The 274,528-nt window shown below is 39.8% G+C and overlaps 4 protein-coding genes and 3 pseudogenes across 7 annotated transcripts; 2 read left to right on the forward strand and 5 right to left on the reverse strand.

Annotated features, from left to right (window-relative positions):
- Positions 1-655: 655 nt before the first annotated feature.
- On the reverse strand, positions 656-98,114 carry BTBD8 (BTB domain containing 8). 4 transcript variants are annotated; one of them, XM_005542746.4, is made up of 18 exons: positions 97,959-98,114; positions 89,835-90,032; positions 76,276-76,472; positions 71,568-71,685; positions 49,626-49,715; positions 46,817-46,897; positions 45,034-45,130; positions 38,679-38,767; positions 38,160-38,262; positions 18,442-18,624; positions 17,692-17,829; positions 16,697-16,826; positions 14,207-14,268; positions 7,829-8,543; positions 7,474-7,561; positions 6,925-7,064; positions 2,804-5,134; positions 656-1,519 (listed from the first exon to the last, which is right to left on the reverse strand). In XM_005542746.4, exons 1-18 carry the CDS (start codon positions 98,105-98,107, stop codon positions 1,050-1,052), a joined length of 5,379 nt encoding a protein of 1,792 aa, XP_005542803.3. In that variant the 5' UTR covers positions 98,108-98,114; the 3' UTR covers positions 656-1,049. The 4 variants fall into 4 exon arrangements, with proteins under 4 accessions (XP_005542803.3, XP_015288300.3, XP_073857790.1 ...); XM_015432814.3 differs by having other exon boundaries at positions 17,683-17,829; XM_074001689.1 differs by lacking the exon at positions 45,034-45,130.
- Positions 52,896-54,239, reverse strand: LOC102126598 (cAMP-dependent protein kinase type I-alpha regulatory subunit pseudogene; annotated as a pseudogene).
- On the forward strand, positions 59,052-64,307 carry LOC123567924 (glyceraldehyde-3-phosphate dehydrogenase pseudogene; annotated as a pseudogene).
- Positions 98,115-98,486: 372 nt separating the features above from the next.
- Positions 98,487-103,715, forward strand: SETSIP (SET like protein). The gene is made up of 2 exons (XM_005542744.5): positions 98,487-98,617; positions 102,015-103,715. The coding sequence occupies exon 2, from the start codon at positions 102,091-102,093 to the stop codon at positions 102,949-102,951; it is 861 nt and encodes a 286-aa protein (XP_005542801.3). The 5' UTR covers positions 98,487-98,617; positions 102,015-102,090; the 3' UTR covers positions 102,952-103,715.
- A 5,973-nt stretch (positions 103,716-109,688) lies between these two features.
- On the reverse strand, positions 109,689-111,045 carry LOC102132978 (lysophosphatidylcholine acyltransferase 2B-like; annotated as a pseudogene).
- Positions 111,046-113,725: 2,680 nt separating this feature from the next.
- On the reverse strand, positions 113,726-149,236 carry EPHX4 (epoxide hydrolase 4). Its single transcript, XM_005542747.5, has 7 exons — positions 148,820-149,236; positions 146,492-146,577; positions 135,710-135,867; positions 133,010-133,138; positions 130,233-130,336; positions 127,970-128,118; positions 113,726-114,403 (listed from the first exon to the last, which is right to left on the reverse strand). The coding sequence occupies exons 1-7, from the start codon at positions 149,048-149,050 to the stop codon at positions 114,172-114,174; spliced, it is 1,089 nt and encodes a 362-aa protein (XP_005542804.3). The 5' UTR covers positions 149,051-149,236; the 3' UTR covers positions 113,726-114,171.
- Positions 149,237-162,420: 13,184 nt separating this feature from the next.
- Positions 162,421-213,941, reverse strand: BRDT (bromodomain testis associated). Its single transcript, XM_065518740.2, has 18 exons — positions 213,716-213,941; positions 211,923-212,060; positions 209,393-209,507; positions 203,245-203,417; positions 201,974-202,324; positions 201,094-201,222; positions 199,969-200,157; positions 198,935-199,107; positions 198,572-198,861; positions 198,373-198,486; positions 197,678-197,815; positions 188,588-188,649; positions 187,846-187,896; positions 185,609-185,780; positions 177,824-177,924; positions 171,259-171,464; positions 170,287-170,467; positions 162,421-162,643 (listed from the first exon to the last, which is right to left on the reverse strand). Exons 1-18 carry the CDS (start codon positions 213,905-213,907, stop codon positions 162,575-162,577), a joined length of 2,844 nt encoding a protein of 947 aa, XP_065374812.1. The 5' UTR covers positions 213,908-213,941; the 3' UTR covers positions 162,421-162,574.
- Positions 213,942-274,528: the final 60,587 nt, after the last annotated feature.

Raw genomic sequence — 274,528 nt, forward strand, 5'->3', positions numbered from 1 at the left:
ACTTCTGACATATTTCAGAGAATTATGAGTCACAAAGCTTTGAGAGAGGCTTATTTATGAAATCCCATAATCCTACAGGCAATATCAAAATTCCAATATCAGGAATACCCAAGTACTCGCTAACAGGAAGCATTTTGTAGCAAAGGTTTTTATCTTTGACTTACTACCAGAATTACAGACTGAAAGACAATCTGACTGAGGAAATAAGGAACTGGCGTATACTGACACACCAAGAAAGCAAACATGAGTGTGTGTGTGCACATACATACACATACACACAATTTAAACTCCATAACTCAGTTGCCTCATATACTCGTTTTCAAGTTTATATTTAGTGCTGGCTTATTGCAGGTGCAGTTCCAACATATCCCTAACATGGAATAGAAAATGGAGAATGAGCGACTACCTGTAAAGGAAGTTTATGCTTTTGAACAAGGGCAGATTCTCTTCTCTGGATATATCCCCAAAAGAGAGAGACAGGAAATTCCATTTCTCTTGTTTTAGCAATGATGTGGTTGAAATTTGAGATGTACTTGCTTCAGAATTTCCTGGGCCTGAATTGTTGGGAAAGCTAAGATTTTTCCCAACACTCAGCTATCAGCCTCAATCACCTAAATGTGAGTTTGAATGTTATTCACAGAAAACTCTACATGAATGGACACAAGCACAGTAAGTTTTTTATTGTTAAATTACTATGTTACCATATGCAGAGCAAAAAGTAAAGGGACTGATCTACTTGTGCATTCACATTTTAAATTCTTGAATAATGAACAAGTGAACAAATGATCAGTTAGGAAAGGAAAACTGAAGCAAGGGTTTCCTTACAAGTCTTCTAATTTTTCTAATAATTATAGAAAACATGCTCAAAAACTTTAGAAAAACATTTTTCTGTATGTGATATATTAATAAATAAACTATGTTTACCTCATTAAATTGGAAAGACTCAATATTAAGGAAAGTTTATATCTGGCTAATGCAATTATCATTTGGATATAATATAGGCATCAAAAAATAAAGGAGTGGCATAAATTTTTCCAAAATGTTAACACTTAATGCTGAGTTTCCAGTTCCAGAATTGTCCACTCCCCTTGAGGCGAACAATCTTCAGAGGAAAAACTAGCCATGGTGATGCTCGCTGAGGAATCATCAAGTGGAGATGTTAGTTCACTCCATCTGTTCAAAGTGTCAATATGTGCTATACCCTGAGGTTTTGAGCTATCTCGCGCTAAAAGTAGTGTCTGATTGATTAGATACTGTGCTAAATTTAAGTCTTCAGGAACGGAATTTGTAACATCTAAGTTTGAATCCTGTTCAGAGAGCAGTTGCTTTAGTAGTGTCCAATCTTGTTTTGCAAAATGTTGGTCATCTTCAAAATCCATATCTGTAACATGTGTTTCTGATTCCACTTTCTGCTCAAATGCTTCTATTACATCCATCTCATATATTGGAGACAGGGTTTTTGAAGGCCGATGGTCATACATGCAGGTTAGTGCCAGTGTGTCACAATCATCTATGTCTCCTGAAATAATTCATAATACTACACAATGTAAAAATTGCACGTTGGTACCCTTCAGAGTTTTGTAGAATATTAACACAATATAACAGTGATAGTCCAAAAAAAAAAAAAAAAAAAAAAAAACACCACCACAATGGGAAAAATAACATCTATACAAAATTGACAAGATTTTTGAGGCATTTTTCTGTGTTAAAAATTCAAGGGTAACGTTTAGAAGCAAAATCAACATAGGCAACTAACAATAATTCTCCATAGTTTAATTTGAAAACTTGTGATACAGAAAACAAATTATTTAAACATAGAATGTGCACATATATCTAATTCACTACAATAGAAAAAGAGGAAAAAAAAGGCATAGTGTTTTGATGATGACTTAGGGTAAGTCCGTTGCAAAAGCGGGGGGGGATAAATACATTTCACCTAAAGGCTTATTTGTATATTGCACATGCAAAGGAAGATGCAAGCAAAGACAAACAAACAAAAAAGTACAACTTCAAAGACCTCCTTATTCTTCCGATTTTGCTGAACAGGAAACTACTGATCAGTATTTTTCTTAGTTATAATACACAATAGCTACTCAGTTAGCCACTATTGCATACTTTAAATGTGGGTCATTAGTCTGAATTACTATAATAAGGAAGACAAAAAACACAAAACAATTAGACAGAAAATCATCTAAACAATATGAAATAAGCCTGGGCTTTTTTCATATATTATCATTGCTTCTAAATATAATCTCTTTTAGGAAATTTATCTTTTTATTTGAAAATTTTAGAATAGAGAGATCCTGAAAATTTTAATCTCTGTAAAATGTATATAAATTGTAAATCAATCTAGTTGTCAAAATAGTTCAGTGCTTTTAGTTACATATTACTAGAGTTATTGCACAGGCCTTTAATATACTATCAAGTCTATAAATCATATCCAATGTATAATAAAATTTCTAATAGTCAAGAATTCTTGTGTTAAATTATACATAAATAACTAAATAGCAGCAAACTAAGGTTTTCTATTTATTCTTTCATGTAAAATCTCTTAGTAGGTTAGCTCTATATAACAATCAAAATGTTTACTATATATTACTTCTTCATTAGGATTTTAAGTGAACAATAAAGAATGAGTAACTAGCTAATTTTCATATTAAGAAATTTTTCATTTAAAATTTTAATCTGTTGCTTAAGTAATTATTCTATTTGACTAAAATATAACATTCAGGGCTTCATACAACTTTAAAATTTTATAAACTTATTTTCTTATGCATTTAGCATTTCTATTTCTGTACATTACCTGCAGATAAAGCAATATTAGCTTTTTCAGTAGCTGTAGAATGGCTCTCTTTCACTGGACCTTCCTGAGGCAGAACTTGACTCCGAAAGGAGTCTAGAGATTTTGTAGAGCTGTTCTTTGGTATGTCAGAATTGGGTTCTCTTTGATGAAGCTCCAAGTGACATGGTCTTTCTTGAGATTTTACATCACTATCCAAGAATTTGCTGCGTTGCTGAATGTCATTATCTACACTGCTTCCATTGTTTACTTTTTTATCTTCTGGAAGAAGCTGTCTGCCTCTACTGGATAGGACATCTATTGTGTTCTTTTTTCCTGTGGCTGAAACACTCTGTTTATTTTTTCTTGAAGAGTCAATGCTACTAAGATCCAAGAGAGTGCTTTCATTTCTACATACACTATTGCCTTTATTTTGTTTACATTCTAAAATATTATTTTCACTTTCTCGTGAGAATCTGGAATAGCAAGTCCTTCCATGATGTTCATGAGAAATGCCATCAAAAACATCAGAAGGTGAAAAAGAATCTACAGAAGGCTGAAAGGGAGTATGGACTTCTCCTTCATCTGATCCCAGCTCTTCACATTCATCAACTGAAAGTAAAACTGACCTTTTAAACTTTTTATTTGCAGAAAATTCACGACTTTCATTTTCAGTTGCATCTTCAAAAGCTAAATTAATTATTCCCTGAAACTGCTGAGGAACTGGGTTAGATACAGAGAAATTTTCTGCAACATTTTCAGCTTCAGATCTTTCATCCTCTGTTTCATCTGCTGAAGAAGATACTTGATCTATTTCCTGAGCAAACTGGACACTGCCTCGTGGAATATTTTCTTTTTCCCTAGGGTGAACTATTGTAGATCGAGACCAAATTTCTGGCCTTTTCCTAGGGATTTCATCATCACTTGTTGAATTAACTTGGAAAAGATCATTACTACTTTGCTTTTTCATTTTTACTTCAATTCTTAAATTACTATCATAAATTTTTAATTCTTCAGGAGTACTGGTATCACTGCTACTTCTTCCAAGAAAATCATGGCACAGCATAGTGCCACATTTAGAGATACCTCTGTCATTTGACCCATCATCATCCTGAGACCCTCCGGCATCATAGTCTTCAGATCTGGGCTTTATGTCATCGGAGGATGTGGTAGCACTGCCAGTATCAGATTCAGGACTCTCTCTCTGATGCAGAACACCAGTACTCAAATTCCAGTGACCCACAAATGGAGTTTCTGGAGTTTCACGGCTCTCTGGAGATTCTGATGTTTCCATATTTTTAGGAGAATTTTTTTCTGACAGCTGTCCTGAAAAACACTTGGAGGAAACATCTGAGTCTGCTGTAGCATGTTTGTCTTCATCCATAGCAGAGGCATCAGACAACTTACTAGAAATTGTCAGTCCTTCCAAAGGAACTTTCAATTTTTTGTCTTCTTGAGCAGAATTTAAGGTACCATATGCCCTTTCAGGAATACACAGTGAAACATCTTCCACACATTTAATACTTGATTGTTTGTTTGTATCTTTTCTCCCTACTTGGTTCTCCCTATCTGATATCAAATGGATTTGCCCTGCACTTGTTGAGTCTAAATCACAAACTGGATTAGAGTTCAAGGAATTTTCATTTGGATTTGGAACCATGTATTTTAGGGCTGTGGTGCTATACAATTTTGAATTTACATTATCACTCCCATCAGAATGACAACATATGTTAGCTGCATTGCAATGATCTGTTTCTTTGTGATTGGGAAATTTTGTTTCACTTTTATCTAAACAAATCTGTTTGGATTCCAGTTTGTGTTTTAATGATTTATCCAGCTTTGAAATATTTTGGCATTCTAACACCAACTTCTCTTTTTCTTGATCATGTAATGGCTTTTGTGGGTCAAGCCTGCAGGATGACTGGAGTGCTTCTGCATCACTGATTTCAAATGCAAGATTAATGAGAGGTTTGTGAGGCTTCTGTTCAGAAACACTGTCCTTGTTGTTATTTTCACGCACATCATGAAACATACTTTTTTGGACAATAGATGTTTCACTTTTTAAAGGTCTTTGGGAGGAAGGATGAGTTTTTGACATAACCTGTCCAGGAAGCATTTTCTGTTTTGAATCTTTATTATTCAAAGTTTCACCTTTCTTTGACTGATTTAGATTTTTAGGCATTGCCACTATTTTTGCATTAACCTTAGGCAAAGCTGTGTGTACTTGCTTGACGATTTTTCTCTTAGGTGCTTGTTTCTCTGTAGGCATATTATGGTCCAACTTTGCCACATTTTCATCAGACTGCCTTGAAGAGACTGAAGATTTTACTGAGTTTGGTGACTCTCCTTGGGATCCTAAGAAAAGTAAGAGGGTATATTCAGAAATGTATTATCACCTCCAATTTGTGAGTAAAACTTAATATTTGTTTTAAAATTACTTCAGAAAAAATAAAATCAAGACCACAATGGAAGGGTAACATATCTATGATCAAATGGACAAGCACAGATTAGGAATCAGTTACATGATAAAATAAAAAAAAAATTTCAATTAGAAATATAGAGGGACTACTCCAGGGTCCCAGTAAAAATTACTAAAATAGGATCTCTCTTCCTCAAGTAAAGAGACTTGATTTTTATGCCAAAACTGGATTTGCAAAAATGTATGAGGGTAAAAAAATCGGATTTTCTTTTATCAAAGGAGCAAGAAAGGTCTTCCCTTTGAAGTTTTCAGAGAAAAAAAAACAGTGTGTTCTACATAGCTGAAAAGGAGAATCAAGCTAAATATAAAATAAATAGAACTGTTAAAATTGTTGCAGTTGTTTTCTTCAAACATGAATAAAACCAATTTACTTGTCATAACCAGATTATTATTACTGTAGCTCATTAGGGTTAACAACTTAGATCTCCAGTGGAAACTAGAACTGCTGACTGGAAAGAAGGGGATTAATTTGGGGAATCCATTTGTTTACACTGGTGAAAGTCTTAGAGATGATATTTTGGACATTCAAATCTGTCAAACAGAATTATCAAATATTTTTAAATGTTTAATATTTAGCTATTACTAGGATATGAAAATATTTTCTCTGCCTTATTTTTAATTGATTTTCAGTAATAACTCATAATCCAAATCAAAACTGTTTTTAGGATTTTACAAACTGCTTTTACATATGTGAATGCTTGATACATAAAAGCAATTTTGAAAATCAGTTATTATGTTAGCAAATTATGCAATCTGATCAGTACTCTTTTCCTTTTCAGAACATTGAAAACCAATGGACTCACACAGATTCTGGAAGGGAAATTCTTCCTCCTTATGTATCATAGTTGTTTAGACTGCATTATTATTATCTTTTTTTTTGAGATAATAGTGTCGCTCTGTCACCCAGCCTGGAATGCAGAGGCATGATCTCGGCTCCCTGCAACCTCCGCCTCCTAGGTTCAAGCAATTCTCCTGTCTCAGCCTCCCAAGTAGCTGGGACAACAGGCACACACCATCACACCTGGCTAATTTTTGTGTTTTTAGTAGAGATGGGGTTTCACTATATTGGTCAGGCTGGTCTTGAACTCCTGACCTCAGGTGATCCACCTGCCTTGGCCTCCCAGAGTACTTGGATTACAGGCGTGAGCCACTGCACCCAGCCTACACTATTACTTTTTAAAGAGTTCTTCAGTGCCAGTTTTACAAATGAAATTCCTATAATTAACAATGGAACTTTCAAGAAACATGGGCATAATATTTAAAAGGACCAGAAATGCAGCTAAACTAGTAACTCCCTTAATTATTTCTCTCACAAGAGACAATAAAACCAAATAGAGGCCAGGTGTGTTGACTCATGCCTGTAATCCCAACACTTTGGGAGGCAGACGAAGGAGGATTGCAGTGTGATCATGCCACTGTACTCCAGCCTGGGTGACAGAGCAAGACCCTGTCTCAACAATAACAACAACAAAACAACAAAACCAAACCTACATCCCAAAACACCTGTCTGAAAAGTATACAATCTCATCTCTTTGGTGTGAAACAAACACAAAATGAGTAAAACCATATTTTGCTTATTTGCTCCTGAAGTTCCAAATCAGAGTTTGGCTTATCCAGTTTACACAAGGAAATAATTTCAAGATATCCAGTACTATTTCAGCTTTACCTTGAGTTTTAGTAAGATTAGATGGGGTACTCTTTGTCCTCTGCTGAGCTGCGCCATATCCATTGCTAGTTCCTCTTTTCTTCAAAATTGCCTGTGGTACTGGCTCACTATATCCTTTGCCACTGACCTTCTTTAGTACACTAAGAAAAATTATTTGCATTCAGTATTACACTGAGATTCCAAAACATGAACTTTTTAAAAGACCGATACCTGAAACAGTTTTTTTTTCAAGAAATAAAAAATACATCTCTCCTGAAAATAGAAAAATCATATGCTCATAAGTCTTTAAGTTTGTAAAACTGTAGATCAAGTATAATAAAGCAATGCATAATCATATACCATAGTATACATTAAGATATTCTTTTAAATATTGTGCCTCATTTTGCATATACTAATTTCTTTTAATAAACTGTGTTAAATTATGTAAATACACTAAATTTTTTTAACAAAAAATAAAAGATATTTTAAAAATATTTAGCTAGAAGTTAGTATATAATTAACTTTGAGAGAAAGCTAACAGATAGGTTAAAATACTGAATGAAGACCTACCTGTTATTTATATTAGTGTCTTGTTCATGAATACTTTTTTTATTGGAAGTTCCATTGGTAACTTTTGAAACAGGTCGAGATTTTATGGCTAAAAATTAAGAAAAAGTGAGTCATAAGATAGAATACATTAAATATGTAACAAATATGTATAAGTTTACTGGTTAGACACTATAAACAAAATGAAATATTAAAGTGGGAAGGACTACATTTTTTCTCAGTTTGCATAAGTACATATAAATAAGTATTCTGTTGGCATTTGAAACTAAATAAAAGCCCAAATACAGGTTTAGGTTTTTGTTTTTTTAAGGAACTTTAACTGTCAGGAGATATTAAAAATTACAGTGCTAAAACCCACCTACAGTGGAATTTTTGACACTATCTACACTGTTTTTCACCATCTGTGCTGGAGAATCACAAAAGGATAGTTTATGTCCAGAAGGCTTTTCTTCTCCTATTGATCCATTTTCTTTTGGTTCATCCAGACATTCAGTGGAAATTGAGAATTCCATACTTGAATCTGTGGATCTGCTGGAGGGTCCTGCGATGCTGAGGCATGGAGAATCCTTCCCTGTCGCTTTCTTCAAAGGCTTTGCTTTGGCTTGCACATTTAAGTTTCCTGTGAGTACCTTGGGTCTGGCACCTGTAATTTGCCCTTCCTGATTTCTCACTCCTTTCCCATTTAGTAAATTCTTCTGTCCAGTTGCTGCTGCTGCTGTTGCTGATCTTTCTACAACTTGTCTAGGTGACATGTTTTCCAACCGTGCATTATCACCATTTCCTGTTTTGGATTTTATTATAGTTTTGGGCTTTCCAGAAACATTTTTTCCCCCAGTTTTTAGTTGTTTTGTAATTTTAGATGCTATTTTTGTACCATCTTTTTCCTTTACATCATCTTGCTTCAGAGTTTTATTTATACTATTTCTATTGGTACTTGATGAATGTCCAGATGCTCCTAATCCATCGGATTTCATCTTTTTATTAGTAGAGAGATAACTCCAACACTCTTTCTTGTTATTTTCCCTCCAAGATTTGATTTTTATATCACCAGAGTCAGAAACTTGTTTCCTTTGCTATAAAGAAGAAAAAAAATACTTTGTAATTTGACTGAAATCTTTAACATATAATATTATGTGTTTCCAAAAACCAGTCTTTCAAAGAAGAAAAAAATAGAAAAGTTCAATTTTTGATTTAAGGTCAAAGCTTGAACTGTCTTTGATCATTTGGATCAAAACTTTGTCTCAGACTACCTTAATCAAATCTGAAATACAGCATAAGTGTTTATTTTAAAGGCATGCTATTCTATTAAATTAAATAAATAAATAACAGGAATGCTTTTTTAATGTATGAAGTTTTGGTATAAATTAATGTCTATAAAGATTCAGGATGCCTTGAGGAATGATAATATCCAAGATTTTTTAGAAGACTTACTCCCATGTTTTATACTACATCTTTTGTATACATCATCCCACTTAAACCTCACAACAGTCCCATGAAATAGCTCCTGTGGCTGTTTCTATTTCTTAGACAATAAATTGAGGATTAAAGTAGGTATGTGATTTACCCCAGGTCTCAGATTGGTGAGGGACAGAACCAGGACTTGAACTCATGATTTAACCTCACACCGAAGTCATCTATACGGCATAATTTGAGGGAACATTATAAAGATTTTCAATAAAAATTCTCTCTTCAACCTTATCCCAAGTGCCAGAAATTTTATCATTAAAGACTTAATCCTCTGTGGGAAGAATACTTTACTTCTTGGAGTCCTTATTTAAAAAAAAAAAAAATTTTTTTTAAAGCTCCTAGGAAGCACAGCACATCAATACACTACATCTGCAAAGCTTGGTTTTTGGACAAATAAGATACTAGTACAGCACTGGCTGGCTATAGGAAGTGAAGGAAAAGGGATCCTAAAAATAGTTGAAACAGCCTAAAAAGGGACAAATAAAATGGCACTGAAGATAAACGTACCTACTTCATCATTTTCCTTAGACCCAACCTTGATATGAAAGGGAACAAAGAAAATTTTTAAGTTGGTAGAAATTCTAGAAAAATATTTTAAGATCATATTGTCATTCTTTTTTTTTTTTTTTTTTTTTTTGAGACAGAGTCTTGCTCTGTCACCCAGGCTGGAGTGCAGTGGCCCAATCTCAGCTCACTGCAACCTCCACCTCCCAGGTTCAAGCAATTCTCCTGCCTCAGCCTCCCGAGTAGCTGGGACTACGCCGCCACACTCGGCTAATTTTTTTTGTATTTCAGTAGAGATAGGGTTTCACCGTGTTGCCCAGGCTGATCTTGAACACCTGAGCTCAGGCAATCCGCCTGCCTCGGCCTCCCAAAGTGCTAGGATTACAGGTATGAGCCACTGTGCCCAGCCAATATTGTCATTCTTTTTTTTTGAGATGGAGTCTTGCTCTGTCACCAGGCTGGAGTACAGTGGTGTGATCTTGGCTCACTGAAACCTCCGCTTCCCAGGTTCAAGCAATTCTCCTGCCTCAGCCTCCCGAGTAGCTGAGACTACAGGCATGCGCCACCACGCCCAGTTAATTTTTGTATTTTTAGTATAGACGGGGTTTCACCATGTTGGCCAGGATGGTCTTGATCTCTTGATCTCGTGATCTGCCCACCTGGGCCTCCCAAAGTGCTGGGATTACAGGCATGAGCCACCGTGCCCATCCTATTGTCATTCTTTATGTAAGTATGCAAATGGTTTTTTTTTCCCTTTGGAAGCTGTATGAGATTGTAGAGGTCTGAGGCAGAGCCTGTGCTCTCTTCATCTTTCATATCCCTCAGCACCGTATCACATATTGGATACTCAAACAAACAAACAAACAAAACGTAATGTTGTTAACACTGGGCATATATTGTATATTTTGATATGCAGTTTAAGGTCTATTTTTAAATACGAAAAGCTTCCAATTACATTAAAAGTTGTCAAAGATAAAATAACATATGTGAATGTGTGTGCACACACAAAAATATATAATAAATAACCTCGTTAAATTTAGAAAAAAGGAAAGCATGGTGATAAAGCAACCACTAGATTCTTGTCCTAGTTTTGCCTCTAACCAACCTGGGACATTTCAGAAATTATTAACAGCTTTGGGTCTCAGCTTATGCCTGTCCACAGGGCAGAGACTGGTCCTATTCACAGCAGTCTTCCAGGATTCCATTAAAAAGTTCAAATAGACTTAGTCCTCATTTTTTGTTTTCTTGCTCAAATCTTAGCTCAAAACATAACATTTCTCTATTTTTAATACCTAAAGCCAGGCTGACTTCTGCTTTTAGAACTCCTTCCCACCCTTAACACTAACTCTACTTAATTTATTCTATCCTTGAATTTATGCATCTTGAAGTATTATGCTATGGGTGAAATCTATATAGTATACGGTATAGCTGTATGCCTTGAAAAATTTCACAATAGGCCAGGTGTGGATTGCTTGAGCCCAGGAGTCTGAGACCAGCCTAGGCAACATGGCAAAACTCTGCCTCTACAAAAAAAAAAAAAACACAAACATTAGCCAGGCATGGTAATTTGGGCCTATGCCAGCTATTAAGGAAGCTGAGGTGGAAGGATCCCTTGAGCCCAGAAAGTCAAGGCTGCAGTGAGCCGTGATTATGCCATGCCACTCCAGCCTGGGTGACAGAGTGAGACCCTGTCTCAAAAAATGGGAAAAATTAAACATAATCAAAAGAAGACAGAAGAGTATAATGAATCCTCACATACCTAATAGCCAACTCTAAAAATTATTAATTATTAATTCCCATTTTGTTTCATACACATCTACTCCTATTTTATTTTGAAGCAAATCCCAGATATCATATATTTTATTCTTAAGTACTTTGGTACTAAGCATTCTTCTTAAATTGCTCTATGATGGAAAAATGAAGCAGGCAACAACCACCACCACAACAAAACAAACAAAAAACCTCTTCCCTGTCTTATCTGATAAACTTTCTCCCACCTCCTAGATAGCTCATCCCTGTTTGGAAAACACATTTATTTGCTCCACATTTATTGAGCACTTACTACATACCAGGTAATTGCACATAAATTATTTCACGTAATTTTCACAATAATCCTGTGAGGTTTTATTACTCCATTTTATAAATAAGCAAACTGAGACTCACAGATGACACATAATAAATGTAAAGCCAAAATTTGAACTCTTTATTTTATATCCAGCATCCATTTCAGCATATCACTGTCTTTCTGGGGGAAACTTACTTCCTTCCCATTGGGAAGGAAACTGTTTCCTTCCAACTGTTCTTAACAGAAAAAAGACTTAGACAACCACAAAGTCAGGAGGATGAGGAAAAATAATGAAACCTTGCTCTATTTTGCAATAAGGCAAGGAAGGAGGAAAAGCCTGGTTGGTAGCAGGGGAAAGGAAGGCAAGTAGGTTAATTCCTCGGGGCCTTTAAAAAACACGGGGATAACAGGGAACACAGAAAAAAATGTCCTAGTGCACCATTTCCTAGAGTATGTTCTGTGGAATCATATAATATGTTTTAAAAGGGTTGAGGGGGCTGGGTGCAGTGGCTTACACCTGTAATCCCAGCACTTTAGGAGGCTGAAGCTGGTGGATCACAAGGTTAGGAGATCAAAACCATCCTGGCTAATACGGTGAAACCCCATCTCTACTAAAAATACAAAAAATTAGCCAGGCGTCGTGGGGGGTGCCTGTAGTCCCAGCTACTCGGGAGGCTGAGGCAGGAGAATGGCACGAACCCGGGAGGTGGAGCTTGCAGTGAGCCGAGATCACGCCCCTGCACTTCAGCCTGGGTGACAGAGCGAGACTCTGTCTCAAAAAAAAAAAAAAAAAAGGGATGAGGGAACCCTAGTCTTATTCCATAGCTATAACATTGGGGGAAATTTTGGATGCAATAATTCAAAAGTAGTTCTTTAGTGTTTCTCAGCACTTTCAAGGTGTAATATGCGTCATCGGTCTATAAGAGGAGCTATGGGGCTGGGCGTGGTGGCTCACGCCTGTAATCCCAGAACTTTGGGAGGCCGAGACGGGCAGATCACCTGAGGTCGGGTGTTCGAGACCAGCCTGACCAACATGGAGAAACCCCGTCTCTACTAAAAATACAAAATTAGCCTGGTGTGGTGGCACATGCCTGTAATCCCAGCTACTCGGAAGGCTGAGGGAGGAGAGCTGCTTGAACCCAGGAGGCTGAGGCTGCAGTGAGCCAAGAACGTGCCATTGCACTCCAGCCTGGGCAACGAGAGCAAAACTCTGTCTCAAAAAAAAAAGAGGAACTATGGTGTGTGTAGCAACTCTCCAACTTATAGTTGATGCTAGATGGAGCTCATATCTTGTGAAATGCACTTTGGAAACAATCCTAAGAGGTTAACTGGCAAAAATCCAGTTTCCTGGTTTCTCACTCAAGACATTTGGAGCTTGACTTCTTCCTCAAGCCATGAGAACTCTCGGTTGTGGCTTGGAGCTGCATTAGTTCCTATTAACTGGCTGATGAGGAAGAAAAAAGGATTTCCTATTCCACTCTGCTAGGGCAATATGTTCATTGCATTCCAAACTGGAACTCTCAAGTATGTCTATCATTGTACCACACAGAGAAGGTTAGAATAATTTTGTACTTTGAATATATTATTGTTTAAGTGAACATCTGTAAGTTAGTTTGGAACCCTAACCATCATTAATAACATTTTTGGGAAGAAAAATTTATTTCAGGTTATAAGGAAAACAACAAATAACTTTGTGGATGGTAAAACAAACAAACAAAAAACACATAAAACATGACATCTACCATCTTAACCATTTAACATACTTAAGTACTCTTTAATACACTTCAGTAACAGTGTAGTAATGTTAGCTGCATGCACTTTGTTGCACAACAGATAACTTTTCAACTTGCAAAATGGAAACTCTGTACTCATTGAACAACTCCCCCTTTCTCCCTCCCCCTAGTTTTCAGCAACCACAATACTACCTTCTAAGAGTTCAACTACTTTAGATACCTCATATAAGTATAACAAGTAACTTTTAAAGTAAAACACAGTTGTACTCTTAGTACTAATTGCTTTTTTCAAAAACACCAAAAATATATTATGTGAATTAAAAACTTTATTTTCGAGACGGAGTTTTGCTCTTGTCACCCAGGCTGGAGTGCAATGGCACAATATCGACTCACTGCAACCTCTGCCTCCCAGGTTCAAGCGATTCTCCTTCCTCGGCCTCCTGAGTAGCTGAGATTACAGGTGTGCGCCGCCATGCCCAGCTAAGTTTTGTATATTTAGTAGAGATGGGGTTTCACCATGTTGGCCAGGCTGGTCTCGAACTCCTGACCTCAGGTGATCTACCCGCCTCGGCCTCCCAAAGTGTTGGAATTACAGGCGTGAGCAACCACGCCTGGCCTAAAATCTTCTTTTTTAAGAAGTAGGCTAATTAGAAAAATAGACATTGAATTAGGTCTATAGTTCTAAACAACTGCCAATAGACTGAAATAGCTCTGTTAGCTGCCAAAAAGGTTTTCAAGGAAATGAAAAAGGTAGATACTTCCAATGCCAGTTGGCTATAAAAAATTCACTTTAAAACATTTATTAAATGTTCACTTGATTTAGAAAAAGAAAAATTTTCCATTAAGAAATAGCTTCAATTAATGAACAGATTTTTAAAACTTTTTCTGAAATATAAAATAAACTTTAAATAATTTTAAATAATTTGTTATCTTTTTCATTTGTACCTATAAAATTTAGAAAGTTTACCTGTGAGCTACTGAATATAGGCTTTTTGCCAAGTCTTCGATCATCACCTTTGTCAAATGCAGCTGTAGAAAGAAACAGCAATTTATTTTTATAGGGAACATTATTATACCTTAGAAGTAAAGGAAAAATAGTATGTCAGCAGAAAAAAAGTCATATTTTAATGGAAATAACTTAATAAACCTGAAACCAATCTAGTATACAAAACAACTCCCTATTATATTTTAGATTTTTTTTAAAAGAACCTCATTTTCTATCTGACTCTCTGGCCCCTAGGTTTTATGTTATTAAAATTAATAAATAAGAACTGTACAATCTCACAGAGAAGATTCATACATTTACAAAAACACGAGAATTTTCTCAAACCGTGACATTTTAGATAATTGGTTTCATTTAGTTTTCCAAATTACAAAAAATTACAGATTATGGCAAATGTAACATTCTACAAGCTATTAAATATGAGAAAATGTTTATACTAAATGTAAAAATACTCTGAAGTTAAAAATATTTTCTGGTTTTGCAGATATATATAATGAGGAAAGAGGAAAGAGAAAAGAAAAAATAAGGTTCTATTGAAAATAAAACAAGAAACAATCTTCAAAATATCATTCTTTTTATAATTAAATAAAAATTCATTTTATAAGTTAGGTTTATATGGGAATTTATTGCAGAACTCATGTCTATGCTATTCAAATAAGAATTTGAAAGATGTCAGGAAAATATGTAGGCTGAAATAATGATATGAGAGCTACAAATATAGTTTAGCAAATGTATTTCTTTCTTTTGACGGTTACTGGGCTTTAAGATTATTTTGAAGAAATATATGTAATCTCCAAAAATTATTTGATTTTTATTAAATCAGCTAATAAAAACTACATTAAATTATCTGTAACTACCATGCATCTTCCATGATCTCTATTCTATAGGATATGTGCTATAAGACAAAGCAGGATCCTGAAAATGGCACTATAGGACTGATTTGCAGTAAGCAAATGACTCTGCACAATAATACACAGGAAGAAATTAAAATAAAAAATTTCACCCCAAAGTCAGTAACTCAACTATGACATACGAAATGTAGTAACAGACAACCCAGAACCATTCCTTTATCTGGGTTTCCCGAGGAAGTAATTATGCATAAGTCAGGACTCATAATTCAACTTATTTAAGATTAAAACATTATTATTATACTGACTCAACGTAATAGAATGAAAAGTCCTTTTTGACAATTCAAAAAGGATTGTTGGATTAGCTGGATAGTTGGATTACCAATAACATTTTATTTAAATATGGGTATTTACATGTATTTTTAATTAGCACTCTGAAGAATTAAAGAACACTGAAGCTCAACTTAACTATGAAATCCTCTAAAATAGAGAAAAACAAAGTTTCCTACTAATCAGGAGAGCGCTGAAAGACACTTACTGAAGGAATGCTGATCTTACCTTGTTACTTCACATTACATACATTTTGTAAAAATAAAACATTTAAAAATCAGCAGAGAAAGAGTCACAAGGAAAAAAATGTCCAATTTCTAAGACCTTCTTCTCATAATTTTTGTTTAAAATAATGGAATTTTTTTGAAAAGTGCTCTTCATATCACATCTAGCTACACTATCATGTAATGCTTATAATGTAAAAGCAGATCCTATGCTGATAATACCACTAAAGAATTTAACATATTTATGCATTCTCAAAATATATTTTAACAGATATGGCTTCCATGTTTTACAGTACTAAAATGTTTGCTTCATAAAATTTAGTCTCTTAAAACGTTGTAAAAACTATACACACTGGATATGTCAATATTTTTTCTAAGGCACCTGCTTTAACCCAAAAATACTCATGAAGCCATTTTTAGTTCCACACCCTCGAATTTTTATTTTGATATATATTTTTAAACACATGTTCTGAAAAATATACATCTTTTGTTTAATGCTAATGTTTCAGATGATACCTATTAAATGTCACGGACCACTGTGCAGCTCCTGAGGGACAGTCCACAATAGCACACTGCACATCACTGAACCAATCAGTTGTGAAATAAAGCCATCTATTCCAAGCAAAACCACAAGAAAGCGTGTCTTATGAAAAAGATGGAAAAGCTTTATGACAAAACATATTTAAAAAGGAGGAAAAAGTATGTTTGATACTCTGTTCTATGTGGGCTACATTTTCTTACACTTTTAATCTCTTCACAAGAATGCTTGCAAGCAAATTTGCCTAGAACATTGTTGCTAATGTATAGTAAGATTAAAAATTGATATATATATATACATATATGTAAAGGAAATTAGTTTCATTTTCTAAGAACAGCTAAAAAGCATGATTTATTAAAACTGCCTAAACGTATGAGCACCAGTTTCAGTTAGCATCCTATTATCCAACAGAAGCACACAAATGTTAACCTTTCCACTTATCAGAATGCCCTCAAAATATCTGCTGTCACAACAATCATTACATAAGAATTGAAATATCTCAAGGCTAACGTACCTGCTTGGATTTTCTGTTGATCATCTGTGCTCATCAGCTTCCAGCTTTCTGTGTGACGAACAGCATAGAAAGACTGAACCAGGAAGATCCACAGCTTATCACGCAGAGCCTGGATCTTGCACGTAAAACCCTGTGTTCAAGCAACAAATCAGCAGCTGGTGAGAGCCACATTGTCATAGCAACCAGTCATTATTCCTTTCAGAATCTACTTACTCCTAAGCTAGATCAATGATGTCATCATTTAGATTTTTAAGATCGTTGGGTACATGTTATTTATGAAGGCTTACTCATTAATAACAAAATTTTATAAATGAACACAAAGCTAAAAAATCTCATCTTTTCAACCAACGTTATTTTAAAACACCAATGCCCTTGATATGAACACCTTCTGCAGCCTTTTCATATCAACTATGACATTACAAGGTCAAATGCTCTATGGAATAGTAATAAATATCATATATTTTAAAAACCATTTTTGTTGAACAAATACAGAATGCCAATAATTTGTAATTACCTAATTAATGGCCACTGATTAATTGTACTTAAAAATAAATATTTTAATTTTGCTTCACCGCCTAATTTTAAAATATGATTTTTTGAAAAGAAAAATTAAGATTATAAAAATAAAAGACACTGATGATTAAAAACTCTAAAATATACATTTTATATCTAAAAAATTTACTGTAGGACCAGGGAGAAATACTAGAGTTATGCTGTGCCAAATAATATTGCTAAGTGTCACACTACATTTAAAATTACCCAGCCAAAGTGCCAATTTCTAAACTTTTATAAAAAGTCCATTTGGAGACAAATGGAATTTTTAAAATTTAGTATTATAAAAAATTCCAAACATATACAAAAGTAGAGATCTTAATCCATCCCTAGGTATCCACTGCCTGGCTTCAATGACCCATGCAACATTTAAAATGCACATTCATTTAAAAATCTTAGTTCAAATATTGCATTATTTTAATACATTTCATTACATTCAGTACCATTTCCTTTGTACTGTCAGAGTTCAGCAATGTGTCCAGAGCCATAAGAAGAGAGCAACTATTTTCAGTGGTGATATTTTCTTCAATTGCTTTGAAAATTGTGTCCAACAGATCGGCTGTGCTACTCATTGCTTGTGACTATAAAACACATAAATTAATATTTAAGAGGAATACATACAAAATGCACAAGAAATGTGAAAGTCTGGCGTTAACAGATCATTATAACTAGCTGTATGAAGTCAACCAGAAATATTTGTCTTTTCCCTTTCTTTTGTTAAAAAATCCACATATATGCATATACACACAGTTTTTAAAAGCCAACATAGCCCTAAATACAGAATCTAGAAATAAACAATAGGAGTTATTTATTCCGTGAATAATTTTAGAGAAAGTAGCTTTCCAATAAGACAGAGAATTCTGCATGGACCATAATTGTATTACTGGCCAAAACAGTATCTTTATGACTTTGGTTTCTAAAACGTGGCTTGCTGAGGGAGGGCTAGAGTTGGCCAGAATTACACTGTGCCTTGCCAGGGCACTCAAACCTGTCCCTCTTGCCTTTCTCATCTTGTGAGCCAAAAATCCTGTCCATCACTGCCTTAAATCCTATGTAAACATGCCATCTGCCATGGAGTTTATTTAAATCACATTAATTTAATCAAAAGCAACCTGCATTTAAAAGCTCTTATATAATTGAAATCAGAACACAAAGATGGAACTAAATATAGGATATAATTTTAGACATAGTACCTGTAAGAGAAGAGCAAAATTTTCACTCTGAATAATCTTGGAGAAGTTTTCTACAATAAATGCAATACATTTTTCTTGAAGCTGAGACGCCATGGTCAGTGCCACTTCTGTCCACTTCACTCTGGGTAAACTGATGATTAGCCTGTCACTTTCCATCAGAAGAAAAGCAGCATTCTTATCATTCTTAGATTTAAAAAAAAAATTGAAAAAGTTAGATGGTATTACTGCTCATAAAGTAACTCTCTAAGCCAATAAAATACTTTTGTTGTTGTGGGATGTTTCCTGCAAAAACAAAATTCCAGGTAGCTAATGTCTTTGTCATTAGTTTTACATATAATGTTAATTTACTCATTCATTCAGAATTATTCAAAAGGGTAAAGTTTGAGCTAGGAAGAAACCAGCTTTAAAAGGTAGCTAAAACAGGTGGGGCACGGTGGCTCATTCCTATAATCCCAGAACTTTGGGAGGCTGAGGAGGGTGGATCACTTGAGGTCAGGAGTTCAAGATCAGCCTGGCCAACATGGTGAAACCCCACTTCTACTAAAAATACAAAAATTAGCCAGGCATGGTGGTGCACAGCTGTAATCCCAGCTACTCAGGAGGCTGAGGCAGGAGAGTTGCTTGAACCCGGGAGGCAGAGGTTGCAGTGAGCCGAGATCAGACCACTGCACTCTGGCCTGGGTGACAGAGCAAGACTCCGCCTCAAAAAAAAGAAAGAAAGAAAGAAAGAAAAAAAAAAGTAGCTAAATAAACCTGACAGCAAAGTGATAATAACTAGAAAGAAAAATTTGAGTTCCCTAAGATTATCACTACTAAGGTAATTTCTGTGCTTACAGATACCATTCATAACTGCATGGCTCCACCAGCATAGCATTCACTCTTTTCTGACTACAAAATACATGTTCTTTATGCAAATTTGGAAAGGTTAAAAATTACTTATAATTCCTAGGGATTTTCCTCCTCTTCTCTAATTAGGTAAGACTCTGCTGTTTATATTTTATTCATTTCATGATTCATTATTATACCATGGAAAAAAACATTCACAAATATTGATCTCTATGGAAAGTGGAATGACAATGCACAAATACCATGTACTCCAAGGAAAAGGAAAAAAAGGCAACTTATAGATTACTGTATCTTATTCATGTTTTATTTCCAGTTCTTAAAGCAATACTTAGTAAATAACTATTTATTAATTAGTTACTTGATAGACTGGTAATTGAAAAACATGGCCACAAATTCCATCCACCAAGAGGTGGAATCTATTTCCTCAGTCTTGAATCTAGACTACTAGCCTTTTCACTTGCCTTAACCAACAGGGTTGATGTGCAAGTTCTAGAGCCTAGGCCTCAAGAAGGCTTGCAGCTTCAGTCTTTACCTTCTGAGAATGCCAAAAGAAGCCTGGTAAGGAAGAACATTTGGTGCAGGAGGACCAGACCCCCAGCTCAGTCCCCAGCTGAATGCAGCTGCCATAGACAAGACCAGCAGAAGAATCACCTAGTGAACTCACAGAATTGTGAGAAGTCTTTTCAAGCCGCTTAGTTCGGGCGTGGTTTGTTACACAGCAATAGATTATCATTGATAAATCTGGAAATGACTGAAATACCTAACACAGACAGCATGATGTGGACTTTACACAGCTTCTGGTTTTTGTTTTTGTTTTTTTTTAGGTCCAGAAGCACTACGTCTTCCCTGATACCATACATCTACATCAGATTCCTTTTATACACACTACGAGAAAATCTGTCGTTTTTTGTTAGAGCACTTAGTTCATTTGTAATTAATCAAACATGAACATTACTGTATGATTAATGTCTGTCTCCCTCACTAGGCTGTATGTTCAATGAGTGTAAAACTACCTCTGTTTTAGCTCACCAATGTATCCTCAGGGCCTAGTATAAAACTGGGTTATAGTAGACACTAAAATTTATTTGCTGATCTTTTAACGTGATTGGAGACAGAGTCTATCAATCAATCTCTAAGATAACAAGTTTAATCTTTCAACTTCAAAACTAAAAATTTTAACCGTTTACTAATAATTCTTTTTTTTCTTTGACACAAGTCTTGCTCTGTCACCCAGGTTGGAATGTAGTGGCTTGAACATGGCTCACTGCAGCCTCAAACTCCTGAGATCAAGTGATCCTCCTGCCTCAGCCTTTCAAGTAGCTGAAACCATAGGTGCATGTTTATTTTTTTAAAAAGTATTGGCCAGGCGCGGTGGCTCACACCTGTAATTCCAGCACTTTGGGAGGCCGAGGCAGGCAGATCACGAGGTCAGGAGATTATGACCATCCTGGCTAACACTGGCATCCTTACTAAAAATACAAAAAAAATTAGCTGGGTGTGGTGGCAGGCACCTGTAGTCCCAGCTACTTGGGAGGCTGAGGGAGAAGAATGGCGTGAACCTGGGAGGCAGAGCTTGCAGTGAACCGATATTGCACCACTACACTCCAGCCTGGGCGACAGAGCGAGACCCCGCAGCTGGAATGCAGTGGTGCGATCTCGGCTCACTGCAACGAGGTCTTGCTGTGTCACCCAGGCTGGAGTGCAGTGGTGCGATCGCAGCTCACTGCAACCTCCACCTCCCCAGTTCAAGCAATTTTTGTGCCTCAGTCATGTGAATAGCTTGGATTACAGGTGCATGCCACCATGCCCAGCTAATTTTTTGTATTTTTAGTAGAGACGGGGTTTCACCACGTTGGTCAGGTTGGTCTGAAACTCCTGGCTTCAAGTGATCCACCCGCCTCAGCCTCCCAAAATGCTGGGATTACAGGTGTGAGCTACCATGCCCAGCTCTAAAAAAATTTTTGTAGGGCTGGAGTCTTGCCATGCTGTCCAGGCTGGTCTTGAACTCTTGGCTTCAAGTGATCCTCCCACCTCAGCCTCCCAAAGTGCTGGGATTATAAGTGTGAGCCACTGCACCCAGCCAATAATCCTTAAAAAATGTATTATATTCTTCCACTGCTTTGAGTAAAAGAAAAAAAAGTCATACTTTGCTATAATTCGTCTCATTTTTAGAACCATTGTCGTTTCCTCTTCCAGTGACTTCCTGAGTAACTGTGCAATTACTAAGTTTTAGACAATAAGCTCAATCAGTTCTACTGCAGGCACTGCTCTGGTAAGGAAGTCAAATGTAAGGTATTTAAATAAATTTGGCAGGTATCTACAAAGTGCTTACTATATACATAATGTGATGTGCTCTGACAGTAGCATTTTTAAAAAAACCACAGATATAGAGTAAAACCGTCATAATTTAGCTTGGAAAACTACTATATGGACATAGTTAAATAACATAGGTGATACATGATCTTATTCCATACTCATCTGAATATATGATAAACATTAAATGCTAGAGTACCTCGAGATTCAAAGAAAAAAAAAGTAATACTTTTAGACCAAACACTTAAATTTTAATTCAACAGTTAATACAATCACATAGTTTTAAAATTTCAAATATAGGGCAACCCACTCGGGTCCCCTTCCACGCTGTGGAAGCTTTGTCCTTTCACTCTTCACAATAAACCTTGCTACTGCTCAAAAAAAAAAAAAAAAAAAATTCAAAATGTATAAAGGACATTCTACGAAAAGTCTTCCTCTCCTCCCTGTCCCCAAACCATCCATTTTACGACCAATATTATTTTTTCCCTTATCTTTCCAGTTATTTTATGCATATACAAATAAAACATATATGTAATTTTCTGCTTATTTATCCAAATGAAGGCATTAATATGCACAGTACTCTGTATCTTCCCTTTTACACTTAGCACACATCTTGAATATTCTTCTTACCAGCATACATATTTTTTCTGTTTTAATAGCCATGTAATTGTCCATAATATAGACATATCACAAGTCATTTAACCAGTCCTGTGCTTCAAGACATTTACATTGTTTTCAGTTTTGCTATTATGTCGTAATGACTTACCTTGTATACAACATTATTTCACATATATGTGAAAATATCTACAAGATACATTTCTAGAAGTAGAATTGCTGGGTCAATACTACTTCTCTTAACCTGGATTCTGCCTAAAAATTGAGCCTGAGAAACAGGCTTATATGCAGACAGTTTATTTGTGAAGTGATCCTGGGGGATCTGAGGTGCTGGAAGAGTGCAACAGGGAAGAAAGGAAGGAAAGCCAATTCATGGGTGTATTTTCTATCTCTCTACTACTCAAAGTGGCGTCAGCTAGCCAGAGCCTGTTAGAAATACATAATCTCTGTATCCTCCCTTGACTTACTGAATTAGAATGTGCATTTAAACAAGACCCCCAAGTGTTTTGTAGATACATTAAAGTTTGAAAAGCACTAATATAGAATTCACTATTGTAGGCAACTGGGACTCAATCTTGTTGGGGACCCTCTGAAGAGCTATGAAGGACACACTTTGAATTATCCATCCAACAGACAGAACAAGGAAACATTAACCACTGGCTCTCTTCTCCCACTGGTCAAGGCTTTCCCTCAGGGATGTTAACTCTCTTTCACCTCCAGGTTTACACAGGTTCAGAATTGCTGAGCTGCAGGTATCTCATGTAGAGTAGCAGTGAAGCCTCAGGACAGAAAGTGAGAAAGATGTGTATGTGATGTGGCTGAGGGAAAGTGCTGTCAGAATCACATCCACGGGCAGCTAGATGCTGCAGCAATAGTTTGAGTACAAACATGGGCCAAGAGGCTATAAGGTGGGACACCCGGGGTATCCAAAACACTGCCAATATACTATCAATGGAGCACTGTTTTTCAAGTGGTAGACTCCTCCATTGCAACCTAGAGAAATGTATTTAGTGGTTCACAATCAGCACTAGAAAACAAAAGAAAGAAGGGGGTGGGTGGGTGAGAAAGGAAGGAGAAACATAGAAAACACCAGTACATCATATGAAATAAGGCTAAGAGATCTTTTGTGAAACTTGTGTTTCTGTCCTATATGTGTTAGTGTATTGGGTTGCAATGAAAACAACAACAAAACAAACAAAAAACATCTTTTTATTCTGGGTCACAAATAAAAAGCTTAGGAAACACAGAAAAAGGTGTGCTAATTTACGACCTTCCCAGGAATAAATCAGGATATTTATCCCATATATTCTTACTAACACAGTGAAAATTTCTTTTCGTTATTCCAAAAGACAGAAAATGGTCTGACATGGTAGTTCTCATGTCTTCTCTAATGAAGTTCAGGATCTGCTCATCAAATTAAGAGGTATCTGTATTTCCTTAGTGAACTATCTAATTCTATCCTATGTTTCGCTTTGATTTTAAAAATCAATTTGTAGAAACTCTCTATATACTAGGAAAATTAGTGTTATAAATATCATATGAAATGTTATCTGTCTTTTGACTTGGTGACAAAGAAAGATAAAAATTTAAAGTTCCTCACACTAAAATATACTTAAAAATTCTCCATGTTATACGCTAATGTAGTAGCACTTTCAAATCTCCCTTGATGACAAAGAAATACTTGATGGATCAGCGCACCTTCCATGGCACATGTGGCTGAACTGAATTAGAACTAAAGAAGGCTTAAGAAGACTGTTTGAGAAGTGACATCAGCAAGATGGCAGAATAGGAAGCCCTAAACCCTCCTTCCCCCATGAACACACTGATTCAACAATTAACAAATTGTCTTTGTGAGAAATTGAGAAGCTAGTTGAAAGGCTCCTGCACTGAGGATGAGCATGAAACCAGACACTTTGAAGCTGATAGGGAAATTTGAGACACACTCTCACCAGAATCCTACCCCTGGCACAGAGCTGTACAACTGGGAAGAAAACCACAAGCTCCCAGCTTCTCCCTGGGGACGGAAAGAGTTAGACCATGTATCAAACATCCAACTTTTCCAGGGGTTGCCTGCATGACTGATTTCTGTCTTGCAGTCTTGGAGTGCTGATGGGACCCAGCAAACTCTAGCTACCTGGGAAAGAACACAAATGGTGATTTGGGCTGGTAGTCACCTGGGGACTAGTGAGAACAGAGATGGTGATTCTGACCGAGAGTCAGCACAGTCTCTCACTCTTGCTCAGCACACAGTGAGTAGACGACAGCTTCTAGTTCCCAACATCTCCCTAGGGAGACAAAGAATTGAAATGTGTATCCAAAGCCCCAACTTTTATGAGGACTGTCCACGGAACAGGTTTCTGTCCTGCTCTTTTGGAGTGCTAATGGGACGTGGCATGTTTTAGACATCCGAGGGCCAATGAGAACAAAGAAGGCAGATGATGTTGCATGCGACTAGTTGCCAGAGCCCCTTCACTTGTCTCAGTAAAGAGTGAACAGCTGGAAAAGCCCCAAATCCCGCCTTCTACTTGGGGCAGGAAGGAGTGTAGAGGAATATCCAATGACCTAACTTTTCTGAGGGCTACCCAAGAAACTTGACTCAGAGCACTAATATGACCCAGTATACTCTAGATGCTTGGAAGCCACTACAAAGAAAGTGAGTTTGACTAGCAAGAAGGTTTGAGAGGCCCTGAACCTCTGGCTGGGCTGATTATTAAGGGTCTTCTTCCTGTCCATGAGAACTGGAAGAGGTAGCTGTTAATCTAATGTGCAGATACAAACAGAGTTAAGGAAAATGAACAAAGAAATATGTTCCAAAGAACAAAATAAATCTCCAGAAACTGGCCTAAATGAAATTGAGATATATGATTTAGCTCACAGATAATTCAATATCATCATCATAAAGATGTTCACACCAAGGTCAGGAAAATAATGCATGACAAAGTAATAATTTCAGTAAAGAGATATACAATATTTTTAAAGTGCCAAACAGAAATCATGGAGCTGAAGAATACAATTACTGAATTGAAAAATTCTTTAAAGGTGTTCGACAGCAGACTAGATCAAAGAGAAGAAAGAATAAGCAAATTCAAAGACAGGTCATTGAAATTATTATTCAGTCAGAAGAGCAAAAAGAATGAAAAATAGTAAAGAAAGTTTAAGGCACTGTGGCAAAATACACACATTACTAAAGTTCCAAAGGAGAAAGGAGAAAAACGGTCAGAAAACTTATTGAAAGAAATAATGGCTGAAAACTTCCTAAATCTGGAGAAGGAAACAGACACCCAGATCCAGGAAGCCCAAAGTACTCCCAAATAAGATGAATCCAAAGAAATCCACAGTGAGACATATAATCAAACTGCCAAAGTAAAAGCAAATTTTGAAAGCAGCAAGAAAAAAGCAACTTATGCACAGGGAATGTTTATAAGACTAAAGGCAGATTTTCCAGCAGAAAGCTTACAGGCAATAAGGGAGTGCAATGATATATTCAAAATGCTTTTTAAAAACAAACTCTTCCGACCAAGAATACTAAACCTGGCAAAACTGTCCTTCAAAAATGAGGGCAAGAAAAAGACAAAAGCTGAGAAAATTAATCACCAGTTGATCTGACTTATAAGGAGTGCTAATAGGAATTCAAGTTGAAACAAAAGTACATTAAAAAGTAACATGAGAGCATAAGAAAGTATAAAACTCATTGGTGAAGAAAAATATATAAGGCCAGGCATGGTGGCTCATGCCTGTAATCCAGGCACTTTGGGAGGCCAAGGTGGGCAGATCACTTGAGCTCAGGAGTTCGAGACCAGCCTGAGCAATACGGCAAAACCCTGTCTCTACAAAAAAATACAAAAAATTAGCTGGTTGTGGTGGCATGCACCTGCAGTCCCAGCTACTTGGGAGGCTGTGGGGTGAGAGGATTGGTTAAGCCTAGGAAGCTGAGACTGCAGTGAGCCACTGCACTCCAGCCTAGGTGACAGAGCAAGACCTTATCTCCAGGAAAAAAAGAAAAGAAAAATACATATAAACAAACAAAGAGTAATGAGTACTGTATCACTTATGGTAGTGAATAAATCACTTAAAAAAAAAAAAAGATATTGGCTGGGCACAGTGTCTCATGCCTGTAATTCCAACACTTTCAGAGGCTGATCTAGGCAGATCGCTTGACCCCAGGAGTTTGAGGCAAGCCTGGGCAACATGGCAAAACCATTTCTACAAAAATCAGCCAGGTGTGATGGCACGTGTCTGTAGTTTCAGCTACTCGGGAGGCTGAGGCAGGAGCTCAAGGCTGCAGTGAGCTGTGATCATGCCACTGCACTACAGCTTGGGTGACAGGGTGAGACCCTGTCTTAAATTTTTTTTTCATTTTTTAAGCATGGTGTTAGGTTCACAGCAAAACTGAGAGGAAAGTACAGAGATTTCCCATAAGCCCCCTGATCTCACACAACGCACAGCCTCTCCCATTATTGACATTCAACACCAGAGTGGTATATTTGTTTCAACTGAATTAATCACTTTTAATTTTTGCATATAAGTTAAAAGATAAATGTATTAAAAATAACTATAACTAAAAAGTATATTAACAAATATGTACTATAGGTAGATATAAATGGTGAAATCAGTAACAGAGTATATGTGTGGGGGGAGAAGTAAAAGTGGAGAATTTCTGTGTATGTGATTGAGCTTAAAATAGACTGTTATATCTATGAGATATTTATGTAGGCCCCATGGTAATTATAAATAAAATACATATAGAAGTTATACCAAAAAAGAGAAAAAAATTTTTTAGTATATCAATATTAAGAAAATAAAGCACAAAGGAAGACAGCAGGAGATAAAAAGAGGGACCAAAGAACTATAGGACAACAGAAAATAATAAAATGGCAATAGTAAATCCTTTCCTCTCAATAATTACTTAAAATATAAATAAACTATCCAATCAAAAGACAGAGTGGCTAAGTGGATTCAAAAACAAGATCCAATGATATACAGTTTACAAGAGACTCACTTGAGATTTAACAACACATTTAGGCTGGAAGTGAAGGAATAAAAAAAGATATTCCATACAAATGGTAATAAAAAGAGTAAGAGTGGCTATACCTTATCAACAAAATAGACTTTAAGTCAAAACTTGTCACAAGAGACAGACATTATGTAATGATAAAATAATATGCTAAAAGAAATGATAAAAGGAAGATAGGAAGATATAAAAATTATAAATATATATGCATCCTGCATCACAGTACCTAAATATATAAAGCAAGTATTAATAGATCTGAAGAGAGAGAGAGATGGCAATACAAAGATAGTAGGAACTTTCAATACACAACTTTTCAATAGTGAATACAACATGTTGGGCACAGTGGCTCATGCCTGTAATCCCAGAAACTCAGAAGGCTGAGATGGGAGGATCACTTTGGAAGAAAGTAGCCAGGATTTTAAGACCAACCTGGGCAATACAGCAAGACCCTATCCCTACCAAGAAAAAAAGCTATGGTGGCACATGCCTGTAGTTCCAGCTACTTGGGAGGCTGAGGCAGAAGGATCACTTAAGCCAAGGAGTTTGAGGCTGTAGTGAGCTATGATCATGCCACTGAACTCCAGTTTGGGAGACAAAGTGAGACTCCATCTCTGAACTAACTAACTAAAAAGAATAATGAATACATCAGACAGAAAAATCAATAAAGAAATATTGGACTTCAAAAACACTATCGACCAAATGGACCTAACATAGCTATACGGAACATTCCAACCAACGGGGGCAGAAAATACAGTCTTCTTAAACATAAACAAAATGTTCTCAAGAATATATCACAATCAGCCACAAAATAAGTCTTAACAAAATTAAGACAACTGAAATCATACCAAGCATCTTTTCTGAACACAATGGAATGAAAGTAGAAATCAACAGCAGAAGAAAAACTGAAAAATACACAAATTGTAGAAATTAACACGCTTTTGAACAACCAATGGACCAAAGAAGAAATCAAAGGATAAATTAGAAGGTATCTTGAAACAAACAAAAACAGCAACACAAAACACCAAAACTTATGGGATGCAACAAAAGCAGAACTAAGAGGAAAGTTTACAGCAATAAATGCCTACATTAAAAACAAAAAGATCTGAAAAAAAAAAAAAGAAAACTTTACGTTATACCTCAAGGAACTAAAAAAAGAAGAAACTAAGCCTGAAGTTAGCAAACCAAGGGAAAAAATAAAGATTAGAGCAGAAATAAATAGAGGATAGAAAAACGATTTTTAAAAAATTAACAAAACTAAGAGTTGCTTTTTTGAAAAGATAAACAAAATTGACAATCCTTTAACTTTAACCATGCTAAGAAAAAAAGCAGAGAAGATGCAAATAAATATTATACAATCAAAAATGAAAGAGGAGGCATTACAATAGATGCCACACAAATTAAAATGATCATAAGGGACTGTTATAAACAATTATAAGCCAATAAAGAAGGTAACCTAGAAGAAATGGATAAATTCCTAGACACATACAACCTATTAAGGTTGAATCATGAAGAAATAGAAAATCTGAACAGACTCATAATGAGTAGGAGATTGAGCTGTAATAAAAAGTCTCCCATCAAAGAAAAGTCCAGGAACTGATGGCTTCATTGCTGAATTCTACTGATGGCTTCATTACTGAATTCTGCTAGTTAAAGGAAAGACCTAATACCAATCCTTCTCACACCCTTCCAAAAAACTGAAGAGGAGGGAATATTTCCCTCATTTTACAAGGCCAGCATTACTCTGACACCAAAGCCACATAAGAATACTACAAGAAAAGAAAAATTATATGCCAATATCCCTGATGAACATAGATGTTAAAATCCTCAACAAAGCACTGGCAAACTGAATTCAACAGTACTTAAAAAGATAATTCACCATGAACTAGTGGTATTTATTCCTATGATACAAGGATGATTCAACATATGTAAATCAATTAATGCAACCCACATCATTAACAGAATGGATAAAAGTCAAACGACTTTGGTAAATGACTGAGGTAACTGACTGAGGTAAATGCAGAAACAGTATTTGACAAGATTCAATTTGCTTTTCATGATTGAAAACTCTCAACAAGTTAGGAATAGAAGTAAATTATCTCCACATAATAGAGGCCACAAGCCCATCACTAGCATCATACCCAAGGTTTACCCAGAAAACTTTTCCTTTAAGTTAATATCTGGAGCAAGGCAAGGATGCTCATTCTCTCCACTTCTATTCTCTCCACAACATAGTACTGGAAGTCCTAACCAGAACAATCAGGTACGAAGAAGAAATAATATGGCATCCAAACTGTAAAGGAAGAAGTAAAATTGTCCCTGCTTGCAGATAACATAATCTTATGTATAGAAAACTCTAAACACTCCACCAAAAAACTGTTAAAATAAATTCAGTAAAGATGAAAGATAAAAAAATGAATATACAATAATCAGTTGCATTTCAACTAACAATTGTAATGATTGAAAAGGAAATTAGAAAAAAATCCCATTTGCAATAGCACCAAAGAGTAAAATACTTAAGAATAAACTTATCTAAGAAGGTGAAAGACTTGTATGCTAAAAACTACAAAACATTGATGAAAGAAATTAAAGAAGGCACAGCTGGGCACAGTGGCTTGTGCCTGTAATTCCAGCTACCTGGGAGGCTGAGGCAGGAGGATCACTTGAGACCAGGAGTTCAAAGTTGCAGTGAGCTATGACCATGCCACTGCATTCCAGCCTGGGCAACAGGGCAAGACCCTGTCTCATAAATAAACAGATAGATAGAAATGTTAAAAAGAAATTAAAGAAGACAAACAGAAAGACATCTAGTACTCATGGATTGGAAGACTTAATGTTGCTAAAAAGTCCATACTACACAAAGTGATCTATGAATACAATGCAATCTCTATTAAAATTTTGATTGCTTTTTTTATAGAAATAGAAAACACAAATCTAAAATTCATATGGAACCACGAAAAACCCCGAATAGCCCAATTAATCTTAAGAAAGAAGGAAAAAGTTGGAGTGACTTTGAGTTTCTGATTTCAAAATATATAACAAAGCTGTAGTAACTAAAACAGTGTGATTACTGGCCTAAAGACAGACATAGAGATCAATGGAACAGAACAGAGAGCCCAGAAATACATCCGCATACATACAACTACTCTTTAGTAAAGGTGCCAAGAATACACAATGGGTCAAGAAAGTCTCCTCAACAAATGGTGCTGGGAAAACTGGATATCCATAAGCAAAAGAATACAATTTGATCCTTATCGTACAACATACACAAAAATCAACTCAAAATGGATTTAAGACTTCTAACTTACGACCTGAAACTCTAAAACTCCTAGAAGAAAACACAGGGGAAAGCTTCATGACATTGGTCTTGGTAATGATTTCACAGATATGATACCAAAAGGACAAGCAACGAAAGCAAACATAAACTAGTGAAACTATATCAAATTAAAAAGTCTCCATACAGCAAAGGAAACAAGACATCGAAAAAATCTACAGAATGGGGAAAAATACTGCACACCATACATGTCATAAGGGGCTAATTCCAAAATATATAAGAACTCCTACAATTTAATAGCAAAAATCTGGTAACACAATTAAAAATTGGCTGAAGATTTGAATACACATTTCTCCAAAGATGACATACAAATGGCCAACAGGTATATGAAAAGATGTTCTGTGTCATTAATCATCAGGAAAAGGCAAATTAAAACCACAAGGGGATGTCACCGCACATCTGTTTAGATGGCTATTATCAAAAAAATAAAAAATAACACATCTTGGTGAGGATGTGGAGAATAGGGAGCACTTGTACACCACTGGCAGGAATGCAAAATGGTGCAGCTGCTATGTAGAACAGTATGGAGGTTCCTCAAAAAATTAAAAATAGAACTACTATATGATCCAAAAATCCTACTTCTAGGTATTTGTGTTGGCCTGTTTGCATCGCTACGAAAGGAATACTGCAGGCTGAGCAATTTATAAAGAAAAGAGGTTTATTAGCTCATGGTCCTGCAGGCTGTATAAGCATGACATCCACATCTGTTCAGCTTCTGATGACGGCCTCAGGAAGCTTACAATCATGTTGGAAGGTAATGCGGGAGCAGGCACATCACATGGTGAGAGAGGGAGTAAGAGACAGAGTGGGGAGATACCAGGCTCCTTTTTAAACAACCAGGTCTCACCTGAACTACTAGAGTGAGAACTCACTCATCACCATGGGGATGGCACCAAACCATTCATAAGGGATCTGCCCCCATGACTCAAATCCCTCCCAAGCCCCACCTCCAACACTGGAGATTACATTTCAACATGAGACTTGGAGAGGACAAACATTCAAAACACATCAGCATTCATTCAAAAGAACTGAAATCAGGATTCCAAAGAAATATTAGCACTACCATGTTCACTGCAGCACTATTTACAATAGTCGACATGTGAAAGCAACCTAAATGTCCACTAGTGGATGAATGGATAAAGAAAATGTGGTGTATACATATAGCAGAATATTATTCATTCTTTAAAAAGAAGGAAATTCTGTAATATGTGACCACATGGATGAATGTTGAGGACATTATCCTAAGTGAAATAGGACGGTCACAGAAAAGGCAAATACTGTATGATTCCATTACAAGTCAAACTCATAGAATCAGAGAACGGAATGGTGGTTGCCAGGAGCTGGGGAATGGGAAAATAGGGAGTTGCTATCACTGGGCATTAAGTTTCAGTTACGAAAGATGAGAGATCTGATGTTCAACTGTGTGTCTATAATTGACAATACTGTACTGTACGCTTAAAAATTTGTTAACAGCATAGATACCATGTTAAGTATTCTTTCCAAAATAAAATAAGGATGAATAAGAAAATATATAGAAAGTAATATTAACGAACTAGAATTGCCAGATATAATTCATATATAAATTACTTCCCACAGGTAAAAGCCACATTAATAAGAATTGGTCAGAAGTAATGCTTTGTGAGATCTGCAAACACACAAGAAATTTTTTTAAATGCAATTCATTTTTTAAGTTAGTTTCAAATGTGTAAAAACATAACAATTTGGAACTATGTTTAAAAATAACACTATTAATATTGCATGTACATATTATAAGATTTTCTAAAAGGTCAATCTGGGGTTATTACTAAAAAAAAAAAAAAGACTGCTTGCTCTTTCAGATTACAGGGATTACAGGCATGTACCACCACGCCCAGTTAATTTTTTGTATTTTTAGTAGAGATGGGGTTTCACCATGTTGGCCAGGTTGGTCTCAAACTCCTGACCTCAGGTGATCCACCTGCCTTGTCCTCCTAAAGTGCTGGGATTACAGGCAGGAGCCACTGCGCCCAGCCTTACATTTACTTTTTGTAGTGGTATCTCAACAGCTGATATCCTACACGTGTTTTCTCAGTTAGATTTCGACGTATCTTCTATGTAACCCAGTCTGATGTTATCCTTCAGGGTTCACGGGACCACTAGGAGGTATTTAGATATACATAAGAGGTCCGTGAATAATGTCATTTTGTTTACTGTTGTTTCATTATAATGTTGATAAGGGAAAAAAGGATTCCTGGTCAGGCCATTGTCTGTGGGTAACAAACTTCAAATTTTGAGAAAATTAAAATATTCTTTCTGGGTAACATACTTCGAATTTTGAGAAAATTAAAATACTCTATTTTCCATCAATAAAGTTAAACATATTTTACTTATATAATAGAATATGACAAATATGTTAAATTAGTATTTCTTAAAACCTGATTATCCACAAAGAGAGACAAATTTTGAGAATAATCACTATGATGCCAGAGGCTATTGATCAAACTGGATGTTTGGCTGTTCTGATGTTTATCTTTTCATCTGTCTTGAAAGAAAAAGTCAAGTATTCACCACAAAGTTTACAAGGACCTAATTAGAGCCATAAAATTAAAATAAAAGAGTATAGCATTGGGAGAGGCATAGTTTGATGGGCTTATTCTTCAATTAAAATCATATATCTACCACTTGTTTAAAAAAAAAAATCAAACTCGTTAAAAAGATACTCAGCTAAAATCCCTCCCAATCTATCTTTAGCCTGTCCCCAGACTCATCTTCTCTCATTCTAGTTACAGCAGAATACTGACACTACCTAGACTCCACATCCCTGGTCACATTTTTAGTCTTTCAGGAATGCCCTAACCTACTTATTTTAAAATTGTCCTCTAACCAGGTTCATTTCAAATTAATTCTCTCATTATTTCAGTCAGATTTAACCTGTGTGATCCTATGTATACACCTGAATTCTAAGTTATACAATTCACTTGCTTACCTATTTGACAATATATACTGAGTGCTAACATGTGCTAGGCACTGTTCTAAGGCTGAGGCTACAATGGTAAAGATTTGACATGTAACTTAATGCTTGTACTCATCATGGTCTACCTTGTATTTTTCTTAGTTGTTTAAATGCCTATTTTTCCACAAATTTGTGAGTTTCTTGAAGTCAAGTCCCACACATTTAAAAAAAAAAAAAAAAAGCTTTGCTCACATGGAGCACTTATCGTATTATATTTAGAATGGTAGCTATTGGTTTTAAGACTAGGTTTTGTCTTTTATTGTCTTGGGAACTTGAACAAGGCACTTAACTCTTTGATTCTCTATTCTCATATGTGAAGTAGAGACAACAGTACCTGTCTTATGCTAAATTTCACAAAAAAAAGTATTTTGTGGAGCTCTATAAGTCTAAAAAAATCCACTAAATATTGGTACTGAGCAGATAAAGAAAATGTGGTACATATGTACTACATGTAATACTACTGAGTCATAAAAAGGAATGAAATAATGTCTTTTGCAGCAAGACATTGGATGGAGCTGGAGGCCATTATTCTAAATAATTCACGAATGGAAAACCAAATACTGTATTTATTCCATTCACTTATAAGTGGGAGCTAAGTCATGAGAATGCAAAAACATACACAGTGAGAAAATGAACTTTGGGGATTCAGGGAGGGGAGAAGGTTGGAAAAGGTGTGAGGCATAGAAGATTATATATTGGGTACAGTGTACATTGTTTAGGTGACAAGTACACTAAAATCTCAGACTTCACCTCTAAAGAACTCACCTATGTAACCAAAAACTGCATGTACCCCAAAAACTATTGAAAAAAAAATCATTTAAAAAAATACCAGTACTACTACTACATTAGTAAATGAACCTGCCTCTTCTATTGAACTAAACTATGGCTGGGCCAATAATTTGTTAACTATTCACTGACCAACAAACTAATGTAAAACAGTAAGCAACAATACAACACAGTCCTTCATTAGCTAAAACACAGAATTACATTTACTTTTTTTTTTTTTTTTTTTGAGACACAGTTTCGCTCTTGTTGCCTAGGCTGGAGTGCAATGGCATGATCCCAGCTTACTGCAACCTCTGCCTCCTGAGTTCAAGTGATTCTCCTGCCTCAGCCTTCCGAGTAGGTGGGATTGCAGGCATGTACCACCACGTCCAGTTAATTTTTTGTATTTTTAGTAGAGATGGGGTTTCACCATGTTGGCCAGGTTGGTCTCAAACTCCTGACCTCAGGTGATCCACCTGCCTTGTCCTCCTAAAGTGCTGGGATTACAGGCAGGAGCCACTGCGCCCAGCCTTACATTTACTTTTTGTAGTGGTATCTCAACAGCTGATATCCTACACATGTTTTCTCAGTTAGATTTCGACGTATCTTCTATGTAACCCAGTCTGATGTTATCCTTCAGGGTTCACTGGACCACTAGGAGGTATTTAGATATACATAAGAGGTCCGTGAATAATGCCATTTTGTTTACTGTTGTTTCATTATAATATTGATAAGGGAAAAAAGGATTCCTGGCCAGGCCATTGTCTGTGTAGAGTTTTCATGTTTTAACCATGCCTGCATGGGTTTTCTCTGGACACTCCAGTTTCCTCTCACATCCCAAAGATGTGTACATTAGCTGAACTGGCGTCCCTACAATGTCCCAGTATAAGTGAGTGTTCTGTGCTGTGAGTACACCCTGCGCTGGAATGGCATCCTGTCCAGGTTTGGTTCCAACCTTGGGCCTTTAGCTGCAAGGACAGGTTCCAGCCACCCACAACTGAAACCAGAAAAAGCATGTTGGAAAATGAATGAATACAAATTATTGTAAAGTAAAAATTCATAAAGCATATGGTGATCATACAAATATAAGACAATAAGCGATGCAGTATAAAAACACTCAATGAGCCTGCCATATTTGTGACTGCTTTGGAACTGCATATAGTAGGAGGTGTTCTTTACAATTTTTGCTTTGCAAACATTTATTCCTTGATTTAACCCACCATTGCTACTACTGCCACTCACGGATTCACCAAAAACTGGGTAAATAATTACCTTGTTTTTATTAATATTTCTGAAATGTATGTATAGCTCACATTTACTTCAATGTTCAATATAAGAAGTGTCTTAGGTCTTTACTAGAAGGCTGATGATCTTTTTGTGACCAGAAATATGCCATAGGAACTTAACTCTTGTTCATATCCATTAGTCTATATACAGTAAAATTAGTTTTGCTATACATTGTTTTGCTTAAAGTTAAATTAGATTCCAAGATTCTAAGATTCCAAGGACCCATCAATGACATCAAGTGCAGACTTATTGAATAAAGAAATTTGTTACAGGGAGTTGACCTTACAAAATTGTAGGAGCCGCTTAAACAGCCTTTGTATCTGATGGTGTAGTTTGAATTCCACAGGGCAGGCAGTTGAGAATAGGAAAGATGTAATGTTGGGGAGAGTGAGAACAAACTGACACCCAAGAGCATCAGCTGGTTGACAAGGATGGACTCACATCAGTCTTACTGCCTCCAACCTGGATGCAATGGGTATCCTGCAGGAGATGCTGGTGCCTTTCATTATGGAGCTAGACATATACTGGCACGGGGTAAGAGAAGCTGAAGGAGGATATAGGGCAAGGAAGAACAGTTACAGACCTGACTGCAGTGAGCCAGTAAATAACTTTCCTAGCGTAAATGAACACTGCAGTAGTGTTCCAACCTTCCTAGTATAAAAGCCAAAAACAGCTGCTGTTTCACTCTCATCCTCCAAATTTCACACAAAATTGTCTCTTTTGGCCACTCTAACTAGAAACATACAAGAAGGAAATTCTGTGAAGTGTAGTTGACCCTAGTGAAACTAACATATTACACAGTCAACATCTTGTCAACCTGGCATCTCTTAAAACCATACACATCTCTTAAAACCATACTTAGTTCTCAAATGGAGAAAATAACAGTCATGCTTCCACCTAACATGATACAACTATCCCTCCACAGAACAAACATCCTAACCCCTTCCTTCTAAAAGACAGGATATGAGTTCCTTTTTTTTGTTTTCAGGGGATGTTCATTCTCCTTCAATCTGATTCACAGTTTTCTTTGATATTTTGTAACTTAAATATGTAGATACAAAGTTAACTATTATTAACATGTCTTATATTAGATGATGCGGAATGAGACAGTAGGAGAAACAAAAATATTTGATTAATATATAGACAAACATGTATTAAGAAGGAATATGAACGTTTGTATCAGTACTGCAGTGTTCACTTCTGTAATTCCTCACATAGCTGTAGCTGTTATTTTTACATATCTTTTTCTACTAACCACTCCATATTCCCTTTGCCCTCAGCAAGTACTTCACTATTCATAGTTTCTTATCTGGAAGGGTGGCCCAAACTTTATTCTCAAAAAATCGGGGCCATCATCAGCACTGCCTAACTTGGGTTCTTATAGCTTTCTATTGATTTTACTCATAGAACCTATGAGTACTGCATTCCAGACGTACTCTACATTACCCACACTGTGTAGTAGCAACTCAATTTCCTCTTGATAGGCTCAATCTATCAATAATTCCCCTTCTTTGCCTGTGGGTTTACAGTGGCCATAGGAGGGCAGTCTCAACTTCCAGTTCAACAGAATCATTACTTGTGTCCCCACATGGAAGCATTCTTCTTTTGGGGATTAAGACTTATAAATCAGCAGAGCCTAAAGTTGGGAGGATAGGAAGCAAAAATTTTGCTACTGAATCACTAGGAGTAATTGTGTGTGGTGCCACACCTATTTCCAAACTGTGGTTTTTAGGCCCGTGAATCCTCGCTAGAGGAGAAATAGCAGCATAAATCAAAATCTGATTTAGAGCATGTATTGCATCCTGGAGGATACTGCCCCAGCCCCACAGGGCATTGCCACCTAGCTGGCACTGTAACTGAGTTTTCAAAGGCCTTTCCTACCTACTATCAACCCAGCTGCTTCAGGATGACTGGGATCTTTCTAAGACCAGTGAATTCCACGAGCAAGGCCCAACCAATTTCCATACTTCATTAGCTGGTAAGTGAGTTCCTTATTCAGAAGTGATGCTGTGTGGAATATCATGGTAATGGATAAGGCATTCTGTAAGTTCATGGATAGTGGTTTCAGCAGAAACATTATGAGCAAGGGAGGCAAATCGCTATCCAGAGCAATGTTTTTTCCAGTGAGAACAAAGCACTGCCTTTTACAGGATGGAACTGATCCAATGTAATCAACCTGCCACCAGGTAGATGGCTGATTCCCTTGAAGAATGGTACCACTGAGAGTTTCACTGTTGTACCCAGATCCACCTGGGTGAGTGGGTCGATATTACTGAACCAATGCATAAGCCTTTCTCTGTGGCACCATATCTGCTTTGTTCATGAATCAATATACACATCCTGGTGGTTCTGCTTCTCAGTTTGAACCCTGACAGATGAGCTGGGTATGGAGAGTGGTTTCAAAGGAACTGAATCTTAGGATTAGGTTATCTGAATTGGTTCACGCTTCTTGCTTTTATAATATTTTACATTTATATTTCAATCACTGAAAGTACTATACAAAACTGAATAAACTTTTTAATGGCACACACACAAAAGAGTATTCAGGTTATACTTACTAAGGACTGAATCAACATATTAAGACAACTTTTCTGAATCTCAGGAGGTATATTTGCAAAGCTTCTCTCAGACCAAAACCTTGCAAAATGCTTTACAATCCACCTGTTAAAATCAAAGAATACCAAGTTAAAGAAATTAAAATGTTTTTCATTATAATAGTCAATATTTTGGTTTCAATTACATAACTGTACATATATATATGACCTGATTAATACTATTGATTTTATGAACTCTAAAATGGACTTTATATTCTCTTTCCTATAAACAAGTATTTTAAACCCATGTGCAGAGATTTTAACATAATTAACCGTGGCTCAGCTAAGATAAAATGATCCTAAGTATCTTCAGTAATATCTACATTATTACTCTATTTAGTGGTGAAACTAGTACAGCACTAAGCTACTTACTTACATTGTGTCCAAGAAAACAGGCCAACTCTAAAGTTCCCCATAAAATTAGAAGAATAGAAAAACAAAATCCCTAAATTAATAGTATTAGCACTACTTAACATAACTTACTTCATGCAGTCAGCAAAAAGACTTTCCACTCCAACTGAATGAGCAATAATCAGGCATTCTAGTACAGATGTCAATGTTCTGGGAACAGGCTAAAATTGATGGAAAACACAACATTTATTCTTTTTCAATTTACAGAGGCTAAAAATATTTGGTTCATAAAGATAATCCAATTTATATACCTAAACTGCAGAACACATACAACTCAAAATCTGATAAATTCAAAATTTATTTTCTATATTTAACCCTTTATCTGAAATTAACTTCTGCTGGTACTGAGGCTACAAATAAGCTCTAGTCAGAGTCTATTTTTTTCCTTAAAAACACCTTTCTATACAAAAACTTAAACATGAATGTTTATAGCAGCTTTCTTCATAACTGCCCAAACTTGGAAGTAACCATGTTGTCCTTTACTAGATGAATGGATAAATAAACTGTAGTACATTTGTGCAATGAAATATTCAGCTCTAAAAAGAAATGCTCTATCAAGCCATGAAAAGACATGGGGGAATCTTAAATGCATATTACTAAGTGGAAGAAGCCAATCTGAAAATACTATATGATTGCAACTATATTACACCCTGGAAAAAACAAAACTACAGAGACAGTAAAAAGGTCAGTGGTTGCTGGGGGTTAATGGGGAGGGAAGGATGAGCACTCAGAGCATAGAGGATTTCCGGGCACTGAAAACACTCCTTATGATACTATAATGGTAGATACATGCCATTATACACGTGTATAAACCCATAAAATGTACAACACCAATAGCGAACTCTATTGCAAACCATGAATTTTGGACAATAATGTGTAATTGTATGCTCATCAGTTGTAACAAATGTACCGATCCAGTGGGCGATGTTGACAATGGGGGAAGCTATGCATGTGTAGAAGGAAGTGGGTATGTAGGATATCTGTGTACCTTCCTCTCAATTTTGCTGTGAACCTAAAAATGCTCTAAGTTTTTTTTGTTAAAAAGTCTGTAATTCCTTTAAAACTAAGTGTCACTAACAACTTTCAATTTTATGGCATATCATTTGAACTCTTTTGGCTGCCAGAATGCACACAATTTTTATTCTAATTTATTTTAGGTTAAATATCTTTTTTAAAGCAAAAGTGGTATAATAATTTCTAGCACATCACATTGCAATACAACAACATGGTCTAATCTGCTTCCTAACATATAAATACAAATTAAAGTAATTGTGCAATGAGAGGCCCTATATTGATCTCAGATAAAAAGAATTTAGTTAGATCATAATTACATATATATATACATATATATATATATACATATTTTTTTTTTTTTTTTTTGAGACTGAGTCTGGCTCTGTCGCCCAGGCTGGAGTGCAGTGGCCGGATCTCAGCTCACTGCAAGCTCCGCCTCCCGGGTTTACGCCATTCTCCTGCCTCAGCCTCCGGAGTAGCTGGGACCACAGGCGCCCGCCACCTCACCCGGCTAGTTTTTTGTATTTTTTAGTAGAGACGGGGTTTCACCGTGTTAGCCAGGATGGTCTCGATCTCCTGACCTTGTGATCCGCCTGTCTCAGCCTCCCAAAGTGCTGGGATTACAGGCTTGAGCCACCGCGCCCGGCTTATATACATATTTTTTTGAGACAGAGTCTCACTCTGTCGCCCAGGCTGGAGTGCGGTGGCGTGATCTCGGCTCACTGCAACCTCCCTCAGGTTCAAGAGATTCTCCTGCCTCAGTCTCCTGAGTACCTGGGATTACAGGCATGTGCCACTACACCTGGCTAATTTTGTATTTTTAGTAGAGACGGGTTTCTTCATGTTGATCAGGCTGGTCTCGACCTCCCGATCTCAGGTGATCCACCCATTTCAGCCTCCCAAAGTGCTGGGATTACAGGTGGGAGCCACCGCGCCTGGCCACATAATGTATTTTTTAAAAGTGCATATACAGAAATAATAAATGAGAACAAATAAAAGGTAGATACAAGTAGGGAAAACAACTCACTTCTCCTGTTGTTACATATCTTTGCTGTGTATTGCCCATGCAATGTATTTTCATGTTTTGGACGTTTCTAAGCACATTTATTTCTCAATTAGGTTGAAGAGTTTAATTTCTTTTTATACACTTAATAAAGAACATCAAACAGCTAATTTGTATATCTAGTCTCTAAATGTGTACTTCTGAAGATCTGCTCTCTGAGAGAAGAGCAAAATCTTCTTTGGAAATGTCTCCAGCATAGTCCTTCTGGTAAGGTCAGTGATTTCCAATTCTTTATTTATGAATTACTATTAATTTGATTTTCTAACACCCCTCTGCTAAAAGTGTTATATTAGTATTAAAAAAATTGAACGTAGGCCAGGTGCAGTGGCTCATACCTGTAATCCCAACACTATGGAATATTGAGGCAAAGTGGATTACATGAGGTCAGGAGTTCGAGGCCAGCCTGGCCAACATGACAAAACCCCAAATCTACCAAAACTACAAAAATTAGCCAGGTGTGGTGGTGCATGCCTGTAATCCCAGCTACTTAGGAGGCTGAGCAGGAAAATCACTTGAACCTGGGAGGCAGGTGGAGGTTGCAGTGAGCTGAGATCCCACCACTTGACTCCAGCCTGGGTGACTGAATGAGTGAGACTCATCTCAAAAAAAAACAATAAAAAAAAGAAATTGAATGCAAATCTTTCGCTTTGCATATTAACAATTTAAACAATTAAGATCCTTTTGAGATAACTGGAGATACTTTAAGTTATATAAAATATCTGTGTGTGTGTGTGTGTGTGTGTATATTTTGTTTTTGTTTTTGTTTTGAGATAGGGTTTGGCTCTGTCACCCAGGCTGGAATGCAGTGGTGTGACCATGGCTCACTGCAGCCTCGAACTCCTGGGCTCAAGTGATCCTCCCACCTCAGCCTCCTGAGTAGCTGGGACCACAGGCACATCCTACCATGCCTGGCTAATTTTTAAAAAAAATTTTGTAGAGACAGGATCTCCTTCTGTTGCCCATGCTAGTCATAAACTCTTGGGCTCAAGCAATCCTCCTACCTTGGCCTCCCAAAGTGCTGGGATTATAGACATGAGCCTCCACACCTGGCCTAAAGTATATTTTTAATTGGTGACCAAAAAAAAAAAGTAAAGCCTACCAAAATCCTATAAATGAAGTAAAAAATGTTTAATTGTGTAAAAGACAGGATTGTGAAGCTAATGAAATTATTGAAGCTAGCTTGCTAGGAGTTCCGGGACCAGTTGTCCATCACATTATACCCATATTTGTATTACTGTGTAACATTATTTTAAGTTTATGATATTTAAGTCACAGCCAAAAATATGCATAACTAAGAACTAAGGCTGGGCACAGTGGCTCACTCCTGTAATCTCAGCACTTTGGGAGGCCAAGGCGGGTGCATCACCTGAGGTCAGGAGTTCAAGACCCACATGGTGAAACCCCGTCTCTACTAAAAATACAAAAATTAGCCAGGCGTAGTGGCATGCATCTGTAGTCCCAGCTACTGGGGAGGCTGAGGCAGGAGAATCGCTTGAACCTGGGAGGCGGAGGTTACAGTGAGCTGAGATCGCACCACTGTACTCCAGCCTGGGTGACAGAGTGAGACTCCATCACAAAGAAAAAAAAAAGACTAAAAGTTCAAAATTATATCTATTCAAAAGCATATTTATAAAAATATACATTAAGAAATATAAAGCAAAAATTTTAAAGATTATGTCAACAAAACCAGAAATTGTTCTCTCAAATATCTGTTACCACAGCAAAATAGACAACATTAAAGTACGTGGCTGGGCGCGGTGGCTCACACCTGTAATCCCACCACTTTGGGAGGCCGAGGCAGGTGGATCACCTGAGGTCAGGAGTTCAAGACCAGCCTGACCAACATGATGAAACCCCGTCTCTACTAAAAATACAAAAAATTAGCTGGGCGGGGTGGCACGCGCCTGTAATCCCAGCTACTTGGGAGGCTGAGGCAAGAGAATCGCTTGAACCTGGGAGGAGGAGGTTGCAGTGAGCCGATATCATGTCATTGCACTCCAGCCTAAGCAACAAGAGCAAAACTATGTCTCAATAAATAAATAAATAAACAAATAAATAAATAAAAGCAAAAAAAGTTTTCAACAAAACAGCATACTGATAATTTAAAATAAACTTCATTTTCTGTTTTATTAATAATATAAACAAATATGTCTTTTGTGTTTTTAAAATAAAGTGAATTATTGAAAGTAAAATACAAGAAGCTGCATATAACCCAATACACTCATCCACATATTAAAAAATAAAAATAGAGGCAATGATCCAAAGACTACTCATAAAAGATTATTTTTACAACTTTTAAAGCTCTTAAATAAGCTTTAACTGGCTTACTGAAGAATCTCAGCTCAAAAATACTAACATGAGACTTCTTATTTTCCCAACTAACGCTTTCAACCATGCTATGTCAAATCTCCCCTTTTTCCCATCCCTTAATGAAACTATAGGCAGATTCCAATACTTTCTGGATACTATTGTTATTGAAATGCAGCACAGTACTATTTTAACATCTATCTCTTCATCGTATCTGATATAAATATTTCCCTCCCCATTGCTGACTAGATTTATGGTTGAAATGTGAAATAGGGAGTAGTGCATGGTCTGATCTCCTGCTCCTCCATTTTCTGGGTCAAATTCGTACAGAAGACTATAGATGGCTCTGGTCACCTTACGTAATTAAGCAGAGACCAAGATGGTAGTAGGGAGATATCCTTGGCTTTGTTCTAATTCAGATACTGGAGGCCTTTATTGATATAATGGCTCTTTTAGTGGCAGATCAAGCTTCAACCTGGGCTCTCTGTGGATAAGAACTCTTTAAGTGGCTCATGATGCACAATACCTCCCCAAGCGGGACACGGTGTCATCTAGCCCTGTTATCAGTCTTCTCTAACTTTCATGAAACCATTAAGGTCCTCCTCCTTCCCTGTGGACCATGTGTAACTGGGGTGCAGAGTGGAATCCTCATACTTTTTCTCTGTATGACAGTAACTGAAGTTCCTTACACCAAGGCTAGTTTTGGTTTCTCCAGCAAGTCTTCTCTCTTTAGAAATCTCCTCACTCAACTACATTCTCATTGGCTTCTCAGACATATTCCAAGCTCTCCTAAGAAATTTATTACCACTTTCTCTTTGTCTTTGATAGAAGCTCCAGGGTGGGATGGTTTTACAGATATAGTTAATGTTCATCTAGGGGATGAGAAGACAACAACTCCTTATTGCAGATATTCTCTAGCTTTAATCTTTGTGATTTACTTGGATCCCCCTAACTTTCACTTGACTGGAAATATGAGGGGGACATATGAAGAAGGAAGAATCTTTCACCAGAATTCCTCACTTTCTACAAAGCTGAGGACACCACCAGCTGCCCTCCTTCTTCCAAGGCCCTTACTTACAGAGGCTGAAGTGAATGGTTCGTTAAAGAAAGCTGAGGGGTTAACTATTTCTCAGTAAACCTTGTGGGGTTGGTAGTAGTGGTGGTACTAGACCCAGTTGTTCATGGCTTTTGTTTAGCACATGGGCTGCTTCCGCACCTACAACTTGTAGGGAGGCAGAAAAAGACCTACCCGAAACAAAAATCTAAATTTAAACATTATTAAAACCACCTAATTAGAATTCACACAATGTATATTATTGCTTCAAACACCAGCAAAAGAGAAATATGATGTAAAAAGTTAGATTTGTTTTAGTTGATTATAAAATACTTGTTCTTTGTAGAAAATTTTAAAAACATAGACAAGCATAAACAAGAAAATAAAAATAACCTAAAATCGCAGAATGTATTAAAACAATGGATAATCTAAGAATAATGTATGAATGGCTTCGAAATGCATAGTATGAGCTCTTTCTTTAGACATTTAACTTACCTTTGCAGTAACTAAAATTAAAATTAGTTAGTACCCATAGGTCACCTGAAGAGACTGGCATAAAAGAACTACATTCCACCCCAAGTCCCTGCTATAAAGAGAAGTGGTAGAAGGAAGGAGTATACTTTCAGGAGTAAGAACAAATAAAGCACTGTGTAGCCCTTTGATAAATGGGAAAGTAACCTAGTAACCTTAGTTCTTAACTTCCTTTCTCCTAGTTCCGAACTCTGGGCACCTTTGAATTATACAGGATACTCCTACCTCCTCTCAATACCTGCCCTCCCATCAATTTTGTTTTACTTAAAATTATTTGAATTAGTTTCTGATTTTTGCAAGCATACCATATGTATTATTTCTCAACTGGAGTTCTCATTAGTTAAATTTACTTAATATTTAAAATATTTAAAGCACTATTACTATCAGAGTTAAAAATCTGGTAGGTAATAATGGATGACAACGCACTGGATAAAAGATTTCTGAGGCTCAATAATTACCTTCTGAAAGAAATTACAGTAATCTCTTCTTAAAATATAGATTGCTACTTCTTTTAATCCTTCTAGTCCATACATATCAGCCATATTGAGTATCTGACTAAAATAAAAATAGATGCACTGTTAATTCTCCAATTTAAAACTCAAGGCACAATACATACTAATTTATTGATAATATATAGTCTGTTTAGAAAAAAATAATCTGAAATATTTTGATTCTAATTTTCTGCCTTACATAATATATACCCTTTATGGATTATAAACACAGCATAGGCCAAACGTTGAAAGCACTGACACGTGATTTGATTAGTAAAGAACAAGAAATAAATTTGGAGATGTCTCAAATTCCCTTCATATACTAAGTGATATACAGAACAAAATCCAAGAAACTGCTATAAAGGCTGTAAAAGTTACAAAACTCTCTGTATCAAATTTGTATAATAAAAGTTTCTTGGCAGGCGGAGGGGCAATTCACTAATGTCTTATCCTATTGAAAATGTCTACAAATAACCCTAAGATTGGAGACAGCATCCAGTGACCAGAGTTTCTTTTGCTTCTTTCATTTGGCAAGTATTTCTGAACACCTACACATACTTTAGGTACTTAAGAAGCCTACAAGCTTTGAAAGAATGACAAAATTTTGTATAGGTTGTCAGGGGATAAAAACTTAGTAGTAAATCCTGGGACTCACAGTATGTTCTCCTGAAAAACATATTTATTCAGTTTAAAATTAAAGGAACCAAATAATTTTTAAAATTAAAAAGTAGCTTTCATTTGTCTGATGTGAGAATACCAAGAAAATGGAAGACATCCAGAAAATTAAAAGAGCAAGGTGAACTTTCACTCCCAAGTAGGATTTCAGAGGCTTAGATGGTATTTCACTATAGCGCATTTAAAAATCACAGTTGTTGGTCTTTAGGATGCCCTATATTCTTTTTTTTTTTTTTCCAAGAACGGGGTCTCGCTATAGTCCCAGGCAGGTCTTGATCTCCTGGGCTCAGGCTATCCTCCCGCCTCTGCCTCCCTAAGTGCTGGGATTACAGGTGTGAGCCACTGCGCCTGGCAAATGCCATATATATATATATATATATATATATTTTTTTTTTTTTTTTTTTTTTTTTGAGATGGAGTCTCGTTCTGGCACCAGACTGGAATGCAGTGGTGCAATCTTTGCTCACGGCAACCTCCACCTCCCGGGTTCAAGTGATTCTCCTGCCTCAACCTCCCAAGTAGCTGGGACTACAGGTGCATACCACCATGCCCAGCTAATTTTTTTTTTTTTTTGTATTTTTAGTAGAGACAAGGTTTCACCATGTTAGCCAGGATGGTCTCGATCTCTTGACCTCAAGATCCGCCCGTCTCAACCTCCCAAAGTGCTGGGATTACAGGTGAGAGCCACTGTGCCCGGCCCCTATATTCTTAAGTGTGTTTTTTCCTTTCTTTTGCTGTTTAGAAAAGATATACTAAAATTCAAAAAGTAGTAAAATAATTTTCAAAGTTTGATAAAAGTTTAATCAATTTATTGATCTATAAACCATAATTTATAGCTTCTTCTAAATTTAAGTCTAATAAAGACTGTTTTCAATCTTATTACTGTGAGTTGATAAGTCACCTTTTCTTCTAAATAAGGTGACCTGCTTATTTTTAGATGTTCTCAAGACATACTGAAGATATAGTAAAATAGATTATAAAAAGCAGTTTCTACTTCATTAACACTTTGCAACACAGCTCAACAAAGTAGAACCTAACTCTTTTATATTTTAAATTATTAAAAAGGAATACATACCCAACATTAGTTTTGTCTGGAATGTCCAGAGTTCCTCCATATATAAAATGCATCATAACATTCAGTTCTACATGGCTTATACTGAAAAATAAAAGAAAACTCAAATCCAGAAATAATTAAGGTTTAATCAATATCAATGATTCAATTTTCCCATAAACTTCCAGCCAAGATAATGTTCTAATCTTCCTTTTACCTGAAGAATACACTCTTCAAATAACATCCATGCAGGTATACCATTAATTTAAACAGAACGACAACAATAGATTTTTATATAAGTTATACAGTGTTATTAGTATGTTAGCAAATCATTATTTATTGAGCATCTTCTACCTTGAACTATATAAAACAGATAAAAGTTGAAGGGGCATCCCTTACCAAATGGCCTTCCCCTAAGATCCCAATCCTATGCCATGTGTTTCTCCTAACATGCCTACTAGGAACATTAGGGTTCTGTGGGACAAAGATTTACACAGTGGAGAAGAAGAGCAGTCTGAGCTAGCTCAAGAACACATACCAATGGGAAAACTTTTAAATTTCTTCACTGACTGTGGTGGAATGAACTCTGAATTATGAATTGACAAATGTGATTTAAGCTGGGTGCAGTGGCTCACACTTATAATCCCAGTACTTTGGGAGGCCAAGGTGGGAGGATCACTTGAGATCAAGAGTTTGAGACCGGCCTGGGCAACACGATGAGACCTCATCTCTACTAAAAATTATAAAAACTAGCAAGGTGTAGGAGTACACATCTATAATCCCAGCTACTTAGGAGGCTGAGGCAGGAGGATCACTTGAGGCCCTATATTGATCTCAGATAAAAAGAATTTAATTTGATCATCATTACATAACGTGTTTTTTTTTGTTTTGTGTTTTTTTTTTGAGACGGAGTCTCACTCTGTCACCCAGGCTGGAGTGCAGTGGCACGATCTCGGCTCACTGCAACCTCTGCCTCCCCAGTTCAAGAGATTCTCCTGCCTCAGCCTCCTGAGTAGCTGGGATTACAGGCATGTGCCATCATGCCCAGCTAGTTTTTGTATTTTCACTAGAGACGTGGTTTCAACCATGTTGGTCAGGCTCATCTTGAACTCCCGGCCTCATGATCCCCCCACCCTGGCCTCCCGAAGTGCTGGGATTACAGGTGGGAGCCACCGCGCCTGGCCTACATAATGTATTTTTTAAAAGCGCATATACAGAAATAATAAATGAAAACAAATAAAAGGTAGATACAAGTAGTGAAAACAACTCACTTCTCCTGTTGTTACACATCTTTGCTATGTATTGCCCATGCCATGTATTTTCATGTTTTGGACGTTTCTAAGCACATTTATTTCTCAGTTAGGTTGAAGAGTTTAATTTCTCTTTATACACTTAATAAAGACCATCAAACAGCCAAATTGTATATCTAGTATCTAAATGTGTATTTCTGAAGATCTCTTCTCTCAGAGAAGAGCAAAACCTTCTTTGGAAAGGTCTCCAGCATAGTCCTTCTGGTAAGGTCAGTGATTTCCAAGTCTTTATTTATGAACTGCTATTAATTTGATTTTCTAATACCCCTTTCCTAAAAGTGTTATATTAGTATTTAAAAACTTGAATGTAGGCCAGGTGCAGTGGCCCATGCCTGTAATTCCAACACTTTGGGATGCCAAGGCAAGGTGAATTACTTGAGGTCAGGAGTTCAAGGCCAGCCTGGCCAACATGGCAAAACCCCATTTCTGCTAAAACTACAAAAATTAGCCAGGCGTGGTAGTGCATGCCTGTAATCCCAGCTACTCAGGAGGCTGAGGCAGGAAAATCACTTGAACCTGGGATACCAATGGAGGTTGCAGTTAGCTGAGATCTCGCCACTTGACTTCAGCCTGGGTGACCGAATGAGACTCCATCTCAAAAAACAAACAAAAAAGAAATTGAATGGAAATATTTGCTTTGCATATTAATAGTTTAAACAATTAAGATCCCTTTGAGATAACTGGAGATACTTTAAGTTATATAAAATATATACGTGTATGTATATATGTGTGTGTATATATGTGTGTATGTGTACATATATATATTTTGTTTGTTTGTTTGTTTTTTTGAGACAGAGTTTGGCTCTGTTACCCAGGCTGGAATGCAGTGGTGTGACCATGGCTCACTGCAGCCTCGAACGCCTGAGCCACGACTGTGTCACAGCACTCTAGCCTGGGCGACATAGCTAGATCCCACCTCAAAAAAATAAAAAGAAAAAAAAAAATTTAGAAAACTACCTGTTATGAACTGAAATGTCTGTGTTCCCTCCAAATTCATATGGTAAAGCCCTAACCCCCAGTGTGGTCATATTTAGAGAAGGGGCCTCTAAGAAAGTAATTAAGATTAAATGAGGTCACATGGGTCCTTGATCTGATAGGATTTGTTTCCTCATAAGAAGTACCATAAGACTCTCTCTCCAAGTGCATGCACCAAGGAAGGGCCACATGAGTGTACAGCAAGAAGGCGGCAGAGTGCAACCCAGAGGCAGAGCCCTCATCAGACACCAAAACTGCTGGCACGTTTATCATGAACTTTCAGTTTCCAGAACCTTGAGAAAATAAATACCTGTTGTTTAAATCACCCAGTTTGGATATTCTGTCATAGAAGCATAAGCAGATTAACACAATACCTCTATTAATAAATGCTCTCTATTACTTCCTGTTTCAGAAAATGTACGTTGTTGAATTCTACCTGAGAAATATTTCACTGAACATCCAGGGAAATCAGATTCATAAAAAGTGCTTTGTATGAAATACAATTTGCAATCATTTGCAGTCAAATGGCCCTGTAAAAATATGCTTACCCTTGAAGAGTAACGTACTCTTGGGAGCTTTCAGCCCAACAGCCACTCAGCATTGCAGCAAAATAACTAGATCTGGCACTCAAAATGGCCCTAAAGGGAAGAGGGGGGAGAAACACAGATAAACATTTACATATTACTCAAAATGTAATTTTTTATGAAAATTTTCATCTTTATGTATTAAAACACAATAATCTATTTGTTTTGTTTGTATTCACGGGCAGGATTACTACATAATAAAACTTATAAGTTTATATTTATACCTAAGGGTTTTGTTTTTTGTTTTAAGAGACAGGTCTTCCTCTGTCACCCTGGCTGGAGTGCAGTGGCGTGATCATAGCTTACTACCACCCTGAACTCCTAGGCTCAAGTATGATCCTCCTACCTCAGCCTCCCAAGAAGCTAACACTATAGGCATACAGTATCACACTCAACTTGATTTTTAAATTTTTGGTAGAGACAGGGTCTCACTATGTTGTCCAGGCTGGTCTCAAACTCTAGAACTCGAGCAATCCCCCTATTCCTGAAGTGCTGGGATTTATAACTAAGCATTTTGATTGTTTAAAACATTAATTCCAATGCCCTTGCTATCTTTTTTTTCTTTGAAGGCTCTTTAATTTTTTAAGCTTATAAAAACATAATTTTTATATTTAATTAGTTAAATATAAAAAGGTAGCTAAAGACAAAGTACTGATCAGCAAACCTCATTTAATATGGATTATTTTGGAAATTTAAAAATTTTTAACGAGGTGGCCTCCTATCTCATACTAAAGTATAAATCAAATCTCTTTCCCAGATTTATATTTCATACTTAGAAACAATCTGAAACTTTTTCAAATCAATGAAAACAACAACAACAACAACAAAAAACCTACCATGACCAATTTAAATGACCTGGGAAAGGGTAGGAGAGGTGATCAATAATCAGAGCCAGTTGCACACAGATGGAAAAATGCTTGTTGTCACTCCCAAATATATCCCTACATTACATTATATGTAAATCACAATGGAAATAAGTGCCTACATTACAGAACTATGAAATTCTATTTAGAAAATAATAGGCCAGGCACAGTGGCTCACGCCTGTAATCCCAGCACTTTGGGAGGCTGAGGTGGGTGGATCACCCAAGGTCGGGAGTTCGAGACCAGCCTGGCCAAAATGATGGGAAACCCCATCTCTACTTAAAAAAAATAATAATAATAATGGCCAGGCGCAGTGGCTCACGCCTGTAATCCCAGCACTTTGGGAGGCCGAGGCAGGCAGATCACGAGGTCAGGAGATCGAGACCATCCCGGTTAACATGGTGAAACCCCGTCTCTACAAAAAATACAAAAAATTAGCCAGGCATGGTGGCGGGTGCCTGTAGTCCCAGTTACTCGGGAGACTGAGGCAGGAGAATGGCGTGAACCTGGGAGGCGGAGCTTGCAGTGAGCCAAGATCGCACCACTGCACTCCAGCCTGGGCGACAGAGCCAGACTGCGTCTCAAAAAAACAAACAACAACAACAAAAAATTAGCCAGGTGTGGTGGCGCGTGCCTGTAATCCTAGCTACTCGGGAGGCCGAGGTAGGAGAATTGCTTGAACCCAGGGGGTGGAGGTTGCAGTGAGCCGAGATCACGCCACTGCACTCCAGCCTGGGCAACAAAAGCAAAACTCTGTCTCAAAAAATAATAATAAAAACAAAAAATAAAAATAAACTGTTGGGTATCATTGGAATAATGTAACTCGTAAGGCTAGAAAATACTGAAATACAGTTCAGATTCATAACATAAGTTCACTTTTTAAAAAGTCTGCTAGAGAAATAAATGCTAGATAGGAAAGTAGGACTTGTAGCAGAATGGCCTTTTATACCAATTTGAAAAACACAAACATACCATACCCTACCCCCATCCCACCAGAAATTCTAGTTGAAATAAAAAGGAAGGAACAAATGCTAAAGTAAAAAGCTTCAGTCGGGCACGGTGGCTCACACCTGTAATCCCAACACTTTGGGAGGCCATGGCAGGTGGATCACTTGAAGTCAGCAGTTCATGATTAGCCTGGCCAACATGGTAAAAGCCCATCTCTATTAAAAATACAAAAATTAGCTGGGCGTGGTGGCTGTGCCTGTAGCCTCAGCTACTCGGGAGAATCACTTGAACCTGGGAGGCCGAGGTTGCAGTGAGCAGAGATCACGCCACTGCACTCCAGCCTGGGTGACAGAGCAAGACTCTGTCTCAAAAAAAAAAAAAAAGAAAGAAAGAAAAAAAATTCCAAAATCTCATATCCCACTGAATTTAGTGGGGAAAAATTCCAGACACTGAACTTTGTCAGCTTGATACCTCTCCCTTTAGCAATATCACCTCCATTTCTGTTATGACTTTTGTTCCAACTGAATCTAGTTGCAGCAAATTCAATCTCCTGGAAACAGCTTGATAAGCATAGGAGATTATACTAGAGTCAACTGAAGGATGTACATTAACCAAAAGCTCTAAATTAACAACCAGGAGTGTAGATCTCAAATTCTGATCCTCAATTCAGCATCTGATCAATACTTGGCACTAGCTGGATGAAGGTCTAATCAGAATTTGTGAGCAGAGGCAGACGTAGTTAAATCATAACCCAATATTTGCAGTCTATGATTTGGTTCCAAACTTAAAAGACAGGTATAGATAGATACATCTAAAAATATTTCAGAATTGGAGGGAAAACATTAATAACAAGATATAAACAAAACCAGGCAAATTAGCTTGCAAACAAAAATTCTGGTTAAAAAAAGAAACTAAACTGATCATACCCACTGATAATTTAAGAGTGGAAAAATGGGCATTTTTCCACCCTTAAACTAGTTTAATTACAGGCAGATGTATTTCTACTATATTAAGATTTTTCTGTATCCATTTTTCCTAATCCTTAAAGTTTAATGATAAATCATTTATTCTATAAAGAAATATAGCATATATGTCCACAGTCTAAATATGCTTAAAACTGGAAAGTTATGTCAGTTAAAAAAAAAAAAATCTTACACTGTTCCATCATTACTCTATGGTAATTCAACTGATGCTGCAATCTGCCCTCACCCAAAAGCATGGCACTCACTGCTCAGAGGTTGAATACTAACATTGCCCAAAGTGAAGCAGTAACAGCAAAGACTCCACAAAACTCTATTTAATTGTGTACGAGCATTTAATTACTACTCCAAATTAAAAACGGTACAGTAAGAGCAACTTGTAATATACAAACAGACAAGAAGCTGTGATGCTAGTGTCCATCTGGCACTGTAAATAGCGAAAATAAAGTGGTCTGCATGAGTGAAGTATGATTGGGGAGAGGAAAAAAGGGAGGCCCAGGAGGCAGATTTCAGACAGTGACACAAAACTGTTGTACTACTAGATGTTTCGTTTGAGGAGGTCTGAGCATGAGCCAAGAGCACATTCAAATCTAGGCTGGTCCAGCTTAATGTACTTCAAGGGGCCATGTACAACCACTGTGGCAGCAGGAGGATGATTCATCAGTAATGCAAGTTCACCAAAATAATCAGAAGGCTCCGATCTTCCCACTTCAACAAACTCTTCATTTTCTGACCAACATTGCAGCATAGCAGCTGGCCCCTCTAGAATAATAAGGAACTCACCTCTCATCCCCTGGTTCTCCCTGCACCACAATCTTCTGCCAGTCTTCAAACTTGACTGGTTCCCATGTATCGGCTACCATAAGATGCTCCCTCTTATCCAGAGACTCTAAAATAGACACTTTACTAAAGAATTCCTCATACATCTTCCACTTTCTCAGTGTGCTTCCCATACAGATTCTTCCATAGCTGTCTCGGTTGATACGCTACCATTTCACATTTGCCTTTGCTTTGACAGTGGCTACTCTAGGTGTTCCATAAATCAAAACAAATTCTCCAAAGCTCCCTCCTTCCTCAATACTGGTTGCTCATTCATCATTGACACAGACATCCCTCTCTCCTTGATCAATCACACAGAAGTTATCCCCTTCATCACCTTGCAGAATCACTGTCTCTCCAGTGATAAAGGAGACTGGAAACATGGCATCAAAAATATCACTTCTCTCATTATCATCAAGATGTGAAATCAGCACATTCTTTTCAATGGCTTTAGCTAAAGACATTGCCTTATAATGGCTTTTGGTATAATCTTATAATCTTTCGGTATAATCTTTCTAACATATAATGTGGCATCTTCCTCCATGAAGAATTCAGTGCTGACGGTACCTTGTCACCTCTGATCTTTAACCACTGGGTTGGATGGATGAGGAGAGATTTCATTCTCCTTAATTCTGTACAAGTGCCTGCTTCCTGCATATTGTGAATTTGTTTTGTCTCCTCCTTCTCCAACCTCTCAAAGTGTTCCTTGAGGAATGCCACTGGTCCCCAGGGTTGAGCAGTGCACAACTGCATAATAGAATCTTTGAGCAGTACCTGAATGTTGTGCTTCTGGAGGCAGAGCTCACATTCTCAAAGGCTATGCTCCTCCTCTCTGGCAGCAGTGTCACCAGACGCCATGGTTCTCTGTCCCTCTCTGGGTGTCTCAGGTCCCCTCTATTCTTTCTTCTCCTTTTCACTCCCTCTCCACGTGGCTTTCAATGAGCTTCCCTCTTCTCTCCTCTGCTCCTCTGTCCACCCTACTCTCCCTCCAACCTCCCTCAATGCCTCTCAAAGTTTCTTTAATTAACAACAATGGAAACTATGTCCATGACTAAGAGGAATAAATCATTTACAAATAGAGAAACAAAGACCAAAGATGTTACTTTAAATTTTAAGGAAATATCAATAAGAGATTATAATTACTGTTTGTCAATTAAACATTTTTAAAATAAAAAATAGATTCTACAATATCTTAGGAAAGAAAGAAAATAAAAATAAAAAATAGGGACAACTCTAAATTTAAAATATTTTTAAATTATAAAACAAAGAGCTTACAATCCTAAAGGTCCTGAGTTCTAGTTCAAAACTCACCATAATTATGTTTAAGAAAGGATATATCTTAGTTTTGAAAAAATGACAAGATACTTTCTTTTGAATTACCATTCTATCTTCTCAAATAAAATGCTAATGAATTCGTTCTTTAAAAAGAAATTTAAAAAAATAGAGAGAGAGACAGAGTCTTACTATGTTGCTTTAGTTGGTCTCAAACACCTGGGCTCCAGTGACCCTCCTGTCCCGGGCTCCAGTGACCCTCCTGTCCCAGCCTCTCAGAGTGCTGAGATTACAGGTGTTAAATCACTGCACTCACCCTCATTCTTTCTTTTTCTTTTACTAGAGACAGGGTCTCTCGCTCTTTCACCCAGGCTGGAGTGCAGTAGCACAATCATAGCCACTGCAGCCTCAAACTCTTGGCTAGCCTCATCTTTAATCCAAAAGATATTCTACTCTGTGCTCCACACTATTCTAAGTGCTGGGAGTACAGCATTAAATGAGATACAGAAAACGATATTATATGCCAGTGAAAGGTGGAGGACAGGAAGAGAAAGACACTTCTGGAATGGCTTCCCAGGTTATCTCAGATCAACCCTCCTGCTGAAAGCAGCTTAGGAAAGATGGACAAAATATATATATTTAAGAAAAGAAGCAAAAAAAGGAAAGCATGCTTTGAAGGCATCAGAATACTGCCACAGTGATTAGAAAAGTTACACAAGTTTTGAGAGAGAAGACAAAAGAAGCGACCCAAGTATTTGAGGTAACTTTTTCCACTGAGGCAATTGCCAAATCTGAAAGCAAAAGCAACAGCTGGAAGGCTGATAAGCTGAGTATAGCTTCTGGCAATCTTCACACAAATTGGAACTTGGGGCCCATCAAAGAGGAGAGGTTTTAGTAGATAACCCAGGATTTCAGTTGGATCCCGAAGGGCCACATTCTAAACAGAAGAGTGAACAGGAAATAGACAAGCCCGTATTAGCCTTGAAAGCCAGTTTTGAATTATCTCGGTCCCTGACTGAAACAAAGTGATCAGCATCTAGTCTGCGAGCCAGACAAAAGCAAAAGGAAATCCTGTCTGCATTAAAATATCACCTTGAGTGTCAAATTATTTCTACAAATTTTCAACAGAATGTTTAGTAGTCACCCAAAGATGATTTAGTGTAATAATGAATAACTAGAACATAAAAGAAAAAATTTCCATTTACACTAGTATCAAAAAGGTCAAATACATAGCAACAAATGTAACAAAAACGTGTTAAGATCTCTACACTAAAAACCATAAAACACTGCTGTGATAAATTTTAAAAGACCTAATGGAGAGTTAAAATACGCTCATGGGTCTGAAACTTGAAACTGTTAATATGTCCATTCTTCCTAAATTAGTTTCTAGATTTAACACAATCCCAATCAAGCATTTTTAGTAGCAATAGATAAGCTGATTCTAAAATGTATATGAAAATGCAAAGGACCCCTAATTGCCAAAGCAAACATCAACAGAAGAATAAATGTGGAAGACATGATTTCAGGCAACATGCTGTCACTTACTATAAAGTAGCAATAATCAAAATAACATGGTATTGACGTAAGGGTGGACATATAAATCACTGGAACAGAATTGAGAGTCCAAAAATAGATCCACATATATATGGCCAATTGCTTTTCATGAAGGTATTAAGATAATTCAATGGGGGAAAAGACAGTCTTATCATCAAAAGGTACTGGAACAACTGGATGTTTGTAGAAAAAAAATTAAACTTGACACTTGCCTCACACCATATACAAAAACTTAAATCTAGAATACATAGAGAACTATAATAACACAACCCAACTAAAATATGGGCAAGAACAACAAAAAATATCAGGTAAAAATCACTTGCTAGAAATAGTTTTACTTCAAAGCTAAAGTTTATGGCTAGTTATAAAAAATGACATCCCTGGCCGGGTGTGGTGGCTCACGCTTGTAATCCCAATATTTTGGGAGGCCAAGGCAGGTAGATCACTCGAGGTCGGGAGTTCAAGACCAGCCTGGCCAACATGGCAAAACCCAGTGTCTACTACAAATACAAAAATTAGCTGGACATGGTGGCACACGCCTGTAAACCCAGCTACTCAGGAGGCTGAGGCACAAGAATCTCTTGAACCTGAGGGGCACAGGTTTGTAGTGAGCCGAGATAGTGCCACTGCACTCCAGCCTGGGCTACAGAGTGAGACTCTGTCTAAAAAGAAAAAAAAAAGAAAAAAAAAAAGGCCAGGCATGGTGGCTCATGCCTGTAATCCCAGCACTTTGGGAGGCCAAGGCAGGAAGATCATGAGGTCAAGAGATCAAGACCATCATGGCCAACATGGTGAAATCCCATCTCTACTAAAAATACAAAAATTAGCTGGGCATGGTGGCACAAGCCTGTAGTCCCAGCTACTCAGGAGGGTGAGGCAGGAGAATTGATTGAACCTGGGAGGCGGAGGCTGCAGTGAGCCAAGATTGCATCACTGCACTCCAGCCTGGCAACAGAGCAAGACTCCGTCTCAAAATAAATAAATAAATAAAAATAAATAATAATAATAGCTAAATACTGGAAACAACCAATATTCCATCAACAGGAGAATAAATAAACATATTGTGCTATAGCTATACAATCCAATATTATGCAGCAATAAAAATAGAATGAATCACTGACACATGTAATATGCAAGGATGAAGCTCAAAAACATTACACTGAACAAAAGAGGCCAGACACAACAGTATATCTGAGTCCATTTACATGAAATTCTAGGAAAGGAAGAATATCCTACAGTATAGAGAACATAATAATAAGAAAACAAACAACCTGATTTAAAAGTAGGCAAACCAAGAGTAGTACTGTGCGTGTGTAGTCCCAACTACTTGGGAGGCTGAGGCGGGAGGATCCCTCAAGCCCAGGAACTCAAGACCAGCCTGGGTAACATAGCAAGACTCTGTCTCAAAAAAATAAAAAATAAAAAATAAAAAATAAATGGGCAAAAGATATAAACAGAAAACTAACCAAAGAGGCATACAGATGGCAAATAAGCACGTGAAAATCATTTTTTGCTTGTGGCTGGGGTAGGGATAGGTACTGAAGGTAAATGGGCACAAGGGAACTTTTTTTACAAAATACAAAATTCACTGTATTTTGCTTACAGTGGAAGTAAAACAGGTTTATACATTAGTCAAAACTCATTGAACTGGACTTTAAGTCGTGTGCATTTGTTTGTGTATGCATTCTAACTCAATATACTTCACTATAAAAAAGAATGAAAACAAAATTTACTTAAGAAAGAAAATAACAGGCCAAGATAACTTCCCTGGTGAATTCTAATAAATATTTAAGGAAGATATAAAAAAATCAATATTACTCAAACTAAAGCATAAAAAAGAGGAAATACTTCACAGTTCATTTTATAAAGTCAACATAACTTTGAGGCCTAAACCTGACAAGGACATTACAAAAAAGGAAAATTACAGGCCAATCTGTCTCATGAACATAGATGCAAAATTCCTAAACAAAATATTAGTAAACTGAATTCAGCATGAAATAGAATAAAACATCACTACCAAACTGAAATTATTTCAGGAATGTAAGATTATTTTTTCATTCCAAAGTTAAGCAATATAATTTAGTACATTAAAAAAGAATGGAGAAAAATCATGTGATCAACAAAATCGATGCAGGAGAGCATTTGACAAAATTCAACACCAATTTAGGATTTTAAAAATTTAGGCAATTTTGGCCAGGTGCAGTGGCTCATACCTGTAATCCCAGCACTCTAGGGGAGGCTGAGGCAAGCAGATCACATGAGGCCAGGAGTTCGAGACCAGCCTGGCCAACGTGGCAAAACCCTGTCTCTACTAAAAATACAAACATTAGCCATGCCTGGTGGTGCATGTCTGTAATCCCAGCTACTTGGGAGGCTGAGGCGTAAGAATCACTTGAACCTGGGAGGTACAGATAGGAGTGAGCTGAGATCGTGCCATGCACTCCAGTCTAGACAACAGAGTGAGACTCTTATCTCAAAAAAAAAAAAAAAAAAGAAAAAAAATTTTAGACAATTTCAATCAAAATCTCAGAAAGCTATTTTGTAAATACTGACAAAGTGATTCCAAAATTTAGTCATGTGCTACATAACAATGTTTGGGTCAAAAAGACCACACACATATGAAGATGGTCCCATAAGATTACAATGAAGCTGAAAAATTCCTGCCACCTAGGGATATCATAGCTGACAGAAGGTCAAGTGCAAAGCATTACTCACATGTTTGTGGAGGTGCTGGTATAAATAAACCTACTGTGCTGCCAGCTGTGTAAAAGTCTAGCATATACAATTATGTACAGTACATACTTGATAATAAACAACTATGTTACTGGCTTATTATTTTATTGTACTACATTTTATATTGTTACTTTAGAGTACTCCTACTTACATATAAAAAAAAAAAGTTAACTGTGAAATAACCTCAGGCAGGTCTTTCAGGAGGTATTCCAGAAGAAGGCATGTCAGGAGATAACAGCTCCATGTGCGTTACTGCCCCTGAAGACCTTCCAGTGGGACATGATGTGGAGGCAGAAGGGATTGATACTGATGATCCTGACTCTGTGTAGGCCTAGGCTAATGTGTTTGCTTCTGTCTCAATTTTTAACAAAAGTTTAGAAACTTAAAAATATTTTTTAAACAGAAAAAAGCTAATAGGCCAGGTGCAGTGGCTCACGCCTGTAATCCTAGCACTTTGGGAGGCTGAAGCGAGTGGATCACTTGAGATCAGGAGTTCGAGTTAGAGATGGTGAAACCCCATCTCCACTAAAATACAAAAAAATTAGCCAGGCGTCATGGTGCATGCCTGCAATCCCAGCTACTCGGGAGGCTGAGGCAGGCGAATTGCTTGAACCCAGGAGGTGGAGGTTGCAGCGAGCCAAGATAGTGCCATTGCACTCCAGCCTGGGCAATAGAGCGAGACTCCATCTCAAAAAGAAAAGAAAATAGCTTATAGAATAAGGATACAAAGTAAAAAAGCCAGATGTGGTGGCTCACACCTGCAATCCTAGCACTTTGGGAAGTTGAGGCAGGAGGACTATTTGAGCCCAGGCATGTGAAATCAGCCTGGCCAACGCAGGAAGAACTTGTCTCTACAAAAAATACAAAAATTAGATGGGTGTGGTGGCATGCCCCTGTGGTCCCAGTTACTTAAGAGGCTGAGGTGGGAGGATCACTGGAGCTAGAGAGGTCAAGGCTGCAGTTGACCCATGATCACGCCACTGTACTCCAGCCTGGATGACAGAGCAAGACCCTGTCTCAAAGAAAAAAAAGAAAAAAGAAAAAAGAAAAAAATTTGCACAGCTATACATGTTTGTGATTAAGCTAAGTGTGATTACAAAAGAATAAAAAGTTTCAAAAAATTATAAAGTTTATAAAATGAAAAGTTACAATAAGTCAAGTTTAATTATTGAAGATAGTTTTTTAAAATAAATTTCATGTGTATCCTTAGTATTTATAAAGTCTATAGTAGTGTACAGTAATGAACTGAGCCTTCACATTCACCCACCACTCACTCAATGACTCGCCCAAAGCAACTTCCAGTCCTGCAAGTTCTATTCACGGTAAATGATACCCTATGTAGATAGGTGTATCATTTGTCTTTTATACCAGATATATCTTTTAGTGCCAGAAAGTAAGAAAATGCTCAACACACACACACACAGACACACACACACTGAGGGAATAAAAGGGACATAAGAGCTACCTGAAAGAGCTCCCACAGCTAAAGTTGTAACAAATTGAGCAAAAAAAAAAAAAGACAAGCCAAATTAAAAAATAAGTCAAATTATAAGCCAAAGTACAAAATAAGTATCTATGAGTCTACACTGATATATGTAAGTGATTGAATAAATTAATATGTGGAGGAGAAGAGATAAGTTTCTTGTGCAAAAGAATTCCAAATAATTTATGTGGATAATACCCCCGCTTCAAGAGGTAGAACATTACTTCCTATCACTTAAATATGGGACACACACAGTGACTTCCTTCCAGAGAGCACAGTCTGGAAATGGGAGGTGACGAGAGGAGTAACTTACAGTGGAGAAACCAGATGAAAACAAGGTCATCATCAAGGTTAACATAAACAGTGATGTCATGTTGATCACATGTACCTTTAATATGATGTAATGAAAATGGCCCTTTATCTTTGTGGTCTTCCTGTCCCAAACCCATAATCCATGTAATTGTGAGAAAAACGTAAGATAAACTCCATTTAAGGGACATTTCTATAAAATACCTGACCAGTACTCCTCAAACTGGAATGTCATCAAAAAAAAAAAAAAAAAAAAAAGAAAGTCTGAAAAACTGTTACAGCCAAGAGGAGCCTAAGGAGACATGACAGCTAAGTGTAATGTGAGACTGGGGATTGATTCCTCAAATAGAAAAGGACACTAGGTAATAACCAAGGAAATCTGAATATACTACATACTTTAGTTAATAACAATGTATTGATATTGACTCAATTGTAACAAATGTACTATAAGATGTTAATAACGAGGAACTAGGTGTGGGGGTATATGAGAATACCATACTCTCTTAACTTGTCTGTAAATCTGGAACTGTTCTAAAAAATAAGGCCAACTAAGAAAAAATTAGGATTCTGCTTCTACCCATAAGTATAGGACTTCCCTACCTTCCATTTAATAATTAGAAAATTGAACAAAATATGACCATGAAAAAAGGCAGTACAGGACTCTGATCCCCAAGAGAAGAAAAACAAATGAAGTAAGCTCTACAATCACAATGCTTTCTTCCTAGAAGCAGTTTCTAGTCAAGGCACAGGAAGGACAAATGAGCAGAGCCTTGTGGCTGAGTTGAGGAGACAGATATAGGAGCCCCAAGAAGCTGAGTCAGCTGAAATTTGTGGGGTGCAGTAATATAGAAGAGGGAGTCATGAAGAACTCCAGAAATCAGAGTAGATACTCCCTCCCTTGAGCTTTTGTCTGAATATAATTTGAGCGTGCATAAGGTAAAACTACACAAAGCCAGGCAAAGAATAAAAGCCAGGGAGCTATATGGCTGACAGATATTCAAGTTCCTTCCGGCCAGAATTGAATACTTGGGGCACTAAGGAAAGATCCCAGAAGCCTCAGTAGAAAGGCTTTACAACATTTAGAGCAAAGGCTATTCTAGACGCACCCTAACAAAATTCAAAAAGAAGCTTTATAAACGTGAAGTTGATCCACAATAACTTAAATGCCTGCTAAAAAAAACTTCAATAATCTTTTTCAAGAAAAACAATAAAATTCAAACATTCAAAAACATAATATTTATAATGTCTGGCATTTGATCAAAAACATACTAGGTAATGTGAAGAAGCAGTAAATTGTGAACATTAAAAGGGGGAAAAAATCAGTCAATATTATCAGACCCAGAAATGACACAGAAGATGGAGTTAGCAGACAAAGCATTTTAGGGCTGAGTGTGGTGGCTCACACCTGTAATCCCAGCAATTTGGGAGGCTGGGGCAAAAGGATTCCCTGAGGCCAGGAGTTCAAGACCAGCCTGAGCAATAATGCGAGAACCCACATCTACAAAAAAATTTTTAAATTAGCTGAGTATGATGGCAAGTGCCTGTAGTCTCAACTACTCAGGAAGCTGAGGCCAGGGAATCACTTGAGCCCAGGAGTTCAACGTTACAGAAGCTATGACCATATCACTGCACTCAGCCTGGGCAACAGAGAGGGATCCAAAAAAAAAAAAGTACAATGGTAGACTTATTGTACTCAAACATATTAATAACTACATTATTATAAATAGTCAAATACTATTAATGTCTACTCCAATTAAAAGGAGATTATGAGACTGGATAACAAAAGCAAGATACAACTATTTGCTATCTACAAGAAATTAATTTAAAATCCATTTTAAATATAAAGACAAAGTTTAGAAGTAAAAGGATATAAAAAGAATACAATATAAACACTAATCATAAGAAAGCTCGAGTGGTGATATTAACCAAAGTAAACTTCATAACAAGTGACATTACCTGGGGTAAAAAGCAGTATTTCAAAATAAAAAGGATTCAATTCATTATGAAGAAATAACAATCCCAGATGTGTATGTACCAAATAATAGAGCTTCAAAATACATGAAGCAAAAACTGACAGAACTAAGAAGAGAAACAAATTTATAATGATACTTAGAGACTTCTAATTAACAGGATAGATAGACAAAAGTTCAGCTAAGGAAACATAAAACTTGAGCAACACTATCAACCAATTTTCATTTATACAACACTCCACCACAGGACAACAGAACACATACTCTTTTTAACTACATGTGGAACATTCACTAACACAGACCATATTCTGGGCCATCGAACAAGTCTCAATAAATTTAAACAAAACTAAAATAATATAAAATATGTTCTATGACCACAATGGAATTAAACTAGAAATCAATAATGGAGAATTATCTGGAAAATTCCCAAAGAGTTGGAAATTAAACATACTTCTAGACAACCCATGGGTAAAGAAGAAATCAAAAGAAAAATTAGAAAATACATTTATTTGAGTGAAAATACAATATATCAAAATTTGCAGGCTGCAGGAAATGTTTAGCTTTTAAATGCTTATTGTAGAAAAGGAAAAAGGTTTCATATTAATGATCTCGAATTCCACCTTAAGAAAGTATAAACAGCAGCATAAATTAAACCTAAAGTAAGCAAAAGGAAGAGAAAAAGTGACAGAACCTTGCCCTCTCCTTCTTCCGTTCTTGGGCAGCACCAGCCATGTCCCTGAGACATCAGGGTGCCTGGTAATCAGGGCTGCTTTTAACTCTAGCAAAGTAGATACTGTTACCATCAACGACCCCTTCATTGACTTCAACTACATGGTCTACATGTTCTAGTATGATTCCACCCATGGCAAGTTCCATGGCATCATCAAGGCTGAAAACAGGAAGCTTGTCATCAATGGAAACCCCATCACCATCTTCCAGGAGTGAGATCCCACCAAAATCAAACAGGATGATGCTGGTGCTGATTATGTTATGGAGTCCACTGGCATCTTCACTATCATGGAGAAGGCTGGGGCTCACTTAGAGGGTGGAGCCAAAAGGGTTATCGTCTTTGTCCCTTCTGCCGATGCCCCCATGTTTGTGATGGGCATGAACCATGAGAAGTATAAAAACCTCAAGATCATCAGCAATGTCTCCTGTACCACCAACTGCTTAGCTCCCTGGTCAAGGTCATCCATAACAACTCTGGCATCATGGGAGGAATCAGGATCACAGTCCATGCCATCACTGACATCCAGAAGACTGTGGATGGCCCCTCTGGGAAACTGTGGTGTGATGGCTATGGGGCTCTCCAGAACATCATCCCTGCACCAGTAGAGATCTACTGGTGCTGCCAAGGCTGTGGGCAAGGCCATCCCCAAGTCGAACAGGAAGCTCACTGGCGTGGCCTTCCATGTCCCCACCACCACCATGTTAGTTATGAACCTGGCCTGCTTTCTTGAGAAACCAGCTAAATATGATGACGTCAAGGTGGTAAAGCAACATCAGAGGGGGCCCTCAAGGGCATCTGGGGCTACAATGAGCACCAGATTGTCTCCTCCAACTTTAACAGTGACACCCACTCTTCCACCTTCAGTGCTGGGGCTGGCATTGTCCTCAATGACCACTTTATCAAGCTCATTTCCAGGCATGACAATGAATTTGGCTACAGCAACAGGGTGGTGCACCTCATGGTCCACATGGCCTCCAAAGAGTAAGAGCCTCCGGACCACCAGCCCCAGTAAGAGCATGAGACGAAGAGAGAAGCGTTCAGTTGCTGGGGAGTCCCTACCACACTCAGTCCCCCACCACACTGAGAATCTCCCCTCCTCACAGTTTGTACACCAGACCCCCTGAAGAAGGAGGGATCTCAGGGACCCTGACAATCAAATGAATACTTAATGCACTAAGTCGGCTATATAGTTTTTATTTTTCAATAAAAGAGGACAAAGATAGTGACCTCAGAGTATGGTTGAGCCTTTTGGAACAGATTAAAAAAAAAAAATTCTGGCCGGGCGCGGTGGCTCAAGCCTGTAATCCCAGCACTTTGGGAGGCCGAGATGGGCGGATCACGAGGTCAGGAGATCGAGACCATCCTGGCTAACACAGTGAAACCCCGTCTCTACTAAAAAATACAAAAAACTAGCCAGGCGAGGTGGCGGGCGCCTGTAGTCCCAGCTACTCGGGAGGCTGAGGCAGGAGAATGGCGTAAACCTGGGAGGCAGAGCTTGCAGTGAGCTGAGATTCGGCCACTGCACTCCAGCCCGGGCAACAGAGCAAGACTCCCTCTCAAAAAAAAAAAAAAAAAAAAAAAAATTATATGTGCTGCCGATAAAAAATTTTTAGTCTGTAATTCTTTCCTTAAAAATGGAAAGCCAGATTTTAAAAACTTTTTTAAATTATAAAAACAATATGTTTGTAATAAACTTCAATATAGAATTGGATAAAGTGAAAATTTTAAGTTCTCACCCTGTTTCCTTGTTTACTTCAATTCCATGATCTAGAAAAAACCACTTTTAGCAGTTTATTGGATATCTGTCAGGCCTTTTTTCCATGGCAATCTTTTCTATCACACTGTTGAATATTGATATATAACCCATTTAATCCTCAGTACTTCATTCATTTCTTTATGAATCCCAATCTCAGCACCATAATACCTAGCAAACAATAAACGTTTTTTTAACAATTATTTCTTACTTCATCTGACTATGCCTAGTGGTAAAGAAATATAAATATATATATAGCATGTGATGATTTATATGTGTGGTAGTCATGAGAATATACCCCTCTAATCTTTTTTTGTTTTGTTTTGAGACAGAGTCTCACTCTGTCATCCAGGCTGGAGTGCAGTGGCACAATCTCAAGTCACTGCAACCTCTGTCTCCTAGATTCAAGCGATTCTCCTGCCTTAGCCTCCCGAGCAACTGGGACTACAGGCATGTCACCATGCCTGGTTAATTTTTTGTATTTTTGGTAGAGACGGGGTTTCACCAAGTTAGCCAGGATGGTCTCCATCTCGGACCTCGTGATCCACCCACCTCGTGATCCGCCTCCCAAAGTGCTGTGATTACAGGTGTGAGTCACCATGCGCCGGGCCTACCCCTCTAATCTTTGACTGCGTAATGACCGACAGCTTCAGCTACAGCACTCTGAAATTTATTCCACCTGGGTCACAAGGCCATCTTCTCAGAAGCTATTTCCCGACAATGACTGAGCCCAGCAAGGATGATAAGGCAGGGCTAGCCCTAGAAAACAGGTGCTTCTCTGATGGGTGCCTTTGGCATGGGAACTTTAATGGCCTTGCCCAACTTTTCTTAGGACTCCACTGCAGTCTAAGATGCTTCTATCTAACTTCCTTCTCTTTCTCCTTCACTTAGAGTCAAATCAGCATTGCAGTCTAGCAGCTCTGTTTTCTCTGGCTTTCTATGTTCTCTCACATGCATTTAGCCTAATACATTTATTGAAAGTCTAATCCCATCTTTGTGTCTACTCCTCAGAAGACTTGAACACAGCATGTCAGCCATTTCCATTTTAGTAAAATTAGGAGCATCTGAGGCTTAAACAATTACCCTGACCTTAAAACAGAAACTTAGAAAACATTCCTACTTAATTAGGACAGATGCCTCAGGTTAAAAAATAATGCTGTAGATGGTATGGTGTATTAAAAATCTTTGCCAAATTTTTTATTTTCCATCATGCCAAAAACTATTTTCTCCTTTTGATTAAGTTTAATTTCAACTGTTAACGCTGCTTCTGGCTCTATCAAGATGCCCTAATTTCCACCTTGCTGCTGCTTTAGTACACTGCTATTCAATACTTCCCAATGTTAGCTGAACTACATTCACTACTCCAGGCAGAATAATGGCCTGGATTATGCAGAGAAGCTCTAGAGAAGGAAATTTTAGTAGGACTAATTTTTAAAGTATTCTTACTCCAAGAATGTATTTATTTATTTATTTATTTGCTTTAATTCCACATAACTGAGTAAGAGTTAAATCCAGAGTCACGAATCTAAATTTTTGGAGTAATCACTATTGTCCATGTCACTTCTTAGCAAATACTTCAGAGAACATAACTTTGTGAAAGCAAAGTTAACCATCTCTTGAGAATTTTGTGACATCCATTGACTACAGCTTTCATAGGACTGGACTTTTCTGAAGTTAAGTGCCGTGGATACCCTATTATCCAACACAATTTGGAGTAATAGTCGTTTAGTTAATTGAAAAAATGAGGAATTAAAAAAGCTATTTCTGTATACTATAATTTTATTCTATCTAACTTAAGAAGAAATATGCATTTAATTCACACATCTTTTATCATAAGACCCATCTTTTTTTTTTTTTTTAACATGGGTTCACTGATATAAGCGTCATTCTCACAAAAACAATACACATATACACTATGATATCTAGTTTGATTTTAATTTTTTTTGAGACAGGGTCTTGTTCTGTTCCCAAAGCTGGAATGCAATGGCACTCACTGGCTCATTGCAACCTCAAACCCCTAGGCTCAAATGATCTTCCCACCTCAGCCACCCAATTAGCAGAGACTACATGGTGCACACCACCATGCCCAGCTAAATTTTTTTGTAGAGATGGGGTTTTGCTTTGTTGCTTAGGCTGGTCTCAAACTCCCTGGTTCAAGTGCTCCTCTCATCTCAGCCTCCTAGAGTGCTGGGATAACAGGTGTGAGCCACTGCACCTGGCCACAACAGCAATTTTTAAACTGCCTTTCCCTTATTTAATCCTTATTTAATCCTCCCAAAGCACTCACCCGAGTTTTCACTGGAACAATAACTTTTCTCTTTCATATTTTATGTATCACTGACTTATATTCATTGTCATCAAAAAAATAAATTCAAATGGCATAAGCAGGTTTGGGAACAAACCCAAGTGACTCTTGAAAGGCATTTTAGACTTGCAGGTCCCTGTGGCATTACTTGTCTCTGCTTTTTTGTTGCCTCATACAAAAACAGGCCACTTAACCACATTTAGGCCACAGTTTGCCCCCTGATATAAGGCAAGCTAGAACAGGCAACATATGTGCCAGTCTTACAGATATCTATTACATACTTATAGCAACTAACATTTACTTTTGAAAGCTTACAATGTGCCAGGTACTATGCTAAGTGCTTCATGTGCATTATATGATTCAATCTTCACAGCTATCCCATGCTATAATTTCTACTACTATTTCTTTTACAGATAAAGATATTGAAACTTGGAGAGATTAAGTAACTTCCCAACAATTAATAAGTGGTGGAATTTTCAAAATAAGTGGTGGAATCATAATCTAAATACAAAAAGACCAACTTCTTAATTACTAAATCATACCACTTCTGAAAAAACTTTTAGCTTTTTCAAGGACATACAGAACAATGATCTTAGGACACAGTGCCAATTTACTAAACATTCAGAGAGATATTAAAGGAAGATTTGACATCTTACCAAATGAATGAATGTCTAATGGTATATTATCAGGCACTGATAAGAAAGGTATTCTGGAAGATATACCAGATTTTGAGTGTCACAAAGCTAAAGTTAGAAATGACGGGGCCAGGCACAGTGGCTCACACATATAATACTAGCACTTTGGGAGGCTGAGGCGGGTGGATCACTTGAGGTCAGGAGTTTGAGACCAGCCTGGCCAACATGGTGAAATCCTGTCTCTACTAAAAAATACAAAAATTAGCCAAGGTTGGTGGAGTGTGCCTGTAATCCCAGCTACTTGGGAGGGTGAGACATAAGAATCGCTTGAACCCAGGGGGCGGAGGTTGCAGTGAGCCGAGATTAGGCCACTGCACTCCAGCCTGGGCAAAAGAGCAAAACTTTGTCTTAGGGAAAAAAAAAAAGAATGACTGCTCTTTTTCAATGAGGCAGCATAAGAGAATTTTAATTACGGAACACAGAAGTGCAACAAATTATCTTAAAAATGTAACATTAAACTTATTTCATAAAACATTAAAATAATAAATTACACTACAAAATGGGAAGTCAGCAGCCAGGTGCGGTGGCTCACGCCTGTAATGCCAGCACTTTGGGGGCCGAGGCAGGCAGATCACAAGGTCAGGAAATCAAGACCATCCTGGCAAACACAGTGAAACCCCGTCTCTACCAAAAAATACAAAAAATTAGCCGGGCGTGGTGGCGGGCTCCTGTAGTCCCAGGTACTTGGGAGGCTGAGGCAGGAGAATGGTGTAAACCCAGGAGGTGGAGCTTGCAGTGACCAGAGATCACGCCACTGCACTCCAGCCTGGGCAACAGAGCGAGACTCTATCTTTAAAAAAAAAAAAAAAAAGGGAAGTCAGCAATGCAGTGACTCAGGCAGATACTTAGAAGTAGACTGAAGGTGACAGGAATAAATACAAGCAGAGAGAAATGTACAATATCCAGATGGTATTCATATGGTAATTGAGAGCATCTGGGGCAGGAAGATAATGTTACAGAGGTCCACAACAAGGGGTAATGTGCAGTAGTATCCCAGGATACAATATTCAGAAAAGTAGTAACATAACTAACTAATGGAATCCATGAAGGCTAATCAGGTAGTAAGCCCATTGAGTGCTCAGTAACAACTGTAATTTAATTCTCACAATCACATTATGAGATGGAGACTGTTATAACCCCCATCTCTGATAAGGATGCTGAAACGCAGAATGAATGGTTAAATGACTTACCCAAATTCACACAGCTAATAATGGTGGACATGAAATTAAAACCCATGCAGATTGTCCCTAGAGTCTACACACTCTTAACCACTCTGTTACAAATGATTTCTTTGGCTTAGTTGTGCCACCACAAGCAAGTGACTGGCATCAGACTGTCTTTCAGCATACAAAGTGTTCCAGGAATTGGGCTGAGGATCATGGTAAAGAATGGACAGAGCAGCTGGAGAGACTACCTTGGAAGAACTGTTACCGAGGAAGTAACTTGACCATGAGAGAAAGATTAGCTTAATAGAAGACCATAACAATTTGGGCACATTAAACTAGCAAACTAAGGTTTTAAAAATGTTGATACCTAAACTGAATAAAATTCCAGTCATAAATCCTGGTCCTTTGTAAGTACTTGTATTGATCTTTTAATATATAAGTATGTATAATTAAAAAATTAAAGCAGCCATATTACAAAAGGATTTTTAGCCACACCACTAGAAGAATGCTGACAATGATCATCTAGAACAAGTAACTGAGAAAGTTCCAATGTTGGGCTTTAGATGAATATGTATTCTCTGAACTACTGACACAATATCCCTTAAACTGCATAATAAAATTAGTATGTACTATAAACAGAAAGATGTTTGAGTCTGGACTAGGAAGGTAACCTTATAATTTAGAATTTGCTATTCTAACTTACATACGGGCAAGAAAAAAGTAGGAAAACTTATTGTCTTTCTAGTTAATGTGAATTTTTTTTTTTATTGCTAGGTGAACAAAATAAACCAGAAATTGAGCAAGAGCTGTCCTGGAATACAAACCTACTATTCTAGGTCCAGCTCCTAAAACACAGTCCTGTTAGTTCATTGTCAGGCAGTACACAGGGAGAGGCCAAATATAGGCACTGTTTGAGGACATATTGCAAATGGTCACAGGGTCCTGCCTTCCCTGTATGACGGCAATAGCTTTAGGGCTCTGTAACTTTGGTAGGATGCCCACACGGTCTCATGAAAAACCTGGACACAAAATAAAATTAATTTTTAAAATAAAATTGTGTTGGTCAGAAAAAAAAATGAAAACAAGATGGAGAGACACACAACCACACCCACACCATGATTTAGGAAATATACCCAGGAGATGGAAAATATAATGATCAATCTAGATTATATTCTGAATTTTGCAATATTTAATGCAGATTTCACAAGAATTAGAAAAATGCGTATATGTATATTTACAAAGTACATATTCCCATAGAGAAAAGTTAAATTTTGAATAGTAAATAGTCTAGTTCAGACTAGCAATCCTTGGGTTGTATTGCTGTCAACTGGCAAAACCAGTGTGATTTCTAAGAGTACAAATATTACCACTATTTGGCTTGCTGGATTACAGTAACCTAAACCCACTGCTAATTTCATTAAGGGCTGTGCACCCCTGAACCTAGAAGATTACCACTTGCCACTGCAAATACTCTGGTTCTTCCTCTTCAGAAGCACCAGAATAACTTCTTATCAACATTCTATTTGAAACACAAAGAGAAGGAGGAAGAACTGTCTGGGTTCCTAAGTTTTCTGGTTCAGATTCTAGTCTATAGTGAGACCCAGCTGTACTTCTTTCCCTTGAGTTCCAAAAGATAATATGTATTTCTTATTAAATTTTTTTCTGCTTTTAAGCAGATTTTAGTTACTTGCAATCAAAGAGCCTGACTAAAACAGGCAACCGGCTTTAATTTGAAATCTAAATGCCTGGAATGTTTAAGCAACCCAATTCTGAAGCAGAACAATGGTTTTTAAAAAGTACATTGAAATATTAAACCTCCTAATCAATGCTATTCATGAGCATCATCTATTTTGAAACACGGAATCTGAGCCAAAATGCATTCAGAGAAAATACATGTCATTCATGTAGAAATAATACTTCTCAATACTATAATGCCTATAAAATTAAAAACTGCATTTAACTACATTTTCTGTGACAGTGGCTTTCAAATCTATTTTAGGCAGCAGAACATTTTCTTCTAATAAAATCTTAGGTTCATGCCCAAACATAGATGAGATCTGCTCTGGCAGAAACATATACATGCACATGTCTGGGTGGGCCCACGTGTGCATGTGTGAAAACCGGCAGAAAACCTTGCCTGATGGTCAACCTCTTCCCCTGTTCGACTCCCCCCTGAGGAATCACAGTGGAACCCCTTTGGCCTTCATGGAACCCCTGTGGCCTGTGTGAAAATCAAAGCTTGAAAACCACCGTGCTGGAAAGAGACAGCTGCCCTTCCACACTCTACAGTCACAACCAAGACAGCAAATTAGTCGTGTCTATTTACCTGTGAGCTTTAAAACGTTTTCCATCAACAAAAATATCAATATCTGGGCAACAAGGTTTCACATAAAGCTTCAATAAATCTTCTCCTAATTCAGATGCAGGCTCCAAGTCATAATTATCTTTAAAAAAGAAAAACAAGACTAAAAAATAGTTTAATATTACAAACATCCAAAAATTGTTTTCTATTATTATCAAGAGGTTTCCCACATAATTATCTCAATTAGTTGGAATATGTAAGTAGTAAATTAAAAATAAAACAAAAAGGTTAAATCATCTAGACTTTCTCCTTTGAAATATATTTCTACTTACATGTAAATATAGATAGAGTCATGCATTGCTTAATAACAGTCATGCATCCCTTAATGACAGTTCTGAGAAATATGTTGTTAGCTGATTTCATTCCTGTGTGAACATCACAGAGTGTATTTACACAAACCTAGACGATATAGCCTATTACACACATAGGCCATATGGTATAGCCCACTGCTCCTAGGCTATAAACCTGCACCGCATGTTACTGCAATGAATAGTGTTGGCAACTGTAACACAATGGTAAGTAGTTGTGTATGTAAGCATAGAAAAGGTACAGTAAAAATCCGGTATCATAATCTTATAAAACCTTTGTCATATATGTGGTCCATTGTTGACCAAAATGTCATTATGCAGCACATGACTGTATACTTTTAAATATACATATTTAAATATAGGTAGTATTATCACAGAATTATACACCAAAAATGAAGCCTCTTCATGAACATCTTTTTCTAATTTTTAATTAGAATTAATTACTTCTTAATTAGAATTTAGAAAAATTTCTAATCTCTATGTTTCTTCTTGTGGGTCTCTAGGTTACTATGACCTGTGTTATCAGGCTAACAACAATATTGGATTATCTTTAAAAATTTTTATTTTATTTTTTAGAGACAGAGTCTTGCTCTGTCACTCAGGCTGGAGTGCAGTGGCATGAACATAGCTTACTATAGCTTCAAAATCCTGGGCTCAAGCAATTCAATCCTCCCACCCTAGCCTCACAAGTAGCTGGGACTACAGGTATACGCCACCATACTCAGCTAATTTTATGTTTTATAGATACAGAGTCTCCTTATGTTGCCCAGGCTGGTCACAAACTTGGGTACCTTTTGAAATCAGATCATTCTACAGTAAACTACGGTCCTTAATCACCATCATTCCCTGAACAGACTATGACCAATTTGAAATATTATTGAACTCTCTATCTTGCCTAAATTTTTATTTGATTAATTTTGATCAGTTTGGTTTGTAGGAGCCCCTATAAAGGAGCACACTTTTTTTTTTTTTTTTTTTTTTTTTTTGAGACGGAGTCTCGCTCTGTCACCCAGGCTGGAGTGCAGTGGCGCGATCTTAGCTCACTGAAAGCTTTGCCTCCTGGGTTCACGCCATTCTCCTGCCTCAGCCTCCCAAGTAGCTGGGACTACAGGCACGTGCCACCACGCCAGGCTAATTTTTTTTTGTATTTTTAGTAGAGATGCGGTTTCACCGTGTTAGCCAGGATGGTCTCAATCTCCTGACCTCGTGATCCACCCGCCTCAGCCTCCCAAAGTGCTGGGATTAAAGGCGTGAGCCACCGCGCCTGGCAGTACACTTTTGTCTTTTGGTATTAGCCTCCTGATAGTCATAATAGTAGCATCCCTGGCATACCATATCCTCTCAGGAGTCTTAAATATTTGTATGCTGCCATCCATCGTGCATTAAATGGTCTTAATCATTTAACTGACCTGACATGGAGACCAGTAGGTTCTACTCTGAGACCAAACGAGTCCATTATGATGGTATCAAGAGACTGGCATCAATGCCCAAGGTTTTGGTCGATCTCACAATCAAGAGACTAATCCAAAGGCAGAAATTGTTAACTTAAATTTGAACTAAGGCTGCTTCCATACTTTGAGTTCCTACTTAAGGAACTGCAACCTTAGTATGTAAACAAACTAAAACCTAACCTAACTTAGGAGTGTTTATTTTTGGTAATAGATAGCTAGATCCCAGCCAATTATAAGAAGCCGAGCTTTGCCCAATCACAAGCAGCCAACTGATCTGACCATGTCCAAATAAGGCAAACACTTAGCTATAACCAATCAAGTCATTTCTGTACTTTACTTCCATGTTCTGTTTATACATACTCACTGGCCAGTTGTAGAGCAGAGTTCTCTGAACCTCTTCTGGTTCTGAGTGCTGCATGATTCATGAATTGTTCTTTGTTCAAATAAACTCAGGTTTATTTTATCTAACGTTTTTCTTTTAACAACTGTTTATCGTAACTTTGCTTGTCAACAAACTTTGGCCAGTAGATCTGGTGAAGATCAGTCACTGGTGACAGAGTCCCACAAGTTGAATTTGGGACAGGTTACATTTGAGATATTTAAGATATATTTTGGCTGGGCACAGTGGCTCATGCCTATAATCCCAGCACTTTAGGAGGCTGAGGTGGGTGGATTGCCTGAGCTCAGGAGTTCAAGACCAGCCTGGGCAGCGCAGGGAAACCTCATCTCTACTAAAATTACAAAATATTAGCCAGACGTGGTGGTCACCCCTGTGGGCCCAGTTACTCGAGAGGCTGAGGTGGGAGGATCACTTGGGCCTGGGAGGTAGAGGTTGCAGTGAGCTGAGATCATGACGCTGTACTCTTGCTTGGGTGACAGAGTGAGACCCCATCTCATTAAAAACAATAAAGATTTAAAAAATAAAAAAATAAGGTTGACTTTAACAGATATGTTTAGTCAGTGACTGGATATGAAGCTCAAAAAAATTACAGAATACCATTTATTTAAGGGGCAGAAAGATGATAGATCAGTAAAAAAGACTGAGAATTGGCCAAGAAAGAAAATCAGGAAAGCATGGTGTCACAGAAAACAGAAGTTTCAAGGAGGGCAGCATTAACAGTATGAAAGGTTGCAAAAAGGTTTATAAGATGTAGACAAAAAAAATGTCTGCTAAGCTGGCAACTAGGAGGTTACTGGTGAACGTGGGGATTTTCCATGGAGTGATGGAGAAAAGAGTCAAAAGGCAGAGGCTCTTTTCACTTAAACTCGTAACTTATTTAGTCACTTTAAAGGGTTGCCATAGAGCCACAGCAGAGCTCTAGACTAGAGTAAGAAAACTGGATTTCAAATATCAGCTCTGTCAATTGCTGTGTGTGACCTCAGGAAAGTCTCTTATGCTCTCTGAGTCTTAGAGTCCTATCTGGGTCTTATTGATAAAATCAGTCTGTAACACTTCCTAGGGTTTTATCAGACGAAATTAAATAAAGCATATGAATGATTTACCTCAAGGCCTAGAATGTCTATTCATTCACTCATAAATAGATATGTTGACTGTAATATAACAGGAATCTAACCAGGATAAATCAGATGAGTAATTGTTGCTTTACACACCAGTAATAAGATCCTTTAGCCCAACAAATGTTTTCAAATACAATCAATTCTGCTCTAACACTTGTTTTGAAAAAATGAGTTTGATCCAATACAATTCATGTATTAGGGAACATTTTGAGCATAACATAAATTTTGCATTTGCTTAGGTGCAAAATTCAGATGAGAAACACTAAGTTAATGCAGAAAGCTGCACTCGGTTGAACTGAGCCATGCACACACACACGCACACCTAAATACCAGATACCTCAGTTTACTGCATGTGTTATAAGACACACCCATCTACATTTGGTTTTATAAATTCCCATCTGACTTCAGATAACCAACTATTGGGAGACACTTTTCTATGAATATTTTTATGTTTCATCATGGTCTGATCTGTCTGAGCAGAGCACCAGTAAACTTGGTTAAAGGATGATTAAACAGCAAACATGCCTTGGAAACTAGAGATATGTATTACTTCAGAAACATTGAGAAACCTTCCTCCTCTGAAGTCATTTCCTTATATTACAGGGTAAGGAAACTACCTTCTCCTCCCCTCCCAAAGATTTACCTTCCAAAGAAAGGTCTTTCTGTCTCTAGAGAAGAGAATGGGAAGATCTGCCAGCAACCTGTGAAAGCTTAAAGTTTCCTAATTTTGGTGTTCCTCTTCTGTGGTGCAATCCCACTGCATGGGCTGGGTAACATCAGGCCCTCACCGCAGTGCCTCACAGAGTTTAGGAGCTGAGAACTGGCACTAAGATGCTCTGCAAGTGATAAATGGTCTGTTCTCTGATCCAGGGACCTCAGGTTTTCTGTCAGAACCTCTCTCTATGCATGCATCCCTCCTTAATATTCTCTTTCCATCAATCTGCAATAACTCACAAGCTGCAACCCTTCTGAAATCCACTTTGACAAGCAAACTTCTGGCCTTTTTCATGGTAAAATGCCATATGTATTATAGTATTTATGTATTTCTTAACCATTTAATATTCATAAAACTAGGCTACCATTTTTATTAGGGTATTAAACAGAACTGACTCTGCTAAAGCTTCTTTATTGCATAGAGTATAATAAGGACAATAACACAGAGGCATAGTGGCTAAAAGGAGAATTGTGAGTTACGTATGGATTTATTCATAATAAGCCTATCTCCAATTACTTGGGAAAAACTGGGAGTTAACGATACTAGTGTTTTCAATTCTCCATGCTTATTAAAAAAAAAAAAATCAGTAAAGTATATCTTTGAAGTATGCTTTTCTCTAACTGTAACAGAATATAATTATTTTCACAGCTATAAATAAAACTCCCTAAAAAATACCTTACCATTGGAAATGAAATCATCATCTCTGTCACTGATATCCTCTGGAATTTCATGCTTCTGAAGAGAAAAATCAGATGAGTTTTTACACTGTGGAAAACTGATGTCAAGTTGCTTTTGTGATATCCCAGTCTCCACTATCTTTTTCCTAAGAATTTCCTCTTCATAGTTTTTTATGTTTCTGTTTGATGAATATATAATCCTAAAAGACAAAATATAAAATATTAATTAAATAACATTGGTGATTCTTAAAAAGAAAGAATGCTAGTTTCCTTAGTGTGCCACTTTCATATATAATATTAAACCTTCTTAATTTGGACTAACTGAAGAAAGGTCAATCTAAAACAGCAGAAGCCGGCTGGGCACGGTGGCTCATGCCTGTAATCCCAGCACTTTGGGAGGCCAAGGTGGGCAGACCACTTGAGGTCAGGAGTTCGAGACCAGCCTGGCTAACATGGCAAAACCCCGTTTCTACTAAAAAAATACAAAAATTAGCTGAGCATGGTGGCAGGTGCCTGTAAGCTACTTGGGAGGCTAAGACATGAGAATCGCTTGAACCCAGGAGGCAGAGGTTGCAGAGAGCTGAGATTGTGCCACTGCACTCCAGCCTGAGTGACAGAGCAAGACTCCATCTCAAAAAAAATAATAATAATAAATAAATAAAATAAAATAGCAGAAGCCGGGTGTGATGGCTCATGCCTGTAATCCTAACATTTTGAGAGGCCAAGGCAGGAGGACTGCTTGAGCTCAGGAGTTCAAGAGTAGCCTGGGCAATATAGTGAGACCTCATCTTTACAAAAAATTTAAAAACTTAGAAGGGTGTGGTGGCGTGCACCTCTAGTCCCCGCTACTTGGGTGGCTGAGGTGGAAGGATTATTTAAGCTCTGCAGGTCAAGCTGCAGTGAGCTGTGATCATGCCACTGCACTCCATTTGGGGCAACAGAGTAAAACTCTGTCTCAAAAATAAGTAAATAAAAATAAAAAATAAACAGCAGAAACTTTGAAAAGTAGTCTATAAAAATGTTAAATGTTAAAAAGTAATAGATAATGCCAAAAAATTGAACTCGTGGCTGCCATTGGCTGCCCACATTGACTGCCACCTCATCCCTGGAACCTATGATGCCTCTGTTTCCTCTTGGGGGAGGTTCCCCGGGTCCTGTTGGGGCAGTGAGCACTGTGTCTGTGGGAGCTGTCATGGATATTTCAGGAGCTGTCTTCTTCCGTGCGAATTCTGTCATGCTTCAGTAAAATTATTCCAGAGATTTGCTTGGAAGGCATTGCTTTTACCGAGATGGCATAAATGGCTAAGGTTCAACAACTATCAATGGTCAAGTATCCATGCACGTGGCCTGAGTTGATCCCTGTGCCCTTCAGAGCTTGGGATATGAGACTGAAAATGACAACGCAGAATATTCCTGACAGAGAACTATCCTGTGATGTAGAAACAACTCAGGATTAGAAAACTAAACATCGTATGTTCTCACTCATAAATGGTAGCTAAGCTATGAGGATGCAAAAGCATAAGAATGATACAATGGACATTGGGGATTGGTGGGGGAAAGGGTGGAAGGAGGGTGAGGGATAAAAGACTACAAATTGGGTACAGTGTATACTGCTCGGGTGATGGGCCCACCCAAATCTCAGAAATTACCACTAAAGAACTTACTAATGTAACCAAACACCACCTGTTCCCCCACAAACCTATGGAAATAAATAAAAACAAAAAAATAATGCCAGCCAGGCACGGTGGCTCACGCCTGTAATCCCAGTACTTTGGGAGGCCGAGGTGAGCGAATCACGAGGTAAGGAGTTTGAGACCAGTCTGACCAACATGGTGAAACCCCGTCTCTACTAAAAATACAAAAAATTAGCCGGGCGTGGGTTGCCTGTAATCCCAGCTACTTGGGAGGCTGAGTCAGGAGAATCACTTGAACCCAGGAGGCAGAGCTTGCAGTGAGCCGAGATCATGCCACTGTACTCCAGCCCAGGTGACAGTGTGAGACTCCGTCTCAAAAATAATAATAATAATGCCAAAGAAAGTAGATAATCTAGATGAAATGGACAATTCCAAGAAAGACACAAACTACCAAACCTGACTCAAGAAGAAACGGTATCTGAGTAGACCTATTAACAAATAAAGGGATTGAATTAGTAATCAAAATCTTCCCGCAAAGAAAAAAAACAGAACCAGATAGCTTGACTGGTAGATTCTACCAAATGTTTAATAATTAACACCAATCCTTCACACATTTTTCCAAAAACACAGGAGAGGAAGGAACACTTCCCAACTCATTCTATGAGGCCAGTATTACTAATACAAAGGCGGACAAAGGCACCACAAGGAAAGAAAAACATAGTTCAACATTCCTTATTAGTGTAAATAAAAAAAACCCTCAACAAAATAATTTTAAACTGAATCCAGCAGCACATAAAAAGGATTATATACCATGACAAAAAGATTTATCTCAGGAATTCAGAAAATTAATGTTATACACCATACCAGCAAAATAAAGGACAAAAACCACATGATCCCTTCAACCAAAGCAGAAAAATCATTTGACAAAGTCCAACACGCTGTCATGATAAAACATTCAACAAACTAGGAATAAAAGAGACTGTCCTCAACTTGATAAAGGACATCCATGAAAAACCCACAGTTGACATCATACTTTAATGGTAACTGAAAGCTTTCTTCCTAAGCTCAGCAAGGATGTCTGTTCTTAACACTTCTCTCAACATTTTATAGGAGGTTTTAGCCAGGCAATTAGGCAAGAAAAATAAATAAAAGGTATCTACATGGTAAAGAAATAAGTAAAGCTATCTTTATTTATAGATGACAAATTTGTATATACAAAATCTTTGGAAATTCACAAAAAAAACACTAAAGTTTAGCAAGGTTGCAGGATACAGGATCAACATGTAAAAATCAATTATGTTTTTATATACTAGCAATGAACAATCAAAAATGAAATTAGAAAATAATTCCATTTACAACAATATTCTAAAAAATAAAATAGCAGGAATATATTTAACAAAAGAAGTATAAGACATTCATTGAAAGCTACAAAACAATGTCGAAAGCAACTAAATAAATGGAAACACATTTCGTGTTCATGGATTAGACGACTTAATATCGTTAAGACAGTAGTACTTTCTGAATTGACCTACAGATTAAATGCAATCCCTATTAAAATTCTAGCTGACTTTTTTCTGGGTTTTTTTTTTATTTTTTTGCAGAAATTGACAAGCCAATCCTCAAATTCAAATGGAAATACAAGGGGCCCAGAATAGCCAAAACAATCTTGCAAAGAACAAAGTTGGGGGATTCACACTTCTCAATTTTCTAAGCTTCCTACAAAGCTACAGTAATCAAGACTGTGTGGTACTAGCATAAGAATGGTGGACAAGTAGATCAGTAGAATAGAACTGAGTCTAGAACACACATTTATGGGCAACTAATTTTTGACAAAGAGTGTCCAGACAATAATACAATGGGAAAACAACAATCTCCCCCATAAATGGTGCTGAGACAACAGAACATCCAAATGCAAAAGAATGAAGTTAGACCCTAACCTCATACCACGTACAAAAATTAACTCAGAATAGATCAAAGACCTAAATGGAAAAGCTAAAAGTACAAAACTGTTATAAGTAAATATAGGCATAAATCTTCATGACCTTGGTGTCTTAGATATATCAAAAGCATAGTGACAAAAGAAAAGATAAAGTGGAAATGACACAAATTAAAGATGTTTGATTTCCAGAATACCCTAAAAGAGAACCCACAGAATGAGAGAAAACTTCTGCAAATCATGTCTGATAAGAGTCTAGTATTCCAGTATATACACAGAACTCTTAAAGCACAATAAAGAGAACCCAATTTTAAAATGGGCAAAGGATGTGATTAGTTTTCTAAAGAATATATAAAAATAACTGATAAGTATACAAAAATTGCTCAAGATCATTAGCTATCATGGGAATGCAAATGATTAGCTATCATGGGAATGCAAATGAAAACAATAAGATGCCAGTTTACATCCACTAGGATAGGTACAGTCTTTTTTAAAAAAAGAGGTAACATGTTGAGAATATGGAGAAATTGGAAATTTTGTACATGCTGGTGGTAATGTAAAATGGTACTGTCGTTATGGAAAAGAGTCTGTCAGTTCCTGAAAAGGTTACTATATGACCCAGTAATTACACTCCTAGGTATATAAGAGACTTGAAAATGTATGTTCACACAAAAAATTTATACATAAATGTTCATAGCGGATTTATTCATAACAGCCAAAAAGTTGAAATAACCCAAAAGCCTATCATCTGATAACTGGGTAAACAAAATATAGTATATCCATATGTAGGGGAAAATAGGTAACATAGCAGGCCTGACTGCTATAACTTGAAAGATTTAGTTATAAGCTTGGCCCTTGGCTGATATCTGGAAACATGGATTTGGGCAGTATTCTTAGCATTCTCTAAATGTAAAGGTGGCTCACTCTGTCTAAACCGTTTATGCAAGCAATAGTTTATGCTGAACACAGACTTTCCTCCTGGGAGTCTGGAATTGGGGTACACATTGGGCGGAAGTGCCTACGTTACCAATTCCCAATAAAAAACCCTGGGCATTGAGCTTCTAATGAGTGTCTCTTGTTGGCAACATTTCAGACGCATTGTCACAAATCATTGCTGGGGAAATTAGGCATGTCCTCTGTGATCCCACTGGGAGAAGACCCTTAGAAACTTATGCCTTGATTTTCATGAACTTTGCCCCACGCGGCTTTTCCCTTTGCTTCCTTTCTCTGTAGTAAATCATAGCCTTTAGCATGACTATACACTGAGTACTGAGTCCTCTCAGCAAATCATCAAACCTAAGGATGATCCTATGACCCCTGATTTATCATATAAAAAATGTTCAGCCATAAAGGGAATAAAGTATTGATACATGCCACAACATAGATGAACTGTGAAAATATCATGTTGAGTTTAGAAAGCCAGACGTAAAAGGCCATATATTGTATAATTCCATCTATATGAAATGACCAGAAGAGGCAAATCCTTAAAGACAGAAAGTAGGTTGTTCGCCAGGGGCTGGGTGAAGGAGGAAATAGGGGTGGCTGCTAATGGCTATGGGGCTTCTTTCTGGGATGATGAAGATATTCTGGAAATAGTGATGCTGGTGGCACAACATTGTGAATATATTAAAACCACTGACTCATACACTTTAGAATGGTCAGTTTTATAGTATGTGTATATTATATCCATTAAAAAAAAAGAGTAGATGGGAGGAAAGGAATTGGTGAGGGTGTGATAGATGATTCTTGAGGTGCTTTGATGTGAAAAGGAGCAGAGCATTAGGGTATTAGCTGGTGGAGTATTAGCTGAAAGCGAAAGCAGGTTAGAAAAGAGTCATTTTTTAGGTAGGGGAGAAAATACCATGCTTAGGTGAAGAGATCTAAGACAGAAGAAATTTTCTGTGGAAAGATGAAAACTGCTGCAACAATGTCCCTGACTAGGTGAAAAGGAATAGGATGAGATCTGGTGGACAAATAGAGGATTTGATTTTAGAAGCACTGACAGTTCATCAGTAATAACAGGGAGGAAAATAAAGCATATAGGTACAAATGCAAACATGTGCATACATATGGAAGAAGTTTGTAAAAGTTCTCACTGCTTTGACTTTCTCAGTGAAATAGAAAGCAGGTAATCAAAAGTGAGAATGAAGAGGAACGGCTGAAGGTTCAGAAAAGAGGAAGTATAAAATGATACTCCAAGAAAGTGGGAACTCCAATAGGACTAGGGAAATATAGGTGATTGGCCACACACTATGGCTCATACCTGTAATCTCAGCACTTTGGGAGGATAAGGTGGGAGGGCTGCTTAAGCCCAGGAATTCTAGACTAGCCTGGGCAACACAGCAAGACCCCATCTCTACAAAAAATAGAAAAATTAGCCGGGTGTGGTGGCATGCACCTGTAGTCCCAGCTACTCAGGAGGATCACTTGAGTGCAGGCATTCAAGGTTACAGTGAGCTATGATTGCACCACCACACTCCAGCCTAAGCAACAGAATGAAATGCCATCTCTAAAAAAAAAAAGAGGAAATACAGGTGATTGCATGTAGTATGACTAACAGCACTAAGTGCCTACTGGTGGTTAGCATGACTGTGTTTTTCCAGCCACATTCAGCTGTGTGAATGTAGAAGTGGGGAGGTCAGAGTTGAATGTAAAATTTGGAGTTTTGACATACAAATCAAATTCAAAGGGAACAACAGAGTTGAAATTGTATGCAAAGGGAGTAATACAATGATAGTGGAAGGCATTTAAGCTGAGTAAGGAGGGAAATGAGGACGTAAGAGGATAAAAGAAAATTTAAATGTAGGCTGAGCTTGATGTTTCATGCCTGTAATTCCAGCACTTTGGGAGGCTGAGGCGGGTGGATCACTTGAGGTCAGGAGTTTGAGACCAGCCTGGCCAACATGGTAAAACCCTGTCTCTACTGAAAACACAAAATTAGTTTGGCATGGTGATGGACGCCTGTAATCCCAGCTATTTGTGAGACTGAGGCACAAGAATTGCTTAAGTCTTGGAGGCAGAGGTTGCAGTGAGCCAAGATCACGCCACTGCCCACCAGCCTGGGTGACAGAACAGAACAAGCCTTTATCTCAGAAAAAAAAAAAAAAAAAAAGTAGTATGATTAACTATACCAGGACCTGCAATTAATGAATTTAAGTCCTAAAGGGAATAAGCTAGAAAGACAGGAGGTAGAAGTTAGAGAGTAAGACTCTTAGAATCAAGATGATGGGGGGCTGCAGTTATTGATAACAGCACTATTTAGGATTTGACATGGCAGTGAGTACTTGAGGTAGAATGGATAACAAGATTACTGGAAGACAGGAATTGCAGGCACTGAGAGGCCATGTTACTGGAAACATCATCTATATAGCAATTGCAATTACTAAAACATATGCTTAGGAAAATTGACAATAGTAGCTAAAATCTTTATGGAAGGAGGACTGAACTGGCGGTCTGTAGATGACTGTCCTATGGTATAGACTAGTAAAATGAGATTCAATGATAGGGGAGTAAGAAGGAAGGAAACAACGACATTCATGAGTGTTTAAAATGTACCAGAATTTTGGTGTTATTCAGGTATAGTGAGGCCAACAGATCAGGAGACAATTGCCATTGAAAAGATAATTTGTTAGTTATAATTTACAAGAGGAGGGGGCACACCATGCAGGGCCACACAGGGAAGCAACAGGGTTGGTCAGAAGGAGCAAGGGGAAAGCATGGACAAAAGCCTTTATTGGGGTTTTCAAGAGAAGGAATAAGCAAGGCAAGGTAAGCAACTGAACAGGATCAGGACTGGATTGTTTGAATAACGCTGGCTGGCTCTGGCCTACAGGAGTGATCCCTACTTGTCTGGTACTTGGCTATAGGGAGATTAGGGGGAAAGAATATTATCTCCTGGAATATAAGAAGCAGATAGAGAATGTGGATATACGAGTGGATATATAGGTGGGTCCCTGTACTTAGGATTGGCTGGTTCACAGGCAAGTCATTTACTATATCTAGGAATTAGCGAACCCTGGAAGGGGCAGTCTTTTCCCCCAACCCCATCAGCAAGACCCCAGATACCGGAAAGAAAATACAACAAGGAAGACACCTATTCCAACCACTGTCAATCCTTGTAGTATAAGGAATGTGGGAGAGACAATGGCCACCGCCAGAGAAAGCTTGCAGAGGAAATGATTTCCTTTGTTCTGTGCTGTTTTATATACTTACCTGATTGAGACTTTATCCTGGCATCTTGTCCAGCTCTTGATGTTAAACTAAACATTCAAAGGTCCTCCCTCTTTTCTTTACCTTTCACATGCATACACACTCTCACAACAATAACCAGGTTAGTCTTCTTGGGAAATCAAAGATTTTTATGATCCTGAATTGAACTTTAATCATGAGGTCATAAAGCAAGCACAACTTTCCACTGACAATCATTTGAGCTATATCTGAAGTCACTGCATATAAAACAACTTTTCAAAGGCTGTATTTCACACTCTAACTCAAGTGCACAAAGTGCACACCAAAAGGCTACAATAAGTGGTACCATAAAAGACTATTTCAAGATCTTTATCCATGACTTAAAAAGAAAGGATGTGAACTGAAGAGACTTACAAGGACTGAATTTCACAAAGCAAAAATTCAAGAAATTATTTTATCAGAATTTTCACTAGAAGAAATTTTCATGTCAACATTTTCCATTGTACTCCCTTCCTTTTGCCTTCTTTTCATACAGACAAATGTCAAAGCAATCTGCTTTGAAAGCAAAAAAAGGGTACATCACAAGTGCTTTCTATGTGCAAGACACTACATGAGGCACCAATGGAGATGTGCACATCAATGAGACGATCTAATCTCAAGGGGCTTACATAATCACAGACACACACGACTAACCTAATACAAAACAGAATATGATTAAGTGCTTAAAATAGAGCACTGTGAAGTGCTATGAAGCACACAGCCAGCTACTCCAACTACGTTCTTTGAAATGAGAAAACTGAGGCTAAAAAACAGTAAAACAAGATAATGCACAGCCAGAAGGTAGATCTGTCTTACTGCCAAGTCCAGTGCTTCCTCTACTCTCCCATACTGGGTCTAATTCAATCTTTTCCAATCACTTTCAATGATAACAAATAAAGGATATCATTGATGTAATGTCTCCCTTTCTCTAATGTATAAAAATCTGATCTATGCCAAGGATCTTCTTTTAAACATATACTCAACAGCTGAAGAAGTGTATAATTTCATAGCACCTGCTATTATGAATAATGCAATAATCATGAGCTCAAAAAGCAAGCACAACTTTCCACTGAATCATTTGAGCCATATCTGCAGTCACTACCTATAAAACAATCTTATTCAGTGCTTACCATATGCCCAGGTCACTGTGCTAAGTGCTTTATAACCATCACATTTAACCATCACAACACCACTATAAGTATTATTAATGTGCCCATTTTTCAGATGAGGAAACTAATGGTAAGTGATTAGTCTAAGTTCACACAGAAGTGGTAGAACTGGCTTCACCACAAAGCTTGTTCTTATAACAATTCTCTATTACCTACTAGGAGAAAAAAGTGTACACTTTAAAATTGATATTTTGGCTGGGTGCGGTGGCTCACACCTGTAACCCCAGCACTATGGGAGGCCAAGGTGGGCAGATCATCTGAGGTTGGGAGTTCGAGACCAACCTGACCAACATGGAGAAACCCCGTCTCTACTAAAAATACAAAATTAGCCAGGCATGGTGGCACATGCCTGTAATCCCAGCTACTTAAGAGGCTGAGGCTGGAGAATCGCTTGACCCGGGAGGTGAAGGCTGCAGTGAGCCGAGATCATGCCATTGCACCCTAGCCTGGGCAACAAGAGCGGAACTCCTGTCTCCAAAAAACAAAACAAAACAAAAATTGGTATTTCAAACTCAATGATGAGCATATAACCTGTACTGAAAAACGATAATGATTTTCTACATTGTACTTAAAGTATCTGCTTAAATTATAGTATATTATTTTAAGGAACACAGGTAGCCGAAGTTAGGCAATTTTCCATTTATGCTTTCCATAGGAGCTTCACACATGAAACAGAAACAATAAAGAAAAAAGTCATTAAAGCAACTGCTAAAGCATAAAATGAATAAGCCAATCACATAAATACACTTAAAATATAATTATCCAAAGATAATTTTCTATACTAATGTAAATGTCATTTTGATTATAGGCAAAAACCACGTCAGCAAATAACTAAAAGACTGGCATCTAAAAAATTTCTGGGATATAAGGACAGATATCCCAGAAGTTTTTTAGACATATAAAAGATACATAAGGACATAAAAACACAAAAATCCAACTGACTTCTCATAAAAGTCAAAACAGGTAAGTGGCACTGGCATTAAGGACAGACATACAAACTGGTGGAATAGAACTGAGAAACCAGAAATAAACCCTCACATTTATGGGTGAATTAACTTAGGCTGCCATAATGAAATACCATAGACTGAGTAGCTTAAACAACAGAAATGTATTTCTCAGTTTTTGGAGGCTAGAAGACCAAGATGAAGTGCCAGTATCTTGGGTTCTAGTAAGGGCTCCCTGGCTTCCAGACACCATTGCCTCACTGTGTCCTTGGATGGCAGGGATAGAGTAAGTATGCACACAAGCTCTCTGGAGCCTCTTCTTTTTTACTTTTTTTTTTTTTTTTTTTTTTTGGAGACGGTCTCACTCTGAGGCCCAGGCTCGTGCAGTGGCCTGATCTCAGCTCACTACTCTGTCTCTGGGCTCAAGTGATCCTCCCACCTCAGCCTCCTGAGTAGCCAAGACTATTAGCTGCACACCATCACATCCAGCTAATATTTTGTATTTTTGGTAAAGATTGAGTTTTGCTATGTTGCCCAGGCTGGTCTCAAACCCCTGGACTCAAGTGATCCACCCACCTCTGCCCCCGCAAAGTGCTGGGACTACAGGCATGAGTCACCGTACCCACCCTAAGTCTTCTTATACAGGCACTAATCCTCATGAAGACCCCACCTTCATGAACTCATCTCAACCTATCTCCCAAAGGGCCGATCTCCATCTGCTATCACACTGAGGGCTAAGGCTTCAACATATAAATTTTGGGTGGAGACAACTGCAGTCCACAGCAATGGACAACTGATTTTCAGTAAGTGTCTAGACAATCCGAGGAAAAGAAGGGAGAGGAGGAGGAAAAATTGGCGCTGTGACAACTGCATATCTGCATACAAAAGAATGAAGCTAGACCCCTTCCTTACATGATACATGGCAATTAACTCAAAATGGATCAAAGACCTACATGTAAGAGCTAAAAATATAAAAACATTAAATTCTTAGAAGAAAATATAGGAGTAACCTGGGCATCGTGGCACATGCCTGTAATCTCTGCTACTTGAGAGACTCACTTGGGCCCAGGAGTTAAGAGTCCAGCCTATGAAACACAGCAAAACCCTGTCTCAAAAAAATATATACATACACACACATACACATACACACACACACACACACACACGAGTATATTAGTTCGTTCTCACACTGCTATCAAGAACTACCTGAGACAGCGTAATTTATAATGAAAAGAGGTTTAATTGACTCCCAGTTCCCCAGGCTGTACAGGAAGGCATGGAAGCATAGCTGGGGAGGCCTCATGAAACTTATAATCAAGGCAGAAGGCGAAGAAGAAGGAAGCACGTCTTACATGGCCAAAGAAGGAGGAAGAGCTCTAGAGAACAAGGAGGAGGTGCTACACACTTGTAAATAACCAGATCTCCTTAGAACTCACTATCACAAGAACGTCAAGGGGGAAATCCATCCCCATGATCCAATCACCTCCCACTAGGCCCCTCCTCCAACACTGGAGATCACAATTTGACATGAGATTTGGGTGGAGACACAAATCCAAACCATATTAATGAGTAAATCCTCAACACCATGGATGAGGTAATGGTTTCTTAGCCATCACACCAAAAGCACAGCGACAAAAGAAAAATTACATAAGCTAGACTACATAATTTTTTTTTTTTTTTTGAGATGGAATCTTGCTCCGTCACCGAGGCTGGAGTGCAATGGTACAATCTCAGCTCACTGCAACCTCCACCTTCTGGGTTCGGGTGATTCTCCTGCCTCAGCTTCCCAAGTAGCTGGGATTACAGGCATGCACCACCATGCCCAGCTAACTTTTTCGTATTTTTAATGGAGACGGGGTTGCCGTCTGTTGGCCAGGCTGGTCTTGAACTCCTGACCTCAGGTGATCTGCCCACCTCAGCCTCCTAAAGTGCTGGGATTACAGGCATGAGCCACTGCACCTGGCCTGACTACTTAAGAATTTAAAACTTTTGTGTCATAAATGATACCATCGTGAAAGTGAAAAGACAACCCAGAGAATAGGAGAAAATATGTATAAATCATATTTGTGATAAGAGTCTAACATTACAGAATATATAAAGAACATTTAGAAGTCAATAATATAAAGAGAGCCCAATTTCAAAATGGGCAAAGGATGTAGATAGTTCTCCAAAGACATAAAAATGGCAAATAAGCACATGATAATATGCTCAACATCGTAAGTCATCAGGGAAATACAAATGAAAACTATAATGAGATACCAGTTCACATCCACAAGCAGGGTAATAATAAAAAAATACAGAAGATAATAACAAGTATGCTGAGGATGTGGAGAAACTGAAGCCCTCTTACATTGCTAGTGGGAACGTAAAATGTTATAGCCAGTTTGGAAAACGGTTTAGAAGTTCCTCAAAAGGTTAAACATAGTTACTATATATATGACCCAGCAATTCCACTCCTAGGTATATACTCAAGAAAAATAATAACATAGGTTCACAAAAAAATTTGTATATAAGTGTTACAGCAGCATTATACATCATAGCCAAAAAGTACTAATAGAAACAATTTAAATGGCAACGAATGGATTAACAAAATGTGGAATAGCCATACAATGAAATATTATGCAACAACAAAAAGAAATGAAGTACAGAATGAAGATTAATTTAAACTGGTTTCTCCCATTTTTTAGCTGATGACAATTCTGAGTTAAAACATGAATCCCCAAGATGTTCTGTTCTAAAAAAACAATTTGACCAAATACAAGTTACTATGGTCTGAATGTTTGTGTCCCCCATCTCCAAAATTCATATGATGAAACTTAATCCCCAATGTGGTGGTATGAAGAGGTGGGACATTTGAGAGATGATTAGGTCATGAGGGCTCCATCCTCACGAATGAGATTAGTGCTCTTATAAAAAAGACCCAAGAAAGTTTGTTAATCCCTTTTGCCATGTGAGGACACAGAGAAGATGCTGTCTTCAAGTAACTAACCCCCACCAGGCACTGAATCTGCTGGCACCTTGATCTTGGACTTCCCAGGCTCCCGAACTGTGATCAATACGTTTCTGTTGTTCACCAATTACCCAGTCTAAGGTATTTTGTTATAGCAGCCCAAATGGACTAAGACATAAGCCATGAGAATAAAAACAGTTATGATGTTATATTTTTATAAATATACATAAAGTTTCACATACCAACAATACAGAAATCAGTACGTAGCAATGGTTCTCAACAGGGGGCAATCAGAACCTCCAGAGGACATCTGGCAATGTCTGGAGATATTTCGGTCTCAACTAAACATCCTAAAATGCACAGCATTGTCCCCACAACAAATAATTATACAACCTGAAATGCCAATAGTGCCACTACTGAGAAATCCTGGAATAGACTAATTCATTTAAATTACTACAGAGCACACCGTTTCCCCTTTCTCAGGATCAGTCTTAGCTTAATGCTTAGCCTCTATCACTACTAAGCTTCTAATATTAACACTTAGCCTCCATTAACACTAATTACTAAGATAATTTGCAATTTAAGTGAATGGATTTTTCTTATCAGGTTACAAAATACATATGAAAATATATTAAATAAAAACACACATGTTAAAAATAAGCAATTACATATTAGACTTACATGAATAAAGAAAGCACTTACTGTAAAAACGTTCTAAATTCTAAAGCTTCAACATTCTCCACAGCAACAGGCTCCTGATTTGTTAAACTATTTGATGTCTGTCCAAGAGTATGAAAATAGAAGTCAGGAACTCTTGCTAAAAGGACTGCTTTGTGTGCTTTGAACAAAGTACAACCCACAGAGAAGGTAACATCTGTATGGAATTCTTCCCTTAGAAGCCTATAAGGAATAAAAAGGAATCATAGTTTAATTAGTGATGCTAAGAAACATATACATATTTTTATAAAGTAGGTTTAAAAATAACACACAAGCTAAAAAATACAGAGGCAACATAAAGTTAATATAAAAATGAGTTTGTACTCAGTTCATTCCAAAGAACATTGTTTAATATTGGCTTAGAGCCTAATTTTCTAAAATTCATAGTGAAAACAAAGATAATTTCACTAAAAGAGTAAGACTACTGTTTCAAAATATTTTTTCTTATGAATTCCTTCTGATAATAAAAAAATCATTTTCTGCTACTTATGTTGATTTGTCTTTAGATGTACTTTAGATTTATTTTTAAAATGCAAAGTTGACATGATCTTTAATTATTTAAAAGAATCCATTTTTTAAAATCTTACTTAAATTGAAGCCAAAAAAAAAGTTAATAGTCAATGACAGCAACAAACCACACATGTCAGTAGAAAATTCAGGTTAGAAACTGGTACTTAGTTCTGGCTAATGTTAATTACCAAGTCGGAAATCCAGGTGTGGCTGTCAAAAATGTGACATTTAGTCTCTTTTCCAGTCTCCCACTCCCACAAATAGAATTATGCTCTAATCTATCATTAAATGATGGATTCATGAGGTAAACCCTTTCAAATCCCTTTGCTAATGTACAGACATAGTTACTGTAAAGCCCACTGATTACACGTATCCATGAGTGATAGAAGAGAAATCAACATAATAGAAAATGTCATAATATAATCTTTTGTCTCTCTGCAGTAACTATATATTTTACTCTCTAAATATTAAATAATACTTCATATCACTATAGCAATATCATCAGCAAGGTACGTATTCTCAGAGGACTTCTGTATTACAGGATATATAAAACTGGCAATCACAACAGTACACTACAGGAGGTACAAGTAACGGATAAAGATATCCATTACAGTGAAAGCTTAGAAAGTTGCCAATGACACTCATACTCCCCCAGCACCAAGTTAATGGCTCCTTCCTCTAATCCCATCAGACTCAGCGCATACCTCTATTATAGTATTTCTGTGACTCCCCAAGGGCAAAAACTGTATCTTCAGTATACAGCAAGAGTTCAATATCTGCTTATTGAATGATCCTATTTTACCCTAGACAAAACAAATGCTTCAGAGCACAAAAGCTTTCAAACCTTGAAAATAATGGCCAAACAGGTGCATCTTAGTTTGGTCAATATTTTCAATAAATTATTTTCATAAGTAATTTTTAAAGTTACACAAAAATGTGTTGGGCTCTCAAACTTTAATTGAAACAGAAACTGTATAAACACTCAATTTGTTCCTTCCTCCCACCCTCCTTCCCCCATCCCACCCCTCAAGTGAATAAGGAAGCACTGCAACTGGTAGCCATACAACCATTGGCAGGAAATCCACCTTGCTGCTAATGGATGCTCATGAGTACTTGCTAAATGGGGGGGAAAAAAAGTGTGTATAAAATTGTTAATGTGAAAATACAGTGCTTTTTATTTGATAGAACCACTTTTATCAGTTTCAAGTATATTTTATATCTGTTACAAATCTGAAAATCTGATTCAGACTGGCTTAAACATTAGGGAGTTTACTGGCTCATAGAATAGTAAAGTCCAGAGGAAGGACAGATTGGAGCAAAGTCTCAATGATGCCAAGGCCCAGCTTCTTTCCATCTCATATCTTTGCCAACTACTGTATTCACCTATCGTAGTCCATTTGTGCTGCTGTAACAGAATACCACAGGATAGGTAATTTATAATGAACAAACATTTATTGGTTCACAGTTCTGGAGGCGGGGAAGTCCAACATTAAGGTGCTACCATCTGCAAGGGTAAGTCATCACACGGTAGAAGGATAAAGGACAAAAGGGAAAAGAAGGAGCCAAATTCATCCTTTTATAACACTACCAATCTCACCCACAAGGGTGGAGCCCTCTTGGCTTAATCATTTCTTAAGGGTCCTACCTCTTGATACTGCTACAATGGCAATTAAATTTTTTTTTTTTTTTTTTTGAGACAGAGTCTTGCCCTGTTGCCCAGGCTGGAGTGCAGTGGTACCATCTCGGCTCATTGCAACCACCACCACCCGAGCTCAAGGGATCCTCTCACCTCAGCCTCCCAAGTAGCTGGGACCACAGGGAAGCATCATCACACCTGGATAATTTTTGTATCTTTTGGAGAGACAGGATTTTGCCATGTTTCCCTGGCTGGTCTTAAACTCCTGAGTGTTGGGGAAAAGCTGAGTGTCAGGAAAAAAGCTGAGGCAGGGCCTGCATATCTGACATAATGTAAAAGAATCTTGGAACATGTCTGGGGTCCAGCGTCTAAAACCCCTCGTTGCCTTTGGAACACCAAGCTCTGTGCCGAAGGGTGGAAGGCTGCCCTGCTGCACCACAATCTAAGCCCAGGGCATTAAACCCCTCATGGCTTGGATGGAATCCAGGGCTCAGAGCATAAAACCCCTCATGGTCTCTGGCTCCTTGCTTCTAGCACTCCCAGGCTCATAGATCAATTGTATCCTAAACTAGACGAACATGTTTCCCATTATCTCAAGTAGCAGAACATGTTCCATATGCTTCAAAGAAAATGCTAAACCGTCACAACTGTAGATCATGCACTTGATACACTGCTTTCTTTCAACCCCCACATCCTTAGCATCTGCTTGTTTGATCGCCAATAAATAGTGCAGGCTTCCAGAGTTCAGGGCCCTCACGGCCCCCATACTAGTGTTGCCACCTGGTCCCACTTTATGTCTTATCTCATTCTTTTGACTCCACCGAACTTCATAGCCCCCAAGGCCTGGTGTTGGGTCTGATCACCCCAACACTGAGCTCAAGCAATCCGTCCCCCTGAGCCTCCCAAAGTGCTGGGATTGCAGGAATAAGCCACCTGCCTAGCCTGTAAATTATTATTATTTTTTAGATGGAGTCTCATTCTCACCCAGGCTGGAGTGCAGTGGCGTGATCTTGGCTCACTGCAACCTCTACCTCCTGGGTTCAAGCGATTCTCCTGCCTCAGCCTCCTGAGTAGCTGGGAGTACAGATGCGTGCCACCATGCCAGGCTAATTTTTGTATTTTTACTAGGGATAGGGTTTCACTATGTTGGCCAGGCTGGTCTCGAACTCCTGACCTCAAGTGATCTGCTTGCCCTGGCCTCCCAAAGTGCTGGGATTACAGGCATAAGCCACCATGCCCAGCCAGGCCATAAATTTCAACATGAGTTTTGAGAGGACAAACATTCAAACTGTAGCGTAACTTACCTAAAGCAAGTTAGATTGCTGATAAAACCCAGTTATCACTAAACATTTACCGAGCAAATACTATGTACTAAGCACTGGAAACACAAAGATGACTAAAACATAATACCTATCCTCAGGGAGTTTACAGTATAGTAGGGAAGCCAGGTCTGAAAATTAAAGTGTGTGATATATTCAATAGCATAAGTAAATTTTGTTCAGGGACAAACAAAAGAGGAGACCTCATAGAGGCATGAAAACCAAATGGGATTTTAAATACTGAGTAAGAGCTGGTAAGGGAAGTAAGGCAAGGTAAGTGCCTGGCTCCATGTTCCTTACAAAGATACGTGTGAGTGTGGAACTATACATCAGTCAGCATAAAGTATTGAGAGGGTGTGAAATGGCAGATGAAGCTGCAGAGATAAAGATGAATAAGAGGCAAAGAGCTTAACTGTATCTTACAGTGAAAGGGGAGTCACAAAATTGTGTGTGCTGAACCTCTATTAACCTCAACAGGGAAGGCAACAGGCTCAAGAGGCTGAAGAGACCCAGAGCCAGCAAATGAGACATAGGCTTTTATCAGGGGTTTACATACAGGGGAGAGAGTCCAGTGATGGCAGGCCAGACAAGGTATCCACCTTACCTACAGTCCAGTGGTGACGGACTGGGAAGGAAAACTGCAAACCCTTGCAAGCAGCATAGAAGTTTATACAGCATTTTCACTTAACCCCCTTCCCTTAATGTCCTCCACATTATGTATGTCCTCTACATTCCCTTAATGTCCTGGCAATCTTCATAGACCCCTCCCCACCCCCCCCAAAACTCACAGCTTCAATCCCCTTTACAGCCTGTGTTCCACAGTATGGGCCCAGGAGCTCAGATGTTCCTCACAGACAAAGAACTAATCTCCGGGATGGCGACTCCCAGATTCCCTAGCTCGCAACACACGCAGGTACATCCACCATACAGGGTCATTTTAAGGTTATGCCTACATTATTGCTATCAGGCGTGTTTGCCCTGTAACTGGTTTGAAACAATGGCAAATTTATTTTTCAAAATATATAAATTTGTGTAGAAGAGGAGTCAGATGAAAATGAGAATGAAGATGAGAAAACTACCACACAGATGAATGAAGCCAGGAGAGGATCAATGGTGATAAAGAGGGGATGACATTAAAATATATTTAGGTAATAAAATTGGCAGGAGTTGGTAAAATTGGCATGGAAGGGAATAACTTGGATCTCTCTCATATTTGGATAACTGGGTGCTAGTGATACTACCAATCTGCTAGTCCAACTTCCCTCCTCTACTCCAGACACACTTCCAGTTGTTTCCTGGATATAGGTAGCTGGACATTCATTATACACCTCCCTTTCAGGCAAGATCGGGCTTGTTCAGGGTGGTATGGTAGTAGCCTAAATGCTTCCCTTTCAAATATCCTAAGATTTGGGGCCATTTTCAATGCTTCCTTTACCCTGTTCCCCAGCATGTCATCAGTCACCAAGCCTATCAATTGTTCCATTTCCACTGCCATTATGTATCCCTGGACTGCTATAAAATCTCCCAGCAGCTGGTCCCATTTCCAATTTCCCTTTCCTTAAATTCCAGATCCAAATGTGTTAATTCCCTATTTTAAAAACACTGATGTTTCTCCACTGCTTCTAGAATACATCACAAACATTTCACTGGAGAAAGAAAGCCCCTATGATCTAGTCTTAGTCTACCCACTCACCCTTACCTACTGTAACTTTGATTGCCTGCCATACAGTCTCCTTCCAAATAAAGCTACCAAATTCAATTATTACTTATATGTGGCCCTGGTTTGTACCACATGCCCCTACATCCTAATCACATCTGAATGGACAATGGACTGAACCAAGGTTAGCCACTGGCCAATGCAGTAGTCAAGCAGGAGAACCTGAGCAAAGATGTTCTATAACAAACACAAACCAACTGATGGCACTGAAGAGCATTCTTAAGCAAATCTATGGTAGAAAAAGAAATAGGTAAGGAGAGAAGAGGAGATGAAGGTGCAAAGTTAACTGGAAGATCAGTTTACTGTAGAGGAGGCAGACTGCTTGGGTTCATATTCTGGTTATGTGACCCTGGGCAAGTCACTTGAAAGTCTCTGGAGCCAGATTGTCAAGGTTCTTATTCTGACTCCATCACTTTTTTTTTTTTTTTGAGACAGAGTCTTGCTCTGATGCCCAGACTGGAAGGCAGTGGCTCAATCTCAGCTCGCTGCAATCTCCACCTACCAGGTTCAAACAATTCTCCTGCCCCAGCCTCACAAGTAGCTGGGACTACAGGTGCCACCATCATCTCTTTTAACATTCAGTTTCCTTATGTGTTAAATAAGAATAACAAGGCTTACCTCACAGGATTCATGAGAGAAGTAAGTAAAACATTTCATGTAAGCCCAGTGTATAGCAAATAGTAGGATGGCAATAGATATTAGTTTTGTTTTTTTACAACTGCCCTGAGTAACAGTCCATTTGTCGATGTGGTCTTATTGTATGACTGTTATATCCCAAACAACTTTCCGGTTGTACATTGGAACCAGCTTTTTGAGGGCTAAAACTGTCTCCCACTTTTCCTCACTTCTCTACATATCTTATCACGTCAGGTAACCTAGGAGTGTCTCTGTTCCTTACTCTTTGGCAGAGTCTAACACGACTTGCTTTCTCAAAATCAATCAAGCTCTTTCAAATTTCTGTGCTTCCGTAAAAGTTATTCCCCTTGTGTAGATATCCTCTACCTCTCCCTTCCCAATCTTTGCCTAATCAATTCTTAACCAATCCCTAAGAGCTCGCTCAAATGTCACCCTATAAAGTCTTCTCAACTCACCCCACCACAACTATCACTTTTGTTTAGCCATTACCTCTCACTAGAGTGTAAGAACAAACAACATTAACCTTTATTACTTAAGACCTAGTACTGGGCTAGGTACGTGGTCAGTGCTAGATACTTCGTATTTGTAAAAGAAAAAAGTAGAATGCTGCACAACTTTTAGTTATTAGAATAAATAAATGACATTGCTATGCTTGGAGAAAATTTAGTATAACGTTTAAGGTAGTTGGGTGAGACTTTTTGTTTTGTTTTTAAAAAAATCTTGCTATATATATTTTTCTTTGTTTATAATAAGAATTTGGGAGTTCTGAGTCCTACCCTCAGTTGTAACTAAGATGAGGATAAATCGTTCACTAGCAATACTTCAACCTCATTTTCTTCATATAAATTAGATGTGTTACCCTAGAAACGTTAACAACTTCAGTATTATTTTTTCCATCTTTTTTATCAGTCCCTCCCTGGTAGAGACAAAGTAGCTTCCCCAGTAGATAGTCCTAAATTCAAGGGAAATGATTTTTACTTTGATAAATTCTGTTTATAGCTACCGGAGCCTTAAGTACGGGTGAGTTTTTGACAGAAAGCACTTTAAAATGTAGAATCCTGGCTGGGCGCGGTGGCTCACGCCTGTAATCCCAGCATTTTGGGAGGCCGAGGCAGGCGGATCACTTGTGGTCAGGAGTTCGTGACTAGCCTGGCCAACATGATGAAACCCAGTCTCTACTAAAAATACAAAAATTAGCTGGGCGTAGTGGCGGGTGACTGTAATCCAAGCTACTGGGGAGGCTGAAGCAGGAGGACTGCTTGAACCCGGGAGGTGGAGGTTGCAGTGAGCCAAGATCCCGCCACTGCACTGGGTCCAGCCTGGGCGACAGAGCAAGACTGTCTCCAAAAAAAAAAAAAAAAAAAAAAAAAAAGTAGAATGCTGCACAACTTTTAGTTATTAGTAATTATGTTTACTTCAGTGGTTCTCATAGTCACCCTAGCCAGCAGCATTAGCATCACCTGGGGCCTTGTTAGAAATCGAAAATTTCGGTCCCAACTCAGACCAACTCAATCAGAACTATGGTCTGGGACCCAGTAAACCTGTGTTTTAACAAGTTCCTCCAGGTGATTCTGATGCACTGAAATATAAGAATCAATGTCTTGCTGGAAATTAGGTCATATTTCTAAGCTTCATTTTCTTTGCAAGCTGAAATTATTTTAACGGGATTCCCAATAACCCGAGATGGATATCCATGAGGCTTACAAAGGTTAAATGTCAGGACGACCCTCCATTTGCTTTGGTCCTGACAGGAGCTGGGAGTTGCTGGGAGCTACAGAGAGCTCTAGGTGGAGAGAGGAAGCCAGGTCGCAGTCAGGAAGCATTTCTGGTAAACTGTTTAAATAGACCTCAGAAGAGACCTCCAAGACTACAGTATTGCTGTTTCATTTCAAATAATCATTTTCCTAATTTTATTCTTTTTCCTAAAATTGTATAAACTTATTTTAAAAATTGTGTTCAGGACCTGGATCCACCCCGACCTTAGTGATATGAAACAACTAAGCGTGCCTATGTTAAGATATTTCTGGCAAACTGATGCCGCACATAATTAAGCTTTTTTGTTTTCCTTTTGAATCTGGTACATGGTGTCGAGGTGCTCCGCATTGGTTATTCCAGGGCGAACGAAGCCACTTTCGGAATAGTGGGGAGACTGACGAACGACCCGCAGTCTCCTGAGGCGAGGAGAACCAAGTGCTGAGGCAGGGGGAGGCAGAGCCGAAAGAAGCCACAGCTTCGGGGCGGAGGTGGGCGATTTAGGAACTGAAGCAGCCAGAGTTCCCGCCTCCTCCTACCTGAGCAAATCCTGGCTGAGCTGCTCCGACACCGTCGCCTTCAGCCGGCGCCGCTCACACGGCCCCTTCCTTTGCAACCCCTTACTGCAAACTCCAGCGGACCCCAGAAGTACCACGGGGGCCGAGCTGCCTTCCCCACAGCGAGCCATGTCTCACAGAGGTACGGCGCCCTGGAGGCCCAGTACTTGGCCTCACTTGCCCCGCCCAGGAGGAAGAAGGGGGCGTTTCCAACCGAACGCTCGGCTCCTACCCAAATCCGCCCCCTAGGGTAAAAGGTTGACGCCTCTTGTCGGTTTGTAGACGGTCTCACAGAGCAGCCGGACCGCGGTGGGGAGCCTCAGAGGCCCACAACCAAGCCGGCTCGTGACCCGGGAAGAGCGTGCGCAGGCGTACTCGCTCTGTTTACTTCTGCCTGCGGGCACCCCGCCTCCCATGGCTCCGGCGCGGACCATCCTGCGGGGCAAACCAGTCCTCAGGCTCCTTATCCCCTCCCCTCTACTTTCCCTTCCGGTTGGTGTTCATTCATTCAGTGTTTTACTGAGGCAGTTCAAATCAGCACAGGCAGCCTTTGTATGCGTCTTCCTGACAGGTCTACACTTTTTCCAGCGAAAGACTGGGCGAGTCACACATCCTCACTTACCTGGCTTCTTAACCCTGAGGTATAAATGTTTGGGGCAAGAAAAATTGGCGATGGGAGGGGTAGGGGAAGACCTTCATAAACTGCCAGTCAGAACAATTCTGAGTCCAATATAAGAGGTACTTACAGCATCTAGAAGGCCCCATCCCCTTCGTATCCGCGGAGTCGCTCATAAGCTTTTGGACTTGATCGGAGAAAGCTCAGTTAATAGGACGGGGCTTTGCATATAATGCCCTAACGTTTATGACCAAGAAGGGAGAAATAGGTAAGGGGCAAAGTCTTTGAGCAGTGAAGTGGTGGATGGATGAAATATAGAATTCTTTTTTGTTCCAAAGAAAGTAGCAAACGTGATTATCATTTAAGGTTTTGGTATTTATTTTTTATTTGATTACTGCCTCCAAAAGAAGAAAACTCAGTAGTTCTGCTTTGGGCCGGGCAAGTCCCATCTACTTGGGAAGAAGAGGCGGAATGATGACTTGAGCCCGGGAGGTCGAGGCTGCAGTGGGCTATGATTGCACCACTGCACTCCAGCCTGAGCAGCACAGCAAGACCCTGTCTCCAAAAAAAACAAAAAAAAATTCTGTTTCATTCACAAACTCTACGCACAAGGTGAAGATAAGGAATTGCTTGGAAAATATATTGACCAGCTTGTGGTGGCTCACACCTGTAATCCCAGCACTTTGGGAGGCCAAGGCGGGAGGATCATTTGAGCCCAGGAATTCAAGACCAGCCTGGGCAACATAAGGAGACCCTATCTCTACCAAAAAAAAAAAAAAAAGGAGGTGGGGAGAGGAATATATGGTCTTTGTATTTGTACCATAAGATTGGCCAAGAAGTAACCATTTCTTCAGATAATGCCCTCTCTCAAATATTTGGACATCTTAATTCTGAAAAATATAACTGGATAATTGATTTTTTAAATTCCCAAATGCTTGGATCGATAATTGATTCTTAATTATTCCTGTAGAAAAGAGGGGTGTCAAAGATAACATAATAGTAGATTATATTTGAATCCTTATTATGTGATAAACGCTACTCTATTTGCTCTGTGTGTTTTAACTCAGTTAATCCTTATAACAACCATTTAGCTAGGTACTGTCTTCAGACCTAATTTACAGATGAGGAAGCTGAGGCATACAAAGGATAGGTAACTTGGCCAAGGTCACACAATGTCATATATCACACTATAATATATGGTGTGTTACACCATAATAATGGTATATTATAACCCAGACAGTATTTATCTTTTATTTTTTGACTGGCAAATTTAGTCAATTTACATACACTCTTAGTAGGAATGTAAATTGGTGCAGCCATTATGGAAAACAGTATGGAGGTTCCTCAAAAAATTAAAAATAGAACTATGACGTGATCCAACAAACCCTCTTCAGGTATATACCAAGGAAATGAAATTAGCACCTCATAGAGATATGGGCACTTTCATATTTGTTGCAGCATTATTCACAATAGCTAAGATATAGAAACAACCTAATTGTCCCTAGGATAGATTAATGGATAATGTTGTATATATACAATGGAATAATATTCATTCTTAAAAGAGAAGATCCTGCCATTTGTGACAACATGGATGAACCTGGAGGACGTAAAGTTGAGTAAAATTCGCCAGGCACAGAAAGACAAATACTGCCTCACGCCTGTAATCCCAGCAGCTTAGGAGGCCAAGGTGGGCAGATCACGAGGTCAGGAGATCGAGACCATCCTGACTAACATGGTGAAACCCTGTCTCTCCTAAAAATACAAAAAAAGTTAGCCAGGTGTGGTGGCGGGTACCTGTAGTCCCAGCTACTCAGGAAGCTGAGGCAGGAGAATGGTGTGAACCCGGGAGGTGGAGCTTGCAGTGAGCCGAGATCGCCACTGCACTCCAGCCTGGGTGACAGAGCCAGACTCCATCTCAAAAAAAAAGACAAATACTGCATACATACTCTCATATATAGGATCTTTTTAAAAGTACGTAAACAGTAGAAAGGTGGTTGGGGAAATTGCATTTATGTAGGATGAGTAAGTATAGAGATCTAATGTACAGCATGAGAACTATAGGTAATAATATTTGTTGTATACTAGAAATTTGCTAAGTGATTAGATTTTAGGTGCTCATACCACAAAAAAGTAACTGTGTGGTGAGAGGGAAAAAAAGTATGTGTGATGATATGTGCTTGACTATATCGTTTTACTCTGTATGTCAAAACATCATGTTGTATACCTTAAATATCTACAGGTTAAAAAAAAAAATGAAAAAAACACCCAGGCAGTCTAGCACCAGACTCCCTTCAAAGCCCTGCTGGATTTCTACCAGGCCTCTTTATCATCTGATAAAGTAACAACTAGGCTACTCTCTGGTTGCAAATGGGTGACAGAATGATTTCTGATTCATGTTTTATCTGAAAACAACTTAAGTTAGGCCGGGTGTGGTGGTTCATGCCTGTAATCCCAACACATTGGAAGGCCGAGTCGGGCAGATCACTTGAGGTCAGGAATTTGAGACCAGCCTGGCCAACATGGCGAAACCCCAGTTCTACTAAAAATACCAAAATTAGCCAGGTGTGATGGTGCGTGCCTGTGGTCCCAGCTACTTGGGAGACTGGGGCAGGAGAATCACTTAACTGTATCATTTCACTGCAGAGGTTGCAGTGAGCCGAGATGGAGACTCCATCTCAATAAATTTAAAAAAAAAAAAAAAAAAAGCGAAAAGCTTTTCAGAGAGAGAGAGATCTTGTCATGTTGTCCAGGCTGACCTTGAACTCCTGGGCTCAAGTGATCTTCCTGCCTCAACCTCCTGAGTAGTTGAAACTATAGGCATGTGCCACCATGCCCAGCTGAGTAGTGTTTTTGTTGTTGTTGTTGTCGTTGTTGTTGTTTTTAAGAACTATATATAAAAATTCGCTGACCATGGTGGTGCCCACCTGTAATCCCAGCACTTTGGAAGGCCCTGCCTGGGGTCTGGAGTTCAAGGCCTGCCTGGCCAACATGGTGAAACCCTGTCTCGACTGAAAATATAAAATTAGCTGGGCGTGGTGGTACAGGCCTGTAATCCCAGGTACTCGGGAGGCTGAGGCAGGAGAATTGCTTGAACCTGGGAAGTGGAGGTTGCAGTGAGCCGATTATCAAGCCACTCCACTCCAGCCTGGGTGACAAGAGCGAAACTCCATCTCAAAAAAAAAAAAACAAAACTATATATAAAAATGTAATGGATAGGACAGCTAAATATAAAAAGTGAAATTATATACTACTTGAAATAAAGTGGGTAAATTCCTTTTTACCTTGGAAAAAAGAATGAATGTGTATATGTATATGTGTGTATTCCACATATTCCATGTACTCAGATCACCCCTTCTTAAACATAAGGTAACATGCATACTATATATTTACCATTCTGCATCTTGTTTTTCCTCATTTAACAGTATATACTAGAGTGTTCTGCCTGCTTCCAGATGAGCAAGGAGACTCGTGGTCTGGTTCTTGGACTTCCCTAACAGCATGGCCCCTAAACGCCAGTCTCCACTCCCACTTGAAAAGAAGAAACCAAGACCGCCTCCTGCTCTGGGACCAGAGGACACATCGGCCTCTGCAGGCTTGCTGAAGAAGGGAGAAAAAGAACAGCAAGAAGCAATTGAACACATTGATGAAGTACAAAATGAAATAGACAGACTTAATGAACAAGACAGTGAGGAGATTTTGAAAGTAGAACAGAAATATAACAAACTCTGCCAACCATTTTTTCAGAAGAGGTCAGAATTGATCGCCAAAATACCAGATTTTTGGGTAACAACATTTGTCAACCATCCACAAATGTCTGCACTGCTTGGGGAGGAGGATGAAGAGGCACTGCATTATTTGACCAAAGTTGAAGTGACAGAATTTGAAGATATTAAATCAGGTTACAGAATAGATTTTTATTTTGATGAAAATCCTTATTTTGAAAATAAAGTTTTCTCCAAAGAATTTCATCTGAATGAGAGTGGTGATCCATCTTCAAAGTCCACTGAAATCAAATGGAAATCTGGAAAGGATTTGACGAAACGTTCAAGTCAAACGCAGAATAAAGCCAGCAGGAAGAGGCAGCATGAGGAACCAGAGATCTTCTTTACCTGGTTTACTGACCATTCTGATGCACGTGCTGATAAGTTAGGAGAGGTCATTAAAGATGATATTTGGCCAAACCCATTGCAGTACTACTTGGTTCCTAATATGGATGATGAAGAAGGAGAAGGAGAAGATGATGATGATGAAGAGGAGGAAGGATTAGAAGATATTGATGAAGAAGGGGATGAGGATGAAGGTGAAGAAGATGAAGATGATGATGAAGGGGAGGAAGGAGAGGAGGAGGAAGGAGGATGAAGGAGAAGATGACGAATAGAACACTGATGGATTCCAACCTTCCTTTTTTAAAATTTTCTCCAGTCCCTGGGAGCAAGTTGCAGTCTTTTTTTTTTTTTTTTTTTTTTTTTCTTTTTTTGCCTCTTGTGCTCAGTTGCCCTGTTCTTGAGGTCTCTTTTCTCTACTCCATGGTTCTCAACTTATTTGGGGGAAATACCTTGAGCATAATACAATGGGAAAAGAGTGTCTTCCCCTTTCTGTTCGAAGTTCATTTTTATCCCTTCCTGTCTGAACAAAAACTGTACAGAATCAACACAACCTAGCTCTGTGGGAAAGAAGAAAAACCTGCTCCCTTCGCTCTGCTGGAAGCTGGAGGGTGCTAGGCCCCTGTGTCGTAGTGCATAGAATTCTAGCTTTTTTCCTCCTTTCTCTGTATATTGGGCTCAGAGAGTACACTGTGTCTCTATGTAGGTCAAAGGGACAATATGGGCAGTTAGATTTACCCACATGTATCTGTCTACTTTCTCTTGTTTAAAAAAAGAAAAAAAAACTTTAAAAAAATGGGGTTGTAGAAGGTCAGCAAAGGGTGGGTTTGAGATGTTTGGGTGGGTTAAGTGGGCATTTTGACAACATGGCTTCTCCTTTGGCATGTTTAATTGTGATATTTGACAGACATCCTTGCAGTTTAAGATAACACTTTTAAAATAAATTCTCTCCTAATGATGACTTGAGTGCTGCCACTCAGTGGGAGACTCAGCAGAACCTGTAGGATCTTATTTGGAATTGACATTCTCTATTGTAATTTTATTCCTGATTATTTTTAAATTTTCTTTTTGTTTCACTGGAAAGGAAAGATGATGCTCGGTTTTAAACGTTAAAAGTGTACAAGTTGCTTTGTTACAATAAAACTAAATGTATACACACACACACAAAAAAAACCAGTATATCCTAGCGGTTACGCCATGCTAATGCAGATCTTTGTCATTTCTTTTTATGGTGGCAATTCCACTACATTTCACTCAACTGCCGTTTTAATTTCTTCTTTGAATGATTATTCATATCCTTTGCCCATTTTGCTTTTGGTCTTTTCTCTATTTTTAGATGTTGGAGATATTAGTGTTGTCCGTGATATAATTTGCAAATACATTTTTCCATTTGTCATTTGTCTTCTGACTTGGCTTGGCTTTTAGTGGGGTTTTTTTTTTTTTCCTGATGTTTTTGTTTTAATGTAGTCAAATTTTTTCTTTCTTTTTGTTCATTGTTTCTGGACTTTGAGTTATAGGTGGAAAGATTATCCTAACTTCCAGATTGTTAAGGAATTCATACGCTTTTCCCCTAATAATGTGTGATTTCACTTTTTATACTTAGCTATTTAATTCATTTGGAATTTATCTTGTTACATAGTATGAAGGAAAGATCCAATTGTATATTTTATTTTTTTCCAAGTGGCTATCTAGTTATCCCAATACCGTTTACTAAAAGTCAACTTTTCCCCTTCTCATTTTAGATGCCACTTTTATCATATGCTAAATTGTTTTCTCCCTTAGTTCTATTTCTGGACTTTCTATTCTATCACATTGTTCAGGCCATCTATTCTTGTGCCAGTATCACAGTTTTAATTATAGAGGCTTTATATACATTGCTTTAAAAAAATTTTTTTCTGGCTGGGTGCAGTGGCTCATGCCTGTAATCTCAGCTCTTTGAGAGGCTGAGGTGGGTGGATCACTTGAGTCCAGGAGTTCGAGACCAGCCTGAGCAACACGGCAAAACCGCATCTTTATCAAAAATAAAAAAGATTAGCCCTGGGTTGCGGTGCACACCTGTGGTCCTGGCTACTTAGGAGGGTGAGGCAGGAGGATCACTTGAGCCCGGGAGGTGGAAGTTGCAGTGAGCTGAGATCACACTTCTGCAAACCAGCCTGGGTGACACAGCAAGATCCTGTCTCAAAAAATACAAAATAAAAAATGAATTGCTGAATGTTCCATGCCCAAGGGTGAGGGTGCAGTAATTTTTTTGCCTTAGCATTGGTCAACTGTTAATCTGTTCAATGTCCTCTCAGTGCTAACAGCAACACATAGAACTGATAAAGCTGAGGATTCTGCACAAACCTCACTTATACTGTTTCTGGACTCTTCCCTGCATGTGTGTAATGGTTAAAAGTGCAGACTTTAGAATCATGATATTGAATCCAATTTAACTTGTTTATTGTTGTATGACCTAGCCTACTGGTCTAATAGTCTAAGTCTATTGAGCTTGAGTCTATTGTGCTGATCCGTGAAGCTCTCCAAGCCTCAGTTTCCCTGTAATGTGGATAAGGGTATCTCATGTGGTGGTTAGAAAGACTAAATGAGATAATCCATGTAAAATTCTGCTATGATGTGTATTATTAGCTTATGACTTATCATCACAAAATAGTTTTGAAGGTTACTCTTTAGAGTTTTAGCTTTCCCCCTACACTGTCTTCCATTTAAATAGGCAATGTCATTTTGCTGTTAGTGTTTGTTTCCTCCTAGCAGTTAAATTTTACTAGCTCCAGTGGATGTGGTGGGTTTACAAAGGTGATAGTGATGATGAGCACTGAAGGTCTTCATGGACAGGGAAGTTGTGATTTTGATTTCTTCCTGCCATCATATTTAAGAATAGGCAGCCATTTGGAAAAGCCATTTGAAAAAGAAAAGCGATTACAGAATCAGAATAGCACCATATTACAACCCTCAATGATCTAAGTGATGAGCAGCAATAGCTGCAAAAATCACAAAAAGAAAACCAGGCAATATATGCTTTCTGATGAAAAACACACTACATGTATGATCTTGCCAAATGAATCAAACCTGAATTTGATCAAGCCTCTGGATTCCAATCAGCAGAAAACACAAAGGGCAGAAGCATATGCTGATTTGTACCATAAATATGCAGTTGGCAGAATGCGGACTATGGGAAATTCCACAGATTGAACAGCCCAGGTTCTGCAATAGAAGAAGTATAAGCAAAATAAAGGGAAGGAGGGGAAATCTGTAGATTTTAAAAGATCTAAAAAATATCTTTCATGGGCTACAATGTGGGGGGGGGGGACATACAATGTCTAAAATTGGCATGAATAAACTATAGGGTCTAGGAATAGCATCTATTATTAGAGTTTTCTGTTTCTCTGTATGTATATATATACACCCAATTGGTTCTGTGTCTCTGGAGAACTCTGTGTGTGTGTGTGTGTGTGTGTATACACATATATATACATACAAATATGTGTGTGTGTGTGTGTGTGTGTGTATGGGGTAGGGGGCAGGACTTAAGGAACTGGCTCACACAATTGTAAAGGCTTGGCAACCCCCAAATCTGCAGGGAGGCCTGCAGGCTGGAGACCCAGGGAAGAATTGCACATGAAGTCTACAGGCAGTTTGCTGGCAGAATTCTACCCTCTTCAGGGTAGGTCAGTCTTCTTCTATTAAGGCCTTAACTGACTGGATGAGGCCCACCTACATTATGAAGGGCAGTCAGCTTTACTCACAGTCTACTGATTTAAATGTTAATCTCATGTAAACAATCTCTTCACAGAAACATCTTGAGTAATCTGTGACCAAATATCCGGGTACCATGGACTAGCCAAGTTGACACACAAAATGAAGCATCACGGTATCAAAATATGCAGATTTAGATGATTAAAAAGTAAAGAAATACAGGAAGTGAAGCTATCCAAGTCAGGAAAGGAGCTTAATTTTGAGAGGAAGAGGGAGTTTGTAATTATGACAGGGGTATGGAAGAGCTTACAAGGTGGCTGGACAAGTTTCATTTCTCAATGTGAGTGTTGGTTGCAAGAGTATTAACCTTTTTTTTTTTTTTTTTGAGACGGAGTCTCCCTCTGTCGCCCAGGCTGGAATGCAGTGGCAGAATCTTGGCTCACTGTAACCTCTGCCTCCCAGGTTTAAGTGATTCTCCTGCCTCAGCCTCCCAGGTAGCTGGGACTACAGGTGCTCGCCATCATGCTCGGCTAATTTTTGTTTAGTAGAGACGGGGTTTCACCATATTGGCCAGGCTGGTCTTGAACTCCTGACCTTGTGATCCGCCCACCTCGGCCTCCCAAAGTGCTGGGATTACAGGCTTAAGCCACCGGGCCCGGCCAAAAGTATTAATCTTAAAACAGATTATATTTAGAATATGAAATATAGATATTTATAACACAAAATAATTATTATTAGCTATAAATTTCCCTGATACGGTTTTCTGTATCTGTATTTATTTTTAAATAAAAAAATTTAAGTGTTAAGTGTTAAAGAGGATTTAAACAAAGCTATGTTAAACCTTTTTTTTTTTTTTTTTTTTTTTTTTCCCGAGAGAGTCTTGCTTTGTTGCCCAGGCTAGAGTGCAGTGGCGTGATCTCAGCTTGTTGCAACCTGTGCCTCCTTAGCTCAAACAATCCTCCCACCTCAGCCTCCTGAGTAGCTGGGACTATGGGCATACACCACCATGCCCAGCTAAACATTTGAGGTTAAAATGTAGAGAGTATAATAAAGACCCTGCTTTTTTGTATAGCTCACTATCTAATGAGAAACAACCTTAAAAGAGTTCTACAAATGTTTAGGTAGCACTACCACTGTTTGAATAAAGATATTGCTTGGTAACTACTTTTAAGTGAAAGCTGTTATTTAAATGAACAATTTTCAGTACATTTAAACAAATCATTGTATTGAATTCTATATATATATATATATATATATATATGCATTTATTATCATGGGAATATTGCACTGGATGGGGATTATGAAAAATCACTGATCCAAATCCTTTTTTTTTTTTTTCAGGGCAGAACTGCATGGAAATTATCTCAAAATAATATTTGATTTTTTTTCTTTTCTTTTCCTTCCTCATCTCCTTACCTTTCTCCCATTCTTCTCTTCTTTCTTTCTACTTTCTGAAAGTATAAGGAAACTGACAGAGTTAAAGCTTTAGGCGCCCCACTTCCACAAGCCCCTTCTAGGGTTCTAGTAGCATCCCTAAAAGTGTGTTTACTTGGTTATGTTTTTGTAAAGTTGGCAAACTTTGGTCAAATGTTGCCTCATATCTGGTGCTACTGAGTAGCTACAAGCATTTTTAAGATTCAGTCACAGTGAAACTAAGTAGGGGCTTCAGTGAGTAGGACTGGTGGGGTATGTTTATCAGTTCACATTCACTTCCATGTCTCGATAGGTTGTTGCTCCCTGTCCTGGTATAGGAATGGTTTCCAGGAATACTTTGCTGATTCATCCTGCATGGTGACATGAAGGGGTAGGGCCCAAAGATCACATCACTATGTGACGATGTCACATATTGACAGGTATTGGAAATAAATGTGTAAATAAGTAGAGACTTCCATTCTCATTGATGCCTTATTGGAACAAAAGGAATATTCTCAGTAATGCACAACATGTTAATTATAAACACAATTTTTTTATGTTTTGATTAAAGTCATACAGAGTGAAATTTGTCAAAATTCCTATATTTATGACCTATGTTTATGATATTTTTTCAGCTTTCCAGAAATTGTAATCTGTTGTGATTTCTCATTCTAAATAATCACTTTTATATTTTAAAAAGGCAAGCAGGGGACAGGCATACCATATATAAGTGTTGCAATATGTTCCCAATACTATATCTTCCTAATATTTATTTTATCTTGAAAAATAAGAAAATTAGGCCAGGCACGGTGGTTCGTGCCTGTAATCCCAGCACTTTGGGAGGCCGAGGAGGGCGGATCACCTGAGGTCGGGAGTTTGAGACCAACCTGACCAACATTGAGAAACCCCGTCTCTACTAAAAATACAAAATTAGCCTGGTGTGGTGGCTCATGCCTGTAATCCCAGGCATATCGGGAGGCTGAGGCAGGAGAATCGCTTGAACCCAGGAGGCAGAGGTTTCAGTGAGCCAAGATTGCACTCCAGCCTGGGCAACAAGAACAAAACTCTGCTTCAAAAAATAATAATAATAAATAAGAAAAATAAGAAAATTGAGGCTACTTTTTGAATGACTAAAGAGGTATTTATATAGCTCTTTCCTTTTTTTGGAGGAAATGCAAATGGTAATTTAATGTTTTTATTTACTGTCAGTGTAGCTCTTTTTTTTTTTTTTGAGATGGGATCTCTGTCGCTCAAGCTGATACAGTGGCATAATATCCGCTCACTGCAACATCTGGCTCAAGTGATCCTCCTATCTCAGCCTCCTGAGTAGCTGGGACTACAGGCGCATGCCACCACACTAGGCTAATTTTGTATTTTTTTTAGAGATGGGGTTTTGCCATGTTGCCCGGACTGGTCTCGAACTCCTGGTCTCAAGCGATTCTTCCACCTCAGCCTCCCAAAGTGCTGGGATTATAGGCGTGAGCCACTGTGCTTGCCCCAGTATAGCTCTTAATGTGATATTTCTTCTGCAACAGTGAGGGAGAGGTGATAGGCTTTAATGTTCCTCTGGCCTTATTTTAGCATTAAAGACAATAAAGGCACTAACTAGAACCCTGCTGGGTGAACAAGATTTATGACTAGATCACTTATTCTTCTACATTTAGGTCACATTAAAATAAACACTATCTTAAGAAAGAAGAAAAATAGATACTATAAAATCTAACTGAAATATTCCTCAAGCATATTTTAAATATCATAATTGCCTATGCCACTTAGAGTGAAAACTATTGAGTTTTTCCTCAGAGTAATTTTTACTTCAATCATCATTTCTACCAGAAGATACTTTCACTATTTTCAGGACTAACCTGTAACATTTGAATACAGTGATTAAAAATGTACTTTTTAGGGTAATGAATATATATAGGCTGCCTGTAGGTCTAGGTGTGAATTAAATAACTTGGAATATGCTTGATGCTTCAGGGCAAATTTCTTAAATTTCTCATATGAAATGTACACTGATTTCTGTCCAGCTATTTCCTGAAAGAGCCTGGAAACATCAAGATCTGGCACTCCAAAAGCTACCTGAAGTATAGCAGTGAACTCCTGTTATGTTATTAAGCCATTCGCATCAAGATCAAAAAGCTTAAAGGACATTTGCAGACTCTTTACAATGTTGGCAGGATTGCATAGGACAGTCAGACTTATTACATACTCTCTGAAGTCTATGCTGCCAGCATTATTCCTGCCAAAGAGGGCAAAAAGTTGTCTCAAGGGCTCTGAAATTGGGAGTTTTAAATAACTTGAAAATTCTTCAATTCCTATCTTCCCTCTTTTTGAGGCAACTGCAATTGCAGCATATTCATCCAAATGCTGATGAATGTTATCTCTATCTAACTTCAACTTCTGGCTAATTTTTGTAAATTCCACCAAACCAGCTTCTATGGGTAGTTGAAGGTTACCTGCGGAGATCATCAGTCTGCAGTCTTCATAAGTGTGCTCTGTCCCAGGCACCCCAGAGCATTTGCCATGTTGATGCGTATTGTATTGGCAAAAAGGATGGGGTCTTTTTTTATTTCATCATTTCGGATATAAACAGGCATAAACACAACTTCTACCCTGGTGAAGGGTTGACTGAGGATCAATATACATTCCTGGAAGCCTGTAAATCCCTGCCAGGTCCAGACTGCCGTGTCCAGGGTGTTTGGGTACCTGAGCAGCACTGGCTACACAGGAACACCTGGACAGAAGTCCCCTAGTTTAAAAGTGACTAGATGGGAGCGATTGATGCACACACCTTCTGGGAAAATCAGAATCTGTGGCCACTTCTTTCCAAATGTCACTCACTTCAGGATTTCATCCTTAGTATTCTTCCTGGAATTGGGGTCTTCTCGGATCACAAGCACCAGCTGTGTTGACAGTAGGAATTTCCCAGTCAATGGGATCTGCACATTTTGACTTGCAGAGAGCATTGAGGGTAACCCTGCCATCACACAGGGGATTGAGTCAAAGAAAGTGGAGTGTGGTGCTGTAATGAAGATAGGGGCCTTGTCTTGGGTTGCCTTTTTCCCTTTCACTTTAGCTAGGAACCCTGCTAAAAAGAAAGTCAACTGAACCATGAGCTTGAGTACTGGTTTCACCAGTTTTTTTTTCCCAACTCTTGGCAGGGTTGTAGGATTTGAGCAGGATAGCCAAAGGTGGAAAGCATGGCCACTGGCCAGAGGAAGAGTAAGACCATGCAGGACATTCATACCCACGAGGATGATGCAGGTCCAGCACCATGCACCGAAGCATGTCGACTGAGGGTACAAGGATTTGATTATCTCCTGCATGATCCCAGACTCCTTCGCCTCCAACTCAGAGTCTGTGGACTGCAGAGTCATGAAACCAACTTAGTAGACTCAGGCTGTATGTAGCCTGGATTTGGGGGCAGCCTTTGGCATACACCCCTTCCCCACATCCAATTGCTTTTTCTGTTTGCACATAATTAGAACTCTTAGAGGCAATTGTAGGTTAATAGAAAATGCTGCATTACCTTTAAAATCAGAAAAATCAAAGCTGGTAAATGATGTAACAGGAGAATTCATATCAACAGCACAATCTTTTTTTCTTTTTTTGCAAATATCTTGCTTTTGACATATGCTTAATAAATTATTTTCACATAGCAATTTCTGATGTTAATTTAGGCATAGATTATGTACTATTAGGGATATATTAATTCGAATAGATGAATATTATTAAAAATTACAACTTTTAATTTAGGTGCCATTACCTGTTTTTATTTACTGTGAGCTGCTTTGGCAGCTAGTAAGTCAAATTCACTTACTTGCCCTACAAATAGATTTCTAGAGATAGTAATAACTGTTTATCATAAGAGGTTTAACTGATGTCACCCTTGAAGCTTTATATCTGTTACAAGTACTTTTCCATATCCATTGAAAATTAGAGTACATTCATTGTAATAGGCCAGAATTGTCCATGGAACGTTTGATTGATAAAATTCTTAATATTAGTCCACATGAACTTGTCAGCTTCCTAAATTGACAGAAGTAGCAACAACAACAAATCTTAAAATCACTTTTGTCAGTAACAGGTTTTTATTAAAATAAGTCAGGATTACTTTACTGTCTCAGCACGTCCCATTCTTTCCCTTGTTGCTGCCCTTCCGGAGGGATCAAGAGGGAAGCACCAAGTTGGTATGAACCAGGCTTTTTTCTATACCTTGTGGCATTTGCAACTCTGACAATGTTCTATAGAATATTCCGATGTTTACTAATTGCTAACTTGAATTCCTTTTCCCTCCCGAAATTAAAAGTCAAATTGTAGGTTCCTGAGAGATGTTTCCGTCTATTGAAACACACCAGATTACTGCTAAAACAGGAAGAGTGGCATAGATACCAAAGTCTGCTAAACGGTATCTGACGTAAGTGGGATCATGGGCTTTACCACCAGATGGCTCTAGGTCACATCTTAGCTCCAGCACTTACACTATGGGCATTGGCAAAGTTACACGTTAAATCACATTTTTACTATTTATAAATTGGTGATACCTACCTTGCATGTTGTTATGAAGCTGTTATATAGAAAATTGAACTTTTGTTGTAAACACAAGTTGCTATGATAAAATAATGAGAATTCTTAGGGACTTTCTCCTGTGTTCTGTCATAATCAGAACTATGCTTAATGTAGGAAGCAATCCTTTCACCAATTTAGAGCTTATCTGTTACGTGATGGGATTTGGCAGTGTTACTGGTTCTCTCCCATGTTAAAGGAGAACAACCCAAGAGAATGAGTAGTAGTCCCTTGAGTTGGTATTGTTCTCTATTCTGTAACTCTTTTCCAACTCTTACTTATAATGTTCATTTCTACTTTTGAACCCTTGTTTAATTTAACTGCATTCTATGTATGCCTCTCTTTTTTTTTTTTGGACAGACTTTTGCTCTTGCCCAGGCTGGAATGCAGTGGCACGATCTTAGCTCACTGCGACCTCCGCCTCCTAAGTTCAAGCAATTCTCCTGCCTCAGCCTCCCGAGCAGCTGGGATTACAGGCATTTGCCACCATCCTGTCTCATTTTTGTATTTTTGGTAGAGACGAGGTTTCACCATGTTGGCCAGGCTGGTCTCAAACTCCTGACCTCAGGTGATCCACCCACCTCAGCCTCCCAAAGTGCTGGAATTACAAGCGTGAGCCACTGCACCTGGCCCTTAAGGCTACTTATGGGAAAGTTCTATGTTACCACCTTATCTTTCTTTTATATTTCCCCCCCACCCCCAGTCCCTAGCAGTGTGCCACATATATTATTTATTCATTAAGCAAATATTTGAGTGCCTACAATATGCCAGGCCCTTAGTCTAGAGTTGGGTATCAGTTAACAAAACAACAAAAAAAACCCTGCCCTGTGGAGCTTAGATTCTAGTGCACACAAGGCATGTAGTATTCAATTCTTCTTGCATTGAATGGAGTAAAAGCATCCTTTCCTTCCTTTTCCCTCTCCCTTTCCCTTTCTGTTTCAACAGGGTCTCACCCCATTGCCCAGGTGGAGTGCAATGGCCCAATCATGGTTCACTGCAACCTCAAGCTCCCGGACACAAGCTATCTTCTTACCTCAGCCTCGTGAGTAGCCGGGACTTCAGGTGTGCACCTCTACGCCTGCCTACTTTTATTTTTTATTTATTTTTGGTAGAGTCAAGGTTTCACCATGTTGACCAGGCTGGTCTCAAACTCCTGGCCTCAAGTGATTCTCCTGCCTTGGTTTCCCAGAGTGCTGAGATTACAGGCATGAGCCACCACGCCCAGTCAAGATGTCAGCTTTAAAAAATGGTTTAATGTTCCCAGTATAAATAGTATATGGCCCATTTTAAAAATGCATATTCATTTAGTTATATTTGCCTTCAAACTAATAGATATACTATAAATCCAAAAGAGATTTGATAATATAACTTTTTAATGGTTAAAAGTAGTAAAAAGAACTTTTGAACAATAGAATGAAAATTTATATCATTGCAGGTTTGCCTTACAATATAGCACAGCTAATCTTTAATATACATTTGTAAAAGGCACCATATGTTAACAGAGTGAAAAAAAGCAAGAAACCAAAACGGAGCCACTTACTCCAAACTTCCTTTTTGTACAAGTGTATATATTTTAAGGCAGATGCTTGTCTGTGCAAAATACACCAGAAGAAAATCAACATTGTATTACATGTTCACACGATCTCAGATTTTTTTCAATACCATTTTGTCAGGATATTTATTTATGATAAAGCACATTAAAACAGTTTTTTTCCTAATAAAACATAAAGAAGTTGATGAACAATTTTTAAAAATTACTTAGAGATTTCATTACAGACCCTTCATAGAAGATAAAGAAAAGTCAATCTTTTTTTCTTGTTTCTTCTTTTAGAAATGTCCATATCAATTTGTTCACTATGTCAGGTTGGTCTTGCTGAAGCCAATGACTGGCTTCTGACAAAATCGTTAGCCTGAAATAGTTTTTAACATAAATCTTTGTGACTTCAGCCATCTCAACCTCCATGAATGCGTCATTCTCTCCCCACAGTAGTAGTGTTGGAGTGGTCACCATGTGATGTTTGAGAGGCAGGCAGCTATAAAACAAAATACATGGGCTTGAGATTCACTGTCAAAGTTAAAATGACATTTTCCTACACTGCCCCATTAGGCCATTCATTCTCGAAGGGGGCAATCTTGCTTCTAGAAGGGTGAAAATTGTGTTCTTGGGAGGGTGAAAAAAAAGCTTACCCTTTGCATATATAAAGCAAGGATATACATACAGTACATAAGCAGATATTAAAATTTCACAGGGTGGGGGTGATTAGGGAAAAAAATGTCTAAAAAGGTTCGTTAGGAAAGTGATAATGAAAAAGTGATTGAGAAACAATGCATTAAGTAATCAACATTTACTATAAAATATTTAAAAGGCTATTTAAGAAAAGGTCCAATAAAATTTAAATTGGATGAGGCTAGTAAAATGTATGATAAAAGCTATAAGTTAAATAGGAAATTCATCACTATGAGGAGTAATTTGTTTTAAAAGGATACCAGAATTTCTGAATGGTGTAATGAAAGAGAGATTTAAACTATTTATATGTTACTGTTTAGCTTTATTTTTAAATTGTTCTTAGATAATCTGATGCATTTTATGTAAAAATTGGAACTGAAAACTCAAAAAATATATTCGGACTGAGCTTTAATATTACATGATACTATATTTTGCAAGAAGATTATTTTTTAAAACTAAGTTTTTGTTGTGTATATGTATGTTTTTAAAATTAATTTGAGATGGCTCTTGCTATGTTGACCAGGCTGGTCTCAAACTCCTGGCTTCAAGTGCTCCTCCCATCTTGGCCTCCCAAAGTGCTGGGATTACAGGCATGAGCCAGCACACCTGGCCTATATTTTCTTAAGTACAGAAAAGTATAAAGAACAAAAATAAAATCATTTATAATTCCATTATCAAAAGGGTAATATTTTGGCATTTCCTATGCATATTCTTGAAACCATACTATAAATATAATGCAATATAGACAATTTATACACAGTACACGTATGCAAATTTCACATTAAATGATATCAAGAATTTTCTAATTCCATAACATTTTTCAAAAATAATTGTAAAAGATACTAGTTTATGGCATAAATGACTTGACTATTCCCCTATAATTGAATATTTAGGTTTTGTGGTATTTCTCCTTGTTTTAAATTATGCTATAATAAGCATTTTATAGCCAGATTTTTCTTGGCATTTCTGATAATCCCTTTGGACTACAGCCTAGAAGTAAAATTCCTGAGCTAAAGGGAACAAATATTTTTGAAGCTTTTGACATCTTCTGTTACTGTTTTTCAGAAAAGTTGACAGTATTAATTATACTCCTATTGATTAAGAATGAAAATGAACATCTAACTGTTTATCACTGAGTCACATTTTTACTAGTAAATAAAAAAGCCTGATTTGTGGCAATTCAGAGTTGACAGCAGGATATTACACATGCCCACCATGGACTTAACTTCTGACACCACACAAGTGGCCAACATTTGGTTGTAATGCTCCTAAAAATTAAGTTCTTTGTAAATGGGTAAATTGATAGAAAAATGTATTCTATACTTACTAACTCATGGGTTAGAATTCAAACTTTAGAGCCAGGCACGGTGGCTCACACACCCCAGCACTTAGGGAGGCCAAGGTGGGCAGATCACCTGAGGTCAGGAGTTCAAGACCAGCCTGGCCAACATGGCGAAACCCCGTCTCTATTAAAAATACAAAAATTAGCCGGGTGTGGTGGCTTACACCTGTAATCCCAGCTACTCGGGAGGCTGAGGCAGGAGAATTGCTTGAACCCAGGAGGCAGAGGTTGCTGTGAGCTGAGATCGCACTATTGCACTCCAGTCTGGGGAACAGAGCAAACTCCATCTTAAAAAAAAAAAAAAAACAACGCAAACTTTAAAGCCACTTACATTCTACAGCACAATAATATTCAAAACCAAACCATTTTCTAAGAGTTATCTGCATGGTTTAGCAATATCGGTGCACAGAACAATTGAATTAGTAAAGTAAGCAAAGTTTTTTTTTTTGTTTTGTTTTGTTTTGTTTTGAGACGGAGTCTGGCTCTGTCGCCCAGGCTGGAGTGCAGTGGCCAGATCTCAGCTCACTGCAAGCTCCGCCTCCCGGGTTTACGCCATTCTCCTGCCTCAGCCTCCCGTGTAAGCGGAGTTTTAAAGGACTATTAGTCAAAGAGCAAAGAGAAATATAAACTCTCCACCAAATCGAAATAGAGATAAAAGAGAGGAGTTTCCAGAAAACAGAAGAAAAGCATATTCTCTGGTCCTGAGGTTTCAAATTACTAAATTTCACATTAAATATGTTACATGTGAAATAAAGTAATCAGTAATTAAGATGATATTTTGGTTTTTATCTGCTGACTCATGATTTCTCAACTGGTTCAAACACTGTGCAGCAAAAAGAGGTGCTATTTGTCAGATTCCCCCTACCCAACAGTAGTACATGCATTTATACAAATATATAAAGCTGTTTTGGATGCATTTAATATATAAATGGTATCATATTCCATGTATCCTTCTACAACTTGTTTTTGTGCCTTAATATATTTTTAAGATTTATTCATTGATGATGATGAGGTAGGAGGTGGGACTCGACTCTGGACCAGATTGAAGACTGGGTGAAACTGGTAAGAGGCACCAAAAGTACTTCTCTATATGACATGCCCACCAGTGCCGTGACACTTTACCATTGCTGTGGCAACACCCAGAAGTTACCACCCCTTTTCTAGAAATTTAGAAGTTAGAAAATTAGAAATTACATGTCCCTTAACTTGCATGTAATTAAAAGTGGGTATAAAGATGAATGCAGAACTGCCCCTGAGCTGCTACTGTGGGCACACTACCTATAGGTTAGATTTTCTCTGTAAGGAGCAGTACCTCTGCTGTTGCTGTACACTGCTGTTTCAATAAAAGTTGCTGTCTAACACCACCAGCTTGCCCTTGAATCTTCCTGGGCAAAGCCAAGAACCCTTCCAGGCAAAGCTCCAATTTTGGGGTTTGCCTGCCCTGCATCAATGATACATGAAGTTCTACTTCACTCATTTTCATTCCTATATAGAATTCCATCATATGATTATACTGCAATTGATCCATTCTTCTGTTAAAAGACATTTTAAAATGTCCATTTTGATAATTCAAATAATAACCAAATTCATTCTTGTACACATCCACTTATGCGCATGTACAACAGTTTCCTTACAGTACATCCCCAGAAATAGAACTGCTTTTCAGAGTATATACATCCTCAACCTTACTTGATATTGTCAAATTGTTTTTTAAACTGATTGTATGTTCCACAAGCAGCATGTAAAAATTCTCTTTGCTCTACTTCACTGCCAACATGTTCTCAATTGGTTAATTTTTTTCCAATCAAATAAGTGTGAAACATTTTCACTTACCTGATGTACCAGATACTGCTCCACAAAACTTCTTCCCTTCCACTATAGTGTTTTAAAAAATCCAATTTTTAGCAGGACAGTTGGTCATCCAGGATTCCTAAACTTCCTATTGTTAGGTGAGGATGTAATGTGTGCCCAGCATGCCCTCTCTGACCCTTCTCACTTCCCACTGACAAATGCAGATGTGGAGGTAAGCCACCATGGACCACACAGACAAGGGCAACACCCTATGTATAACAGAACAACAAAACAGAAAGCACCAAGGCTTCTGACCAAAGAAAAACATAACTGTGATGATTTCACAGAGCAAAACTGCACCAGCCTAGACTTTTACTTGTGAGAGAAAGAAATTCCATCTTGTTTTTGCCAGTTATTTCATCTCTCTCTTACAAGCAGTAACACCTATGTTGTATATCTGGCTACCATTAGGGTTCAGCATCTTTCATATGTTTATTGGCTGTTAGATTCCTTTTCTGTGAATTGCTTTCTCATATCCTTTATCCATTTTTTGATTGAGCTACTTTTTTTCGTATTGATTTGGAGGTATTCCTTATTATACTCTAGATATTAATTCAAAATTAATTGTGTATTGCAAATAACTTCTACCCACCTAAGGTTGCTCATCATTTTATATCTTTTGACATATAGATATTTTTAAATATTAATGTAGTCAAATGTATCAGTCTTCACAATTTGAGAGCTAGTTGTGCTTTATTTAAGAAATCCTTCCCACATGAGGTCATGAAAGTTTTATTTTCTAGACATTTTAAAGTTTTATTATTGCAGATGGGTTTTTATTTCCCTAAAGTTTATTTTTATTTTATTTTATTCTACTATTTTAGATTCAGGGGGTACACGTGTGGTTTGTTACATGGGTATATTGTATGATGCTTTGGGTTTCCATTGATCCTGTCATCCAAATAATGAACATAGTTCCCAACAGGAAGTTTTCCAACCCTTGCTGCCCTCCCTCCCTCCACCATTTTGGAGTCCCATTGTCTATTGTGCCCATCTTTATGTCCATGAATACCCAATGCCTGAAGCTTATTTTTTGTTTGGTAAAATAAAATACAGGGACCTAATTTAGTTTTATTCTATATGCATATCCAATTAGTCCAACAAAATTTATTGAATCTTCACCACTGGTTTAAAATGCTATCTCTGTCATATCAAGTTCCCCCATATGTGGTTCTGTTTTGGGGCTTTCCTGTCTGTTTCGTCAATTTGTTCATCCCAGAGTGAACACCATATTTTATTTATTTTATAGCTTTATTGTAAGTCTTGATATCTAATAGAGCTATTCACCCACCTATTTTTCTTCTTCTTCTTCTTCTTCTTCTTCTTCTTCTTCTTCTTCTTTTGAGACAGTGTCTCACTTGGTCACCTAGGCTAGAGTGCAGTGGCATCATCTCGGCTCACTGCAACCTCAAGTGATTCTCATGCCTCAGCCATCCAAGTAGTTGGGATTACAGGTATACACCACCAAGTCCAGCTAATTTTTTGTATTTTTAGTAGAGATGGGGTTTTGCCATGTTGGCCAGGCTGGTCTTGAACTCCTGGCCTCATGTGATCCACCCACCTTGGCCTCCCAAAGTGCTGGGATTACAGGCGTGAGCCACCGCCTCTGGTTAACTATTCTTTTCTTTAAAATGATCTTGGTCATTCTTGGTCCTATGCTCTCCCATATAAATATTGAAATTAGCTTGTCAAGTTTCATTTAAAAATTTTCTTATGGTTTTCACTGAAGTTGCATTAAGTTCATAGAATAATTTGGGGAGAGTCCAGTAACTATTTTTTATTTTTAATTATTAATTTAAAAACTTTTTTTTTTTTTTTTTTTTTTTTTTTGAGACAGGGTCTTGCTCTCTCACCCAGGCTAGAGTGCACTAGCAGCATCATAGCTCACTGCAGCCTTGAATTCCTGGGCTCAAGTGATCCTTCCACCTGAACCTCCTGAGTAGCCAGGACTGCAGAGGCATGCCACAACACCTGGCTAATTTAAAAAAAAAAAGGCCGGGCGCGGTGGCTCAAGCCTGTAATCCCAGCACTTTGGGAGGCCGAGACGGGCGGATCACGAGGTCAGGAGATCGAGACCATCCTGGCTAACACAATGAAACCCCGTCTCCACTAAAAATACAAAAAAAAAAAAAAAAAAAATTAGCCGGGCGTGGTGGCGGCGCCTGTAGTCCCAGCTACTCGGGAGGCTGAGGCAGGAGAATGGCGGGAACCCGGGAGGCGGAGCTTGCAGTGAGCCGAGATCGCGCCACTGCACTCCAGCCTGGGCGACAGAGCGAGACTCCGCCTCAAAAAAAAAAAAAAAAAAATTTTTTTTGTAGATACATGGTCTCACTGTGTTGCAGGCTGGTCTCTAACTCCTGGCTTCAAGCAATCCTCCCACTTCAGCCTCCCAAAGTGCTGGGATTACAGGCACGAGTCACTGTACCTGGCCCCAAGAACTTTATGATACTGTAGTTTCCCACTCATGAACATGATAAACCAGAGCTGGTTTTCAGTAGTTTATACCAGCAAGTCTGTATCAATTGTGAAATTATTACAATACTTCTCGGCAGGGCAGGGTGGCTCATACCTGTTATCCCAACATTTTGAGATGGCGTCGTTTGAGGCCAGGAGTTCGAGGCTGGAGTGAACTGTGATCATACCACTGCACTCCAGTCTGGGCAACAACAAAGTGAGACCCTGTCTCAAAAAAAACAAAAAACAAAAAACTTCTCTACTGGTTGGTAAATAGTCACTGTTCTAAGCCCACATTATTTAATGTCTTAGAATAAATTTTGATAATGCATAAAGGTCATCTTTTGTTAGAGTCATTCCTATATGCCTCAGAATTTTTTGTTGCATTTGCAGGTGCATCTGTTTAAGAAATATGTGTTTTATAATGGTTGTTGGTTTGTGAGACTATAATTTTGTATCTTGAACTTTTATGTATCAACTCTGCTGAGCTGTTTTAATTTTGATAATTTTCCTGTAGATTCTCCTGGTTTTTCTAGATATATAAACACATTGTCTATGAATTATTATTTCTTCCTTCCCTGATTCTCCTGGTTTTTCTAGATATATAAACACATTATCTATGAATTATTATTTCTTCCTTCCCTGATTCTCACTTTTTTTCCCTTATCTTACATGCTGGCTAAGACGTAATACAGTGGTGAAGAGAAACAGTTATAGTAGTCAGGTTTATTTATGTATTAATTTTTTTTGAGACAGGGTCTCACTCTGTCGCTGAGGCTGGAGTGCAATGACGGATCTGGGCTCACTGCAACCTCCGCCTCCTGGGTTCAAGCGATTCTCGTGCCTCAACCTCCAGAATAGCTGGGATTACAGGCACCCACCACCACACCCAGGTAATTTTTTGTATTTTTAGTAGAGACTGGGTTTCGCTATGTTGGCCAGGCTGGTCTTGAACTCCTGGCCTCATGCGATCCACCCATCTTGGCCTACCAAAGTGCTGGGGTTCCAGACGTGAGCCACTGCACCTGGCCCCTCAAGTTTATCTTTATTCATTGTTTTTGAAAGAAATGCTTTTAGTGTTTCATCACAAAATGATGTTTACTATAGGTTTTTGGTAGACAAAGTTCCCTTCTTCATTGTTGTGGTAGTGGAACCGTAATATGATTAACAGAAAGGCACCAGCTGACACAGAGAATATCAAGTTTAATGACAAAGGAAAAAGAAACTTACAAAGATGGTTTCATAAAGCAGGAGATAATATATTACTCTCTCAGATACCAGTGAAACTTTCCAGGCCCTCCAAAGTTTCCCATGGAAATACAACTGTGAAGAGCACTACAAATGTATTACTTACTTTCTAATACAAAGCAAGTATTTTACCATTTTAATAGAGGTTTTGTATATCCTTGGCCCCAACTCCTGAAGAATCTTCTATGCCTGCCAGCTCTCCAGGTGCAAACAATCAGTGGAAAACACCCTCAATGTTTTATTATTATTATTATTTTCTGGAACAATTGAGTAAAGCAAAGGTCTGTTTCCCAGAAATATCCCTTCAGCAGATGCAGGCTTATCCCACCTATCTGAGGTCCACTCCTTTCTCCTCTATTTCTAGATTACTAAGAATTGTTGCATGAATGTGCATTAAATTTTATTAAACGCTTTTTCTTAATTGATTTAGCTGGTCATAGTTTCCCTTTTAATCTATTAATGTCATAATTAAATTAATGGATTTTTTTTTTTTTAAGACGGAGTTTCGCTCTTGTTCTCCAGGCTGGAGTGCATTGGCATGATCTTGGCTCACTGCAACCTCCGCCTCCCAGCTTCAAGTGATTCTTCTGCCTCAGCCTCTGGAGCAGCTGGGATTACAAGCATGCACCACCACGCCCAGCCAATTTTGTATTTTTAGTAGAGATAGGGTTTCTCCATGTTGGTCAGACTGGTATTGAACTCTCGACGTCAGGTGATCCGCCTGACTCAGCCTTCCAAAATGCTGGGATTACAGGCATGAGCCACTGCGCCCAGCCTAATTAATGAATTTTTAATGCTAACTCGTCCTTGGTTTAATTTTTTAATGCATACTGAATTCAGTTTGATATTTTATTTTGAATGTGTGGATCTATGTTTATAACCTAAATTGACCTATAATTTGCCTGTCTTATTCAATCCTTGTTTTGGTATGAAAGTTATATTAGCCTCATAAGATGAGCTGAAATATATCTTCCTTTTATAATATCTGAAAGAGTATTTAACAGTGGGATTTTCTGTGATAAAACTTACCTGTAGGCTGGGTGCGGTGGCTCACACCCGTAATCCCAACACTTTGGGAGGCTGAGGTGGGTGGATCACCTGAGGCCAGGAGTTCGAGATCAGCCTGGCCAACATGGTGAAACCCCGTCTCTATTAAAAATATAAAAATTAGCCGGACACAGTTGCACAAGACTGTAATCTAAGTTACTGCGGAGGCTGAGGCAGGAGAATCACTTGAACCTGGGAGGCGGAAGTTACAGTGAGCCGAGATTGTGCCACTTTACTCCAGCCTGGATGACAGAGCAAGACTCCGTCTCAAAAAAAAACTAACTTACCTGTAAAACCATCTAGGCTTCTATGTATAGCTGTGTATTTGTATGTCTATGTGTGTTACTATAGATATGCTTTAAATTCATATTGGTTAGCTATAAGTCTTTTCATGTTTTTGAATTCTTCATGAGTAGTTTTGGATAAGTTATGTTTTTCTTAAAAATTGCCCATTTTGTCAAAGTTCTAAAATTTGTTAACTTAAACATTTATACCTTAATATCTGTAATATTTGTATTGATAGTTATGTTTATTTACTGCTTTCTGGTTCCTAACTTTGTTTATTTGTGCCTTCTGTTTTTTCTTAACCATTCTTGCCAATAGCTTATCTATCTTAGTAGTCTTCAAATAATCGGCTTTTGGTTTTGCCACTTCTCTCTATTGTGTCTTTGTTTTCTATTGTATTAATTTTTGCTTTATATATGTAATTTAAATTGTTTGTCTTCTAATTTATTTTTGTTTACATGTTCTTTTTCTAACTTCTTAAGTTGAACTCTTACGTCACTGATTTTCAATATTTCCTAATATAATCTTTAAAGCTATATATTTCTTCCTAAGTATTGTTTTAACTATTCCTCATGTTTTGAAATATCATTTTTTCTAAGTTTTTACTAATTTCATAGATTTTTTACCCATAGTTATTCAGAAGTCAAATTTCTGAATATATGAAGTTTTCTAAAAGTTTGTTGCTATTGTTATTGATTTCTACTGTAATGTGTTCAGAGAAAATAATCTATGTAATATTTTTTGGTATTGGTTAAGATTTTGCTTTGTAGTCCAGTATGTAATCAATCTTCATAAATATTCTTTACATTATTGAATAGGCTGGGTACAGTGGCTCACACCTGTAATCCCAGCACTTTGGGAGGCTGAGGCAGGAGGATCACTTAAGACCAGGATTTGGAGACCAGCCTAGGCAACATAGTGACACCTCACCACTATTTAAAAAAGAAAAGAAAAGAATGTGTATTTTTCTGATTGTTAGGTGCAGAGTTGTACAGATCAAAGATATTAATAGAGTTGTTGAAATCTTCTATATCCTTGTTAATTTGTTTCTGCTTGATTGATCAACTTCAGAGAGAAGTGGGTTTAAATCTCCTATAGTAATTATGGATTTGTCCATTTTTTCTTGTAAGTCTGTTACATTTTGCTTTATTATCTGATGCTTTATTATACGTTTAGAATTATCTTTTTGCAGTATAGGTCCTATAGCTAGTCTTATTCCCAGTTCATCCTGGTTCCTCAGGTCCAAATTTTGGCAAGTCTTTGGAGGAGGATATAGTCCCAAGGAGGCTTAGGTTAATAAATGAGGGCTATTTTCATGCCTGACTATAATGTACTATACCTTATATTTGTAGTCTTACTGTGCATTACATAGCCCTGTTGTTAATGATATACTCAGCTTTGCTTATCTATATAAAGAATTACTTGGGGAGGGGGGTCAGTGAGCTTCTAGAGGTCTAATGAACCTTTCCCTCAACGAGATTTAACGTATAACCAGCTAGTTTAAAAATCCATCTTTTGCCTTGATAAAACTGTTTTGAAGTTTATAGGCCTGCTCGCTCTCATTCTCTCTCTCTCTCTCTCTCTCTCTCTCTCTCTCTGCTAATTAACAGGATTCCAGTGACTACTCTTGGGAATGCAAGTCCTCCTAATAAACAACTATTAGTAAAAGAATCTCGGAAAGATGAGAATATTTTCCCTCTTTCCTTATAGATACTTACAACGTACTGTTCTACAACTCAAAGCAAGCACTATAAAAAGATAAACTGAGAACATGTTTGAAAATTGTCGTTCTTGTCTCCTACCCAAAATTAAGATTTTAAATCTTTTTTCCTTAATATAAAAAAAGACTTGTTTGAAAATGTGCCATTCTCTCTATTTTCTCTTTACAAATGTTATTTGTAAAAACAAATAAAAACCAAACAAGAAAACATGAACTTCAGACACTGTTACTTCAGATATTGTTGCTATATCCTATAAAATATAACCTGTAGCCTCTGCAATCTATCTGCCCTTTTTTTTTTTTTTTTTTTTTTTTTTGAGACGGAGTCTCGCTCTGTGGCCCAGGCTGGAGTGCAGTGGCCGGATCTCAGCTCACTGCAAGCTCCGCCTCCTGGGTTCACGCCATTCTCCTGCCTCAGCCTCCCGAGTAGCTGGGACCACAGGCGCCCGCCACCTCGCCTGGCTAGTTTTTTTTTTTTTTTTTTTTTTTTTGTAGTTTTAGTAGAGACGGGGTTTCACTTTGCCTTGCATGATAAACTGTTACCTACAAAGACCATTTAAATTAACATCTCTGTTTTGCTAAAGATATATATATATTTAAATATATTTGTAAATTTGTTCTTGTTATTCAAAAAAGATTTGGATTTACCTCTTCTTCCCTCATTCATATAATCTCATGACTCCCTTTGGATTCCACAGAGTTTGAAAGATTTTGTTTTATTTAAACCAATACCTGCTGTAACTTTCCATCTCTTACTTTCAACCATTTTGTGTCCTTATGCTTTAATTGTAACTGTGCAAACACCATATAGATGGATTCTTTTAAAAATCCAATCTGATATTCTCTGTTTTGTAACTGGCAATATTAATATATAAATGCTGGTTGTGCATACTGACATGTTGAAATTGTTTGTCATTTCAGTTTGTGATATTTACCCTGCTTTGCTTCTTTTTCTCCCTTTCTGCCTTTTTGATAGTTTTAAATTTTTTTATTGACAGGTTTTAATTGATTATTTCCTTATTCCCCTCTACTGGTTTGAAAACAATACTATTCTATTTCTATTATTTTATCATAAAAAATTATTAGCATATATATACATAGGCAATTTCTAATTCTATCCTCCATATAAATTATAACTTGCTTTTTACATTTTTACTTCATTATCTCTCTAAGCTACATTCTGGGTAATTTGGGGGGATTTATCTTTCAATTCATAATTCTCTTTGGCTTGTCTGATCTGCAATTTAACTCATCTATAGACTTTTAGATTTCAATGACCATATTTTTCATTTTCTAGAAGTTGTTTTTCAGCTCTTTCCAGCTTGTCTTGATATTACCTTGTTCTTTTCTCATATTTTTTATTCTTTCTTATGTGTAATTATTTAAACATACTTAATAGTCTTTTTAGTTCTATTATTTGAAAGTTGTAGGAGTTTGGCTGCAATTGTATTCTGACTACCATTCATGGTAGGTTAATTTTTTTTTTTTTTTTTTTTGAGATGGAGTCTCTCTCTGTCACCTAGGTTGGAGTGCAGTGGCGTGATCTCAGTTCACTGCAACCTCCGCCTCCTAGGTTCAAGCGATTCTACCTCAGCTTCCGAGTAGCTAGGATTACAGGCATGAGCCATCACACCCGGCTAATTTTTGTATTTTTAATAGAGACAGGGTTCTGCCATGTTGGCCAAGCTGGTCTCGAACTCCGCCCACCTCAGCCTCCCGAAGTGCTGGGATTATAGGCGTGGCCCAGGTTGATATTTTTAAATTTGGATTATGAACTCACCTTTAGGGGACTTCATCTGTGGGAATATTGTGAGGCCTGAATTGAGATGTATCCTAGAGAAGTTTTGTCTTTGTTTCTGCCAGGCTTCCTAGGGAATGTTAACAGCCTAAGGCATGTTAACACATAATTTCTGCCCTGCGAATTCCAGAATCATGGAGGTAGCACAAATTCAAATCCATAAACCTCAAATTCAAGGCCAGCTGTGGCTCCTAATTCTTAAGAGAAATGAAATCTCATTTTTTTCCCTAAGTACAGACCCAAACTGACAAATATTCATGTCTTACCTTTCACGCTATACTTTCTCCCCAGACAATATGTTCTAAAACCAAAGCTTGTCTCTACGTCAGTGACTCCCAGATCTTATATATCTTCATCCTAGATTCTCTCCTCTGAGTTCCAGACCCTACTATCCAACTGTGTATTTGAATATCTAAAGTATCACCTAAAAGTCAACTAGCCTAAGATCAATAAAATTCATGACTTTCCCATAAAAACTAGTCCCGTTCTAGTGTTTCCTGTCTCAGTAAATGGCATGCTTATCCATACTGTTGTACATGCCAGAAATCCAGGATCCATATTTGACATCTCTCTTCTCATTCTCCCTCCAACCCATTGCCAACCCCTGTCAGTTTTACCGCTTAAGTATCTTTTAAATCTGCCCACTCTCTCCATCTCCACTGTTTTCAGACTAGTTGTTCAAGTTACCATCATCTCTAGCCTGGACTGCTGCAGTTTTCCCACATGTACTCTGAAAATTCTCCAGTACATTCTCTGCGCTATGGCCACACTGAACTTATTCAAATACACATGTGGGTTGTTTTTCTTTTCTGCTTGAGATTCTCATTCACTGGCTTCACATTCGTGGTCTTTACATCCTTCATATGGTCTACTTGGCTGTGCCTGGCCAGCTGCTACCCACCTCTTGGACCCAGCCTCATAATGCTCTTCTCACCCTTACTTTCTGTGCTCCAACCAAGAAGCCATAATTCTGTTGCTTGAAGCTACAACCCTCTTGCATCTTCCCACAGGGCTTTGGTACCTGCTGTTTCCTTTTTCTGGAATGCCAGTCCCCCTGTCCCCAATCTTGTCTAGTCAATACTTAAGTCATCCTTCACTTCTTTGGTCTAACATCATTTCCTCAGTTCTCATCTCTTTCTTTCAAAGCCTTTCTGTTCATTTATAACTATTCACTCATTACTGTGGTTATTTGCTTAATGTCTGTTTTCTCTATTAGGCTACAAGTTTTGTGAGATCAGAGACCTTATCTGGTTTTGCTCATTACTATGTTCTGAGTACTAACACAGCCCAGAACATAGTGATTAATAAATATTTCTTGAATAAATAAATCATTATTTAAAAATAACTAAAAATATACATCTATTCCAAATAATGTAAAAGGAGAGAATAAGTGGATAGAGTTATGGATAAAACAAGTGACAGCTGCATGGAGGATTTGTGATATTATTCTGTCTACTTTTCCTTATGTTTGAAATTGTCCATAAAAAGATTATGCAACTTACTAAAAAATTAAAATACCTTATTTGAGTCTTTGGATAAGTGGTTAACTTAACCTTAAAAATAAAATATTGTCCCTTTAGGGTCAGACTGAAATATTTTTATTTAACTAAAAAGAAATTATACTAACCTGAAGATATTTCGGTAATGGTTAATTGGGCCACTTAATGCTCCAGGCTGAGAAAAGACATAAATATAAGCTTCAAGATCCTCTGTTGTTAATTGACATCCTTTTCTTCCAATGCCAGTGCTATGACTGGTAAACAGATGTTTCAAAACCTAATTTAAGTGAGAAAAGAATAATTAAAACTTTTTAGTTATCTATTAATAAGCTAAGTCTTTGGCTTTGGAAAGGGGATGGTGGTCATTGTGCAGTGACAACTCCTAATTTCTGCTCTAGCCAAATTTGAGATCTCATTGTTTATACATACATATTCTATGCATTTCTGCTTTCCTGGCTTTATTTTTTCTATATTCTTCCCTTCTAATCTCCCCTGCACACTTCATTTTTATAAAAAGCATCCTGTCTTCTTGGTGCCTATTCATATTCTACAAGACCCAGTTCAAGAGTTCCTTGGATAAATGACTAATTCCCCATCTGGGCAGGAAAGAAAACATAAGCCCAGGACATTGAGGAGGCAAGCTATCACTGACTACAGGGATTATATCAAAAAGCCACAAGAGCCAACCTGAAGGAATGCCTCATTTGATGCCTATTGTGGGATAATTTGGGCATCCAAAAGAATAATGACTATAAATGATTGGTATATATCAAATATATATTCATTACTCTAAAAATTGTTTGTGAAAAGAAAAAGAATGAGAATATATCCTGCCATTCTTGTGTGAACTATATTTCAGAATAAATAGATGTGGAAAAATTCTTTATAGCAGAATTTCAATTAAAACAGAAAGAATTATCGAATTAGAAAATCACCATTTTTCATACCCTAATGAAATAATGGGCCTCGGCTATGATCACTAATGTATGCTAAAATTAATTTGGTGGAAGGATGTGAAGAAATTTTGGATAGGCTGACAACTCATGAGCCCACTGATCACTGTTAGCATTAGTAAAACTGGACCAAGTAGGTGTCATGCGCTTCCTTGATGGGATGTGTTAAGAAATACATAGCACCACCTATTAAGTATCCTTTTCAAATTAAAATTTAATCAAGCCTCTAGATCACCAGTACCTATGAAGTAGGAAAAACAAGGGTTAGAGGAACAAGTTAAATACCACCATGATGAAGCAATCAGCTAAATCCAAAATATGGAGCTTTCCTCAGGCAAATTTCTTCAATAAATAAGTGAGATTAAAAAAAAATAAGAAAAAAAAGAAAGAAGGCACTATTATACATTTTAAAAGCTGTAACAACTAAATACAAGGTATAGGCTTTGGTTCCTGATTCAAACAAAGGAAATACATCAAGACATTTATGACAGTTAATGAAATTTGAATGGGTATTAAATGATATTAAGGAGTTGTCATTTATTCTGTTAGGTTTGATAGTGGCATTGGATTTTTCTGTTTTTTTTTTTTTTTAAGTTCTTATCCCATCACAGTTATACACGGAATTATTTACAGGTAAAATTATATTGTGCCTTTTAAAAATCCTCACCAATATCTAATACCACGTGAGACATATAAGAAGCATTTAGGCTGGGAGTGATGGCTCACGCCTGTAATCCCAGCACTTTGGGAAGCTGAGGTGGGAGGATCGCTTGAGGCCAGGAGTTTCAGACCAGCCTGGGCAACATGGTAAAACCCAGTCTCTACAAAAAATACAAAAATTAGCCGGGCATGGTGGTGCATGCCTGCAGTCCCAGCTACTTGGGAGGCTAAGGTGGGAGGATTGCTTGAGCCTGGGAGGTTTGAGGCTGCAGTGAGCTGTAATTGCACTACTGCACTCCAGCCTGGGTGACAAAGCAAGTTCCTGTCTCAAAAACAAAGCAAAACAAAAAAATAAAAATAACAAAGAATAATTTAATAAATTTCCAAGATATTTGCATATGACTACTGGTGTCAGTGTACGTGCGACACTAATATCTGCATGTTTACTTTGTTTGGGGCTTTTTTTTTAATCCCAAAGTCTTCTACTTTGCTGCTATTAAACCTGACATTTGTATTCCCTCATCTCCCCATGAGATGTTCTCTAAAAAGGGGTATGCCCGTAGGGGCACAGTCTCACAAAAAAATTGAAGAACAGCCAGGTATTTAAATACATAAACAGAGACTATGAAAATAAGCAAGACTATATGTAAGTTCTTAAAACCATTTGTTAAGTTATAATAATTTGCTTTCATTTTTCATTATTCTTCTTAAAGGTGGACTTTAAAACATTTTTCATTAATAAGAATAATACATTATTTGTTTGATTTGTTTGGCTTACCTTGAAATCATTTATTGAGAACATAAATTCTGGGAACCATGGTATTTGGAAGAAGTAGTAATAACTGGATTTCAACAGCTGAGCAGGGTGTCGTAAAATATATTCTGAAATTAAAATGCCATGTTAGACCTTATCCAAGGGGTATAAATTACTTACTGTTAGAAGAACTTCTTTTTAGGATAATTTCACTTTAAGATGATCCCATAAAAGAATCCATAAGGCTTCTTTGGAACAATTTCTATGCTCTTATATCTTATTATGAGTATTTCAGTATTTCCAAAATGTATATCACTTTATTTATTTTTTATTTTTTATTTTTTTGAGACAGAGTCTCACTCTGTCACCCAGGTTGGAGTGCAATGGCACAATCTCGGCTCACTACAACCTCTGCCTCCTGGGTTCAAGCAATTCCCCTGCCTCAGCTTCCCGAGTAGCTAGGATTACAGGTGCCCACCACCGCACCTACCTAATTTTTTGTCTTTTTGGTAGAGGCAGAGTTTCGCCATGTTGGCCAGGCCAGTTTCGAACTCCTGACCTCAGGTGATCTGCCCACCTTGGCCTCCCAAACTGCTGGGATTACAGGCATGAGCCACTGCGCCTGGCCTTATACACTTTAAATAAAAAGAAAGTTTCACTGTATGAAATCTTGACTCAAAAGGGAACAGGAAGCCCAAACGACACTGCTTTTCCTCCAAGGTCATTATCAGTGACCTACCACTTTTCCTAGGAATACACTTCTTCACCACCACACACTGGTGGTAAACTAACTAATTAATTAAATTTAATTAAGTGCTAGTTTCACTTAACAGTGTCCTTGATGAAACAGCAAAAAATATTAATTAAACTTGACCTTTGAGTACATCTTTTTAATTATTCTATGTAATTAAATAGAAAGTACACATAAAGCAGTTCTGTTGTCTCAAGACAACACAAATACAATGATTGTTCCAAGGAAAAGCACTTCTACAATTGTTTGAGTTGACGGGTTGAATTAGCTGTTTTTTCTTTTCTTTTCTTTTTTTTTTTTTTTTGAGACAGGGTCTCACTTTGCCTCCCAGGCTGGAGTGCAGTGGCACAGTCTCAGCTCACTGCAGCCTCAACCTCCTGAGCTTAAGTGATCTTCTTGTCTCAGCCCCCCAGGTAGCGGGGACTACAGGTGCACACACCACACCCAGCTAATTTTTAGCTGCATTTTTAAATGTAACATTGTTTTACTTGAGAGAATGACTAACAACCTATCATCAGTCAGACATGGGTATTTGGCAGATAATCTCTTGAAAATTAACAAAGTGAGCCTGTCACGTCAAGGAAAAGAATCATCAGTAGTAGTTGCCATTGATAAAAATCAGACTTTCAAATGAACCTTAGAACTCTGGAAAACTTATATCTGCTACTGTGAGCTTCACAGCTTTGCAATACTTTAAAAGCTTTTCTGATGAGATTAGGGTGATGCCAAAGAATGTGATTTTTTGATACTGTTTGATGAAATGTGTCAACTTATGGAAGATCTGCATAAATCAGCGAACCAACATCTTCTAATGCATGATGATAAAAAACCAGGCACGGATAAAAGATCCAATAAAAGTACTAGGGAGACCTGTGGGTTTTAATAGCTCACACTATTAAAAAAACATTTACATGCCATCACATTCCACATTGTTACCTTTAAGAAACTATCGGCCAGGTGCAGTGGCTCACGCCTGTAATCCCAGCACTTTAGGAGGCTGAGGCGGGCAGATCACAAGGTCAAGCATTTGAGACCAGCCTGGCCAACATGGCGAAACCCTGTCTCTACTAAAAATACAAAAATTAGCCAAGCGTGATGACGGGTGTCTGTAGTCCCAGCTACTCGGGAGGCTGAGGCAGGAGAATCTCTTGAACCCAGGAGGCAGAGGTTGCAGTGAGCTGAGATGGCGCCACTGCACTCCAGCCTGGGCAACAGAGCGAGACTCCATCTCAAAAAACAAAACCAAAAACGAAAACAAAACCATTAATTTTTAAGTTTGGTATAGTATTAAGAAAGAAAATCCACAGTTATCTGAAAAAGCTATTAAAATACTCCTCCCTTTTCCAATTACAGATCTGTGTGAGGCCAAATTTCTTCATATACTTCAATTCAAACAACATATTGCAACATATTGAAGAGATTTGCAAAAATGTAAAACAATGACACTCATTTCACTAAAATTTTGTTTTGGAAGATGTAGTTAGCTTTCATTTAAAATATGTTATTTATGTTAACATGTAATGGTTTATTTCTTTTGAGGAATTAACATATAAATATTTTTAAATTTCTATTTTAATTTCCAATACAGTGAATATTTATAAACCATATAAGTAAAAGCTCAATGGGGTCTTTAATAATTTTAAGAGCATAAGGAAGCCCAAGACCAAAAATGTGAGAACTGCTTTAAAGAATACTGCTATTCCTGACAGCCAAAGCAGTCAAGCAAGAGGAGATTTTATTTCTAGGCTGTCAGGATTCATTACTGTCAAAGCAATGTCACTGTATGTTTCCCTTTATCCCTCCCCAAGTTAACAGTAAAATCTTTTTTTGAAGGAATAAAATTATGTAAGCAAGTATAAAGCTAAATTTTCTTAGATTCCCCTAGAAGATTGAAAACCAAGGTATCTGACACTATCATGTGCTATCATGGTTTAGTCACTTAGTTTTAAAATATTATAGTAACCAAATTTTGCTGTTTCTAATCCAAAATGTCAGTGGCAGGAGTGAATTGTCACATTAGCAGAACTGTTTTGATAAAACTTGAACTCACCTGTAAATACATTTGGATGAGGGAAGTTAATAACAATAAGCTTCATCACCATTTCAGGATAACAGATGGCAATTAGCCAAGCAATCATGCCTCCCCAGTCATGACCAATAAGAACACATTTGCTATACCCTGTAATCAAGAAATAAATGTTGACATCATTAAAAAGAAACAGGTGAGTGCACCGTTACCTCACACAAAATAGTTATACTTCTGAAGCACCTCTTTTCATTATCTTATCCTAATTATGGACTTTGTGCAGATATTGAGTTCAGTGATTCCAAAACTTGTCTGTACATCACCTACATAGCTCCACTCTAAACCTATAGATTGAGAATCTATGCCAGGAATCCATATTTTTTTAAAAAAATCTGAAATAGGCCGGTGTGATGGCTCATACCTATAATCCCAACACTTGAGAGGCAAAAGCAGGAGGATTTCTAGAGGCCAGGAGTTCGAGACCAGCCTGGGAAACATAGCAAGACCACCCCCCACCAAACCAGCCATCTCTACAAAAAAATAAAGAAATTAGCCAGGTGTGGTGGTGTCCACCTGTAGTACCAGCAACTGTAGAGCCTGGGGTGGGAGGATCCCTTGAGCCCAGGACTTCAAGGCTGCAGTGAGCCATGATCATGCCACTGCACTCCAGCCTGGGTGACAGAGCGAGACTGAGACTCTGTTTCTAAAACAGAAAAAAAAAAAAAAAAAAGCGGCGGGGAAGCGGGGGTATAAAACAAACAAAACAACATCTGAAATAGCTAATGTTGCTCAGCTCCGGTCCCATGGACCTGAGTTTGGAAACCATGGTAAAGATTGCACATAATGAAGTCAAAAGCAAGATTATTTTCTTTTTTTGAATGTTCAGAAATTTCTAGTTATAGTAAAATTATAAATGTCTCATCTATGTCCAACTCATAAATCTTTATTTCCAGGAAGCATCTATTTCTTCTGTAACTTCATAAATCCTATGTACAGCTCAACACAGAAAGTTTGTCACTAATTTGGAACTGTGAAGTCAAATTGAAGTAATGGAAAGTCTTAATTATAGCACCAATTTTGCACCAGTTTCATTTCATGTAATCACTCAGTAATTTAAAGTAGGTTAAAATGTTGATGAATAGAGATTCCTACAGGATTTCCATTGTATGGATGGATAAAATTCATTTGTAATTTATTCCTGGAGTACTTAAAATTGCTTAATTCTTTCAAGGAAGTACTTCTCACCATCACTCCTCACCACTATACTAATACACACACATAGGCATAGACACACACACATAAATCTTGTTTATATTAATTATTTGCCTAAAAATTTCATGATGACAAATTTAGGCCAGGTCTGACTGAATTATCACAAAATCTGAAACATAATTGTTCAAAATCAGTGTTGGAGTCTCTTTTACTGTAATCAGACTAAATGACAACATTGTATGTGACACCCCCAGACCCCAACCATTTTTTCTCCCCTAAAAATATTGGCCTGATCTATGCTTTCATTAGATTACTGTAGAAAGTGCCTTTCATTTCATGGTGTTTCTCACTATACTGCTTCCCTTAACATACTGATGGTAGCAGCTTGGTTTCAGTCAAAAGGGATATACTATTAATAGATTGGATTATTGTTAAAAAATACTTACTTTCCCCTTCTCCCTACTGTCATAGTAGTCTATCTGCTGCCCTTTGATTTTAAACTTGGCCATGTGATTTGCTTTGGTCTCATGGTGGCTGTATAACTTGACTTTGGGCTCCACCATATGACTTGCTTTGACTAATGGGCTGCCCGTAGAAACTTGAGCTTGTGCAGCTGAGCTCACCCACTACCATTGCCAGGAGAAAAGCTTCCCTCAGGCAGCCACTCCCTTTTAGCTTGGGCTCCAGCCCAACTCACAGAGAGAAGCCAGTCCCAGCTGGACCTGCAGCCTGAGGTAAAGACCAGAGGAGTCCAGCCTATGGTTAACCTGCAGATCCATGAGCACAGGAAAAAATGGTTATGACCCTATGTCACTGATCTGGGGTGGTTTGTTTCACAATATTATGTGGTTCTAACTGATGGATAACAACAGAAATAATGCAAGTGCATCTGTATTTTATAACATTTTAAAATGAGTATTTAGGTGTGTGTTCTAAAGAAATAAATTTTCTAAGTACAAAAATAAAATTTTCAATAATTATTTCTGAAAATAATAAACAGCATACATTAGGTCTATTTTTTTTTTTTTTTTTTTTTGAGACAGAGTCTCGCTCTTGTTGCCCAGGATGGAGTGCAATGGCACAATCTTGGCTCACTGCAACCTCCACCTCCTGGGTTCATGCCTGGATAATTTTTGTATTTTTAGTAGAGACAAGGTTTCACCATGTTGGCCAGGCTGGTCTCAAACTCCTGACCTCAGGTGATCTGCCTGCCTCAGCCTCTCAAAGTGCTGGGATTACAGGCGCGAGCCACAGCACCCGGGCCGTTAGGTCTATGTTTAAAAACAAATCTGAAAAGTCATTCTTGGCTGGTAGATGGAATAGTTGCTCTAGATGCATCATTTTAAATTTCCTGTATAGATATTTTGGGCTGACTACCTGAAACCATGGTGACAGGATCCAGATAATTTGGGGAGATGGAATATGCATCCTCCCAAGAAAAGATGTCATCGATTCACAATTTGTTGAATGTTTGTCCCTTAAAAAGAGTTGTTTTGTTTCAAACTAACCTACCTAAAGAATCTAAAATATCCTTTATGTCTGTAATTAGACAGTCCAGTTTATAATTCTGTCGATGAATGGGAGCATCTGTTTCTCCATAACCTCTCAAATCCAGTGCTACAACTCGATATTCACTTTTAAATTCTCTCAGTTGGTAACGCCAAGAATACCTGCAGGAAAAAAGGAAGCGTTTAAAATACCATATTTACTAGAACAAAGAGTAACATTACAGATTTTCTTTTTCTTTTCTTTTTTATTTTTTTTGAGACGAGTTTTGCTCTGTCACCCAGGCTGGAGTGCAGTGGTGCAATTACAGCTCACTGCCGCCTCAACCTTCCTGGCTCAAGTGATCCTCCTGCCTCAGTTTCCTAAAAAGCTGAGACTACAGGTGCACATCATCACACCCAGCTAATTAAAAAATTTTTTTGTAGACACGGGGTCTCCCTATGTTGCCAGGGCTGGTCTCAAACTTCTGGGCTCAAGAGTGATCCTCATGCCTTAGCCTCCCAAAGTGCTGAGATTACAGGTGTGAGCCACTGCACCTGGCCACATTTCAGATTTTCTCAGTGGAAAACTGTAAGAAATTCCTTATTTTTAGAACAGATATATAGCTGCAAGTAAGCAAGAAAGAGACCTACTTGAGAAGGAAACACTGACATTCTATTAGAATTATTTTATCTTTTTACCAATTCCAGTGGAGGGTAACAAAGTGCCACTATTTACAGAAACTACACAGTATCAGATACTAAAATCATTGTACTTACATAAGTCTTAATAAGTCCATTTTTTAAAAATTGAAACAAGGTCTCGCTATGTTCCCAAGCTGGGCTCAAACTCCTGGTTCAAGTGATCCTCCTGCTTTGGCCTCCCAAAGTGCTGGGATTACAGGTGTGAGCTAACATGTCTGGCCAATAAGTCAATTTTTCATTTGCTTGTTTGTTTTGAGACAAGAGTTTCAGTCTTATTGCCCAGGCTGGAGTGCAATGGCGTGATCTTGGCTCACTGCAACCTCTGCCTCCCAGGTTCAAGCGATTCTCCTGCTTCAGCCTCCCAAGTAGCTGGGATTACAGACCTGTGCCACCATGCCTGCCTAATTTTTGTATTTTTTTTTCTTCTTAGTAGAGACAGGGTTTCTCCATGTTGGTCAGGCTGGTCTCGAACTCCTGACCTCAGGTGATTCACTCATCTCGGCCTCCCAAAGTGCTGGGATTACAGGCGTGAGCCACTGTGCCTAGCCAAATAAGTCAATTTTTAAAGCTTTTCTTAAATGGTGTGTATAGCCACCATGGAATCTGTACTATGAACAGTTAGTTATTTTACAGCCCGAATTTCTAGATAATAAATTGATTATATTTATCTGAAAAGTAGATTTTACTCACCTTACTCCACTGTCAAATAGGGTCAATGTTTTAGTAATAACCACAGCTCATTTATGGGTGAAAAAGTCTGAAGGCTTTTTTAAAAAAGATTATCACCGAAATAATCTAATAATAAAACAATCATTTAAGATAAACCTCTGCTTGCTAAAGCAAAATTCTGTGGAGAAGATCCTGAACCATGAGTATAAGCAAGAGTGATACTAAAAACATTTAACAACCAAAATGGCACCAGCACTGACCAATTAGAACAGCCACAGTGCTGCAGCCAAGTTCTGGAGGCCACTGCTGAGCCAGGCATTCTCCCTTTGCTTGATCATGGAACTGCAGAATTAATCGAAATAGAGAGATCCATGAGATTTTCTTTTTCAAATAAGCAAAACCATTTTAGATAACCAACAGAAAAAAAAGACATGGATTTTAAAAAGTGACTCACTATGTTACGGGACTCAAAATATGCATTTAAAAAAACGCATCTGCGTGCACATTTGTTCATGGAAATACAGTGTAAAATTATCTGACACAAGCCAAGTGGGAGATTATGGTCTGAAAATACTTTTGGAGTGCAGAAGGCAAGCTAACAACTGAATGTTAAGATTATAAACCAGTGTAAAGATTGTAATATAAGATTATAAGCCAACAGTGAAAGGGGGGCAATGATATGAAGTGACACACAACAGTAAGATCAATGTAACAAACAGGCCAGGCACAGTGGCTCACACCAGTAATCCCAGCACTTTGGGAGGCCGAGGTAGGCAGATCACTTAAGCTCAGGAGCCTAGGCACCATGGCGAAACCCTGTCTCTACACAAAATTAAAAAATTAGGCCAGGTGCGGTGGCTCACGCCTGTCCCAGCACTTTGGGAGGCCGAGGCAGGCAGATCACCTGAGGTCATGAGTTCGAGACCAGCCTGACCAATATGGAGAAACCTTGTCTACTAAAACTACAAAACAGGCGGTGCATGCCTGTAATCCCAGCTACTTGGGAGGCTGAGGCAGGAGAATCGCTTGAACCCAGGAGGCGGAGGTTGAGGTGAGCTGAGATCGTCCCATTGCACTCCAGTCTGGGCAACAAGAGCAAACCCCATCTCAAAAAAAAAAAAAAGAAAAAAAATTTTTGCTAAGTATGGTGTCATGTGCCTGTGGTCCCAGATACTCAGGAGCCTGAGGTGGGACGATGGCTTAAGCCCAGGTGGCAGAGTTTGCAGTGAGCTGTGATCGCGCCACTGCACTGTAGCCTGGGTGACAGAGCCAGAACCTGCCCCGCCCCCCACACAAAAAAAAATCATTGTAACAAATGAACCACCTTACATCATCAGGAAGAGTGTCAGACACATATTTGGAATTATTAATGAATATGGCATTTTTTGATCTATCACTAGGATATTTATATTTTATGAAAATCTGCCAAAGCATTGCCAACTAAGATGGATTTGAAAATGTTAACAAAAAACAAAAACAAAAAAAGAATAACAAAAAAGAAAAAGGAAATAAACATGTCTTCTGGCGGGGTGCAGTGGCTCATGCCTTTGAGCCTAGCACTTTGGGAGGCCAAAGCGGGCGGATCACTTGAGGTTAGGAATTCAAGACCAGCCTGGCCAACGTGGTGAAACCACATCTCTACTAAAAATACAAAAATTAGCCAGGCGTGGTGGTGGACGTAATCCCAGCTACTTGGGGGAGCTGAGGCAGGAGAATTGCTTGAATCCGGGAGGTGGAGGTTGCAGTGAGCCGAGATCACATCACCGCACTCCTGCCTGGGTGACAAGAGTGAAACTCCATCTCAAATAAATAAATATATAAATAAAATAAAATAAACGTGTCTTTTTTGGCTAGGCTGTAATGTTGTTAATCTTGTCTGTGGATTGTAACAAATAAAGTAGCTTGTTTCCTTAAAGATACTCATCTGTCAACACATATGATTGTATTTTTTCTGATTTGCCTTACTTAAAATTTTGAATTGATTTTTTATGTCTTCGTAATTGAAGCCTAATTCTTCCCTCTTTATAATCCATCATACCCAATCAATAAAGTTCTGTTCATTTAACCTCATAAATATTTATTTAAACATTCCCGTCTACCATTCTGTCATTACCTTAATTCAGGCCTCCTTTTAGGCAGCAGCCTGTTGCTTGGTCTAAGTGTGTCCCTTTCATTCCCCTCTGCTCTATCTTCTACAAAACCAGTGATGTAGCAAAGACACAAACTCATGTCATTTCCTTGCTGAAAATCTTGACTCCCTATTACTCATAACATAAAGCTCCAGCTCATTTTTCTAGCAGAAAAATAACTGAAAGATTTGACTATTGCCCAATCTTCCAGCCAGATTACTTTACACTCTGTCATTTGCTTTATAACAAAAAGAGCTAACATCTATACCATTCTTACTACATGTCAGGCCCAACTCTAAGTGCTTCTTGTATGGTAATATTGATCTTCACAACAATACTATGAAGTAGGTATTATTATTATCTTCACTTAACAGATGAAGAAGTGGAGGGAAAACAAGGTTAACTGAAGTACCAAAGGTCACAGAGTCAGTAAACAGCAGAGCCAGGATTCTAGCCCAGGGAGTCTGGCCCCAGAGTCCATGTTGTACTGCCTCTGCAGCACTAGGTTGAAATAGGTGAACAAGTAGAGATATTGGTTTTTGCTTTTATTACTTTGTTCATGTGGTTTCCCTTGTCTGAAATACCATCACTCCCCACCATTCCCCTATTACTCCATAATCCCTGACTCTCACCCCTCAGTTAACTTCTTATCACATTGGGCATCTCCTCTTCTAGGAGACTTCCCAGCTCTCTCCATTACAGCTGGGGTGCGTGGACCCCTTCCACACTTGTATGTGCACTCTTCAGGGCTGAGGCACACATCACTTTTGATACCTGGCTCTTCCACGAGATCGTTTCCTGGGTTGTCTATGAAAATATCTAACCCCTGTAGGAGATTAATAAAGATTTGTCGAATAAGTGAAACAACAAACAAATAAAAACACTGAGTAATGATAGTGCTAGAAGTACCAGTTGTGCAGTAGGACTTTTGTCCCAGTTCAAACCTTGAGACAATGACAGTTATCGGTCCCAAATTCCTACTGGGGAATTTGTATTCAATTTCTGTTGAACTGCACGTGGTTTCAGTACCTTAAGGGTCCATGTCTTCATTTAGGATTTAATTAGAGATTTCAAGGTAGAAATTTGACTTAATGTATATAATCCTGCAACATTTTACATTTAGAATTGGATTAGAGATTATGCAAACATGATGCCTCCATGTCATGTTAGAAATAATTTAAATTGCCTTAAAAATAAATCCAGCTACTGCTTTTAACAATGAGTTGAAAGCCAAACAATATCCTAAACAATTCTAAGAAATAGGGCAACTGCATGTTTTTAATAAATTACTAAGGAATAATTTTTAACTGTCATCTTCCTGAAGTTCATAAATTAAACACATTTGATTTACATGTTAGCCCTAAACTGGAAAAGAAGTCACCCCAGTATTAGATTGATGGACATATCATTTACATGAATAAAGCAAAAACAATCTCCTTGACACAGGAATGAAAAACAAAGGCCGGGCGCGGTGGCTCAAGCCTGTAATCCCAGCACTTTGGGAGGCCGAGGCGGGTGGATCACAAGGTCAGGAGATCGAGACCACAGTGAAACCCCGTCTCTACTAAAAATACAAAAAATTAGCCGGGCGCGGTGGCGGGCGCCTGTAGTCCCAGCTACTCAGGAGGCTGAGGCAGGAGAATGGCGTGAACCCAGGAGGCGGAGCTTGCAGTGAGCCGAGATCGCGCCACTGCACTCCAGCCTGGGCAACAGCGTGAGACTCCGTCTCAAAAAAAAAAAAAAAAAAAAAAAAAAAAAAAAGAAAAACATTACAAAAGCAGTAACCCTGAAAACATTATAAATAAGCAAAACTATTTTCATCCACATTGCCTTTTTTCTGGTAGTTTTAGGTAATAGCAGAGGACACTCAGGAAAAATAACCAATCTCTTTCCCAGTGATAGCTCTTTACCTAAGGAGGGCTCCTGGTTTTACCAGGCTAGCCACTTTCAGATGTAGACTCTCATCCTCCTCTTTACCACAGAGAAATGCCATAGTTGTCAGCTTCTGTGCTCAGCTGTATGATGAAGGCCCCTCACTCGCCTCAGCACTTGAATGATGACGCATGCATTCCATACAGCTGGAGACGAAGACGACTCAAAGAAATTGCCCGCCTCAGCTCAAAATATTTTTAAAGGAGATGCAAATTGAAGTGGAGAGAGAGAGTGGGAGAAAGATCATCCTTTGACAAACAGCCTTATTTGGGGTTAATTCAGTCAAAGGTCCTGTAGATGTGTATCTTGCTTAATATTTCCTTTAGACTTTAAGAAGACCCAGGATTTTATTGTTGCTGTGTAACAGCTGATTGTGTACATTAAATATCACCATTTCTCAACAGCTATTCTCAGGCAACGATGATAAATGCAGATAATATGTTACCTTTGTATGGTGCTTTTCTGTTTAAAAAGTACTTTCACACACATTATCAATTCATGGTTTTTTTTTTGTTTTTCACTGTATTAAATATTTATTACCTACTTAACCTACAATCAAGCATACACTTCCATGTGTATTTAGGCAAAACTTAATTGCTAGAGGAATAACATTTAAATTTGTAATGTAAATTGAAATTGCTTTGAAATGCCACACATGAAGTTTTTTTGGCCTTTAAAATGAAAAAAATAAATAAGAGTTTTGTCTTAAAACTTAAACCCTAGAGTTTTGTCCTAAATTCTCAGACCTTTTTTTTCCTATTGTTTGTTTCCACTAGCACCTCAATGGAATTGACTAGACCTCATAATGGGTAACAGTGGCAATTTGATTGATTGAAAGGAAAGACAGAGTGAGCATCAACAGGGGTCTTGGTTTAGCGTATGACTCCAGAGATACCTGATTACCAACAATCTCCACGTAATATTTTCAGATGCTCCCTAAACAACCAGGTAGCCTTCAGATTAATGATCAGCAAAGTTCAATGAATTCAATATGATCTATTTTGAGTAGCTGAGTATCTGCGTTTGTAGTTGTTGCTGTTTTAAATTCTAGCAATGTTCTTACTGAAGTAACAAATGACAGATTTAGTGAATGGAAGGGACTCATGCCTATCTATGATCTTCACATATTTCTTAATCTATGGTTTTGCAGAATGAAAATATCTCTAGGAGCTTCCCCAAAACTAAACCATTCCTCACAATGACCAGATCCCTTTTGGATACATCCAAGATTTGACTTTGTGGGAACAAATGGGAATGATGTCCAGGGACCAGTGCTGGACCCCTCCTAAGCTGTTTCATCCCCTTAAGATTCTAGAACAAGAATCACCAGCCATTTCTATTTTGCAAAAGGGCTCTCATGAGGAGTAAATAGTGAGACATGACTGTGAAAAACATGCACAAAATCTCTTAGAATATGACAGAGAGCATCTACTGCCCTGTATGAAAGTGGTTGTAGGTTCATTTTTATCTTTGTGTATATTGTTCCGCATGTAAAGAGGTGAAGTTCCAGAGGAATAAGGATGGACAAGTACTGGGGTTGGTGTGAGGTAGAGAAAGAAAATAGCTTTCAAATGTTTTCTTTCTAAAAAGTTAAGTATCATCTCCCTGATGTATGAATTTTCTTTAGGATGATGATTTAAAATGTTAAATTAAGGTATTTTTATATTGTTGGCTGATTTTTTAACACCCTCTTGAATGTTTGTATAAGGTGTGACGTTTGAAAGGTAAAAATCCATGCATGTTATCAGATCAGATTACTGTAATTCCTATAGAATGAGAACAAGCTGCAGAGGTCAGCCCTGACTTTCAAAAACAAGGGGCACCTGACTTTCTGGCACTGCCAACTTCAGAAGGGTAGCTATGGGGCTTAAATGAGATGGTATATATACGACACTTATAGAAGTACCTGGCTCGGGAGGGGAATGACACACACTGGAGCCTGTCGGGGGTGGGGAGAGAGAAAGCATCAGGATAAATAGCTAACGCATGCTCTACTTAATACCTAGGTGACGGGTTGATAGATGCAGCAAACCACCATGACACATGTTTACCACGTAACGAACCTGCATATCCTGCACATGTATTCCAGAACTTAAACAAGAGAATACCTGGCTCATAGTGAATGCTCAGAAAATGTTAACTATCATCACCAGAGTTAGGAAATTATTATCTGACACATGGATCTCCACACTGAATGAATGGGAATGAAGGAAGAAAATGAACATTTACTGAATATTCAATGGGGCCAGATTTTTCACGTCTTGACTCTCTTCATCCTCACCCAACTCTGCAACATTATTGTAGATGATTGTTTAGGGTTCTGCAGCAAATTAGTGGCTGAGCCAGAATGTACTGCCCATGCTATGTTAAGCAGATTTGATCAATGTTTCAGAGGAACATTTTATTGTGAACTAATTATGCCATGCACTCCATGAGGTGAGACCACATGCATAGGCTCGAATTGCACTGGGCAGCTAATCTACCACCTCATTAAGCTGTCTCCAAATGAATGAAAGAACAGATCAAAGCATAACAGGAAAATGACTTATGTTTATTTATGCACATCAATCCAGAAGGGGAAAAAGATCTTCATGCAGGGAAAGGAAGACTTCTCACTCTGGAAAAATTACTAGGTATAGGCGTCTTTGCTATCCTCCACTCTTTTCTTCAACGCCTAATACCTCCTAGTATACTAACATCCTCAATACATTTATTCATAAAGTCCCTTTCACTCACAAAGTATTAACTAAAGTGGGTCGGGTGCAGTGGCTCATACTTGTAATCCCAGCATTTTGAGAGGCTGAAGTGGGCAGATCACTTGAGGTCAGGAGTTTGAGACCAGCCTGGCCTGTTTTACATGGTAAAACCTTGTCTCTACTGAAACTTCAAAAATTAGCTGGGTGTGGTGCACACTTGTAATCCCAGCTACTTGGAGGCTGAGGCAGGAGAATCACTTGAACCCAGGAGGTGGAGGTTGCAATGAGCTGAGATTGCACCACTGCACTCTAGCCTGGGTGACAGAGCAAGATTGTCTAAAAAAAAAAAAAGTTTCTTAAGGTAGTAATCCTTTCAGCACTAGATGCATTTTAAATCAGGATTTTGAGTGACATAAAATCTTTAAGACTCTAAAGGAGGTAAGAAATCTGTAATGGTGGAATTCTAGGTGTTATAAGATAGTAAGGGAGGATTTGCAGACAGGATATTGTCCTAGACCTTTCAAAATATACCAGATTATTCTACCTTTGAGTCAACTAAGGGAACTGGGCTTTTAAAAACATCAATTTCTTGACCTATTTACTTTATGAACTATTTCTCATAGCCCTGTGCTATCAAAAACTGGTTTTCTTTTACTGCCATATGTACCACCTTTTTTTTTTTTTTTTTTTTGAGATGGAGTCTCGCTCTGTCGCCCAGGCTGGAGTGCAGTAGTGTGATCTCGGCTCACTGCAAGCTCCGCCTACCGGGTTCACGCCATTCTCCTGCCTCAGCCTCCCGAGTAGCTGGAGCCTGCCACCAGGTCCAGCTAATTTTTTTTTTTTTTTGTATTTTTAGTAGAGACGGAGTTTCACCGTGTTAGCCAGGATGGTTTCGATCTCCTGACTTCGTGATCCACCCGCCTCGGCCTCCTGATATGTACTACCTCTTTTAAAGATGTTCATTAAAAAAAAAAAAAAAAAAAAAAAAAAAAAAAAAAAAAAAGGCCAGGCGCCGTGGCTCACGCCTGTAATCCCAGCACTTTAGGAGGCCAAGACGGGCGGATCACTAGGTCAGCAGATCGAGACCACCCTGGCTAACACGGTGAAACCCCGTCTCTACTAAAAATACAAAAAACTAGCCAGGCGTGGTGGCGGGCGCCTGTAGTCCCAGCTACTCGGGAGGCTGAGGCAGGAGAATGGCCTGAACCCGGGAGGCGGAGCTTGCAGTGAGCTGAGATCCGGCCACTGCACTCCAGCCTGGGCCACAGAGCGAGACTCCGTCTCAAAAAAAAAAAAAAAAATTTTACCCAGTGGGGTCAATAGAGAATAGAACATTTCTCCTTAGGTAACTGCTATGGTCTGAATATGTTCTCCCAAAATTCATATGATGAAGTTTATTTGCCTCCAGAGGACACATCAACAAGGCACCATCTTGGACACACACCGACGTGGATGTCACTAGACTCTGAATCTGCTAGTGCCTTGATCTTGGACTTCCCAGTCTCCAGAATGGTGGGAAATAAATTTCTGTTCTTTATAAATTACCCAGTGTCAGGTATTTTGTTATAGCAACAAAAATGAATAAAGATAGTAACTAATAATTACATATTTTGGGCTCTAGATTTTCTTCCTAATGTGAAATATTTAGGTAAATTATCCTGCATTCCTGTAAGCCTATTGCTCTGTGCACAGGAAATAGTTCATTTTCAGTTTCCATGAGTGCTCTACTCTCTGCCTTCTCCTCACCCCAGCTTCACCAAAATCTTCCTGATAACAATCACTCCACATCTTTGGTTTGTTCAAAATCTCCTTTCCCTACCCAGTGTTGTATTTTGTCTATAGTAGATACTCTCCACAAACTGTTTTGTTACTATTTCAGAAATTTGAAACATTAAAAGATATGTCTTTTAATCCTCAAAAAATATATAAATTTAAAATGGTAGCAGGTAGGTCTTTTAAGGAGGAAAACCATTGCTGTGATTCAGGAACATTTAGGAATATTAACTCTGGGCACACGATCAAAAAGTAGGGTCTGTTAAAAGTCATTACAAGAGGCTTGGTGTGGTGGTTTACACCTGTGATCCCAGCACTTTGGGAGGCCACGGTGGGAGGATTGCTTGATCCCAGGCTTTCAAGATCAGCCTGGGCAACATAGCAAGATCCCATCTCCAAAAAAAAAAAAAAAAGCTAGGTGTGGTGGTAGATGCCTGTAGTCCCAGCTACTTGGTAGGCTGAGGTGGGAAGACTGCTTAAGCTCAGGAGGTCAAAAGCTGCAGTGAGCTGTGATCATGCCACTGTGCCCCAGCCTGGGTGACAGAGTAAGACCCTGTCTCAAAAATTACGATCGTAACAGTATTAAGAGGTGGGGCCTTTAAGAGGTGGTTAGGTCACGAGGGCTCTGCCCTCATGGATGGAAATAATGCCACTATGAAAGGGTAATTTCAATCCCCTTTTGCCTCTTTGCTCTTCCTCCTCTGCCATGTGATATTGCAGCAAGAAGGCCCTTGTCAGATGTTGGCACCTTGATCCTGAACTTCCCAATCTCTAGAACTCTGAGAAAATACATTTATGTTCATCATAAGTTACCCAGACTGTGATATTCTGTTACAGCAGCACAAAATGAACTGAGAAAATAAGCCAAGTTTTAATATAACAATAAATGTTAGTTGGTAAGTTTACCAGAATTCTGGAAATCCATGAAGCAGCAGCATAAGTGGTTTGCCTCTTTCTCCAGCAGCAACATAGTGAAATCTTAACCCTGAATCCTGAAAGTAGAGGGCATGGAATTTTAGTGATGTTTGTGTTGATTGACAAATAAATATATTTAGCATTTCCACTTCATTAAAAAATAATAACTTGCCTTATTTTTTTACATTTGTGTATTTACAATATCTTCATGACACTCAGTTGCCTTATTTTTAACATCAAGAAATAAATTTACTTTCATTAATTTTCAAAAAGAAAAGCAAACCCCATGCCCTATTAATAGGGTAAATTGACAGATTCACTTTGTCAAACAAACACTCCCTTGACAGTGTCTTCTCTTCTTGTTCTAGTACAAGGTCAATTTATATATTATGAGCTTCTGAAGCAATGTCACAATTTGTAACTTTCATCTTACCGTTTGTAACTTGCATGTTACTGATGTGTCACATTTCATCTCCGTCAAATGCTGCAGGACATGTAAATAATTCTAATCTGAATTTATATTTCTGCCATGTTTACATCCTAGTCATCTACTTTTCTCAGCTTGCCCGTCAAGAGCTGTGCAATCAGTTATATAATTCACACCTCCTTCTCTTATTTTTAGGTCTCTCCTTCCCACATTATTATTTTGAGTGTTGCATGTTCTGTTCCCCTTGCTGTCTGCTCATGTCATGTCAGTGTGCGTTTCTAATAACAGAATGCCCTGAGTGCTCAAGACTTCACTCTGCATGTGGGAGACAAGAAAACCCAAGGAAAATTTTAAAAACATGGGAATGAGACAGGAATTCAAGCAAATACTAAGCAAGCTGAATGGAGGAAAGTAGACGGAACAGCAGGAAAATAAAAAACTCTGAAAGCAAGCAAGCTAGGAAACAAAAAGAACCAAAAGCTGAACACAGACATTGGGTTTTTATATCCGGCAACTCAAGCAACTGAGTTTTCAGATGTGAAAGAATTATTTTGCAAATTCAGAAGATGAGGCCCAAAGATGGTAACATGGGTCATAAAATGGTTGACAGCAGGGCTGTGATCAGAATCTCCATCTTGTCCTAACTCCCAGGACAATGTTCTTTCCACTCCTTCCTTCTCTGTCTCTGGGGAAGCTCTTTAGGCGGCCAGGGCGAGGGGAAAGGTGTTTTATGGAATTCCAAATGGTTCTTATACTACTTGTACTCCTCAAGTTGGACAGAGATAACAAAATCTGACTTTACCCTCAGTTGCACGATGGCTTCCTAGAGGTTCAATAACTTCTTTTATTGGTGGTGAGTCTTGGAGGATTAAATGTTGTGGGCACTGGATTGGATTTAATTAACATATACTTTATTGCACTGACTATGCATCAGGCATTGTTTTAAGTTTTTCGTGTTTGTTTTTATAAATATTAACCTATTTAATTCTCATGTCGACCCCAGGCAAGAAAGAAGTTCTCTTGCCTTTCTGAACTTCAGCTGCGGGTTAATTTAACTCCTAACAGGAAATAAGGACTTGATGACATAAATATCCCCTCTTATGAGGCTGGGTTTGAAAGGCCTGTGAGTCAGACTGCAGGGTGTATCACGGGAACTATTTCCCTTCACCACCTGGAGCACCAGGAAACAGAATATCTGTGGGCTGTGAGGAAGCTTGAACAATTACAGTCTGCAGGAAAGGCTGGATTTACTTTTTATTCCATTCCTTTCTTTGGTCCCTGACTTCATAAGTCTGCATTCCTCCCCACAAGCACACACAATTTACTTATTGTTTCATGCAACCTAAGTCATCTGTGATCATAATAAACTCATGACTCCCAAAGGCTGACTGTTTACTCTTATTATCTCTAAAATTGGGCAAGAACAGGCTCCTGAGACATTAGGATGCCACGAGGAACAATTCTCTACAGCCGATCTGAGCTCTAAAGGGCAAAAGGGTGACAGGAGACAGCTTTCCCTTGCAGTCGGAAAAAGAGCAGGTTTATTCTGGGTTGTTGTGGCGCGGGGCGTCGGGGGTTGGGGGGGGGCCGTAATATAATAGGACCCTGATTAAAGAAGTTCCACATTCAGAAACCAATCAAGGTGCCTGCAAAGACCGAGTGCTGTTTATCAGCATCCTTCTCTTTCTCTCTCTCTTTCACACACACACACACACACACACACACACACACACACACACACACGCGACACGCAGGGACCCGACCCCTCCTCCCCTCCTGCCCGGACACTAGGGGACGCTGAGCTGGCGTCTTGGAAGGAGCAGCCCGGCGCCCCCCGCCCTCGCGGCGGTCACGCTCCCTCCCACTCCCGCCAGGCCCGCGCCGCCCTTCACCTTGATCCGCACGTAGCAGTGGGTGCCCAAGGAGGGGTCGCTCAGGCACGCGGGAGGGTGCTCCCGGGGGGACCGCCGGAAGGTCTGCGCCGGCCCCTTGCCGAGGCTCCACAAAAGTTTGAGCAGGTGGATGGAGGCGCAGAGCCCGCAGTAGCAGTAGACCAGGGACCAGAAGAGCAGGGACCGGAGCGTGAGCATCAGGCGGGGCAGGCAATCCCGCAGCCTCGCCATCGGGAGGCAGCGGCGGGGCCCGCTGCCCTTCCTCGGGAGCCGGTGAGCGAGCGCCGCGGCGCGCCAGGCCAGCCCGCCGTCGCCGCTTGGTGCGCGCCTCCCCCGGCCCGGGGCGGCCGGCGTTCCGTGTCACCGCGGCTGCTCCGCACACGCGCTGCGCCCAGCCCGGAGCGCGCAGGGGAAAGCCGGGCCTGCGGGGTGCGGCGGGCCAGGCCGGGGTGCAGAGCTCGGCCGTCTTCCGCGGAGAGCGAGATCCGGTTTCAAAATTGCAAAACTGTGGGGGGGGACGAAGGCGATACTCTCCAAACCATCCCGGGCACCAAGGAAGGAAGCGCCACTCGTTCTCTTTGTTGTTCTCAATGTATCAAGCAAAACTAGTTTTAAGCCCACATATTCGTGTGTCATAGTTCAGGGACACAGGTCAGCGACAAACTTCTATGCTATTACACCCAAATAGATTCTTCATAGTGCAAAATCACTCTGCACTGTGAAAGATAGCAGCCTTCCTTTTCTCCTCAAAATCTTTCATGGAATCATAATTTCTGTAGAAATCCGCCTATTCCTTGCCTGGTTCAGCCACAGCAAACTTACAGAGAGCTGCAACCCCGGGGATACAATGAATGCTCCAAAACGTGACGCGGCAGAAGCCTGGCCAGAAGGCCACACACCTGAGAGTTCGTGGAAGGGCTGGAAGGCGTGAGAGTGACAGTCCCCGGAAGATATCTCAGCCTCAGCACCGACGTGACCCCTCTTGTCCTGACCTCCTCTATCGTCCAGCTCACTGTTAGAATTTCATTCAGCCTTTTCCCGATCACTGGGTCAGGTGTTAAGTGTTCATTTTCTGTGAGCTGTCAAACTGGTTTACAAAGTGGCCGTACAATTTTGAATTTACTTCAGCATGTGTGAGTTATACAATTGACCTTTGAACAATGTGGGGGGTTAGGGTTGCTGACCCCTTTCACATCTGAAAATCCATGTATAACTTTTGAGTTCCCCCAAACTTAAGTACTAATAGCCTACTACTGACCAAAACAATTAACACATATGTTTATGTATTATATACCATATCTTTATAATAAAGAAAAATGTTAAAATCATAAAATACATTTACTATTCATTAAGTGGAAGTGGATTATCTTAAGAGTGTTCATCCTTGTCATCATCAGGGTAGGCAGGCTGAGGAGGAGAAAGAAGAGGCGAGGTTGATCTTCCTGTCTTGGGGTGATGGGGAGGGAAGAGGTGGAAGAAAATCCATGTGTAAGTGAACCTACACAGTTCAAACCCATGTTGTTTGAAGATTAACTGTATTTTGCTCTTTTTCTAGGGTCTTGAGTTAGGAACTTATTGAGACCTTTGCTATTTCTCATGCAATCATTTAGCACCTATAAATTTCTCTCAGTACTCTGTTGTTGTTGTTGTTGTTTGTTTGTTTGTTTTGAGACGGAGTCTCACTGTTGCCTAGACTGGAGTGCAGTGGCGCGATCTCCATCTCGGCTCACTGCAAGCTCCGCCTCCCTGGTTCAGGCCATTCTCCTGCCTCAGCCTCCCAAGCAGCTGTGACTACAGGCGCCCGCCACCACGCCCTGCTAAGTTTTTTGTATTTTTGGTAGAGACGGGGTTTCACCGTGTTAGCGAGGTTAGCTCGTGATCTGCCCTCCTCGGCCTCCCAAAGTGCTGAGACTACAGGTGTAAGCCACTGTGCCTGGCCTCTCTCAGTACCCTTTAACCACATTACATATATGTTGATATGTTGTATTTTGCCATTCGTTACGTATTTTTTAAAATGTCCTGTTTTAGGTTGGGTGCTGTGGCTTACGCCTATAATCCCAGCACTTTGGGAGGCTGAGGCAGGAGGATCGCTTGAACTCAGCAATTCAAGACCAGCGCGGGCAACATGGCAAAACCCTGTCTCTACAAAAAAATAGAGAAATTAGTCAGGTGTGGTGGTACACGCCTGTAGTCCCAGCTACTTGGGAGGCTGAGGTGGGAGGATCACCTTAGCCCTGGAAGGTTGAGGCTGCAGTGAGCCAAAATCATGCCACTGCACTCTAGCCTGGGTTACAGAGTGAGATTATGTTTCAAAAAACAAAAAACGAGGCCGGGGGTGGTGGCTCACACCTGTAATCCCAGCACTTTGGGAGGCTGAGGTGGGCAGATCACCTGAGGTCAGGAGTTTGGGACCAGCCTGGCCAATATGGTGAAACCCCATTTCTACTAAAAATACAAAAAAAATTAGCCAGGCATGGTAGTGCATGCCTGTAGTCCAAGCTACTTGGGAGGCTGAGGCATGAGAATTGCTTCAACCCGGGAGGCAGAGATTGCAGTGAGCTGAGATCACACCACTGCAGTTCAGCCTGGGTGACAAAGGGAGACTCTGCCTCAGTCTTAACTCATAACACATTAAATTTTTAAGAGATAGAGGTCTTGCTATGTTGATCAGGCTGGTCTTGAACTCCTGGCCTCAAGCAGTCCTCCCACTTTACCCTCCCAAAGTGCTGAGACTATAAGCATGAGGTACTGTGCCTGGCAGTCTATTATTGACTTGTATCTGATTCTATTATGGCCCAAGAACATACTCCACATGACCTCTATTCTTTTAAGTTTGTTTTATAATCTGGGATATGGTCTATCTTGGTGAATGTTACATGGTTGTTTAAAAAAAAAAAAAAAGTGTGGATGGAGTGTTCTACCTTTGTCCGCTAGATTATGTTGGCTGCTTGTGTCTTACCTTTTTTTTTTTCTTTTTCTTTTTTTTTTTCAAGAGACAGGGTCTCACTTTGTTACCCAGGATGGAGTGCAGTGGCTATTCACAGGTGCAGTCATTAAGCACACTGCAGCCTCAGACTCCTGGGCTTAAATGACCATCCTTCCTCAGCCTCCTACATAGCTGGGATTACAGGTGCATTCCACCACACCCAGCTTATGTCAACTTTTAAATAAGAGAATTCCTGTTAAATTCATTCACATCAAATAAGTTCCTCAATTTATAGATCGCAATACCAAAATCTTATGAAGATTAAAAAACAATATAGAAATTTATTGAATGAAAATAGTTTCAATAATTATATTAGAAATTGAATCTACCAGTATATAAAATGAATAATACAACTATGGAGGTTTTATTTCAGGAAAGAATGGTCCAACATCAAGAAATCTATAAACATACTATATCAACATTTGTAGAAGAAAAACCACATATCAACAAATGCCAATAAAGGCATGTGGCAAAATTCAGCAACTATTCCTTAAAAGCTAACTTAATCCAGGTAGCAAGAAACTGCTTAAACATTACCATTACCAGAAAACAGTAACCTATAGTGAAATCCTCTATTTTAGAGTTGGGAGTAAGAAAGAATGATTGCTATTAACTCTATTATTTAACATTATTTTTGGAAATTCAAGCTAAGGAAATAACCCAAAAAGAACCAAATAAATTTTTAAAATTACATAAAAATTGGAAAAGAGGCAAAAATATAGCTATTTGCAGATTATATTTCTTTAAACCTTAAAAAATTAATAGAATAAAATTTGGTAAGGTGTCTAGATACAAGGTAAGTATACAAAAGTCAATAGTTTTTCCGTATCCCAGCATTAACCAATTAGAAATTGAAACTACATTCATGAGATTGCAGGAGAGCTCAACATTGTATCATTCCCCCATATTATTGCATATAATTAATTTTTGATAATATTCCACTGTGAGATTATGACAGTTTATTCATTCTTGTATTAACAGCATTTGGGTTGGTCCTGTCTTTCTTTCCCTCTCCCTTCTTCCCTATTACGATCCTTGCAAATGTTTTGTATATTCTTGTACATGTCTCCTCAGTCTGTTTTGTAATAGCTTCTCTAGGTTATATACTTTGAGCGAATTGCAGTTATGACTACAGAATTATTTGTATTAGTCTACTCTCTCATTGCTATAAAGAAAACCTGAGACTGTGTAACTTATAAAGAAAAGAGATTTAATTGGCTCATGGTCCTGCAGGTTGTATAGAAAGCATAGCAGCTCCTGCTTTTGGGGAGTCCCCAGAGAGCTTCCCATCATGGCAGAAGGCAAAGTGGGGGGGTAAGGTGGCAGAAGCAGGAGCAAGAGACAGAAGAGGGAGGTGCCACACATTTTTAAACAACAAAGATCTTGTGAGAACTCTCACTATACAGTACTAAGAGGGGATGATGCTTCATGAATAGTTATTCCTGAAGACTCCAACACCATGATCAAATCACCTTCTACCAAGTTCCACCTCCAGCATTGGGAATTACATTTCAACATGAGATTTAGGTGGGGACACGTATCCAAACCATAGCACTATTCAATTTTACAAAATAATGTTAAATTGTTTTCAAAAAAAATTTTTTTTTAACCTTTCTCTGTCTTCTAGGCTAGAGTGCAATGGCATGATCATGGCTCAACTGCCATCTTGAACTCCTGGCCTCAAGTGATCCTCCTGCCTTGGCCTCCCAAAGTATTGGGACTACAGGCATGAGCCACTGCACTCAGCCAATGTTGTTCTGTTTACACTCCTGACCACTAGTATAAGTTCTGAAGTAAAATGACTATGTGTGGCAGAAATTACCAATACCCACAAGTTGCTCCAAATGTCTCAGGCTTAGTCAGGTGTGGCCAAGTGATTGGGTTCTGGCCAGAGGGATATGAGTGCAAGAGGTTTAAGTTTCTCCCAAGTTTGGGCATTAAAAACACTCTAGGCTGGCGTGGTAGCTCATGCCTGTAATCCCAGCACTTTGGAAGGCTGAGGCGGGCAGATAAATCACTTGAGCCCAGGAATTCGAGATCAGCCTGGGCAGCATGAGCCACTGTGCCTGGCAAAAAAGTTTTTTTTTTTTTTTTTTTTTTTTTTTTTTTTGAGACAGAGTCTCTCTGCCGCCCAGGCTGGAGTGCAGTGGCGTGATCTTGGCTCACTGCAAGCTCCGCCTCCCGGGTTCACGCCATTCTCCTGCCTCAGCCTCCTGAGTAGCTGGGACTACAGGCGCCCGCCACCTCGCCTGGCTAGTTTTTTTGTATTTTTTAGTAGAGACGGGGTTTCACCGTGTCAGCCAGGATGGTCTCGATCTCCTGACCTTGTGATCCGCCCGTCTCGGCCTCCCAAAGTGCTGGGATTACAGGCTTGAGCCACCGCGCCCGGCCGCAAAAAAGTTTTTAAACCATACAAATTTAGAATCCTATCAGCACACACTTTGCTGTGACATAGTTCAGACACAAATAGGGTACAAAAAATATGCTAACATATATAAACTTTGTTAATGAAAAAAAACAGAAACAGGTATGATTGAGATACATTTTAGTCACTGATAACTAGTTGTGCCCTGAGGGACACTATCAAGAGAAACTGCTGCAGAGAAAAGCTATATATAGATATACAACAAGAAAATAAGCTGCAAGATTAATACATGCATGTTTAATACTGGAAAAAAAATCACAGCCCTCCAAAGTTTCTCCATATTTCAAGTCGACAGTTATTTTTCTCTCAAAACTTTGAGGATTTAATTATACTGTTTCTGGTATTCATTGTTACTGATAACTCATTTATATTTGGTAAAATAAAAATAAGCCACTTTTCCCTTGCTGCTTGTAAAATTTTGCTTATGGTGTTGTGTAGGCCACCAAAAAATGTCTTAGGTATGAACTTCTTTTTAATTATCTTATTTGGAATGTTATACTTACAGGATAAAATGATTTTTTTAATTTTAAGAAAATCACAATTATTGTCTCCTCAAATAATGACCCTCCTTATTCTTGTAGTTGATTCCAAGGACTCTAATTTAGATATATGTTAGGTCTTTCCATTCTATCCTGTAGATCAGGGGTTGGCAAACTTTCTGACATATTTTCAATAAGAGGTCAGATACTAAATATTTTGTTTTTGAGGGTTTATTTTTTTATTTTGCTTCTCCTTGTCTCTCTGTGATGTATCCTGGTATCTTTATTTGGATATATCTTCTAACCCATTAATTTTCTCTTCACCTATGTCTAATTGTTTTAACCTATCCATTGAGATTTTTAAAAACTGAGTCTATGTCATTTTCTTACCTAGAAGTTTCATTTTTTTTTTTAAATCTGCCTATTCTCCTCCTCCCAAAAGTCTACTTTTTTTTTTTTTTTTTTTTTTAAACGGAGTCTTGCTCTGTCACCCAGGCTGGTGTGCAGTGGCATGATTTTGGCTCACCATAACCTTCATCTCCTGGGTTCAAGTGATTATCCTGCCTCAGCCTCCCAAGTAGCTGGGATTACAGGTGGGTGCCACCATGTCCAGCTAATTTTTGTATTTTTAGTAAAGAAGAGGTTTCACCCTGTTGGCCAGTCTGGTCTCAAACTCCTGATCTCAAGTGATCTACCTGCCTTGGCCTCCCAAAGTGCTGGGGTTACAGGAGTGAGACACCATGCCCGGCCAAAAGTCTTAAAGATTTTAAAAACAGCTATTCTACTGAAGTCCTAGGGAGAATAGGGTGCAAGTTAGTGGGTCTATATTTGTTGTTCATTATTTCTGCTTCTACTTATTATAGCTTGCTTTTTAATGTAATTCACCTTTGATCATGAGCTAATTTCTTCATCTTGATCCTGCTTCTGCCAATAGCCAGTCCGGGACCTTTAGCTTCCTGAAGACCTTTATTCAACTTTCCCACCTCACCATTAGCCCATGGTACAATTAGCATGTTAACATGGCTCCAAGCATCTGACCTAAAGCAAATCCCACCATCCCAGCTGCTGACTGCTCTGCTCCTAGCTAATTTGGGGGTGAAAAACCTGGGAACTCCCTCACCTCTTCTGGGACGGGTAGTGCCTCAGAAAAATATATCCATGCGGGATATATTTGTAAAACTGGAAATAAAGTTGATAGGTTTCTAAGTTTAATTCTAACTAATCTCAATCAAAATTCTAATTTTAGTTCACTCAACTTTTACAAATTAGAGCAATTATAAATTTCTCATAGAGTGACAGTGCAGCAATTCAGAAGTTCAGTAGTAAATGGTCATAGTTAAGCAATTCAGAGGTAGCGTAACTGACAATTCATTTGGGGAAAAAAGAAATCTGGCTCTCTACCTCATACCACAAGTAAAAATATCTTTAATACATCTGGACTTTCCATGTAAAAATTAATTTTACCTGGATTTTAAGTGCAAAAGATATATAAGAATATTTTATTTATTTAGCATCTTGATGTGAGAATATATTCCTAAGCAAGGCATAATATACCAGACACAACAAAGAAAAAGTTTGACTATACAAAATTTAAAATTTTAATAATAAAAAAAAAGACAAGCTTTGAGGGATAAACAACAGATTAAAAACCAGAGTACAAATTTATAAGAAAAAGATATCCCAAAAGAATGAGTAGGCAAGTCACATGGCAAACAAATATAAGATGATCAACTCTACCTGTAGTGTGGGAAATGCAAATTAAAAAAACCTGTTTCCTCAGATCAACAAAAAAATACAGGCATAATGGCTCATACCTGTAATCCCAACACTCTGGGAGGCCAAGGCAGGGGGATCACTTGAGGCCAGGAGTTTGAAACCAGCCTGGTCAACATAGTGAGACTCCATCTCTACAAAAAACAAACAAACAAAAAAAACAACTAGCTGGGTGTAGTGGCACTCACCTATAGTCCCAGCTACTCAGGAGCCTGAGGCAGGAGGATCACTTGAGCCCAGGAGTTTGAGGTGGTAAGTGAGCTACGATCGTGTGACTGCACTGAAACCTGAGCCACAGAGCAAGACCCTGTTTCAAAAAAGACAAAAACATAAAAACAAACAAAAAAAAGACAATAATATCCAATGCTGGTGAAGATCATGGGAAAGTGGTATTTTCAAACTTATAAGGATGTGAATTGCTCTAACACTTACTGGATTCAAAATCTATTAATATTAAAACTACTCCCTTTGACTATACCTTCTGACCCAGCGATCCCATTGTAAGAGCTCTACCCTTTGGAAATAGAAGTATAATTATATAAATTATGTGATTGCTCATAGTGGGAAAAGGCTGTAATCAACTGAATGAACAGGGACTTATTTAAATTATAATATAGCTATACTAATGAATGCTGTACGGCCTTTAAAAATGAATTAGTGTATATCCTTCTGATGACTTAATGCTCAAGATGCATTAAATCAGTTGCCAAGTAACATACATAGATGATCATAATTTTATAAAAACAAGTCCCTCAAACCTTCTATATGTTCATATTTGAATGGGCATAAATAAGACAGTATAATACATAAGATTTCACCTCTCCTTTGGGAGACTGAGGCTGGTGGATCATGAGGTCAAGAGATCAAAACCATCCTGGCCAACATGGTGAAACCCTGTCTCTACTAAAAATACAAAAACTAGCTGGGCATAGTGGCATGCACATATAGTCCCAGCTTTTTGGGAGGCGGGAGGCAGAAGAATTGCTTGAACCTGGGAGGTGGAAGCTGCAGTGAGCCGAGATTACACCACTGCATTCCAGCCTGGCGACAGAGCAAGACTCTGTCTCAAAAAAAAGAAAAAAAGATTTCACCTCTCAGTATATGAAGTGGACAGAGACTTTAATACCTCTAAATTTTATCTTTATATCATATTTAAAAGCTTTATAATTTAAAAATTATAATATTCATAATTGGATATAGAATTCATGTATAAATGACTTATAACAATTTTTGGACTGGCAAACTGGTTTTGGCTGTTGGCTTCTACACAATTGCGTACAAATTAATAAATTAATGAATGATATATATAGAACTTCTACATGAAGTATTAATATTCAGAATATACAAAGAATTATAAAGAACTAAGAATTCCCATATAGAGTAACTATACTAAAAACCACCAAATTTCATAAAGGGTTTAAAAAATTTAAAAAGGTCAGGCACAGTGGCTCCCATCTGTAATCCCAGCACTCTAGGAGGCTGAGATGAGAGGATCACTAGGTCAGGAGATTGAGATCATCCTGGCTAACATGGTGAAACCCCATCTCTACTAAAAACACAAAAAGAAATTAGCCGGGTGTGGTGGTGGGCGCCTATAGTCCCAGCTACTTGGGAGGCTGAAGCAGGAGAATGGCATGAACCTGGGAGGCAGAGCTTGGAATGAGCCAAGATTGTGCCACTGCACTCCAGCCTGGGTGACAGAGCGAGACTCCACCTCAAAAAAAAAAAAAAAAAAAAAAAAAAAAAAAAAAAAAAAAAAAAAAAATTACATTACTATAAAGAAAAAAAGAAAGGGCCAAGGATGTGAGGAGCCAACTTAGAGAAGAAAACCCAGGTTTTCTTCTAATTGAATTACACTTACAGAAAAACCAGTGTGTAAGCTGATAATTATTTATAGGAGGAAACACTGATGGTAGAAACCAAAATTGGTAGAATGCCCTTAGGAAGGTAAAAAATAACAGATTCCCCTTAAATGAGAGCACAGACAATTCATCGTTTGTAACAAAGGAGATAGCAGAGCATCTGAATAGTGATGCTTGTAGATGTGGTTTTGGAAGTCTGTGGAAGGTCTGCTCAGATTGCTTCTGTTCTCAGTCCAAGAGAAGCAAGAAATAGGTAGCATAGACTGATGGTGGGTAGTGTTGATTAGTGGTCTGAGTAGAATGGAGATATAAAACAGTTGACTCCCTAGGGAGAGTGAATGGACCATGGAAACAGTAAGACTTCTGGGCAGCATTAAAGTTAATTTGAATTTATGCTCACAAATTTAAAGTGAGACTGGTTATCATGGTCACGTATCTTTCTCTAACCACACTCAGCTTCCTGAGTGCAAAAGTAGGCGTTCATATTTCATAAGGATTTGAGCTTTGCCAAGTGAATACAACAAAGGAGCAATGGAGTTGACAGAGTATGCAAAGGAGTGATTATTAATAACATACTACAGGCTGGGTGCAGTAGCTCACGCCTGTAATCCCAGCACTTGGGGAGGCTAAGGAGGGCGAATCACTTGAGGTCAGAAGTTCGAGACAAACGTGGCCAACATGGTGAAACCCCGTTTCTACTAAAAATACAAAAAAATTAGCTGGGCGTGGTGGCATGTGCCCGTAATCCCAGCTACTACTCAGGAGGCTGAGGCAAGAGGATTGCTTGAGCCCAGGAGGCAGAGATTGCAGTGAGCTGAGATCGTGCCATTGCACGTGCGAGAGTGAGATGCTGTCTCAAATAAATAAAAAGATAAATGATGTACTAAAAACTCAGGATAAGCACAGAAGTGAGGGCATGAAAGGAGAGGTGCTACGAAAACACTAGGATTAATGGATTGTAGGTCTTCATGAGGTCTAAGGATTGTTGGCATCAAGGGTCTATAAGGAGTATGCTAGAAAAGATAGGAGAAAGTAGTGAGAGAATAGGATGCTTGAAACTGAGACTAAGGGTTTTTGTTATCGGTAATGACAAAGGAGTGAGTGGCTGAGGCTGATCTTGCTACTCAAGGTCATTAGCAGAGAGGTCAAAGGACTGAGAAGTATCATTTGGAGAGTGACGGTGAGGTAGAGACTAAAATCTCTGAGAACAAGAGTGAACCAGGAATGGTAAATGACAATGGGTGGCATAGTCTAATGATCATGAAAAATTTTAAGACGGAAGTTTTTAGGGAGGAGGGAGGTAAGAAAGAGAATGGTCTACAAGCAGCACTACAAAGACAAGAAAAGCCACAAGAAAACAAGCACCAAATAGGGGGGAGCTGCAGGAGACAGCCAGATTCCTGTGAGAGCAGGGGGATCTCAAACTTCAGCGTGTACGAGAATGACCTAGAGGGTTAGTTCAACTATGGATTGCTGGACCCCACACCCAGAGTTTGTGATTTAATAAGTCTTAAGTCTTTAGAATTTGCATTTCTAAAAAGTTCCCAGGTATTGTTGTGTGGTCCAGGGACTACACATTCAGAACAACTCAGAACAAAAACAAGAAAGAAAAAAGCAAAAGGATTGACTATGTAGAGAACATCATTGATGACTTATCACGGATTCTAGAAAACACAATAAAAAGGTTCTAGGAGTTGGAGCAGGTGTGAGATGGGGCCAGAAAGGGAGTCTTCACAAAATCAGGCTTTAGCTGAAGACAGTTAAGAGAAGCCAAACATTGGGAGGCCAAGACGGGCGGATCACGAGGTCAGGAGATCAAGACCATCCTGGCTAACACGGTGAAACCCCGTCTCTACCAAAAAAAGACAAAAAACTAGCTGGGCGAGGTGGCGGGCGCCTGTAGTCCCAGCTACTCGGGAGGCTGAGGCAGGAGAATGGCGGGAACCCGGAAGGCGGAGCTTGCAGTGAGCTGAGATCCGGCCACCACACTCCAGCCTGGGCAACAGAGCGAGACTCCGTCTCAAAAAAAAAAAAAAAAAAAAAAAAAGAGAAGCCAAACAATCTTTTACTAAAAATAATGTGTAATATAGGAAGGATTGGTTATAAGCCAATACTTTTATTTGCTAAACTGACTTTAACCCACTAAAAGTTTGTTGAGTATCTGCAATGTGCCAGGCCCCTTATAGCCTAAGAAGAGGTTAAGTGCCAAGTCGGTTAAACAGAATAACCAAACATAGCTCACTATAATCTTTTCTATTATGTAAATAAAATTATATATATATAATCATAGGACAATCTGTACTATTTAGCATAAACTGATTTCTTAATTAAAATAGGTATAGTTGGATAAGAATACACTATCACTTTATTTATTTAGACAGGGTCTCACTCTCATTGCCCAGGCTGGAGTGCAGTGGCATGATTTTGGCTCACTGCAGTCTTGACCTCCTTGGGTTCAAGAGATCCACCCCTGCCCCCTCTGCCCTCCTGACCAACCCCCCTCCGCCCACCAACTGCCAGTAGCTGGGACTACAGGTGCGTGCCACCACGCCCAGCTAATTTTTGTATTATTTTTGTAGAGACAGAGTCTCAACATGTTGCCCAGGCTGGTCTTGAATTCCTAAGCTCAAGCAATCTGTCTGTCTCAGCCTCCCAAAGTGCTGGGATTACAGGCGTGAGCCACCCTAACTGTCACTTTAATTCTGGCTGTGTCATGAAGGTCACATCACCATTTAGTTACTACTTAATCATGTTTTTAAAATGCCTGATTAAAATTTAAAGATAGTTTGAAAATTTATCATATTAATTGTAAAAATAAGTGAAGTCAAGACAACTTTTTCTCTCTCTATAATAAACATACACTTCAAATTTTTACTTTAGATGGTAGCAGAACACTGCCTGAATCATGTTACACTTCAAGAGTTCAAAATTTTAAAATACATTAAGCTGATACACATGGTTTACACATAATTGCAACTTGAAAATAACAAGAGAAATATTTTACAGAATATTTAAATAAGTCTTATTGTAGTTAAAATATTTTAAACATTCATTGCTATCACATATGCATATTAAGAAATGTCTCATTTATATAGAAACTTACATACATAGTATTCACTATTAAATATTACAAATAAATATTTTAGTTATTTTGACTCAAATTCAACATCTTTGAAACCATCGGCAATATTTCTTGTTTTTTTTTTTTTTCTTTTTTTGAGACAGGGTCTTACTCTGTTGGTCAAGCTGGATTGAAGTGGCACAAACACAGTTCACTGTAGCCTTGACCTTGTGGGCTCAAGTGATCCTCCTGCTTCAGCCTTCCATGTAGCTGGGACTATGGTGTGTGCCACCATGCCAAATTTTTTTTTTTTTGTAGAGGCAGGGGTCTCACTCTATCACCCAGGCTGGAGTGCGGTGGTGCAATTCCAGCTCACCGCAACCTCTGCTTCCTGGACTCAAGTGATCTTCCCACCTCAGCTTCCCAAGTAGCTGGGATCACAGGCATGCACCACCACACCCAACTGATTTTTCGTATTGTTTGTAGAGACAAGGTTTCACCATGTTTCCCAGGTCCAAACTCCTGAGCTCAAGAAATCTGCCCACCTTGGTCTCCCAAAGTGCTGGGATTATAGGTGTGAGCCACCACAACTGGCAGTTTCAGCCCGTATTTCTTTAAAACTACATTTCAATATAAATTTTTAATATAGAACCAGCTGGGAATCTTATGAAATCTGACATTCAGTGAAACCAAGTATTATTTGTTAGAATCTAAATATTTTTGAAGGCAGACAAATATTTGTTTTAAAAGTTAAAAACTCAACAGGAACTATGTTTTTTATACACTTTCATATATTCTTCATTATTTTTCACTTATTGAATTACAAAAATCATACTCTTCATTTTTAAACAAGCAGGAACTATCTTGGATTTTCATTGCTTAGTACAGGGCCTATAATACATAGACAATTATTTATAGAATGAATGAATATCTGGGAATTTTGTCCAATTTTTAGGGATCCAAAATTACTAAATTTCCTGTGAATTATGTCATTTGAAAAATAAGCATGTAGCTATTAAAAATGTAAGTGAAAACTGTTTAATCATTTTAGAGCAGTCAAAATACAATATAAGATTGGTATCTTGGTATCTGAAAGCAATCATTTTACCACATGCATTTTGATCTTTTACCATTCATTTTAAGTTGATGGTTAATTTAAAAACTAAGTTTTAATCAAAGTTGTTTTCAAACATTGTCATAATGTCACTTTGAAGGGTCATATCAATGGTACCCGCCATCTGTAGAAAAAGCAGAAAATTTTAAGATTACTTTAAAAATGTATGCCTTTACTAAAACTATACAATAATGATTATGCAACATTTGGGAACAGATCATACAAAATGAAAACTATTCAATAATTTTTTTATTTTTATTTTCTCAGGTTGAACAATAAATTTGTACATAATTATTTTTGTTCAAATACTACCTGATTTGTTAATATATTGTTCATGTAATAAATAAAAAACAAAACCTACAAGAACACTAAGAATAAGTTTGACCCCTCCCCACAAGTAAAAGAGAAAGTTCAATGTTGACAGAGTGGGTAAGAACATGAACTCTGAGAGCACATTGTCTTACTTATAAACCCAACATAATGCCAGACACACAAAATTACTTTTTGAATGAACCAATATCTTTGTTATGCGAGATAACCACAACATGTAATGCTAAAGCTATGAGCTTTCCTTGATTCTGCCACTTACTGTGTAACCTAGTAAGTCTATTCTATGTATAGGCATTTATGAAGAATTAGATTACATGTATAACATTCAGCAAAATGCCATATTAATCACTAAAAAGCTATTTAAAAAATAAGCCAAAGTAGAGAAAAAGCTAATTAAGACAAAGGAAACAAATGTCAACTATATTCTGAAGCCTTTTCTAAATCCCCTTATAGGTAGATATTCTTTAGCATCTGAGATGACACCAAATATTAGAGTTCACAAAATTATTTTTAAAAAATAAATCAATAAACAGCAACAGACCAGAGTGGTAGGTAAAAGCACCAATTTGCAATCAGTGGGTTGGCTTCTTGAATGGGAATTAGCATTCTCATTAACTATGTGGGAAAATATTTGGAATTATGATTTACCTACTGAAAGAATATTTGAAAGGTATGTCTGACTCTTACAAACCATATAAATTTCTTTAAATCTGCCTTAGAGACAAAGGAATACTTCTTAAATCTTAATCTAGACTACATTCTTTTTTATCTTTTTTTTTTTTTTTTGAGAGGGAGTCTTGCTCTGTCGCCCAGGCTGGAGTGCAGTGGCCCAATCTCTGCTCACTGCAAGCTCCGCCTCCCAGGTTCACGCCATTCTCCTGCCTCAGCCTCCTGAGTAGCTGGGAGGACAGGTGCCCGCCACCACACCTTATTTTTAATAGAGATGGGGTTTCACCATGTTGGCCAGGATGCTCTCGATCTTCTGACCTCGTGATCCGCCCAACTCGGCCTCCCAAAGTGCTGGGATTACAGGTGTGAGCCACCGCGCCCAGCCATCTTTTTTTTTTTTTTTTTTTGAAACAGAGTGTCATTTTGTCACCCAGGCTGGAGTGCAGTGGCATGATCTCAGCTCACTGCAACCTCCACCTCCTGGGTTCAAGTGATTCTCTTTCCTCAGCCTCCCGAGGAGCTGGGATTACAGGTGTGTACCGCCATGCCCAGGTGATTTTTGCATTTTTAGTAGAGTCAGGATTTTGCCACATTGGCCAGGCTGGTGTTGAACTCCTGACCTCAAGTGATCCACCTGCCTTGGCCTCCCAAAGTGTGGGATTACAAGGCGCAAGCTACTGCAACTGGCACAGACTACATTCTTTTTTTTTTTTCTTGAGACAGAGTCTCACTTTGTCACCTAGGCTGGAGTGCAGTGGCATGACCTCAACTCACTGCAACCTCTGCCTCGCAGCTTCAGGTGATTCTCATGTCTTAGCCTCCCAAGTAACTGGGGCTACAGGTGCGCACCACCAAGCCCAACTAATCCTTGTAGTTTTAGTAGAGATGGGGTTTCACTATGTTGGCCAGGGTGGTCTCGAACTCCTGACCTCAAGTGATTCACCTGCCTTGGCCTCCCAAAGTGTTGGGATTACAGGCATGAGCCACTGCACCAGACCCCAGACTACATTCTTAACACCCAGTTTCTAGGATGCCAAATGTCTAGCCCAGATAGTTCCTTAAAGTTCTATTCTAAGCCTCCAATATAGGCATTGGATACGTTGTCCTAGTTTAAATATCATGTGATACTGCTATAAGTATCCAGACATACTGCAAAATTTGTAGAATATGTAATGAAACCTGCTTTTATTTAAAGGTTGTGTGTATTGGCTTATTTTAGATTTTCTTACATCTTGACTAAAATCTGTGCATGTGGAACAATTATCGACAGAGAACTGTACCAATTAACCTTAGATACCATGTTTTTTTTTTTTTTTTTTATAGATGGAGTTTTGCTCTTGTTGCCCAGGCTGGAGTGCAGTGGCGTGATCTCGGCTCACTGTAACCTCTGCCTCCCAGTTCAAACGATTTTTCTGCCTCAGCCTCCTAAGTAGCTAGGATTACAGGTGCACCACCATGGCTGGCCAATTTTTGTATTTTTAGTAGAGAGGGGGTTTCACCATGTTGGCCAGGCTGTTCTCAAACTCCTAACTTCCCGTGATCTGCCTGCCTCGGCCTCCCAAAGTGTTAAGATTATAGGCGTGAGCCACTGCACCCAGCCAATACCATGATTTTTAATACTAATGCTCCCCATAGCTGACACTATAAGCTGGCTGTTCCTTACCATGTGGTCCTAAACACACTCTTCAACTATTCAAATTTAAGATAAAAAGTTTGGTCAAAGGAACTGGCATGTGGTGAACTTTTGGGAGCTCTGCTAAGTGTCAAGTTGTTATTGCTTTACAGAGTATGGCTCTCTCAATTGGCAGCAAGAGGTTGGGCTGTCAAAAATGATAGCAAATAGATCCAAGGTCAGGTTGTTAGTTATCAAGCTGCTAGATGTAACATCATTAGTCAACTTTCAGTGGGTTCCTAGTCTAGTCATGTTCCAGAAATGTGCTTAGGATACTAGGAAATGTGTCAGGTTACCTAGTTGCGTTGTTGGGCTGCAACTAGGGTGCAGTGAAATCACTTGGGGGTAACTTAAGTCAGGCCCTTGTGAGTACCAACAGGAAACATTTTTACATCAGTACAGAAAGACTTTAGGTCAACTGCTAATGAAATTTAACAATGAGTTCCTAAAAACCTCCAAAAAGACAATACCAAAAAGTTTCTATTTAAAATTGAGTTCATTAAAGTTTAAAATTCAGTTCCTTAGTTGCATTAGCTACATTTCCCGTGCTCAAGAGCCCTATGTGGCTACTTCCTAGTATGTTTGAATGGATAAAGCATATTTCTGTCATTGTAGAAAGTTCCATTAAGATTACACTGCTCTAAAGTAAACTTCACCATATGTTAAATGTACAGCACTATTAAATGTGATTTGTTTCTACCTTAGTATTATAAAATATGTGGCTGACAAAACTTTTGTTATTCCCTAGAAAATTACTCTGTACTTTAACCAATACTATAGCTAAAGCCAATGGCTCTTCTCTTCTCAAACTAATGTTCTTATATGCCTTATGAATTTACATGTTTTTCCTAGGATTACAAAAATATCTAGTTCTATGGGACTAACATTGCTAGGGAAAAAAAAAAAATCTAGCACCCAACAAGGTAATATTCACGACATCTGGTATTTATGATTATCAGTTATGCAAAGCAGAAAAACACTATTCACAAAGAAGAGACTAACCAATCAATTCAAACTGACCCAGAACTGACAAAATACTGGAATTAGCAGAGAAGCACATTAAAATAGTTATTTTAACTGTATTCCATTTTTTCAGAAGTTTAATACAGACAAAAAACAAAAAAACACATACATTTTTAATAAACCCAAATCTCACATCTACAATGTCTGGGATGAAAAATAAAACACTGGGGATTAACAGAAGATTAGATACTGAAGAAAAGACTGGTGAATTTATCCAAAATGAAATTCAAAGGGAAAAAAGAATTTTAAAAATTAAAAGAGCAGCCCAGGTGCAGGTAGCTCACGCCTGTAATCCTAACACTTTGGGAGGCAGAGGCAGGCAGATCCCTTAAGGACAGGAGTTTGAGACTAGCCCTGGCCAACATGGTGAAACCCTGTCTCTACTAAAAAAATAAAAACAAAAACAAAATTAGCTGGGCATGGTAGTATGTGCCTGTAGTCCCAGCTACTTGAGAGGCTGTGCCATGAGAATCACTTGAACCTGAGGAGGCAGAGGTTGCAGTGAGCCGAAATCACACCACTGCACTGCAGCCTGAGCAACAGAGTGAGATTCAGTCTCAAAAAAATAAATAAATAAATAAAAAATAAAAGAGCATTAGTGAGCTATGGGGCAACTTTCAATGGTCTAATACATAAATAACTAGAGTCCTCACAAGGGAGTGAGGGGGGATATTATTTGAATAAATAATGGCCAAAAGCTTTCCAAGCTTGATGAAAACTATAAACACACATCTCAAATAAGCTCAACAAATCACAAGAAACATGAAGAAAACAATTGCTGAAACCCAGTGATTAATACAAATGTTAAAGGCAAGTAGAGGAAAAACATACTATATACAGAAGACCAAAGATAATAGTATTGGATTTCTCAGTGGAAACAATGGAATCAATGAGACAGTGAACAAGTACCTTTAAAGTGCTAAAAGAAAAAACATTAAAGCTCTAAGAGTTCTAAATTCAGCAAAAGTATCTTTCAAAATTGAAGGCAGGGCCAGGCGCAGTGGCTCACACCTGTAATTCTAGCACTCTGGGAGGCAGAGGCAGGCAGACTGCTTGAGCCCAGGAGTTCAAGACCACCCTGGGCCACACAGTGAGACTTTGTCTCTACAAAAAAAACCAAACAAACCAAAAAAAAAACCATCAAAAAAATGAGCTGGCTGTGGTGGTGCATGCCTGTGGTCCCAGCTGCTGGGGGGGTTGGGGTAGAAGGATCGCTTGAGCCTGGGAGGTCAAGCCTACAGTGAGCCATGATCATGCTGCTGCACTCCAGCCTGGGCAACAGAGTGAGACTGTATCAAAAAAAATAAAAGTGGCAAGTTGAAAAACCTGCAAACAAATGTTTATGACAACTTTATTCTTAATTGCCTGCTACCTGGGAGGCTAAGGCAGGAGAATTGATTGAGCCGGGGAGGTGGAGGTTGCAGTGAGCTGAGACTGCACCATTGCATTACAGGCTGGGCAACAAGAGCGAAACTCCATCTCAAAAATAAATGAATAAATAAATAAAATAAACAAAGAAATGAAAAGCACACAAAGTGGTAACTGCATAAATATAACATTCTTTCCTTATTATTTAAAACAATTTAAGAGATATTATCAGTATTTAAACAATAGCATAAGGCTGACAGGGGAGGAATGGAAGTAACTATCGTAAAGCTCTCACACTAAACATGAGGTGGTATAACATAAATTGAAAGCAGACTGCGATTAAGTTAAAGGTGTATGTTGTAAACCGTAAGCAACCACTAAAATAGGAAAACAAAGAGTTACTGATTATGTCAATGAAGGAGATAAAGTGGACTAAAAAAATGCTCTGTAGACATAAAGAACGAGATCATGTCTTTTGCAGGAACATGGATGGAGCTGGAGGCTGTTATCCTCAGCAAACTAATGCAGGAACAGAAAATCAAATACTGTACGTTCTCACCTATAAGTGGGAGCTGAATGATATGAACTTAGGAACACAAAGAAGGAAACAGCAGACACTGGGGTCTACTTGAGGGTGGAGGTTGGGAGGACGGAGAGGAGCAGCAAAAAAGATAACTATTGGGTACTGGGCTTAATACCTGGGTGAAGAAATAATCTGTACAATGAACCCCTGTTTACCTATGTAACAAACCTTCACAGGTACCCCAGAACCTAAAACAAAAGTTAACAACAAAAAAAGCTTAACACAAAAACGGGCAGAAAAAAAAAAAAAGACAAGAAGGACAGGAACAGAAAACAAATATCAAGATGATGAACTCAAACTTAACGATGTCAATGATTATACCGAATGTAACTAGTCTAAACATGTGATTAAAAGGCAGGGATCTTTGGCTAATGCCTATAATCCTAACACTTTGGGAGGCCAAGGTGGGCGGATTGCCTGAGCTCAGAAGTTTGAGACCAGACTTGGCAACATGGCGAAACCCTGTCTCTACTAAAAATATAAAAAATTAGCTGGGTGTGGTGGCACCGGCCTGTAATCCCAGCTACTCGGGAGGCTGAGGCATGAGAATCGCTTGAACCCAGGAGGCAGAGGTTGCAGTGAGCCAAGATTGCGCCACTGCACTCCAGCCTGGGCGACAAGAGCGAAATTCTGTCTCAAAAAAAATAAAATAAAATAAAAATAAAAATAAAAAACAGCCGGGCATGGTGGCTCACATCTGTAATCCTAGCACTTTGGGAGGCTGAGGCAGGCGGATCGCCTGAGGTCAGGAGTTCGAGACCAGCCTGCCTAACATGGTGAAACCCTGTTTCTATTAAAAATACAAAAAATTAGCCAGGCATGGTGGTGTGTGCCTGTAATCCCAGCTACTGGGGACGCTGAGGCAAAAGAATCGCTTGAACCCGGGAGGTGGAAGTTGCAGTGAGCCGAGATCGTACCATTGCACTCCAGCTTGGGCAACAAAAGTGAAACTTCGTCTCAATAAAAACAAACAAACAAAAGCAAGCTCCCATTACATGTTGCCTACAAGAAAGTCACTTTAAATAATTTTAAAAAACACAAAATAGGTTAAAAGTAAAATGATAGAAGGAATTTTACTATGCCAACACTAGTCATAAAAAGGTGAAGTGCCTATTTTAAATTTCAGTGTAATTTTCAGAGTAATTATTACCAGAAGTAAAGATCATTTCATAATGAAAAAGAAGACAAACCAACTTGGCCCGATTAACACCCTATCCAACAGCAATAAAATACACATTCTTCATGTGCACACAGAATATTTACCAAAGTAGACCATAAGCCAGGCCATAAAATAACTCTCAGTAAATTTCAAACAGTTCAATCAGATGTGTGTATGACCACAATGGAATTAAATTAGAAATCACTAACAGAAATCACTAGAATCAGAAAATTCCCAAATATCTGGAAACGAAACACTTCTGAAACAATCCATGAATAAAAGAAGGAATCAACTCTAGCTTTTAAAGTATTATTTTCTGCATATTAGGACTCCTAAGTGAAAGTCAGCTTCTTAATCTAGCAGTCAACTGAAGAAATGCTGACCTGGAACAGATGGCGTATCTTCTGGCCACAATTCATAGGTGGTTTACAGATTTTAAACGGTAATAATAGTAAGTGATAAATCCCTTCACCTAGTGCTAGGCATTTTCCTATGTGCTTAATACATGCTCATTCATTTCACCTTCACAATAGGTATTATCATTCCCATTTTAGGGGTTAGATAATTGCCAAGGTCTAAGAGTCTGGTAAATAGGCAGACCATCTTTTTTTTTTTTTTAAGAGCACGATGTTGCTTTGTCACCTACACTGGAGTGTAGTGGTGTGATCATAGCTCCCTACAGCCTCTAACTCCTGGCCTCAAAAGATCCTCCTGCCTCCAAAACCATCATTTTAACTCAGGTAGTCTAGTACTTCCAGGATCAATACTCTATTATGGCATTGCCTCCTTTGGCTATGAAATTTTTTATTTTAAGCTTTAATTTTAGAACCTGATCCTCACTAAAGAGGTAAGTCTACTGTCACTGAAAAGTTACCCCAAATGCATCCTTGAACATACAAAAGACAGTGCTCTGTTCAATCTTTCCCTTGTTAAATTAGATTTAGTAAACTAAAATTCACTTACTGCTTCTCTCCTCCTCCTCTCTTGTTCTTTCTCCCTTGCTAAATTACGGTCTTTGAGAAGCCAGAGTTTGGATTTATCTTGAGCTTCCAATGACTGCTGATGTTCTTTCTGCTCTTCTCCAGAGCACTTGTTTTGTATTTTATTTGAAAAAGATTCTACAGTCAATCCATTCCCAAGATCCCTTAAAGAAAAAAAGTATAGCTCAAAGTAGGTTTCAAGTTCCTTAAAAGTATTACAAAAATATGTTATTAAATGACAAATATAAAGCCATATATTAGACAACCATTTTCATGTTATAACATTATTTTAAGCTTTATTCTTGATGCATCAAATTATACATAGGTTAATCTATATTAACAAATAAATGGTTTTAGAAAACTGACCAAGATGAACCACTATCTTCTTACACATAGACTAGAAAAACTTTAAGACATTTCTGTAAAATAATGACTATATAATTTAGTAATTAGTATCTTTAGCTTAATCCCTTATTTGTCTTCAAAAGAGATACCACCACTTAGAAAAAGTATCAATAAAAATGTACTTTTTGCAATTACAATTTGCTTTGTGTTCTACTAAATAGTTGAATCATAGCCACTTAACAAGTAAGAAATTTAATATAGGCCGGGCGCGGTGGCTCACGCCTGTAATCCCAGCACTTTGGGAGGCCGAGGCGGGCGGATCACAAGGTCAGGAGATCGAGACCATGGTGAAACTCCGTCTCTACTAAAAATAGAAAAAATTAGCCGGGCGCAGTGGCGGGCACCTGTAGTCCCAGCTACTCGGGGAGGCTGAGGCAGGAGAATGGCGTGAACCCGGGAGGCGGAGCTTGCAGTGAGCCGAGATTGCGCCACTGCACTCCAGCCTGGGCGACAGAGCGAGACTCCGTCTCAAAAAAAAAAAAGAAATTTAATATATTTAAAATACATTCTATATCTCCCAAAGCCTCCTTTAATCCAGTAAATTACAGACCTCTGGTTTTCTTGCGATACTTTTGGTTCCTTTGTATTTTGTTCCAAATGCTTCCGTATGAGTTCCTGTGTCCGAGCTTTTACTTCCTTTTCTATGGCTGCTTTTCTAAATTGGTTGAAGAGCTCATCTGAGGATTTCATGACACCTGATGGTTTCACGGATTTGCCCAAACTTTTCCATGAATCTGCATTCTTAATCTTTATATCCTAAAACAAATATTTGGTTCAGTCTACGTCTACAGATGTTAACCAAATTTTAGAAGGAAGAAAATATTTTTTGATACAGCAATAAATTTAATGAAGATTCTAAAGGCCTTCATGTACTTTTTTTACTAAAGTTAAAGGTTGCTAAAGTCAGAAAAAAAATACAAAAACATAATAGATCATCTAAACTCAATTATTAATCTGAGACCAAATTAAAGTAGCACACTTGCCAATTATTTTAAGACATATATATTAACTGTATAATTTGCAGAAAGCATAAAAATAAATAAATCCCTCAGTGTAATCAAGATACTTATCATCTGATAGGGAAAATAAGGCAAATGCTCAAAGGATTAATAAGAGGCAAAGTAAGATCATACCCTAAAAATGCCATGCAGTTTGTTGAGAGCCCTCTGACACATATATATTTTTTCTTTTGGTGGTTAAGAAGAAAAAACGTAAGTGATGTGACTGCTCTTCTTAAACAAGATACACCATGGTTGAGATTAGTGCTGCCCATCAGAAATATATGTAATTTAATGTTTTCTAATATCCACATTTTAAAAATGTAAGTAAATTTAATATATTTATTTAACCAAATATACCCAAAGCATTATTTCTACATGTAATCAATATAAAAGACATAAGATATTTTTTCTTACTAAGTCATCCCAATTATTACATTTGCAAGACATTTCAATTCAAATGCTAAATTCCTACTAAAAACAGTTGATCTGTAGATTTCCTAAAATTCACAGTTGAAAAACTAGTTATGTATAGTCAAATTGTTCCAAACACATCTAAGTCTTCCGAAACTGAATTGTGTCCATTTTAAATTTTAATTAAAAGACAAATTTTAAAACTTAGTTCCTTTAGCTACATGTCAAGGGCTCAATTAGCCACATATGACCAGAGGCTACCATATTAGATAAGCACAAGTCTAGATGGCCCTTTCTAACAGTTAACCTGTCCATCTATAATAAGGGAAGAGGGCTGTGCAATACTTAAACATCCTCTGAGTTTCTAAAAATAATTATCTCCTTAATAATTATGCTTGATTGCACTTTTGATATATTTCCATGAAATATGGGGAGAAAACTTGTCTAGGGTCCCATATAAGGCAAAAGAAAATGTATGACTAGATATATTTATAGGTCTTTCATTTCTGTGCTGAAGTAATGGAGTAAAAACATCCCTCCCTGACCCCAACACAAGGACCTTTACCAATCACCAATGATCAGCCAGTTGTGCTTTCCTATAAGTTGTCAATAAAACCTGTTTCTGTCTCTACCTATGGAATGGGTTAATTACTAGTTCTACGACTCACTCAACTAAAGCATCTCACCTTCCAACAGAGATTTGAAACAGAACAAGTAATATCTGGTAGTACAGTCATCCCTTGGTATCCACGGGGAATTGGTTCCAGGACCTTCCACAGATACCAAAATCCATAGGTGCTCAAGTCCCTGATATAAAATGGTATCGTATTTGCACATAACCTGTGCATATCTTCTCATATACTATAAATCCTCTCTGGGCTACTTATAATACCTAACACAAATGTAAACAGTTGTTATACTCTATTGTCTGGGGGAATAATGACAAGAAAAAAAGACTGTACATGTTCAGTATGGATCCAATTTTTTTCCCAAATATTTTCAATCCTTGGTTGAATCCACAGATACAGAACCCACAAGTACCAAGGGCTGACTGTATATTTAATAGAGAATAAAGGAAGGATGAAACCCTGGTCTCTGACTCTGTGTCCTGAAATAATTATTTTACTGCAATGAAATTTTGACAGACCCCAAGTCAGGAAAGTTCATGTATGGAGCTTTTCAGGTATTACCAAGAATGAGAAGACTTTTGACAAGCAGAGATGAGGATGGAAAGCATTCCTCATGGAAGAAAGCACATAGTCAAAGGTCTTGCTAGGTTTATCTGGAGAGAAATGAGTAGTTCAGTTTCAATTAATTACAAGACACATTAGTTAAGACTGAGAAGTTAGCTTGGGGTCACAACACAGAGGTGCTTACTTTTCATTCTGGTGGCAGAAGTTGGAAACCACTAAAGCTTTCACACAGATAAGTAATTTAATCACAACAGTACATCAAGAGGACTAATATAAAAATATTAAAAGTAGAATAGGCTGGGCACAGTGGTTCATGCCCATAATCCCAACACTTTAAGAGGCCAGGGCAGGTAAATCACTTGAGTTCAGGAGTTCAGGTAAATCACATAGGTAATATGGCGAAACTCTGCCTCTACAAAATATTAAAAATTAGCAGGGTGTAGGCTGGGCACAGTAGCTCATGCCTGTAATCCCAGCACTTTGGGAGGCCAAGATGGGTGGATCACGAGGTCAGGAGATCAAGACCATCCTGGCTAACACGGTGAAACCCCGTCTCTAGTGAAAATACAAAAAATTAGCCGGGTACGGTGCTGGGCGCCTGTAGTCCCAGCTACTCAGAATCTGGGCAACAGAGGGAGACTCCATCTCAATAAATTAAAAAAAAAAAAAAACCCGGGTATGGTGGTGTGCACCTGTAGTCCCAGCTACTCAGGAGGCTGAGGTGGGAGGATCACTTGAGCCTGGGAGGTCGGGGCTGCAGTAAGCCGTGATTATGCCACTACACATCAGCCTGGGTGATAGAACAAGACCCTGTCTCAAAAAACAAAACAAAACAAAACAGTGAATGGATTATAACAAGGAAAGCCTCAACTAAGTCAGACCAGAACCACTTAGGAATGTTAAAAGGGCTCAGATTTAGGCAATAAGGCCTGGTCTCTGTGATGCTAAGGGAAAAGAAGATACCTTTAGGCCTGGTGCGGTGGCTCACGCTTGTAATCCCAGAACTTTGGGAGGCCGAGGCAGACAGATTACTTGAGGTCAGGAGTTCGAGACCAGCCTGGCCAACACGGTGAAACTCCATCTCTACTAAAAATACAAAAATTAGCTAGGCACAGTGGTGCTAGCCTGTATCCCCAGCTACTCAGGAGGCTGAGGCAAAAGAATCGCTTGAACCTAGGAGGTGGAGGTTGCACTGAGCCAAGATCACATCACTGCACTCCAGCCTGGGTGACAGAGCAAGACTCTATCTCAAAAAGAAAAAAATAAATTAAAAAATAAAAACAAAAAAAGAAGATCTCTTTAAAGGTAAAACCCAAAGAATTTAGCACCTCTTTAGTTGTAGAGAACTGAGAAGTTGTCAAAAATGATAAAACTTATGAGAGATCATGTAGATGAAGTATATACGAGTCATCTACATAGAGACTGTAACTGAAATCTCCACAGTGGACGTTCAATCAGAAAAGAATAGTAGTAGGCCCTGGTTTCACACCTTATGAAGACTTTGGGAGGGATGCAGTTATTTAGAGGTCACTGGCCCCTCTGGGGCAGGGATGCAAATTATAGGCATATGGGAGCACCTAGATGCTAAGTAAAATAAAGACTGACTCTCAACTGGGGGTGATTTTGCCCCTTATCTCCCCGAACTGGGATATTTGGCTATGTTAATAGACAATTTTGGTTTCAAATGCGGGTGGAGGAAAGGGCACTACTAGCATCTAGCAGGTAGCAGTTAGGGTTCCTGTTAATCAGCCTACAATGTGCACAGGCCCACCACCAAGAAAAATTTACCCCAGCCTAAAATGTTAATAGTGCTATGGTTGAGAAACTCTAAGATCTGAACAGATAGTGAGAAAATAAGACAAAAAGGAATAATGGATAGAGGCTATAGGAGCAGGAGAGCTCCATAGTAAACATGTTGAATGAAAGGGAATTAAGAACAGAGACAGATGGGTTAGACGTGGTGAGAAGGGATACCTTTTCCTGAGAAAGAGGTAAGAGAAGGATGACAAAGCTAAGGGCTCTGCTTAGAAGATGAGAAGTTGAAAGTCTACTGAGTGCAGCAAACCACCATGGCACACGTTTCCCTATGTAACAAACCTGTACATCCTGCACATGTACACCAGAACTTAAATAATAATTTTTTTAAAAGTCTACTGAAATGACTAGGTTTAATTCCAGCTCTTACATGGGCAAGATGCTTGGGCCATCTGGGGTGCAATTTATTCATAAAGACTTTCTTGAAGATTTCTTTTAGCACCAAAATTCCATAGTCTTTTTTTTTTTTTTTTTTTTTTTTTTTTAATGTTAAAGAGGTGGGTCTTGCTTTTTCACTCAGGCTGGAGTGCAGTGGCAAAATCATAGCTCAATGCAGCCTCAAACTCTTCGGTTCAAGCAATCCTTCTGCCTCAGCCTCCTGAGTAGCTGGGATTACAGGTACGTGCAACTGCACCTGGGCCCAACCTCTCTTTTCAGTAAGTGTTAACACTGCTTAAAATGAGGGAACAAGGGTGGGAAATGTCAAGAATGTAAACAGTTTGCTTGATCCTCTGTTTTGAAGAGAGCCAACTACACAATCCCATTTCTTCTTAAACTTTTACTCCAACATTTTAGTGACTTACACCTGTAGCACAAACTTGAATGGTGTAACATATCATAGACTTGATGCTTTGGTGCTTATTTTTGCTGTAACCTCTTTGTCCTGTTGGGCATTTTATTGTTTTGAAACTTTATTTTGGGCCAGTCAAAATTATAAAGTTTTGTTAAATTAGAAACAAAAAGTATAGTATATAATGAACCAAATGTTTAAGAAAATCTATTTTAAGAAAAATAAAGGTCTCCCCTATGTTGCTCAGGCTGGGCACAGGGGCTCATGCCTATAATCCTAGTGCTTTGGGAGGCCAAGGTGGGAGGACTGCTTGAGCCCAGGAGTTTGAAACCAGCCTGAGCAACATAAGGGAGACCTCATCTCTACAAAAAATTTAAAAACAAAACAAAAACTCTGCAACATGATTCTTCGCATCTTAAAGGGGATGGAGAGGCCCGGCAAGGTAGCTCACGCCTGTAATCCCAGCACTTCGGGAGGCCGAGGCCAGTGGATCACGAGGTCAGAAGTTCGAGACCAGCCTGACCAACATGGTGAAACCCCGTCTCTACTAAAAATGCAAAAATTAGCCGGGCGTGGAGGCGCGCACCTGTAATCCCAGCTACTTGGGAGGCTGCGGCAGGAGAATCACTTGAACCCAGGAGGCAGAGGTTGCAGTGAGCAGAGATCAGGCCACTGCACTCCAGCCTGGGCGACAGAGAGAGACTCTGTCTCAAAAAAAAAAAAAAAAGGGGGGGGGGATGGATGGAGGACACTTCTGTTGTTAAGTAAAACAAAATACAATAAAATACAAAATTAATTAATGTTGGTTGTCAGAAAAGTCACTTTTGAATGGTTCTTATCCATACTTATCAATAACAAAACATCCACACTAAACATTGCCAGTCTTTAATGATAATAATTATGAGCAGAGAATTATGTAAAAGAATCAAAGATGCTAAGAAAGCACAAGGGCCAAAGCAGTTTGATCCTCATGGTGAAATGGTTTCCTAAGTATCCCCAGACAACAATCTTAAACACTAAGGCTAAGATTTGTCCTCTAAAGTACTTGTAAGAAAAAGGTAAGAAGTAGGGGGTAATGGAACAGAGGGAGGGAGGGGGAGAGAGAGAGAATATACAAATATATTCCTTTCATAGTTTCTGAAAACACCTTGAACAGTACTTTATGTATCTTAATGTATCCCAATCATCTAGAATATTTGTTGAAAGAATGATATCAGTATATAATTTGAAGATTAAGTAGGCATAATACTCCATTAGGAAATCCCTTGGATTTCTTAGATATCCCTAGAATAGATTCTAATAGATGGTTTTATGACATGCTTTAAAATTGGGATTGCTGGCAAATAAATATCAACATTATAGAACTTTCAGTTAAACACAAACAAGAGGGCCAAGTGCGACGGCTCATGCCTGTAATCCCAACACTTTGAGAGGTCAAGGTGAGTAGATCACCTAAGATCAGGAGTTCGAGACCAACCTGGCCAACATGGCGAAACACCATCTCCAATAAAAATACAAAAATTAGCCGGGCATGGTGGTACACACCTGCAATCCCAGCTACTCGGGAGGCTGAGGCATGAGAAGCGCTTGAACCTGGGAGGCAGAGGTTGCAGTGAGCCGAGATTGTGCCACTGCACTCCAGCCTAGGTGACAGAGTGAGACTCTGTCTCAAAAAACAAACAAACAAAAAATACAAACAAGAGGACCAATGATAGGTAGGCAGGTGGATAGGGGAAGGATGTTGCTCGTGAGTACTTTTCTTAAAAATTACATAGGCAAAAATTAGGCTTAGAGATCCAACATTTCATTTAAGTCAGGGCTTTTAAATACCTCTTGTACCACTTCCAAACCCAATTTCAAATCCTTTCAAGATTTGTTAGAAAAAAAAAAAAACATTACTTTTACCTTCTGCACAGGAGCTTGACATTCAGATTCTAACATCGTTGTGGCATTATCACCAGATGGATGCATCACAGTTATGCCATTTGAGAGCTGTTCAGAATCACCTGGATGCACACATTTTTAGAATAGTATAATTAAAATATTTCATCCTACTCAACCAGAATTTGATTTTATTTTTCCTTCCAGGTCAGACACTATGAAAACAAAGAGACTAATTTTTTGATGCATCATTTAACTTTGGAATATTCTTAGTTAGGGACCTGTTATACTGTAAAATATTTCTCATTTGAAAGTTACCACTTTGTTCTCTTTTTGTTATTTTTGCTTATTCTGGTCAGCATGAAGTATAGCTGACATCATACTCACATACCAAAACCTATTTTATTTGACCCCATGCTATAGCAGCTCTCCAGTGTACAGAGTGACTTCAGCTCCAGATGTTTTGTTGTTTTTTTTTTTTTTGAGAGAGGTCTTGCTTTGATGCCCCAGGCTAGAGTACAATGGCGCAATCTTGGCTCACTGCAACCTCCACCTCCAGGGTTCAAGAGATTCTCCTGCCTCAGCCTCCCAATTACAGGTGCCCACCACCATGCCTGGCTAATTTTTGTATTTTTAGTAGAGATGGGGTTTTACCACGTTGGCCAGGCTGGACTTGAACTCCTGACCTTCAGTGATCCGCCCGCCTTGGCCTCCCAAAGTGCTGGGATTACAGGCATGAGCCATTGTGGCTGGCCAGGCCTGTAAATTTCAATGTGAGTTTTGGAAAGGACAAATATTCAAAACCATAGCATAACTTATCTGAAGCAATTTAGACTGCTGATAAAACCCAGTTATCACTAAACATTTACTGAGCACATACTATGCACTAAACACTGGGAACATAAGGATGACTAAAACGTAGTAACTATCCTCAGGTATTACGTGCCCAGCCTAGAGGTGGGTTTTGATTAGGCCAAGCCAATCATGGTAATTGTATCTCACCATCAGTAACTCATTTAGGAAGAGCAGACCTGAGCCAGTGCAGGGCTTCCAAGGGAAAGATTCTGCCTGGGTGGCCAATTGGAGACAAAAAAACACAGAGGGGAACTAAGATACCAGACACTCAAAATAGCTACCAAGGGAACAGGGATGAGAAATGCAGTAAGTCTGACTCTGAGGCGAGGAGAACTCATGCAATCTCATTAATTCTTAAGTTTTCATGCAAATATTTCATTTATTATTATTGGTGAAGATTAACTACAGAGTGTGAGCCCTGATAAAGCCATGACTAAAAGATTGACCTATCTTTGGACTATTGCCTATATATGCCAACAAAATTCCTTATTAAATCAGTTTGGGCTGAGTTTTCTGTCATCCGCAACATGGAACATCCTGATACATGAAACTTAATTGACCACTTGATTCAATTCTCTCTAGTCATCGTCCACAGGTTCTAATTAGTGGCTGAAGAACAAGAGGGACAAATCAAAACTGAGCTGCTGTCTTTGTTAACTGACCCAAACTAACAAAATCCTGGCCACTTACATATTATAGGGACTTACATTTAAGCTTCTACCACCCATCAATCCCTTGATGGATTCTCTGGCTAAATCATACTCTGAGGTTGAGGTTTAGAAGAAGAGAGCAAGGAACATCAAGGAATAGCAGTGAGCACAGGAGAGCAAGACAAAACACTGTCAAAGAATGCATGAACAAAAGCTCAAATTTTTAATTTGTATGTCTCTACACAGCCCCAGTGTAGCCGTGTTTCCTCACTTCAACAAGGAAAGGAAAAAAAAACTGAGAAAAGCCAAAGCTGTAAGTACAGGACTACCTTCCCTTCTCTGCTTCCTGTCAGTGATGATTTACAAAGGAGAAAAAGTATGTATGGTAAGTGAAATTCTAAAGTGACCCTCAATTTGCTGACCCTAAGTTGGTAAGTGGTGATAGTGCCATTATTAACAATTAAAGAGGAAGGATTAAATTCTGGGGACTAGGCTGGGTGCAATGGCTCAGGCCTGCAATCCAGCACTTTGGGAGGCCAAGGCGGGAGGATTCCTTAAGCCCAGAAGTTTGAGACCAGCCATGGTGAGACCCTATCTCTACCAAACAAAACAAAACAAACAAACAAAAACTTAGCTGGGCATGGTGGCACATATTTGAGGTCCTAGCTACTTTGAGAGGCTGAGGTAGGAGGATGGCTTCAGCCCAGGAAGTCAAGGCTGCAATGAGCCATGTTTGTGCCACTGTACTCCAGCCTGAGCAACACAGGAAGACTGTCTCAAAAAAATAAATAAAATCTGGGGACTAAAAGGGGGAATTCAGTTTTTACATGGCTGTGTGTGGAATGCCTATGTGATGTTTAAGCAAAGACATTTAGTAGAGTTGTATAAACATGCCTGGGGCCTGGATACATTTGAACTGTAAAAATGAGACTAGAAGTCATGGATGCCAAAGATCACTCAAGTATACAGCACTGCTTCCAACCTTTTCCACGTCATGATATATAGAAAATGATCAATGTATGGCCACCTGCACAAATGGGAAGGCTGCTCCCAGCTCATTGCTATAAGAGCTGAGGGGACATTCATTCAGTAAGACTGTGCTTTGAAACATGGTTGGGTAATTCTGGAGTAGACGAAAAAAACATATAAGAGGCTTAAGGATGCGACTTAGACAATTATCAACATCTAAAGGGAGGCAGATAAAGAGAGATCTGTAAGGAACAGAGAGATAGGATGGTTAAGAGAGGTGTCATAAAAGCCTAGGAAGTATGTCAAGGGTCCAACTCCCTGAAAAATATTTTTACATAAATTACGCTGTGACACCTCAAAACACTACAAAACTAATCTTTCCTCAGAAGCCTATTCTTCATCTGTGTACCAGGTCTGTCAACCTGGACAGTATCCAGCCAGTATCCTGTGAGCCACCAAAGCTTATATCCCTGGGTTATTAACCCAGCACGTTTTCATATTTTGCAGACCTGCCCATTCTACTCTTCTAATTTAACTTTCCCCTTCTCTTTCCTTCTATCACTTTATGTCATTTTTTCCCTACTACTGCAACAGCCCAGCTGGTCTCCTCCCTTCTCTAGTCTCTATATTCTTTCCTTCAACTCACCTAAATAATATTGGCAAATAAATCACCCAGAGGCACAACTTCACTCAAAAAGCCTTCACTGCCTCCCCACTGACTATACTATTATAATTAAGTACAAAGTATCTGGACTTAAAGGGTTAAATGATCTAAGCCTGGTCTACCTTTCTAATTTTCCACATTCCTGTTTAATCCAACCAAATCTTTAATCACATGGAATTATGAGTTGCCTAAAAACCTTCACATTCATGTTGCTTCCTCCATCCAAATGCCTTTCTATACTAAATATACATAGGTAAGCCTTATTTTTTTCTGCAATATCCAGCTCAAATGATACTCATTCTGTAAAATACGTATCTGCCAAACAGATCAGGTGATTCTGCCTTCTTTACTTCCTTAAAGTTCACTTTAGCTTCTCTCAGGGCACATTATTTTTACTTTATATACCAGTTGTTCATGTCTCCTATGAGATAGCAAACTCCTGGATTTACTTTTTCATTTGCAATTATGAATTCATGTTTATATAACAACCTAAATATTTTAAAGACTCAATATAATTTAGTGAAGTTTAAAAAAAAATTTTTTTATTATACTTTAAGTTCTGGGATACATGTACAGAATGTGCAGGTTTATTACATAGGTATACACGTGCCATGGTGGTTTGCTGTACCCATCAACCCGTCATCTACATTAGGTATTACTCCTAATGCTACTTCTCCCCTAGCCCCCCACAGGCCCCAGTGTGTGATGTTCCCCTCCCTGTGTCCATGTGCTCTCAGTGTTCAACTCCCACTTAGGAGTGAGAACATGCGGTGTTTGGTTTTCTGTTCTTGTGTTAGTTTGCTGAGAATAATGGTTTCCAGCTTCATTCATGTCCCTGCAAAGGACATGAATTCATCTTTTTTTATGGCTGCAATTTAGTGAAGTTTTTATGAGACAGGGAAAGGGTAAACTATAAGGATAAGGGTAGTAATCTTTTATGGCTAAAAGCTTCAACTTATAAGGAAAAAAAATTCAACATCGTCCATTTCATGTGGAGATCGTATGTGGGCAGATGTGATGAAAACCAGTAACACTTAAAAATTCACTTTTTAATATTTTACGTACTCTAACATTTTGTCAAACTATTTTTCCAATAAGAAAACTTCAACATACATGTTACTTTTATCATTTAGTTGTAAGGTTTAACAAAAAATTTATTTCTATTGAGATTTAACTCCAGAAAAAGAAAATGTCTTTATAAATCTTATGGCTCACATACATTTGCAATTTCCCTTGGGCATAGTGCCACCTACAGTTGGCAAATGTAAACCACATTGTTTCTGAGAATTTTGCTAACTGCAAAAGAACAGCTACTTTGGCACCATCCAAACTTTCCTTTATATATTAGATTACTAATAAGAATCATATAAACAGAATTTCAAGTAATATAACAAACTGATCCTTACTGAAGGTGTAGGTATTAAAAGTCTGACTTTTCATAGATAGGGTGTTTTCTTAAATTAGGAATAAGAGAACACCTTGACTATATTCTTACCTTTGTTTTTCATAATCTATTCCTTTTCAAGGGCAAGGCTACCCTGGCATTCTTCTAAAACATACTCTGGCTAAAGCAGTAACTTTTGCCTACTTTAGCTCTTTATAATGAGCCTTCAAATGTTCAAATCTCTCCAATTAAAAAACTCAAAACAATCTCGCCCACTCCTCCAAAAAAATCTATTTTCCTGTTAAAGCCACAAATATCTTCCCATCCTCTTTACCAACAAAGTTCTTCAAAGAATGGTTTACACTCAAATTCACTACACTCAAATTCCATTACTTCTGAATTTACAACAATCTGGTTTCCACCCCATCACAATGGGTACTAAAAAAGCCTCTGCAAAAGTAAAAATTCTCACATTCCCAATGTAATGCCCTCTCTCCATTCCTCATCCTACTTAAATGCTCTGCAGTATGTGATACTCTTGATTTCCTTCCAAAAAAAAATCTATCTTCATGGGCTTCTATTACACTATTTTCCCTTTTTCTCTACCTTTGATTACCTCTTCTTTTAACTATTTTTTTCTACTTTTACTGAGGAGGTTTTGTTTCTTAGAATTTTGTCCTTGAGCTTTTCTCTTCCTGCTCTGCAGATTTTCCTGGGTGTTTTCGTTTATTCTTACGGCTTCAAGTAGCTTCTACATACTGCTAATTCCTAATTTGTAACTCCTGTTACACGCTGGTAGTTCTAGAAACTTATTTCTAGCTTTATATTTCCACTTAGATATTCTGTAACATCTCAAACATGTGCAAAATGAGTTGTCTCCTGTTTTCAATCCAACTATTAGATAATCTCCCAGTGGCTCATTCATTTTAACAAAGTCTATCAATTCTGCCACAAAAATGCCTTATACATCCACATCCTTTCTATAGTTGCTGTGTTACTTTTGGTCCTAATAATTCATTTCCTAGACTATAGCATTCAGTGTCCTTACTTGATCCTAACTACATCAGAGTATCATCTTAATCCATCCTCTATATAGTAAGCAGCAATTTTTTCCCTATTATAAAACCTAGGGCCAGGTGTGGTGGCTCATGCCTGTAATCCTAGAACCTCGGGAGGCCAAGGTAGGTGGATCACTTGAGGCCAGGAGTTCAAGACCAGCCTGGCCAACATGGCGAAACCTTATCTCTACAAAAAATACAAAAATTAGCCGTATATGGTGGTGCATGCCTGTAATCCCAAATACTTGGGTGGCTGAGACATGAGAATCGCTTGAACCCAGGAGGCAGGGGTTGCAGGGAGCAGACGTTGTGCTACTACACTCCAGCCTGCGCAACAGGGCGAGACTCTGTGTCAAAAAATAAATAAAATAAAATTGAATAAAATCTGATTATGCTTCCTATATGAAGCTCCTTGTTGTACACAAATAAAAGTATACAAATTTGTATACAATTTGTTGTATACAAATTAATAGCACTGGTATATTCTAGGTAACTCATGACCTATAGCTATCATTCCGTTATTCTCCAAGAATCTTGAAAATGTATTTCCAAAAAAGAGTAGACATAAATATTTCATACTTGGGATATTTGTTTATTCTTCTTCCTGGAATGCCCTCCGGTGTGGCCTTAGATATTTTCTCCATTGATCTCCATTCCCTTCCCCACAATGAAGAGATATAACTTTAGGTAAAGACAAAATGGAATATTCAAACACAGAATAGGGAGGCTGAGGCAAGCGGATCATCTGAGGTCAAGAGATAGAGACCAGCCTAACCAACGCGGTGAAACCCTGTCTCTACTAAAAAGAAAAAAAATTAGCTGGGTGTGGTGCTACATGCCTGTAATCACAGCTCCTCTGGAGGCTGAGATAGGAGAATTGCTTGAACCTGGGAGACAGAGGTTGCAGTGAGCCAAGATCGCACCACTGCACCCACCCTGGGTAACAAGAATGAAACTCCGTCTCAAAAAAAAAAAAAAAAAAAAAAAAACTACAAAAATATTAGCTGGGCATGGTGGCGCACGCCTGTAATCCCAGCTACTCAGGAGGCTGAGGCAGGAGAGTTGCTTGAACCCGGGAGGCAGAGGTTGCAGTAAGCCAAGATTGTGCCACTGCACTCCCACCTGCAAGACAGAGCGAGACTCCATCTCAAAAAATAAATTTAAAAAAACCACACACACACACACACACACACACACACACACACACACACACACACACACACAAAATAATAGGGAGCTTTTAAACTGAAAGCTGCAAAGAAGGATCAAAACGTCTCCCTCTTCCTCCTAATCTGTGTTGCAGTAAAACAGCTTGGAAATTTATTCTGCTAGGGAGATACTTCCGCTCTTGGGTGGCCAAGTGGAAACCAGAGCACATTCTAGAGGGAAGAAGAATGGACAAGGAATATTCATATCTGCCTTTAACTTAGGCCTAAATACATTAGTGTCTCAAGGTTTAGTTATGCTCTAGGCTAAACTCATATCAGAAGTACCCTTCGTGCCACACATCCCCTTCGACCCACCAGGAGAACCAAGTTGAGATGCAAAACTTTCCCTTCTGATAAGATATTAAGTCAAACAAATCTAAAAATATAAAAATTTAACCAGTTTTAGATGAATAGGAACTACCCTTAGGCAAGAATTTCTAGCCCAAGTTTCCTTAAGTGTAAACTATTTTATATACCTATAACTTCATTTCTTTACCTATAGAATCTCTAAGTAAGTTATCTTTCCCTTATTCTTTCCTACTTTTCTAATCCAGATAGGTGTCATGGAAGTTAAAGCAGCATTTCCCAGATCTGCTCAGAACTTGGTAGTATGGGCTCCGGCAGTAACAGGCGTGTGTGTGTGTGTGTGTGTGTGTGTGTGTGTGTGTAAAATGTATGTATATTATACACATAAATGTGTATATTTTATATATATATTTATATATGTAGTGCGTGTGTGTATATATATATCATACCAATGTATATAATTTACATGAAAGTAAATTGGGTGTGAACTGTATACATAATTTTCTTTCTTTTAAATGTAATGAATGCCTACAGGTATAAAGCAGATAATTTCTAATGATGTGCTTCAGTGATTATTCGTAACCTGGAATTTACTAGTTATGATTGTTGGTATTTCCCAGATATTTAACACTTAAGATGACCATAGCATTTTCATATACGTATAGTTTTAGAAGTCAGTTTCTCAATAACAGTTGTTTACTTGTTAATTTCTTACCTGAGGGAGGCAGAATTTGTAAAGGTGAAATGTTTTTCACGGTCTGTAAATGTTCTAATTCTTGATAATTAAATGCTAATTGGTGGTGATTTGGTGGCATTACATGTGAAGGTGTGGTCTGATGAACAAGGGTAGTATTGGCAGAGGTTTTGTCTTGCACAGAACATTCTATCTGTTAAAACAAAATCAAAGTTATCACTTAGTTTTATCCATACAAGAAATATACCAAAGAGAACAGAAATACAAGAGGCAAGAATATAATTTAACGCTATCTTTTTAAAATACCTTATTATTTAAGTCACACAAATCTATAATGTATAGTTATCCCTATCTTGAAAATGAGGAAACTGGGGTTTAAAAGGATTAAATAACTTGGTCATTATATGGCTTACAAGAGGTAGAGTAAGTCAAAGCCTATGATCTTAGTTATGAGTATACATGTATATTATTAAACAATGCTATTCATTTTTTAAAGCTTTCCTGTAATTACTAAAAAACAAAACAAAACAAACCCCTGAGTTTTCATAGCAAATCTAGAGACCAATTCACTTACTTTAGCCATTTTTCCTTACTGTATTACAGACATAAGGGGAGAAATTTAAAATTACATTATGGTCAACCCACAAGACTATCAATAAATTCTAATTCAATATTCAGGTAACTATCAAGTAAAAGCTATAGTGTAATAATAGCTAACATTTATTTAATGTTTACTCTATGTGAGGTACCAGGGTAAGTCCTTTATATGGTTTTTCTTTAATTCTCACAATAATCCTATGAGTTAGGTATAATTTTTATCTCTATTTACATTTTCTAGAAATAATAGAAGCAGCTTACCTAAAATCTCACACCTATTCTGCGGCAAGCGAAGTTACAGTAGCAAAGCCCAGTAACCTTATCTAACCAGTAGTAGATGGCACAGAGATAAATAAGACAGTCTTTCTCCTTTGTCTAACAAGGCATTGGGGTGAGTGAGTAGGTAGGCAAGTATACAAGTAACACCTATGCGAACATGAATAAAACAAATGCCATAGGAATGTTTATCACAACAATATAGACCCAGGCCAAAGCTTAAAGCCTAATGCTCAGGTTTAAATCAGCCGAAGAAAAAAATCACTTTCAGAACTACACAAATATACACATTCATACATGAACCTATGGATTAATATATACTATCTTTTACCATAAATAGACATTTTTTTTCTCAGTGAGTGCAAAAATTTTTACCAAAAATAGACCATTAAAAAGGTGGCATTCGCCAGGCGCGGTGGCTCACGCCTGTAATCCCAGCACTTTGGGAGGCCAAGGCGGGCGGATCATGAGGTCAGGATATCAAGACCATCCTGGCTAAATGGTGAAATCCCGTCTCCACTAAAAATACAAAAAATTAGCCGGGCGTTGTGGCGGGTGCCTGTAGTCCCGGCTACTCAGGAGGCTGAGGTGGGAGAATGGCGTGAACCCGGGAAGTGGAGCTTGCAGTGAGCCAAGATCGTGCCACTGCACTCCAGCCTGGGTGACAGAGCAAGACTCTGTCTCAAAAAAATAGAAAAAAAAAAAGTGGCATTCTACATGCTACATATTGAGATAAAAATGCTTCCAAAGTTCCTTCATAACTTGACATAATTTTTTTATTCCACTAATATACCTTTGGCAAGATAGATCATCTATAACTTCTTCCTATTCAAAAGGAATGGGAAGGCCAGGCATGGTGGCTGAAGTCTGTAATCCCAGCACTTTGGGAGGCCGAGGTGAGTGGGTCACCTGAAGTCTGGAGTTTGAAACCAGCTTGGCCAACATGACGAAACCCCGTTTCTACTAAAAATACAAAAATTAGCCAGGCGTGTTGGTGTGTGCCTGTGGTCTCAGCTACTCCGGAGACTGAGGCATGAAAATTGCTTGAACCCGAAAGGCGGAGATTGCAGTGAGCCAAGATCATGCCACTGCACTGCAGCCTGGGTGATGGAGACTCTGTCTCAACAACAAGAACAAACAAACAAATAAGTGTGTGTGTGTGTGTGTATATATTTTCTCTTATGTGTCCAAAGCCCCGTTATATACTACAAGTCATCTAATAAATATCCTTAGCCTTCCATATTTCTCTGAACATGCTTGCTGTGTTTTTTCATTTTTTTTTTTTTTGCCTCTCTTCATGCTATTACTTATTTTAAAAAATAAGCCTCTAATCTGTATGTAAACCATTTCTTTCCATGTTCTTCAAAACACATTTTAAGCATTACCTGTGTGATGCCTATTCTTCCTTCAGGCAGTATACATTCATTCTTCATTTTCTAAAAATAATTATATAGATTACGGCATTAATCATATTATCTCTTAACCATGTGATTATATTCCTTTTTCACAAATTACAACTCTTTTAAGACAATATTATTTGTTATTGTGTTTCCCTAACCTAGTTAGATGTCGTTACATAAATAATTCTATGTTTGGAAGGGGTACAAAGGGAAAAAAATGTACATGAGGATGACAACTTGAGCTAGTAAAAAAATCACTTCTGTTCTTTTCAAAGCACATCAACTACTAGTCAAACATAGATGTGTCAAAATGGATAACTGGCAATTATAAGCTTTATCTGTAGAACCTTAATTACCATTCTCCTACCATCTTTTGAGAAATTTCACTTCATTATACGCACAGTTCTGTACACTCATTCAGGATGCCAAGGCCATCCCTCTGTATTCAGACTGTCAGGGATAAGCTGAAGCTTCTAGAATTTGTTCTACTTATCCATTTGGCTTATATAACAGTTATATCTTATTGAAAAATGAAGCCAAAGAGTTTCCCTATTCGGTCTTCTTCGGGAAGAAATCACTGAACATTTAGTTGATAAGCTAAAAACAGTGACAACTTTCTTCATGTAAATAAAATTGAAAACAATTTTAAAGAAAGCTACTACTATACCTATGAGTTATAACATACATACTTTTAAAATTTGGAGATACGAATAAAGAATTAACTTACTTTTACATTCTCTTTAGAAGGAGAATCATTTGGTTTTACTTCTGTAAACTTAGGGAACATTTCTGCAAATGTATACACATAAATATTTTAATATTTATTAGCTTAAAAAATAACAAGCTATAATTTTTCAACATTAGAAACACAGTGAGGGCCGGGTGCGGTGGCTCACGCCTGTAATCCCAACACTTTGGGAGGCCAAGGTGGGTGGATCACAAGGTCAGGAGATGGAGACCATCCTGGCTAACACGGTGAAACCCCATCTCTACTAAAAATATAAAAAATTAGCTGGGCATGGTGGCAGGTGCCTGTAGTCCCAGCTACTCGGGAGGCTGAGGCAGGAGAATCGCTTGAACCTGGGAAGCAGAGGTTGCAGTGAGCGGAGATCACGCCACCCCACTCCAGGCTGGGCGAGAGAGCAAGACTCCGTCTCAGAAAAAGAAAGAAATACAGTGGTGATTTCAAGAAAATGCCTTTATTACCAACCTCTCATATGAAGACATCCTTATAGTCACAGGTTTTCACCCTCTTTGAATCAGCTAAAATTTCTAAAGGGATACCTGCTTTTAAGATATTTTATTTTCCGGCCGGGCGCGGTGGCTCACGCCTGTAATCCCAGCACTTTGGGAGGCCGAGACGGGCGGATCACGAGGTCAGGAGATCGAGACCGTCCTGGCTAACACGGTGAAACCCCGTCTCTACTAAAAAATACAAAAAACTAGCCGGGCGAGGTGGCGGGCGCCTGTAGTCCCAGCTACTCGGGAGGCTGAGGCAGGAGAATGGCGTGAACCCGGGAGGCGGAGCTTGCAGTGAGCTGAGATCTGGCCACCGCACTCCAGCCTGGGTGACAGAGCGAGACTCCGTCTCAAAAAAAAAAAAAAAAAGATATTTTATTTTCCTATAGTGGAATAAATTTCAGTTTACATTATGTTCAGGCAAAAAAGCACAGTATGTTACTTAACAGTAAAGAGCTTGAATAACTGACAGTTTAAAAAGGAATTTGTTGCAACAGAGATAAGGTTTCAAATAAGCAGCATCCATTATGCTAAAATCATCTTTTATCAAATAGCCATAAATATAGCCCTAAGAGGCTTAATTTTTAAAAAATCAAGAATTTACTGTAAGAGAAGGGGATGTCATTTATCTGAGAGGATACAGTCTTTTATTAAAAGTAATGCTATTTTAGGTCTGTGGAAAGGTCTGCTGTGCTTGCTAAACTCTGTAATAAAGATTCTATCTGATTACTTCTAAGCTATTTGGCAGCCTCAGCTATACAGCAAGAAATGGGTTTTATATTATCTCCTCTGCCTTTAGAAATACTGTACAGCTGACACTGGCAGTAGAAGCAGACATAAAAAGAGATCTCTCCAACAGGGTGCTAGTGGGTTTCTCTTTCTTTATCCTACAATTGTTTCTGATGCTATCCTCCCCAGTCATAATCCTGGGTCAGTATGGTAAAGCACCAAACTGGTAGTAACTGCCTTGATCAGTCTCTCCAAGCCAGCTTTCATGACCACCTGAGTGTTATTTGTTTCATGCTCCAGGACACCAAGGCTGGTCAACACCAAACATTATTCAAACTTAAAACATTCTAATTTTAATAATTACCTTCTGCCTTCTGAAAAGCCATCAGTTTCCACTGGATGTGTTACTGTTCTTTCCTCTCCTAAAATGTTTGATGCTGGACATTGTTAAAATTGCTGAATGCCACTCAATGACATCCTTTAAATAATTCAAGTATTTAAAATGACATGAATCATCTTAATGTCACTCAGCTAAGTATTATTTAAGTGTTGCAGGCTAGGTGTAGGGGTAAGAGAAGGAGACAGACTGAGAAGATTGAGAATATATATCCAGATAGCTTTCGCATTTAAAGGACAAATTAGGCAGGGCGTGGTGGCTCATGCCTGTAATCCCAGCACTTAGGGAGGCCGAGGCAGTTAGATCACTTGAGGAGTTCAAGACCAGCCTGGCCAACATGCTGAAACCCCATCACTAGTAAAATACAAAAATTAGCCAGGTGTGGTGGCGTGTGCCTGTAGTCCCAGCTATTTGGGAGGCTGAGGCAGAAGAATCGCTTGAACCCAAAAGGCAGTTGCAGTGAGCCGAGATTGCATCACTGCACTCTAGCCTGGGTGACAGAGCCAGACCCTGTCTAAAAGTAATCATAATCATAAAAGAGAAATTATGGTTTCAGCTTTGAACAAAAACACAAAACCAAAAAGACTTCACTAATATGATCATATATGTATATCTATACATCTAAATTATTCAAATATGCACCTAAAATGACATCATCCTACAATATAAACTCTTAAGTATAGTACAAATATGACATACCAGATTGGTGTTCTACTAAAAAAAAGAAATTCAAGGGCATCACCTTAGTTTTCTAGTATATAAAACTAAGCTCAAAATTATTATAAAACTTAGCACCTCAAGGTCGGCGCAGTGGCTCACGCCTGTAATCCCAGCACTATGGGAGGCCGAGGTAGGTGGATCACTTGAGGTCAGGAGTTCGAAATCCCAAAACCTTAGCACCTCAAAATCTAAAGATATTAGCAAAAGGCATCAAGGAATTTTAGTTAAAAAAATAAAAACACCTACTATATATGGCTTATAAAAGTCTCAGCATTTTGCTTCTCATTCTAATTGTACATAATTGACTTTTTAAGAGCATAATAAACTAAAACTATACATATATGATATTCATGAGTTCCTGGCCTTTGAAATTAAAAGACAAACATACATATTTTCACTACCAAACTTACAACCCTATTTCAATTAGTGAAGAAGCTCTATCAGTGCTAGCAAACATCAATTAAAATTGATAATAAGGCCAGGCGTGGTAGCTCACACCTGTAATCCCAGCACTTTGGGAAGCCAAGGCAGGCTGATTACCTGGAGTTTGAGGCCAGGTCTGGAGTTTGAGACCAGCCTGGCCAACCTGGTGAAACCCCCTCTCTACCAAAAATATAAAAATTAGCTGGGCGTGGTGGTGCAAACCTGTAATCCCAGCTACTCGGGAAGCTGAGGCACAAGAATCGCTTGAAGCTAGGAGGCAGAGGTTTCAGTGAACCAAGATCGTGCCACTACACTCCAGCCTGGGTGACAGAGCAAGACACCATCTCAAAAATAAAAATAAAAAATAAAATCGGTAACAATAATGACAACATATACATTGTCAACTAATTTCTCTAGGGAAGGATGACAACATGTATACACCTACCTTAAGAGGATCAAAATGGATACTATGTGTATTACTAAACAAATGCATATTGTGGCATATATCCTAATTATAAATGTTCTAATTTCACATCTGCCCCAAAAACTCAATATAAAATTTAGCTTCCAAAGTTTTCATTTTAAACTGTCAAAAAAAAAATTAACCATAGGCCGGGCACGGTGGCGCACACCTGTGATTCCAGCACTTTCAGAGGCCGAGGTGGGTGGATCACGAGATCAAGAGTTCCAGACCAGCCTGTCAACATGGTGAAACTTCATCTCTACTAAAAATACAAAAATTAGCTGGGCCTGGTGGCAGGTGCCTGTAATCCCAGCTACTTGGGAGGCTGAAGCAGAAGAATTGCTTGAGGCCGGGAGGCAGAGGTTGCAGAGTGGAGATTGCGCCATTGCACTCCAGCCTGGGCGAAAGAGCGAGACTCTGTCTCAAAACAAAAAACAAAAAACAAAAAATCAAACACAAAAAAACACAGAACTAAAAAAAATCTGCAATCATAGAGATCTGATTAAAGAGTTTACTACCTATCACCAATCAAAGCACTGAGATAGATGTTCCAGAGATACTAAATATTATTAGCAAGCCAATTTGAACTAAAAAACCTGAAAAGTTGAATAGGAACATAATACAATTTAAAAAACAAAGAAACAAAACAAAACAAAACGAAAAAAACAAGACCCGGCACAGTGGCTCACACCTGTAATCCCAGCACTTTGGGAGGCCAAGGCAGGCTGAAGTGGGTGGATCATGAGGTCAGGAGTTCGAGACCAGCCTGGCCAATATGGTGAAACCCCGTCTCTACTAAAAAATACCAAAAAAAGTTAGCTGGGGGTGGTGGCATGCACCTGTAGCTACAGCTACTCAGGACGCTGAGCCAGGAGAATTGCTTGAACCCAGGAGGTGGAGGTTGCAGTGAGCCGAGATCATGCCACTGCACTCCAGCCTAGGCAACAGAGTGAGATTCCATCTCAAAAAAAAAAAAAAAAAAAAAAAATACACACAACAGAATATGATGCCATATGTAGCAGAAATAATTACCAAAGACTTTTAAATTACAAAAAGAAATCACACTTTTGTTATAAAGGACAGATTATAGAAAAGTGATTGGTAGGCCAGGTGTGGTGGCTCATGCCTGTAATCCCAGCACTTTGGGAGGCCGAGGCAGGCAGATCGCTTAAAGCCAGGAGTTCAAGACCAGCCTGGCCAACATGGTGAAACCCAGTCTCCACTAAAAATACAAAAATTAACCAGGCTTGGTGCTGCACGTCTGTTGCCCAGCTACTTGGAAGGCTGAGGCATGAGAACTGCTTGAACCTAGGAGGCAGAGGCTGCAGTTAGCTGAGATGGAGCCACTGCCCTCCAGCCTCGGCAACAGTGAGACTCTGTCTCAAATTAAAAAAAAAAAAAAAAAAAAAAGAAATTTATAAAAGTCTAAAATAATTTAATAAACTCTAGTCATTTACCTTTAGCTTTCTAGTCTGAATGGCAAACATTATTTAGAGGCTTTCTTTGTATACTTCCTGCACTTACTAAATCATCCTCCTCTAAAAAGTTAAAATCTAGGCTTGAACAAAGTTTGTCAGTTTTCAAACCTTGCATGAAAAAAATCATATCCTTGTCATATCTATAGAAGACCTAGGTTGTAGTACTAAAATTACAAATTTATTTATTCCTGTTTGATGTCACCCATAACTAAGAAAGCTTTTTAAAAAAGAAACAAATGTTATTTAAAGAATAAATTTCTTTCTCTGAACATTACACCAAATCCAATAAAATGTAAAGAGTCCAAAGGATGAAGTGACAAATTCACTTTAAGTCTTAAACAGCTAAAGAAAAACAATGAATTGGGGCCGGGCGCGGTGGCTCAAGCCTGTAATCCCAGCACTTTGGGAGGCCGAGACGGGCGGATCACGAGGTCAGGAGATCGAGACCATCCTGGCTAACACGGTGAAACCCCGGCTCTACTAAAAAATACAAAAAACTAGCCGGGCGAGGTGGCAGGCGCCTGTAGTCCCAGCTACTCGGGAGGCTGAGGCAGGAGAATGGCGTGAACCCGGGAGGCGGAGCTTGCAGTGAACTGAGATCCGGCCACTGCACTCCAGCCTGGGTGACAGAGTGAGACTCCGTCTCAAAAAAAAAAAAGAAAAAAAAAAAGAAAAAAGAAAAACAATGAATTGATGTCATGACCATTTAGTTTGTGTTTAACTGTGCAAAAACTGAAATTAAGTACACTGAAAAAATTCTATTTCACACTAATCAAGTATCTGGGCTTATATTTAGACAGTTCCTGGAGTTATTCCCTATAAGGAAGGTTTTTATTAAAAGTACTCCTATTGATGAGCTGCTCCTTTTGATTTTTTTTTCTCAGTATCATTACTAGTCACAGGATTAAAGCTATTAGTTATATTCCTCCCTATAAATCACTCAAGGTAACCCCAAGATTGTTGAGCATTAGAAAACTCTCAATAGCTTATGCATGCATACTAACACAGCCTAGTCAACATAAGATACGTGCATTAGAATTGATTTCATTTTCAAGGCTTGGCTACATCTTTGATCTGACATTTAATGATTTTAGTTATGAAAAATCATTTTAAAAGATTTTATATTTATACTGATGTTTAATAAATGTTCTTGACTTATCTGCATATGCTGACACCAGTTAAAAAGATAAATAAAATAAAATCACATTAAAATTTGCAATGACATGCTGCTTCCAGTCCATAGAACTCTCATTTTCATTTTTCAAGGATTTGGGATTTCATTACGACTATCTTGAAACTGATTTAATATCTTGTTTAAAATGAGAATTAAGTGAATTTGGTAGATTTTTAAATAAAACTTTCCTTGTAAATCAGTGCTCCACCATGTGATCAATCCTACTTAACAAAGCAGAATTGAATGAGTGAAGGTGATCTGGTTGCAACACCTGTCACCCCATTGGTCAAAGGGTTGATTCAGCTGATCTGGATGGCCAGGAAGGTATCTCCTTCCTCCCTCACCACTCCATGTACATCCCTCCCGAAGCTGTGCACTTGGTTGAAGAGGACCTTCTCTGATAGAGGAAGACTGTTCATTGGTCAAGGGTACACGAGTAGCTGTGCTCCCCTACTAGACCCTCCAAACAAGCTCTCAAAGCAGAACTAAGTCTATATTTTCTAAAGTGCATAAACTGAAGTTTGGGAATGATGAAAGATAACCATTTAAGTAACGTGGAATAATAAATAGCTTCAATATCACTTACAACACTCAAAGATTTTTCAGATATTAAATCTTAAAACATTTGCCCCACCTAAACAGCATAATGGTATTGTAGTAAAGAGAGACCAACTCACAATACAGCATAACTATAAGAAGTCAATAATATTTAAAACTTTAGGTTGGGTGCGATGGCTTACGCCTGTAATCCCAGCACTTTGGGAGGCCAAGGCGGGCGAATCACAAGGTCAGGAGATCAAGATCATCCTGGGTAACACGGTGAAACCCCGACTCTACTAAAAAATACAAAAAATTAGCTGGGTGTGGTGGCGGGTGCCTGTAGTCCCAGCTACTCCGGAGGCTGAGACAGGTGAATGGTGTGAAGCTGGGAGGCGGAGCTTGCAGTGAGGCGGAGCTTGCAGTGAGGCGGGGCTTGCAGTGAGCCGGGGCTTGCAGTGAGCCGGGGCTTGCAGTGAGCCGGGGCTTGCAGTGAGCTGCGGCTTGCAGTGAGCCGAGTTTGGGCCACTGCACTCCTGCCTGGGCAACAAGGTGAGACTCCGTCTCAGGAAAAAAAGAAAAAAAAAAAACTTTAGAGAAAGTAATTAAAGCTCTCTGACACAAACATTATGAAAGAATGACTTGCTTTAAAAAATTGCATATAGCCAAATTGCTATAAGAAAATCCAGGAAGACAGATACTAAATGAAAACTACATTAAGAAAAAATTACTAAAGACGAGGCACAATGGCTCACGCCTGTAATCCCAGCACTTTGGGAGGCCGAGGTGGGCAGATCAGCTGAGGTCAGGAGTTTCAGACCAGCCTAGTCAACATGATGAAACATCATCTCTACTAAAAATACAAAAAATTGCCAGGCACGGGGGCTGACGCCTGTAATCCCAGCACTTTGGGAGGTCGAGGCGGGCGGATCATGAGGTCAGGAGATCAAGACTATCCTGGCTAACAGGGTGAAACCCCGTCTCTACTAAAAATACAAAAAATTAGCCAGGCATCGTGGCAGATGCCTGTAGTCCCAGCTACTCGGGAAGCTGAGGCAGGAGAAGGTGGTAAACCCGGGAGGCGGAGCTTGCAGTGAGCCGAGATCACACCACTGCACTCTAGCATGGGCAACAAAGGGAGACTCCATCTCAAAAAAAAAAAAAAAAAAAGATTTGAATTCTGAGGCTGAGTTATTCTGATAGAATGTTAGGAAAACAGAGAATATATATTGCACAATTTTAAGAACACAAGTTAGTGATAAACATTCTTTCCTCCAAGCAACATATAATAATATTGTATCAGAAACTGATAATTCATATTAAAATTAAGGTACTTTATTGAAAACTCTATATTATATTGTACTTTTTCTCTAACACTTGAAGCATTTATTATAATTAGATAATTCAAACTAACAGGTACAGTAAGAGTTTTATCCTACAAATAAAAGACAAAGTGCTCTAACTTATTAGACCACAAATGCTTTATTAGATGAAGTTACAAATGCTAATTACAACTGAAAATACTAAATGCAGCTTAAGTTTTTCCAGTATTGTTCTATGCTTAGAAGTCAAATAAGGAAATACTGTATAATCAGAGCCCTACCTTTTTAAATTTTCTAGTATGACAAATTCCAAAGAAAGTAAAAATTCTGTTTATTCTCCAAAAATGTTTATCACTATATACTTTAGAAATGTAAAAGCAAAACACAGCAATCAGCACCATATAAATGCAAACTAAACAGAACTAAGAGTTAAATAGAATGTATTGCAATTCAGCAGACCGTACTACCACACTGAAAAAAGAGGGATGCTTTTAATAATGCTAAGAATTCCTGATGTCACAATATTCTGTGTGAGATATTTCTTTAAAAAGAGAACTGAATTTCACAAGAAATACTTCATTTAAAATAAAGCAAAATTTAGGGACAAGTGTCCTATATTCTGAATTTGCCTTTTGGTCAATAAAGATGGACCACTGCCAAGTCAGTATTCTTGGGGTAGTGATTACTTATCAACTATGTAATCATTAATAGAAAAGCACAAAGAAAACATAAGTGACCTAAGCTTGACACAACTGCTAAACTATACAATAGGTCACTTGAGCATAGCTGAGAATCTGAATTTAAAGTACATTTTTCTATAGATGGAAGAAAATATTCTACAGTGAAGAAACCAAAGAAGTAGAAAAATAATCTGATTTCTAGCTTCTGGGATGACTGGTTTCTTAACTCAAAATGATTATTCAATTCAGAACATAGTATCACCACATGGCAACCCTTGCAACATGAGAGTGATTTGATAGATCATGGAGAGTAAAGCGAAAGGTGCTCTCAATCTTTTATTTTATAAAACAAGATTATTTTATTATCTGATATATTTTGATATTAAGATTTGAAATTATTGAGACTATCCCTCCTTGAGTAAACTTTTTCAACATTACAAACCTACACGTCATATACATGTAATATGAAGTTTCGTCTTATACAGTATCTCTTTTAGGGAAAATACTAAGATTGTCAACATGCAATTAAATAATTAGCATGATATACAAACCATGGATTCTGGGTAAGTAACAAATATTTCTTCAAAATATAAATCAATATTACAGGAAAAAAAATGCTCCCACCAACAGAGGTACATTTAAGGGGACAGCTAACCTGATTCAGAACCACTGCTGTCTGAAGAGCTTAAGTCACTGCTGCTACTTTCAGACTCTGATGAGCTGCTGCTGCTGCTGCTGCTCTCACTCAGTCGGGAAACACTTCCAACAGCTTTGGATGGTTGCGTTTTCTCAGCTACAAAACAGAGAAACATTAAAATGCCAGAAGAATTAAACAGTTGCAGGAACATTTAAAAACTGCCACCTAGGCTGGGCATGCTCACTCATGCCTGTAATCCCAGCACTTTGAGAGGCCAAGGTGGGAGAATCACATGAGGCCAGGAGTTCACAACCAGCCTGGGCAATGTCACAAGACCCTGTCTCTACAAAAATAAGTAAATAAGGCCGGGCGCGGTGGCTCAAGCCTGTAATCCCAGCACTTTGGGAGGCCGAGACGGGCGGATCATGAGGTCAGGAGTTCGAGACCATCCTGGCTAACACGGTGAAACCCCGTCTCTACTAAAAAATACAAAAAACTAGCTGGGCGAGGTGGTGGGCGCCTGTAGTCCCGGCTACTCGGGAGGCTGAGGCAGGAGAATGGCGTAAAAACCCGGGAGGCAGAGCTTGCAGTGAGCTGAGATCCGGCCACTGCACTCCAGCCTGGGCGACACAGCGAGACTCCGTCTCAAAAAAAAAAAAAAAAAAAAAAAAAAAAAAAAAAAAAAGTAAATAAATATAAAAACTGCCACCTACATTTTGTTTGACGTTTTCTAGAATTTAACTGATTATTAACATCCAGTAACCGCTTTTCCAACTCCTGTTTTTTCTGTGAGTGAAGTTCTTCTTTGGACATCATTATTTTCTTAGCTGTGTTAGGAGGGAAGAAAGTGAGTATAACCAAAAACCAAACCAAATACAAAACTGATTTCTATTAATATGCAGAAATACATACCAGGAGGTTTTAATGGTCTCTTTCTTAGACACGCGGAAACATATTTTTCTAATTCTCTTAGTGTTGATGCTTTCAGTGTTTCAAAGTCTATCTCTATCTCATCAGGATTGGAATTGCTCAGAGAAGGCTCTCTTGACTGTATTATATGAACTACTCGCCCGAGTTTATCTCCAGGGAGTTTGTTTATATTCAAACTTAACTGCCTTTTCTCATCATAGTTCATAGGTTTAGCATTATCTTCATCTTCAGATTTTTGACCAATGTACTGTTGTTTCCTTTTCTTTGGCTGACTGTAACAAAAACTAAATTTAGTCCAACTTATCGTTATTGTCTTAATAAGCTATCATAATAAAAGATACTTACTTTCTCTTGGACTTTTCCTTTAGTCTCATTTGCTCACACATTTTTCTTGGATTTTCATTGCTGTTATTAACCTTTTCTTTTTTCTTTTCCTTTTTAGACTTCTCTTTCTTTTTATTTAGCTTACGGAAAGGTACTTGGGACAAAACCTGGAGCTGCTGATGTACAGCTTTAAGCTGATAAAATAAAAAAAATCTGTAAACATTCATGTCTCTAAATAATTAAAGAAACTAGAAAAAAATGAAGGCACTCCAAAGTCAAGAGTGTCTTTTGTGAAATTCATTTCTTATTACATTTCCTTCAAGTTTTTATTTAATTTCACAAATGCACTGAATTTTTAAAGGGCATGTTTTAAATTACAAAAACTATCATGTGCTCAACTCATAAACTTAAATATTCATCTACAAACAGATCAAGAATAAATAACATTTCCAGGTGGTCTTTTTTGTTTTTTTGAGCCAGGGTCTTGCTCTGTCAGGTGGGAGTGCAGTGTTGTGATCCTGGCTCACTGCAACCTCAACCTCCTAGGCTCAAGTGATCCTCCTGCCACATTTTTTTGATTTTTTTGTAGAGACGTGGTCTCACTATGTTGCCCAAGCTTGAACTCCTGGGCCCAAGCAATCCTCCCACCTTGGCCTCCCAAAGTATTGGGGTTACAGGCGTGAGCCACAGTGTCCGGCTGGTTTTTAATCATTGATTTTTGAGACTTGAGCTCCAGAACAGTTTAACATGTTATCATAAAAAGTAGTTAATGTTAAATAAGACCTCATCCATAAAATCTCTCTGATTATTTCATAAATCATTTCAATGAGAATCAACCACTCATGATTAGGGATGACATAATTTTTTTAAATAACAGATTTTTATAATAAATATTTGATTAGGAAAGACTATTAAACATTACAAATTTGCCAATAAGTAAATAAAGCCACAGTTATGAAATGATTTAATTATAACAGCTTTAAATCTGCAGAAAAAATTTCCTGATAGATTAGTGCTCATAGACTATCAAAATTTGTATCAATACAATCAACTACCTGCTCCTGAAGCTTTGCAAGACGCTGAACTCGTTCATCTTCAGAATCACCAGAAGAGTTTCCTTCAGAGGAGGCTTCATTAGTGTTCTCTCTACCAGTGGTTTCTGTGATATCTGTTTTGATGTAACATAAAGGCATACTCTCAACAGGTTCAACTGGGATCTTTGAAAAATGCGTTTCGAAAACATCCTATAATGAAAAATTAGTTTGTTATGGTTTTCTGCATTTTTAATTTAATCCAGCAATTATAGCTTTTAATAAAAGGTACATTTCAGTGTCATATTTTGACCAGAATTCTTTTTGCCTTTAAGATATATCAGAAGAAACATATTAAGATTTATGCAGGCCAGGCGCCGTGGCTCATGCCTGTAATCCTAGCACTTTGGGAGGCCGAGGTGGGTGGATCACCTCAGATGGGGAAATCAAGATCAGCCTGACCAACATGGAGAAACCCCATCTCTACTAAAAATACAAAATTAGTCGGGTGTGGTGGCACATGCCTGTAAATCCCAGCTACTTGGGAGGCTGAGGCAAGAGAACCACTTGAACCTGGGACGCGGAGGTTGCAGTGAACCAAGATTGTGCCACTACACTCCAGCCTGGACAACGAGAATGAAACTCCATGTCAAAAAAAAAGACTCATGCTTCTCTGCCTGCCAAACTTAGCAACTTTTCTCCATTTTTTTCAGGCAAGATAGACCTCTCAAGTAATACACGGGATCTTCTTTCAAGGGCCCTATAGTTGGTAGATCATTCTATTACCTCCAAATGGTTCATTTAGACTGTCCCCTCAGTGGGACATGGGCTCTAGTCAACCATATATATATCTACATCCCCTCTTCACTAATATTTCCCCAGTTTCCTTTGTATGCAGGACAGCTTCATTAAAATATTCACTACTAAAGGATGCAAGAACTCAAACAAACAAAAAAACACACAACCCTCTCAGTTTTAAAAGTATAATTCATAAACTATTTTGTTGGTACAAAAGCAATTGTGGTTTTTGCCATTTAATACTTAAGAGATGTGGGTGTTATTATTCTTTATCTCTTAAGTTATGGTTCTAAAAGATGTTTAAACTATGTTCAGAGGAAAAACACTTTCAGAGCACAAGTAATGGCTCACCTGAAGCATTCTTGCCATTGTCACAACTTCGTGATCTGGAGGATTGTACTTGTAGCAATTCATGAACATTAATCTAACATCTGCCGCAAATTTGTATGCATCCTTATATTCTTGGTTATCCATTTTCTCCTAAATTAAAGAAAAACTACAGGATTCACAAACAAATAGTTCAATTCAATAATTATTTGAGCACCGATATTAAATGTTCATATTACAAAATAATTCATATATACAGAAAACAGTTGCCCACCATCCAGATTTGACAAATGTTAAAATTTTGCAACATTTGTTTCATATTTTTTAGACTTTGAAAAAAAATCCAGTGAATTTTGATAAGTAGAGATAAGGAAGGAGGACATTCCAGGTAAAGAGAACTGGAACAAAATCACAAAAGTAGAGTGTTTTCATATAATCTTTTTTTTTTGAGACAGAATTTCCCTCTGTCACCGGCTCACTGCAACCCTTCCTCCTCCTGCATTCAAGTGATTCTCGTGACTCAGCCTCTGGAGTAGCTGGGACCATAGGCAGGCACCACCATTCCCAGCTTTTTTTTTTTTTTTGTATTTTTATTAGAGACGAGGTTTTGCCATGGCCAGGCTGGTCTCGAACTCCTGGCCTCAAGTGATTTGCCCGCCTTGGCCTCCTAAAGTGCCAGGATTACAGGCATGAGCCACTGTGCGTGGTCTAGAACCATGGACATGTTCAAGTGGAAGAAAACAAAAAGATATATTTTTAAAATTTCCAGTGACTCACTCCAGGTAGTATGACAATGATGATCTTAATTTCCTTCATCTTTTTCTAGATTTTAAGATTTCTTTGCAATGATGAATTACTTTTATAATCAAGAAAAAGAAGTTCTTCCTATTAAGGCAACATTTACCTTAATAGTTCCAAGATCCATTGGATTTTTGACAATGTCATAGTAGTTATGGAGTCCCAAAGCATTAACGTCAACAGGATTATAAAAGGGCCATGCATATGAAAAATGTTTCTTTGCAAGCATTTCTTTAAGAATCTCACTACAGTGCCTTAATTGTTCAGTTACTTTAACACTCTTCACAACATTATATTGTTGCTGAGAATCTGGCAAAACATTCTTTGGCATATTTTCTTTTATAGGTGGCAATGTCACTGATTTTTCTGTGAATGTTGGAGAAAATTCACTACTTGCTTTAACTACTGAAGTTGCAGGAGTTGTTGTATCTGCTTTCCTCTTCACACCCTTTGTAACCTAAAACAGAACAATTCAACAACAAAAAAATATATTTAAAGTGATATTCAGAGCAATAGTTCCTTATCACTTAAAAGAAAAAAGGGAAAGATTATTGGCACCAAATCTTTATATAGATAATTTACAAATATTGTTGTCAATCCATGTATTAACTATTGCTAAAGGTTAATTTCCTTTTGTAGGCAAACTAAATAGTTCTAATATTATCTTCCCACGTACCAAAGAATGTCTTGTGCAAACCTTAAGATGAATGAAAAGTAAAAAATCAAAGTCATAGTTATACCAAAGTTTCTGAATACCTGAAAATCAGCAAGAATATATGATTTTTAAAAGAAAACTATGCCGGGCGCGGTGGCTCAAGCCTGTAATCCCAGCACTTTGGGAGGCCGAGACGGGCGGATCATGAGGTCAGGAGATCGAGACCATCCTGGCTAATACGGTGAAACCCCGTCTCTACTAAAAAATACAAAAAACTAGCCGGGCGAGGTGGTGGGCGCCTGTAGTCCCAGCTACTCGGGAGGCTGAGGCAGGAGAATGGCGTGAACCCGGGAGGCGGAGCTTGCAGTGAGCTGAGATCCGGCCACTGCACTCCAGCCTGGGTGACAGAGCAAGACTCCGTCTCAAAAAAAAAAAAAAAAAAAAAAAAAAAAGAAAACTATGTAGGTGAACAACTTCTGATATTAATACTATCAAGACATCCAAACAGTACAAATTCTACCTAAGAAATATCAAAAATTTGGCTAGCCTCTTAGGTCTCTATTCATAAAATGCAGAGGTGGAAACAGTATGATTTCAGATTGCTAGATGCTAAATGAATTAAAAAAGAAAAATTGCTAGATGTTGAAGACTAGTTTTCCTATTAACTGAAAAAAAAAATCCAAAATTAAAATGCAATGATTTTAAAACTATAATAAACTTACTTGGGCCACAGATTGTGAACTGGAGTTGACTGAAGCTCCTTGTGCCACGTTCAAGGGAGAAACAGATGTCTTAGGAAATACAGAAGGAATTGCTTGCTGCTTAAATACTTTTTCTGTTGCGTTGGGCGACGATTTTTCTTTAGCAGAAAAAACAGCTATATTCTGTTGAGTGCCTGGAAAAGTATGAGCCAGAATCAAATATATGAATGAATAAAGTATAAAACACCACTTTCTGTCTTATTTTCTATTTCAATTCATTTAGTTCAGCTTTTTAGCAATATAAGCATAGGATACTTATTTCATTTTGAAATCTACACACACAGGATTAGACAGGTTAGACCAATTTAGATATAAAGATATAATAATGGAGACTTCAACATTTGTTATTAATGGTAGGTTTACCAGCTTTATTCAAAAAGGTGCCTGGCTTAAACCAAGACTAATAATAGAGCCATGTGGTTAGCTTCAGGTAGCTGTGAACATAAGCAAAAATTTCAGATACTCTGGAGACCAACCACACAGTACTATGTGAGGTCTTCAGAATGCTCTGCATAAATATCCAAGGATTTCATTAATTGTTACACATAGTCCATCACAGAACAAAAGATGTGAATATGATTCTCTTATCAATACATTCTTCAGAAAATTCTGCCAAAGGAACAATTGTCATGTTCTTCTGCCCTATCTGTTTTTACAGAATGTTATGACTTCAGACATTTGGATCATATCACTCTGAAATCTGTTATTTCAAGAGTTCAACCTTCCATCAAGGCAACTCTATTCTTCTAATTGTTCACAACAAAAACCCTGAAGTCATCTTTGATTCCACTGTCTCTCAAACTCCATATGCAACCCAGCAGCAAACCCTGTTAGCATTATCTTCCTATCTAGACTCCAAACACTTCTCACAAGCGGCATTCACTCTGGCCCAAGGCATCATCAGTGCACAACTCAATTACTGCAATAACATCCAGGCAGGTCTTCCTTCTGCTTTGGTACTCTATAGTCTATCCTCAAAACAGCTGTCAAAGTGATCTTTTAAAACTCAAATTAGTGACGACTTGTAATCTTGCTAAGTAAAAACCAAAGTGCTCACAGCATATATGCGACCTGCTTGTCCTCTTCTCCGTACTTCTTCCCTCCTTCCAACCTCACTTCTTATTACTTCCCTCTGTCCTTACCTCACTCTAGCCTATTGGCCTTGCTCAAATTTGGTAAGCAGAAGACGACTATTTGTTTTGCCTAAAATAAGATATCCTTATGCCTCATTCCAACATTTCCTTCAGGCATTTACTCAAATGTCACCTTCTCAACCACCCTATATAAAATAACATTTTCACTCTACCCTATCCCCACTCATCAACTGTATAGCTCTTATTCTGCTTTATTTTTTCCATGCCATTATTACATTTGATATACAACATATAGCTATTTCTGGCCCTTCAATTCTTGCAAAACAAACTCAGGAACTAAGTAAATCTGAATGTATTTTAAGACAGGGCTGATATTCCTCAATATCTGAGTTGTCACTACTCTTTAAAACTTAGGAATCAAATACATTCAGATAATCTCACATCCTTTGATATTCCAACTGTTGTTACTCTTTGAACTTGGGAGCTAATTAGATCTGCATAGTGAGGAATAGTTACAATTACTTAATTTTGTCTCTGTCTCTCACAATAAAAAGCTCTGTGAGAGTAAGGGGACTTTGTTTTGGTCACCCCTAAATCTCTTGTACCTAATGCAGTACTTGGTACATGAGAGAAACACAGTAAATATTTACTGCATGCCTATTGTGTTGGGCACCATTTTAGGTGCTAGGGCGCAAATTCTCACATATGTCTTTTTTTTTTTTGAGACAGGGTTTCGCTCTGTCACTCTGTTGCAGTGGTGTGATCATGACTCACTGCACCTTCAACCTCCTGGGCTCAAAAATGAACAAGACAGACATAGTATCTGCTCTTGGAGCTTACTGTCTAGTGTAAGAAACAGACAAAAAATAAGTAATCATATTGAGTATAAGTGATGCTAAGTGTTAGGAAGGAAATATACACGTTACTAACTAAACTAAGGCAGAGAACTATTATGGACAGGGTAGCCAAGGAAGGCCTCCCTCTCTAAAGCTGACAACTAAGGTGTCACTATACAGGTAAGAAGAAGACAGCTAGGTCAAGAGAACTATAGAATGGGAAGTAAGTACACATGATTAGTGTGTGCACGAAGAAATAAAAGAATTTTTAAAAAGACACAGTAGTCTCCTAAGGCAAATACTGACAGAAGTCAAATAAAATGAGAATAGAAAAAAACACTACTTAAATTTTGCAGAATGAAGACTACAAGTGACCCTGACTGACAAAACGTCTTTGGTGGTGAAATAAAGCTAGAACTTGTGCTAAGGGGAGTACATGAGTATACAGGAAGAAAGAAAAAAAGGAACAATAGCTGGAAGAATATGAATAAAGGAGTATTTTAAAGATGAGATACTAGACCCAGTTTATAGGGTAATGAAACTAACCCCATAGAGGAGGAGAGATTAATGATGCAAGAAAAAAGGGAGATAACAAAGGAATAAAATGGTTGAGATGGCAAGATCGATTCACAAATGAAGGCATGGCCCAAAGTGATGGAGGATCTGTTATAGGCCTTTGCTCTAGCCGATTCCTCCGCCTGGAATGTTCTTCTTGCAAATCTTCACTTCTCAACGAGGCCTCCACTGAATCTGTCATGTTTGTCTCTCACTTCCTACTAGAATATAAATTCCAAGATGGCAAAGTTTTTGTTTTATTTAGTGATAATATCTCAAGAGCACAGAACAGTGTTGTGGTACATAATCAGCACTCAAGTATTTGCTCAATCAATATTATCAATTTAATACCGAGTTTTCTTTGCCATAAATTATCAACATGTACATAACCACATTATTTTAAACTAGCTACCATTATATGACAATTTCCCTACTACCGTGACTAACAAAGACATGACTCTGGTAGTGGAATGCTTCTGTCAGAAGTTTTTTAAACTTAGACATTCACTCTGAAGCCAAATCCTACCTATCCTTTGAGGTCAAACATAACTTATAGCACCTCTAAAGCCTTTCCCAACTTTTTCAGCGTGATATGGTTTGGATGTTTCATCTTCTTCAAATCTCATGTTGAAATGTGACCTCCAATGTTGGTGGTGGGGCCTGGTGTGGGAGGTGCTTGGGTCATGAGGGTGGATCCCTCATGATTCTCTTGGTGTTGTCCTCGATGTAATGAGGGAGTGCTCACTCTGAGTTCACACAAGATCTGGTTGCTTAAAAGAGCACCTCCTCCCTAACCCCACCTTGCCATGTGATACAACAGCTCCCTCTTTGCCTCTTACCATGATTGAAAGCTTCCTGAGGCCCAGAAGCTAAGCAGATGCTGGTGCCATACTTATACAGCCTGCAAAACCATGAGCCAAATAAACTTCTTTTCTTTGTAAATTACCCAGCCTCACATATTTCATTTCTTTCTTTTTTTTTTTCTTTTTGAGACAGGGTCTCGCTCTGTCACTCTGTTGCAGTGGTGTGACCATGACTCACTGCACCTTCAAACTCCTGGGCTCAAGCAATCCTCCCCACCTCAGGCTCTTGATGAGCTGGGACTACAGGTGCATGCCACCATACCTGGCAAAGTTTTAAATTTTTCTGTAAAGGGTCCTTCTGTCTTGCTCAGGCTGGTCTTGAATTCCTGGGCTCATGTAATCCTCCCATCTTGGCTTCCCAATGTGCTGGCATTACGGCCATGAGCCACAACGAACAGCCAGGTATTTCTTTATAGCAATATAAAATGTACTGGCACACATCACATATCAATTTCTCACTCTTGGCCATGCATGGTGGCTCATGCCTGTAATCCTAGCACTTTGGGAGGCCAAGGCATGAGGATCATTTGAAGCCAGGAGTTCAAGATCAGCCTGGGCAACAAAATGAGACCCCACCTCTATAAGAAACAAAAAAATTAGCTGGGTGTGGTGGCACATGTCTTTAATATTGGCTACTTGGGAGGCTAAAGTGGGAGGACTGTTTAAGCCCAGGAGCTCGAGGCTGCAGTGAACTGTGATCGTGGAGTGCCACTGCACTCCAGCCAGGGTGACAGAATGAGACCTGTCTCGAAATAAAACAAAACTTCTCATTCTTTTGAAACACAGTATATATTACATGTAATTTCATCTGACACGTGTCATAATGCATTGTCTTAATTTTTTTCCATAATGCATTGCCTTGTAAGTTTTTTCAAGTTTTATTTCTAACAAAAAACTTAAATGTAGGCCTGGCGCAGTGGCTCATGCCTGTAATCACAGCACTTTGGGAGGCCAAGGTGGGTGGATCACCTGAGGTCAGGAGTTTGAGACCAGCCTGTCCAACATGGTGAAACCCTGTCTCTACTAAAAAGTACAAAAATTAGCTGGGCGTGGTGGTGCATGCCTGTAACCCCAGTTACTCAAGAGGCTGAGACAGGGGAATCACTTGAATGTGGGAGGCAGAGGTTGCAGTGAGCAGAGATCATGCAATTGCATTCCAGCCAGGGCAACAAGAGTGAAACTCTTGTCTCAAAAAAAAAAAAAAAAAAAAAAGAAAACAAAAAACCTTAAAGAAACACTTGAAAGTTAAGTTGTAGCTATTTGTTTCAGATGCTCAGGTAACTGCTAACAGCATGTTTCCCTCAGATAAAAGATCAATGAGAAGATCAATAATTTTTACCTTCTAACAATATTAAATGGAAAAAATATCAATTTTTATCTTGCTAAGGGTAATAATTTAAGTCAGCAACAATTAGCATGTTGGTTTTACAATTTAAATACCATACTGATCTATGTACTATCTACCTCATAAGGGCTTACTTAAATCTTCTTGTAGAAGCCTAGGTCTCACATTGTCAGACATTAGATCAACCTTTTCTAAAATAAGAATAACGACTTAAATAATCAGTGAATATCTCATAGATTTGGTTAAAGCACTATAAGTTATGACCCACCTTAAGGATCTATTAGCAATAAAAAAGTATATATTACTATCAATAAAAACCTGAAAAGAAAAATCAACTTCTGCCATGAACCTATTACAAGCCTCCTATATCTCAGGCACTTAACTATACACTTCATAAACATTTACAATCATGAAAGAAAAATATTTTTCGGGCCGGGTGCGGTGGCTCACGCCTGTAATCCCAGCACTGTGGGAGGCTGAGGCGGGCAGATCACGACGTCAGGAGATTGAGACCATCCTGGCTAACACGGTGAAATCCTGTCTCTACTAAAAAAAAAAAATACAAAAAATTAGCTGGGTGTGGTGGTGGGCGTCTGTAGTCCCAGCGACTCGGGAGGCTGAGGCAGGAGAAAGGCGTGAACCCATGAGGTGGAGCTTGCAGTGAGCCGAGATTGTGCCACTGCACTCCAGCCTGGGTGACAGAGCGAAGACTCAGTCTCAAAAATAAAAAATAAATAAATATTTTCCTGATAATATAAATGAGGAAACTAACACGGAATGACTAAGAACTTAAAGATTACACTGCTTAAGTGATCCAAAGATAAACCAACATTTACTACATTCTTGGTTAACCTCTACAATAAATCTATTTGGATACTTAAGATTTTTGAAACACCATATTTAAACAATATGATTATTAGTTGTGAAGATGATTTCCTCCAAAGATTTTTGTGACTGAAGAAAAAGTTAGGAAAAAAAGACAATCTCCCAATCCAATACTAACATTTCATTCTCAGCTATGGAAATTTTTTTTAATGCAGAGAGCACTAGCAATTTGGGCATTCTTATCAGTACAGCACAGATACAAGATCCACTGAAAACAGTAGTAACAGCTATGATTTTCTGAATCCCTACTTTGTGAATGGCATTATGCTACAGGAAAGCTGGCTCCAAGGCCAAAATCAATGCAGTCCTCACTATTTTTGAATGATACCCATCCTTGTGATCAAGGTTTGGCAGATTATTTCAAATGGACATTTTTTATCAATAGAATAGGATGTAGGACGTCTGGATGTCTGTCTCCTTTGAGGGATTTACACACACACACACACACACACACACACACACACACACACACACGAGACAGAGAGGGGAAAAAAACAGACAGAACCATGAAGTGTTTACCTCCTGCCTTACCTTTCTTGATTCTTTCCTTACCACCCACAACTTGCTCTTCTTGTGGCATCTGAGATAATTTCTGCATAAACAGCTTCTCGAGAGCTTGTGCCATAAGAACAATGTCATCTCCAGGCTACAAAACATATTAAATATACCATAAGGATATACAGTATAGTCACTGTACCAAATGTTTTAAATTCAGGCCACTTTATTGAAGGCAGTAACATAGTACTCCTAGACAGTATTAATCTCTTATAAATTTAGAAAATAGTGAAGTTGCTCACATTTTATTTTCTTATTCTCTATGGTTGAAAGCAGCTCACATTTAAAATTCTAGCATTCTACTCCTTCAACTTCTAACAAGTACCCAAATGGCTTTCCGAACACTAGAGAATTACAATCCAACCAATCCTACTAAATCAAAGAGGTATTAAAAATGAGAATTTCACCAGGCATGGTGGCTCATGCCTATAATCCCAGCACTTTTGGAGGCTGAGGGGGGTGGATTACTTGAGGTCAGGAGTTCGAGACCAGCCTGACCAACATAGAGAAACCCTGTCTCTACTAAAAATACAAGATTAGGCCGGGCGCGGTGGCTCACGCCTGTAATCCCAGCAGTTTTTGGGAGACTGAAGCGGGCAGATCACCTGAGATCGGGAGTTTGAGACCAGCCTGACAAACATGGAGAAACACCGTCTCTACTAAAAATACAAAATTAACCAGGCATGGTGGTGCATGCCTGTAATCCTAGCTACTCGGGAGGCTGAGGCAGAAGAATTGCTTAAACCCGGGAGGCGGAGGTTGCGATGAGCTGAGATAGTGCCATTGTGCTCCAGCCTGAGCAACAAGATCAAAACTATGTCTTTAAAAAAAAAAAAAAAATTAGCCGGGTGTGGTTGCACATGTTTGTAATCCCAGCTACTAGGGAGGCTGAGGCAGGAGAATCACTTGAACTGGGAGGTGGAGGTTGTGGTGAGCCGAGATTGCACCATTGCACTCCAGCCTGGGCAACAAGAGCGAACTCTTGTCTCAGAAAAAACAAAAAAAACTTCAATTTTTCAATCAATTATTTGCTTACAAGTCTTCATCTTGCTTCAATTTATGACTGAGAAAAAAGTAAGTAATTTACAAAGCAACAGTTCTCTTAAAGAGAACATTTATTTCTAAGTTAGGTAGCTCAGGAAAATTACTAAACTTCATTTAAAAATATTACATCTGAAAGCACCCTTTGGAATTGTAGTTAAATTAAAATGAAGTTGCCAATGGTACTGATTTTTTAAAAATCCACATTGGAGCTGGATGCAGTGGTGTGTGCCTATAATCCCAGCTACTTAGGAGGCTGAGGTGGGAGTATCACTTGAGCCCAGGAGATCAAGTCCAGCCTAGGCAACACAGTGAGTCCCTGTCTCAGAAAAAAAAAAATCATTTGCATTGGCTGATAGTTTTAAATTTGTGCTGATAGTTTTAAATTTGGCTGATAGTTTTAAATTTGGCTGATAGTTTTAAATGAGTGCAGTGGTGTGATCTCGGCTCACTGCAACCTCCGCCTCCCGGGCTGAAACGATTCTCCTGCCTCAGCCTCCAGAGTAGCTGGGACTACAGGCATGTGCCACCATGCCCAGCTAATTTTTGTATTTTTAGTAGAGGCGGGGTTTCACCATGTTGGCCAAGATGTTCTCGATCTCTTCACCTCATGATCCTCCCACCTCCACCTCCCAAAGTGCTGGGATTACAGTTGTGAGCCACTGTGCCCAGCGAGAACATATCTGATCTTTAAATCAACTTGTTGTGAAGTTTAGAAGTAGGCAATTGGTTTGGCTTTTTAGTTTATGGCCAGGGGTCCATACTGTGAAAATTTAATGAAGATTAATATATACTAAGACTTTTCCTTTATCTCATAACTAAAATGACAGGAATGCAACAGAAAACATTCTGAAATACTTTATTCACAGAAACCAGCTCTCACTGGTATTTTTTAAAAACATAACAAGCCACTACAGCTATTCAGGCACAAAAATATTATAGCAAATAGACTGAACAAGTATTGGTATGTGAAAATTGTGAAATTCAGTGAAAAAGTATTGTCCTTAAAAATATGTAACAGATCTTGGCCAGGCACAGTGGCTCACACCTATAATCCCAGAACTTTGGGAGGCCGAGGTGGGTGGATCACCTGAGGTCAGGAGTTCGAGACCAGCCAGGCCAACATGGTGAAACCCGTCTCTACTAAAAAAAAAAATGTATAAAAAATTAGCCTGGCAGGGTGGCAAGTGTCTGTATTCCCCACTACTCGGGAGGCTGAGGCAGGAGAATCACTTGAACCTGGGGGCGGAGGTTGCAGTGAGCCGAGATCACACCACTACACTCCAGCCTGGGTGACAGAGCCAGACTCCATTTCAAAAAAAAAAAATTATATATATACACACACACATATACGTAAAAGATTTCAAATGAAGAGACTTGAAATCTGAAATGATCACGATTTTATACATCTCTCTCCTATATGTAACGGCAAAGAATTAGCAAGTATAACATAAAGCTTACATACCTTGTTATATAAATAACAATTTGAGAACATTGTATTGAAGTCTTCTATACATTCTGAAGCCTTCACATAATATTTATTCTCCAAGCGCTTCTTAATTGTATTTAAATCCATTGGGTTTTTTATAATGGTATAATAATCCTATGGTTTTGAACAAATTCTAAATGTTAGTAAGAATGAATACACTACAACCATTGATATACAAAGAAATTTAATACACTATACACCTGTAACTAGAGAAACTGATTATCTTTAAAAAGTCATATTCTGGCTGGGCACAGTGGTTCACGCCTGTAGTCCCAGCACTTTGGGAGGCTGAGGCAGGAGGATCACTTGAGGCCAGGAGTTCAAGATCAGCCTGGCCAACATGGTGAAACCCATCTCTAATAAAAATACAGAAAATTGGCCGGGCGTGGTAGCTCACACCTTTAATCACAGCACTTTGGGAGGCCGAGGTGGGTGGATCACCTGAGGTCAGGAGATCGAGACCAGCCTGCCCAACATGGGGAAGCCCCATCATAAGCCTGGCGTGATGACGCGTGCCTGTAATCCCAGCTACTCGGGAGTCTGAGGCAGGAGAATCACTCAAACCTGGGAGGCAGAAGTTGCAGTGAGCTAAGATTGTGCCATTGCACTCCAGCCTGGGGGACAGAGCAAGACTCTGTCTCAAAAAACAAAACAACAACAAACAAACAAACAAAGAAACCCAGAAAATTAGCCAGGTGTGCTGGCACACGCCTATCTTCCCAGCTACTTGGGAGGGTGAGGCCCAAGAATCACTTGAACCCAGGAGGCAGAGGTTGCAGTGAGCTGAGATCATGCCACTGCACTCTAGTCTGGGTGACAGAGCGAGACTCTGTCTCAAAAAAAAAAAAAAAAGGCCATATTCTAGAAACTAAAACCTTTAGTAATGAGAAACAAAGCTGACTGCTATGGCATTATTTTTAGATGTTTTAAAAAAAAAGCCAATAAAGATGAATAAAGATAAGAATTTCAGAATAAAATTATCCTTGAAAATAAAAAGGGCAGGAGGAGTAAGAACCTTGTTTTTATGGAGTCTGACTCCATAGAATAAAATCCCATCTTCAAGTTGACTAGCTATATTGTAAACTACTCAACCATTGCATTACTGAATGGCTAAAAATTCCTAACGTAAGACCTAAAGTCAAATTCTGTATGTGATGCGACCAAGCCTGCCAGGAAGTGTCAAGAGAAACTTCACGGAAAAGGTAAAATTCAGGATAACTCTGCATCCAAAAGGTGAAGTGACATATACTATAATAAAACATGTATTGTAATTTATCACAACTCATTAAAATAAGAATGTGAATGCTCAGAAAAATACTTTGTTTTTTTGGAAAACAATTACTCATTGGGATAGACTTCAGTGATGCTAAATAAATCAGGTATTTGTTAAATATTTTTGTATTTTTAATTTTTGGAGATGGAGTTTTACTTTTGTTGCCCAGGCAATGGTGTAATCTCAGCTTACTGCAACCTCCACCTCCACCTTCAAGAGATTCTCCTGCCTCAGCCTCCTGGGTAGGTGGGATTACAGGCATGTGCCACCACACCTGGCTAATTTTGCATTTTTAGTAGAGACGGGGTTTCTCCATGTTGGTCAGGCTGGTCTCGAACTCCTGACCTCAGGTGATCTGCCCACTTCAGCCTCCCAAAGTGCTGGGATTACAGGCAGGAGCCAACGTGCCCAACAAATATGATTTATTAAAGACTAGCTATGTCTTACAGAAAGGTACAGGATTTTTTTTTTGAAATATAGTTGAAGACATACATACAGGCAACTTTAGTTTCACAGCATCCACAGGACGTTGAAAAGGCCATGAAAAACTATGCTTCCATAAATCCTTTAGGACAACTTTTTGTAGATACTGAAGTTGATTTGTCAATCGCCCATTTTTCTTGGTATTTATATACTCTGGTGGAGGAGGGTTAACAATAATAGCTGTTTGTCGACTTGGCAGAGACATTCTTAACTGCTTCGAATCCTGCTTACACGTACATATCCTGAAAAACAAAAACTGAGTACTTCAGAAGCACTTTAGGAATGGTTTCCACAGGAGCTGAAAAGTGTTATTCAACAGTAACAGAGGCCAGGCACAGGGGCACAGGCCTGTAATCCCAACACTTTGGGAGGTCAAGGCGGGTGGATCATCTGAGGTCAGGAGTTCCAGACCAGCCTGGCCAATGTAGTGAAACCCCGTCTCTACTAAAAATACAAAAATTAGCCAGGCGTGGTGGCACATGCCTGTAATCCAAGCTACTTGGGAGGCTGAGGCAGGAGACTCGCTTAAACCCAGGAGGCAGAGGTTACAGTGAGCCAAGATCATGCCATTGCACTACAGCCTGGGCAACAAGAGTGAAAGTCTGTCTCAAAAAAGAGTAACATCTACTGTATTTTAAAGCACATCATGATTAAGACAGGATTTAAAAAAAAAAAAAAAAAAAGCCAAAAGCAGCAATTTTTAAACAAACTTTTTCTATACAAGTAGTAAAAGTTTTACTATATATGCCTTAGTCTTAGATTTAAATTTTTCAACATCTCAGTCTTTCTGCCTTTCAAAAAAACACAAATTGAGGTCTTAGCAGGAAAAGTCTATAAATTCCTAGTCGGAAGAAATAACAGAATGTTAAAGACATGATCAGTGTGTAAGTATTCTACAACTGTTAATTCAACAAAGAGAAAAGCAAAATAAAAAATTTTTCTGGCTAATTTGAAAAAAATGATTTATTTATTTATGGTCTCTCTCTCTCTCTGAGATGGAGTCTCACTCTGTCACCCAGGCTGGAGTACAATGGCACGATCTTGGCTTACTGCAATCTCCGCCTCCCAGGTTCAAGCGATTCTCCAGCCTCAGCCTCCCAAGTAGCTGTGACTGCAGATGCATGCCACCATGCCCAGTTAATTTTTGTATTTTTTGGAGAGACAAGGTTTCAACATGTTGGCCCGGGTGGTCTCAAACTCCTGACCTCAGGTGATGCACACACCCTGGCCTCACAAGGTGCCGAGATTACAACCTTGAGCCACCATGCCCAGCCAAAGTGATTTTATTTTTATTTTTCTATTTTTATTTATTTTTTTGAGATGGAGTCTCATTCTACCGCCCAGGCTGGAGTGCAGTGGTACAATCTCCACTCACTGCAACTTTTGCCTCCTGGCTTCAAGTGATTCTCCTGCCTCAGCTTCCTGAGTAGCTATGATTACAGGCGCCTGCCACCACGCCCAGCTAACTTTTATATTTTTAATAGAGGCAGGGTTTCACTACATTGGCCAGGCTGGTCTGGAACTCCTGACCTCAGGTGATCCGCCCTCCTCGGCCTCCCAAAGTGCTGGGATTACAGGCGTGAGCCACTGTACCTGACCCAAAGTGATTTATTTTAAAACCAAATTTATTAGAGTAAAATGTTACTCTGTGGCATATATTGCTACATCTAGAATAAAATATTTTAAATTTCATAGGTGTTTCAGAAAGACAGTATTTAATATTCCTAGACAGCATCATTAAGGATAAAAATGGTACTACCAATGTACACATAATACCTCAAGTACATGAGCAAAATGAAAAGTAGTTATGAAATAATTTTGCCCACTTTTAGAGATCAGTGTTAACAGCCAATAATATATCCTCGTCTGCATTAAAGTAGTATTAGTTCTCACCTCCTGTTGCATATTAATCACTCGTAGATATTTTTGAATTACAGCATAATACATACCAAAATTTACCATATTAACTCTAAGTGTACAGATCAGTAGTGTTATTTAAGTATATTCATGTTTTTTGTGAAACCAATCTCTAGAACTTTTTCATCTGGCAAAACAGAAACTCTATGTGCATTAACCAACAAATCTGCATTCTTCTGTCCCCCCCTGTACCTAGCAACCACCATTCTGCTTTCTGTTGCCATTAATTTGACTACTCTAAATACTTCATTAAAGTGACAAATCATATTATCTTTTTTGTGACTGGCTTATTTTTCCTAATATAAAGCCCTCAAGATTCATCCATGTCGTAGTGTGTGTTAGAATTTCCCTTCCTTTTAAGGGTAAATAATATTCCATTGTATGTGTATCATTTTCTTTATCCATTCATTCATTGATGCCACTTGGGTTGCTTCCACTTGTTGACTCTATTGTGAATACTGCTGCTATGAACATGGGTTTACAAGTATCTCAGGACCCTGCTTTCAATTCTTTTGGATATACATACACAAGTAGAATTGCTAGATCATATGGCAATTATATTTCTAATTTTTTGAGGAAGCCTATCCCATTTTCCATGGCCAATACATGATTTCACATTCCCACTAACAATGTACAAGAGTTCAATTTCTCCACATCCTTGCCAATAGAAATTTTTTGGTTTAATACTAGCCAACCTAATAGTTATGAGGAGCTGTGGATCTTTAAAAATACCAATGCTCAGGTCCCAATCTCTGGCGAGAGTGCCGGGGAATCAGTTTTGTTGGTTTTTTTAACTGTTACTTCTGATGTGCAGCCAAGATTGAGTACTACTACATTTAAATGAATTAAAGGTGGTTATCAATCTTCTACTTTCACGATTTTCATGTTACACATATATGGAAATATAACACTTAATAAAACTCATAGGCTGGGTGCTGTGGCTCATGCCTGTAATCCCAGAACTTTGGTAGGCTGAGGAGGGCAGATGGCTTGAGGGCAGGAGTTTAAGACCAGACTGGACAAGATTAAACCTCCCATCTCTGCAAAAAATACAAAAATCAGTAGGGCGTGGTGGTGCACATCTGTAGTCCCAGCTACTTGGGAGGCTGAGGAGGATCACTTGAGCCCGGGAGGTAGAGGTGGCAATGAGCCCAGATTGTGCCACTGCACTCCAGCCTGGGTGACACAGCAAGACCCTGTCTCAAAAAAGAGCTCAGGAGTTCAAGACTAGCCTGGGCAACACAGTGAGACCTCACCTGTAAAATTAAAAAAGAAAAGAAAAAGAAAAATCATTAAGAACATCATTAAGAACAAAGATGGAGCTATTCTAGGATGTCACAACTAAACTGGCTCTTATCCTGGCTTCGTAATTATTTAAAGCTAACCTACTTTTTAGGTGCCCCAGTCACCACACCCTCGCTCATCCACAAAGGTTAAACACTCCACTGACTTTTATCACTATAGACCAAACTGTGACCATTTTTTAACTTTACATATAGTATTATTTACTATGTATTATGTTTTTGGTTTTGAGATGGCGTCTCACTCTGTCGCCCAGGCTGGAATGCAGTGGTGCAATCTGGGCTAAAAAAAATATATATATTATATACACATACACAATATACTTTCTGCAGTCTCATGGTTTCATTTTCTACTTTTTTTTGAGTCAGGGTCTGACTGTCACCCAGGCTGGAGTACAATGGTATGATCTTGGCTCACTGCAGCCTCAAACTCCTGGGCTCAAACGACTCTCCCACCTCAGCCTCCTGATTCTCTGGGACTACAGGTACACGCTGCCATATCCAGCTCATTTTTTTTTTTTTTTTTTTTTGTATTTTTTTGTAGAGATGGGGTTTTTCTATGTTGCCTAGGCTGGTCTCGAACTACTGAGCTCAAGCAATCTGCCCTCCTTGGCCTCCCAAAATGCTGGAATTACAGGTAAGCCCACGGTTCCCTGCCTCATTTTCTACATGTAATTTTTTATTTGGAATTACTTTCTGCTGGTATCTTTGGCTACAGACATTCCCCAGCCTTGATTTTTTTAAAAAAAATACCTTGCCACACAAAAAACTTACACAAGGATGTTTATAGCAGCTTTATTCATAATTGCCAAAACTTGAAAATAACTAAGATGTCCTTAAGCAGGTGAAAGGGTAAATACACTCTACTACATTCATGCAATGAAATATTATTCAGTACTGAAAAGAAATGAGCTATCGGCTGGGCGTGGTGGCTCACACCTGTAACCCCAACATTTAGGGAGGCAAAGGTGGGCAGATCACCCAAGGTCAGGAGTTCAAGACCAGCCTCAGCAACATGGCGAAAACCCATCTCTACTAAAAATACAAAAACTAGCTGGAAATGGTGGTAATCCCAGCTACTCAGGAGGCTGAGGCATGAGAATCGCTTGAACCAAGTAGACAAAGGTTTCAGTGAGCTGAGATCCCACCACTGGACTCCAGCCTAGGTGACAGAGCGAGACTCCTTAAAACAACAACAACAAAAAAGACATGAGCTATCAAGTCACGAAAAGACATCGTGAAAACTTGAATGTCATTCTCAAAAAAAGGCAAAACTGAGGTCAGGAGCTCGAGACCAGCCTGGTCAACAGGGTGAGACCTCCCTATCTCTAATAAAAATACAAAAATTAGCCAGGCAATGTGGTGCATGCCAGTAATCTCAGCTACTTAGAGGCTGAGGCACAAGAATTGCTTGAATCTGGGAGGTGAAGGTTGCCAGCCAAGATGGCCCCACTAAACTCCAGCCTGGGCGACAGAGTGAGACTCTATCTCAAAAAAAAAAAAAAAAGAAAAAAAAGACAAAACTATAGAGATAGTAAAAAGATCAGCAGTTGCTAGGGGTCTGGAGAGGAAGGAATAGGCAGAGCACAGGGGATGTTCAGGGCAGTGAGATTATGTTGTATGATACTATAATGGTAGATCCATTTGTCAAAACTCATAGAATATACACCAAAACAGAAACTATGTAAACTATTAATGTTGGGTGATGACGTGTCAATGTAGGTTCATTGATTGTGACAAACGTACCACTCTGGTGCTGTACTTGAAACGGGGTAGATGGGAACACTATTTTCTGCTTAGTTTTGCTGTGAACCTAAACTCCTCTAAAACACAAAATCTTTTTTTTTTTTTTTTTTTTGAGACAGAGTCTTGCTCTGTCGGGAATGCAGTAGCACGATCTCGGCTCACTCCAAGCTCCGCCTCCCAGATCCAAGCCATTCTCCTGCCTCAACCTCGAGAGTTGCTGGACTACAGGCACTACAGGCACCTGCCACCACGCCCAGCTAAGTTTTTGTATTTTTAGTAGAGATGGGGTTTCACCGTGTTCGCCAGGCTGGTCTCGATCTCCTGACCTCGTGATCCGCCTGCCTCAGCCTCCCAAAGCACTGGGATTACAGGCATGAGCCACTGCGCCGGGCCAAAAATAAAATCTATTAAAACACACATACATAAAAATCCTCTCCCACTATGTTCAGCGCTAACACAAAATTTTTGCTCTCCCACAAATCCTAAATACCTTAAAACATTCCATAATTCTATATCCCTCACTGGCCTTCCTCAGTTACCTTCCTAGACTTCTCTACAGTATTTAACATGGCTAAGTACATAGTACCTATAAATTACTTATAAGTCTTTTTGTCAAATATGTGCAATTGAATGTAATCAAGATTTTATTTATAATTTTAAAATTTTGTTGGAGACAGGGTCTTGCTCTGTCACCCAAGCAGGAGTGCAGTGGCTCAATCATGGCTCACTGCAATCTTGAACTCCTGGGCGCAAGGAATCCTCCTGCCTCAGCTTCCCGAGTAGCTAGGACTACAGGTACACACCACCATGCCTGGTTAATTATTTTTTCAGGGGAGGGGGGAAGCCAGAGTCTCACTATGTTTCCCAGACTGGTCTCAAATTCCTGGCTTCAAGTCATCCTCTCACCTCAGCCTCCCAAAGCTCTGTGGATTAGATGTGAGCCACCATGCCAGCCTAATCAAGCCTTTAGATTTAACTTTTATTTTACAGAAAATTCAGGGACTTAGAGCTGTGCTATATGATGGCCCCTAGTTAACTATAACAATTTAAATTTAAATCACCCAAAACTTAACAGAATTAAAAAACTTAGCCACATTTCAAGTGCTTAATAGCCACATGTGGCTAGCAGCTACTGTAAGAGACAATGCAGATATAGAACATTGCCATCACAGCAGAAAAGTTCTAAGGGACAGTGCTGGAATGGCCTATTTCACAAAAGTCAAGGCATTACAGAAAATAAGAAAAATGACTCTACATTAAGATCCATGACATACAACTCAGGAAAAGCAGGCAGGGGGTGGGGGGTGGGAAGAGCCATGCTAGCCAAACTCAATTGGTTATTCTATATCAAATCTTGGTTTTAAAAATCAGCCATATTTCCAGCCAGAAAGGTGGCAAAGAAAAAGATCAGTCATAACAAACATTTTCAGACAACTAGGGAAATCTAGGGGATTGTTCATCTTGATAGATGTAATAGCAAGGTGTACAGAAAAAAATGCTAAGTGTTGCTCAAAAAAACTTGTGAAGTCATATCTGTAATATATCTTTAAAAGGCTTGTGGGAAGAAGGCTATACAGAAAAGCAAACATGGCAAAATGTTGACAACTGCTGATATACAGAGATGTTTTTTGTATTATTTTACCTTTCTCTATGCTTGAAAATTTTAATAACAGCCTTAAATACACTGTAATTGAGGGCCACAGACGGCTTGAACATGAATGGACCAAACATTAACAAATAATTCTGATATCATTGTCACTGGGCAAAACAATAGCTAATATTTGATAATCCGATTATCTTCTCAGTGGTGAATTTTCTGGATTTCTTGGCTGCAGGCCCTGGTTTCTAGTATGAAGCTCACTGCCCAGCAATATATGACTAAAAATTTTCCTTTTTATAATTTATCCACTGTCATTACCCATCTTACTGCTTCAATTACTTTAATCTGTTTCTTTTAAACGTTTAAAAATGCGCTTATGTGGCTTTTTATACTTCACAAATTTCTATGCTAGACAGCTGTCAATTTTACTATTTCACTTTCCCTAAAGCCTTTATGACTAATTTTAGCTCTTTTTTTTTTTTTTTTTGAGACAGAGTCTCGCTCTGCCGCCCAGGCTGGAGTGCAGTGGCGTGATCTTGGCTCACTGCAAGCTCCGCCTCCCGGGTTCACGCCATTCTCCTGCCTCAGCCTCCCGAGTAGCTGGGACTACAGGCGCCCGCCACCTCGCCCGGCTAGTTTTTTTGTATTTTTTAGTAGAGACGGGGTTTCACCGTGTCAGCCAGGATGGTCTCGATCTCCTGACCTCGTGATCCGCCCGTCTCGGCCTCCCAAAGTGCTGGGATTACAGGCTTGAGCCACCGCGCCCGGCGCTCTTAATTTTTAATAACAAACGAAAAAGCCACCACAAGAGTCCTATAAAATAACCCAAAAGAGGTTTTTGTTGTTGTTTTGATTTTAGGACAGAGTCTCACTCTGTCTCCCAGGCCATAGTGCCATGGAGAAATCTCGGCTCACTGCAACCTCTGCCTCCACAGCTCAAGAGATTCTCCTGTCTCAGCCTCCCTAGTAGCTGGGATTACAGGGAGGCATTATACTACACCTGGCTAATTTTTGCATTTTTAGTAGAGATGGGATTTCATCATGTTGGCCAGGCTGTCTTGAAATCCTGACCTCAAGTGATTCACCTGCCTCAGCCTCCCAAAGCACTGGGATTACAGGATTGAGCCACCATACCCAGACAATTTTCATCTTAATGGTGGGTCCTAATCACTTGTGAAGTATCAGAAGTAAACATGTTGGTTAATTTAAGGTTCTAAAAAGCACTTACACTCACATTCCAATGTGCCACCTTAAGGGGGGAAAAAAAGTACAGAGTTACCATTATACTGGCAACTATAATCTGCAGTCTAACCCATCTAGGTGAAAGTCCTCTGTTTTTTTGTTTTGTTGAGACAGGGTCTTGCTTTGTCAACCAGGCTGGAGTGCACGATCACCGCTCACTGAAGCCTCGATCTCGGGCTCAAGCCATCCTCCCAAGTAGCTGGGATGACAGGTGCATGTCACCACACCTGGCTAATTTTTGTAATTTTTTTTAGTAGAGACGAGGTTTCACCGTGCTGCTCAAGCTGGTCTTATTAAACTCTTGGTCTCAAGTGATTCTCCCACCTCGGCCTCCCAAAGTGCTGGGATTACAGACGTGAGCCACCATACCCAGCCTCCACTATTGCTTCTAATGTTTATAGTGATTTGTCATTTTGTTATTTCTGCTTTCAAAACATTTTTTGCCCATGGATATTATCTCTAGAAAGATGGGTCATACACGGTAGCTCATGTCTGTAAACTCAACACTTTGAGAGGCCAAGGTGGGAAGAACACTTGAGTCCAGGAGTTCAAGACCAGCCTGGGCAACATAGTGAGATCTTGTGTCTACACAAAATACAAAAATTAACTGGGCATCATAGAGCACACCTGTAGTCCCAGCTACTCTGGAGGCAGAGGTGGGGGGATCACTTGAGCCCATGAAGTGGAGGCTGCAGTGAGCCATGATTGCACCACTGCACTCCAGCCTAAGTGACAAGAGTGAGAACTTGCCTCAAAAATAAAATAAAATAAAATAAAATAAAATAAAATAAAATAAAAGCCAAGCATGGTGGCTTACACCTACAATCTCAGCACTTTGGGAGGCCAAGGCAAATGGATCACCTGAGGTCAGGAGTTTAAGACCAGCCTGGGCGACATGGTAAAACCCTGTCTCTACTAAAAAGACCAAAATTTGCTAGGTGTGGTGTCACATGCCTGTAGTCCCAGCTACTTGGGAGGCTGAGACAGGAGAATCGCTTGAATTCGGGAGGGGGAGGTTGCAGTGAGGTGAGATCATGCCACTGTACTCCAGCCTGGGCAACAGAGGGAGACTGTCTCAAAAAACAAAACAGGTAGGAAAAGAAAATGGTAAAAAAAAAAAAAAAAAAGATGTGTCATAAGCAGATGAAATCTAATGTCAAGAATTCAATGTTGCATAGTAACCACTCATTACAACAGTTCAAAAACAATGTATCATAATTAAAAGTTCAATTCACTTTGTTGAAGACAATCACATAATAGTGTAGCCTCCCCTTGTTACATCAGTCTATGGTTCCATGAACAAATTACCTGAAAACCACATGCCTCTTCACCCCTCAGTAACTCTCAAAATAACCTTGGCAACTCTGAAAAGAATCTTTTTCTTGCTGTCACCCAGGATGGAATGCAGTAACATGAACCCGGCTCACTAGAACCTCTGCCTCCCGGGTTCAAGTGATTCTCCTACCTCAGCCTCCCAAGTAGCTGGGATTACAGACCTGTGCCACCACGCCTGGCTAATTTTTGTATTTTTAGTAGAGACAAGGTTTCACCATATTGGCCAGGCTGGTCTTGAACTCCTGGGCTCAAGCGATCCTCCTGCCTCAGCCTCCCAAAGAGCTGGGATTACAGGCATGAGTCACAACACCCAGCTGACAAATTTTTGAATTCCCTCAATGATTACTAACCACAAAGATGGATGTATTAAATTGTGTTGCCCTATGTGCATACTTGAGTCTCAGGAAACAGTACAGCATAGAACTAAAGAGCTGGAGGTAAAAAGTAACCTGGCCCTTGATGAGCTCATATACTAACTCCAAATCCTACAACATCAAATGAGCAGTCTCCAATCCAAGGGAGAAAATAGTTTCTGCAAACTTAGATCAGGCTTCCATTTGGGCCAGAGGTAATTAATAGAAATGAATTACAATGTTTATTCCTTACAATGACTCAATCTTCTCATTTGCTTCTCCCTTCAGTCTAAGGATGAGGCGCTTTTTCTATCTAGAACTCTTTTCCCAGGGACTCTAGATAACACTCCCTCTTCACCCCTGGAAGGCCCTTGGTCCCCCCCCTTTTTTTTTTTTTTTGGTAGAGATGGATCTCACTATGTTACCCAAGCTGGTCTTGAACTCCTGGGCTCAAGCACTCCTCCACCTGCCTCAAGCTCCCAAAGTGCTAGGATCACAGGTATGAACCATTATGCTGGTTCATCTTTTCTGTATCTTCAACAGATGTCCTGGTCCATCTTTTCTGTATCTTCGACATTTATCTACTAGCTTCCCTCCATATAAACTTTGTCAAGTCTCCTTTAAAATGCTTCCCTTAATCCTATCATTTTCTTGGGACCTCAATCTTTTCTTCCATACCTCATCCCAGAGCATCCTGAGAAACTACATTGTCTTTACAGCCTACTTCACACTTGGCTTTTCCCCAACATTCCTCTAAAACTCCCCTTACACTAAGATTAACACTTACCATACTAAATTGTTAAATCCAATGAATTATTTTTGACTCTTAACTTGACCTCCCAGGAACATCTGTCACTAAACTATTATGACCCTTAAAATGCTCTTCTGGTTTCCAGGATACCATTTTCCAAATTCTATTTGTTCATTCATTGAATATGTACTAACATAAAGCACCTACAAATGCGGCCAAAGCATTGAGCTAGAATTTGGGGATACAGTCTCTTTGCAGAGTTTTTTGTATTTTTTATAGAGATAGGGTCTCACTCTATTGCCCAGGCTGGTCTCAAACTCCTGAACTCAGGCGATCCTCTGACCTTGTCCCCACAAAGTGCTGAGATTACAGGCATGAGCCACTGCACCTAATTTTTTTTTTTTGTATTTTTAGTGGAGACGTGGTTTCGTCATGTTGGCCAGGTTGGTCTTGAACTCCTGGCTGCCCGACTCAACATGCCAAAGTGCTGGGGTTACAGGTCTGAGCCACCTCAACCTCCCTTTTCTGTCTTTTTATTTTTTTTGCGATAGAATCTCGCTCTGTTGCCCAGGCTGGAGTGCAGTGGCACAATCTCGGCTCACTGCAACCTCCACCCCTCCAGGTTTAAGCAATTCTCTGCCTCAGCCTCTGGAGTAGCTGGGATTACAGGCGCATGCCACCACACCCAGCTAATTTTTTGTATTTTTAGTAGAGACAGGGTTTCAACATGTTGGCCAGGCTGGTCTTGAACTCCTGACCTTGTGATCCACCCTCCTTGGCCTCCCAAAGTGCTGGGATTACAGGTGTGAGCCACCGTGCTCTGCCCCCCCCTTTTTTTTTTAAATTCCATCTATACACCGTTCCTGGCCCCTGCAGCCCTGCCGCCCCACCTTATGCCAATCTCAGCCACTCCAAAGTATCAAATACATGGGCACAAATGAATGCTTAATATAATTTAAATATTCGAGATACTTACTCTTTTCCTATTCTCCAATCAGCAAACCACTGCTTTTGTTCAATCACTAGTCACCATATGAATTATGCAACAGTGTTGCTTAAGATCACACAGTTCAACTCACTATCCTTCATGCTATATAAACCCCTTTATAATCTGCCCCCTTGGCCACCTTACTAGACTCATCTCTTCCTACTTCACCAATTCCCAACACTGTCAGCCACAGTGAAGCAGGGTACCTGTAGTACCAGCTAGCCAGTAGGCTTAGGCAGGAGAATCGCTTGAGGTCCGGAGTTGAGGTTGTAGTGGGCCATGACAGTGCCTGTCAATAGCCCCTGACTCCAACCTGGGCAACACAGCAGGCCCATTTTTTTTTTTTTTTTTTTGAGACGGAGTCTCATTGTCATCCGGGCTAGAGTGCAGTGGCCTGAGCTCAGCTCACTGCCACATCCACCTCCTCCTGGGTTCAAGCAATTCACCTGCCCCAGCCTCCCGAGCAGCTGGGACTACAGGCGCCTGCCATCACACCCAGCTAATTTTTGTATTTTTAGTAGAGACGGGGGCTTCATTACGTTGGCCAGGCTGGTCTTGAACTCCTGACCTCAGGTGATCCGCTTGCCTCCGCCTCCCAAAGTGCTGGGATTACAGGGGTGAGTCACTGCGCCCGGCCTCTTCTATCTTAATTCTTAATACAGGCCAGCGCGCCCGTATTGGGCCTTGAGGTAAGGCCCACCACAATTCTGCAGCACCCAGAAGACGGTTCAGCATGTTCCAGGGGCTTAATAAAGTTAGTTGAATAAATAAATGAAGCAAGAACCCGAACTTCCCCGTCCCAAATGACCACTTGGAGAATAAACACAAAATGCTAGCTAAAGCTAAAAGCTCCGTACTTTCTCTTGCATTTCCAAAATTACAGTTACAGGCAGCAGCGATCCACACCAGTCCAAGACCTAAGAGGAACTACAAAGACCATGAGTATATTTCAAAATGGGAGGCGTCAGTTGGACAACTGGACCTCCCACTCCCTCGCCCCAACCTTCTCCTTCCCAGCCCTCCCTTGAAGAAAAAACCAGACATTTAGGGGGAAGGAGGGAGAGAGAGAAAAAGATTCCTTGGGGGCAACGAGTCTGAAGTTGGTAAGGCCAAAGGAAAGTCACTGGCAACTCACCTGGGCTGCAGGCACGAAGTCGGGGTGGCCTTCTCAACTGCCCGGACTGTCCTACGATGTTGATGGGGTGGGGGAGGGGAGAGGGGAAAAAACGGTTGTTCCCACCCAAGGCCGCACCTCGGGGCCGGCCTAAGGCAACACCCCCTATGGAGGGTACATTACCTGTAATGTTACCTGTATATTACAAAACGGACCTTACGTGACTGCCCCTTTTTGGCCGCACAAAATTAAGCCGTGCAGGCCAGCAGTTCTCCGCGGTTCCTCGCTGCCAGTTTTTGTTGCAATGGCGGCCGCTAGGCGACTGCGACAGGCGCCTTTATAGGAGACCCCCCCGCGGGCGGCCTGCCCATTGGTCTGAACCTGTCACGTGACCACACCTACCCCCGCGCAGCGCAAAAAAGGTGTAGGAGTCTGAGCTGGGCAGCTCAGGCCTCATAGGGCAGGCAGAGTGGGTTGGGGTCCTTGCTGTGCAGAGAGCGGGCGTTTGCTGTTAACACAACGTTTTCACTAATCAGTTAGCCTAGTACAGGTTCTTGAGTTTTGGCTTCTGATGTTTTCGTCGTTTTCACACTTTTTTTTCCAGCCTTCTCCACAGTTCCTGTCTCTTGCACGTAGTGAGTGCTTGATCAATATTAAGTAGCAGCTGAGGCTGGAGACATGCTCTCATTGGTTTTAAAGTGGCAATTTAAGAGCTGTTTCGCAACAGCTGCGTGCTGATAAGTGAGTGATTTAGGATTTTGAGTCTTCGCAACTACCTCTTGATGGTTTGCAGATACTTTAAGGGTGCTAATATGTGTCAGAAGAATATATTTAGTACAGTAGTTTCCCTTAGGATCAAATAGCAAACAACCCTTCTGAATTCCTAATACTCATTCCCAGTGGATGGATGGGAAGGGGAGGGCAAAAACGGCTGACGAGCTGCTCCCAAATCCGGCCAAAAAGCCATCGATCGCCAGTTTCCTGAACCGGAAGTCTGGGGGCCATTAACAGCTTGACACGTCTTAATTAAATCACTTTGGTGTGGGAGGAAAGAACCAAGTGTTCACAAGAAAGCAACACACTTCATCTACTTACTAGACGTCACATAAATACCTGGATTGGCAAGCACTTTTTGTTTAGATTTAATTTTCGTGTTCTTGTTTGTGTTAGTTTAAAATAGTATTCATCGTGTGGCTGCAGGCGCCTGCAATGCCCATTACTGGGGAGGGTAAAGCGGAAGGCTTACTTAATCCCAGGAGTTCAAGGCCAGCCAGGGCAACAAAGTGAAACTCTAATAGATTAAATAGAGATTAGATATAGAGATTATTTTATCGTTCAGGAAAAGAGTAGATGGGTACAGATTTAGGGTGTGACTCTCATATCATGAAAAGTCTAAAGGAAGTCAAGGGAAATGAAAGACAGGAATGACTCAGTACAAATTTTGCCCCAACTATCAACTTTTTGACCCTCCTTTTTTGACCTGAGAATTAGTGGCAGGGAGACACGCACACTTTAGGTAAAGAAGACTGAGGGTGTAATCCCAGCACTTTGGGAGGCCGAGACGGGTGGGTCACGAGGTCAAGAGATCGAGACCATCCTGGCTAACCCGGTGAAACCCCGTCTCTACTAAAAAATACAAAAAACTACCCGGGCGAGGCGGCGGGCGCCTGTAGTCCCACCTACTCGGGAGGCTAAGGCATGAGAATGGTGTAAACCCGGGAGGCGGAGCTTGCATGCAGTGAGCTGAGATCCGGACGCTGCACTCCAGCCTGGGCGACAGAGCGAGACTCCGTCTCAAAAAAAAAAAAAAAAAAGAAGACTGAGTGATTTTTTTTTGAGATTGAGTCTTGCTCTGTGGCCCAGGCTGGAATGAAGCAATGCAATCATAACTCAAGATAGTCTTGAACTCCTGAGCTTAAACATCCTCCTACCTCAGCCTCCCCAGTAGCAGGGACTGTAGGCTCAGAACACTACACTGCCTTCTGAACGATCTTTTAAAAAGCTAAATCTCGGCCGGGCGCGGTGGCTCAAGCCTGTAATCCCAGCACTTTGGGAGGCCGAGGCGGGTGGATCACGAGGTGAGAAGATCGAGACTATCCTGGCTAACATGGTGAAACCCCGTCTCTACTAAAAATACAAAAAATTAGCCGGGCACGGTGGTGGGCGCCTGTAGTCCCAGCTACTTGGGAGGCTGAGGCGGGAGAATGGCGTGAACCCGGGAGGCGGAGCTTGCAGTGAGCCGAGATCACGCCACTGCACTCCAGCCTGGGAGACACAGCGAGACTCCGTCTCAAAAAAAAAAAAAAAAAAAAAGCTAAATCTCAGGCTGGGCGCGGTGGCTCATGCCTGTAATCCCAGCACTTTCGGAGGCTGTGGGGGCCGGGGGGCGGTGGGGAGATCATGAGGTCAGGAGTTCAAGACCAGCCTGACCAACATGGTGAAACCCTGTCTCTACCAAACATACAAAAATTAGCCGGGCGTGGTGGGGTGGGCCTGTAATCCCAGCTACTCAGGAGTCTGAGGCAGGAGAATCACTTGAACCTGGCAGGTGGAGGTTGCAGTGAGCCGAGATCGTGCCACTGCACTCCAGCCTGGGCAACAGGGTGAGACTCCATCTCAAACAAACAAACAAACAAACAAACAAAAAGCTAAATCTCATCATGTTACCACCCTTAAAACCTTTCAATTACTTTCCATTATTTTTAGGATAAAAAGCAAACCCCTTAAGATGAACTACGAAGTGGTGTCCCCATCTCCAGCCAGTGACCTTCCGGCTCTTTCCAGGACCCTATCTTTTGTCTCTGGGCTTCTACAGTTGGCTCTTTCATCCTTCCTCCAATCCCACACTGATTCCTCAACTCTCAGGCTAAAGTCATTTCCTCAAGGGGGCCTCCACTGGATTAGGTCTTCCTGTTAAACACTCTTATTACAACCTAATTAAATAGCACTAATTCCAATTGTATAGCCAGTGGTATATTTAATGTCTATTTCCTGCACTAGACAGTATGTACCGTAAGTGCAAAGTATCAAAAACCTTTAAAATGTATTATCATTGAGTAAATTACCCTTCAATCCTTCCTTTTTTTTTTTTTGAGACAGGGTCTTGCTCTGTCACCCAGGCTGGAGGGCAGTGACATGATCATGGCTCACTGCAAACTCCACCTCCTGGGTTCAAGCTATTCTCCTTCCTGCCTCAGCCTCCCAAGTAGCTGGTACCACAGGCATGCGCCACCACACCCAGCTAATTTTTTTGTATTTTTAGTAGAGACGGGGTTTTATCATGTTGGTCGGGCTGATCTTGAACTCCTGACCTCAAATGATTCGCCTGCTTCAGCCTCCCAAAATGCTGGGATTACAGGTGTGAGCCACTGCACCAGGCCCTGCCTGGGTGTTAATGACTCTGGCAAATTAGATTTGAATTAAGGGGATAGGGAAAGTAACAAGACCAGATTTGAAGTTTATTTTGTTTTCTGTTATTTTTGTTTTACTTTTTTTAAACTTGAAATGGCTGCAAAAATGGAGAATATGGAGAATGAGTTTATTTGGGAGGTAGGCCTCCCCGCCAGGATTTGGTATTAGATTAGATGTAAAGATGGCTTGGGTTGCATTGAGCATTTGGAGAATGGCACCATTTACTGAAAGGGAATCAGTCTTAGAAGACTGAAGATTCTTAGTTCAGTTTTGATTATTCTGTAAGATATCTAGGTGGAGATTTTGAATAAGAAGTTGATTAACCAGTTCAAAATACAGTCTAGGCTAAAGATGGGAAAGAAGGGCAGGAAGGAGGTTAGGTGAGAGTGGAAATTTTTCTAAATAATTATTACAGAGAACAGAACAAGCTGATTGGAAAAGTACATTTAGTAAGACATACTTGAGACAGTGAAGACACAGAAATTGGTGACTGTGGAGAAATGAGGTAGTAGCATTGAGATTTGCCAGGGGTGTACGACAGAAAAATGGTAGGGGAAAGTAGCTTCAAAAATATTGAAAAGAAAGTGGGCTGGGCGCTGTGGCTCACGCCTGTAATCCCAGCACTTTGGGAGACCAAGGTGGGCAGATCATTTGAGTCCGGGAATTCAATACCAGTCTGACCAACATGGCGAAACCCCATCTCTACTAAAAATACAAACATTAGCTGGTGTGTGGTGGCGGGCGCCTGTAATCCCAGCTACTCGGGAGGCTGAGACAGGAGAATCACTTGAACCCAGGAGGCAGAGGTTTTAGTGAGCGGAGATCATGCCACTGCACTCCAGCCTGGGTGACAGAGTGAGACTCCGTCTCAAAAAAAAAAAAAGTATAGAGACAGGGTCTCACTGTATTGCCCAGACTGGTCTCGAATTTCTGGCCTCAAGGGATCCTCAGTCTTTTGAGGTTTTTTTTGAGACAGAGTCTCGCTCTGTTACCCAGGCTGGAGTGCAGTGGTGCAGTCAGGCCCACTGCAGCCTCAACCTCTTGGCCTCAAGCAATCAGATCCTCCCACCTCAGCCTCCTGTGTAGCTGGGACTACAAGTGCACACTACTTGGTTAAATTTTTTATTTTTTGTAGAAATAAGGTCCTGCCATGTACCCAGGCTGGTCTCAAACTCCTGGCCTCAAGAGATCCTCCCACCGAGGCTTCCCAAAGTTGTGGGATTACAAACATGAGTCACTATGCCTGGCTCTCGGCCCCCTCTCCTCCCTGGAGGTCCAAGGTCGGAGAGGATGGGGACTGAAAGTTCCAACCCTCTAATCAAGTATTTTGTCTTTCCAAAGACCAGCTCTCATCCTGAAGCTATGGAGACGCCCCACCCTGAGTCACCTTGTTAGCATATACTGAGGTGTGATAGAAGGCACTTGTAATGAATAACAAAAGCTACTATCACTCAGGAAATTCCAATGGTTTTAGATGATTTGGGCTAGGAACTGGGGACAAAGACTAAACATATATTTCATTATACCACATAATACAGTGATCCTTCCTTACCTGCAGGGAATATGTTCCAAGAACCCCAGTGGATGCCTGAAACTGAGGATAGTACCAAACTCTGTATATACATACATTCCTATGATAAAGTTTAATTTATAAATTACACATAGTAATAGAGTAACAATACATAATAATAAAATAGAACAATTATAACAATACAGTGTAATACGAGTTATGTGAATGGTTTCTTTCTCTCTCAAAATATCTTATTGTACTGTACCCACACTTCTTGTGATGATGTGAAATAATAAAATACCTACACAATGAGAAGAATTGACAGAGCTGTATGGTGCAAGATTTTATCCTGCTATGCAGAGTGACAGGCAATTTAAAACTTATAAAATTCTTTTTTTCTGGAAATTCCCATTTAATATTTTCAGACTGTAGTTGGCCATGGGTAACTGAAACCTCAGTAAGTAAAACCAAGGAAATGGGGGCACTGCTATACTCTATTTCTACCTATTAACCATATATAATTGTATATGTTCATGTATTAACAATGACCTCAATTTTTGCTTTATGTATTTATGTATGTATGTATGTATGTATTTATTTATTTATTTATTTTTGAGACGTAGTCTTGCCCTGTCACCCAGGCTGGGGTGCAGTGGTGTGATCTTGACTCACCGCAACCTCCGCCTCCGGGGTTCAAGCAATTCTCCTGCCTCGGCCTCCCAAGTAGCTAGGATTACAGGTGCCTGCCACCACACCCAGCTAATTTTTGTATTTTTAGTAGAGACAGAGTTTCACCATGTTGGTCAGGCTGGTCTCGAACTCCTGACCTCATTCCACCTGCCTCGGCCTCCCAAAGTGTTGGGATTACAGGTGTGAGCCACTGGGCCTGGCCTTTATTTTTATTTTTAAACTTCATTGACGATCTCTTAATCTTTAAACGGGAGCTTTGGGATTATGCTTCATTTATTCATTTTGAAAAATTCTCCAATAGTAAACAGTGGAGGTAGAACAAAATGCATAGGCTTTTTTTATTGTTTGTTTTTTGTTTTTCATTTTTAGACAGGGTCTTGCTCTGTCACCCAGGCTGGAGTGCAGTGGTGCAAGCACAGCTCACTGCCGCCTCAACCTCTCGGGCTCAAGGCATACTCCCAGGTGTGCACCACCACACCTGGCAATTTTTTTAAAAATTTTTTTGTAAAGATGGGATTTCACCATATTGGCCAGACTAGTCTCAAACTCCTGAGCTCAAGAGCTTCACCCACCTTGACCTCCCAAAGTGCTGGGTTTACAGAGGTCAGCCACTATGCCCGGCCATATTTCTATTAAAACATAATTAGGAGGCTGGGTGCAGTGGCTCACACCCATAATCCTAACACTCTGCGGGGCCGAGGCAGCAGGAGCGCTTTTGAGATCAGAAGTTCAAGACCAGCCTGGGCAACATAGTGAGACCTCATCTCTGTTATTTAAAAAGAAGAAAGGAAAGTAAGAAACTTAAGCCATTGCTAATAAGCGAGCATATAAGAAGTTCTCAACCAGGCGCAGTGGCTCACTTCTGTAATCTCAGCATTTTGGGAGGCCAAGGCAAATCGCCTGGTCAGGAGTTCAAGACCCAACATGGTGAAACCCTGTCTCTACTAAAAATACAAAAATTAGCTGAGCATGGTGGTGGATGCCTGGAATCCCAGCTACTCCGAAGACTGAGGCAGGAGAATCACTTGAACCCAGGAGGCTGAGGTTGCAGTGAGCCGAGATCGCGCCACTGCACTCCAGCCTGGGCGACAGACTGAGATTCCATTAAAAAAAAAAAAAAAAGTTCTCACAATGACTGTTGGATATGCCAAGAATTTACAATCTGCTATGTGATTTTTTTGTTTGTTTGTTTGTTTGAAACAGGGTCTTGCTTTGTCACCCAGGCTAGAGTGCAGTGGTGTGATCTGGGCACACTGCAACCACCCACACACGAGTTCAGGCAATTCTCCTGCCTCTGCCTCCCTAGTAGCTGGGACTACAGGCATGTGTAACCACGCCCAGCAAGTTTTTGTATTTTTAGTAGAGACAGGATTTCACCATGTTGGCCAGGCTGGTCTCAAACTCCTGACCTCAAGTGATTCACCCGCCTCTGTCTCTGTCTCTGTCTCTGTCTCTGCCTCCGCCTCCGCCTCCGCCTCCGCCTCCCAAAGTGTTGGGATTACAGGCGTAAGCCACGGCCTCTTGGCTTGCTGTTTGCTTTTTGAGTGACACTTGGGTAAATATAAATACTCCCATAGTATTTATAATGTTGTCATTTCTGACATCATTATTAGCACCAAATGTGTGGGGATTTTCTACACCAAATTTTCCAATTCTTCCCAACCTGGTGTCCAACAATTCAATTCTAAGACTATTGGGAGTTAGCACAGACTCTACAGGTTAAGAGATTAGTCCTGGTCTGGGCATCGGGGCTCACGGCTGCAATCCCAGCACTTTGGGAGGTCAAGGCGGGTGGATCATGAAGTCAGGAGTTTAAGACCTGCCTGGCCAACATGGTGAAACCCCGTCTCTACTAAAAATACAAAAATTAGCCGGGCGTGGTTGTGGGCGCCTGTAATCGCAGCTACTCAGGAGGCTGAGGCAGGAGAATCGCTTGAACCCGGACGGCAGAGGTTGCAGTGAGCCGAGATCGTGCCACTGCACTCCATCCTGGGTGACAGAATGAGATTCTGTCTCAAAAAAAAAAAAGAGATTAGTCCCACAAGACCCCCCACTTCAGATATCAGCCACAAATAGAGTGCTCAAGCTACCTACACTTCTGCCACGGAGACTACAAATTCAGAGGTTCCCATGAGCTCAGAAAAACGCTTTACTTATGTTTATGGGTTGATTACAGAGGATACAATTCAGGAGGAGCCAAATTGAAGAGAGGTATAGTGAGTTATGAGGGGTAGAGGGTGACTCAGAGCTCCTAGCCTTCTTCGATGTTTCACCCTCTCAGCATCTCTACCTGTGTACCAACCCGGAAGCTCCCAGAACCCTATGGTTTAGGGGTTCTTTTAAATCAAGGTTTCATTACACAGTAACGGTGATTAAGTCTTTGGTCACTGGTGATTAAGCCTAATCTCTCAGCCCCTCTCCTTTCCTGGGAGGTGAAGTGGGAGGGGACTGAAAGTTCTAACTCCAATCACCTGGTGGGTTTTTCTGGCCAACCAGCCCCTGTCCTACAGCTGGCTATCTAGGAACTCCTACCTTGAGTCACTCATTGGCATACAAAAGACATTCTTATCACTCAGAAGATTCCAAGGGTTTTAGGAGCCAGTATTAAGAACCTGGATCAAAAACCATTTGTTTTTAATTATACCATAATGTTATTTAGAAAATACAAAATTTGCTATGGTTTTGTGAATAAAAGATTCTCAGTCTAAATTTTTTTCTTCCTGTTAAGTATGAAAGTTAATGAATAGCTTATGTAACAGAAAAAAACTCTAGAGATGTAACTGGCTATCTTTCCATTGATTCAGAAATTTGTTCTGAATACAAATGACTGTTTTTTATGTACCATGATCAAAATAAGTGCTTTACTTTTTTTTTCTTTTTTTTTTTTTTTGAGATGGAGTCTCACTCTGTTGCCCAGGCTGGAGTGCAGTGGCACGATCCCAGCTCACTGCAACCTCCACCTCCACAGGCAATTCTCCTGTCTCAGCCTCCGGAGTAGTTGCGATTACAGGCGCATGCCACCATGCCCAGCTAATTTTTCTGTTTTTAGTAGAGACGGGGTTTTACCATATTGGTCAGGCTTATCTCAAACCCCTGACCTCAGGTGATCCACCCACCTCGGCCTCCAAAGTATTGGGATTACAGGAGTGAGTCACCAAGCCTAGCCAAAAGAAGTGATTTAATTCTAACTGATCAATCACCATAACTGATGCTTGATTAACAACTGTCCATACCTTGCTTAAAATGAAGAAATATATAAAACACCATTCCAGGAATGAAAGACAAAGCAAAACTATTTTCTAAGAAGGTAGACCTTAGAAAGGACATCATCAGTAGTTTAAACTACTCCTCAACAAGAGTAAGCTTAGGTTTTGAATCTATTATAAACATACTGGACTGGGCATAGTGGCTTACGCCTGTAATCCCACACTTTAGGAGGCCAAGGTGGGCAGATCATCTGAGATCAGAAGTTCGAGTGAGACTAGCCTGGCCAAATGGTGAAACTTTGTCACTACTAAAAATACAAAAATTAGGCAGGCGTGGTGGTGTGTGCCTGTAGTCCCAGCTACTCGGGAGGTGAGGCAGGAGAACCGCTTGAACCCAGGAGGCAAAGGTTGCAGTGAGCCGAGATCGCGCCATATCACTCCAGCCTGGGTGACAGAGGTAGACTCTGTCTCAAAAAAAAAAAAAAGATAAAGATAATGTTTTCCTCTTCTCTGGCTGATCTTTAAAGATATCTGACAAAGTTGATTTTTTTTTTCTTTTGAAAAAGTCTCTCTCTGTCACCCAGGCTGGAGTGCAATGGCACAATCTCAGATCACTGCAACCTCCACCTCCCACGTTCAAGCGATTCTTGTGCCTCAGCCTCCCCAATAGCTGGGATTACAGGGTTGTGCCACCACATCCGGCTAATTTTTGCATTTTTAGTAGAGATGGGGTTTTACCATGTGGGCCAGACTGGTCCCTAACTCCCAACCTCAGGTGATCCTCAGGCCCACCTTGGCCTCCCAAAGTGCTGGGATTACAAGCAGCCACAAGTTGAAAATTTTTAGTTAACAAGCTGGGAATGGTAATTTCAAAGGAAACTGGGAATTCTTCTGGCTTGTGGAGGCATTCACTGTTTTTAAGACAGCTATTCTTCTTCTTCTTATTTTTAGAGATGGAGTCTCACTAAATTGCTCAAGCTAACCTCAAACTCCTGGACTCAAAAGACCCTCCAACCTCAGCCTTCCAAGTAGTTGGTATTTTATTTTATTTTGTTTTATTTTATTTTATTTTATTTAAGATGGAGTTTTGCTCCTATTGCCCAGGCTGAAGTACAGTGGCGCCATCTCGGCTCACTGCAACCTCCGCCTCCCAGGTTCAAGCAATTCTTCTGCCTCAGCCTCTTGAGTAGCTGGGATTACAAGCCAGCGCCACCACACCTGGCTAATTTTGTGTTTTTGGTAGAGATTGGGTTTCTCCATCTCTACTATGTTGGTCAGGCTGGTCTCGAACTCTCGACCTCAGGTGATACACCCACCTCGGCCTCCCGAAGTGCTGGGATTACAGGCGTGAGCCTCTGTGCCCGGCCTGGCTTTTAAAGATAGTTATTCTTAAGAGATTCTGTATGAGTTTGCTAGACCTGTCCTAACAAAGTACCACAAGCTGGATACCTGAAAACCACGGGAATATATTCTCTCATAGTTCTGAAGGCTTGTACAACAGTTGCCTCTTATCCTCATAGGATATGTTCCAAGACTCCCAGTAAATGCCTGAAACCATGGATAGTACTGAACCCTGTATATATATATGTATATACTAGGCCTGAGTTTCTTTTTCCTTCTTCACAGTTTCATGGATAGATTTGTTACTACTGTATACCTTAACAGCCTTAACATGAAATTTTTTTTCTTTTTTTTTTTTTTTTCCGAGACGGAGTCTCACTCTGTCACCCAGGCTGGAGTGCAATGGCGCGATCTTGGCTCACTGCAAGCTCCGCCTCCCGGGTTCACGCCATTCTCCTGCCTCAGCCTCCCGAGTAGCTGGGACTACAGGTGCCCACCACCATGCCCGGCTAGTTTTTTTGTATTTTTTAGTAGAGACGGGGTTTCACCGTGTTAGCCAGGATGGTCTAGATCTGACCTTGTGATCTGCCCGTCTCGGCCTCCCAAAGTGCTGGGATTACAGGCTTGAGCCACTGCGCCCGGCCTCTTTTTTTATTAAGTCAAGAATTTTTACTCTTTCAGTTAAAGAAAGCATTTTATGGCTTCTCTTTGGCATATCTGAATTGCCAGCATCACTACTCTTGCACTTTGGGGTCTTTATAAAGACTCTATAAGGTAAAATAAAGATGGCTTTAACACAAGCACTGCCAAACCAAAACAGTTGATCTGATAACCAAGACCACTACTCAGTGACAAGAGGGGAGGGATGTCAAGGCATGGATACTCTGGATAAAGTAAGGCATGGATACTCTGGATAAAGGGATGATCCACATCCAGAGTGGGACAGCACCAGATTTCCTCACATTACTCCGAACAGCATGCAATGTAGAACTTATGAATTGTTTACTTCTGAAATTTTCCAGATAATATTTTTGGAACATGGTTGACTGAAACTGCAGAAAGTGAAATCGAAGATAAGGGGGGACTATAATAGGCTGAAATCAGGGTGCCAGCAGGGACACACCCTAAGGGAGATTCGCCCACATGCTTTTCTCTTAGCATCTGGTGTTGCCAGCTATCCTTGGTGTGTAGATCTATCACTCTAATCTCTGCCTCCATTGTCACAAGATGTTCTTCCTGTGTCTGTCTCTCTCTCTTTTTTTTTTTTTTTGGCAGGGTCTTGCTCTGTTGTCCAGGCTGGAATGGAGTGGTGCAGTTTCAGCTCACTGCAGCCTCAACAGGCTCAAGCACTTCTCCCACCTCAGCCTCCTGGGCAGCTAGGACTAGAGGCATACACCAACATGCCTGACTAATTTTGTATTTTTGGTAGAGACAGGGTCTCACCATGTTGCCCAGGCTGGTCGTGAACTCTTGGGCTCGAGCAATCTGCCCCCCTCAGCCTCCCAAAGTACTGGGATTATAGCCACTTCGACTGGCCTCTGCCTCTTCTCAGAAGGACACTAGTCATACTGGCTCAAGTGTCCCCATTCTGGTACAAGCCCATCTTAATTATATCTGCAGAGACCCTCTCCCCTCCCTCCCTCCCTCCCTCCCTCCCTCCCTCCCTCCCTTCCTTCCTTCCTTCCTTCCTTCCTTCCTTCCTTCGTTCCTTCCTTCCTTCCTTCCTTCCTCTCTCTCTCTCTCTCTTTCGTTCTTTCTTGCTTTCTCAGAGTCCTCCTCTGTCTCCCAGGCTGGAATGCACTGGCATGATCTTGGCTCACTGCAACCTCTGCCTCCTGGGTTCAACAATTCTCCTGCCTCAGCCTCCCAAGTAGCTAGGATTATAGGCATATGCCACCACTCCGGCTAATTTTTTGTATCTTTAATAGAGATGGGGTTTCACCAAGTTGGCCAGGCTGTTCTCAAACTCCTTACCTCAAGCAATCAGCCTGCTTCGGCCTCCCAAAGTGCTGGGATTACAGGCATGAGCCACTGTGCCCAGTCTGAGACCCTATTTACAAATAAGGTCTCATTCACAGATATGAGTTAAGACATGAACATACCTTTTTGGGGAATACAACTCATCCCATAATAGACGCCAATAGTAGATTATAATTATGTTTTTTTCATGGATCAACTCTTGTGCCTCCTTTACTCCTTGTGCACTTTTTTTTTTTTTTTTTTTTTGAGACAGGGTCTCAGTCTGTCACCCAGGCTGGAGTGCAACGGCATGATCATAGCTCACTGTAGCCTCGACCTCCTGGGCTCAAGAGATCCTCCCACCTCAGCCTCCCAATGTGCTGAGATTACAGGCATCAGCCACATGCCTGGCCTTAATTTTTTTTTTTTTTGAGATGGAGTTTCCCTGTCCCTAATTTATATACTGAACCCCTAGTCCCCAGTACTGTAAAATGTAACTGTACAGTCCTCTCTCAGTATCCATGGGAGATTGGTTCCAGGACACAGTGGATACAGAAATCTACAGAAGCTCAAGTTCCTGATATAAAATGGCATAATATTTGCATATAACCTACGCACATCCTCCTATATAGTTTAAATCATTGCTAGATTATTTATAATACCTACTACAATAAAAAGGCTACATAAATAGTTGTTATACTGTATTGTTTAGGAAATAATGATGAGGAAAAAATGTCTGTATGTAAGCAGTACAGATGCAATTTTTTTTCCCTAAATATTTTCCAACTGAGGTTGATTTAATCCATGGATTCAGAATCCACAAATATAGAGGGCCAACTGTATTTGGAGACAGGGCCTTAAAAGAGGTGATTAAGTTAAAATGAAGCCGTTAGAGTTTTGACTGTTTATTTTTGTTTTTTGTTTTTGAGACAGGGTCTTTCTGTGTTGCCCAAGTTGGAGTGCAGAGACACCGTCTTGGCTCACTGCAGCTTTGACATCCTGGACTCAAGCAATCCTCCCGCCTCAGCCTCCCGAATAGCTGAGACTACAGGCATGTACCACCATACTTGGCTAATTGTTGTTTATTTTTTATAGAAACAAGGTCTTACTATGTTGCCCAGGCTGATCTTGAACCCCTGGGGTCAAGCAATCCTCCCACCTCAGCCTCCCAAAGTGCTGGGATTACAGGCATGAGCCACTGTACCCATCTTCACTGGTGTTTTTATAAGAAGAGGAAATTTGGATACACAGTGACATCAGCAGTGCCAGTGCATAGAAAAAGATCATGTAAGAACCCAAAAAGAAGGCAGCCACCCACAAGACATGGAGAGAGGCCTCAGAAGAAACCAAACCTGCCAACACCTTAATCTTGGACTTCTTTACTCCAGAACTGTGACAAAATACATTTCTGTTACTTACGCCAACTAGTCTGTGGCATTTTGTGATGATAGCGCTAGCAGACTCGTACAGAAGAGTACCTGTAAAAAGTCTATCCACTAAAAAATCTAGAGACATAATGATGGCAGATGGGCAAACATTAGAAGCATTCTCCTTAAAATTGGGAATGAAGGTTGCACAACATAGTGAAACCCCATCTCTGAAAAAAAAAAAAAAATTAGCCAGGTGTGGTGGCACATCTGTAGTCCTAGCTCCTAAGGAGGCTAAGGTGGGAGGACTGATTCAGCTCAGGAATTGAGGCTGCAGTCTGCAGTGAGCTGTGATCGTGCCACTACACTCCACCTTGGGTGACAGAGACCCTGTTTCAAAAAAAAAATTAAATAAAAAAAAAAAGAAGCCTCGGCCGAGGTAGGCGGATCACGAGGTCAAGAGATGGAGACCATCCTGGCCAACCAACATGGTGAAACTCCGCCTCTACTAAAAATACAAAAATTAGCTGGGAGTAGTGGTGCATGCCTGTAGTCCCAGCTACTCAGGAGGCTGAGGCAGGAGAATTGCTTGAACCCAGGAGGCGGAGGTTGCATAGCCCAGGTGACAGAGCGAGGCGCCGTCTCAAAAAAAAAAAAAAAAAAAGAAGCCACCTTAGGTTAGTAGTAGGCACTGTACTATTGACCACTATTGCTCAAGACAACTTTTTGCAAGGACAGACATGTTCTATATCTGCACTGTTCAGTATGGTAGCCATTAGCCACGTGTAGCTAGCTGTTGAGCACTTGAAGATGGCTAGTGCTATGAGAAACTGAATTCTAAATTTTATTTAATCCCAATGAATTAAAATTTAAATAGCCATATGTGGCTACCATATTAGACAATACAGTTTTAAATTAAGGAGATAAAAAAGAAAGGAGATAGATGTCTGGAAAGTCTTTTCAAAGAGAAACTTAAAACCTATATACAATACTTCCTTCAAAACGTTTATTATAGATAAAAACTCTCAAAGCTAGTTCTCTGCAACTCCTACTCATTAACACTTTAAGTGTTTGAACTTTATAGATAACACTCAGAAACAAAAAATAAATTTAACTTTATTCAGAGAGACCTCTTCTGTTCACTTTGGGAGTATTATAAGTAGATAAATGTACTTCACTAACAATAATCCCTTCAGTTTACCTAGACACCATTAAGAGACTGAATATGTAAGGTACAGCATGGAAGAAGCTATTTGTAACACACATGGTAACAAAGGTTTTGTTTTCAAAATATGTGAAAAACTACTCTAATCAATAAGATAATGGCAGACAGCCCAGTAGAAAAATGGGGTGCTTGACAAAGATGTCCATGTGGCCAATAAACATACAAAAAAGTACTCCATATCATGAATCATCAGAGAAATGCAAATTAAAGTTACAGTGACAGCCTGACATGGTGGCTCACACCTGTAGTCCCAGCACTTTGGGACGCCAAGGTGGGAGGATCACTTGAGGCCAGGAGTTCAAGACTAGCCTGGCTTAACAAAGTGAGACCACCCCCATCTCTATTATGTAGAAAGAAAAAAAAAATTTTTTAAGGAAAAAAAATCATAGCGAGATTGCATTACACACCTACCAGAATGGCCGAAATGTAAGACACCGATATCAAATATTTGTTTTTGTGTGTGAGACATGATCTTCCTCTGTTGCCCAGGCTGGAGTGCAATGGTGCAATCGCGGCTCGCTGCAGCCCCAACCTCTCAGGCCTGAGCGATCCTCCCACCTCAGCCTCCCGAGTAGCTGGACTACAGGGACATGCCACCATGCCTGGCTACACTGTTTTAAACAGTATCGGAGAATGTTAAGTGCTTAGGAAAAACACATAAAATATCTAAAGGGAAAATTATAAAATGTTAAGAGACATTAAAGAAGACCCAAATGGCCAGGCACGGTGGCTCACACCTGTAATCCCAGCACTTTGGGAGGCCGAGGCAGGCGGATCACAAGGTCAGGAGATCGAGACTATCCTGGCTAACATGGTGAAACCCCATCTCTACTAAAAATACAAAAAAAAAGAAAAAATAAAATTAGCCTGGCGTGGCAGCGGGCACTTGTAGTCCCAGCTACTCAGGAGGCTGAGGCAGGAGAATGGCGTGAACCTGGGAGGCAGAGCTTGCAGTGAGCCGAGATCGCGCCACTGCACTCCAGCCTGGGTGACAGAGCGAGACTCCATCTCAAAAAAAAAAAAAAAAAAAAAAAAAAAAGACTCAAATGTAGAGATATCATGTGGCCATGTGAAGGAAAATTCTGTATCTTAATGATGTAAGTTCTTTCCATATTGGTCTGTAGCTTCAATGCCATTCAGACAATACTCAACAAGGTTTTTATGGAACTTGACAAGATTATTAAAAAATGTATAAGGAAGAGTAAAGGGCTAACAATAGCCAAGAATCTTCTGAAAAAGAAAAGCAAGAAGGGAAATTGTCTTCTCTTATATTAGGATTCTTTATGAAGCTATTTTATTATAGATAGGAACTCTTAAAGCTGGTTCTCTACAACTCCTACTCACTAACACTTTAAGCATTTGTATTTTGTAGATATTCAAAAACAAAAAAAAAATGTAACTTTATTTAGAGAGACCTCTTCTGTTCACTTTGGGAGTGAATTTAGCCACTGTGATACAAATTAACCAACATAACAGAGAGATCCATTTAAGTTGGGACTTTGGTATATATTGGAATGCCATGTCAGGTAAGTGGAAAAAGGAGAGACTGGTCATTTAATACAGCTGAGAAAAATGGTTATCCATTTGGAAAAAAGATAAATTGAATTTCTACTCACAACATAAAAAAAAAAATCAACTCCAGATGGATTAAAAAGTTAAATGTCAAAAACAATACTTTAAGAAAACTTTTAATAGAAAACATAGGTGACTGGGTTAGGAAAAAATGTCTTAAGACATTAAAAATGTTATGTATAAAAAGAAAATGTAGATAAATTTGACTATTAAAATCAAGGCCAGGTGTGTTGGCTCTCACCTGTAATCCTGGTAGTTTGGGAGGCCGAGGTGGGAGGATTGCTTGAGGCCAAGAGTTCAAGGCTAGCCTGGGCAACATAGTGAGACCCTCCTTATCTCTCCAAAAGAAATTTTTTTTTTTTTTTGGCCGGGTGCAGTGGCTCACACCTATAATCCCAACACTTTGGGAGGCCGAGGCGGGTGAATCAAGGGCGGGAAATCGAGACCATTCTGGCTAACATGGTGAACCCTGTCTCTACTAAAAAATACAAAAAATTAGCCTGGCGTGGTGGTGGGTGCCTGTAGTCCCAGCTACTCGGGAGGCTGAGGTAAGAGAATGGTGTGAACCCAGGAACCGGAGCTTGCAGTGAGCCAACACTGCGCCACTGCACTCCAGCCTGGGCGACAGAGCAAGACTCCATCAGACTCCGTTGAGACTGAGTTTTGCTCTCATTGCCCAGGCTGGAGTGCAGTGGCACAATCTTGGCTCACTGCAACCTCCACCTCCTGGGTTCAAGTGATTCTCCTGCCTCAGCCTCCTGAGTAGCTGGAATTACAGGCACCCACCACTACACCCAGCTAATTTTTTTGTATTTTTAGTAAGGATGGGGTTTCATCATGTTGGTCAGGCTGGTCTTGACCTCCTGACCTCAGATGATCGACCCACCTCAGCCTCCCAAAGTGCTGGGATTACAGGCGTGAGCCACCGCACCCAGCTAAAATATGTTTTTTAAAAAAAGCCAGGCATAGTGGCACACGCCTGTAGTCTCAGCTACTTGGGAGGCAGAGGCAGGAGGACTGCTTGAACCCTGGAGTTCGAGGTTGTAGTGAGCTGTTACTGAGCCAGCCTGGGTGACAGACAGAATGAAAATCTGTCTCAAAAAACAAAACAAGGCCTGGCGCGGTGGCTCACACCTATAATCCCAGCACTTTGGGAGGCTGAGGTGGGTGGATCACCTGAGGTCAAGAGCTCGAGACTGGCCTGGCCAACATGGTGAAACCCTGTCTCTACTAATAATGCAAAAAAATTAGCTGGGCGTGGTGACACACGCCTGTAATCTCAGCTACTTGGGAGGCTGAGGCAGGAGAATCGCTTGAACCTGGGAGGCAGAGGTTGCAGTGAGCTAAGATGGTGCCACTGCACTCCAGCTTGAGCGACAAGAGTGAAACTCCATCTTCAAAAACAAACAAACAAATAAAACAGAAACATAAACAAAACAAAATAAGCCGGGCGCGGTGGCTCACACCTGTAATCCCAGCACTTTGGGAGGCTGAGGCGGGCGAATCACGAGGTCAGGAGATCAAGACCATCCTGGCTAACACGGTGAAACCCCGTCTCTACTAAAAATGCAAAAAATTAGCCAGGCGTGGTGGTGGGCGCCTGTAGTCCCAGCTACTTGGGAGGCTGAGGCAGGAGAATGGCATGAACTCGGGAGGCGGAGCTTGCAGTGAGCCGAGATCGCGCCATTGCACTCCAGCCTGGGCGACTGAGCAAGACTCCGTCTCAAAAAAAAAAAAACAACAAAAATAAAAAACAAAAAAAAAAACAAAACAAAATTAAGAATTTATGTTTGTCAACAGACATCTTTCTAAGTACAATGTATTATCATCATCCTGTGACGGATCCTGGAACAGAAAAAACACCATGTTTTCCCCCTGCCTCTGTGATAACAACAGGGTAGGCCAACTTCTCTCTTGGTCTGTAGGAAAAGGGGGTATTCCTTTCTTTCTCTGTTCTCTGTACTAATCTTTTTTTTTCCATAAAATCTTTCAGAAAAGATCTAGTAATTTTAGTAATACTTGAAGATTGACCGGAAGCATACATTAACAATTTCTTTGTAGAACAAAGTGATAGGAAACCTCAATTATCTGACATAAAAAAGGTGACACATCTTCATATCCCCAAATAGTTGCATCTTTTATTAGCCAGTACTATCCATGTAGGAGTCATATCTGACAAAAAAGTATAACTTTTAAAGACTAAAAACCAAGTCCAAAGCCTATCAATTTACATGCTCCTCCCCCACCATCACCAAATAAAGGACAAATGATCGTACCGTCATTATTAGGAAAGAGAGAATGATACCTTTCCATCACCCCACTCCCCTGTGCTTGATTTCTCACTGGATGACTCCTCCTGTGACCCTCTCCATCTCAGAATACTCTGAATTCTGTCTGCTTCTCTACGTGCCTCTTGCTCAGGTTTACAGGGTCAGGATTTCTTATCCTTGCCCAGCATTGGGCTCACTTAATTTGTCCTCAAGATACTGGTCAGTTACTCTCCTGTGGCCTAGCTACTTCTTTCCATCTTGCTGACCACCTAATTCCTAGATCTGCATCCTGCTTCTAGCCTATCATGATGATCTGTGTTCTCTTCATGGTCCCATGAGGCTCCCTTCCAACCCTGCTTTGCAATTTTGAGAATTCCATAGGTTCACTGTCATTTTCCTGATGGTGATGTGCAAAAGCAATGGACTAAAAACTCAAGGATCAGCCGGTTGCAGTGACTCACACCTGCAATTCCAGCACTTTGGGAGGCTGAGGTGGGCAGATCACCTGAGGTCAGGAGTTGGAGACCAGCCTGGGCAACATGGTGAAACCCTGTCTCTACTAAAAATACAAAAAAGTATCTGGACATGGTGGCAGGCACCTGTAATTCCAGCTACTCGGGAGGCTGAGGCCGGAGAATTGCTTGAACTGGGACACTGAGGTTGCAGTGAGCCGAGACCACGCCATTGCACTCCAGTCTGGGAAACAAGAGCGAAACTCTGTCTCAAAAAACACGAAACAAAACAAAACAAAACACTCAACGGTCTTTGCTCTAGGATCAGCTCTGTCACTAACCAGTGAAATCTTGATTGATCTGATTTTCCTTTTTTGTGAAACAGGAAACCTGGATTGAATCATCTCCATTTTTTCTTCCCCTTTAAAGTTCTCTGAGTCTCTAATCCCAAGTATGGCCCCTTGACCCCTGGTCTTTCTTGGCTTTTGGCCCAGACCAAGGTACTGTTCCTGGACCCCAGCCCTGCCCTGTTTTCCCTGCCTCCGTTCCTGCCTGACCCTGCATTCCTCTGCAGCCTGGCATTAGCATAGGTCCTCCTGCCAAAGGCCACTGCCTTGTCTCCAGCTCTCCTTCAGAATTTGTACATTTCCTTATGATATTATTTTATATGCATGATTTTTTATATTTTATATTTCTCCTCAGTTGAATTATAAGTGACTTTAAAGCAGGAGCCCTGTCTTGTAACCTACCTTTTCAGGTTACCTGCATATAGTGGACATTCAGGAAGTATTTATTTCTTCATTGAAGAGTGTCTTGAGAATGTATGTACTATTGTGAAAGTTTCCTTTTTTTCAGAGACAATCCTAAGTAAAAATAGCTTTGGTTTGCCTGATATAATTTGTTTCTCTCTCTCTTTTTTTTTCATTTCTTTTCTTGGTTGTTTTATTTTTGAGACAGTGTTGCCCAGGCTGGAGTGCGGTGACATGATCACAGCTCACTGCAGCCTCCATCTCCTGGGCTCAAGTGATCCTTCTGCCTCAGCCTCCTGAGTAGCTGGGACTACAGGTGTGTACCACCACACTCGGCTAATTATTTTGATTTTTAATAGAGATGAGTTCTTACTATGTTGCACGGGCTGGTCTCATACTCCTGCGCTCAAGCAATCCTCCTGCCACGTCCTCCCAAAGTGTTGGGATTATAGGCGTGAGCCACCATGCCTGGCCTGATGTAACTTGTTTTAGTGTAAAGATGCCATGCATTCTTTCTATATAACACTGAGTTCTCTTAAAAGAGCTGTTTTTATAACTATTTTGAACAATTTTACATTCTTATGGGAACCATTTCTCGCCAGGCATTCTATTAAACTTGTCTGTCAGGTTATTTGGTATTATCTTTTGTTTGTCAGAGAGCTACTCAGGATTATTAGGTCACTCCACTACTCAGAATCGCACTGTGACTCCCTTCTCACCTAGAAATCCCAATGCCAAGTCCGAAGTCCTAACCATGGCTACACCAAGCTGGCATCCCCACCACCTCTCTGACCTTGTCCCCTAAAACCCCCTACTCACTCTGCTCCACTGGCTTCCTTGCTGTTTTTCAATCACATCAAATATTTCCCAGCATCAGGATTTTGCTCCTTCTGTTTCCCCAGCCTGAAATACTCTCCCTGCACCCAGGCCTTCCCTGATAGCCCTGTCTGAAGTGGAGCACACACAGCCTTGCCAGTCACACTTGATTCCCCCTGCTCAACTCCATTTCTCTTCATTAAATTCATCATCAACTAACATATTTTATATTTATCTGTTTATTGTTTATCTCCCCCACTACAATGTAAGCTCCCCTGAAAGCAGGAACTTTTGCTGGCTTCCCTGCTGCATCCCCAGCAGAGTTGTCCCCAGTAACTACTCTCATGTGCAATGAATATATGCTTGAAAAAAACCAGATCTGACTTGAAAAAATGTGGTGTTAGGCAGGTCATAAATTTTAGTTCAAGTAAATTTAAATTATCTAATTATGTTTCTGGTGCTGTGTTTTCCTACTGCATTAAAGATATAAAGTTAATAGATTCAATAAATATTGAAATTAATTGGATAAATTGGATGCCAGATGTGGTGGCTCATGCCTGTAATCTCAGCACTTTGAAAGGACGTGGTGGGAAGATTGCTTGAGGCCAGGAGTTTGAGACCATCCTGAGTAACACAGCGAGACCCTGTCTCTACAAAAAAATGTTTTTAATTAGCCAAGCCTGGTGGCGTGGCACCTGTAGTCCCAGCTACCCGGGAGGCTGAGGTGGGAGGGCTGCTTGAGCCCAGGAGATCGACGCTGCAATGAGCTATGATCACACCACTGCACCCCAACCTGGGCAACAGAATGAGACTCTTTCTTGGTTCGACATTTCCAAAAATATGAACAAGGTCCCTTTCACTAATTTTACCTTCATACCAGAAGCATAAATATTAAAAATAATTTCTTCTTTTGGCCACGAGGTGGCAGAATATGTACACATACTTTGTCAATGGAGGCGTGATTCTGTGTCACCTTTTGGAAGCAGTACTTCTACTACTACTTTATATTTGGAGAGTACTTTAGAGCAGACAAAATACTTTCACAAACAATACATTTTTTTTTTTTTTTTTTTTGTGAGATGGGGTCTCGCTCTGTCACCCAGGCTGGAGTGCAGCGGCGCGATCTCGGCTTACTGCAAGCTTCGTCTCCCAGGTTCAGGCCATTCTCCTGCCTCAGCCTCCCGAGTACCTGGGGCTATAGGCGCCCGCCACCACGCCCAGTTAATGTTTTGTATTTTTAGTAGAGACGGGGTTTCACCGTGTTAGCCAGGATGGTCTCGATCTCCTGACCTCGTGATCCACCTGCCTCGGCCTCCCAAAGTGCTTGGATTACAGGTGTGAGCCACCGCGCCCGGCCCACAAACAATATTTTATGATGCCCCTGTGAAGTAGGGAAGACAGTCAGGGCTCCTGATCACGTGACAGCATGTACCTGGAAGTTTCTGCCTCTTAAATGATGAGTGCTGTTGGGTATATTTTCTGTAGACAACTGGTGTATGCAATTCACATGAGCATTAATGAGAATTGTGCGTGCACTGAGCCCTGGATGGATCTGGAATACTGAAGTGAAATAGCAGAAAAATTACCTACATGTAGAAACAAGCACTTAAATTCATTAAATATTGCTGTTAAGTTTTCTTTTTCTTTCTTTTTGTTGAGACAGAGTCTGGCTCTGTCGCCCAGGCTGGAGTGCAGTGGTGCAATCACACTCACTGTAGCCTTGACCTCTTGAGCTCTAGCAATCCTCCCACCTTAGCCTCCCCAGTAGCTGGGACCACAGGTGTGCGCCACCACACCTGGCTAATTTTTATAATTTTTGTAGAGGTGGTGTTTTGCCATATTGCCTAGGCTGGTCTCGAACTGCTGAGCTCAAGCAATCTACCCTCCTCAGCCTCCAAAAGTGCTAGGATTACAGGCGTGAGCCACTATGCCCAACCACTGGTTAGGTTTTCCAAGTTTACTGTAAGCAACTGATTGGTGTCCTTTTAGCACAGACTTCTACTGGCAGAAAAATGATTTAACAAAGTTCACTTGATGAATTGTACTTTGCTATAGTGCCATGTGGCATATAACAAAGAATTTAGGCTTCAGAAGCTGGAATCTTGGGTTGGTCCTAGTTTAGCTACTTACGGGTTATGTGACCTTCAGCAAGTGATGCTGAATTTTTGTATTTTTAGTAGAGACGGTTTTTCACCATGTTGGCCAGGCAGGCCTCAAATTCCTAGCCTCTGAGCCTCACTTTCCTCATGTGTAAATGAGTATAACACCTGCTTCATGGAGTTGGTATGAAGATGAAATGAGATAATGATTATGATAGTGGTTTAGAAACTAAAGTCCATGCATGCAGGGTGATTATTATGATCACTAAAGGCAGGGGAAAGGCATGAGTTTTTTAAGATGGAGGGCCTGGGCTTTGTCATAGCTGTTGACCTTGGGTTACTTTATTCATATTGTTAGACCTCAGTTTTCTTACTGGGGGAAAAAAAATTGAAGGAATCAGCAAGTTTTTATTATTCTCCTTCCTTCCTTTTTTCTATTTCTTTATTTCTCTCTCTCTCTCTTTTTCTCTCTCTTCCTCCCTCTCCCTCTCCTCTTCCCCTCCCCTCCCCTCCAAAGTCTTACCCTACCCCCAGGCTGTAGTGCATAGCTCACTGCAGCCTCTAGCTCCTTGGCTCAGGCAATCTTCCTGCCTCAGCCTCCTGACTAGCTAGGACTATAGGTATGTACCACCACATCCGGGCTAATTTTTAAAATTTTTTTGTTTTTGGTAGAGATGGAGCCTCTCTATGTTGCCCAGGCTGGTCTCAAACTCCTGGGCTCAAGTCATCTTCCCACCTCGGCCTCCCAAAGTGTTGGGATTACAGGCATGAGCCACCTCACCCAGCTTAAGTGGTGGCTCATGCCTGTAATCCCAGCACTTTGGGAGGTCGAGGTGAGTGGATCGCTTGAGCTCAGGAGTTCAAGACAAGCCTGGGCAATATAGTGAAACCCTGGTTTTTCAAAAAAATAGAAAAATTAGCCAGGCATGGTGGTGTGTGCTTGTAGTCTCAGTCACTCAGGAGGCTGAGGTAGGAGGATGGCTTAAGCCCAGGAGGCAGAGGTTGCAGTGTGCCAAGATCATGCCACTGCATTCTAATCTGGGTAATAGAGGGAGACTCTGTCTCAATAATAATAATAATAAAATTTTAAAAAATCTTCAAATTAGGTCATTCTGGGTTATCCGGGTGGGTACTAAATCCAATGAAAAGTGTCCTTATAAGAGACACACAGAGGACAAAAACAGACAAAAGTGGGGAAGACCATGTGAAAATGGAGGCATAAATTGATGATACAGAGATTCCAGACAGCTGAACACACGGAGGTTCCTGGAGAGTGGCGCATCCAGGGAGGGCATGGAAACTCCATACCCTTCACCCATACTTTACCCTACGTGTCTCTTCATCTGTATCCTTTGCAATATCCTTTATAATAAACGGGTAAACACAAGTAAGTGTTTCCCTGAGTTCTGTGAGCCATGCCAGCGAATTAATCAAACTCAAAGAGGGGGACATAGGAACCCCAACTTGAAGCCAGTTGGTTAGAAGTTCTGGAGGCCTGGACTTGAGACTGGTGTGTGTGGGTGGGTGGGGGGCCAGTCTTGGTCTCAACTTGTGGGATCTGACACTATTCCGGTAGACAGTGTTGGAACTGAATTAGAAGACGCCCAGATGGTGTCCACTGCTTGGTGTCTAGGGGAAAATAAACCCATACATATGGTCACAGAAATCTCCTTTTGTGTTGATGATTGTTGTAGTGTGAGAGTAGAGGAAAAACACAGTCAGAGAGAGTTTTCCCTACACAATTGATGTCAGTGAAACGGGATTTGCTGGACTGGCTCTGACTCACGGAAACATGTGGTTTGGGAAGAGAAAGAATAAAAGGGTGGGGATGAGAAATCTTTGATTCCTGGGTGGCCACGTGGTCACTCATGGTATGAAGCTACAGCTGTGTCGAGATCAGTTACTAAAGGTAAAAGTTACCAGTGGAGTTAAGACATTCAATTCATTGGTTATTGTTACCTGCAATGGCTAAAATGAAAGTAAAAGATGGTACTGGGTCAGGACTTGAGGTTGACCAACCTCAGATGTGGGTCTGTCTGAGCTCAGGCCATTAGCCTCAAAGTCACCCGCAAAGGAGAAAATTATACAGGGACAACAGAATGTGCCTCTGAGATCTGTGGTTACCAAGAAGGTAGTCAATGTGAAGGAAGGGCAAAACCAAGTAACTATTGAAACCAGAAGGAGAGTGTGAAGAAATTGTTCCATTTTGTAGACTGGTATCATTGGCTTCCTGAGGATGCTTTACTAAAATGGATTATGAGAGTGACTAATTCAGGGGACATGTGCAGAGTGGAAGGGCATGTTTGGCGTGACGCAGGACCCACAGACACATGGGAAGTTATTCCTGAGGCAACAGCCAGCCTGGTGGAGTGGATATAAGCCTCTGTAAGGTCCGTTTATCCTGAGAAGAAGGCCTGCTGGAATTCATGTACAAATGTCGAGTGGAACACCCCAGATGAGGCAGCTGATCTGCTTTGTATTCAAGCCATGTGGGACTGGCTTTGGGATGACCAGGATATTCACCTGCTGAATGTGTCTGTTAACCAGGTCAGGGTAAATGCTGTGATTAAGGGGGCCCCTTCTACCTGGGGACCCCATGTAACATTACTCCTACAGACTCCAACTACAGAGAAGCCTTAACAAATTTGCTTTTTGGGTCTTACAGATGTTAATAAAAGCATTAGGTTAAAAAGAGAACAGGGAAAGGCAAAAGGGAGAGTCAAAAGACTCATCCTAGTATGGTGGACTTTTTTTTTTTTTTTTTTTTTGGAGACAGAGTCTCGCTCTGTCACCAGGCTGGAGTGTAGTGGCGTGATCTCGGCTCACTGCAACTTCTGCCTCCCGGGTTCAAACAATTCTCCCGCCTCAGCCTTCAGAGTAGCTGGGACTACAGGTGTGCCACCACCATACCCAGCTAATTTTTGTATTTTTAGTAGAGACAGGGTTTTACCATGTTGGCCAGGATGGTCTCGAACTCCTGACCTCAAATGATCCACCCACCTTGGCCTCCCAGAGTGCTGGGATTACAGGCGTGAGCCAACACACCCAGCCAAGAAATTTTTTAATGTTTATTAAGAAATAAGGTGAATAAAGAAATAAGATGATGGGGTGAAACTATGAAGAAAAAGAAGCCTGGACAACAAAGCAAGATCCCATCTCTACAAAAAAATGAAAAAATTAGCTGAGCATGGTAGCACACACCTGTGATCTCAGGAACTTGGGAGGCTGAGGTAGGAGGATCACTTGAGCCAGGAAGTCAAGGCTGCAGTGAGCACACCACTGCACTCCAATCTGGGCAACAGAATGAGACTCTGTCTCAGAGGGAGGGACAGAGGGAGACAGGAAGGGAGGGAGGGAGGGAGGGAAGGAAGGAAGGAAGGAAGGAAGGAAGGAAGGAAGGAAGGAAGGAGGGAAGGAAGGAGAAAAGAAAGGAGGAGTCATGGGACTCATCCCAGCATGGTGGAAATCTTTAGATGGCTATTAAGAAATGGAATTAATAAAATGAAAATTGATGAGGTTACAATAAAAGTCTTAATACTATCGTAGGTTGAGTGAACCAAGGCTTCTGGGTCTCCCACAATTAAAGGGCCCAAATCAGGTTGCTGTGTTTTTCTCAGTTTGGAGAAATTTAAAAAGCTGGAAAGCAGAGGTTACAATGAAAAATCTGATCTGAAATTGCTTAGGGCAATAGTCGGGCAGACTAATCAGGAGAAAGATTGACAAAAGAGGCAGGGTTCTTTGGCTCAACCCTTGGCTGGGGACCCAAAGACTTTGGCATAAGAGAGGGCAAAATGGTCTCAGGGTGAGGAAGAGTTCATGAAACTAGAATATAAAAACATAGGAGCCAGCATGCCGGGCACGGTGGCTCACACCTGTAATCCCAGCACTTTGGGAGGCCGAGGCAGGCAGATCACCTGAGGTTGGGAGTTCAAGACCATCCCGACTAACATGGAGAAACCCCGTCTCTACTAAAAATACAAAATTAGCCTGGCGTGGTGGCACATGCCTATAATTCCAGCTACTAGGGAGGCTGAGGCAGGAGAATCGCTTGAACCTGGGAGGTGGAGGTTGCGGTGAGCCGAGATCGTGCCATTGCACTCCAGCCTGGGCAAGAAGAGTGAAACTCCATCTCAAAAAATATATATAAAAAATTAAAAAATGTAGGAGCCAGAATTATGAAAGTTGGTATATTTGAATATACTTCAAGTGAAGTGGTTGCTTTTTTTTTTTTTTTGAGACAGAGTCTCACTTTGTCGAGTGCTGTCATCATGTGCTGTCATGCTGGCTAATTCTTGTATTTTCTGTGGAGACGCGGTATCATTATGTTGGCCAGGCTGTTCTCAAACTCCTGAGCTTAAGTGATCTGCCTGCCTCGGCCTCCCAAAGAGCTGGGATTATAGGCATGAGCCACCACACATGGCAGCATCTCTTCTGCCTAACTGTATCATGGGAATGAACATTTTATCTGACTGGGGAATGTTTTCCCTACCTGGTACTGTAAAACATAAGGCATGTGAATCTGCTTTTCAAACAACATTAATTGGACATGCTAAATGGGAACCAGTAATATTGCCCAAGCTCACATAGTGCAGAGTAGAAGCTACAGTGCCGGTAGGGACAAATTCTCCACTTGCTAACGCTCAGTGGAGTATTTCCTGGGGCTTATGGCAAAAGCCTCTGGGCCGGGTGTGGTGGCTCATGCCTGTAATCCCAGCACTTTGGGAGGCCAAGGCGGGTGTATCATGACATCAGGAGTTCCAGACCAGCCTGGCCAACATGGTGAAATCCGGTCTCTACTAAAAATACAAAAATTAGCTGGGCATGGTGGCTATGGGCTGTAATGCCAGCTATTCGGGAGGCTGAGGCAGAAGAATCACTTGGACCCAGGAGGTGGAGGTTCCAGTGAGCTGAGATTGTGCCACCGCACTCCAGCATGGGCAACAATAGCGAAACTCTGTCTCAAAAAAAAAAAAAAAAAAAAAAGCCTCTGAACACCTCCCAGCAACAACTACTGGAACCTTCGGACTAGGGAATTTCCTCTTGATGGGCCTTGCTATGAAACATTAGCTGAAGTTACCTGTATACCACCTGAAATACCCATGCTGTCTTGGGTGATGTCAGAGAAACACTTTTTTTTTTGAGACAGGGCCTTGCCCAGGCTGGTCTCTAATTGCTGGGCTCAAGCAATCCTCCTGTTTTGACCTCCCAAAGTGCTGGGATTACAGGTGTGAGCCACTGTGCCTGGCCAGAGAAACATTCTAATGGGGACACAGTGCCCAGAAGAGTTCCATAGTAAAATGGAAATGGTTTCTGGAGGATCATGCTACCTGGGGAATGCAGGAAGTTGCTTTTCCACTATGACTGATTTTGGAACTATGTGAGAAACTGCGGGATTCTACAGTGCACAATAAACAGCTCTCAACCTACTAACCAACAGCCGCTTGGTTTGTGGATGGCAATTCCAAGGCACAAAATGCCAGGAAGAACTATTCTGTATCTCAGCAAGAGAGACAGGGACTGCTGATGGTTGTGGAACAGAGTCTGTGATGGGAAGGCCGTGAACATAGCTGGCAATCACAGGAGTAGATGCTGACTCAAATGGGCTTTGCTTATCCAATGGAAATGAAAACAGAGTGCAAAAGAAAGAAAGAAAAACAGAACAGAAGATGTTGCCTGGATTAGGACAGCCAACCATCATTTCTTCAGATTAAGGAACACACTGTACAGCACATAATGTCCAACAATGGGCAGAGAGATACGCTCTTTAGAGTAATAGTTTGATGGAGAAGTAGATGGGCAATTGAAACATTGTCTAAATCGGGGGAGATAAGAGCACGCTAGGCTGGCTTTCATATCTTCATGAGTGTGTGCTCACACTCAACATGAGTGGGACTGGAGTGGCCCTGATAGGTTTTTTTCTGTTTTTCTGGCTGATCTGAGGAAGGGAAAGGTGGTTGGGGAGGATGCTGGTTTGACTATGCAGTCCTTACCAAGGGAGGAGTATGCTGGTATAACAACTATAATTTTTTATTTCTTCCTGAAATCATCTTGAAATTTTTCTTTTCTCCCTTACCTGATGCAGTGGTCCCAGGGCCAGGGCTGTTAGTACAAGTGCTGGATCAGGAGGGGTGATTTCTTTTTTTTTTTTTTTTGAGACAGAGTTTCGCTCTTGTTGCCCAGGCCAGCGTGTGCAGTGGCTCAGTCTCAGGTCACTGCAACTTCTGTCTTCCAGGTTCAAGTGATTCTTGTGCCTCACCTTCCCGAGTAGCTGGGATTACAGGCATGCACCACCACGCCCAGCTAATTTTTGTATTTTTAGTAGAGAAGGGGTTTCACCATGTGGTCCGGGCTCGTCTTGAATTCCTGACCTGAAGTGATCCACCCGCCTTGGTCTCTCAAAGTGCTGGGATTACAGGTATGAGCCATCGCATCAGAATCAGATTTTTTTTTTTTTTAGATGGAGTTTTGCTCTTGTTGCCCAGGTTGGAGTGCAGTGGCGCCATCTCGGCTCACCACAACTTCCGCCTCCCAGGTTCAAGTGATTCTTCTGCCTCAGCCTCCTGGGTAGCTGGGATTACAGGCATGTGCCACCATGCCCAGCTAATTTTTTTGTATTTTTAGTAGAGACGGGGTTTCTCCATGTTGTTCAGGCTGGTCTCAAAACCCAACCTCAGATAATCCGCCTGCCTCAGCCTCCCAAAGTGCTGGGATTACAGGCGTGAGCCACCACGCCTAGCCCTGAACCAGATTTGTAAGCAAAAAATGTAATGATGTTGTTTAACCTTATGTTGAAATTCCTAAGGGCATGACTGGGATGGGTGTACTTTCACCCCATCTAGCAAAATTGCAGCAGAGAGTGAATGCAGGCCAGGCGCAGCGGCTCACGCCTGTAATCCCAGGACCTTGGGAGGCTGAGGTGGGCGGATCACGAACTCAAGAGATTGAGACCATCCTGGCCAACATGGCGAAACCCTGTCTCTACTAAAAATACAAAAATTAGCTGGGCGTGGTGGCGCATGCCTGTAGTCCCAGCTACTTGCGAGACTGAAGGAGGAGAATCACTTGAACCTGGGAGGTGGAGGTTGCAGTGAGCCGAGATCACGCCACTGCACTCCAGCCTGGCGACAGAGCGAGACTCCGTTTCAAAAAAAGAAAAAGAAAAAAAAAAAAAAAAGAGTGAATGTAGCTATACTGCCTAGTGGTAAAAACAGCTCATTAGTTCTACACCTATGTAACCTTACCCTATCTGAATGAGAATGGGTTGAGGAGGAGGTACTTGCTAGACTTGCATTGCTACCTGCAGTTTAGACCAACACAGTGGCAATTCTAATGTTCCTTCCAAAGGTGAAAAAGTTTGAGTATTAATGGAGAGAAAGAGAAACAGTAACTTCCAGTAAAGAAATTAAGGCCGGGCATTGTGGTCACGCCTGTAATCCCAGTACTTTGGGAGGCCAAGGCAGGTGGATCACTTGAGGTCAGGAATTTGAGGCCAGCCTGGCCAATATGGTGAGACCCAGCTTTATGGGAAGTTGTTTTAAAAATTAGTTGGGCATGGCTGGGCTGGTGGCTCACACCTGTAATCCCAGCACTTTGGGAGGCTGAGGCGGGTGGATCATGAGGTCAGGAGATTGAGACCATCCTGGCCAACATGGTGAAACCCCATCTCTACTAAAAATACAAAAATTAGCTGGGCATGGTGGCACGTGCCTATAATCCCAGTTACTTCGAAGGCTGAGGCAGGAAAATCACTTGAACCAGGGAGTCAGAGGTTGCAGTGAGCAGAAATCACGCCACTGTACTCCAGCCTGGCAAAACAGTGAGACTGCATCTCAAAAAAAAAAAAAAATTAGCTGGGCATGATGGCATGCACCTGTGGTCCTAGCTACTCAGGAGGGTGAAGTGGGAGGATCACTTGATTCTGGAGGTTTGCCTGAGGCCAGAAGGTCAGGGTTGCAGTGAGCCATGATCAAACCACTTTGCTCCAGCGTGGACAACAGAGCAAGATCCTGTGTGGGGAAAAAAAAGAGAGAATGAATCAATTAGTTATTAATTGAGGATAATTCAATATTATGTTAACAACTCAAAAACTCAAGAGTCTCTGATTAAGAAATGACATTATGTCTTAGCTCCATCATCCCAGATGCCTGAAAGGGTAAGCTGTATATTTACCAAGACCACTTCTGCTTTGGAACCTGACAAGATTGAGAGGAAACCTACAAAACTGAGTGGCCTCATCTTGGGAGATATTCAAACTGTAAGCCAAAAATAAAATTCCAGGGCCCCCTGACCATCTGAATGGACCCCTCCTCTTGGCCAAGGACATTCCAAAGTTAACCTGAAAAACTAGTTCCATGATGGAAAGGAGGGGCTGGACATGCCTCACTATACCCTCCTCCCTTTTGGAATTTGGGAAATACCAACCAGCGTTAACATCAACACAGACCTTAAGTCTGATAAGAAGCATTTACAATCTATTTTCTCTGAAGCTGGCTACCTAGAGGTTTCATCTGCATGATAAAACCTTGCTCTCCACAGCCCCTTATTATAACCCAGACATTCGTTTCTATTGATAATAACTTTTTAAACCAGTTGCCAGTTAGAAAATTTTTAAATCTGACTATGACCTGGAAGCCCCTCTGCTTTGAATTGTCCCACCCTTCCAGACTGAACCAACGTAAATCTCACATGTATTGATTGATGTCTTATGTCTCCCTAAATGTATAAAAGCAAGTTCTAACCCAAGACCCTTGGGCACATGTTGCCAGGACCTCCTGAGGCTGTGTCACGGTTGTGTCCTTAACCTTGGCAAAATAAACTTTCTAAATTGATTGGGATCTGTCTCAGATACTTTTGGGTTCATGAAACAGTACGATGGTCTGGATCATTCATGATTGTACGTGTGTGTGTATATATATACACACACACATATATAGTAAATATATATATACATATATAGTAAATACATATACACATATATATAGTAAATATATATATAGTTTATATAGAGAGAGTAAAAAATCCGTGGTTGAAAACCAGGTGGTGGCCTGTGGTGTTATGATATATATATTATTTTTACCCAGGGTTCCTGACTCATAACTCCCATAGGTCCTGTCAGAACCTTCTGTTAGAATGTTGGCTGTGTTAGGCCTCAGGGGCAGGCCTCTGACCTTCTTCTCCCCATCTTCCATTCTAATGTCCTCCTGACTTTAAGACCTTCCCATGAGAGGGTCCCACCCTATACCCTGGGGGAAGAAATGCTGATGTCATGAAGCTTCCAGAAAAACCCAAAAGGACTAGATTTAGTGAACTTCCAGATAGCTGAACACATGGAGGTTCCTGGAAGGTTGCACCAGGGAGGGCAAGGTGGCTCCACACCCCTTCCCCTATGCCTCACCCTACATGTCTTACATGCCTCTTTATCTGTATCCTTTGTAATATCCTTCATAATAAATAGGTATATGTAAAAAAAGAAAAAAAAAAGAAAAAAGAAAAGAAAAATGGAGTGATACAGCCACAAAGAAACCTAGAGCCACCAGAAAGCTGCAAGAGGCAAGAAGGTTTCTCCCTGAGAGCCCCACAGGTAGAGCAGCCCTGCTGACGCCGTGCTTTCAGACTTCTGGTTTCTAGAACGGGGAAAAAAATACACTGCGATTGTTTACAGCAGCCATAGGAAACTAATACAGAGACAGAGGAGTCCTGGATGCCCCTGACCCTCACCCCAGGTTTCTGAGTGTCTGATGTTGTCATTTACTGAGTTAGAGAAGTCTGGGTTTCTGGGGGTTGGGAGATTAAGAGTTCTGATTTGGACACATTACGTTTGAAATGCTTGTAAGATGTCCAAGCAGAGATGGTTGATCAAGAGCTGGATGGTGTAGTCTGGAACTCAGAGGAGGATCAGGTGGGAAGGTAGAAACTGGGAACTGTCAAGCGTACAGATCACATTCTTTTTAAATTTTAATTAATTGATTTTTTTTTTTAGAGACAAGGTCTCGCTCTGTTGCCCAGGCTGGAGTGCAGTGGTGAGATTACAGCTCACTGTGGCCTGGAACTCCTGGCCTCCCAGCTGGGACTATAGGCATGTGTCGCCACACCGACTAATTTTTATTTTATATTTTAGTTTTTAGTTTTTTTGAGATGGAGTCTTGCTCTGTCACCCAGGCTGGAGTGTAGTGGTGCAATCTCAGCTCACTGCAACTTCCACCTCCCAGGTTTAAGCAATTCTCTGCCTCAGCTTCCCGAGTAGCTGGGATTACAGGCACCCACCACCATGCCCGGCTAATTTTTTGTATTTTTAGTAGAGATGGGTTTTCACCATCTTGGCCAGACTAGTCTTGAACTCCTGACCTCGTGATTCACCCCACTCGGCCTCCCAAAGTGCATGAGCCATTGTGCCTGGCCTCATTGGCTAATTAAAAAATTTTTTTTTGTAGAGACAGGGTCTCACTATCTTGTCCAGGCTGGTCTCAAATTCCTGGGCTCAAGCAAACTTCTTGCCTCAGCCTCTCAAAGTGATGAGATTACAGTGTGAACCACTGTGCACAGATAATTTAAAAAAAATTTTTTAAAGACTGGGATCTTGCTATATTGCCCAGGCTGGTCTTGAACTCCTGAGGTCAAGCAATCCTCCTGCCTCAGCCTCCTAAAATGCAGGGATTATAGGTGTGAGCCACCATGTCTAGTCCCAAATACTTTTTTCCGTTTGTTGACTGATGCCTGGCCTTCCATAATTAGAGATTCATTCCTTTAGATATTCAAACATAAACACTCTTTGGGAGAAGTCATTCATATGCTTTTTCTTTATATATTTGTTAGAATTTGTTTATCAGATACTTTCCTTAGAGCAGGTTATGATGCAGTGGGTGATAGAGTGTGAAAGAATGAAAGTTAGGCAGGCTGAGTAGAAAAAGGCAATCAAGAGAACCTGGAACCTCTAAAGCCTGACCATCTTTGCTTTACAGCTTTGCATGGGAGGGAAGCGGCAGCCCAGAGAAAGATTCCTCACCACTATGCCATTGCCTGAAAACTTTTTTTTTTTTTTTGAGACAAGGTCTGGCTCTGTCACCTAGGCTGGAGTGCAGTGGTGCGATCTCAGCTCACTACAACCTCTGCCTCCCAGGTTCAAGTGATTCTCATGCCTCAGCCTCCTGAGTAGCTGGGATTACAGGCACATGCCACCACACCTGGTGAATTTTTGTATTTTTAGTAGAGACGGGTTTTCACCTTATTGCCCAAGCTGGTTTCAAATTCCTGGCCTCAAGCGATCCACCCGTCTCGGCCTCCCAAAGTGCTGGGATTACAGGCGTGAGCCACCGCACCCAACCTGAAAACTCATTTATCCAACTTTTTTCCCCATAGATGGAATCTGAGCCGACACACCCTTCTCCAGAATGAGAAGAAACGTGAAAGATACACAGTGGACGTCCCTGATACACAGTGGACGTCTTTACAATATTAAGAGAGGAAATCTACTGCACGGACTTCACAGCATTTTGTCAAGGGCTGTTCTGTAGTTTCTGTATTCTCCAATGTGATGGTTACTTTTACTGGCCTGTCTATGTTACCTCCTCTTGTCTCCATGGCTGATATCATCAGCCTAGCACCAGCCTATTGTGACTCTCCGGAAGTACTACAGCAGCCTCCTACATCTGGCCAGATCCCAGGCAACCCTCCACCTACCCCAACCTTCCTGCTAGCTCTTCGAGAAAGGGAGCGTTTTCAAGACGCAAATATGCTTCCCATTCTTCAGTGCTCCTTGGACAAAAAAACCATAAAGCTTTGTTTGATCTAACTATATTTCCAGCTTTATCTCTCCCCTCCCTCGCCCATCCCAACACCCATGGGGACTTGGCTCTCTGAGATCCAGCTGCACTGACATTCATTCAGTCTTTCCAGCTCCACAAACCCTGGCTCAATCTGGAATGGGTCTCCCACCTCTTCATTAGAAAAGCAGTCCTGACCTCTTTCCCTCCCCAGCTGTATCAAGTCCCCCTATTTTGAGCTTTCTGGCACCGTGTACCTTTTCTGCCTGATTCTTATGAGAGTTGTAATTATATGTATATATTTTTTAGTGGGATTATTTTATTAATGTCTCTTCCCTACCAGATTTTAATCTTCATGAGAGCAGGTATCTTGTTCTTGGTGGCATCCCTCACATCCAGCCGCCCTGGGCCAGTTACAGGATCTCATTGTATGTTGGCTGGATAGATGAAATAAATGAACATATTTTGCCACTAATTATTAAGTTACCAGATGAATTGTAAGAGTTCCCAGGATGGCTCACTTCTATGTGGCTCTTTAGGGTTTAAAAGTGGTTCATAATAATATTGAGTCTGATTTTCTCCCTACTGGGGAGATTCCAACTCAGAGTAAAAGGAAGTAAGTTCTTATAGGCCCCAGGAGAAATGGTATCTCTTTTGTGATAGCAACCAGCAGGAAGGGTTTCTCTTACGAATGAAGGGAAAACTGAATGAAGGACGATGTCCACCTTGACATAGAGAGCCACTCCCTCACCCCCATGTACACACTTTTACAGTGTGCTCTGGTTATTTGGAAATGTAAGTTTGGCCTCCCTGAAAGAAGAGGGTAACTAGCCGGGCGCGGTGGCTCACGCCTGTAATCCCAGCACTTTGGGAGGCCGAGGCGGGCGGATCACAAGGTCAGGAGATCGAGACCACGGTGAAACCCCGTCTCTACTAAAAATTACAAAAAATTAGCCGGGCGCGGTTGTGGGCGCCTGTAGTCCCAGCTACTCGGGAGGCTGAGGCAGGAGAATGGCGTGAACCCGGGAGGCGGAGCTTGCAGTGAGCCGAGATCGCGCCACTGCACTCCAGCCTGGGCTGGGCGACAGAGCGAGACTCCGTCTCAAAAAAAAAAAAAAAAAAAAAAAAAAAAAGAAGAGGGTAACTAAACTCTATCACTTTAAATAGAAAGGAAGACACAGGGGCGATGCTTGATAAAATTACCAAAAAACATTAATTTAAGAAAAAAGTCAGTAACATGCCTCACATGTAGTTCAAATTTTTTTTTTTTTCAAATATTAAGTCTCCAAAACATGGCTCTAGTCTTCAGAGTGAGGAAAATATGGTGTACATCTGCACATTTGCTTTCTCATGGCTTGTGTTTAATTATCCACAAAGAAAAAAATTCACAAGATGTTTCATGTTCTTCTCTTTTAACTGCCAAAGCAGGAACTTCTGAGGCTTTGATAAAATTGGTTGCAATCCCTTTGAAAGTTTTTATTAACGTAGACAGAGTATGTTTTTAATCTTTTGTATTTTGAACACCCAAATTTATGTTCTGTGATTTGTTCATGCTTGATTCTATCATATTTCAAGTAAACAAGGAGTCAGCAGTTTTTACCCAGCAAAATATATTGGGATTTAAAAAAAATATAGTGCAATGATGATTAATGAACAAACTAAGTATTAAATCAGAGGCTTCTTCATTGGGACAGAAAGGAAGTCTTGAGACCCTGTGAGAGATTGATATCTACATTGATTTTAATGTAAACATTAGAGACATTCCACTGTGAACACATTTCTTCCCAGAGACTTTCTCTCTGGGAAGAAATGTGTTCTGGAAAGAGAGAGAAAAGCATAATTACAAAGAAAAGCACAATTTTCTAGGACGATGCATACAAATTTAACCATAAGGTAATCATTTATATGATAAACATTAAATGAGATTTCATACCTTTTTTGTTGTTGTTGTTGAGACGGAGTCTCACTGAGTTGCCCAGGCTGGAGTGCGATGGTGCCATCTCAGCTCACTGCAACCTCTACTTCCTGGGTTCATGAGGTTCTCCTGCCTCAGCCTCCCAACTATCTGAGATTATAGGCACTCGGCTAAAGAGATTTCACACTCTCTTAAATCCAGAAAAGTAATGCATGTGGTACAATATTTCCTTCTAGGTGTTCTTGAATTCAGTCTGTGATGACAATCTAGAAATTAATTTTTTTTTCTGACACAGAGTGTCACTTTGTTGCCAGGCTGGAATACAGTGGTACAATCTCAGCTCACTGCAACCTCCGCCTCCTGGGTTCAAGCCATGTCTCCTGCCTCTGCCTTCCAAGTAGCTGGGACTACAGGTGTGCACCACCATGCCCAGCTAATTTTTGTATTTTTAGTAGAGATGGGGTTTCACCATGTTGGCCAGGATGGTCTCGATCTCTTGACCTCGTGATCTAGCCACCTTGGCCTCCCAAAGTGTTGGGATTACAGGTGTGAGCCACCATGCCCAGCCTATTTTAATGTTTTAATGGCCTGTGATCTACTTTTCAAATAAGAAAAGATGTAGTGAAATGTTAATTAAGCATTTTACTTCCGTCTTCCAGAATAGAAGCTCTCTGAGGCTGATAATTTTTTTTTTTTTTTTTTTTGAGACAGGGTCTCAGTCTGTTACCCAGGCTGGAGTGCAGTGGCATGATCATGGCTCACTGCAGCCTCTGCCTCCTGTGTTCAAATGATCCTTCCACCTTAGCCTCTTGAGTAGCTGTAGTTCCAGCTACTCAGGAGACTGAGGCAGGATGATTGCTTGAATCCAGGAGTTCCAGGCCACAGTGCCCTATGATCACATCTGTGAATAGCCACTGTACTCCAGCCTGGGCAACATACCTAGGTGTGATGGTTTATTCCTGTAATCCCTGCACATTGGGAGGCCAAGGAAGGAGGATCACTTGAAGCCAGGAGTTCAAGAACAGGCTGGGAAATAAAAGGAGACTTACAAAGAAATAAAAAATTAGCCAGTCGTGGTGGCACACACCTGTAGTCCCAGCTACTCAGAATGCTACAGTGGGAGAATCGCTTGAGCCAGAGAAGAGGCTGCAGTGATCCATGATTGCACCATCGCACTCCAGCCTGGGTGACAGAGTGAGACCCCGTCTCAAAAATAAATAATGGCCGGGCACAGTGGCGCATGCCTGTAATCCCAGCACTTTGGGAGGTTGAGGCAGGTGGATCACGAGGTCAGGAGTTTGAGACCAGCCTGACCAACATGGTGAAACCCCGTCTCTACTAAAAACACAAAAATTAGCCGGGCATGGTGGCATGCACCTGTGATCCCAGCTACTCAGGAGGCTGAGGCAGGAGAATTGCTTGAATCCAGGAGGCGGAGGTTGCAGTGAGCCAAGACGGTGCCATTGCACTCCAGCCTGGGCGACAGAGGGAGACTGTCTAAAAAAAAAATAAAAATAAAAATAAATAAATAAATAAATAAATAACTAAATAAATATCTTAATTATATTGACTGAATAAATTGCCCAGTCTGACTTTCATCTTTGGTTGTGTAGATATCATCCCTAAAAGGTACCTTATAAATGAGATGCAACATTTATACTCTAATTAGTTAAATTGGGATGGTATAGGTAAAAAACATGATAGAACTTAGTAAATATTTTGAGAATATTAAAGGCCAGGCACGGCGGCTCACGCCTGTAATCCCAGCACTTTGGGAGGCCGAGGCCGGCGGATCACGAGGTCAGGAGATCGAGACCATCCTGGCTAACACGGTGAAACACTGTCTCTACTAAAAATGCAAAAAATTAGCCGGGCATGGTGGCGGGCGCCTGTAGTCCCAGCTACTCTGGAGGCTGAGGTGGGAGAATGGCGTGAACCCGAGAGGCGGAGCTTGCAGTGAGCCGAGATCGCGCCACTGCTCTCCAGCCTGGGTGACTGAGCGAGACTCGGTCTCAAAAAAAAAAAAAAAAGAATATTAGAGAAAAAACTGATTCTCATAAATTGATTCTATTTAATTACCACTTACAGTAGGTCACTCAAAGTCCTTGAAAAGGACTCTGGAAGTACACTAAAAGATGTTCAACCCACTAGTTGCAAAAGCTTCCATCACTGCAATATATCATTTCCAGGGATGCTTTATTTTATATATATATATATATATATTTTTTTTTTCCTCTCTCTTTTTCTTTCTTTTCTTTTCTTTTTTTTTTTTGAGATGGACTTTTGCTCTGTTGCCCAGGCTAGAGTGCAGTGGCATGATCTTGGCTCACTGCAACCTCTGCCTCCCAGGTTCAAGATATTCTTGTGCTTCAGCCTCCCGAGTAGCTGGCATTACAGGTGTGCACAACCATGCCCAACTAATTTTTTATTTTTAGTAGAGATGGGGTTTTGTCATGTGGCCAAGGCTGATCTTGAACTCCTGGCCTCAAGTAATCCACTCACCTTGGGCTCCCAAAGTACTAGGATTACAGGCCTGAGCCACCATACCCGGCCAGTTTATTATATATTAATTAGTTAATATTTGAATTTGATGCCTTCCAGATGAGATTTTTATGCAATATCTTAGTGATTTAGGAAGACAACCTAGCGTTATTAGTTATAAGGTTTCAAATTTTGGGTGTGTCCACTCTAGGGAAGATATCTTCATATGGCTCATCTCATTCTTTTTGGTGTTTTCATTGCAAAGGGTGACTTCTTTTTTCTCACTTCTTTACCATATTCTATGATTATGCCCTGTTTGGATTGTGTACTCCCATAGGGAATACACAAACACACACACACGTATGTATATGTATTATGTATACATCTTCTTTTCATAATGGATTTTTTTGTTTTGAGATGGAGTTTCACTTTTGTTGCCCAGGTGGGAGTGCAATGGCTCGATCTTGACTCACCACAACCTCTGCCTCCCGGGTTCAAGCTATTCTCCTGCCTCAGCCTCCCGAGTAGCTGGATTACAGGCATGCGCCACCATGCCCAGCTAATTTTGTATATTTAGTAGAGACGGGGTTTCTCCATGTTGGTCAGGCTGGTCTCGAACTCCTAACCTCAGGTGATCTGCCCGCCTCGGCCTCCCAAAGTGCTGGGATTACGGGCGTGAGCCACCACACCTGGCTTCACCACAGATTTCTATTGGAGTTTTAAAAAGTTGTATTGGGCTGGGTGCAGTGGCTCACACCTGTAATCCCAGCACTTTGGGAGTCCAAGGCGGGTGGATCACCTGAGGCTGGGAGTTCGAGACCAGCCTGACCAACATGGAGAAACTCAGTCTCTACTAAAAATACAAAATTAGCCAGGTGTGGTGGCGCATCCCTGTAATCTCTGCTACTCAGGAGGCTGAGGCAGGAGAATCGTTTGAACCCGGGAGGTGGAGGCTGCAGCAAGCCAAGATCATGCCATTGCACTCTAGCCTGGGCAACAAGAATGAAACTCTGTCTCAAAAAAAAAAAAAAAAAAAAAAAAAAAGAAATAAAGAGAAAAAAGAAAGTTGTATTATTACAGGGCTTATGTAAACGTTTCCTTTTCTTCCTCCCTGATCATATACTCGCCCTCACTCCTAGATTTGGAACATAACCAAGCTGAAAGATGAGATCATATTGGTGGAGCCCAGTGAAATCTCAGCAAGAATCTTCTAATTTGAGAGGCATCAGTATTCTACTCACTCATATGCCAAAATGCTGAAGAATAAAATCAGGAGTTGAAAAAGTCATTTTCAGCATTGGGATTAAACAAAGAACACTGAATTTTTCCTTTTCGTATTTTTAAAATATTTATAATAACTTATTTTTTCTTGTAAGCATGATGCTGTTTCACTTAGAAAAATCGACTCAGCCAACAACAGTGATTTGCAAATGCAAATAATGCCAATGTCTTCCTTTTTTTTTTTTTCTCAGTATTGTGGAAATTATTTCTATAATGTTAACTCTTTTGTTTTTAAGTTGGCAAATTTTTATATTTATTTACTTATTTTTTGAGATAGGGTCTCGCTCTGTTATCCAGGCTGGAATGCAGTGGCTCAATTTCAGCTCACTGCAACCTCTGCCTCCTGGGTTCAAGCGATTCTCCTGCCTCAGCCTCCCAAGTAGCTGGGATTACAAGCATCTGCCACTGTGCCCAGTTAATTTTGATATTTTTAGTAGAGACAAAGTTTCATCATATTGGCCAGGCTGGTCTCGAACTCCTGACCTCAAGTGATCTGCCCGCTTCTGCCTCCCAAAGTACAGGGATTATAGGCATAAGCCACTACGCTGGGCCAAAATTGGCAAAATTTTATGAAGAACTCTTAGACTACTATTTATTAATTTCCTGATTTGCTCCTTTAATATGAAGAAACATTTTTCCTTTGTTACTTTTTCACGTAAATGTATATGATTATTATTTATTAGTGGTCTGATTTGCTTTTTCAATATGGAAAGATAATTTTCCCTTTTTTCATGTAATTATGCACACACTTTATTGCTTAGGATGCAGAACATATGAGGATAACTTTTTTTTTGGCAGATGTTTACCATATGTGGAGGTTAGTTAGCATACAGAATACTCATGAGTCAAGAATGGCCACCCCAATGCCCCTCTGAGACATTTGTATGTGGTTTCATGAAATAAAGGTTTTTTTTCTGGAGAGGTAGTTTTGCTCTTATTGCCCAGGCTGGAGTGCAATGGTGCAATCTTGTCTCACCGCAACCTCCACCTCCCAGGTTGAAGAGATTCTCCTGCCTCAGCCTCCCGAGTAGCTGGGATTACAGGCATGCACTGCCATGCTCAACTAATTTTGTATTTTTAGTAGAGATGGGGGTTTCTCCATGTTGGTTAGGCTGGTCTTGAACTCCCAATCTCAGGTGATCCACCTGCCTCGGCCTCCCAAAGTGCTGGGATTACAGGTGTGAGCCACCGTGCCTGGCATAAATGCATATTTTAATAGATCTCAAGATGGCCATGCTGAAGTCTTTGTTTTCGGGTCATCCAACCCAAACTATCTGCTGTGAGCATCTTTTTTTTTTGAGATGGAGTCTCGCTCTGTCGCCCAGGCTGGAGTGCAATGGCGCGATCTAGGTTCACTGCAACCTCCACCTCCTGGGTTCAAGCGTTTCTCCAGCCTCAGTCTCCTGAGTAGCTGGGACTACAGGCATGCGCCACCACACCCGGCTAATTTTGTATTTTGATTAGAGATGGGGTTTCACCATGTTGGTCAGGCTGGTCTCAAACTCCCGTCCTCGGGTGATCTGCCGACCTCAGCCTTCCAAAGTGCTGGGATTACAGGTGTGAACCACTGTGCCCAGCCGGGCATCTTTTGTTTTTTCTGCTCACTCTACCATACCTGATAAAAAATTTTAAAAAAATTTTTATTGTTTGTGGGTACATAGTAGGTATATATATTTATGTGGTACATGAAATATTTTGAAACAGGCATGTAGTGTATAATTATCACGTCATGGTAAATGTGGTATCTATTGCCTCAAGCATTTATCCTTTGTGTTACAAACAATCCAATTATACTCTATTTTTTTTTTAAATGTACAATGAAATTATTATTGACTTTAGTTACCCTGTTGTGCTATTAGATACTAGATATTATTTGTTCTAACTAGAATAATATATATTTTCAAATAGTAAAGAATGTGATATAAAAGTGAAAGAGAAAGAGATAGGTATTGTACTCCTGGGTAAATATCTACTTTACAGATCTCAAAGTCGGGAAGCGCAATACAGGCTCCCTTTGCTTTCCCTGTTTCATTGACAGCCACGCACACTTACGTTTATATTCCTCATTATTTGATAATCTTCCCCATTAGAGAAATAGGAAAAAGGCTCTAGAACACATGAACACAATTATACAGCCTTTGTGATATCCAAATTTATCCATTTTATGCCAAAAAAAAAAAAAAAGTACCTTAGTGCTTACCTATATCTTTCAAATGGTACATCGCTCTGGGTGCACATAAAAATTAACACAATAGGCCGGGCGCGGTGGCTCACGCCTGTAATCCCAGCACTTTGGGAGGCCGAGGCGGGCGGATCACGAGGTCAGGAGATCGAGACCATCCTGGCTAACACGGTGAAACCCCGTCTCTACTAAAAAATACAAGAAAACACAAAAAAACTAGCCGGGCGAGGTGGCAGGCGCCTGTAGTCCCAGCTACTTGGGAGGCTGAGGCAGGAGAATGGCGTAAACCCGGGAGGCGGAGCTTGCAGTGAGCCGAGATCCGGTCACCGCACTCCAGCCTGGGCCACAGAGCGAGATTCCCGTCTCAAAAAAAAAAAAAAAAAAAAAAATTAGCACAATTCCCTATACAAAAGGGACTGCTCAGAGCTAATAACAGCTAAAGAAGAGAGGACGCCAAATGCAGGCACAGGCACATCTCTCCAAACCCTCCCCTAAAACCAATGAAGGACAGAAGAAAACAGAAAACTGGTTAATTCAATTATTACTCCGCGGAAACTTAGGGATAGTGCAAATAAAGCTCCGAAACTATACTGAGTCCTGCCTCTTGGGCATCCCGTCCGCGACCCCCCAGAAACCTCAGGGCCACTCTCCTAGCTGCCCCGCCCCGCCAACCTCACAGGGATGAACCTCCCTACCATTTCTTTGAACCCACCCACCATTCCTTTTTGTCAGGAATCGGCTCTTGATTTCCTTTTGGGGAATCGCCCCTCCCCTGGCCATGTGGTTCTCGCGAGATGACCACAGTGCCCCACCTACTCTGAACTAAGAATCTTCTGTTTTTTTGAGACGGAGCCTCGCTCTGTCGCCCAGTCTGGAGTGCAGTGTCGCGATCCCAACCTCCGCCTCCTGGGTTCAAGGGATTCTCCTGCCTCAGCCTCCTGAGTAGCTGGGACTACAGGCGCACGCCACCACGCCAGGCTAATTTTTGTAATTTTATTATTATTATTATTATTATTTTTAGTAGAGACGGGGTTTCACCATGTTGGCCAGGACAGTCTCGATCTCCTGACCTCGTGATCCACCCGCGTCGGCCCCCCAAAGTGTTGAGATTACAGGCGTGAACCACCACGCCTGGCCAGAATCGTCTTTAAAATTTGTTTATCTGAGATTTGTAGCTACTAAGAAAGAAAGGAGCTTTTTTTCCCTTGGGCCTTCAAACTGAAAGAACTGCATGAGCCTGAAGCTGCGCATGGTCCTGACATCAGGCTGTGCAGGAAGAAGCTATCTGCAGATGGACGCCAGCACACAGAAGGAAGCAGAGCTCTGGCAACACTGAGGTCAATACATTCCTTTTTGCTTAAGCTAATATTAATTATATTTCGATCATTTGCAACCAAAAGTGCTTTGATACTGCTTTTCATCTAGGAGTGAGAATGCTCAACTTGGTGCAAGCAAAAGTAACTGGTCGGCCAGGCAGGTGGCTCATGCCTGTAATCCCAGTACTTTGGGAGGCCGAGGCGGGTGGATCACCTGAGGTCAGGAGGAGTTCGAGACCAGCCTGGCCAACCTGGCGAAACCCCGTCTCTACTAAAAATACAAAAAATTAGCTGGGCATGGCGGCGGGGGTCTGTAATCCCAGCTATCTGGGAGGCTGAGGCAGGAGAATCGCTGGAACCCAGGAGGTGGAGGTTGCAGTAAGCTGAGATCGCGCCATTGCACTCCAGCCTGGGCGACAGAGCAAGAAAAAAAAAAGAATTTTAGGGTTAGCAATGTGCTCAAGCATGGGCTTTGAAATTAGACAACTGACAAGTAGTAGAACCCAAATTTAAGCCCTCAGGTTGATATTTCTTTCTTTCTTTCTTTCTTTCTTTTTTTTTTGAGAGGGAGTCTCGCTCTGTTGCCCAGGCTGGAGTGCAGTGGCGCGATCTTGGCTCACGGCAAGCTCCGCCTCCCGGGTTCACGCCATTCTCCTGCCTCAGCCTCCAGAGTAGCTGGGACTACAGGCGCCCGCCACCACGCCGGCTAATTTTTTGTATTTTTAGTAGAGACTGGGTTTCACCGTGTTAGCCAGGATGGTCTCAATCTCCTGACCTTGTGATCTGCCCGCCTCGGCCTCCCAAAGTTAATCCACCACGCCTGGCCTCATGTTGATATTTCTTTAAAAAAAAAAAAAAAAAAATTCAAGGCCTGATCTTTCTAATTTCAAACCCATGCTTTTAACCACTGTGCTCTCAATAAATTTCCAAAGTAGGTTTTTGAGTTAGCAGGGGTTTTTTCTATAGTTTTTTGAGACAGTCTTGCTCTGTTGCCTAGGTTGGGTGCAGTGGCACGATCTCGGCTCACTGCAGCCTCTGCCTCCCGGGTTCAAGCGATTCTTGTGCCTCAGCCTCCCGAGTAGCTGGGATTACAGATTACAGGCACGCGCCACCATGCCTGGCTAATTTGTTTGTATTTTTAGTAGAGATGGGGTTTCACCATGTTGCCCAGGCTGGTCTCGAACTCCTGAGCTCAGGCAATCTGCCTGCCTAGGCCTCCCAAAGTGCTAGGATTACAGGCGTGAATCACCATGCTCGGCTAGTTTTACTAAGTTTTTTTTTTTTTTTTTTTTTTTTGAGACGGAGTCTAGCTGTGGCGCCCAGGCTGGAGTGCAGTGGCGCCATCTCGGCTCACTGCAAGCTCCGCCTCCCAGGTCCACGCCATTCTCCCGCCTCAGCCTCCGAGTAGCTGGGACTCCAGGCGCTCGCCACCACGCCCGGCTAGTTTTTTTTTTGTGTGTATGTTTTTAGTAGAGACGGGGTTTCACCATGTTAGCAAGGATGGTCTCGATTTCCTGCCCTCGTGATCCACCCGCCTCGGCCTCCCAAAGTGCTGGGATTACAGGCTTGAGCCACTGCGCCCGGCCAGTTTTACTAAGTTTTAATGTTAGATGCCTTAGATTGATTCTTTAAATTTGCCAACCATATGTAACTAGCAGTTCATAAGAATTCATTCAAATATCATTTTTTCAACATATTTTGAATATATATGTAGCTTATTCCTGCTATCAGCCAGGAATAAGAATGTCTAATTGACATAGAGATCTTATTTCAAAACTCTTTTTTTTTTTTTTACACAGGCTGACTTCAGCCTCGGACTCCTAAGCTCAAATGATCCTCTTACCTCAGCCTCCCAAGTACCTGCAGAGACTACCATGCCCGGCTAATTTTTAAATTTTTTTTTAAAGAGATGGGGGTCTCACTATGTTGCCTGGGCTGGTCTTGAACTTCTGGGCTCAAGCAGTCCTCCCATTTTGACTTCCCAAAGTTCTGAGACTATAGGTGTGAGCCAAAGCACCTAGCCTGTCAGAATTCTTACAGGTAATCAGAATTTGCCATCAACAATCATTATATGAATGATAAATTATTTCTCTTATGAGACAGAGGTCCAGATTGGCAATTTTATTATTTTTTTTCTGAGGCAGAGTCTCACTCTGTCACCCAGGCTGGAGTGCAGTGGCGTGATCTCAGTTCACTGCAACCTCTGTCTCCCAGGTTCAAAGGATTCTCATGTCTCAGCCTCCTGAGTAGCTAGGATTACAGGCACGCACTACCACGCCCGGCTAATTTTTGTATTTTTTAGTAGAGACAGGGTTTCACCATGTTGGTCAGGCCGGTCTCAAACTCCTAACCTCAGGTGATCACCCCCGCCGTCACCTCAGCCTCCCAAACTGCTGAAATTACACGCTTGAGCCACCGCGCCGGGCTGCATTTTTTTTTTTTTTAAGTGAGGTGCTAGAAGACTGTTACCAGAACTTGGGAGTCACTCCTTTTTCAAAAAATTCACAAAACCCAGTGGTTTTGGAAGATCTGGAGGGCATCTCTACCCATCTCATGAGATCCTCAGCATAGCAGGCAGGGAAAAGGGGTGGAGAGCCTGGCACTGCCTTTGTCCACAGCTGTCTCCTTTCCTAAGCTAAGTCTCTGATGCGAACTCTACTCCTGACCTCCATCATCTCTGTGTGTGACAATGCCTTGTTTTCATGTTGACTCTTCAGTGCTGGGTGCTGAATTGGCATCCTGTGTTTGTTTTAGCTTCTTATACAGGGACGAAGTCTGGAATGTAATTAATTGAGCCCTTATTTGAAATAAATGTGTTCTGGGTGTTCAGAGACCTAAAAAGATGTGAGGGGAAAAAAAAAAAAAAAGAAACTGCACTTAGCTGGGTGTGGTGGCTCATGCCTATAATCCCAGCATCCCAGCACTTTGGTAGGCCGGAAGATCACTTGAGCCCAGGAGTTTGAGACCCGCCTGGGCAAGATGGCAAGACCCTGTCTCTACAAAAAGTAAAAACAATTAGCCAGGCGTGTTGGCATGCGTCTGTCATCTCAGCTACTAGGGAGACTGAGGTGGGAGGATTGCTTGAGTCTGAGAGTTTGAGGCTGCAATGAGCTATGATCATGCCACCATACTCTAGCCTGAGTGACAGAGTGAGACCCTGTCGCGCGCGCACACACACACACACACACACACACACACACACAAAGAAAAGAAACCGCACTTCTTCAAACAGAACTATGTTCTCTAATGGAGGAGTGAAAAGAAGTAGGGATTTGGAAAGAGATCACCTAACTTTGAATTTCAGCTAACTATTTACTAAATATATGTCTTTGGGCAGATGTTTGTACCTCAGTTTTTCAGTAATATTTAACTTATAAGGATGTAGGGGCAATTAAATTCTGTGCATGCTAGTATTATGTAAGTTTTAAAACAAAAATTACTATAAATTAATAGAGCCTACTGATTTTGATAGGAAAATCTATAAATTTCTTGAGTATCAGTGAACACACACCGTTTTTTTTCTTTTGGTGGGGTGGGGGAGGGGCAGGGCGTTGCTTTGTTGCCCTGTTGCCCAGGCTGGAGTGGTGCAGTGGCGTGTTCATAGCTCACTGCAGCCTCAAACTCCTGGACTCAAGTGATCCTCCCACCTCAGCCTCTGGAGTAGCTGGGACTAGAGGTGTATGCTACCATGTCTGGCTAATTTTTACTTTTTTTTTTTTTTTTTTTAGTCACTAGGTCTTGCCATGTTGCCCAGGCTGGTCTCTAACCCAGGCCTCAAGCTATCCTCCCACCTCTGTCTCTCAAAGTGCTGGGATTACAGGCATGAGCCTGGCCCACAACATTTATTCTAATGTTTATTTCTGTAAAATTTCAAGAACAGTTGAAAAAGTTAGTTCAATGTCTTTAAACATGTTATAATATATAATAGTATACAATAACATTTATGAGAATGTACAATACTATTATATAAACAAAAAGCTGAAAACAGATATAAATCCTTGTCAGCTTAATCCCATAAATAATCAGCTTATTGCATATAGATTGCCTTGTTTCACTATAATCTTTGCATGTAGTTTCCATTAATTGCATATTTTCAGATATTAGTTCTGACCTTTTCTTCCATGCTGGAGAAGCTACTTATTTTTCTTTGGATATTATTTGTATGTGTTCCAACTAACTAAATATTTGGATTGATGAAGAGTTGTTATATATTTTTCAGAGAATGAAACCCAATAAAAATACACCTAATAAAAAGTATGTATGATTATTTTTAAAACAAACAAAACCCACAGAAAATAACAAGTGTTGGTGAGGTTGAGGACATGGAGGCAGTGGAACTCTTGTAAAGTGTTAGTGGGAAGGTAAAATGGTGCAGCTGCCATGGAAAATGGCATACAGAGCTCTTAAAAAATTTAAAATAGAATTACCATATGAGAAGCCACATTCAGTGGTGCATGCCTGTAGTCCCAGCTATTCCAGAGGCTGAGGCAGAAGGATCATCTGAGCCCAGAAGTTTGAGGCCAGCCTGAGCAACATGACAAGACCCTATATCAAATAAAACCAAACCAAACCCAATAAATTTCTTTCATGTTTCCTGAATTTGCATTTTCAAGATAGGCACCACTGGGGAAATATCCAGAGAGTGGGGCAATCGCAATTTTACTATTTGATACTTTGAGACACTAACGTGATATGATGATTCAGCTTTGCTCTCATCCCAACTATTTTCCAGAGAGCATTAATGTTGGACCACCTTGTGGATTATGCAAGAGTGTCAGTGTTGCCTTTGGCACTAACAGAAAAGAGAGAGTCAAGAATATATATTGCAAGGTAGAAGTGGTCAAGATGTGGAGTTTCTTGTATGGGATACTTTTCTAT

The sequence above is a fragment of the Macaca fascicularis genome, chromosome 1 (assembly GCF_037993035.2).
Source record: "Macaca fascicularis isolate 582-1 chromosome 1, T2T-MFA8v1.1".
NCBI classification, from domain to species: Eukaryota; Metazoa; Chordata; class Mammalia; order Primates; family Cercopithecidae; genus Macaca; species Macaca fascicularis.

Bases quoted from the DNA above. Each gene is read 5' to 3' on its own strand.
- BTBD8 (XM_015432814.3), bottom strand. From the start codon at position 98,107: ATGGCTCGCTGTGGGGAAGGCAGCTCGGCCCCCGTGGTACTTCTGGGG. The intron at 38,768-45,033 runs GTAATTATTGAG...CATCAATTTTAG, and splicing joins ACTGTAATTTCTTTCAGAAG to CCTGTTCCCAGAACATTGAC. The intron at 7,065-7,473 runs GTAGGTCTTCAT...AATTTTTCTTAG, and splicing joins GACACTAATATAAATAACAG to TGTACTAAAGAAGGTCAGTG.
- SETSIP (XM_005542744.5), top strand. From the start codon at position 102,091: ATGGCCCCTAAACGCCAGTCTCCACTCCCACTTGAAAAGAAGAAACCA.
- EPHX4 (XM_005542747.5), bottom strand. From the start codon at position 149,050: ATGGCGAGGCTGCGGGATTGCCTGCCCCGCCTGATGCTCACGCTCCGG. The intron at 146,578-148,819 runs GTGAAGGGCGGC...CTCTACTTTCAG, and splicing joins ACTGCTACGTGCGGATCAAG to GATTCAGGGTTAAGATTTCA. The intron at 133,139-135,709 runs GTAGGTTAGTTT...TCTTGATTACAG, and splicing joins GGATATTTTAGATTCTTTAG to GGTATAGCAAATGTGTTCTT.
- BRDT (XM_065518740.2), bottom strand. From the start codon at position 213,907: ATGTCTCTGCCAAGTCGACAAACAGCTATTATTGTTAACCCTCCTCCA. The intron at 177,925-185,608 runs GTAAGAAATTAA...GTGTGCATCCAG, and splicing joins ACAAATTCTGCCTCCCTCAG to GTGATTCTGAACAGCTCTCA. The intron at 171,465-177,823 runs GTAAAAGTAATG...TATTTGTTTTAG, and splicing joins GTCAAGCTCCTGTGCAGAAG to GATATAAAGATTAAGAATGC.